This window comes from Meles meles, chromosome 13, assembly GCF_922984935.1.
Source record: "Meles meles chromosome 13, mMelMel3.1 paternal haplotype, whole genome shotgun sequence".
Lineage (NCBI taxonomy): Eukaryota > Metazoa > Chordata > Mammalia > Carnivora > Mustelidae > Meles > Meles meles.
The window spans coordinates 5,706,890-5,956,877 of NC_060078.1; the positions used below are offsets into that span (position 1 = coordinate 5,706,890).

General features: G+C 40.2%; 4 protein-coding genes and 1 non-coding gene across 14 annotated transcripts; 1 reads left to right on the forward strand and 4 right to left on the reverse strand.

Annotated features, from left to right (window-relative positions):
• Positions 1 to 30,996: 30,996 nt before the first annotated feature.
• On the reverse strand, positions 30,997 to 48,773 carry TOMM20 (translocase of outer mitochondrial membrane 20). Its single transcript, XM_046026929.1, has 5 exons — positions 48,517 to 48,773; positions 43,484 to 43,530; positions 41,365 to 41,446; positions 37,391 to 37,533; positions 30,997 to 33,829 (listed from the first exon to the last, which is right to left on the reverse strand). The coding sequence occupies exons 1-5, from the start codon at positions 48,635 to 48,637 to the stop codon at positions 33,785 to 33,787; spliced, it is 438 nt and encodes a 145-aa protein (XP_045882885.1). The 5' UTR covers positions 48,638 to 48,773; the 3' UTR covers positions 30,997 to 33,784.
• On the reverse strand, positions 47,981 to 48,114 carry LOC123955889. The gene has a single exon (XR_006821427.1). It is a non-coding gene; the product is annotated as a small nucleolar RNA SNORA14 (small nucleolar RNA).
• Positions 48,774 to 53,967: 5,194 nt separating the features above from the next.
• Positions 53,968 to 77,803, reverse strand: RBM34 (RNA binding motif protein 34). 4 transcript variants are annotated; one of them, XM_046026564.1, is made up of 11 exons: positions 77,691 to 77,797; positions 77,395 to 77,569; positions 76,850 to 76,986; positions 73,031 to 73,262; positions 72,244 to 72,303; positions 66,579 to 66,622; positions 60,524 to 60,607; positions 60,284 to 60,347; positions 58,670 to 58,709; positions 58,326 to 58,444; positions 53,968 to 54,307 (listed from the first exon to the last, which is right to left on the reverse strand). In XM_046026564.1, the coding sequence occupies exons 1-11, from the start codon at positions 77,741 to 77,743 to the stop codon at positions 54,026 to 54,028; spliced, it is 1,290 nt and encodes a 429-aa protein (XP_045882520.1). In that variant the 5' UTR covers positions 77,744 to 77,797; the 3' UTR covers positions 53,968 to 54,025. The 4 variants fall into 4 exon arrangements, with proteins under 4 accessions (XP_045882520.1, XP_045882521.1, XP_045882522.1 ...); XM_046026565.1 differs by having other exon boundaries at positions 77,657 to 77,771; XM_046026566.1 differs by lacking the exon at positions 76,850 to 76,986 and having other exon boundaries at positions 77,691 to 77,803.
• A 3,171-nt stretch (positions 77,804 to 80,974) lies between these two features.
• On the reverse strand, positions 80,975 to 229,259 carry ARID4B (AT-rich interaction domain 4B). 6 transcript variants are annotated; one of them, XM_046026560.1, is made up of 24 exons: positions 229,133 to 229,259; positions 228,077 to 228,131; positions 168,026 to 168,136; positions 165,119 to 165,184; positions 161,282 to 161,372; positions 158,152 to 158,231; positions 152,149 to 152,240; positions 144,021 to 144,159; positions 139,341 to 139,420; positions 137,902 to 137,978; positions 136,291 to 136,445; positions 132,891 to 132,963; positions 130,669 to 130,763; positions 129,673 to 129,770; positions 128,369 to 128,612; positions 127,876 to 128,051; positions 123,571 to 123,825; positions 109,218 to 109,302; positions 106,533 to 106,731; positions 95,255 to 96,469; positions 92,131 to 92,244; positions 89,710 to 89,925; positions 88,259 to 88,405; positions 80,975 to 82,783 (listed from the first exon to the last, which is right to left on the reverse strand). In XM_046026560.1, exons 2-24 carry the CDS (start codon positions 228,080 to 228,082, stop codon positions 82,656 to 82,658), a joined length of 3,942 nt encoding a protein of 1,313 aa, XP_045882516.1. In that variant the 5' UTR covers positions 228,083 to 228,131; positions 229,133 to 229,259; the 3' UTR covers positions 80,975 to 82,655. The 6 variants fall into 6 exon arrangements, 5 of the variants coding, with proteins under 5 accessions (XP_045882516.1, XP_045882515.1, XP_045882517.1 ...); XM_046026559.1 differs by lacking the exon at positions 229,133 to 229,259 and adding an exon at positions 228,990 to 229,125; XM_046026561.1 differs by lacking the exon at positions 229,133 to 229,259 and adding an exon at positions 228,967 to 229,103 and having other exon boundaries at positions 123,679 to 123,825.
• A 511-nt stretch (positions 229,260 to 229,770) lies between these two features.
• Positions 229,771 to 242,346, forward strand: GGPS1 (geranylgeranyl diphosphate synthase 1). Of its 2 annotated transcripts, XM_046027754.1 has the most exons (5): positions 229,771 to 229,974; positions 232,735 to 232,789; positions 233,784 to 233,876; positions 239,515 to 239,585; positions 239,821 to 242,346. In XM_046027754.1, exons 3-5 carry the CDS (start codon positions 233,807 to 233,809, stop codon positions 240,580 to 240,582), a joined length of 903 nt encoding a protein of 300 aa, XP_045883710.1. In that variant the 5' UTR covers positions 229,771 to 229,974; positions 232,735 to 232,789; positions 233,784 to 233,806; the 3' UTR covers positions 240,583 to 242,346. The 2 variants fall into 2 exon arrangements, with proteins under 2 accessions (XP_045883710.1, XP_045883709.1); XM_046027753.1 differs by lacking the exon at positions 232,735 to 232,789.
• Positions 242,347 to 249,988: the final 7,642 nt, after the last annotated feature.

Consider the following 249,988-nt stretch of genomic DNA (forward strand, 5'->3'; position numbering starts at 1 on the left):
TGACTAATTGGTTAATCTTGGGAAGGCCCTTTGAAGACGAAGAGCCAGTATTACTCATGGGGCTGAAGGCATGCACCTGCCCCAGTCGGGGCCTGAGTCAGCAGAGAATGACCTCCCACCTGCCGCTGGGTGGGTGAGCGGGCTTGGGTCCCCGCTCAAAGTCGCGGTGGCTGGCAGGTGGGAAGTGGGGAGCACACCCGGCACCCCCCAAGGGGAAACCCAGAGGCCCCAGGGGCCTGTGCTGTGTGGGCCACTCTGAGCTTGGGGACCATCCCATCAGCATTGACGTGGTTGAACAAGCCTTCAGATAACTCTGCCGGGAAGGCAGCACATGTCCGCAAGTCCAAGAGTATCAATCAAGACAGTATTTCCTGGTAATTGTTCGAGGAAAATGCTTTCCTTACAGCTCATTCCTCCCAAGCAAGGGCATTTTCTCCCTCCTCTTGGGGAAGGGAGCCCGGGGAAGGCAGGCTGCAGCAGCGATGGGTGGCTCTATGCTGGATGGACCCGAGGTCTGGGGGGCCAAGGTGGGGCAGTGGTGTTTTCCCGTCTTCTCTAGCTCGTGGTCCCCCCTGCCTCACATCTCTGAGAAAGAGGAAGTGGCCACAAGAACAGGGAACCAGAGGCCAAAACAAGGGATGAAGGCAAGGGTCGCCTATGACACGCCCCCACCCACCCTTGACCCGGTGGGTCGAGGGGGCTTTTGACACAGTGGCAGCTGGGAAGCCAAGAACAGAAAGCCTTTAATCCGTGCAACCTAATGCCAAGATTCCGCCCGAGAGAGCCCGTTTCCTGCACGGTCTGCACATTCCTCCCATTCCGCCAGAGCACCTTCTCCCAGTGACCCCTCTCCATGCAGCCTCTGCTCTCCCCCACAGCTAACTGCTTCTTGCTTCTAGAAAACGAGTCCTGTGGCCAGAAGGATTCCACACACTTCTGCTTTCTCTTTTAGATCCTCAGGTTCTTAGAAGCGTGTCACGGCCCTTTCTCCTCTGGTAGGTTGCCTGGAACCCCAGAGGCCCCGGGGACACAGAGAGGGATACAGATCTGGCAAGTGGGCTGGGAGGTGGGGAGCACAAGGGTGGGAGAGAGGGCAGAGGGGCGACTAAGTCTGCGCGCCCCACCGGGAACGGGCTGCAAGGCGTGGGGGCCATGCCAGCAGGAACAGGCTAGGAAATGATTTTATTCTGCCTCTGTTTGCAAGGAGGTGGGTGGAAATGACAGTTTGGAGAGGATTAAAATGGGGTGGGGGGGCCTGTTTCAAGGGAAGCAGCCTCTGTTCCGCAGTTCTAACAGTGCCATCAAGTGGCCCTGTGTGCAGACGCAGGGCAGAGCCTCCAGACAGCCCGAGCTGACCTGGTGGACAGAGGAGCCTGCTACCTGCCCAGCGGCCAGCCAGCACCCTTCCCTAGAGCAGTCCGCCAGGAGGGAGGGAGGCGAGGGAGTGCGATGACCCTCATGGAAACGGGCCATCAAGTTTAGCCTGTTCCTGCAAGCTGCTTCGTCGAGCCTGTCTGCCCACGCATGAGGCATCGCTGGGGAGCACGAGGGCGAAAGTCAGCATCCCTTGGGAGGCGCCACAGCACATTGTCAACCTGACACAAGGTCGGTGACCAGAACCCGTCTGTCTGGGCCACCAAACCCTTGCCTATGTTTGAAGGAGGGAGGAGGACTGAAGGGTGCCGGGCAGGACTCGGTCCGGCGAGGAGGCCCTGCCAGCGCCCTCCAGCCTCCCTCCTGGCCGGGGACACAGGTCTTCTTCTGGTGTCCCTTTACCTTCCCTGTGTGTAGGGGTCTTGTTTTTGTTTTTGTCTTTTTAACTCCGCAAGTCAAAATCGACTCACCTTAGAAATACAAAAGTGGTTTTCTTTCTAAAAAGAGGAATTTAAAAAGAAACAAAAGGCTTCCCCAGCAGTGGTGTGTTCATGTTACTAGGCATGAGGAGGAGGGAGCGAGGAGGAGAGCGGACATTCCACAAGGAGCCGGGGCCCTGGTGCCGGTCCCAGCCATGACACTCGGTTGCAGCGGGGTCATCTCTGAATGACCAGCCTTGATGCCTCAGAGGAGGTGACCCGACTTTTTAGCCTCATTTTTCTATAAAAACAGGGGCTAGAAATAGATCTATAGTTTTCAAAACTACACTTTCAGGCCCCGGGGGGGGTGGGGGGTGCCGGTTTGGTAGGACTTTGGTCCCCGTACTCGTTACCAGAACAACTCTGTCTTTATCCATCCTGTGTGTGTGGCTCCCAGACAAGATCTTATTTCAACAAAGGGTTCCACAGTATCGTAGTCAGTTTTGAGGTATCTGCACAGACCACGACTCCCCCAAACTCTCCACCGTGTCCGTGGAGTTGAGGCCCAAACACCGTGTTTATACTTCATGACCCCAGACCCAGACGACAGTGGACCGCACACAGTAAGCCAATATGAGCCCCCTCCCCAGAATCTGTAACTGGATCCGACTGGATCAAAGCCGGTCTCTGTCCGAGCTGGGGTAGCCTTCTTGGATCCCAAGGCAGAGCGGCTCAGAGCACCAGCCCCTTTCTGCTGCCCGCCACACCCTCCCCGTGCTCCCCAACAGTGTGTTGCCCCTGTTGAAAACTTTTAAAGCTCTGGACAAGACCATCTAAAAACTGCTTCTGGGGGGCCCTGCGGGGCTCAGTTGGTTGAGCATCCAATTCTTGGTGTCAGCTCAGATCATGATCTCAGAGTCATGAGATTGAGCTCCAAGTCTGGCTCCACACTCAGCAGGGAATCTGCTTGAGGTTCCCTCTCCCTCTCCCTCTGCCTCTTCCCCCCTGCTTGCCCCCTCTCTCTCTCCCTCTCAAATAAATAAATCTTAAAAACAAAACAACAAAAAGACTTCTTAGACCCAACTCTAAGAAACAAGATCACCAACCCAGCGCAAGATACCTCATCTCCCCAGGGCCACATTCTGTTTTGGAAAATAAAGGGAAGTTCCTAAACAGACCAAGTTCTGATGGGTCATCTTATGAATTAAAATGTTGAACAGAGTCGGCATATAATGACTCAGTAAATATCGACATTATCATCATTTCTATTACTGATGGATTCAAAACTTCCTTATAAATCAATCATATTGTCCTATTACTATAAATTTCAATTTCGAAAACATTTGTTACTTGTATCTACTTGGACCTCACCTGCCAATAATACTTCTTTTTAATTTATTTGTCCTGATATCTTCCATCCAAGGACTTAAGTGTTTGTAAATATGCTAGTTCATTCGTTCTTCCGTTTTCTTAGATGTTCCGAGTTCACCAAAGAAGCAGATGCCCTTCGCTAAGATCTCACAATTTTAAGTGCATTATTTTTTAAATATCTTCTCACATTAAAGAAGACCTCTGCACTCTACAGTAGACTGAAAAATCAGCTTCCATTTTAGAAAAGGCTCACAAGGTACTTGAGTGTTTGTCAAAATCTGGGACATGACTCAAGAATGGGCCCTGAAATCAATTTAGTGGATCAGAAACAGCATTTTAGAACTCTTTTTTTTTTTTTTTTTTTTTTTTAAATTTAAGGGTGTCACTTGCAGTAAGACTGCGTGTTGTTATGTAAACCCTGATTTCAGGTATACCTGTGCAGGGTAAGGAAGTCAAATGCACGTCCCACTGTGGGCTCACAGTGATGTGTCGGGGTCCCAAGCCCAGCCATGCCACCGCTCTTCTTCCTTACCCCTCAGCCCAACCCCACACATGTGCATGGCTTCACCTGCATCCACACCATCCCACTTGCATACAACACCAGCAGGATCACAGCAATTTCCACCCGATCATAACTTCCTCTCCTGAGTATGCCCCATCCACGATGGCCCAGGCCTGCCACATTGGATTCCCAGCACACATCTGTTGGGCTTTCATTTTGGCTTCGGAGGTGGAAGGGTGGTAGGGGGCGCAGGGGAGGGGGAGTGGTTTGGGGCAGGGGGTTGTTGGCATCAGCAAAGTCCAGGCAGCCGGGCATGAAACCCGTGAGCTCTCTTGGTCATGTGGGTGCTGGGCCTGGATGGTGGGGGGGATGATGGGAACTGTCCAGTGGCCATTAGTCTGACAAGCAGGCAGGGCTACAAAGGGGCCTGGTTGCCTTCACCCCCTGGCAGGACAGCAGCGGTCTCTTACAGCCATGGTTGCGTCCACACAGTAAGAGAGAATCTAGTTGGAAAATGGATGCAAAATAACCCTTTTACCTAATTTTGTATTTCACACATGAATCAACTACAGGATTGTTTCCAGGGCAGTACAAAGCACACTCTCGCCACGCAAAGGTGGAACTAAGAGCTGGATTCACCCAGAAGCTTATTAGAGGGACACTCTCAACACCCCCCTGCACCTGATGAATAAGAGTCTGCATTTTCACAAGACCCCCAGAGATTTGTGCCAGCTCTTGAAGAAGCGCGAGGAGCTCTGATTCAAAAATGCTGGTCCCCTAACTAGCGACACCCACTGCCCCACTTTCTTGTCGGTGCGCAGTGAAGATGTAATGTGAGATTTGTCTTTTCTTGGTAAGCACTGTATTTCTCTCTGATTTTGTTCCCTTTTCTGCCCATAAAATGTGCTTTGCCTTAGGAAGAGTGATCGTGAATGTGAGTGCAGGCATGCTCAGGAGGCAACGTAAAACGCGGTTACCCACGCCTGCCTTCGGGCGGAATTGCTTGAGTCCGCGAACCCACAGCCTGAGAACAGCTGGAGAAGAGGAAGCCAGAAGCGGGTCTTAGTGGTTTCGGTGCCGTCTAAAGCAGGACTGGAAAGCGGGTTCTGCGTTAAGACTGGGGGCACAGCCGCATCTGCGGAATCCTGTACAGTTCTGGAAACTCCAAAAGGCGCGTGCCGTGAGGAATGCTGTGTGCTACTCAGGCGTGGGCCCAGGAGGGGAGCCGGTGGTCAGACATGGCATTCCAGTCACCTGCAGAGCCAGCTCCAGCCCAGGCTCGCCCCCCCACACCACTGCACCTGGACTTGCCCACCCCCTCCACACCCATGCCCCCAGCACCCCCCACCCACCCCGGCCCAGACTAGCAGATCACGGGAAGAACATCCCGTGCTTGCAAAATGGCATCTTCGGCCAAAGCCAGTTGCACGTGAAATCTCATAAAAACGGACCCCGCACTCAGGCCCACATAAGAAGACCGCCTCCGCAGCTGGACCCCCAAACGTGGCCCGGTTTGCCTTCCCTGACATCCCCTCCTGAACCCTGGAGGACATGTGAGGGGCAGGAACCAAGCAGAAGGTGAAGAACTCCTGCCATGGGATCAGTAAGAACGTCCTTCTGGAGCACCCGGGATACTTGGGGCGACCCTGTGATCCTCAGGAAGAGCCAAACTAGGGCCTGGCGTCGTGGGAATGAGAGAAGACGGGGAAGCAGGAGGCATCTGAGGCCCGTGGCCCTGAGGAGGGAGGGACAGGAGCAGCGCTGCTCTCCTCCTGGGAAGCCCACCAGCGGCATCAGGCCCCCTAGTCCTGCCCGGGCCGCCTGTCCTGCCCTGCCTGGGGCGGGCAGGCCCTCCTGCCCAGTGTCCTGGGATTCCCAGCATTCCAAAGCCCGCGAATAACAAAGGCAGTTTTGTGGCATTTGAAAACAAGCTTGGAAACTTTTAAATGTCAGAATGAATGATGTGGAAAGACTTGTGGGAGAAGCGAGGAGGCAGAGGCTGAGCTGGGAGAATGGAAAGGCTCGGGGGCGCAGAGGGGCCGCTGGTTAACACGTCTGGGGGCTCAGAAGTCTTTTCATAAAAGGGATACTCAGAAGCAGAAAAACATCTTGAGCTGTCACGAGAACCAGTGATGTGGCGAAAATGTAAAGATGAATGCGGTCCCGGCCGGGAAAGCTAGGACACGTGTTATTGATTTTATTGAGGATTGGCTGAGGGGGGAAGCATCTGATTTGCACAAGGATGTCGCGGAGCAAGGAGCGCTGTCACCCCGCCTGACCCAGACCCGGAATCGGGATCTGAAGACATTCACAGCTCCATCTTGCGGAGAACAGAGGCCCTGTGACCGGCAAGTTTCCCACCCTGGAGGCCAGATCTGTCATTCAACTTCTACATGCACATCAGCCCATCAGGAGGAGAAGGGACACTCTGGCCTCTCTTCGTGCTTTATCACTTGGGTGGTGATGCGTCGTGCCCCACAAGACAAGGCACAGGGAGGACAGCCGCCCCCTGACCTCAGTCTTTCATCTGTGGAGATGGCGAGACCCTAGGAGCCTCAGAAATAAGAAGGCTGCGGTCCACCCTACAGAAGAGGAACTCGTAATTCCACAGTGTACCCCAAGCTCTAGAGCACTTTTGTATATTCTGTTTAAACCTCGTAACAATCCCTCAAATTACAAAGTTCTGTTCTACAGATGGATCAACTGAGGCCCAGAGAGATAGAGGAACACGGAACCGAGGTCATCAGGTCCATCAGGGCCCATCAGGGCTCCCTCCATAACCTCAGCTGACGGCAGGAAACGGCTTCCGGGATGGTGGTCGTGGGCACTCTCAGCCAGGGCTGTCTGGCTGTCCTCCGTTGTTGACAAAGGCTCCATCCTCTGGGGACAGTCCCTCTGGGGACAGTCCCCAGCTTTATGAGCCTCTACGACCCAACGGGAAAAGAACTGGTCTCTTCCCAGTGAGGTCTTCCCAGTGCCTGACTTTTAAGCATCGAATAAAGATCTGGAAATGACGACACCCCCCCCCCCCCAATCGGGATGCTCCATGCCTGACCCTGCCCTTCAGATCCTTTCTTAATTCTTGCTGTTCCCACAGACCCTGCCCCAGCCCCAGCCCCACCAGAGCTGGCAGCCAGCTTCACCCCTGCTGGGACTGGGACTTCACCCCACCGAGCACCTCGTCAGCCCAGAGCCTGGGTGTCCACCCTGAGGACTGCAGCAGGGAGGACGGGGAACAGAGCCTCGGGGCCCCTCCCCTCCATCGTGTCACTGGAATACAGCAGAGGACTCGCAGTGCCGCAGCCTCACCCCCCCACGAAAGGAGCTGCTCCAGAGCCCAGGGCCCAGGGCCCCAATGCTGCTGTGCCGTCTCTGCCTGTGTGTGTCTCTCACATGCACACTCTCTCACACTCGCCACTCAGACAGGAACAGCGGCTGAGCCCTGAGAACTCGCCCCAAGGCACCCTGCATCCCCCATCCACCCAGCCTCAGTCATGTTAGCTTGGTCATCTGCCATTAAAACAATAAACAGGGGCGCCTGGGTGGCTCAGTGGGTTAAGCCTCTGCCCTCGGCTCAGGTCATGACCTCAGGGTCCTGGGATCGGGCCCCACATTGGGCTCTCTGCTCAGCAGGGAGCCTGCTTCCCCCTCTCTCTCTGCCTGCCTCTCTGCCTACTTGTGATCTCTGTCAAGTAAATAAATAAAATCTAAAAAAACAAAACAAAACCAATAAACAGACTCTAAGAAGCCCCGCATCATAACCACGCCCCGCTCAGGCACTGAGAACATGATCACCCCAAAGAGCACGGACCGTCTTGCTCTGTCCTCTGGCTATGGGCAGAAGGGGAGGAGAGTGGCGTCCACATCACAAGGCAGCCTGTCGGTGATGCTCATCGCAAGCCTCCCAGATGCGCCGTTGCTTGCCCGCATCACCCACACCCAACTCCCCCGGCACCACACTGGCTGCCTCCCCGGGCCATCAGCCTGCAGGTCCAAGCACCGACAGCACCTGACCAGCAGTGACACGGGCATCCGGTGATCACCGCCGCTCTGCTGAGCAGGGAGGAGCCAAGGCCCCCGCCACGCTCCCCCACGCTTCCCCACTGACCCGCAGCCAGCAGCTAGGGCCACCTGAGGCACCTGACCATCCCAAGGGAGACGTTTACCTGGGGTCCACGCAGCCCTGAGCCTCCTCAGAGAAGGGACTGCAGAACCACCCAGTGCTCGAGGCCGGGAGACGGGCTGTCGAGGAAGGCGGTCGACCACTCTCTCAGCAGAGCGCCCCACACCTCAGCACTGCTGCCGGCCCCGGAGAAAGGACAGCGGCGACCTCTCCAAAGCCCAGAGGCCCCTGGGGTGAGCCCCGGAGGGCTGGCCTCTCCCAGAGAGTCTCCAGGCCTTCTGGCTTCCCAGAGTCCGAAGAGTCAGCCTTCCCAAGATACCCACCAAAAATCATCATACCGTGCAAATGAGTGAAACGAAGACACCTGGTGCTCTCCAGAATCATCTTGTTTCCCGCAGTCATGCGCCCCAGGCCTGAGCTGCCTGCCAGAGGAGGGCCTGCCCCACAACAAGGCTGAGTGTGAGGGCCACAGGGCTGCACGCAGCAGCTTATCCTCCTGGAGGCAGCCTCAGCACCTAGCAGGGGTCAGACCGGAACAGAAGAGGCAGGGAGGTGGGCAAAGGCCCGTCATTAGGCCCGAGACAATGCAGGAGAGGAGCCAAGCCAGCCTGCCTCGGGGGCGGAGGAGCAGACCTTAAATGAGGGGAGCGCAGCCTCGTAGCCCCTGCCTCCCCCCCCACTCCTGCTAGTGGGACTGTCCAATCGGCCTGAGTTTGGCAAGGATTCTTTCAGCAGCAGCTAGAGAACAGGGAGAGCCCGGGGGCCAGGTGGGACCTCGGTCTGCTGCATGTGCTTGTCGGGGTTAACAACCCCACCTGTGTTCCTGCATGCAGCAGGTGCTCAGTAAGTGGTAACCACTATCAGCTTAAGGCGGCTCCTCCAACAAGGAAACACCAACGTCTGTGGTTGGAGGAGCACCCCCGAGGTTCAGAGGACGTCTGAGTCCACGACAGGGGGATGGATGGTGAGGGGAAAAGGCTGAAATGCTGAGGTTCTGAGTAGGGCAGGGGGCAGGGACCCCGGCAGGGAGGCCAGGACTGGACCGGCTTCCTCCTCCTCCCTCTCGTCAATGCTGCCCAGAGCAGACGCTGAGACTGAGGAGTGAGGGGATTCACTCCTGCCCCAGGCCCAGCCCCTCGCGACCTCAGCCCCTGATTTCTTCGGGGACACTCTCATCCCATCCCTACAAGGCAGCTCTCAGCAGATAGGCGTGCAGGCCCGGATCTTTAAAGAACCACTGCCACACTCTGGCAAACACAAGGAAGTCATCCCTGGTGCTCTGTGCCTGTAAGACAGACACTGGCCGTCCTATGTTTATGGAAGGTCAGAGCCAGGAAGCTCACTGGCCGAGGGCTAGGAGTGGCTCCTGTGGGACCAGAGCCCTTGGAGGCCAGGGCTGCGGAAGAAGACACAAGGGCAGAGCTACATGGCCCGGCCAAACATCACAATGAGCACATGGAGGACGCAGAGGCTGACAGCCACAGGGGCTTTCAGGAAGACTCAGGTCCCCCCTGGGAAGCAGACGGGGTGCCTCTCTGACACTCAGTCCCTCGCCCAGGACAGGACTCGCAGAGCCGACCCAGTGGGACCCTGACTGGCACCAACACAGCCCGCCATGCAGAGCTGTCCTCTGCGGCCACAGCAGGGAAGCTTCAGGAGCTGCCCCCCACCCGACCTGAGCCAGGCTGCTCAGGATGCCTGCCCAGGAATCTGATTTGCTGACACATCCGGGTTCTTCCTAGAGGACCAACCTGAAAAGTATACGCCTGAGAGCTGGACGCAGTCCTGCCCTCCTCCATAAGGACTGGGAGGATACAAACGTAAGAGCTTTGCAAGAGAGAACAGAAACTAACAGAAGCACTCCCAGCCTCCCCCTCAATTCTGCGAGCTATCTGATATTTTTCCAAGAAATCCTCTCTCTACTTAATGAAGTTTGATTTCTAGTTCTTGCAGCCAAAAAACTCAGACTGGCCATGCATGTTATCACATTGAATTCCCATAACATGACCCTACAAGGGCAATACTATGATTTGTCTTGAACAAACAAGGAAATTAAAGGGAAGTCTCCAGAGCTTGGATCTGCTCCTGGACAGTCAACCTTCTAAACCCACTGTCTTCCCTGTGGTGGTGTCCGCCTCTGAGGCTACCTCTCCAGAAGCATAAAGACGGGAAATCGAAGGAGATAATGTCACTCGAATAGAAGTTTCTGCTACTGGCCTACACATCTATGCTCACGACGGGATGCAGCCACTGTGAAGGAAGCAGGCGGGGAAGGAGAATGGGCCCGCCAGCCCGAAGGCTGCTGCAGGGAGTGGCCATGAGCCTTCTATGTCCAGAGTCAGCACCTTGCCTGGACCAGAGTAAACACTCCATCGCATGGTGGCCCGGCCTCAAAACCCCCTGGCTCATGCCTCAGCTCCTCGTTCACCTTTCCCCCTTGTCCCTGAACAACAGTGACTATAATCACCAGCTTTCGTCCTTTGTCTCCAGCAAGACTCTGAGCTCCATGAGGCGGAGACCACTTGCTCTTTGCATCTGCTGCACAAGCAAGCCCTCACTTGATGTTTGTTGAGTGAATAAAAGAGTGAACGACGTACATGAATATGCATGTCTCCTCATAGGTGCTTAGGGAAGGAGAGGGGTCCTGCCCTCCAGGGAAGCAGTGAAGCCAGGCTAGGACCCTGCAGTACCTATATCTGGCACTAGATGGCACCCACGCACGCACATCAAGAATGTGCTTCTGAGAAAAAAAGGAGGGGCGGTTTTGGTGGTGGGTTTTTCCAGGAGGGCCGTAGATGTTCACCTAGAAGGTCTGCCTGATTGAAGTTCTAGAGTCTTGGGGCGCCTGGGTGGCTCAGTGGGTTAAAGCCTCTGCCTTCGGCTCAGGTCACAATCCCAGTGTCCTAGGGATCCAGCCCCACATCGGGCTCTGTGCTCGGCAGGGAGCCTGCTTCCCCCCAACCCCTCTGCCTGCCCCTCTGCCTATTCGTGATCTCTGTCTGTCAAATAAATAAATAAAATCTTAAAAAAAAAAAAAAAAAGAAGAAAGAAACAAAGTCTAGAGTCTTGCACAAATGAGCCAGCCTCAGCAGGACACACTGTACTCATCAGGTCATCCGGAGAAACAGAATCAGTAGGACACGTACACTAAGAGATTTCGTATAAGGAATTCGTTCAGATCCGCGGAAGCTGATAAGGCCAAACTCTGCGGCGTGGGCTGGCAGGCTCAGGATCCAGGAGAGCTCATGGTGCGGGTGAAGCTGGAAAACCTTCCTACTGACAGACGCGGGTCTTTTTGTTCTATGCAGGTCTTCAACTGACTGGATGAGGCCCACCCACGTTGTGGAGAGTAATCTGTGTTACTCACAGTTCACCAGTGTAAATGGTTATCTCATCCAAAAACACCCTCACGTTGACACATAAACTCAATCACACACACACACACACTTGAAGCTTTTGGCCCAGAGTGGTCACGATCTTGCACGGAGACCTGCGTTTCTCTGTCTCTCGTCCTCTCCGAGTAGTTCTGTAGTGAGTGTCAAGTGCTAGAACAAAGATTCTGTTTCCTCCCAAAGAAACCCAAAGGTTACACTGATCATTAAGTTCTTTCCACGCACCCCCAGAAGACAATGCAGGGAACACGGCCTATGAGAGTGGTTATGAGCTAAACTTCTGAGGGCATCATCCTAACCTAGAAAGCTTAAATACACTGCTTGGAGATTTTTAGTCAACGTTTAAAAATGAACGGATCAACCTGAAAGGCCTGTGAACTGACTGTAAGGAAATCCGCTGGAAAGGAGTAACTGGGAAGACGAAGGGGGAAATTCTTCTCTTGGCTAACACACCTCAGATCACAGATAGGAAAAAGCTACTAGTATATTCACTAATTAGAGTCATGGGTACGTTCCCCTTGTCAACTGGAAACATTTGCTTGTCTAAAGGAAGTCTCCTGAGTTCAGTGGAAGGGTTACAACTTCTCTACGGAAGGAGCGTCCTGGGTATAGACCCAGAACGGGCACCCGCGTAAGTGACCACGCTAAGGCAAGGCACCAACATGCGATCCTGCTAAATCATTCTCGTTCACCCAACAGCGGTCAAAGTTCCTGCCACCAGTGAAAACGCTCCTCACTCTTTCATGTTAAGAACTGACAACTATTCTCAGGGAGAAAACCTTGCATCTGTGTTTTGTGCTATTGGTTAGCATAATAACAGAACTTTTGTTTAAAGCACAATGAGTCCATTTGGAATAGACTCACACAAACTACTAGAAAGAAGAAAAACCACGTTGAATCATACGAGATACACTCTACTTTGCAATCCAATTTTTAAAATAAGGCTTCTAAGTATATAAGATGAATCGTGCCCTGGTGAGGCGACTGTGTTGGAAGAAAGCCATTGTGTCCTGGAGAGACAAGGCAACCAAAAAAATATTTCTTTAGGGTGGGGATATCCCTCTACCATGGCAGGCGACCTAAGGCATAGGCTTACCAGGTCACATCCTATTCCCCAAGAGCACACTGAAATACCTAAGGCCCATTCTGAGCAATGGTCCTCACCTTGGAAATGCTGGTGGCTGCAGGCCCACTCACATACTGTCCTGCAAAAAAAGGACCACAATCCAGAAGCCCATGAATAGACTATACCACTGCAAGTCAAAACACTAAAGTCCAGGGGCACCTGGGTGGCTCAGTGGGTAAAGCCTCTGCCTTCAGCTCAGGTCATGATCCCAGGGTCCTGGGATCAAGTCCTGCATCAGGCTCTCTGCTCAGCAGGGAGCCTGCTTCCCTTCCTCTCTCTCTGCCTGCCTCTCTGCCTACTTGTGATCTCTCTCTGTCAAATAAATAAAATTAAGTTAAGAAAAAAAACACCAAAGTCCAGACCGTAAGAATAACACAGAAGAGAGACTGATCAGATCATACAGGAAAGGTTACAAATCACTTCCTTTCTACAGTCAAATTAGTCTCCTATCTGGCTTTTCCGGGGGGTGGGGGAGATGCTGGCCATTACAAAGGGGCAAACACGACCAATCTAGGAAAGAAAACATCCCAAGCAGTAGTGAGCCCAACAGGTGTCCTCCTCTCCCTCCCTCTGGGGGATCAACAGTTCCCTTGTAGCTACTTTGTAAACTTGAAGCCGCAGAGCAGAGCGGGGAGGAAGGGGCCATCGGGTTAACATTTTCTTTTCCCAAAGCCGCCATGACATTTGTCAGGAAGGCTCCCTGCGGGGCCCAGTGAGCGGCCCTCTGGCCAGCCCTCCCCTCAGCATCTGCAGGGCCAGACGCTCCAGCTCTGCTCCGTCAACAGATGAGCCCCCGGGAGAGCAGGTCCGGGAAGGGGCCAGCACCACGCCCGGCCCCTTCAGATGTGCTTCCTCTGCTTGTCAACGCCGGAGAAAGAATTGAGTGTGAAACTCTCAGGATCTGTGAGAAATTATGTGGTCTGGGAGGAAAATCTCAGAAAACCTTTCTGATGCAGAAGACATGGTGACGTGAGCTTTGGAGAGGAGAATTCGACTCCCCCCTGCGCAAAGCGCTTTCTACAGTCAGGCAGGAATACTGGCATCACCTTCTGATGGAGCTCAGTCCTTGTTCAAAGGGGGAGAGTCAGGAGGTGGAGGGAGGGGTTGGGGATGACTCAAAGAGAAACAGAACTAAATTCCAAGTCCCTCGACCCTTTGTTTCTGGCTGACTGATGATCCGAAGGCAGTGGATTCTTAGCCTTTCAAGTTCAGGTTCACTGCCTTCCGCCAGGAGTACACAGTGAAACGGGATCGCTGCACTGATCCAAGCCCCCAGATGTTCTGACAGTTTCCTATTCAACTGTGAAGAAAGGGCAGCAGGCCATATTGTGGCTTTGGGGGATAAGGACTCCACCTCAGTGCACGAGAAAAAGGTGAAGACTGCCCAAGACAAAAAAAAAAAAAAAAAGATAGTAGAAATGTTGGAGATGGACAGAGAAAACCTCTGGAGCGGACAATTTAAAATGAGCCTTGGAGGGGCATCTGGGAGGCTCAGGCGGTTAAGCATCTGCCTTCAGCTATGGTCACGATCTCAGGGTCCTGGGATGCAGTCCCGCATCAGGCTCAGCAGAGAGTCTGCTTCTCCCTCTCACTCTCCCCCTGCCCTCTCCCTCTCAAATAATTAAAATCTTTAAAATAAATAAATAGATAAATAGATAAGCAAATAAGCCTTGGAATCTCAGGAAAGCTTTGTCAGTTGTTGATCCTTCCTTAATGCTTAATCCTGATGAGCTAACCGTCTGCGAACCAGACTTTGCCTTTGGTCTTGGTTGCCAGGAAGCGCGGAGCTACATTCTGAGCTCCATTATAGTACCTTCCCTTAGCATAAGTTTTCTGCTGGGGTTACTGCAAATCATTTCTGGAGTAGGAGGAAGACAGCATTTGCGATTTTCTGGCTACGCACCATCTACTCCCCTGCGTCTTGTGTTAACTGGATACCAAATTCCCTCTAGGAAAATACATTTCCCTTCTCCTGGCCCCTGCACTTCGGGGAGGGGGGCCCACCTCCATCTCAGGGGAAAGGCATGTAACCCAGACACAAGCCAGTCAGTTTTTCTATCTCCCTTGTCACAGCCCTGAGTTATAGGTGGACAAAGGAGCCAATGAGAGACTAAGAGCATTCTGCCAGGAATCGGGGACTATCCATTGCTTCCACTGGACTTGCAGTTGGAAAGATACACATCTCAAGCACTCACGGTTGTGACGTGACCGCAAGGGAAGCATCCGCCGGAACGCGGAGCTAAATCTAGAGCGAGGCCTGCAGGATGAAGAGAGAGGAGGTAAGCAGGTCCGGGGGCGTCCCTGGAGCCCCAGCTGTGCCTGAAGCCCACCCACCCTGTTTATAAAGCAGCAGATCCCCCATCTGCTTCCGTCTGACCTGGATTTGTTGTCATAGCAGAAAGTGTCCCACCTGACACAAAAAGCCGTATTTCGTTTTCTCCTACTGTGAGAATGATACGGGGCGAGGGCAAAAATTCTGAAAAACACAGGCAACTCTGAGAAAAAATATCACCCGAGTCCCATGCCCTAGAGACAATGGTAAAATGAACTAACTGTTCCCAGAATTTACTTTGAAGCCAGGAGAAAAACACCACTCGCGACCCCCTGCAAACAGGCAGTCCCCCTAACCCCAGTCCCATCTTGGTTTACCCGCCTCAGCCCCACCACGGAGTGGTCGCGGTTCCATTTCTGGTTGGCTGCGGAGGGTAGTTCTCACAGGCGCTGGACTTAGATTTCACCATTTTTTCCACCCTCCAAGTTGAAAAGCCATAAATCTGGCCCACGACCAAAGCCAATCTTGCTAGAAGAGTCGAGCTGCTTGAGAGCTGCTGGCATTTCAGGCGGACTCGTCGGCTTTCCGAAGCCACTCGGGGAGCCACGGGGAGGCAGCACCGCAGCCGCCCAGCGGCTCAGGAGCCGGGAGCTGAGCGGGCCGGTCCTCTGGCTCCTCGGGCAGCCCTCGCGGGGCATGTCGCTTTCCATGGACAGCACTGCAAAAATGCTACTGCTCCGCTTTCCCACAAAAGCTACATAGCAGGTTTTCTGTTTCTTTTCTGTTATGAAAGTTTTCAAACATACAGAAAGAGTAGAAAGAATACAGGGTAACAAACACAGGCGCATTGGTTCAGTTTCACACTTGTTTACTTTTTGTCGGCTTGGCTTCATGTATTTCTTTCTATTTCAAGTGTGTTATTTTAATTTTATTTTTAAGTAGGCTCCACACCCAATGCGGGGCTTGAATTCACAACCCTGAGATCAAGGGAGCCAGCCAGGAGCCCCTTGCTGAATTATTTTCAGGTAAACTATAGATATATTATATATATTTTTAAAAAGATTTTATTTATTTACTTGACAGAGATCACAAGTAGGCAGAGGCGGGCAGAGAGAGAGAGAGAAGCAGGCTCCCCGCTGAGCAGAGAGCCTGATGTAGGGCTCGATCCCAGGACCCTGGGATCATGACCTGAGCTGAAAGCAGAGGCTTAACCCACTGAGTCACCCAGGCGCCCCTACAGACATATTATAAATGGACATATCTGATTGCTTCTTCATGGTACCACTTTCTCTCTTAATTTCCTATTCCGATCAGGTATCTGAGGAGGACAGTGTAGAACAATTGCCACCGCGGGTTTCATGGCTGCTGTTCACCAACTGCTTCATGCACTTGTTCATTCAACCATCCGTTGGCCAGTATTTATTGAGCCCCAATAGGCCACAGTTTGAAGCCCACGGACATAGGGACACACAACACTGGGGGCGCGCGGGAAGGCAGGCCTCACGGAGCTGACATTTTTGTGGAGAAGATGGAGAAGATAAAGAGATAAGATGGGGCCGGGCAAAAGTGAGGGGCCTGGGTTCTGGATACATCATGAAGGCGGAGTCAACGGCAGGGTTTCCAGCCGGACTGGATGTGAGGTGTGAGAAGGGGAAAAAAGGGGAAAGGATGATGGACATTTTTAGCCTGAACATCCAGAAGCCTGAAGGGACCATTCACTAAGATGGAGATGACCCCAGAGACAGCAGGTCTGGACGGGAAGATCTCAAGTTCAATCTGGGGACACCTGGGTGGTTCAGTAAGTGAAATGTCTGCCTTTGGCTGAGGTCATGATCCCAGGGTCCTGGATTCTCCTGCTCTCTCCCTCTGCCTGCCGCTCCCCCGACTTGTGCAACTCTCTGACAAATAAAACCTTTAAAAAGAAAGAAAAAAAAGGTTCACTTTGGACATGCTACGTCTGCAATGGTCACGCAGCTGAGTCTGGAGTTCAGGGGTGACCCCAAGGCTGGAGATGCTGCTCTGGAGTCACCAGCATATACAGATTATCTTCAGCCCCGAGACTGCATATTATTAAGGGGCATAACTGGCAAAGACATCTAAGGACGGAGCCCTGGAAAGTGGGAAACAGCAGCCAGTGTGGTAGAAAAAGTCAGTGTAGTGTCCTGATGCCAAAAGCACAGAAGGTTTCCAGAAAGGAGCGACTGTGTCCAATACTACTGATAGGCCTTTGCAGATAAAGACTGAGAACTGGGGGTGCCCAGGTGGCTCAGTCAGTTAAGTGTCCAACTCTTGATTTCGGCTCAGGTCATGATCTCCGGATCCCGGGATAGAGCCCCACATAGGTCTCCAGGCTCAGCACAAAGTCTGCTTGTCCCTCTTCCCACCTCCGCTTACATGCTTACTCTCTCTCTAAAATAAAATAAAGTCTTTAAAAAAAAAAAAAGGGAGAAGAAGAGTGAGAATTGACCCCAGAGTTCAGCACCAAGGAGGTCACTGGTTTCCCTGGCAAAAGCAGTCTGGGTGAAGGGGCCAGAACCAAAGTCTGATAGGGCAGGTCTTAAAAGAATGGGAGAAGCAGAGACAGCAGGTACAACAGCCCGTTAGAGGCATTTTGCTATAATACAAAAATGAGGAGAAATGGGGTACTAGCTGCAGCAGACAAAGGGTCGAAAGGTTTGGTTAAAATGGGATCAATTATATCATGTCCGTGCTAATGGAAATACCGAGTAGAGGGGAAATGATGCAGAAGACAGGAAGAACAGCCGGGCAGGGTCCATGAGTGATCCAGAGGAGATGGGGTCTGGAGGCCGGTGGCAGAGAGGGGGGCCCACAGAACAGGGGACCTGGCAATGGGGCTGGGTGCAGGTATAGCAGATACTAGGTGTGGTCAGGGGATTAATTCTCCTTGTGAGGAGACACTACTGTCCTCTTTGGAAATGAATCGACTGGGCCTCAAAGAAGTTAAGTTCCTTGTCAGGGGCAAATCTGGACCCCAGGCTCCAAGTTTCCAATCCCAAACACCGGCCATTCCGCTGCAGGCGCCCCTCCACTCTGCCCAGAACCAGACGCGAAGGAGTTAAAGAAACCCTCTGCTGCGTTTTATTCTGCACCTTTTACACAAAACAAGGTTGCTCTGAAGCAGTCTGAGGGCAGAACTGGGGTGAGGCCTCTTCGTGGACCAGCCGGTCGTCCTCCCAGCTATTTGTCTGACTTTCCCATCTGGCACGTTCCCACGTGAAATTCCAATTTATGGGGCCCCAGAGACCAAGCTTGACAAAAAGTTATCCTGGTACACTTTCGAAAATGAACTTTATTTCCCCCTAAACACATAAATGTTCGAGTGCTCTTACTTGGCGACGGGCCATCTCCACACTTTGTGCAGACCTTGGTCCGGGGCACGGGAGGCCAAGATGCAGCTCGCAGCGCTCGGTTTCCTGCCGGTGCCACCAGAGGGTGCCAGAGCTCTGCTCGCTCCTGCCCCGGCCCGCCGCGACCCTTGCAGCCCGGACACCCGCCCGACAGCGGTCACACCCCCACCCGCGTGCAGGCGGCGCCGCGACCACACCCATTGTCCCTTCCATCCTCCGCCCGGCTTACAGCACCCCGGAGCGCTGAGCTCCCCAGCAGACCCAGAACGCGGGCGTGCGCACGCGACCCCGGCAGAGCGGAGCTTGAGGGGTGCCGGGAGGGAGGAGCCGGTTTTCGTGGGAAACAGGACCGGACACACCATCCGCTGGTCCTCCGCTCGCCGAGAGCCCGGCCCAGGGTCCAGCACCTCCTCTGCCTTGAGACCGACGCAGCGGAGACCGGGTCCCACGTGCGCAGCTGGGGCTTTAGATCATGTTCAGACGCCCGCACGCAGCTCACAGGTCACGTCTGTTCCGTGGGGACACGCCGCGGCAGAGCACAGCGTGACCAGCCCGCGGACACCGGAGTCCGCGCCAGGCGCGTCCGTCCCTGAAGTGCTTGTGTGCGCGGCCGGAACAGGTGCGCCAGCCCCGCAGATGACTGAACCCCGCAGACGACCCGGCCCAGCCCAGAACCCTCGGAGAGCTGTCTGGGGGGGATGGTTCTCTCGACCCCTGTAACCGTAGGACCTGTCCGGTGACTTTCGGCGCAGAATGAACTGAAGTTTCGAGACCGTGAACCCTGCAGCAGGTCAACTATGACTCAGGACAGGTCTCTTTCAGACTCACTGCTGCTCCGCGGCTGTTCAGGAGGCTAGCGCAGAGTCTTCTGGAACCATCAGTATCACAGGCCTTAAGCCCCTCCGAGGAAGAAATCTGTCTCCGCTTTGGAAGAGGACAGCTGTGCTAAAGGAAGAGTGTAACTGAGGAGACAGAACCTTCACGATGAAAAGTCCTATGTGTCACTCTGTACGCAAGGACCTATTGCTTTCTTTCCTTTCTGGAGACAGGGAAATCTGATGGGTTTGACTAACAGACTTTTCTATCAAACTCCAAAAAAACTTGTGTGTGCAATCGACATCTTTTTAATTCACTTAGCTTTTACTGAGGTGTCCAGTGTGTGTCAGAACCCATGCTAGGCACTGGAGATCCAAGGGGGAACAAAAATAGCAAAAAAAAAAAAAAAAAAAAGGCAAGGCTGGGGGCACCTGGGCGGCTCAGTGGGTTAAAGCCTCTGCCTTCAGATCAGGTCATGATCTTACGGTCCTGGGACAGAGCCCCACTTCACGCTCTCTGCTCAGCGGGGAGCCTGCTTTCTCCTCTCTCTGCCTACTGTTATCTGTCAAATTAAAAAAAAAAAAAAAAAAAGGCAAGGCTGTACTATAGAGCTTACCTCCCTCCAGGGGAAACCACCAAATGTTTCTAAACATGCATCCTGTTAAGAGGAAGGCATTCATCAAACTTGCTGTCCTCAAAGCATTGTGATGTAGTGCCACCTCTGGTAAGGTGGTTCAGAACTCACTGTGATCACTAACTCTGTGATTCTCAGGAAGACGCCAGTTTCAGGCAACAGGCTTGAGCAGTGGAATCTCAGGCCGAAGGTCCCACCGTAACCCCCTGGCTGAATACAGAGAGGCCCATCAGGCAACCTGCCTCAAAGTATCCAGAGGCCCTAACTAACCAAACGGTTACTTACAACTAGGCACAGCTACCAAAAAAGGAGAATTCTATAGGCTCTCATACCTACCCCTCCTTAGGTCAAGTCCCCACCCACTGCCTCCAGGCAGTTAGTCTCCCCTCTGCCTCCCCGATGCTCCCCTGGTATTCAATAAACTTCTATCTCCTCTGTTCTGCCCCAGGTGAATTCTTTCACCACCAGCTTCCACCCCACTGGGTCACCACACGTTTTAGGGTTCCAGTTCCAGCACCGCTGTACCACAACCTCCCCTGTGGATATCCTACCTTCCTCACAGCTTAGAGAAATCAATGATAAGCCACCTAGAGCTGTCAAACATTACACAAATGCAGGTTTATACATTTTTATGTTATAAAGATCAGTAACTAAAGAGAGCATAAGATAAGGGAACCCAGTCACAGGGTTAGAATGATTCTTCAAACAGGGTCAGAGGACTTAAAGATTGGGCTAGAACTCTAATCATTAACTTTCAACTCTTATTTACTTCCCTGAAGTACAATCTTAGGAACCCAGAATATTCTAAATATCTCTTAAAGGATCAGGGTTAAGGAATGTGGTCAGCCCTGAAAAGGAATCCCTGAGTTTTATCCCCCTGGCAGCCAGCCTCCCTGGGAGAAGAGCTTTAGGCACATCTTTCGGCTTTACAATGACTGGCTCCCCCAGACAAGCTGACCAAAAACCAACCATGCAAACCCAAGCAGCTTGGATATCTGACCAAGCTCAAGGCCACTGGGGATAAGGTGACACAAGTCTATAACCTCTGAGGTGACTCCGTCCAACAGAGGGACATTCTAGAACCTTTCTCACGAGGCAGGATGAATGTGAGATGCAGAGATTAGAGGACACCCCACAATCCTGAAGGCAGCTGAGCTATCTACCTGGTGGTCCAAGGCCTACAGGTGCCTCCCAGATAAGGGGTCTGTAGTGGTGACTAAGTGACCTTCCTGGGTGTTGAGATGAGTGTGTTTTCTAACCTCCCCACTTGCCCCTGATGAAAAGAACAAAGGCAAAAGAAATGTAGATAAAATTAAATTTCCTTACAACTTGCAGCCCACTGACAAATACTTGGGACAGGCTGAGCAGGACAACCCTCAAGGAGTGCACAAAGGAGTTAATGTTAATGCACCGCCACGGGAAAAAGCAGGGTTGGCTTGAGAACAGCAGCCCTCCAGGAGCCCTACAGTGCTGCTCTAAGTCTTGAACACAGGAAAATCCTTTCTGAAACATCCTTTATCCCCGCCCCTCCCTGCTAACTTGAAAGTGTATTTTTTATCAGTCACTCCTCACAATCCCAGCGCTGCTCTTCCGGCCCACCAGTCCATCCCGTGCTTGAATAAAAACACCTTTTTGCACCAAAAATGTCTCAACAATTTTTTCTTGACCACTGGCTCCCAGGACTTCCCCATGAATCCTGATCTAAGCCATCACCTAGAGGCTTCATGTGGAAGGATTTTTCCATTTTCTCAGAAGATTAAGTGGCATTAATACTATTTTTCTTAAGCAAGTACAGCAAGATCTGCCCTTTTGTAGAGGATAGTGACACTTGGCAAAAGGAGGAATATCTAAACTCTGCAAATTCCCTTTTCAAAGTCTCTATTTTGAAAGAGTGCTGGCTGACCATTTTGTTCCCATTAGAGAATCAACAGGAATATACTCCTTCATAGGCCCAAATAAAATTAAAAAGCCTATGGGGGTGACAATTTATCCACATGGAAATTGAGAGTCAGAAGACCTATCCCTTTCCACCTCCTCCACTCCACAGAAGTCTGGTATCCTTGTGTCTCCTCTCAAAACAAAGGACTCTGCATCCAGCAGCATTCAGGAAGAAATCTCAAGTTTAGCAGACAGCTGAAAGCATTAACAGAAATATCTGAATGCTGCATGGTATTGTCTTTCACAAAAATCAAAGGAGCTGGGGCACCTGGGTGGCTCAGTCGGTTAAGCGTCAGCCTTTAGCTCAGGCCACAATCCTGAGGTTCTGGAATCAAATCCAGCATCCAGCTCCTTGCTCAGTGGGGAGTCTGCTTCTCCCTCTGCCCCTTTCCCTGCCTCCCCGGTTTTGTGTGTGTGCGCACTCTCTCACAAAAATACGTAAAAATCTTAAAAAAAAAATCAAAGGAGTAGAAACATTTTGGCTGACTTTTCACCCCATCCAGAAACTTCTGTTCCCTTCTAATTAAAAGAATGTGTTAAGCCCTAGCCCAGAAAGGAAAATCATTTCTAGTACTTTTTTTTGTCAAGTACTAGAATATTTTAATTCAGATCAAATTAACAAGACTGTCCATCCTCCCTGATTTCAGCTCAATAAATATTTACTACCTGCCTACTCACATGCCAAGACAATACTCAAGATCCAAAGAAAAGGAAGATCTAGCTCCGGCGTCAAAAACTCATGGTCTAGCAGGGAAGATAACGAATAAGCAAATGACTACAATACATCATTTTACCGTTTCTCCGTTTTACTGATGAAGAGTAAAAAAAAAAAGCTAACAAGGTATTTCTAAGTAATGAGGTACTGAAGTAATTGAATTACCCTAAAGTCATTCAGTATGTGACAGACCAGAATTCAGACCATAGTATCTTCCTGAGTGACAGTCACCTTTACATCCTAAGACTAGTAATATTATTTATATGGAGCTTGCTCAATGTCGGATACCTGGGAAGTCAAAGAAAACTTGGAAAGGCTTTTCTATCATCAAAAATGTAGTCGGAGCATGAGTATTTTAGCTAACATCTTGTTCTGAATATAAAGGTGAATTTTAAAATGAGTCACCTGGGGCGCCTGGGTGGCTCAGTCATTAAGCATCTGCCTTCGGCTCAGGTCATGATCCCAGGGTCCTGGGACTGAGCCCTGCATCAGGCTCCCTGCTCAGTGGGGTGTCTGCTTCTCCCTCTCCCACTGCTTATATTCCCTCTCTCACGGTGTCTCTCTCTGTGCCAAATAAGTAAAATCTTTAAAAAATAAAATTAAAAAAAAAATTAGTCACCTGTTAAAACAGATTAAATTTCAAAGTCTTCAAAATTCTGTATGAGTTGCAACTCTGGACTACTGTTTTAAGTTCCCCTTGCCCAAGGGGAAGGTACAAAACAAGCTGGTCCCTTCAAAAGGATTGAGAAAAGACAGAGTATACACTGGTCCGCAGAAGCCTTGAATGAGGACTACCGTAATTCAGCCCCATATTTGACAAGCTTTCAAGAAAAGGATAAATAGAATGACATTTTTTAAATCCTCATAAATGTAAATTCAATGGCCGGCAGGTTCACTTTTTAATAAATGTTTGACATTTGTTCAGCTACAAGGCTGTCAAGATCTACGAGGAAGACTAGATTTGTGCCCTTCTAATCTCAAGCTTTGTATGTGTCTAATACTCCAGTGATATAATTGATGTGGGAAACAAAGGCAGAAGAAAAATTATTAAATTTCCTTACAAGCTACAAGCCATTAACCAGTCCTTGAAACAGGCAGAGTGACATTCCTCTAAGGACTCTACTGCCCCAGTGTTAACACTTTGCTAAGGGTAAAAGGCAATCTTAGCCTGACCCCCAGGATCCTGTAAGCCTACTTTAACATACAAAAATTCTTTTGGAAAATTCCTTTATGTGTAACCCCTCAAGATACCCGTTGGCAATCATCGCCCAAGGATATGACCTACAATCAACATCTGAAGGGTCTTGTGACTCAGGTTTCATTAGATGGTAATAAATGACCTTTTCCCAACAATAGCTAGAACCCTCAAGGTCCTAGAAACCTTGCTTCCAAAATCCCTGAGATACTTAAGCTCTCCCTAATGCCCTCTCAAATTCAAAGTACATAACAGGCCACACCTGACAACTCCAGTGCAGCTTTCTGCCCACAGGTCCAATCCCCGTGCTTTAATAAAACCATGTTTTGCACCAAAGACGTCTCTTTATTCTTTCTTGGCCATCAGCTTCAAACCCTAATGTCTTTCCTACATCAGTAATTAGCAGCTTTTCACTCTTCACAACCATAGGCTTTTTTTAAAGATTTTGTTTTTTATTTTATTTTTTTTATTTATGACAGAGAGAGATCACAAGTAGGCAGAGAGGCAGGCAGAGAGAGTGAGAGGGAAGCAGGCTCCCCGCCGAGCAGAGAGCCCGATGCGGGACTCGATCCCAGGACCCCGAGATCATGACCCGAGCCGAAGGCAGCGGCCTAAACCACTGAGCCACCCAGGCGCCATAGGCTTTTTTTCCTTCCATTTACCTTTCATGTGTCACATCAAAAAATCTTTTATATTCATTTCACTGCTAAAGATTCCTGGTCAACTTCTGCTCATCTGGATTTCCACATATTAAGTGTTTCCTAAGTATTTAACTATGCTTTATGCTGGGAAACCCAATCGTCAGTAAGACACACATATTTGGGAATGGCCTAGAGGAAAACGGGGCACATTACTAAAAAAAATTACAGTAGATCTTAATGAGAAAATCCCAGGGTTCTACAGACTCTCCCAACAGGGGGTGTCTAACCCTGCAACAGGGAAGGCTTCACTGATTATCCTTCAACCTAAAGGTAAAAATCAGTGAGGGAATGGCCCATTTTGTCTATCCAGAGATCCTTGGCAATAAGCATAGTGCCTGGCCCACAGCACAGTGCACATCATGTGAGACAACAGAAGGACAGCGAGAGAGGAAAGGGCCTATGGGGGGAAGTCTGCTCCACAGGATCGAAGCCTGTGTGCTTCTGTGTGTTTGAAGAGGGAGGAGGAGGGAGGAGGACATCTGAGGAATAAAGTTGGAGAACAAGCCACATCTGATTATAGGGGCCCTGGATGCCATACAAGGGAGGGACAAGCCTCAGAGCAATTCCTGAGGCAGCAGATCAGATCAGAGGACAGGAGGCCACACAGCAACTGAAGGCAAATGTTCTAAGAGACCCGGAGTGAGAATAGGAGGGGCAAGACTACTAAGAACACTAAGAATAGGAGGGGCAAGGTTTGGTCATCAATGGAACATGGTGAGTAGGTAACAGCCAAGCAGAGGGCAGCTCAGAAGGAGCATGTTTAAGGGGAAAAAAATCAATTCTGTGCATGTCATGTGAGGTGCCTGTAGACATCCATGTGATACCGAGCAAGCAGGAACCCATATCCACCTGGGACTGGGGTGGGGCCCAGGGGTACAACATCAGGGACAGGTGTTGCTGAAGCCAGACAACATGAAATCACCCAGGAAGAGTGGAGAAATTAGGGAGTAATTCTAAATGAAACAGAATTTCGGAGAGGAGCAAGTTCTAGCAGAGGTTCCACTCCCTGCCAGGAGCCCCAGCTCCCAGCCCCAGCCACTAGACCGTTCTAGGCCAGGTTCATCCCAGCCCTCTCCAATCTAGCCTTTCCAACATTCTGGCTCTGTTATCTGGTCCTGTCTGTGACAGCAGCCACGGAAGTCATGGCATGGTCTCCTGAAGCATTATATTTGAGTAATTTGGGAGGAGGCAAAAATATTATGTTAGACAACACAAAGTTATAAAGCAGAAAACAAAAAAAAAAATCTCTCATTTTTTAAAACCAGTAAGACATCATTTCAATACTGTTTTTGGCTTTCAACTCCTCAGGCTGCATATTCTCTCAAGAAATAAGCATCGAGGGGCGCCTGGGTGGCTCAGCGGGTTAAAGCCTCTGCATTCGGCTTGGGTCGTGATCCCAGGGTCCTGGGATCGAGCCCCGCATCGGGCTCTCTGCTTGGCTGGGAGCCTGCTTCCTCCTCTCTCTCTCTCTGCCTGCCTCTCTGCCTACTTGTAATCTCTATCTGTCAAAAAAATAAATCTTTAAAAAAAAAAAAAAGAAATAAGCATCCACACTGTGTACAACTTGAATTATGTAATGGCCGTCTTGTTTTGTTTCTTCATTATGTCTCTCGGGTTTGGTGAAAAGGTATTCACATTTAAAAAAAAAAAAAAGACGGACCTTCACCCTCTCTCTCAAATAGATAACCAAGTACAGTGCTAAGTTACCCTTAAGTCAAACCCTAAATCTCATAATCAACTAATCTTCAACAAAGGTGCCAAGAACACAAAATGAGGAAAGACAGTGTTCAAAAAAATGTGTCGGGTCCACAAGATATCCGCGTGTAAAAGCATGAAACTGAACTGATACCATATAGAAAAGTCAACTCAAAATGGGTTAAAGACTTAAACATAACACCTGCAACCATGCGACTCCTAGAAGGAAACACAGGGGAAAAGGTCTTTGACATTAGTCTTGGTAATGATTTTTTTTTTAATTTGACACCAAAAGGTTAACAAAAAGGAAAAACAAACAAGTGGGACCACAACAAACTAAAAAGCTTATGCAAAGGACATGATCAACAAAACAAAAATTCAACCTACCCAATGGAAGATACGTGCATATAAAATAAGTGATAAGAGGTTAATATACCAAATAAAGGATTTATACAACCCAACACTCCCAAAAGTTATAATGTGATTAAAAATGGGCAGAGGACCTGAACAGAAAACATTTTTTCAAATAAGACATTTTCCCAACAGACACATGCAAAGAGGCTCAACATGATTCATGATCAGAGAAATGAAATCAAAACCACAATGAGAGATCATCTCACACCTGTGAGAATGGCTACAATCAGTCAAGCAAGAAGTAACAAGTGTTGACAAGGATGTGGGGAAAAGGGAACACTTTTACACTGTTGGTGGGAGTGTAAATTGGTGCAGCCACCATAGAAAACAGTGTGAAGGTTCCTCAGAATGTTAAAAATAGAACTACCGGGGCGCCTGGGTGGCTCAGTGGTTTAAGCCTCTGCCTTCGGCTCAGGTCATGATCTCAGGGTCCTGGGATCGAGCCCCGCATCGGGCTCTCTGCTCAGTGGGGAGCCTGTTTCTCCCTCTCTCTCTGCCTGCCTCTCTGCCTACTTGTGACCTCTCTCTCTGTCAAATAAATAAATAAAATATTAAAAAAAAAATAGAACTACCATAAGACCCAGTAATTCCACTGTTGAGTATTTACCCAAAGAAAATTAAATCACTAATTGAGGAAGATGTATGCATCTCTCTGGTTCACTGCAGTATTATTTACAATAGCCAAGATACAGAGGTAAAGTAAGTGTACATCGATAGATGAATGGATGAAAAGTAGTACATACACACAACAGAATCTTACTCAGACACAAAAAGAATGAGATCTTGCCATATGTGACCACAGAGACGGACCTAGAGGATATCACACTAAGTGAAGTAAGTTGTACAGAGAAAGACAAATACCATGATTTCACTTTTATATGGAATCTAAAAAACCAAATGAACAAATGAAAAACAGAAAGACTCATCAATACAGAGAACAAACTGTTGGTGGCCAGAGGGGAGGCTGGTGGCGGGATGGGTGAAACCGGCGAAGGGGTTAAGAGGTACAAACTCCCAATTATAAAACAAGTCAGTCAAGGGGATCAAAAGTATAGCAAAGGGAACACAATCAATACTGTAATAATGCTGTATGGTACTACACTTGCAATGGTGAGCATTGCACAATGTATAGAATTATTGAATCATCATGTTATATATCTGAAACTAATAATTCTGTATGTCAATTATGCTTCCATTAAAAAAGTAAAATAGCAAAAAAGAAATTTACAAAACTGAGACTTGAAAAAGAATCCTGGTTTCAGAATGTTGTATGGAAAATTGTGAAGGTGAAATTCAGAATTCTGAAAGCCAAGGTATTAAATATTTTCATGTTCATAGTGAAATCATAAACAGAGGGGACCACATCGAACTAAAAAGAAATCATCAACAAAGTGAAAAGATAACCAATACAATGAAAGAAAATACTTGAGAATATCTGATAAGGGGTAACATCAAAAAAATATGACGAATGCCTACGACTCAATAGCAAAAATCATCATCATCATCATCTAATCTTAAGATGGGCAAAGGACCCAAACAGACATTTTCTTCTGAGGACATCCAAATGGCCAGCAAGCGTTCAAAATGACCAATCCTTCGGGAAATGTGGATCACGCTTGCCTCGGCAGCACATACACTAAACCACAGTATCACCTCACCCTGACCGAACAGACAGCACCGAAGTCAAAAGGGAGGTGTGGAGAGGACATGGAGAAAGGGAGCCCACTGTAAAGTGGTGTAGCCACTCTGGAAAACAGTACCAACAATCCCACTTCTGGGTATGTATCGGGCAGAAGTGAAGTCAGGATCTCAACAAGCACTCTCAAGTTCATGACAGTAGTGTTCACAAGACAGGAGACGTTGTTAAATGTCTGTGCGTGGATAAACATGGAAATCCAGCCTTAAAAAAGGAAATTCTGCCACTTCGGGCATCGATGGACCTAGAGGAGATCATTATGCTAAGTCAAATAAGCCAGAAACAAAAAGACAGATACTGTTATCTCCTTATAGATGGAATCTAAACAAATCAAACTCATGGAAAGAGAATGGTGGTTGCCAGGGATGGGGGTAGGGTGACTGGGGAGATGCTAAGGATACCGACGTTCGGTTATGAGGGAGTTATGGACATCTGATGTATAGCATGGGGACCACAGTATCGAATTCGGTGATGTGAGAGATGTCAATCAGCCTGACGGTGGTGTGCACTTCATGTCCACCACTATCCATCGTCTATCTTAAATACACAAAACTTTAATGTATAAATCACCCTTCAATAAAGATAGAGGGGAAATCCTGAAACTTCCATTTCCCATGCAACACTAGGCAGGTCTCTTAAGGTGTGAAAGGGGAATGACTCCATTTGGAGACTGTTAAGGAGTGAACTGAATCCGTTCTAGAGCCCAGGGTTTGTCATCCTTTATGTGTGTTAGCGAACATCAAACAGCACAATGGGACGCAGAGGTGGAGAGAGCTGGCCTGGTATGGGGTGTTTACTCTAAGGTGAGAGGTGAGAGCTCCCTTTCCTGAGGAGCTAACAAATGCCACTAACGCTAATCCACGCTGGGTCTCCATACTTGCTAGCGGAGTCGTAACTAGAGCGGAAGCTTTTGGAAACTACCATAGGGCTCTGTAAAAGCAGCATATTGATGTAACTGGTTTATAAAATAATTAGTCTCTAAACCACAAAGTTGTCCTCTTCAAATGCTGAGTAGGGTGAGTAGGGGCAGGCACAATAGGACACTGTCCGGAGGTCACCAAGGAAGCTGTCTAACCTGTCCAGGGATTCATCTCGTGTGCTATCTGGGTGAAGGGAAACAGGTGCTGGTTTTAGAACTTCACAAACTTACCCACTCTACAGAGGTACAGACTAAAAAGGGCTCTCAGTTCAGTCTATCTACCTCCTCAGGCAACAAGGGAAAGGCAGGCCCTCAGGGATTTTAAGATCTCGGTGAAGTTCCAGTGGGATCTGGTTGTTCTCCCTGAACGAGCAGATCCCGTGCTGGCACATTACACATGGAGGCCCCGCTTGACACCGGGTCCATCTTTGTCAGGTCAAGGTCCAGCTTAACCACAGGCTCTCTTCAACCTGTTCCCCTCCCCCCACCCCCTCAGCTTCTATACCCCTATGACTGCCAAGTATTTGACTCCTCTACCAATGCCAGTGGAAATTAAGAAAGGATGTAGCACCTCTGCAATCTCCTGGACTGTTTCCAGAACACAGCTGAATGCAGCTGTTAAAAGTGAAGGAAAAAATTACATATATAAAAATGTCCTGGAGACCCTGTATCTAAAAAAGGAGAAAAACCTATTCCATTCGCCCAAAGACACAAATATGAAATAAAAATTTTAAAACTCACAACTAAAATGCTTAGGGAATGTAATTTCTACTTAACTGATACGCCCAGTTGATAGGGAAAAGGCAGAGGCTTTAACCCACTAAGCCACCCAGGTGCCTCAGTACTAGGTGTTCTTAATCACATTCTACCACTGGTTAGCTGGCTTTTTAATTACACATCTTTTTTTTTTTTAAAGATTTATTTATTTGACAGAGAGAGATCACAAGTAGATAGAGAGGCAGGCAGAGAGAGAGAGAGGGAAGCAGGCTCCCTGCTGAGCAGAGAGCCCAAGGCGGGACTCGATCCCAGGACCCCCAGATCATGACCTGAGCCGAAGGCAGCGGCTTAACCCACTGAGCCACCCAGGAGCCCCACACATCTCATTTTTTAAAAGGATTTTATTTATTCATTTGAGAGAGAGAGAGAGACAGAGTACAAGCAGAGGGGCAGAGGGAGAGGGAGAAGCACGTTCCCTGCTGAGCTGGGAGCCCGACACCGGGCTCAATCCCAGGACCTAGAGATCACGACCTGAGCCAAAAACAGATACAACCATCTGAGTCACCCAGGTGCCCCTACACATCTCATTTTTACAGAGTACAGTGCTAAAGTATATCACCTATGTCATTAACATGGCTGCTATCCTGTAACAATTTCCTGTTTTTATATGACCTTTGAAGAGTTCACTTCAAATAAAAATAAAAATATCTTGGGAGCACCTGGGTGGCTTACTTGGCTAAGCATCTGACTCTTGATTTTGGCTCAGGTCACGATCTCAGGGTTGCCACATACAGCCCCACATTGGGCCTAGAGTCTGCTTGAGATTCCCTGCCTGTGCCCCCTCCCCCTGCTTGCACGCTTTCTCCAAAAATAAATTAACCTCTTAAAAAATGTATTTTGAGGGGCACCTAGGTGGCTCGGTTTTTTAGCATCTGCCTTCGGCTCAAGTATCAAACTTCACGTTGGGCTCCCTGCTCAGTGGGAAGCCTGCTTCTCACTCTTCCTGTCAAATAAATAAAATCTTTAAAAAATGTATTTTAGGGGCGCCTGGGTGGCTCAGTGGTTTAAGCCGCTGCCTTCGGCTCGGGTCGTGATCTCAGGGTCCTGGGATCGAGTCCCATGTCCGGCTCTCTGCTCTGAAGGGAGCCTGCTTCCCTCTCACTCTCTCTGCCTACTTGTGATCTCTCTCTGTCAAATAAATGAATAAAATCTTTACAAAAAAAAAAAAAAAAAAAAAAAAAAAAAAAAAAAATGTATTTTATATATATGTTTGTATGTGTGTATATATATATGTCCATTTTTATTAAAAAAAGAATACTGATAATATGCTCCTGCCTCAGACCTACTGCCCAGCGATGTGTTTTAACACTCCTTCCAGGCACCTGCTTAAGTTGGGAACCCACTACTACGAAGAATCCTCACCTACTGACAGGAAAGCACGGGCTCTTCACCTGCAATCTGTCAATCCCACGTCAAGAGCACATGTGCGCTGTCCTGGGAGAAACTGCACAAATGTCAACATTCTCCGAGGGATATGAACCGAAAAACAGGTGCCGCCGCCAAGAATCAAACTGAGAATTCACTTCTGCAAATATACACTGAACAAAAATTTTCTCCAAGCCCTTTAATACTTAAACAGTTGAGGCACAAGCAATAAAACTGTTTATTTTTATGTTACAAGAAAGAAAATTTTGTGGAACATTTGCATGATATACCAATTCTCAAAATCTTTTCAGTAATATTTAATACTCTGGTCCATAAGTTGGTTCAACAAGGTCAGAAAAGCAAGCAGAAAGATGGTAAAAAATATCAACCGTATTGAGGGATAAGAGGACTCAAACATCTGCTGACTGCCTACTGCCCGCTGTACTAAGTTTTTATGTACTTTACATAAATTCAATGTGAATGTAAATTCTAGTTATCTATGAGCAGGACAGCACGGACACGGCCAGGTAGCCCCGTTTTAAGTGCACTTTCACCTTATGTACAAATTGTGGAATCAGATAGCTCCTTCCCAGGGAAGCACACTAACCATGCACTAATACATATTTCCATTCCCAAAGACTTTCAGGTCTTTGGAAGCTGCACACATGCTGCGCATGTGCAGCGTGCACACGGGCACATTCAGGTGGTCATCACTCTAAACCTTGGGTTGAGCACCATTTGCCCAACATCAACCCTACTGCCTGGTTCCAACACCCTGTAAAACTTTAGACAGGAAACCATGTTCTATAATTATGGGCCTGGGAGAAAATCTTGGACTTTTTTTTAAAACCAAATTATCACCTTTCAGAAGTGGCAACTAATTTTAAAGCACAAAAGTTGTCATTTAAGTAAGAAAATGACCGCATAATCAGCTCCTCTGGGCAGGCAGCATAGCCTATTCAACAGGCGTTAGATCAAAGCTGATTATCTTCCAGAAAGCCCAGTGCTACCCAGCTTAGACTACACTACAGTTCTCAAGGGCATACAGCCACCATCAAATCCTCTCCCAAAGCTGAGTTGACTGCTCACTCCTCCAGCTCGTCCTTGGCTTCTCTAGGTCCGTTCCTTCCTTGCCACGGGGTCTGCCCCTAGCTCTTTTCACCCCGTGTTCTAACTCTGACCTATACACTGAATGTGCCTGTTCTGAAGACTCCCATCTCGCTAAGGGGAGCACAAGATGAAAAGACTGTTTCCCAGCTATGTGACCAATGACCACCACACTGCTTTGGATTTGGGATCTATGAGTAAAACTGACTAACCAGCATGTTTGCACTGGTCACTTCCCTATCCCCCGACAAGAGTAGGCAGGGTGCCATCAAAAAATTTTTTAAAAATTAAAAAAAATTAAAAACCATACTGTTTAAAGGTACAGGAACACACACTTGGAAGGTACGTGAGGAAGAGTCCTTAAATGTCTGCGTTACATCGTTTAATGTTCTAATTTTACAGATGAGAATATTCTAATGTGACCTGCCAAAGGCCATGCAAGCTGTACAGAAGCAAAAACTTAGAACTATACTCCAGACTCTTTCCTCTATATCCCAATCACAACAAAAAACCAATGCTAAGATTAAGGAAAATTTGTAAGCAAATTAAGTAAAATACTTAAGTACATAGGAAAAGTCTGCAGGATCGCTCCAGATTTTGAGACAGAATAAAGGCAAAGTGTATGTACAGGGAGGAATTGTTACTCAGTTCAACAGATGACAAGTAAGTACCAAGGATCTTTATTCTCAGACCTAATGTTCAACCTGTGACTGCAGATAACATGTCACTCTTTTGAGAACACCTCCATTCTTTCCAAGTCTTCAGCCACAAGGTTATACCTTATTTTCATCATAACAAGATAAATGAATCAGACTGAAAGAGGATTGAGATACACTCAAGATAAAAGCAAAGGGGAACAAACATTTTACAAGCTTATCATCCCAGTTACCCTAAAGGTTAAGTTTCAGATTTACAAGAGTAATGACAGAACCGCATGATTTCAGTGAAAACCGACACAAATTAGATCTTTAAAAAAAGGGGTGGGGGGAGGGGGATCAATTCAGAAATACTAAGTCAGGCAAGCATGCAAACTTCAGAGTATAAAAAATGCAAGGCCTGGTTGTCCAAACAAATATATCCCTCAGGAGAAGGTGGTTTTAAAGATGCTTAACAGAAACAAATGAATTAAAAGCTGAAAGGGACACTTCTCTAAATTAGCAGACCAATTCCCTCATTTTTTAAGTGAGGAAGGAGGGTAGACAGTAATTAGTGAGGCTCACATGGCTAGATTAAGGATGTACATAGATTTAATTCCTGGTGCTATTTACTACATACATCTAAAATACGATAAATATCCAGAACACATTAAGCCCACCGATTTAAATGACAAATACACAGGGAGGAGGTGAATTAATACAGCACAGCAGCACTTCTCACATCATATATGAGATTAAATGGAAAAAAATAATCTCTCAAAGATTTTAATGCTCAGTTTTGATAGATTCCATCCAATTCTTTAATGTAGAGCAAATGTACTAGCTTAAAAAAAACGTGCATTCTTCAGCTTTCTCCTATACTTTTTCTGCCTATCTTTCAAAACTAAGCACTGAGTTTTTTTTAACGTAAGTAATGCGATGTTATATGTACACTTTAATTGCACGTTTTAGGAATAAAATAAATCCATGATATTTTGGTAACTCATAGTGTATTTATAAAATGAAAAGCTTTCTATCAAAATACACTTTTCACTGGGAAAAATAAATAAAAACAGACGAATGGATCTACACAAAGTAAAAATTAACTTTGGTAGATTTCAGTGTAGGACAGTCCATAACAAGCCTATTTGCCCTTTTTCCCCCAGAGCTTCTCATCTTCCAACTTAAGATTTTAAAAACATTTTTAATTGAGATTATGTTGACATTTTCTCATTCCACATCATCTTCAGCCAAGCTCTGAGCACTTACAATTCTCTGAAAGAGAAAAAAAAAATTTTTAATTTTTAGAAGTCCTTTGTAGGAGGCAAGAATATCCAATGGAAAAAGATAGTCTCTTCAATAAATGGGTGTTGGGGAAACAGTACAGCCACATCGAAAGAATGAAACAGGACCACTTCCTTACATCATGCACAAAAATAAACTCAAACTAGATTAAAGATCTAAATGTGAGACCTGATACCATAAACTCCTAAGCAGTAATCTTCTTGGACACTGGCCTTAACAACATTTTCTAGGTGTGTCTCCTCAGGCAAGGGAAACAAAAGCAAAAATAAACTACTGGGACATACCACAGTAATAAGCTTTTACATGGCGAAGTAAACCAAGAAAATGATAAGGCAACCGACTGAGCTGGAGGACATCTGTACATGATATATCTAATGAGGGATTAATATCCAAAATATAAAAAGAACTCATACAACTCAACAGGAGGGGGGAAAAAACCCTAATTATCCAATTAAAAATGGGCGGGAGACCTAAACAGACATTTTCCCTACAGACAGATGCAAGGATGCTCAACACCATTAATCATCACGGAAATGCAAATCAAAACCCCAATGAGATGCCGCCTCACACAGTGTCAGAATGCCCAGAATCAGGAAGACAAGAAGTAACAGGTGCTGGCAGGGATGTGGAGAAAAAGGAACTCTCATGCACTGTGGGTGGGACTGTAAACTGGTGCAGCCACTGTGGAAAATAGCTGGAAGGTTCCTCAAAAAATTAAAAAATAGGAATACTGTATGATCCAGTAATTCCACTGCTGGTTATTTACCCAAAGAAAATGAAAACAGAGGGTGCATGGGTGGCTCATTCAGTTAAATCATCTGCCTTTGGCTGAGGTCATGGTTCCCCTGGGCTCCTGCTCAGAAGGAAACCTGCTTCTCCCTCTCCCTTTGCCACCCAGTCATACTTGGTCTCTCTCAAGTAAAATTTAAAAAAAAAAAAGAAAGAAAGAAAGAAGAGATGCCTGGGTGGCTCATCCCATTAAGCCACTGCCTTCTGCTCAGATCATGATCTCAGGGTCCTGGGATCAGAGTCCAACATCAGGCGCTCTTCTCAGCACCAAGTCTGCTTCCCCCACTTGCTCTGCCCCTCCCTCCTAGCTCATGCACATGCATGCGCAGGCCAGCCGCTCTCTGATAAATAAATGAAATCTTTAAAAAAAAAAAAAAAAGAAAATGAAAATACTAATTTGGAATGATGTATGCACCTCTAGATTTACTGCAGCATTATCTCTAAGAGCCAAGATACGAAAGCAACATTAGTGTCTATCAACGGTGAATGGATAAAGTGGTAACCATATACAGTGGACTATTATTCAGCCATAAAAAAATGAGATCTTGCTATCTGCAACACGGATGGACCTAGAGGATATTATGCTAAGTGTTATTTCACTAAGGTAAACACCAGCTGATTTCACTTATATGTGGAATCTAAAAACCAACACATGGGGCGCCTGGGTGGCTCAGTGGGTTAAACCTCTGCCTTTGGCTCAGGTCATGATCTCAGGGTCCTGGGATCAAGGCCCACATTGGGCTCTCTGCTCGGCGGGCAGCCTGCTTCCCCTCCTCTCTCTCTCTCCGCCTGCCTCTCTGCCTACTTGTGATCTCTGTCAAATAAATAAATATTTTTTTAAAATTAAATAATAAATAAATACCAACAAATGAACAAACAAAGGAGAAAGAGATCTCGAAATACGAATGGGTGGTTGCCGGAAGGAAGCGGGTGGGGGCAAATTAAGTGAAGGGGAGTGACAGGTCCAGGCTTCCCGTGACACAAGGACTAAAAGTACAGCACAGGAAATATAGTCAATGATCACATAATACTGCTGTATAGTGAGACAGACTGCAGCCACATTTATGGTAAGCAGACCATAATGTACAGACCTGTCAGGTCAAATCAATAAATTGTACACCTGAAACTAATGTAACATCGTGTGTTGTCAATACTTCAATTAAAAAAAAGTTTTAAGGGGGAAAGAAAAAGTATGTCCTTTGTATTCAAAGAATACAAAACTTGCTAAAGTTTACCCATTCTGAGATTTCAATATTTAACATTTCTAAACACTGTTATCAAAGAAAATAATGATCACACTACTGTCAGTCCCATCTCAAAACCTAACAAGGAATAATAATATGTTTTACATGTTAATCAATTATATAACTAAAACCAAAAAGAATTCAAGGTATCTTTTCACTTCCATATAAATTAAGAGTACTGATTAGCACTTTACTGGTCATTCTATGCTCCAAACATTTCCCTTTTTGGCCTGAAAATGCTCAGTCATCATACAAGAAGGAATACAGTAATTCCAAAATTAGCCATTTGGAAATATTTCCAAATAACATGAGTTAACTGAGTAAAGGAGGTCATTTTTATAAAGAGGAGTTCAGGTTTCATCCTGAACTTATCCACATTTCAAAAGACCTCACACCCTCAGGTCCATCTTCCAAAAGCACTATGCTATGTTGCGTTTCCAAGAGCAGGTAACATTAAACAGAGGATTCTGATTTAGATAGACTAGGAACCACATCAGTCTAAATAAAAAGGGTTAAGACCAAATCTTTGTTTTTTTTCAACCCTTTCCCTTAAATCTCTGGGGCCTTTATTTTCTCTCCAGTCCCTTTTCAAACTGAGTAAAGATCAATTTGAGGAATTAACCAATCTTAAATCACACCAACTGTGGAAATTTATACACGAGTAAACAAACTATTCCAAAAAATAGATTCATTTCGATTTCTTGGAAAAAACTAAAAATGAACAGAATGCATCTTAATCAATTCTTAAGTTATATATAATCTTTTATACAAATGGTGGTGTATTCAATATAGCTTTGGAGATGAAGTCAAATAACTCCAAGCCCAAAGCTCATCTTGGCAGAAGCAGAGGCACTGGGGCTTTTTAGACAAGTGAAGTCAGAGGGTATCCAACAATCCTTTAAGATCTAATAACACGCTATGTCATCTCAGCCCCTATGCCCTCTGCCAGGCCACATAACTGAATTCATGGGCTCACAAAAGTTGACAGAAAGCTAGTTTCAGAAAGTAGGTGAGAGTGGCTCGAATTCTGGTGAATACCAAGGCCTAAGATTTCAGAATATGAGACGTTACTTCCTGATGCACACATAGGACACAATGACTAGATCTTAGTATCATCACTCCAATATTATTAGGGAAGAAAAATTTCAAGCACTGCTATCTCCAATTCTACTTTGATTCTAAGAATGGGTTTCAAATTTCATCATGTTCACCAGATTAATTTTTAAATGCCAATGTCCTTAAAACATTTACTTCTTGGGGCGCCTGGGTGGCTCAATGGGTTAAAGCCTCTGCCTTCAGCTCAGGTCATGATCCCAGGGTCCTGGGATCGAGCCCCGCATTGGGCTCTCTGCTCAGCAGGGAGCCTGCTTCCTCCTCTCTCTCTGCCTGCCTCTCTGCCTACTTGTAATCTGTCTGTTAAATAAAATAAATAAAAATTAAAAAAAAAAAAATTACTTCTCAGATTCTACTCACTTTTACTAACATTTCAAATCCTTACCTGACTAATTGTTGGAAGCTTGGTCAGAAGCATCTGGAACACTGGTGGCGGGAGAGTCTGCTGTAACACTTGCAGCAACTGCTGTGGCTGTCCACACACAGCAATTGCATTTGTCAGATGGTCTACACCTTTCTCATATTCGCCTGAAAGGGTTACAAAAAAAACAACATGTGACCTGGAAAGCCTTTGCCTTTGTCAAAAATTCAACTCTAAATCCTTCACTGTATCTCCAAGTGATACTGACCAAAAACATCCCACAAGTAAAAACTTGGAAATAATGTACAGTACATTCATATAACTGAGTGTTATGAAATGATTACATGAAACACAAAACTGAGCAAATTTTAATTATGTCAAAAAATTATTTCTTGAACTTTCTGGGTTGGTGAACACATCGAGGTACTAAGAGGATGGTGCATCCAGACACAGTGGAAGATCCGCACCCCCACACCTTGCCCTATCCGATAAACCAGTCAACAGTTTTCTGACCCTGAATAAGAACGTGACTAAACAAGGGACTGAAAAATGGCACATGAAGCAGAGAAACTGCCGGCTGCAAAATTTCCCTTGAGAAAATCTAAGGACTGAGGTATTCAAACTGAAAAAAGCAGAACTCTACAAAGCATTAAAAATGGAAAATACAAGAGACTTTGATCTTCTGCATGGGCTTGGACTTGCATTGGGGGATACAATGGCTCCACAGACTTGGAAATTAAGATACCACTTGGCCACTGAATCCTCTTACCACTGAATTTACAGGCAATACAGGGGATTACAACTCTGTTGCCTGGGGACATTAATTCCAATTATTAAATGGAACAGAGCTGCTACTGGACTGTTGTGTGTAGAACACGGGATCCTGAGACACCTCCTAATATTTCTAAATACACTGGAAGCAGTTAATGTACCACCACAGCAACTCAATGCAGTTTCTTCTCTGCACCTGCAGACCTGAGCCTGTTACCATCATCTTGAGATGAGATCGGGCTCAGTTAACAGAATTAATGCTTATGGGAGACCCCTAGGTGGAGGAGACCTCCAAGCAATGAGGTTCACTGCCTAAATCACTTACGCCTTCACAAAACTTACTTTGATGTTGACTTTTCCCCTAATTTTAACTACCTGAGTCTTCAACATCCGGTTCAGTTGGTAGTTTCCACCAGAAGAAAGGCAGCTTGGCAGAGTTAAGTAACCCTCTGGACAGTGCTGAGCTACAGTGTGAAACATGAGCTTGGGAAAAAGAGTAACTCCTGTCTGTCCTTCCCTGGCCTTCTTCCCAGCCACCATGAGTTACTGTCCTCAATCTGGAGCCGACGGCTCAAGTCAACAGATGGCTACAATGCACAGATCTCCAAGACAATCCAAAGAGAAGTTATTATGAGTGTACTTTTCTTTTTTTTTTTTTTTTAAGATTTTATTTATTTGACAGACAGAGATAACAAGTAGGCAGAGAGAGAGAAGGAAACAGGCTCCCGCCGAACAGAGATCCCGATGTGGGGCTCGATCCCAGGACCCTGAGATCATGACCTGAGCCGAAGGCAGAGGCTTTAACCCACTGAGCCACCCGGGTGCCCCGAGTGTACCTTTTTCTAATATGTTTGACTGTGAGTTAAGTAATTAATACAGCAATTCTAGGGGCACCTAGGTGGCAGGGGCTGAAGCATCTGCCCGGGTTCTGGGATCAAGCTCCACACTGGGCTCCCTGCTCAGCATGGAGTCTGCCTCTCCCTCTCCCTCTGTCCTGCCTGCTCTCTCTCTCTCAAGTAAATAATCTTTTTAAAAAATAAATTAATTATATAAAATAGTGTTTCTATTTTGGAAGATAGAAAATCTTGACAGTATCAACCTCATGTGTTTCTTATTGTAATAGGTTAAAAGAGCCAAAATTATTTCCCAGTAACACATCTTCATTTTCACATAACACATTTTCATTTATAAATATCATCATCCTACTATGCCATCCAAATAAGATAATTATTTCCTACAGAAAAAAGCAAAGCAAAGCAATTACTGGGAAGGGGGAGACATAACAAAAAGTTTAACGTGTCATTACCACCACAAACCTTTAATCCTTTCCATAAAAACAAATTAAAAAAAAAAAACAAACACAAATAACCTCCATCATGTAGTTCAATACTATCTAAATCTATGATACAACAATGAGCATTAAGAAAAACTGGACAGGGGCACCTGGGTGGCTCAGTGGGTTAAAGCCTCTGCCTTCAGCTCAGGTCATGATCCCAGGGTCCTGGGATCGAGCCCACATCAGGCTCTCTGCTCCGCGGGGAGCCTGCTTCCTCCTCTCTCTCTGCCTGCCTCTCTGCCTAGTTGTGATTTCTCTCTGTCAAATAAATAAAATATTAAAAAAAAAAATTTTTTTAAAGAAAGAAAAACTGGACACCTCATACCATTTTTACTAATGCTAGCAAATACTTCAAAGCTACTTTTGAAATAAAAGCTAATTTGGGGGCACCCGGGTGGCACAGTTGGTTAAACATGAGACTCTAGGGCACCTGGGTGGCTCAGTGGGTAAAGCCTCTGCCTTCAGCTCAGGTCATGATCTCAGGGTCCTGGGATCGAGTCCCCCATCGGGCTCTCTGCTCTGCGGGGAGCCTGCTTCCTCCTCTCTCTCTCTCTCTACCTGCCCCTCTGCCTACTTGTGATCTCTGTCTGTCAAATCAATAAATAAAGTCTTTTAAAAAAGAAAAAAAAAAAAAGATTATGAGACTCTAGATTTCAGCTCAGGTTGTGGTCTCAGGGTCCTGTGATGGAGCCTGATGTCTCTGAACTGGGGTGTGGAGCCTGCTTTAAGATTTTCTCTCTCTCGGGGCGCCTGGGTGGCTCAGTGGGTTAAGCCGCTGCCTTCGGCTCAGGTCATGATCTCGGAGTCCTGGGATCGAGTCCCGCATGGGGCTCTCTGCTCAGCAGGGAGCCTGCTTCCCTCTCTCTCTCTGCCTGCCTCTCTATCTACTTGTGATCTCTCTCTGTCAAATAAATAAATAAAAATCTTTAAAAAAAAAAAAAAAAAAAAAAAAAAAAAAAGATTTTCTCTCTCTCTCTGCCCCTTCCCCTAACCCCAGTTCCCCACATATAAACATTCTGTCTCAATAAATAAATAGAAATCTTAAAAAAAAAGCTAATTTGTCACTAAAAATTTACAAATACATTTAAGACTCTACTGAATTATAGTTCTCAAATATGTCAGTTTCATCATTTTAACTTCATAATAGTCATGTTTCTAAAAAAAGAACTCTTAATCCTTCATTAAATATGTAAAGCACATAGCCTAAACTCTAGATCAGATTCAGATCACTGGCCGGTCCTGAAATCAAGGCCATGAACTCACTGTGTGACCTTGACAGGTAAATTAACCTTCTCTGGGACTTATATAAGCCACAGACTTCTTATAAATATTAGAAAAGACCTGAAGCTTAGATATAGATGTCTATATCACATTCCTTCAATTACTATTTACATATTACATTATGACTATATTCTCTAAACTGGTAAAAAAAAAAATAACCTCATTTGTAAAGATTACTTATATTCTTTGTATCATGTATCAAACAAACCTAAAACTCAAAACATATTATGGACAATGACAACCCACAAGAAATATTTTTCTAGAACCAGTCTTTTTTTTTTTTTTTTTTTTTTTGAGAGCAAGCAAGCCAGCACGCTTGCATGGTGCTGGAGGGGCAGAGGGAGAGACGCAGAGACGGAGGCAAGGCTCCACCTCAGGACCCAGAGGTCATGAACCAACTCAAGAGTCAGAGGCTTAACTGACTGAGCCACCCAGGCGTCCCTACAGCCAGTCCTAAATAAAATCATTTTCCATTACTAAATGACTTATCTTGAAATATTTAATAACTTTCTTAAAAGCTGCTACACTATACCCAAAAAAGCCCCTTATCACCATAAATTTATATTTACTGTAAAGAATTCCAATTTCCTAGTCTAAATTAATGAGTTACCTTGGGCTAGCAACTCTTCCCCAAGCTGTATTTCTTCAAGGAAGAATTTCTGAACAGCTTCGGCATCTTTAAGGTCAGGTAACTGTTTGGAAATAAAATATTTAATAACTGATACCAAAATTATGCTGGGCATTATAAACAATACACAGAAAATCATGCCACTAAAAAACAAAACAAAAACTGAGTAACTCATGATAAAAAATGATAAAAAGAAATTTCCTTTTCAATACTTATAAGCATTAGTTTAATCTACATTTATCTACATTTAAATGAATACAAGAAAAAAATACATATTGATCAAACTGATACTAGAACAGTTCTCAAAAACTGTACATCAAACCTAACGTAAAAAATGAAGAATTATCTCTATCATAAAATACGCACTTTACTATTTATACTATTCTGACTGCTATTTCTGTAACTTTTTATGTAATTGTAACCAATCTTTTTTTTAAAGAGTTTATTTATTTGACCGAGAGAGAGACTACAAGTAGTCAGAGAGGCCGGCAGAGGGAGAGGGAGAAGCAGGCTCCCTGCTGAGCAGAGAGCCCAAAGCGGGGCTTGATCCCAGGACCCTGAGATCATGACCTGAGCTGAAGGCAGAGGCTTAACCCACTGAGCCACCCAGGCGTCGCTCGACTTTCTTCTGATCCACATTATTTTGTATAGATTTTACATTCATCTAAAAGACTATTTTTAAATGGTAACAGAATATTCCACTGAGAAATATATGACTGCTTAATCACGATCTATTTGTTGCACATGAGCTACTTCTAAAGTTTTTGCTATTACAAAGCAGCTTTACTTAAATAGTTGGCATTTCTTATTTTTGTTTTGTAGTTTGTTACATATTACCAGACTATGGTAATATATAATGCCATCAGCTATATGACTTATTAAAAAATATAAAACTACTACAGGGACACCTGGGTGGCTCAGTGGGCTAAGCTGCTGCCTTCGGCTCAGGTTATGATCCCGGGGTGCTGGGATCAAGTCCCGCATCGGGCAAGTCCTTGCTTCGCAGGGAGCCTTCTTCTCTCTCTGCCCGCTTGCACTCTCTCTCTCTCTGACGAATAAATAAAATCTTTAAAAATACATATATAAACCTACTATTAAAAAACCTATTCTATTTAAAAACCTAGACTTCTGTTAATGGAAGTTTTTGGTTCCTGATTAGTATTATATACACTCTCATTACCAACACAGACGAAAAAATTTAAACTTCTGAAAGTAAAGGCATCATTCATCAACTACCAGAGCACAGGCAAGAATCTGATTATTCCTGATCTAAAAATACACACTGACGCATGTCTATATTTACCTTCCCATGTCCTTAGAAAGAAAGGCTACTGAAACACTAAGAACATATACTTCAGAAAAGTTTATTAATTTCATGATTGTTTCAAAATAAAAACATGTATCATTTCCTGATTTAATTTTTCTTTGCCTCAACTTACTTTAAAAAGAACCACTACTGATCCTGTAAGTCCTGGGAATCCAGACAATGGAACTAATTTTAGTAAAAAAGAAAAGCTACATGTGTAATGATTAACATTTACTTACACATGTCACAGAACATTTTTTTTAATCAAGCAGAGAAACCTATGTAGTCACTAAAAATAATCATGAACATGGGATCTATAAAAAGAAAAAAGATTTTTATCTATGTGTACATATAACATCAAGGTAAAAAATCTGCCATATGGTAGGATTCTGGATCAGTGGTATGAATAATCCTATGTAACCTCTGAAATAAGTAGCAGGTGGTTCTTTTAAAAGAAGGCGAAGGAAGGAAAATTAATTTTTTATTCTATTGTTTTGAAACAGCTGAGAAAGCTTGAACCGTTTGGTAGAATTGTCTTCTGGAGACTAGCAGCTTACTTCCCCTTAAACATTGCTCATGTAGTAAGTTGTCTCCTATTTGGGCCAACAAGGGGAAAATAATGATGGACCAATCTGCAGCTGAACTAACCAATCCAAAAAAAAAGCACAAGTTATATTTTAAAACAGAAAATGTCTGGTATCAACTAGCTTTCTCAAAAGACATTTGAAGTAGATTTAAAAATCATTATTTCTGTAACATTCATAAATACAGTATTAAAAAAAAAAAAAAGATTACCTTGCAAAGTCCGGCTCTCTCCTTGGCAAGCTTTTGTTTCTTTCTTCCTGCAAGAAATGGAGTATTTTCATTTTACCATTATTAAAATGGGAATCAAAGAAGTCAAACTGCTGTAGCAGTCATTCATTCTATTTATAAAACAATAAAACATCCCAGAAGTAGGGCTCCCCTATTCTCTTGTCTCCTTGTGATTTGTCAGGGTCAGCATTCTGGTCAATGAGCTACAGACAATATAACATTTCTGGGCAAGAGCTTTTTCCTTCCCTCTGGTGCACCAAGATCAGCAATTTTGAAGATGGAGACAGTTTTAACAGGTCATTAACTGCCCGGAGCAGAGCAAGCCCCGCCTACCCCAAAGCGACACAAGACCTGAAACATAAGCAAGAATTAAACCTCTGCTGTTAGAAAGCTTTATTACTGAAATGTAAGACTCCGACCTCTCCTGAATGTGGAAAGCTATCACACATTCCTAGATGGGGGGGGGAGCGGGTAGGAGGACAGTATTCAGAAACACACTGCAAAATTCTTAACTACTGCTGGCTGGTTAAGGAAAAACCCTCTGCCTACACCCTCTAAACAGTTTTTTGGTCTTGTTTTTGATTCGAAAAAGCAACACTTCGTATCTCAGAAGTAGGAGATGTTTAAAATCTTAAAACCTGTAAGCCAAATCAATAAAGGACACCAACAGTATTTTAAATTGCTATAGGAGCACCTGCATGGCTCCATCAGTTAAGCTTCTGACTCTTGGGTTTTGGCTCAGGTCACAATCTCAGGGTCACAGGATGGGCTGTGCAGGCTCTGCACTCAGTGCAGTCTGCTTACCCCTTTCCCTCCACCTCTACCTGCCCCTCCACAGGCTGAGGGTTTCTCTCTCGAATACATAAAATCTTTAAACATTTTTTCAAAAAATAAAAATAAATTGCTACTTAATGATATACTCCATACGAAAGGGTGTTAGCACAAGGGTGGCATAGCTTGGTTAGTGTCAGCTCTTCTTAGTGTCAGAGTTACTGTGGGCAAGTCACAGTAACCTGTACCTCACTTTCCTCACATGTAAACTGGCCTAAGAACAGGTACATGCTTCACAGAGTTGTTGTGCATGTCAAGTATTTTTCACCAGTCTCAGGCTTGTAATGTGCCATATGAGGGAGCTGGTAAAGAACCACCTCAGTAAGTATCTGGTACTGAGACAGTGCACTACCAGCAACTTCGCTAAGGAGCTGTGCTATATGCTAAATACCTACAATAAGTTTATTCCCTAGTCACTAAAAAGTACCAGTGACATGGGGACTGTGGCATAGCTATGAAAGGTTAAGGCTCTAACACTTACTACTTTGGTGATCTCTGGCAAATAAATCTCTTAAAACTCTCTATACGGCATGTTTAACTTTACCACTGTGTGACACAAAAGCTTCAAAAAATGTCCTCTGAAAACCTTAAAGTGTTCCACAGGTACAAGTCTCAATCAATGCATGACTAAAGAGACAGTGACCTGTTTGCCTACCACGTGAGGTAGGTTAATTTGTGGTTAAACACACAATAGATAAGGGAGTTTTCTTCTCTTATCCAACTAACAAACTGCGCTTAACCACACCCACGCCTCTTGCCAACTCTAGCCCCCAAAACACCTAAAGTGCTACAATTTTAAGCCTTAAATACAATTCTAGCAGCTTCAACAACAAAAAATACGTTAAATAAGCTGATCTTATATATAAATTTGAAGACACCTATTTTTCTAACAAACTACCCTTCCTAGGTGTTCGTTCGTCTTCAGGCAATTACCTGCAGGAAAACAGAACCATAACATTCTACCCTCTATTTCTTCAAGGGTTTCATCTGGCTGTCCATAAGCAGAAAATACTGAATGCTACCCTACTACATTAACTAACACTGAGTATCACTAGAAAGAGACTGACTTCCCTGAAGTCAGGGAAGACTTCACAGAAGCAGCGAATATGAAGACAGAGGAACACTGAGATGTTAGGTCGGGTAAGCACCCCGTAAGTTTTAGATGCCAGACACTATTCTAAAGGTTACTTTGCTTACTCGTTCCTCACAGTAACACTAAAACAAGTACTATCATGACCTCCATTTTACAGACAACATTTACTAAGGTCACAACCTGTAAGTGGTAGAGAGGCAGTTCAAAGCCACGCAGCTCCATTTACGAAGACCCGCGCTCAAACAGGACTCTGCACTGCTGCAGCACGCTGTAGAAAGGCTGAGGGGGCAGACAATACCGACCCGGTCTTTGGCCTTCCAGTTTGCCCCCGTGCGGCAGATGACCTCTCTTGGGGCTCTATGTGCCAGGTCCCTTGGAGATTCCTACACATACCTTAGAGAGGCCCAAGACCATGACCGGGGGAGGCTTTCGTCTCCCATGAATCTGTGAGAGGTAAGTCTCTCCCTCCTGATGCACAGGAAGTGCCACGGTATCTAATAAAAGATTAGCTGTCATTCAGGTGCACAGAAATCCTTTGATCCTGCAACAGTGCTCTTCTGCTAGTGCCCTCAGAGTAGAAAATCTGTGGGCTAAGGTCTGGACTCTATACCTGTGTACCTGTGCTGCTGGATCGTCACCTGCCCACTCCTCCGTGAGTAAGTTACGCTGCATGCACCTGTCAACTGTATGGAGTCACCTGCTCCCAGTCTCAAAGTGCCTTCTCAGTTTGGGAAATACTTCACTATCCCTCTGCTATCTTCTAACAGAAGTGAAGGCATTCCCATAAAAATAAAAGGCACCTCAGAGGTGAACATGGGAAGTTTGTGGAATAAACAGAGAAATACAGTTTGCTAAGCCAGATTTACGGAAAATGACAAAAAAATAATGAAACCCAATAGACAGAAACTTAGTTTCCATTACTATTCAATTTTACAGTTTTTTTTTTTTAATATGGTGGAGAGTGATTGTTTTTGAATGTTTGACTGATACAATTACCAAATTTTAAGACTGATTGGGTGCTTCAAATTTCTAAATTTAAGTTTGGAATTCTAGCTTTAGTTTCATTAGACAATTTACTTGTTACCTTATCAGTGTATTATACTATCTCTGTGATAAAGGGAAAGATGGTAACAGACTGAAACATCATAGTTACACATTCAATGAGCAAAATTAAGCCTTGACTCAGTATTTAATAGAAATCAGTCCCAAGTGCTACTGCGTAAACCTAACAAGTGGAAAAAGACTTTGTCAACTTTCAAAAATACACATAAACATGAACTGACAGAATTACTCTGAACGTTAAGTTTTACTTCCTAAAGAAAACATCAAATAATTATATTCACAGACAATCTTCAGCATCCATCAATTACCATCTGCCAGGGACCATACTAAAACTCTCTATGTATTATAACATTTTACAAAAGAGGGAAACGAAAGCTTTAAGTCGCTCACCCAGGTTACTCAGCTAATCATTCAAGCCAGACCACTGAGATCTTTAGGCCATCGATAAAGCTAGAAAAAACACTTATGGATTAAAGAGGATGGAAAGGGGATTTTTAAAATAATCTCTCAAACTGTCTAAAATGACAGCTTTTATGATTTCTCCAACCGTAAAATTAGCTCTCTCAAGATTTCTAACAGGATTGCAGGGTTTCCAAAGGAAGAAAGGATTAATCCAATTCTCTCCTGAGCTCTCTAGACATACCACCATCACCAGCCCTCCGACTATTGTGAAACTACCAGAAAATGATCTGAACTTCCAGCTATGCTTACAGCCGGCATTTATGGAGGGGCTAGCTCTCCGTCAGGAATGGTGGTGGGCACTTCAATCAGCTCAGTCTTCACAAAAACAACCAGAGGCAGGGGGCATTACCTGATTTTACAAGCTAAGAAAAATAAGATTCATAAAGTCTAAAATTATGCAGCTGATCTGTGACTAACCTGGGCCTGGAAAACTCAGTGTCTGAATCCAAAATAGTTTTCTTTCCATTAGTCTATGAAATAAATTCCCCGTATCCCTTCCTTCCTATAACTATAATTAGATGTCATATTCCAGATGATATATGGTACCTATACCCCCAAAAGGGTAGGTCACTAGCCACGTGGGGCTCAACACTTGGAATGATCTACTATTACTTCATTAAATAGTAGGCATTCATTAGGATTATCACACCTTCATACGTTCTGGGCTTTAATAACTTACGTATCAATTTTACTTTTTTTTAAAGATTTTTTTATTTTAAAGAACGTGCACAAGTGGGGGGAGGGGAGCAGACTCCCCGCTGTGCAGGGAGTCCCAGCGGCCTGGAACTCACGACCCTGATCTGGTGACCTGAGCTGAAACCAAGTCGGGCGCTCAACCAAACGAGCCACCCGGATGCCCCCACATTTTAATTTTAGAAATCATTTTGACTGAGAAACCCAGATGGGTACAAAAACACTCATCGCAGCAGGTTCAGTTTGCTCTTCCGCTGCTGCGAGTAAGGCGGCCTCCGAAACTCAAAAATCACGACGGTCTGGGGACACGATCTCGCTCGCGGGAACCGCTCTTAGAAAGATGTCGCAGGTATGAAATAAGACTGAGCCACCGCAGGAGCGCAGCCCTTCGGACTCCCTGCAGTCTCTGTAGCATTCGCTCATATCCTGGAAGCGTGCGCAGGGAGGCCACCAAGAGGGTTTAGGAATGCAGCAGCGACACCGCGCACTGGCGGGCCTGGTTCGAGCACAAATCCGTAAACACGCGACCTTCGAGCGAGGAACACGGGTTTAAGCAGGTGAACAGCTAAAAGAGCCCCCGCGCCCTCGACAAACGCACACCTAAATCCCGCACCAACCAGAGTGCGTTCACGACGGCGCGCTGCGGGGGAAGACACGACGGGAAAAGCCGTCCCTCCAAAATGGAGGGAACCCTGCGGGGCACCAGCGGCGGGAGCTGCACCCGGAGCGCCGCCGCCTCACGGCCGGGTGGGCCGCGGCCGCCGGGGCCCCCCACACCTCCACGGCCCCGCTAGTGGGCAGCCGGGGGCAGGCGCGCGGCGGCGGCGGAGAGGCGGCGGCCGCTGGCGCCCGGGGCCGAGGGAACGCAACTCACGTTCTCGAAGCCTGTTCTTGAAGTTGGGGTCACTCCGCCTCTTGCGGTCGAAGTAGATGCAGTACCCGATGAAGAGAGCCCCGCAGACGCCGGCGGCGATGGCGCTGTTCCGGCCCACCATCTTCCCGCGGCCGAAAGGCAGGAGCGAGCACAGCGGCGGCGGGGCCGGCGAAGAAGCAGTTGGCCGGAAAGCCGCGGACCACGCCGCTGCGACCGGACGCTCGCCGCCAGAGACGCGGAAAGGCCGAGCGCACGCACTTCCGGCCCCAGCCGCGCGAGGTCCTCCGGCACGTCCGCGGCAGTGCCTGAGCAGCGGAGTCCGCGCCGCTTCTGCGCCTGCGCAGGGCGTGTAGGCGCGGCCGCCCAGGTGCCTCCGAGTGGGGAGTGCGTCGGCGTCGGGCTGTGCGGGTCGTCTCGCACTTACTTAGGAGCCGCTGAGCGTGACGTAGCGAAGGTGGCGCGTGGCCGTCGTGCACAGACTCGGAAGACTTGGTTGCGGACGTCCTTGCTTGTGTCGTACAAAGATGGCAGGGGCCGACGACACGTGCTTCCTCCTCCTCTTGTGTAATGGAGGCTGCCTGTGGCTACAGGAATTGGGCTGAATCTGCTTTTCAGGTTCATTCAGTCAGCTGTGCGGCGGCAACGTAATCCAGGGACTCGCTGCCAGAGAGGATTACAATGTAGTTTCCTGAGGGCGGGAGAAAACTGAGCTGCGCGAGTCCTGGAGAAATATAAGAGAAATTGAAAACATGAGTTGTCTTACAGTCGCTGGAAACATGCGGGGCACGTGGGTGGCTCAGTCGGTTAAGGGCTCCGCCTTCCGCTGAGATCACGATCCCAGGAGTCGTGATCCCGGGGTCCTGGGACGGAGACCGGCATGGGGCTCCCTGCCCTGGGAGAAGTCTGCTTCTCCCTCGGCTTCTTCTCCCCCCAGCTCATGCTTGCGCTCGCTCAGGGTGAGATAAATAAAATATTTTTAAAAGTAAGTAAATTAGACAAAACCTCGGTCAGAAAGCAGACGTAAAATAACTACAAATTGAGAGGGGTAAGAGAAGGCACATACAAGGCTGTGTAATAAAAGTGGCCGCCTCTGTCACCAGTCTTGGGAGGGATCCTCTCTAACCCTTGGAGTGACAGCAATGGCTCTTACTCATGGTGAATCCCGCTTTGTGCTAAGGAGTCGCCTCCTGATGGGGTCGGCCAGGCCGTAAAGATCAACTGTGTGGTTAGAGGGTTGGACTTTTGATCCTGGTGATACCCCTGGAGAGGAAGGGGATTGGAGGGGAGGAGAGTGGGAGATGGAGTTGAATTTCATGGCCTGCATAATGAAACCCAAATAAAAACTCAGGACCCAGAAGCGGATGAGTCTTCCAGGTTGACAATACTCTGTGTAGTGTGCCATGTGCAAGGAGGGTGAGGTGTTCTGACCACTGGGAGGGGACAACAGAAGCTTCAAGTGTGGGACACTCCCAGACCTCTCCCTATGCGTCTTTCCCTATGGCTGGTTTGGTTTGTATTTTATTTTGCCATAGTAAAATTGTAATCCTGAATGCAACATGTTCCTGGGGTACCTGACCGTTCAGTCAGAGGAACGTGTAACTGGATCTCCCAGTTGTGAGCTCCAGTCCCACACTGGGTATAGAGATTACTTAAAACTTAAAAAAATGTGTAGGGGCACCTGTGTGGCTCAGTCTGCCTTCAGCTCAGGTCATGATCTCAGGGTCCTGGGATCAAGCCCAGTGTCAGGCTCCCTGCTCAGCAAGGGAGACTGCTTGTGCTCTCTCAAATAAAATCTTTTTTAAAAAAGTGTAACATGCTCCAGAATTGTCTTTTATAAATTGTTGACCCTGAAGGAGTAGTGGGAACCCCCTAATTAGTAGCCGGCTGGTTAGAAAAGCCAGCTTTCTGACTTGGAAACAACCCCCCCTCTCCCCGCCGCCCAGATTTTTATCTGGCATCTGAAGGAAGTCTTGTTGGAAACTGTGCTCTCTGTGCTCTTAACCTATGAAGTCTGGCCTAACTCTGGGTAGCTGGTGTCAGAAATTATTGCAAGTGTACTTACAGAAACATTCAGAGGCCCTAACCTAGTCCAGGAGTCCAGGGAAGCCCTTCTGCTTCAGTGATGATGAACTTGAGACCCAAGGGAAGACGAAATTGGACCAAAGGTATGTATGCTTTGCCACTGGGGTGGAGGAGGGAGAAGTGTGCGGAGATGCATTATGTTCAATGCAAAGATAATAACTGAGATGTACACAGAACAGAATAACACAGCAAGCTTCTCCTTATGCACTGCAAATGTACATACTCATTCTTCTTGTTCCAAAACATTGCTGGTGAACCTCAGCTGTTAGTATACCCTGAGCCTCAGGTGTGTTGGAACAAAAGAGACTTGTCCAAGGCCACACAGATGACATGAGGCCTAGCATTCCACTCTCTTGAAAACTTGAACAGACTATATTGCCATTAGATTAAGACTCCTAGGTGGCTCAGTTGGTTGTCTGCCTTTGGCTTGGGTCATGATCTCAGGGTCCTGGAATGGAGACCCGCATCAGGCTCCCCATTCAGTGAGGAGCCTGCTTCTCCCTCTGTGCCTCCCCGTGCTCATGCTCTCTCTCTCCCTTCCAAATAAATAAAATCTTAAAAAAAAAAAAAAAGATTTTGACTCCTGAATGAACAAAGAACTATCCCTGTGTTGTGCATGGTAAACATGAGGTAAATATTCAGGTCACTCCTATGAGGTACAATATACCAGGAACCATGCTTATAGAAAGCACAGTTGGAGCAAGATTTGTGCCTTGTTAGCCCTTAACCGCTCTACATTTTAAAACATGTTGTACAACATGAGCACAGAAAAGTCTGGAATCCCCATACTTGTTTGTGAGTCAAATCATTAGTGAGTTGTAATACCCTTAGTGGATCATAACCAGTCTTTTTAATAAAATAGAATTTAAAGTATCCAAAAGCAGGGCATCTGGCTCTTGGTTTCAGCTCGGGTCACAATCTCAGGGTCCTGGGATCAAGCCCCGCATCAGGCTCCCCACTCAGTAGGGAGTCTGCTTGAAATTCTCTCTCTCTGCCCCTCTCCCTGCTCATGCACTCACACGCACTCTCAAATAAATCAATCTTGAAAAAATTTTATCTATCATGAAAGTAACCTGTGTAGTAAGGACCAGTACTGCCATATGCAACTTATGTCAGTTAAATATATCCATGTTTGTACTGGTTGCAAAGTAAAGTTAAAGCTACTACAGCAGATCATAATCAAAAAGTATGAGAACACTGCTCTAGTCCATGCCCCTTACTTCACTAATCAAGATATTTAGCTAAAGAGGTTGAGAGGCTTGTCCAAGGTCTTGCACACACAGCCACAGAGCTGGGTGGAGAACAAGATGCCCCTACACTCCAGTCCAGGGCTCTTTACACAAAAACCTAGAGATCAAAGGAGCACTCTATGTTAAAGACTGAAATTACACAAATTTATATATACCCTGTAAATTATACACAACATAATGGACACTAATAAACACTGTAAGATACACACAAGGAAATTATAAACAATATATGGTCTCCATCTATAGTGACAGTCTATATAGGCAATGCATCTTTATGTAAATTTAACTGGAAATACATGCAAAAATGCTCAAGATTATCAATTAGTATTTATTGAACCATATTTATGAAAAATTAGATTCTAAGCACCATAGGGGATGCCAAACAGGAAATATCCAGTCTCTGGTTATAGGAAAATAGAGCTCTGATTTTTGTAATTTACGGGGGGTTTTTTTTGTTGTTTTGTTTTTTAAAGATTTTATTTATTTACTTGACAGATGGAGATCACAGGTAGGCAGAGGCAGTCAGAGAGAGGAAGGGAAGCAGGCTCCCTGCTGAGCAGAGAGCCCAGTGCGGGGCTCCATCCCAGGACTCTGGGATCATGACCTGAGCCAAAAGCTTTAACCCATTGAGCCACCTAGGCGCCCCTACAATTTATGTTTTCAAGACCCAATGGGTTTCCTGGTGCTGTGGTGAAAAGAAAGATTTTTTAAATAATCAATAATAACTCACTGTCCCTCAATCCCCTTATTCACCTGATACACATGCTATCACAGATTCTGCCTGCCTCAGAGTGGCACCCTTGGATTTCTCCCACTCCTCCCACCTGGGCACAGATGCAGCTTGGTGAGATTTGTGAGACCGGCAAAAGCCATAGCACGAACTTGAGCCCCAGGGGAATGCACTGATACTCCCTCCCCTTGTTGAATTTTATACTTTGTGACTTAATTACCATATTTTATCAGAAAATACCCCTTAAATGGGATTTTTTTGAAGACTGTTTCATTCTACTGTGTGATACTAATTTAAGAATCACAAGTTTTCCTGGGAAAAATTTTTTCAAATTAAAAAAACAAATAAAAGTAGAAATCTGCTTGATAGTTTGCCAAGGACTTCAGTAACAACTTTAATTACTGGTTAAAAATCAAAGCAACTGGGGTGCCTGGGTGGCTCAGTGGGTTAAAGCCTCTGTCTTCAGCTCAGGTCATGATCCCAGAGTCCTGGGATGGAGCCCTACAGCGGGCTCTCTGCTCAGCAGGGAGCCTGCTTCCCTCCTTTCTCTCTCTGCCTGCCTCTCTGCCTACTTGTGATCTCTGTCTGTCAAATAAATAAACTAAATCTTTAAAAAAAATAAAAAATTAAAAAAAAATCAAAGCAACATTTCATATAATATTCTTGGGTTGGTTTATTAAGTAAGGAGGTTGTTGAAAGAAAATAAAAACCCAGAAGTCCACTTTTCACAAGTTCAAGAGAAAGGGGAAAAAAATTAGTAGCTATTCTATAACAGCCCTTAAAACCCTTTCTTCTTAGGGACTGGAATTTGTATTTGATCAGTATTTCGACTCTGTCTAGGTCCAATCAGTATTAAGGTGTGTGTGTGTATGTGTAGGTATATTATATGTGTGTGTGTGTGTATGCACATATATATGTGCATTAAAATTTACTCACTTTAGTCTCATCCCAAATAATTCTCGAAATAACCATCTGAAATGTTAATTACATATTTCTAACTTAAACTAATATATAACCACTAACTTACACTAGTACATAACCACTAAAATTCTGAGTGTTTACCTTAAGTCTAAACTCTTTAAAACTATACATATATCATAAAACAACAGATGTAATAAGGACCAGTACTGTCATGTGCAACTTTCATGTCAGTTAAATATATCCATGTTTGTACTGGTCACAAAGTAAAGTTAAAGCTACTACAACAGATCGTAATCAGAAGTATGAGAACACTGCTCTAGTCCATCAGCAGAATCACATAATCATTGGTGACTAATCTGCCTACATTTTAAAACAAAGGCTTCAAAGGTGTTACTACGATGTGAACAGATGGAACAGGTTTTCACGTTTCACACGCACCATCCATAAAAAACTCTGAAACTCAATTCATGGGTTTACCACACATTTATTACCAGTGCTCAGTGGGAACAAAATAATCTTCAGGTGGTTACTTCTGTTTTTTCTGTTTCTTAGCTTGTCCACTTTTCTTTTGTCCTTTCTTTTTCTTCTTAACAAGAACAGCTTTTTCTCCAATAAACAAAGTTTTAGAAGGTCCGACATTTTTTGAAGCAAAATTAAGTCCCTGCTTATTAGGTTTACTGACATTCTTCAAGCCGGGATTTGAATTTGATTTTAATTTTTCTTTATTAACAGAGCGCATGACTCTGAGTTTTCTTCCCATCAGTTCAGAATTATTTAATTTCAGAGCAAGATGAACAGCATCTGTATTCTGCAATAAAAATTAATATATTAATTTCCACCAGAAATTCCTCTGCAAAGGAACTACTAAAATTGTGACCTGAATGGATTAGAACAATTTTCCAGCTTGCCCATAGACTTCTATCTCCATCTCCATGAGAGCTGATCCCATGGATTATACCAACTGTGCTTGAAGTGCTGTTTTCATCATGATCCTCACGAGTCTTCCCCCAGGAAGCACTCAGCTGCCTTGTCACAACCTGACAGGCTTCATCTTTCTCATTGTAAAAGGGGAGTTTTGGCCAATGACCTTGGTTACATGCAATCTTTTAAACCACTGAACCCTCCCCCCACCCACCCACAGGCTCTTTCTGCAGAAGCCCCACTGTGTTAGCTGACTTGAGAGAAGGGAACAGTCTCTTGAGATGTTCAACTAGATGCCTTACAGCCCTCCGTTTAGATCCCAAATTCTATTACACTTTTATTTTAACATAAAACCACTAAATGCTAACAGTCCTAAATATTCATGAAATTTTTGTTAAGGACTTCACCACCTTATCAAGTAAGAGTAGACAGCAGAGAGACAGTAAAGTTACTCCAACACAGTCAAGACAGAAACAAAAGGCTGTGACCACCTCTGTCAAAAGCTCTCTGGTAATAAAACACAGGAAGAGTACTAAACATGGCCGCATCTCTTTGATGAGGGAGCAGAAGGCAAGCTGAGGGCAAAGCACAAGCCGACACCTAGCAACCCGACACCCAGTACCCCCAGCAGGACGACTGTGAGATTCCTCAGGCGTTCTTGGTTGCCCTTAAATGAAGGGAATGCAACCCACGGAATGGGAGAAGATATTTGCAAATGACATCTCAGATAAAGGGCTGGTATCCAAGATCCATAAAGAACTTCTCAAACTCAACACCCAAAACCCAAATAATCCAGTCAAGAAATGGATAGAAGACATGAACAGACACTTCTCCAAAGAAGACAAATGGCTAACAGACACATGAAAAAGTACTCAACATCACTAGTCATCAGGGAAATACAAATCAAAAGCATAATGAGATACCACCTCACACCAGTTAGAATGGCAAAAATTAACAAGATAGGAAACAACAAATGTTGGCAAGGATGTGGAGAAAGGGGAACCCTCTAACACTGTTGGTAGGAATACAAGCTGGTACAGCCACTCTGGAAAACAGTATGGAAGTTCCACAAGAGGTTAAAAATAGAGCTACCCTATGATCCAGTAATTGCACTACTGGGTATTTACCCCAAAGATACAGATGTAGTGAAAAAAAGGGACACATGCACCCCAATGTTCAGAGCAGCAATGTCCACAATAGCCAAACTGTGGAAGGAACCAAGATGCCCTTCAACAGATGAATGGATAAGGAAGATGTAGTTCATACACACAATGGAATATTACACAGATATCAGAAAGGATGAATATCCATGATTTGCATCAACATGGACAGAACTGAAGGGGGTTAAGCTGAGTGAAATAAGTCAAGCTGGGAAGGACAATTATCATATTTCACTCACACGTGGAACATAAGGAATAGCGCGGAGGACTACAGGCAAAGGGAGGGAAAACGGAATGGGAAGAAATCAGGGAGGGAAACAAACCATGAGAGCCTCTGGGCTCTGAGAAACAAAGTGAGGGTTACGGAGGCTGGGGGGATGGGGAATGGGGTAACAGGTCAGTGGGTATTAAGGGAGGGCACGTGTTGTGATGAGCACTGGGTGTTACATACAAATAATGAATCGTTGAACACTATATCAAAAACTAATGATATACCATATGCTGGCTAACTGAACATAATAAAAAAAAAGAATAAAAACTAAGGGAAGGGGAATATAAATGGTTAACTGAGATCACAGGATATGAGTGTCCATCGGTTTATATATGTCTTAGTCATTCACAAAGAGAAAGCATTCTTATCAACAGCCTAAATTCCAGAGACCCATGGACTCAGTTTCCTGGAGCCCTAACTTCACCCTCCCCTCCACAGTGATGTGGGAAACAGAGGCAGAAGGGAATGTAAATAAAATCAAATTTGTTTGAACCTGCAGCCTACTGACAAATACTTGAGACAGGCAGAAGATAACATTCCTCCCGGGAACTCTCAACTACAGTAAGTTAATACCTCACTGGTGGGGGGGGGGGGGGGATTCCTTAGCGTGATAACTGCCAGGCCCACAGGATCCTGGGAGTCTTCTTTACCATAATAAAGTCCTTTTGGACACCTCCCTTTGTCCTTTCCACCCCTAACTCCCAACTATTTAATCAGCTACCTCTCACACTTAAAATGCAGCCCTTTCAGCATTCCTGTCCCTTGCTTTCATATAATCACCTTTCTGGCCAAAGACATCTCGAATTCTTTCTTGGCCATCAGCACTGCACCCCAACACCAAAATTCCAAAAACTATGGGGCTCAGGCTTTTCATCTGGCCTCCTACCTTCAGAGCAAACTTGGTGAGTGCTTTCTCTTCTCTTCCTTTACTCTCATTTCAGGGGTTTTAAAGGAGTACAGTCTTACTGGAACACTTCCATGCTGACTGCTTAGGCTGCAATCCTTTAGCTTGTGGCTACTTTACCGGGAGGAGAAAGCCCACCTTTTGCCTAGAATTTAGTACCTTGGCCAGAAACCTGATGCCTTCTCTTTATTACTGTCCTCGTACAAAGTTGTCTGTCTTGGGCAAGGGACAGGCACCTCAGTGACTAGCACGGCTGCCAATCACACCAAGACCGGTGTGAGGTTTCCTCCTCATTGGTCTAAACTGATCCCGTCCACATCTCTGGTCTGACAGCTTCTGGTCAGGAGACCTCCACCAGGAGCCATCAGAAACCAGTACCCAACTGAAATAAAACCCAACTGGGGAGGTTTCCTAGAGAAGCTGGCTGTAAAGACTATGTGTGTTGGAATGTCACTTAGATCATGATCGAAGTCAGTCTTTCCTGTTTTGTCACTGTCCTCTACTAACTACTTAAATCATAAAATTGGATAATTTCCCTTTGTAAAATTGGTTTTCTAGTGTTTTCCATGGGTCAAAAACGGCGGGTTCTTCATGGCCTTCACAGCAAGGCAAACTCTGTCCATACACCAGGCCTAGGATGCATCTGGTCACATTTTGCGACAGGCCTGCCTTCATGATAAGGCAGGATAGTGATCAATAGTGATTTTCCTTTGAGGGACACCTCTGGTAGCTTTGACACCTGGAACCTCTGACACACCCTGTGCGGCCGCCACCTGGGAGCCAGCTGAGGTAGGGGGCGGGTTTGCAAGTTGTCTGTGCTTTGTCTGCCACTTGCCTTCTGCTCCCTGATCATCTTGACTTTGTCGGTAACAGCCTGTTGGGAATCTACCCTAAAGAAGTAATCAAAATCTGCCAGCAAATATTTGAAGAAAAAAAACCAACCACTCCAATTTCATTATTACAGGGAAAAGGGAGAACGCTGCAAATTTCCAACATCAGGGAAAAGACAATATAAATTATTTTACATCACTCTATGGAACGTACTTACATGATAGAAAACAACACAAAGCAGGTTGCAAAATGTGCTATATGTTCACAGATACAAGTTCAACTATATATATAAGACACAAAACCTGAAAGGAAACGTATTAATGTGTGCTTGTGGAGGGAAGAAAAACTTAAGTGCCATCAGGTAGTATGTATATTCTAATAATAATAGGCATGAAACATTGGGTAATAGCTAAATATAACCAATTGTGTATAAACACTAAAATTTCCTTCTACCTGTATGAACTGTCAATTCTTGGAAGGAAATTTAGAGATTTAATACCTTAATGTCCAATAGCGAAAACATTATTTAATAACATTACTATGGAGAAAAAGGGAACTAGTAAGGCTTTTGGGGGGGTGCAACTACAGGAACAATTCTCTGTTATGGCAGGTATGAGTTTAGGTTTCTGAAGATGGAATCTGAAGGTGATGGTGACCGTTACGTCTGAGTGATGAAAGAGCAGTGACAGCCTGTCCAGCACATTTCAGAGGACAGTGACAATGCACTAGTCTTCCATACCTCAAAGAGCACATAGCCGAACCCTCTGCCGACTCCAGTAACTCGGTCTCTCACAATCCTTACTGCCACAATACTCCCACAATCCAAAAAGTGTTCCTCAACCGCAGATTCTTCAATTTCTAAAAACAAATTCAACCAAAGTACAAGTAAGGACAGGATCGCCTTAGAAAAAGCTGGAGATGCTAAATAATATAGCAAGTTAATATAATATAGTTAATAGAGCAAGCCCCACGAAAATCAGTCAAGTTAACATTCTATGCTTTTTCAAGTTAGTCTTAAAACATTAAGTCTACTCTGTTATTTTAATGATAAATGGGTAATTTTATTGGTTTAAACAAACTTACTGTATGGGAGATTCCCCACAAACACTGATCTCTTGTCTCTCTGAAACATAAAGAGGGTTGATAAAAATCACTGGCGCAGAAAATGGAAGTCATCCTAAAATTCACTCTTGCCCTCACCCCACCTATCTGACTGGTCTCCATCTCCTGATTTAACCACACACCAGTCCCATTTAATTGTTTCTTCCATCTTCCTGCCCAAAAGTGAGCGAGCATCGGAGGAAGGAGCTTTCAGTTCACACGTGGCAGTGCTCACGAAGGTATGTGCTAGACTGGCCAGCTCTCTCCTTGCTGGGCCAGACAGCAAGTATGTTAGGCTTTGCCAGCCATGTGGTCTCTGCTGTAACTCTCCCCCTGCCTGTCACAACACATTAACACATAACCTGATGGGTATGGTTGTGTGCTAATAAGACTTTATTTAAATAACACAGTCTGGGGCGCCCGGGTGGCTCAGTTGTTAAGGGCTCTGCCTTTAGCTTAGGTCATGATCCCAAGATCCTGGGATCAAGCCCAGCATCAGCATCAACATCAGCATCGGGATCCCTGCTCAGCAGGAAGCCTGCTTCTCCCTCTCTCACTCCCCCTGCTTGTGTTCCCTCTCTCGCTGTGTCTCTCTCCCTCTGTCAAACAAATAAATAACACAGGCGGCAGATGGATCTGGCCCTCAGAACAGGTCAAGGATCAAAGCCAGAGGGGTCTACCAGGCCTTGGTCATTTGTCAGCTAGGTCACTAACACCCAACTCTGACTCTGTGCTGAGCTCTTATAACACAGCCTTCATTCACTGTGAGAGACCTTTGTAAATTGCAAATCTCCTACATTTAAAACTATGGGCCTGCTCCTGGCCAAAATCCAGACTCCTCAGCATGGCAGACCACAGTCCTCATGATCTGGCCCCTCCTATTTCTCCAGTAGCAACTCTTACTGCCTGCTTCTCACACTCTACCTGCTAGTAACTGTATCAAGCTCTTGCCATTCCTGAAGCAAATTAAGTTTCGGCCCCCACCACATCTACTGTTTAAAATTTCTTGGGCCTGTGGTAACACTGACTCATGTTTCAAGTCTGACAGAGCCCCTGTTCTCCTGAAGCCTTCCTTTGTCCCTTCCTGCTGGCACCTTCCAAAGCTGACAAAGCATCTTGTGTATTTATCATAAAACAGCGCATCTGTTTGTCTTCACCTCTAACCGTGAGCTTCTAAAGGACTGAGACTATATATATGCATCAGCCCTACACGCCTGACACCAGGCAGAGACTCAGAAACAGTTTAAGGAGCAGCTGAACTTTCTTGATCTCAGTACATGAAATAAGGTGCTGGCCCTGATGGTCTCCAATCCCTTGCAGGCTTTCTGCAAGGGATTCTCTCTGCAAGTAATCTCTCTGATTACTTGATCTCGGGGTAGGGGGGCGGGGAGAACCATGCTCTCAGAAGATGTTGACTGAGGTCCCTGTGCCACTCTGGGCCCCAATGCTGTGACCACACAGGGCAAAAGTGTTTCCTTCTTGGCTTCCCTCACACTCACCGCTGATTCCACTCCTCTCTTAGCAAAAGCTCAGAAGAAAGCATTTCTCCCTCTGAGACTCTAGTGAAGTTCTTTAAACAACTCCAGTACCACTTACAGATGAAGTCTCGGATGCAAGGTCAACTCTAATCCGAAATCCATCTGCGATTAGGGCGCCATTTCTGCATTACAAGGATGAAGGGGGAAGATGGCCGTTAAAAACAAGCACAACAACAACAAAAAAACAAGCACAACTATGAACTGTAACATTCACAAGTCAAACCAAAGAATAAAGCACGTGTACTCAGACATACTCAAACACAATCATTCTGCTTAAATCTCAAAGAAGTGAAATTACCTTTTCAGTGCTTTTGTAGCAGCGCTCTCGTCCTTAAACACTACATAAGCATTAATATTTTTCTGATCAGGATGAATTTTACGTCTGCACAACAAAAAAAGACAATATAAAATCTGTTAATCTCAAAGTCACTAAAACAATACGGCTTGTTTCCTACTCACTCTCAGTCAACACATACGACAAGAATTCCAGGGGAAGTTATATCTCTTTTAATAAATCTTTGGTAACAACTCAAAAAATAACACACTTTATACATGTCACCTGTGCCTTATTCGTCATCGATCACTGTGAGTGAGCAGGCGCCCGTGCCATGCTACAAAGCTAGGAATGAGAATCTTAGATGCAGCTCTGTACCTAACACACATGTAAGCAGATGTGACAGCTAACTTGATCTGTCCTTTTTATGGCAAAATGGAAACTACACAAACGTGTACAGCTTAGAGAAATATTAAAGATTAATATCCTTGCGGCCATTGCCCACCCCAAAGCATCTGTCTGTGCCTCCCCTCCTTCAATGGTAATTACCACCCGCACTCTTACAGAAACCATTTCCTGGTGTGGCTACATGGTTTTACCATTCAAGTATGTATTCCTTTATTTTATTTTATTTTATTTATTTATTTTTTAAAGATTTTATTTATTTATTTGACAGAGAAAGAGATCACAAGTAGGCAGAGAGGAAGGCAGAGAGAGAGGGGGAAGCAGGCTCCCTGCTGAGCAGAGAGCCCGATTCGGGGCTCGATCCCAGGACCCTGAGACCATGACCTGAGCTGAAGGCAGAGGCTTAACCACTGAGCCACCCAGGTGCCCCACTTCATTTTATTTTTTTATTTGAGAGAGAATGAGCGAGAGGAGCAGGGGGAGGGGCAGAGGGAGACAGACTCCCCACTGAGTGGGAAGCTCAATGTGAGGCTCAATCCCAGGGCCCAGAGATCACGACCCGAGCCAAAAGCAAGAGTCATACACTCAACCAACTGGGCCACCTAGGCACCCCTGTGGGGTTCTCCTTTTCTCTACCTTACTGTTCAACTTATTTAATTTTCCAGCCTGGATTTTGTTGAGTGCAAGGTCACAGTATAGTTCAATGTGTACCTCTGTCCTCCCTATTTCCTGGCAAACAGACAGCGAGATCCAGAGGTTTGATGGGACTCAGACTGGACCCCTTTGTCCGCACTGGTAGTGCTCTGTTCTTTCAGCGGGAAGCACGCTGTGACTGGTTTTCACTCTTTTGTAATGACAGCAGCTATAGTTGCTCCGTGCCTACACCCACTAACTCACTAGGTTTGCAGAACGGTCACGTAATTTAGATGTGAACAATCAGCAAAAAGGGCCTAGTAATGATCACTGATTCTCTCTGAAGCCATGAACCTAATGTCTTTGAAGTAGCAAAAATGCTAATAAACAAATGAGTACTGTCAAAAAAGGTACTGGGAAACGTCAGGGCATTTCTCCTGGCATTCTGTAATAATATGCTACACTGAGAGTTTTATATTGATAAAACCAGCTACGGTTTATTGAATGCTTAATACCAGGAACCACGTTAGACATTTTATGTATTTCATTTAATCTCACAGCTCTGACATGGGTGTTACTTTTCTGATATTATGGATAAGGAAGCTGAGAGTCAGAGCAGTGCCATGATCACAAGGCAAGGAGTGGCCAGCCTAGGACTTAAAACAAATCTGGCTGACTCAGAGAGCTCTTCCTCCCGTCCTGCAACACCGGTAACATCCTAATCAGCATGTCCTAGAGCAATCCTAGTGTTGTAATGTTTGCATCCTCCCCAAATTTGCAATGTTAAAATCTATTTCATGCCCAGTATGATGGTAATAGAAGGTGACGCCCAAGGCGTTGCTGAGGTCATGAGGGTGGAGTTCTCATGAACAGGACAAGGGCTCTTAAAAAAAAGACCCCATAGAGCTCTTAGCCCCTTTTTTATCTTACAGCACAAAATGTGAGGGCACAGTGAGAAGGCACTGGCTACGAGTCAGGAAGCTGACCCTCACCAGAATGCAAGCATGCTGGCATCCAATTCTCTGACTTCCCAGCCTCTGAAACTGGGAGGAGGAAATTTCTTGTCTGTAAAGCCATCCAGTCTGTGCCATTTTGTCATCGCAGCCTCCACAGACTAGGACAAACCCCAAGACAACCTAAATGGAAAGTGACTTTAAAACTCTTAATTGTACTGTTACTTCGTGATAAAAGAGCCTCTCTTGGCACAGGGAATGAAGAGGGCCAAGAATGCAATGCTGCTCCTTTCTATGTGGCAAGAACATGTTTTGTGTCAAGGCTGATGATTTAAAAACACGAATGACATTTAGAGTTCTACTTCTACTTAGAAGGTAGAAAGCCAGAAATAGCATCATTCCCACCCTAACAGTAAGAAGCCAGACATCCTACAATGCTGTGGCTTTTGTTGAAGTCATCGGAGCTGAAGACAAAGGGAAACCTAGCAGCCTGAAAGCTAAGCAAAGACAGGCCCATCAGAGGAGACAGGAGGCAGCTCTAGCTCACCGGACAGGTGCCAGACAAGCCAAATGGACTGATTTCAGGGTTTAATAAATTGCTAAAGCCTAGTGTGGGGCTGGGCCTGAAATGAATCTCTTGGATGCTGCCAACACAGGGATGCACGCCCACTAGCAGTCTCTGCTCCACTGACCTCTGCCGGTGTCCCCAGGAATGACTGAGGGTAGGCGAGAGCCCAAAAACAACCATGGGGGTGTGGGCTGCAGAAGAGAAGAGCCAAGGCTCACGTGGGAAGGGCACAAAGCCCCATCTCGATTCTCCCTGTGGAGAGGGTGAAGCTGCTGGGGCAGAGGCAGCAAACTCTGTTACCCCCAGAGCACAGGGAATACCCTTGTGGCCCTACCGCAGGGCAAAGAGTGGGAAATGTTCTCCAGCACAAGACCCACCAAAGGTACAAGGCAGTGCGGCTGCCACAGGAGGGAAGGCCAGCTGGGTGTGCACAGATACACAGACAGGGTCTGCCTGCATTTGAGGCTGAACCAGGACAACAGAGAACCCCACTAGCCCCAACCAGACCACCCGAAAACAGCACTCTCTACATTGGATCTTCAGTAAAATTTAAAACTTTTGCTCTTCAAAAGACACCCTTAAATAAGTTAACCACAGGCTGGGACAAAATATCCAAAACATATACACATCAGAAAAAGGTCTTACATCCACAATAAAGAGCTCTACACAAGTCAGGGTACCTGGGTGGTTCAGTCGGTTAAGCGTCTTGATTTCCGATCAGGTCATGATCTCATGGTTGTGAGACTGAGCCCCGCACTGGGCTCCACACATGGAGCCTGCTTAAGATTCTGTCTCCCTCTCCCTCTACCCCTCCCCACTCTCTAAAAAAAAATTAAAATTAAAAAAATTAAAAAGATAAGCTGCCAGAAAATGGGCAAAATTTTTGAACTGACACTTCTCCAAAGACTAGATACAAACAGCCAATAAGCCCAAGAAAAGACACTCAATATCTTTAGTCATCAGCAAAACAGAAATTGAAACCACATGACAAACCTTCTGAATGGCTAAAATTCAATGACCGACAACAAGTCAACAATGACTGACAACAAGTGTGAGGATATGAAGCAACTGGAGTTCTCACACAGCTGGTAGAGTGTAAAACGATGCGACCACTTTGGAAATTAATCTGGCAGCTTCTGAGAAAATCGACAGATACCTACCACAAGACCCGGCAATCCCACACCTCCAGATACTTTAGGAAGAAAAATAATTTGTACACCACTGTTGTTAGAACCTTTATTCGTGACAGTCCCAACCCGGAAATAACCTGAATATTCACCAAACTGGTCAGTGGATGAACACATTTTGGCACAGCCACACCATGGAATACTACTGGGCAATTAAAAAAAGAAAGAAAGAAAAAAAAAGAACGAGCCACTGAACATCCAACAGTAGGAGCGAATCTCCAAACCATGACGCTGAGCAAAAGAAGGAGGTAAGAGTACCTCCTGCATCATGAGACCATTTACATAAAATTCGAGAAAATGCAAACTAACAACAGAGACAGGGAGGGGGTCAGTGGCTGCTTGGGGATGGGTGGGGGTGATGATACGCAGAGTGATGAAGTAGTCAGTATTTGGGCGTGGCAGTCACTTCATGAGCACATACATATGCTTAACCCACAGAACTGTAGATTTCAAACATGCAGTTTATTGACGATTAAGTTACATCTTAATGAAGTAGAAACACAGCTAAAAGAATTGACTATATAAAAAAGCAAAGTACGTTTTACATGGCAAAAATCCTCCAAGCAAAAGAGCAACTGAAAATAAGGAAAAAATATTTGTTAACTGAAATCACTAAAGGCTAATTTCCTCAACATCCCACAGATCAGTGAGAAACAATTCAACAACCAAAAAAATGGGCAAATGATCGTAATAATTCAGATAAAAGGACGCACGAAAGACTCCTGAATATATGAAAAGATGCCTGCTGATAAGAGAAATGCAAATTACAAGTATTTTTTAACTATCATTGAAAAGCTCAAAAACATACATTTGTAAAGGTACAGAAATACACAAAGGTTACCATCTCTGAGATGGCAGTCAAAATGACAAATGCAAATATCCTTTTGACCAAACAATTCCACTACTAGAAGTTTATCCTACAGATAATTCTCACATGTACAAAACCACATGCAAACAAGGTTATTCACTCAAGCATTATCTGTAATGGCCACAAGACTGAAAAAAACACCTCAATGCCCACGAGAGGAGAGTTTGTTGACACAAGTTATCATATACCTTACAGAATAACAGAGATGCTCTGAAAAATAGGGAAGCAATTTTTACACTGATAAAATGATCTTCAGTTTATAGTAAGTGGAGAAAAGGAAATGTGGAGTACACATACTGAATACCACTGTGTCAAAAGTTATGTGTGTGGGGAAGAACATATATGTGTATCAACTTGTAAATGCCTAAAACGTCTCTAGGAGGTTGTATAAAAAAGTAAAAATAACAGCTGCCCGAGGCAGGAAATTGGCTGATAGGGAAAAGGTCTAGGAGAAAAACTTTTCACTACATATGGTTTTTGTTTGTTTTTCAAAGTAGGCTCCATGCCCAGCATAGAATCCAACGCAGCACTTGTACTCACAACCCTGAAATCAAGAGTCGGACCCTTAACTGACTGAGCCACCCAGGTGCCATGAAAGTCTATTATTTAATACAACTATATCTATAGATGTAATCTGTATACTTATTAATATATCTATATCTAATATATACAACTCTGCTTGTAAAATCTATCTCATGTCCTTAGGAAAAAAAAACCTACCAACATTAGAGATTAAGAGGAAACCCTGCACAGAACTGAAGGCAAATGAGAAAGGTTGAATACTTTGAACTTACATGTTATAAGTCAATGGTATTTCAATTTTTAAGATTAATGAGAAATAAAGGAGTAGTAAGGAAACTTGAATGTCTCATCCTTGGCATCAGGTAGATAGGAGGGTAGGGGAAAATCCCCTGAGAATATGAACCACAAGCCACACTACCAGCATGGTCCCCAAACCCTCAGAGAGCTTGAAGTGGTTTTGGGTTGGCAGTACCCCTAGGTGACTGACGGATGCAAACATGAATTCTCTCTGGAAAAACCTGACCAGTCAACAGCAACTATGGGGCATTCCTGATTTTCAGATGCATCCTGCTTCAAAATGTTAAGATATGGGAAAATGTGTGCCTTAGAACTGACAAAACACAGTATTTATGATTTACACTGGAATAGCTAGGCACAAAACTTTCTTACTCTCTTCCAAACACTATGCTCGATTAAATGTCCTTGAAATTTTTCATGGCACATTTTTCTAATAAGTTGTTTTATAATACTTTCTGTGACTCTATCATTTCTGTTAAGGCTAAAAGACAAATATCTGAAAAGTTTATATGCTATTACAAACATAAGAAAATGGTCTAGTACAATGTATTTCCCAAATATAAAAATCCATGAAAAAATGATCTCAACTTTTAACCAAAATTTAAGAGAGTTTAAAACTACTCCCTTTTTGTAATTATAAACTTACTTTATTGCTGCCAACTTTTTGGACAAAGTTCCCTCTGCTGGAATCTTTTAAAAGAAAAAAAAAAAGTATTAAGGAAAATTCATTACTTGAAATATTACTTCAAATTAATTATATTTTAATTCATTGAATTCTAAATATCTTATTCTGATGTGATGTGATGTGATTAAAAACATTCGAGAGAGGGGTGCCTGGGTGGCTCAGTGGGTTAAAGCCTCTGCCTTCAGCTCCGGTCATGATCCCAGGGTCCTGGGATCGAGCCCCGCATCGGGCTCTCTGCTTAGCTGGGAGCCTGCTTCTCTCTCTCTCTCTCTCTGCCTGCCTCTCTGCCTACTTGTAATCTCTATCTGTCAAATAAATAAATCTTTAAAAAAAAAAAAACATTCGAGGGAAATACTGCATCCTGTCCTAACGTTCTATGAACGGGACCTGGTGGCTGAAGACAAAATCTTCCAATGATATAGGACCACATTCAGATTTCACAGGCATTAACTCTCCATCTAGATGGACGTAAACATAATGTGCCCTCCAACTGTGTCAGATGATTCAAGGGGTCTCTGGTCATGAGGGAGCACTGAGGTTGAAAATGCATATGAAAAATACAAGGAAAACATTTATAAAAAAAGTTGGAAAAAGGCAACATTTCTAAATTAACATTTTATTATAAATTCTACAGGATTTTAAATATATTGAACTAAATTGGTAAATAACGTAAAGACATACTATTTCATCCATATGCTAAGAGTTGATATATGCCATATGCCAACTGGCAAAGCAAAACAAAACAAACAAAAAAACACCACCAACAACATGGTATCTTTAATTGGGCAAATAGGGGGAACCCCCCTTACATTCAAGCTCACTTATCTTTAGTCATACACAGTATTCCTTTAGTACCACTTAAGAGTGAAGGAAAAACCTGACCAGGGTTTTTCTCTGGACAACTTTATGGAAGAGATGGAAATTCAAGTCAACAACTCTGTCAGTGATGTGCCAACACAGCTGGGTACTGAGAAGAAAAGGTGAAAAGATACGGACCCTTCAAGTTCACAATATGAATGTCAATTTAATTTAGGGCAGTAACTATAAATCTCCTCTAGAAATCTTTCTTAGTCATCCGATATGCAGCAAAATTAAGAAATTCTCAGTTTGTCCTGTTCAAACTGCTATGGACAGTTTAACAGTACGTGACATGCCCAAGTGAATAATCAACAGGTGAATGACAATCTTCAAAACACATTTACTGGGTGCCTTCTAGAGGCCCGCAAACATCTAGATCCTGTTGCTGAAGATACAGAAGAGTAACTGTAACATAAAGCAATAGGTAGAAGAAAATTCAGAGGGGAAAAAATACCACTTGATGGTATAAACTTGAATATCAGGAAAAATTTGAATAAATGACATTTTATTTATAATTTTTAAATTTTTAAAAAAGATTTTATTTATTTGAGATACAAAAGTGAGAGAGAGAGAGCACAAGTGGGGAGGGAGGGAGAAGGTGAAGCAGACTCCGCTCTAAGCAAGGGGCCCAATGCAGGGCTCAATCCCAAGACCCTGGGATCATGACTTGAGTCAATGAAAGTCACTCAACTGACTAAGCCCCTCAGGTGCCCCTTTAATTATTTTTTTTAAAGATTCATTATTTAAGAGAGAGAGAGACAGCGCATATGCACGTACACAGGAGCAAGTGGGGAGGAGCCAAGGGAAAGGGAGAGAGAATCCCAGGTGGACTTCACGCTGAGCCCAACTCAGGGCTCAACCACAAGACCCTGAGATCATGACCTGAGCCACAATCAAAACTTGGACGTTTGGGGCGCCTGGGTGGCTTAATGGGTTAAGCCTCTGCCTTCGGCTCAGGTCATGATCTCGGGGTCCTGGGATCGAGTCCCACATGGGCTGTCTGCTAGGCAGGGAGCCTGCTTTCTCCTCTCTCTCTCTCTGCCTGCCTCTCTGCCTACTTGTGATCTCTCTCTGTCAAATAAATAAAAAAATCTTTAAAAAAAAAAAAAACAACAAAAAAACTTGGACGTTTAACAGACTGTGCCGCCCAGGCGTCCCTGACATTAACTGCCTCCATAAACACAGACAGTACCTTACTAGGCAAAATGAGACTTCAAGAAGGATTCCCAACAAAGGAACTGAGCAAAAGGACAGGAGTGAGAAAACCCAAGTGCATGATCAGCACTGAGGGAAGCCCCAGGGCTGCAGGAGAGTCACATGTGGAGGCACCCAGAGCCTCGGGACCAGGCTATGACGAGTGTCAGGCTCAGAACCAGGACAGATTTCACTCACAGCAAGAAAAATCTAAGAGGGGCGCCTGGGTGGCTCAGTGGGTTAAGCCGCTGCCTTCGGCTCAGGTCATGATCTCAGGGTCCTGAGATCGAGTCCCACGTCGGGCTCTTTGCTCAGCGGGAGCCTGCTTCCTTCTCTCTCTCTGCCTGTCTCTCTATTTGTGATCTAGCTCTGTCAAATAAATAAATAAAATCTTAAAAAAAAAAAAAAAAAAGAAAAATCTAAGGGTTTTACGCAACTCCACATATGTCTGATGTGCACAACACACAGGTACTGGTGACCTAAGGATGAGCAAGACAAACAGGGTATTTGCACCCACGACTTTCAGTCCGATGGGGCGCACAAACAACGGAGCAATTATGAACAGTATCCGAAGGACTGTGCTGAAGTACAGGGTGCTGGCCAGCGCACAGCAGGGTCAATACACAGATGCGAATCCAGACACAGGGAAGAATCTGGCCAGGCTGCTCAAAGGTAATACCAGGTAATGCCAGGCCACCAAGGGGGGGTGGGTGTGTGTGTGTGGGTGTGTGTGTGTGGGTGTGTGTCCGTGTGTGTCCGTGTTTGCACGTGTGCATGCACACGTGTGGTGTGGTGTTATGTGTAATGATCATGAGTTCCTTTAAGAAGAATTTTTATGAAAATTAATTTTCCTAAAATTTTAGGAAAAGTAAGTTGACAGTGGGTATGTTGAAGAGAGGTAGACTGAAGGTAGGAACCATAACATGCCTCTGCAACTATTCTGACAAGAGGTAATGAGAACTTTGGTGAAATAATGCAGAAAGGAAGGAAGGACTCCTTTTGGGGAAAAAAACCACAGCCAAAACATAGGCAGGGATACAGGCAATGGGCTGGTGGGCCAAAGAAGAGTGCAAGGCACCGAAGAGGCTCACAGCCTGGGTGGCACTAACTCATCTAAAACATCAGCACGCAGATGGGGCCAGGGAGAGGTGGCGGTGAGTGGAGACGTGCTGAACTGGGGTGCCGGAGACAGCCAAGTGGATACATCAGGGGACGTTCTGATATGGGGAAACGGGACTCTGAAGGGCACACAAAATATATATGAAAGAGTGAGTGAGAGGGGCGCCTAGGTGGCTCAGTGGGTTAAAGCCTTTGCCTTTGGCTCAGGTCATGATCTCAGGGTCCTGGGATCGAGCCCCACATCAGGCTCTTTGCTCAGCAGGGAGCCTACTTCCTCCTCCCTCTGCCTACTTGTGATCTCTGTCAAATAAATAAATAAAATCTTAAAAAAAAAAAAAAAAAAAAAGAGGGGCACCTGGGTGGCTCAGTGGATTAAGCCGCTGCCTTCGGCTCAGGTCATGATCTCAGGGTCCTGGGATCGAGCCTCACATCGGGCTCTCTGCTCTGCAGGGAGCCTGCTTCCTCCTCTCTCTCTGCCTGCCTCTCTGCCTACTTGTGATCTCTCTCTCTGTCAAATAAATAAATAAAAAATTTAAAAAAATTAAGAAAAGAAAAAGTGAGTGAGAAACAAACACCATGACAGAAATTAAGAAGACCGTGCCAAAACCTAGGGAAATGTCTACTTTTAGGATTTATTTAGAGAGTGAGAGCTCGCACACAGGGGCCAAGTATGCAGGAGGTTGGTGGGGCGGGGGCAGAGGGAGAAGGACAGGGAGTCTTAAGCAGACTCTGCGCTGAGTGAGGTGAAAGCCAGAGAATCCTGCAATTAACCCACTGCACCACCTAGGCGCCCTGGGAAATGTCTACTTTTAGAGAAGTGGGCAGTTTTGCCCTCTAGGAACATTTGGCAATGAAGGCAGAAACCTTCCGTGGTTACAGCGGGGATGGGGAGGGTGCTACCGGCACCTAGTGGGTAGAGGCCAGAGATGCTGCTAAACATCCTCTAACGCACAGGGCAGCCTCCAACAGCAGAGAACTATCTGGCACAAAACATCCATAGTATCAAGGCTCAGAAATCCCATTTTAGAAAAACACATGAGAAAGAACAGTTAAAACAAGGAATAAACATTTCTTATATTTGCATTATTTACATTTAATTGCATTATGCATTAATTATGCACATGCAATAATTACATTTAAAAAATACAATGAGAAAAAAAAAGAATGACGCTATTTCATCTTCCAAGGAGCATGGCTAGAACTGGTCTACAGAGTGCTCAGTGGGTGAAATCAGATATCATCTACTATAAAGGTTTAACATTAAATTGATTTATTTTTTATTTATTTAAGATTTATTTATTTCAGAGAGAGAGAGAGACAGAGACAGAGATAGCACCAGCTGGGAAGGGAGGGAGAAGGAGGCTCCCTGCTGAGAAGGAGCCCGATATGGGGATCATTCCAGGTACTTCGAGATCATGACCTGAGACAAAGGCAGACACTCTACCAACGGAGCCACCCAGGCACCCCTATTTTTTTTTAATTTAATTTATTTATTTGAAAGAGAAACAGCATGCAAACATAAGTAGGAGGAACAGGTAGAGGGAAAGGGAGGAGACTCCCTGCTGAGCAGGGAGCCTAATAGGGGCTCCGTCCCAGGTCCCGGAGATTATGACCTGAGCTGAAGACAGACACGTAACTGACTGAGCCACCCAGGTGCCCCTTGGTACATTGTTTTTCTTTTTTAACTTCATCCACCAGGGTGCCTGAGTGGCTCCGTCATTTAAGTGTCTGACTCTTGACTTCGGCTCAGGTCGTGACCTCAGGGTCATGAGATGGAAGCCCTGCATCTGGCTCCATGCTCAGCAGGAAGTCTACTTGGAATTCTCTCCTCCACTCTCACTAAACCCCTCCCCACTTGGATGTGTGCAAGCCCTCTCTCTCTCAAATGAATAAATAAAATATTTTAAAAAAAATAAAACTTTGGCTGCCTATGCTCAGAGTGTAAGTACTATTTGCAAACTTCTGTATCAAATGGCTAGGATTCTAGAAATGCTAGACATGTATTAATTTTTTTTAAAGATTTTATTTATTTCTTTGCCAGAGAGAACACAAGCAGGGCGGGCAGTAGGCAGAGGGAGAAGCAGGCTCCCCACTAAGCAAAGAGCCCAATGTGGCACTCAATCCTAGAACTCTGGGATCATGACCTAAGCCGAAGGCAGACGCTTAAATGACTAGGCCACCCAGGCATCCCAACATGTGTTAATGTTCTGGAAACAAAAGTCAAATATCCACCCTCCAACAACGGTATCATTTCACTATGTGAACTCACTAAATCATGAAGAGAATCCAAGTGTCAATACTATATACTAAGAACACTTTTCTCTTAGGCTAGATTTGAACCTATTGATTCAAAAGGTTGTGTTTCTCCATCTCACTAATACCAACATGTTAATAATTCTGACTTAAATGCAATACATTTTAAGATTTGCAGCTTCAAGGTGGGGAGAACACATACCAGAGAACGAAATCGTACAGATTCTATTTGTCCATATTCTCTGAAAAATGACTTCAGCTTCTAAAACAAAAAAGTATACATATACTTTAGTTTACTTTCAGAACATCAAATAAGTGTTATAGAAAGGATTAAGTAATCTGATAATTATCTTATCTGACAATCTTTTACTGCCAGGTTTTATTTTAAGAATATTTCAGGAATAACTGACTATTCAGTTGGAAGACAAAAAAATTCTGAAATTTATATATATGCACATGTGTATACATATGTATGTTCATATAAACACAACTCAAGTTCTTGTTACACAAGGTACACAACACTTTTGTCCTTCAATCTTTACCACATATAAACTATAAAAGTAAAGGGATTTATTTTGGGTTTAGTGAACCCCACACAATGGAAGAAACTTAGGATGTATTCATTCATTTATATAACATTCATTGAACCTCTTCCTATGCACTAGGCACGATTTCAGATTTATATTCTAGTTACATGTAACAGAAGAGACAGCTGGAAGAAAGAAAAAACTGGGGTAGAAGGCCACCACAACACATCAAGTAAGATTTACAAAAGACTGAATCAGGGCAGTGACTATGAAAATGGAAAGGAGAGGGTGTATACTGGAATCAATCTATAGAATGATTAATGTAGTTATTTTAATGAAGTTAAATGTTAGTAATTATTAATTATGCACTTATTCAATAAAGGAAGAGTATCAATAAAGAAAGAGTAAACAAAGTTTGATTAATGTCTCTGATTCTTTACAACATGCAGGTTACACACTTACCTTCTTGTTACATGTGACAGGCAAATTCCCAACAAACACAGTTCTCTCATTCTTTAATCTCTCCTCCTCTTGGTTGATTTCAATTTTCTTCCTTTGATTTACAACTGTGTGATTTACGTCATCAAGTACTTTTTTATGTGCTACTTTAATATCAGATTGAGAATTACTCCTTTTTTGTCCCTGTTTTTGATGAATTTCTTCTTCTAAATCAGCACTTGCTAGAGCATTTTCCCTTCACAAGGCAAAAAAAAAAAAAAAAAAAGAAAAGAAAAGAATAAAAGAAATAAGAGTCATGAAGTCAGGTGTAATATTTGACAGCACAAGTATCAGAAATATTTCCCACCTGGGGAGCTTGGGTGGCTCAGTCAGTTAAGCGTCCAACTCTTGATTTCTGCTCAGGTCATGATCTCAGGGTCTTAGAGTTGTGAGGCTATGTGCTGAGCAGGAGGCTGCTTAAGATTCTTCCTCTCCCTCTGCCTACACCCCCTTCCAAGCACACATGATCTCTCTTTCCAAAAAAAAAAGAAAGAAAGAAAGAAATTCCCACCTACTTCTGGCTTTCCCAAATATAAATGTATGATTCATAAATATATTTAAATTTAAAAAGCAGCATTATCAAAAAGTGACTGGTATCTTCAGAAAACTCAAGATTAGAAAAAAATCAAGCTCAATATTTTAAAGAGATGTTAAAACTGCCAGGTAACAGCAGAGCAACCAAACTTCATTTCAACAAAAGTTGGTTCATTTAAAGCTCTTGGAGATTTAGTTTACACTCTATGAATGCCTAGTTTCATTCTTGGCTCTAGAACTCTAGGGGAACTGCTGCACTCCTAGAGGGTCTATAAAGGTTAATATGGGCTGCAAAATACTTTCTAAAAAGCAATGTGGTCAACTCACAACCTAGTCAAACCAGATTTCCTACTTATAATAGTTCTGTAAAAGCTAAAGGACTACTTGTCAAAAGTACATTCTAAGATGGTGCATGTGGATAAGTGAGATCTGGGCGTCTCTCCTAACAGAGAACAGGACCAGGACCTTCATTCTTTTAAGTTTGTTTTTAGTAATCACTACACCCAGCATGGGGCTCAAACTCTCGACCCCAGAGATCAATAGTCACATGCTCTTCCAACCAAACCAGCCAGGTGTCCCTGGGGGCTACACTGGATAAGGGAGATCAATAAGGACAGTTGTCATTGAATGTATCTGAGAAGATAGCAGACCAACTAGAGAAAGAAGGGTGGAAATTGAGAGAAAGATCAAAGAGATTTAAATTAAAAGCATCATAAGGACTTAGCAGCTGACTAGATGTGTAGGGAAGAGAGAGTATAAGATGATTCCTAAGTCACTGGCTTTGGCAACTGAAAAGCTGGTGGTACCACTCGTGGAGAGAACAGGTCTGATGAAGCATTCTGAACTTGAGGTGCAGCTGACTCTTGAACAATTTGTGTCTGAATTGCACTTACAAGTGCCTTTTTTTCCAATAAATACAGTACAATTCTATAAATGTATTTTCTCTTCCTTAGGATTTTCTCTGTAACACTTTCTCTCTAGTTTATTTTTTTTAAAGATTTTATTCATTTATTTGACAGAGAGAAATCACAAGTAGGCAGAGAGGCAGGCAGAGACAGAGAGAGGAGGAAGCAGGCTCCCTGCTGAGCAGAGAGCCCAATGCGGGACTCGATCCCAGGACCGAGATCATGACTTGAGTGGAAGGCAGAGGCTTAACCCACTGAGCCACCCTGGTGCCCTCTAGTTTATTTTATTGTAAGAATATATACTATATACAACATAAAATATTTGTTTAACAACTGTTTATGGCTTCTAGTCAACAGTAGGCTCTTAGCAGTTAAGTTCTGGGGGAATCAGAGTTCTATGTGGATTTTTTACTGTGTGGAGGTCGCTGCCCCTAACCATTCCACTGTTCAAAGATCAGCTGTATGTAGAAGGTGCAAATGCAGCAGGCAAACAGATCAGGAGAGAAGTGAGAATGATGCAGCCATGGGAATAAAAGAGATTGCTCAGAATGAATGGTAGAAAAAAAGCCAGAGCAGGTGACCAAATGGAATCCTGAGAAAAATAAACACTTACAGGGCAGTCAAAATAAAAGGTACCCACAATAACACTGAGAAGGAACGGACAAAAAAAAAAGAATCAGAAGAGACTGCTATCAAAAAATCTAACAGCTGCAGAAAGAAAAGCAGCCGTGTGAAATGCAAGAGAGGACTCATGAGACAAAGGCTTACTGTCTATTAAATATGGCAACTAGGTCAGGATGGCTCCACTGAGCACTGTTTCAGAAGTTTGATCAGATCATAAAAAAACAAACACAACAAGATGGGATCGGGAGGGAGACAAACCATAAAAAACTCTTAATGTCACAAAACAAACTGAGGGTGACCGGGGGGGAGGGGGTAAGGAGAGGGTGGTGGGGTTATGGACACTGGGGAGGGTATGTGCTATGGTGAGTGCTGTGAAGTGTGTAAACCTGGCGATTCACAGACCTGTACCCCTGGGGCTGATAATACATTATATATTTATTTAAAAATTAAAAAATAAAAATAAATTTAAAAAAACACACAACAAGCAAACAATCGGACTACAAGTTCATGGAAGATAAAACAGATCCAGAAAAGGAAGAGAACACAAGTATCACATTTCTGGAAGCTTGACTATGAATAGAAAGACCAAGGGAACTGCAGGTAGCAAATGGGGAAGCATGACTATAGACAGGGTTTGGTTTTGTTGGATTTCTCTTTTAGGATGAGAATCTTGAGCACATTTGTATGGCAGACAGAGAAGAGACACAGGAAAAAGAAGAAAATGCATATACTTGATGGCACAATCCCTAACAAGGCAGAAGAGGCCTGTGGTATACACATCACAGGTTACTGAATTAATCTTGGACAAAGAGGAAGACACCTTTCTCTAAGAGAAAGGGAAAGAAATTAAGGATGTGCATAAAGTGCTCGCTTCGGCAGCACATATACTAAAAAAAAAAAAAAAAAGGATGTGCATAAAAAGTAGTCGTTAGTAACTGGTAGCAATTAATAGCTCTCTGACTAGGTAACATCACCTGGGGAGAGAGAAACAAGAAATAAGGGGTTTGAAGAGAGTGGCTTCATGAGGTAAGTTACCTGGGAACCTGTGCTATTACTGCTATTTGGATCTTTTTTTTTTTAATTATTTTTATTAACATATAATGTATTACTTGCTCCAGGGGTACAGGTCTGTGAGTCATCGGGTTTACACACTTCACAGCACTCACCGTAGCACATGCCCTCCCCAATGTCCTTAACCCAACCACCCTCTCCCTACCTCCCTCCCCCTCACAACCCTCAGTTTGTTTCCTGAGGCTGAGAGTCTCTTACGGTCTATCTCCCTCCCAATCTCATCTTGTTTCATTTCGCTATTTGGATCTTGACCAAATAAACTGTAAAAAAAACTTTTTTAAGCTAATGGCAGAAATCTGATCTCTGACTTAGTAAGTTTAAGAAAACAAAACTCACCTTCTTCACGCTGAAATATTTACAGATTCAGATTACAGATCTTAAATTTGCTTCCACTTAGTGCGGGAGCTGTGAACCGGGTAAAGATGAAACAAAACTGGCCAAGTGTGAGTAACAGTTGACGCTGGATATATGAGGGCCTCCTCATCCTTTTTAAATTTTGGAATGTACATGAAATTTCCCATAGTAAAGCTTTTCAGCTTTTTTGGTAAAAATGAGAACTATGAAATGAGGAAAAAATGAGTATCGCAGGTCCAAGAATCCTAATTCCTCTACCATCTAACTTAACATCAACTAAGAGGATTCTACTAACCTGTTGGCCACCCTTTTGTCTGCGTCAGAGAGTTTCTTCTTCGCTTGCATTTTGTTTGAACGTCCTTCCAAGAGTGGTCTCTGAATTTGAGACGCACTTTCTTCCTCCTCATCCCGTTTCCTTTTTCCGGTGTTCTCCTTTCAAAAATTGGAAGTTACGTTTGACCCCTATCTTTTTTTTTTTTTTTTTTTAAAGATTGTATTTATTTATTTGACAGACAGAGATCACAAGTAGGCAGAGGCAGGCAGAGAGAGAGAGGAAGAGAAGCAGGCTCCCCACCAAGCAGAGAGCCCGATGTGGGGCTCGATCCCAGGAACCTGGGATCATGACCTAAGCTGAAGGCAGCGGCTTTAACCACTGAGCCACCCAGGCGCCCCTGACCCCTATCTTTTTCAATCATTTAGGAGCCCGTCTAAATCAGCAAGTTTTCTTTCCCACTGGATGTCCAGCAATGAAACGTGACTTCACATTAACCTATCTGCCCCGCCCTCGAAACCAGGCCCCGCGAGGGAGACGGCCGCTCGGGAGAGAACGCGGAGACTCACTTTAGGCACCGGCACGTACACGGGCTGCAGCGGAGGCTCCGAGGAGCTGAAGAGGGTCGCCAGCCGAGCGGCGCGGTCTCTGGAGGGCCGCCGGCCCTGGAACAAGCTGCCGGACACTTGTCCAACCACATAGTCTCCTGTCAGATTCTCACCGATGCCGCCGTCCGGGTGGTCCCTAGACACCGACGCCACAAGCTCAGCCAGGCCGCGCCGCGCCCGCCCCGCCCCACCGTTTCGCCCGCCCGAGCTCCCAAACGCCCACCTTCGCCCAGGCCTCCGTGCCATACGCCACTCACCCTTCCACCGCACCTCCCTTTTTCCTCCGTTTGTTCTTCCCTTCCACCGGCATGCTCACCCCAAGGCTTCCTGGACAGCAGCCGTAGCGCGCGCTCGCACAGCCGGCTGCCGGCCACTTCCGCTCCCGAGCCACGCCCCTTCCGCTCCCGGCAGCGTGGGAGCCGGAGACACCGGCCCGCTCGGGCAGGGCTTCGGGCACCGGGTTGGACCTTTTCAGGTCTGAGAGAAGCTGTCCTCGGAGTGAAGGAGTCTTCAGGAGTCCTGAGACCTGAAGTATAAATAACCACCAGCCAGGCGGGGTGTGGGGCTTCAGCCCAAGCGGAGGGAACACACCGCCGCTGACGAGGAGGGAGAGGGTTTACCAAGCATGGCGGCTACAGGGATGTCGGCTATGGAACATTAACGATTGGTGAATCGGCGTCAAGCGTTCGTGGGTATTCTTTGCATGGCTCTGGCAATTTTCCTGAAATTTGACACATTTCAAAATTAAGTTTAAAGCAGTGGAGGCCCCAGCCCTAAACTGCTCTGCCCTATTCTACCAGATTCTTAGCGCTCCGAACTCCTATTTTCTCAGCCTAACTTCCAGACTCCTCCCCTCCAAACCGGCACATTATACCGTTTACTTCTCGTTACTCCTTCCCCCCAAATTATCTCTTTACTCATTTTCATCTGCAAAATCATGTCCATTCTTTAAGGCCCAGCTGAGATCTCACTTAGGAAAAGTTCTCAGCTATTTGCAATAGATTTTTTCCAACCCTTCGTCAAACCCTCTCTAGATGTCTGGGAATGGGTTTCTTACTTATCCCATTTTTGTACCTCTATTTGCTGTCCCTAGTGAACATAGGTAAACTGATTTTTAGGTAACAACAGATAAATACTAGATTATATTTAGATAATTGAATCCAGAACTTTGGTGGTTAAATCGGATTGAATTTTGACTCTGAGTATAGACCTGCTTTCTGAAAGCTCTTAACAGAAGTCGTTGAGAATATAGCTGACCTTTCATAGACATCAGAAAAATGAAAAAAAAAATTCATCTCTTTGGCCACGGTTTTGTTTTCTGAGTCTGAATTAGGTTTCCCCTAATTGTGACCTTGCAATATTTCACAAAAGATGGGACAAATCAAATTGTCCCTATTTGCAATTCAAGTATCTCCCTCCATCTATCCTAAACAGTCCAATGAAGAAATTCTTTTTCCTTCAGAATGTCTTCCAATCCCATCCCTTCCCTACTCTCTCTAGCATTATTCCAGGAATCATCTTATCTGTAGCACTGCAACCTCATCACACCTGGCCTTTCCTGACTCTTCCTCTCCATTCTTACCTATACATTCCACTTCCAGATGAATCTCCCTTGAATGTTACTTCAAGGTTTGCGTCTCCTCTTTGTCACCCTCACATCTGTCGTCACAATTCCCATATGCTCATTCATCACCCCACTTTAAACACGTATGCACTGGTTTTCCCTGACCATCCAGTTCAGCACATATTTTATTAGGCCTTACATATAGTACTTCCACAACTAAACGATGACCTCCAGGGTAATCTAATATACACAAATATACACAAAACCTATCATGGTGTTAGCCAAAAATCCCTAAATAGTATAGGTTAAAATTAAGAGAAAGGTGGAGAAATGGACCCAAAAGAATGAAAGGCAGCACACATTTCTAGAGGAAAATAATTAGTGAGGAATAAAGAAGCTGTGATTGGAGAGTTAAGAAATGATCCCCGCTGCCATTCAGAACTGGTTTTTAAATGTTTGGAGATCACTTAACTCCGTTTTAAGAGTTTAAAATATAAAGTCATTTCAGAGGAAAGAACACACAAGGGGTGCCTGGGTGGCCCAGTCTGTTATGTGACCAACTCTTCATTTCAGCTCAGGTCTTGATCTCGGGGTTGTGAGCTCAAGCCCTCCATTGGGCTTCACACTGGGCATGGAGCCTACTTAAAAAAAAAAAAAGACAAAAACACTTTGTAAAAAATGTTAGTGGTTTTATCTATGCTGCTTCAGCTTCTCCAATCTCCCCAGGTTAAGAAAATTAACAAGATCTCTCAGTTTATTTCAGTAGGGGAAAAAGTTTTGTAAAACACTGAAAAACAACAAAAAAAAAAACATGTAATTTTAAGCTAGGTTGATAAAACCTAGTTCAGGAGACCAGATGAAAACTTAAGTCAAATTCTGGTAATACCAAGAAATTCTCAAACTCCCCAGAGGAGCTGGGAAGAAGGGAGAATTGTCAGGAAGGCAGAAAAGCCCAAGAGTATAAACCTCAACTCCAACAAAGTTCGGAATCGGTCCCTTTTAGAGCACTGTTTCTGTAACATACAAAGTAGGTTGTATTAGTAGTTCCTTGAAAAACAAGGTTTCATGACCAGGCAAGATTGAAAACAGTAGGGGTAAAGGAAGTTGGCCAGGTGTCTCTTCCAGGCCTCCTCAGTTTTTAATATGCTAACAATAAATCTCTGTGGGAAAAAGTGCTATATGTGGCATGTATATTTGACAACTCCCAAAGCATTTCCAGGAACCAGTATTCTAGGACTTCATTTTGGGAGCACTGTTCCAGATTTTAAAACTCATCCCTAAGAAGTTAAATTTCTGTAAACATAAACAAAGGGTCATCCCAAAGGTAATTTAAAACTATACATTTGAGCTTTTTAGACCTTAAAAACTGTTTTAAGAAAGGACTGTCTTTTGGTGGAAAGTTCATTAAATGGGGCAAAAAACCTAATTACCGATTTTTTTAAAATGGGGAGAAAAGCAGTGGTTCTTAACTCAGATGCATATTAAAGTCACTGGAGACCTTTAAAACAAGATCGACATCCAAGTCTCATCCTAGACCAATTCAGTACAACTCTTTGTGGGGCAACAGCTGCCCCACCACTACCACCACCACCGTGGGCACAGTACAGAGTGTTGACTATTGTTTTAACAATGCCCAGATAATTCCAATGTGCAGTGCAGCAGAGAACACTAAAAGTCAAAGTCCAATAAAATGACAACACAGAAAAAAGGAAAAAATCTGCTGGTGATGGTTCCACATGTTAAATAATTTTTTTTTCATCTTTAGACAAACCTCCAAGTCATAAATATTCATGTTCAGAATCAAGCAAAATAGTCTATAGAGTGTATATATAATGATAAAAATTGCCTAATAAATCCTGTGTCTGGCTAATGGACTTTTAATTTTTATAGGTATAGTATTTCCTTTTTTTGGTATTTCAATTAACCCCTTCTGCTAATACAGGCTGGAGATGTATGTTCCAGTCAGTCATCATATTCAGAAATGAACTACAATTACTTAATCTTTTAGAAACAAAATCAAGGATTCACAAACTATGGCATTTTATTTCAGAGCCTTTGCTTACATTTGTACAATATATTACATAATTCTTCATTGTTTGCAGATCCTAATATATACTTTATAGCTTTTATTCTATAAGCTTTTTCTTCAACGTTTTGCTGTCAACAAATCTTTACAGTCCTGTACAAATTTGAATAACTTGAAACCATTTTCAACAAAATTAGTTACTTTAAGCACACACTACAAGACTGAAAATGCTTTTCTTAGAAAAGTTGAATGTAAAGGATTCTGACACGTTAGCATCTACAACAAAACGCTTCGAAATTCTCACATGTCGTATTGCCAGAAAACAAATAAAACATGCCAGCTCCATCCAAAAAAAGTACACAGAACTACAATTAAAACAGTAAAACAGTCTGTACAGTAAAGTACTGTGTATTAACAGTGCCAGGTATTAAATAGCTTGAATGAACACATCCGCAATATACAAATGTCTTACAAAGGTGTAGAATTAAATACAAGTGCCAAACAGAACAGAGATTGGAATCATACAACATAAAGTCAATACAAGTGAAAACAATTTTGCGCTCATTTTGGATTTTATACAAGGCATTTAACTTTATAGGCCTACCACCCCGATTAGCTATTTATACTTAAAATAACAACCATCCTTTTGAGACAGTTCATATCAACAACCTTGAACCATACTAATACAGTTTACTTGTTCCTGAAGTCCTCTTGTTGTAGCTCATAATAAAATAAGCAATACAAATGAATTATCTGTATTTAAGGAAAAAGAAACATTTACAAGAAAACACAAAAATATAACTGTTATAATTCATTATGAATAAATATACACTTTGAACTGGCTAAGTACAATCTTTATACATTGTTTAAGATTTAATACAGTTTATTAGCCATTTTCTTTTTTCACACAATGTATTATATCAAAATTAAAAAAAAATACTGATTTATAGAAAAATGGCAAAGTACAGTAGTTCCATTCCAATTTGAAGGGGCGTGAAAAGCCACTGCAAGACCTTTTAGCCTAATTCAAACCTGTAAACATGTTCAGTCTTTTTTAAAGAGAATCTTTAATATTTGGTTACCAGGATTGATGTCTAATTCCTGTTAACTGCAGGTTTTGAATTTATTACATGTGCTTGACTTATACAATTAAAGCCACCCTAAGGTGACTTGCTTTAAAAAACAATTAGCTCGTACAAATGAAAATAGGTTCATATTTTTTCATAAATAAATGGAAAAATATCAAATGTTCCAGCTTTAACAAAATACAAGGGAATACATATACAGTAAGTTATCTTAACCTGTTCTGGCCCACCGAATAACTATGCTTACTGTATTGTCTCTACAGGCAGTGAAAAGCCTCCATTTGCCACAGTGGAAGGCCTTCAAGTTACCAGACACACAATTCCCAGACAAGTTGGAAACAATTATTGCTTGAGGAAAAGCAGTTCATTGTACTTTTTCTTCATAAAAAAAGTGCACTTAAGTGCCAAGTCAGCTTGTCAAGAAACAATTTTTAAATATAAAATAGTGCTTGTCTGATTTTTTTTTTTTTGTGCCACTGTGCAGTATAAAAAAAAGACGTGGCCCTCAACAGCCATTAAGTGCAAAGTGCTTTAGCAAGTCCTGCTGTCACCTGCACTCAACTGACATTCCATTTTGTGATGCGCTGGACATTGATGGTTCAGCTAAAGTTAACATAACAGCAGCTGTTATAGAACTGGATGAAGGGGAAGAAGAGGATGAGGATGTAGCAGCACCTGAAGAAAGGGAAACCAAACCAAAGGCTTAATAAATGTATACACAACAACAGAAAGAAAGAAAACGGAAAACGTCAGTCCTCTCAACTAAAATTCTGTGTATTCTCTAAAACCATTTAGATGACAACAGGAGCAGTATAAATGTTACAATACCATAATGTAAAGAAAGGAAAAATTAGTGTATCTGAAGTAGCTGGACTGTGCCAACTATAGTTAATGAAAAAGGACAGATCAGGGAACCCGACTCTTGCATGGATCAATTAGGAAGAAAAAAATCATGGGCCCAGTCTACCAAGACATGGAAATAAAACTAAGAATCAACTTTCTGTAACAACAGAAACAAATGTCAAAAAGAACTCTGAATCCAACAGGAAAAATCTGTAATCCACCCAAAAATCGCTTCCTTCCTCCTAATTCCTGCATCTTCCAATGTTCGGAGTCTCTTAGGAATTTAAATGGTGATGAGAATGGGAGGCTAACTGATTCTGCATTTTCCTTAACTGTGTTTACAAAGCAAATGACACATTTGTTATTCTCCTCAGGGAAATTCTCTTTGTTATCAATCAGTATTTGAAAAACAACAACAACAAAAAAAAAAAAAAACAAACATGTTTTAAGGAATACAAGCACAAGGTAAAAGAAATCCTTCAGTACAGGAATACAAGGTGGAAAAGCAAACCTTCTCATAAAAAAACCCTCCTAAACCCTCCAAATTCCCCTTCCCCATTGTTACCAGTTGCTTCATAGTCTTTAAAAAACTCTAGAATAGTGGCTGGCAAATTACTGCCCCCAGGGCAAATCTAGCCCACCTGCTTTTGTTAAGAAAAATTTATTGGAACACAGCCATGCCCATGTATTTATATCTTGCCTATGGTAGATTTCCCACCAGGGTAAAGTTGTTCTGAAGAGACCACTTGGCCAACAAAGTCCAAAATATTTATCGTCTGCCTCTACAGAAAATGTTTCCTAGCCCGGTTCTGGAAGAATGTTATCTCCAGAAGCTAGAGATATGATATGCAAATTAAACATGTGTAGCTACAATCCTACTTTAAAAAAAAACAAGTGGAAGCATCATAGTACAGTGTTTGACTCTTGATATTTTTTTTGGAACACTTTGGTTTTTTTTTTTTTTGAACACTTTATCTTAGGAGATTGTTCCATACCTGAACATACACAAATCTACCTCCTTTTCTTTTTTATTTTTTTAGAAGATTTTATTTACTTATTTGAGACAGAGAGAACAATCAGTGCAGAGGGGCAGCGGGAGAGAGAGAAAGAGAGAGAAGCAGACTCCCTGCTGAGCAGAAAGCCAGATGCCAGATTGGATCCCAGGACCCAGAGATCATGACCTGAGGCAAAGGCAGATGCTTAACTGACAGCCATCCAGGCACTCCAATTTGGGGCATTTTAAATAAAAATTTAAATGTCTTTTTCTTCAATGTAATGTATCCCAGTTTAAATAATTTCTATCTGTTATTATAAATATAACCACAAACTTCTTTATGGTTACTATTTTTCCTTGAGACCTATTCTCAGAACTGGATTTAGCTAGTTCTCCAAATAGAGAGTCAAACTGTTTTCCAAAATAACTGTGCCAATGCCTCCAGCAATGTGTATGAATTTCAGTATATTTTTCTACCACTGGTTCCAGTTATACTTTTTTTTTTTTTTTTTGGCTAGGAATAGTATATTTGGCTTGCTTTTCTTTGACAACTAGGATAGTCATTTTCCTACTAGTATTTTATTTATTTCAGAAAGAGCATGAGAAAGAAAGCATGAGCATGGGATGGGGGTGAGAGGGTCATAGGGAGAGGCAGAAGCAGGCTCTACACTGAGCAGGGAGCCTCAGTTAGATCCCATACTCCCATCCCCGAGGTGGAGGTATGATCCCAGGACCCTGGGGTCATAACCTGAGCTGAAGCCAGATGTTTAACCAACTGAACCACCCAGCGGCCCCTTTCTACTGATATTTTAATAGTATTTAGGAACTGACTTTTAGAGCTAACTCCCCAGAGAAAGGATTCGTTTATCAGAACCACCTGCTACAGAGAATCTATGGTGACCACATATATGTTAGAGGAGCAGTTTCTGGATAGAAATCTTACTACATAAAAAACATTCTAGGGGTGCCTGGGTGGCTCAGTGGGTTAAAGCCTTTGCCTTCGGCTCGGGTCATGATCCCAGGGTCCTGGGATCGAGCCCCGCTTCGGGCTCTCTGCTCAAGAGGGAGCCTGCTTCCCCCGCTCTCTCTGCCAGCCTCTCTGCCTACTTGTGATCTCTCCCTCTGTCAAATAACAAAATAAAAATCTAAAAAAAAAAAAAAAAAAAATTCTTGGGGCACCTGGGTGGCTTAGTGGGTTAAAGCCTCTGCATTCGGCCAAGGGTGTTGGGATCGAGCCCCACATCGGGCTCTCTGCTCAGCGGGGAGCCTGCTTCCCCCTCTCTCTGCCTGCCTCTCTGCGTACTTGTGATCTCTGTCAAATAAATAAAATCTTTTAAAAAAATAAAAATCAAAAAAATAAAAAATAAAAATTCTAAAAAGGATTAGATGACTTAAGGGTAAGGAGCTCTAGCATAAGCCTTTAAATAGCATGTTTATTATAATTGATTTTTATTATTTTTAGACAGTTATATATCAAAGAAAACCCTGATCCCCTTCCTTTGACAGAATGTTTCTGTAAATACTTTCTATATATTAACATTTAATTTCTTTTTCAAATTACTCCATAACCCAGACTTTCAGCCAGCACACAAATTAAAAAGCCTAGACAAAGGATGGAGAGAGTTATAGGACTTATCACAACAGCAAAGGAGAGAAGGAAGAAAAAAGAAAATGAAAATCAAAGTGCTTCAGAGAATGGGAGCAGTGGAAAAAGAGGAGGGTTGGGGAGGCAAAATCATAAGCTTGTCCCCTCCCCCCACTTTTAATGTCCCCTTTCAGCATTTGCTACAAAACTACAAAATGTGACATTTTCCTAGGGTTCCCTTTCTCCTAGGGTCACCATCTCTACCTCCTCACCTCCCTACTCCATCCTCTGCTAAATCAGCTTTAATCCAGCTTCTCCATCTCCACAGCCCACAGTAAATGCTCTTGAAAAGGTCACTGGTGATTCCAACATTGACCAGTCACTGGTCACTTCACTGGCCTTTCAGCAGTGTTTGACAAGATGACAACTCTTCACTTCCTCAACTCCTGGCCAGCTTCTCCTCGTTTTCTTCATTCAAGGCTCCTCCTCAAGTCTTACTAGTTTGCTCTTCTCCCTCTCAGCCCTACTACTAAAAGTGGGCTTGCCTCTGCTTTCCTTCGTTTATACCCACATTTCTTTACTAGGTGATGACCTCAAGTACTGGGACTTAATAAACCATCTGCAGTAACTACTGTGCTGTAGCTATGCCAATGACTTAAAAATGATCTCTCTAGTCCTGTGTTCTCCCCTCAGCTACACACTTAGACATCCCACCATCTACCTGACATCTCCACTTGGATGCCTTATGGGCATTTCAAAAAATGACATGGCAGGGGCACCTGGGCGGCTCAGTAGGTTAAACCTCTGCCTTCAGTTCAGGTCATGATCTCAGGGTCCTGGGATAGAGGACTGCATCGGGCTCTCTGCTCAGCAGGGAGGCTGCTTCCCTTCCTCTCTCTCTGCCTGCTTGTGATCGGTCTGTCAAATAAATAAATAAAATCTTTAAAAAAAAAAAAAAATGACATGGCAAAGGGGCACCTAGGTGGCTCAATCAGTTAAGCTTGACTTCAGCTAAGACTATGATCTCAGGGTCCTGGGATCTGAGCCCTTTGTTGAACTCTGCACTCAGCAGAGAATCTGCTTGTCCCTCTCCCTCTGCCATTCACCCTATTCATACTCTCTCTCACTTTCAAATAAAATCTTAAAAAAAAAAAAAAAAATAAGGCAACATGGCGAAAACGAAATGTCTGATACTTTTTGTGTTCCCCAACCCACACTCATCTTTTCTAGGTCTTCCTCATTTCCAACATCAGCACCAAGTAGCCTTGTGTTCCAGCTGAAAAAACCTACAAGTCATCTCACTTCCTTTCTCCTCCACCCGCACCAAATCCATCAGCAAGCACTGTCAACCCAGCACTGACTACTCTCCATCTCTCCTGCAAGCACCCAGTCCGGGGCACTGTCATTTGCCCCCTGAAGCCACTGCAGTAGGCTCCCTGACCGATACTGCTTGCCTCCACCACTGCCCCTTTGGAGTCTGCTTTCTATGTTGCAGACAGTGATCTTCAAAAACTACAGACCATGTTGCTTCCCTGTTTAAAACTTTCAAATATGGGGCACCTGTGTGGCTCGGTAGGTTAAGCCTCTGCCTTCGGCTCAGGTCGTGGTCTCGGGGTCCTAGGATCGAGCCCCGCATCGGGCTTCCTGCTCAGTGGGGAGCCTGCTTCCTCCTCTCTCTCTGCCTGCCTCTCTGCCTACTTGTGATCTCTCTCTCTGTCAAATAAATAAATAAAATATTAAAAAAAAAAACACACACAACTTTCAAATAGCTGTCCATCTCACTTAGAATAAAATCGAAACCGAAACCCTTCATCCTTGCCTACCAGGCCCCACATGATTTGGCTTCTGCCTACCTAACTTGTGTCTCTACCACTTTCACCACAGTGGTTTTCTTTCCGCTCCTGAAAGGCTCCAAGTGTGTCCCCACCTTAGAACAGCTCTTCTCTGTCTGGGGCGATTTTGCCCTCTAGAGGATATCTGAAAAACGTCTGGAGACATTGGCTGTCATGACTGTAGGGAACTACTGGCGTCCAGTGGGTGCAGGCCAGGGATGCTGCTAACCCATCCCAAAGTGCACAAAACAGCCCCCACAGCAAAGAATTATCTGGCCCAAAATGTCAACAGTTCCAAGTTTAAGAATCTCTACCTTAGGAAATAACCTGCTGTATCTTAGGGAATACAGGATTCTTTCACAGAATGAATTGTGTCTCTCCAAATTTCTATGTTGAAGCCCTAACCTCCAGTGTGACAGTATTTGGAGATAAGCAATACATTTCCTGTTGTTTAAGACGCCAGTCTGTGGTTCTTTGTTATGGCAGTCCTGGTAGACCAAGAGAACTCTTTACCCTCAGATATAACTTCTCTCACTTTCTCTGGTCATTCAGGTCTCAATGAAAAGGTCTTGACCATTGGCAATCTAACACAACCCACCCAATCCCGGCCTTAACATTAATATCTTCCCAGCGCTGTTCATGATCTAAAATGTTATTTGGGTTTTTTATTTTGTTTTGTTTTGTTTTGTTTTGTTTTAAGGCAGATTATAAAACTCCATGAAAGTGAATACTGTGATTTTAGATAATTTTTTCCTCTTTAAATAACTTTTTCCATTTTATAGATGAGGAAAATAAGGCAGCGCAATTAAAGAACCTGCCCAAAGATACACAGAAATACACTCACTTAAGTCTAACTGCAGTCAGAAACTGCTTGTTTAAGTAAGACCAACACTTACTTTCTCTCTCTTTCTTCTTTAAACGCTTTCTCCTCCGATCAATGGAAGCTACTTCAGATTTCAATGACAGATAATGTTTTCTGATTTCCTGAAGTTTTTCTTGAAGAATTGTGATACGTTCAGCACTTGTCATATTTTCCAGGTCCGCTGTGAATTTAAAACTTTCATCAATATGTATTTTTGAACAAAATCATAGTGCATAAAAGAAAACCTATAGTATGGTTGTAGAAAAATGTCAAATAAACTAAAAATAAGGCTTCTGGGTATTTGTTTCCCTGAGATTTTTTTCTTCCTAGCGTAAAACAACATAAAAAGCTGTGCCTATAAAAGGACGTCTGGCTGGCTCAGCCGGTTGAGCAAGTGATTCTTGATCTCGGGTAGTGGGTTTCAAGCCCCACGATGGGTGTACACATTACTTAAAAATCTTAAAAAAGGGGAGGGGGGGCAAGCCTGGGTGACTCAGTTGGTTAAGCCACTGCCTATGGCTCAGGTCATGATCCTGGAGTCCCGGGATAGAGTCCCGTATTGGGCTCCCAGCTCCACAGGGAGTCTGCTTGTCCCTCTGACCTTCTCCCCTCTTATGCTCTCTTCTCACTCTCTCTCAAATAAATAAATCTTTTTTTTTAAATCTTAAAAACAAAAGAAAGAAAAGAAAGGAAAGGAAAAGCTATGCCTATATATGCCTGGTACATAATACATGCCTGGTTTACCTGTTGAATGAATGAGTGTGTAGAACTGAAAACCTTAGGACCTAAACAAGTATGCTAAAAGTTCCACATTCATACAGTATCACCACAATATATCACTAAAAGTCATACTTAGAAATAAAACTAGAAAGACAACAAAATGTTGAAATCATAATAAAGTTTTGAATGTCAGGTCTGCAGGTAAATTTTTCTCTTTTGGCCTCTTTTTGTCCTCTTTTTAGATTTTTATGTGTATGTATAACTTTTTTTAGTGTTTAACTTTTAAATTGTAGGAAAATTTTTAAAAGCTCTAAAAAAGCAGTTTTCTCTCTATATGTGAGAAACTGGGGTAATTCTTTTCAAAAAGTTTTTAATTATGGAGATTTTTCATATAAACAAAAGCACACAGACTAATAATGCAGTCCCACATACCATTACCCAGCTTCAGTGACGAGCAATTCATGGCAAATCCTGTCTCATTTACACCTCATTGACTCCCACCCCCAAGAGCAGATTATTTTAAAGCAAATTTCTAACATCCTATCAGAAATATCTAGTTAATGTTGGCATTTGCCTGAATTGCCTTGAAATTTTTATTTTAGGAACTTGTTTGTTCAAATCAAGATCCAAATAAGCTCTCTACTACTGCAATTGGTTATGACGTGTCAAGTTTGGTTACAACCTCTTTTTTAGGGTTATTAGCCTCAGGAATTACCAGGCTGAAGTTTCTTCCTCTTAACTGTCAGTTTACTAAATGTCACTTACACATCTGAAAACTCCATTTGTAAACTTTGGGTAATCGATTACTGGGTTCCTTGAGATCAGGATCCTTATCTCCATTCTTTCCACATTTTCCTGGGGACTGTGTCCTTGCAGGAGATTTGGTACTGTGAGACTTCATTCCGGTGGAAACTGATTTGACTGACTGAGTCTTAGTTACACTTTCCCCAGCAGAAAGCTCTTCACTATCACTACTGTTTGCTGAAAGAAAAATTAAAAGAAAAGCATGAGTAAACAGAAAAGTAACAAAAAATTTTCAATGATTTTAGTAAACAATATAAAATTAACCACATGAATTTATTACTAAAGTAAATAACTTGCTTTATAGACCCTGCCTAGATCCTGGAAAGTCATCATATACAAATATAGCAGCATCTCAGTTAAGAAAAACAAAAACAGAACCAAAAAATTCTTCTTACCTGAATTGCCAATAATCTTTTTTTTTTTTTAAAAAAAAAAACATTCAAACTAATCTTCCATTATACCTGGTAGACTGTCAAATGTATCATAGTTATGTATTGGAATGGCTTTTTAGTCTATCATGTTACTATTTATACAGCATTTTAAAAAATGACCCATTATAGGAATTTAAATTTAATATTTTAGGTTGTATACAGATCAGTTCACATAACACTTTTTCTACTCCTCTGGCCATAAGGACACAATGATGGATAATCATGAAATTCAATAAAAAATTCTTTGGGTTCCCAAACTCTAAACTTTGATGTGTACAATGATTTTTTTCCTCAAGTAACTCCTACATCGTAGCTTTTAACTAAAACAAACCATCAGTTCAATTCTGGTAAATATATTTGGTATGAAGATTTCACAAATCTATGTAAAAACTACGTTATATCTGCCTCTGCTGAGTAAAGCCTCAGTCCTCCAACAGAAAGGCTTAACCTTGCCAGTTTATCACGTGAACAGGTGATGGGATTGATAGTTCCATGAATTACCGCTTTCTGGATACAAAGTATTATCTGTGATTCCATGAGTTGGTTCCACTTTACTAAATTATTCTCAGAAAATGGTTTCCTTATTCTGATTTACCAAGCCCAATCATGAAAATGGAAGAATACAATTAACTATAACTGCTACAGAACAGTCACAGAATGCAATCAAATGTAACTGCTATACCTCGAAATTATAGAAATACATTAACTGACTTGTTGAAGATGAGCCCTCTTAGGAAATGGCATTTAAATGGTAAAGTCTTGAAGACAAAAGTATCACTTTCAGTATCCTGTCGGTTATTCCAAGTAACTGGTGATCCATGTGGCACTATTTATTCTTTAACAGCTACCCCCCAAAAAAGCACAGTCAGGCTCTCAAAGCCTGAAAAGCATTTAGATAGAAAAGGTACACAGCAAATCCTCCCACTGTGGCGCTTGGAGAATGAAGCAACTCCACCACTCCTTTGCACACACCTTAAGTGAATCCCCTCCCAATCCCACCACTGCTGCTCTGGAACCCCTGGCATCTCCTAGCTAAGCCACCCAAGGCTTGGCCCCACTCTGATGCAGTGGTCTGCCTCAGCCTGGCTTTCATGGCCTTGCTGAGCACAGCCGCCCGGGGCCCCGAGGGACGCCATATTCACCGCCTGGAAGTCATATGGGCTCAGCAGAAGCTCGGGGAGCTGACCGCATAACCCTTTTCTGCACTGAAGTGCAGCCAAGCCGGCCGATAGCAAAGGTCAGGCAGTGGAGGTGGCAGGAGTCTCCTGGAAGAGCAGCAGGAGGTCAGTGTGGGGCACCTGAAAAAAAATTCTTTACATATTTTCTGCTTCTCACTTTGTCTACAAAAGAGAGATAAAATGTGCAGCTCTCAGGAGAAATACAGTATATAAATTCCTGTTGGTCAACAAACAGAGCCATTACTAAAGTTAAGTCTTTAGTACCGTATATAGCTGCTCTTGGGACACACGGTTCGGGGTACCAAAGATAAAACAGACTGGAGTTGTTGGAATTACAGCTCTAAAGCTATCTGGATTATTCTCTTCCAGTCTCATTTTGCCTTGAAGAGTTACAAATCAATCAATTTCACTGTAATGAAAATAATATATAATTGAAACAATTTCAATTATATATAGCACATATAATGGCAAGTGGAAAGAACTGTGGGACATAAAACTAACAAAGATGTTGAGCTTGTATTATATTGGCTATTATTTTAAAAAGAATTACCTGATCATTCATCAGCAATCAATACCACTGCTGAATATCAACACCAAACTGCTTAATCCTAGAATTTACCTAGGATCAGAAGACTTCTGTGTGACTTTTTTGAGGGCAGAGACAAAATCAAAATATTTAACTATCCCATATCCTGAATACCCTTTCCTTAATGGGGGAAAAAACATATCTGCCATTATTTCTATATTTTAAAAATGAGAGGTTTCACACTTACTGCCTTTTCCCTTTTTTTTGTTGTTTACCACTGTTGCTTTATGGCTTCGTTTCTGCTTTTTTGATGAACTTCCTCCTCCCTGAGATTCTTTCCCTCTTTTCTGACCTGTACAGGCTACAATGGGAAAGAAATTATTAAGTAACACAAAATAGAATCAAGCTTTTATAGGTATAAATCCCACATTTTAGAAGCACAGAACAATTCTGAAACTATGCATGTTCTTTATGAGATTTATAAATTCTCACAGAAATTACTGTAATTTTAGAATAAACGTTAATGAACTGAATTACTGCACATAATAAAAGAGTTTTAAAAAAGCAAATGAAGTATGCACATCCTTCTTAGAAAAATGAGGTGTAAACCAAAAATAGTTCTCAATTTAGTACGGGAGCTTATGAGTCTAGTAATTCAAAAACAGGTAAATGCTGAAAATAAAAACTGAAATTTGTTAAAATTCAATAAAACCAAAATAAATATTAAGATTTAATTAAAGGTAAAAATATTGATATACCTTATAATGATATTAATATAATTTTAAAATGATACAATATTAATGGGATAAATTTTAGCAGTAATTCACACTTAGTTATTTTACCAATTTATTTATTCCAACAATAACTTCACTGCCAGAGCACTGAAGTATATACCATTTACGCATATACCATTTACAAATCCAGCATAGTAATTCTAAGAAATGTTTCATCTTCTTCTTAGGAAACTATCCCGAAACATCATAAATGTCTCCCTTTTCTTCAAAGACTAGCCCACATCCTATATCTTCACTAAGACCTTCCTTGATGGCCAGGCTTTCATGGCTTAACCACTTCTCCCAACGGTAGTTTCAGTACATTTTTCTATACTATTAACGTGGTCCTCAACATCTGCTATGTTTCTGTGTATTTCTAATTACATGTGTCGTCTACCAGACTTCTTCGGAGATTAGGAAAGTCCCATCTCTACTCAATACAATACTGGATACTGTAATGACATGATATAAATATGATTAAAAAATTATGTCATGTTTGCTACAAGAAATATTTCTTAGTCCTGCTACCAATGATAAAATCAGTCTTGAGCATACAAGAAGACATGGCTTCCTTGGTCAAAAATGGAATAAGTTATTAACTATTTTGTTTGCAACTTCCTAGACAGTTTTTTAAATTACACCTGATAACTTTTCCTAATGCTATTTTAAAATAACAATTTAAATGAAACATAAATAAGGTGATTAAGATGATGACTATATTGAAGCAGAGAGTCTTAAAAGTAATTGCCAGAATTCTCCCTAAAAGAGTATTAATTCTGAAGCTTTTAGCTGCAAGAAATAGAAAGCTTAATGTAAGCTTATTGGAGGGAATCCTAAATCTAAATTGATAGATGTGAATTCTCTGGTATTGGTAGACAAATTTCTTAAAATGAGGCCATACAAAATAAATGCTTAAGAATTTATTTCTAGGGCGCCTGGGTGGCTCAGTGGGTTAAGCTGCTGCCTTCGGCTCAGGTCATGATCTCAGGGTCCTGGGATCGAGCCCCGCATCGGGCTCTCTGCTCGGCAGGGAGCCTGCTTCCCCCTCTCTCTCTGCCTGCCTCTCTGCCTACTTGTGATCTCTGTCAAATAAATAAATAAAACCTTAAAAAAAATTTATTTCTAAAGAGAGATCAATTCTAAAAAATATTATATGCTTTGATCTGATAGAGCAGATGGTTTCTATTACCCTAAATTTGGGAGTATTCTTCAAGCTGAATATTTTTAACCTGGTCAAGATTAAGATTCTAGGGGCGCCTGGGTGGCTCAGTGGATTAAGCCGCTGCCTTCGGCCCAGGTCATGATCTCAGGGTCCTGGGATTGAGCCCCGCATCGGGCTCTCTGCTTCGCGGGGAGCCTGCTTCCTCCTCTCTCTCTCTGCCTGCCTCTCTGCCTACTTGTGATCTCTCTCTGTCAAATAAATAAATAAAATCTTTAAAAAAAAAAAAAAGATTAAGATTCTAAAGGGCAGTGCTAACTTAGTCTATCAGAAGATAAGCTCTTGTATCTCTTCTTCATGGCACACATACTGTAGCTGTATGAATGTGAAAACTCAATGAAGATCCCAACTGAATAGCAACTATATTTTTTACTTAATATTTATTTTTTAAAAAGAATGTTTTAAGTCAAGATTTGTGCGACAATGTTACACCAATTATATCTCAGTAAAGCTGAAGAAAGAGAAAAAGGAAAAAAAAATTTTGTGAGAAAACCTGGAATTCATTTGATCTCTATCACATCTCCTTAAGCTCAACTAAAAACGTAAGTCTAGCATAATAAAAACTGTATGTTATAGAACATACATACCCTATCTTTACAACAGAAAACTATGTTTCAAAGCCAAGTGTCAGCATATGTTATATTCATTTGAGGACACCACAGAAGTGGTTTATAAGAAAAATGATGATCGAAGAATAGCCATGGCAAAATCAAAAGGCACTAACACTTTTGGGAAGTACTAATTTGAATTTCCACCTTTAACAACTGCACGGAAAATCAAAGAAGTATTACTGTAGGTTATTAACATACACATTGGTCCTTCAATCTGGAAGCTATGCATCTAAGAAAGCATCAAATTCCTTTACAAACTCACACAAGTTAGTCAGGCTTGAAAATCAGTTTGACACGGTTGTCTGAGGAAAGCAGTGCCTGGACAGTTGGTTGCTCCAAACCCCTACATACAGTATTTGGTTAAGGGTGGAGGGGTCTGTCAATAAATCAAAATGTTTGTGAGAAACTGCACATTACAATTGCAAAACAACGTTACAGAAATATATTTAAGCTGCTCATGCCATACAGTCAACCAGTGTATAATGAGTCTTCAGAAAGGTCTGGATTTGGGCCTGGGGGCACGTCCAGCACGTGTCCTGGTCCACTATGAAATGTAACAGACAGCTCAAGCAAAGGACATTAAATCCTCAAGCTTTTAAACTCATTCACTACTCACTAACTCAAATTACCCTCCAAATTTCCATGTTCGCCATGTTCACACAAGTACTTCACTTCGACACCTCACGTTCTAACGAGATACTGTGAAGCCCGTGAAAATGCAAGGAGGGAGATCCCCGAAGCAGGCGGTGTGCACCTGCCACGCCTCACCTTTGTCGGGATGTTCCGGCTCGGGCTGATTACTACTGCTGGAGCTCACGCTCGCGTCGCAGCCCGCCGGGGAGCTGTTCCCTTCCGACTGGAGGTCCTGGAGCTCCCCCGCGACGCTCTCCACCTCAACTGTGCTGTCCGTTTCACTCTTGATGCTTCGAATCTCCTCCTGGTTTGGAGCCACCAGTTCTGCTACCGTCACAGAAGACTGCTGCCGACCGGCCTCTGTCACAGTGACCGAGGAAGGCGACTCAGGGGTGGTAGGAGGGGTGTTCAGCACTGAATTGCTGCCACTACTAGGAAATTCTGCTTTTTTGTCACTGATCTCCACTGGCTTTTCCTCGGCAGGTTTACTGTCGGCGCCTGCTGGAGGCGGGGTTTCGAGCTCGGTGCCAGGTGAGCCGCTCTCCTCCTCGGCCACGGGCTGCAGGGACCCCTCTGCCGGCCCCTCTTCTGGGGCAGGATGGGGCGGGGAGGCTGCCGCCTCCGTGTCCGAGTCTGAAAACAGCTCCTTCAGTGTTTTTTTAGGCCACTGTCCCTGAATGCTTGACCAGACGTCTTTGCGATCTTTAGCTCTGCTGTTCTGAAGTCTTTCGTCAGAGTTATTTAAAAGTTTTATCCTTTTTTCTGCCACCTCTGAAAATCCGGAATAGAAACCAGTTGTCCGTAGAGATTTTCTCTTTTCCTCCAAACCGTTATATTTCTTAGTTGGCGTCAACTTTGTTTTTGATTTTTCTTCTTCCTCTTCATCTGAAGAGCTGTTGCTACTGTTTTCTAGGCAAAGCGATTCTTTGTTCTTGGCCTTATCTTCCTTCTTGCCAGGTGATCCGCTTTTTAAACACTCCTCCGTGTTGCAATACCTTCTCTTACCACGTTTGACTTGTGGCTTTGAAGATTTCTCTGTGGTGTCCTTCTTAACATCCTTTCTCTTTTTTGTGATTTCATCATCTTCTTCATAATCAGTATCCTCAGATAATCCTTCCATATCTTTTCTTAATCTTTCTGGAGATTTTGACACTGGTTTGGATATTACCAAATCTGCATGGATTTTGTTTTCTTCTAGCAAAGATGAACTGTTCTGTTCCTCTTTTGCAAGAAGATCATTTCTGGTGTGGGTCAAATGGTCAATCTTCGAGTCTTCTCTGCCATGGTTATCCGTGTCTGGAGCACCTGTTTCACCCTCCTGCTCACTGTCTTCAGCAGAACTTTCAGAAGCTAAGAAAATAAGAAGAAAGACTGATGAGTTTTTCTAGCAATGTCTTCCCTGTGCAAATTATATATTAGCCCCTGTGGTCATAGCCATCTTGGGTTGCTAGGTTTTATCTCCATTTTGCAGGTGAGAAAATGGGAGTTTTGGAGAGGAAAGATACTCACACGAAAATGGTAATGTTTTATACTGGGACAGTGGCTGTAGTAACACTACTATATACTTTTGCCAAAACACATCAAATTGTAAGCATAAAAGTTGTGAATTTTACTGTTTGTAAATTATACCTCAGTAAAACTGATCATAAAAATTCTCAAATTTCTGAGTAGAACATAATGACGCAGTCAGGATGCAGTCCCAGGTCCAGGTAATTCCAACTTCAAAGTCCATTTCTTATGAAATTGTAGGCTTCACTTTCAGTGTAGCAATGATTATTCGAAGATTTGTGAACAATGCATTTCCATGAAGTTTTAAAGAACACACAATTAACCTAAGTAATTGATACCTTATGTAAAAATATTTACAGAAATTTTTTAAAGATTTTATTTATATATATGATAAATAAATAATGAAAGAGAGAGAAAGAGCCAAGAGAGAGCACAGGCAGGGAGGGGGAGGAGAAGCAGGTTCCCTTGCAAGCAGGGAGCCCGATGTGGGATTCCTGGAATCATGACCTGAGCCAAAGGCAGACGCTTAACTAACTGAGCCACCCAGGCGCCCAAAAGTGACATTTAAAAAAAATTTTTTATGCTCTTTTTTTAAGGTTTTATTTTCATTTATTTGAGAGCAAGACAGAGATAGTGAGAGAGATAGAGGAAGCATGAGCAGGCAGGAGGAGGAGAAGCAGGCTCCCTGCTGAGCAGAACAGAGAGCCCAATGAGGGACCTGATCCCAGCACCCTGGGTTCATGACCTGAGCTGTAAGCAGAAGCTTAAGCCAACTGAGCCACCCAGGTGCCCCTAAATTTATTTCTTAAAAATTGATTTTAGTAAATGAATTCAATTAAGTATAAAAAATAATTGCCAGGGGGCCTGGGTGGCTCAGTTTAGTGTCTGACTCTTGGTTTCGATTCAGGTCATGATGTCACAGGCCCTGGGCTGGAGCCCTGTGTTGTCGGGCTCCACACTCAACAGGGAGTCAGCTGGACTTTCTCTGTCCCTCTCCCTCTGCCCCTCCCCACCACTTGCATGCACTGTCTCAAAATAAATAAATAAACCTTTAAAAATAATAATTGCCTTTGCTATGACTTTAATATAACATTTACTGAGAAAATGCTACATGCCAGACACTTTGATATGCTCTGTATAGATTGTCTGATTCTTCACAACAACCCTATGAGGGGCATGTTATTATTAACCCCATTTTATAGTTTAGGAGACTGGGATTTAGAGAGGGTAAGCCATGCCAAAGAGCTAGTAAAAGCTGAGATGAAATCCAAAATGAAGTCATCTGACTCCAGCATTTAGAACTGTAATTACAAAACTATGCATATTCTTTAGCTGTTTCCTAAAAGTAAAGAATAATTGACACAATTATAACAATTAAAAACATTTAAACTTTTCTGTATAAGTGCATTTTTTTTTAAAGATTTATTTGTCAGAGAGAGAGAGCTAGCACAGGCAGACAGAGAGGGAGACAGAGGCAGAGGGAGAAGCAGGCTCCCTGCCGAGCAAGGAGCCCGATGCGGGACTCCATACTAGGATGCTGGGATCATGACCTGAGCCGAAGGCAGCCACTTAACCAACTGAGCCACCCAGGCGTCCCTAAGTGAATTTTTTTAAGCTGATATCAAAGCAGCGTGTCTATGACTACAAACAAATGTACACTCATACTAGAGAATGAACAGCTCTTTTTCTTTCTCCCTCAGCCTACAAAGTCTCAATTCTATTTTTTTCAGACGGTAACATTAACTATTTCTTTAATTAGAAGTTTAGCCTGCACTGAGCAGTGAGGATGTTTTCTTATTAATTCTTATTAATACTCCCACTTCCCGGGGCGCCTGGGTGGCTCAGTGGGTTAAGCCTCTGCCTTCAGCTCATGTCATGATCTCAGGGTCCTGGGATCAAGCCCCACATCTGGGCGCTCTGCTCAGTAGGGAGCCTGCTTCCCCCCTCTCTCTCTGCCTGCCTCTCTGCCTACTTGTGATCTGTCAAATAAATAAAATCTTTAAAAAAAAATACTCCCATTTCCCACCATACTTTCTATATACAGTTATCTTTAGTTAATTAAATATGCTATTTGTAACGTACATAAATGTGGTTCACTGCAGAAGTAGCACACTTAATAAACTTCCTTTCTCATAGAGCCATTTATTTTTCCAAGTTTCCAAAAGTCCTTCTTTTCTACATTATGTCTTCCTTTTGAAGGCCTTTCACATTTATTTCTCTTTTTTTAAAGATTTACTAAGCAGTGAGAGAGCATGAGCGGAAGGGGAGAGGGAGAGGGAGAAGCAGACTCCCCGCTGGGCAGGGAGCCTGACACAGGGCTCGATTCCAGGACCCTGAGTTCATGAACCGAACCAAAGACGGACGCTCAACTAACTGAGTCACCCAGGTGCAGCTTTTCACATTTATTTCACTCCTCCGCAAAGTCAAGCACTCCATCCAGTTCCCTTATTCACCAAATCTCTCTGTCCTAAAGGCCGACTTTCTACTCCATCTAGCTGGTTGCTCTCTGGGTCTGCTCTAACAGCCATCGTCCTAGGAATTCCCTTCACTGCTTTCTCTTGACACAGACCCACTGTTAAGTGAAATGGCCATCTTCCCCCTTCTTGGTTTATTCCCATATATGTTGGAGCACATCATCTAGTACTTTCTTGAAAAAGGTACAGAGGAGATATTCTTTGTCTACATGTCTAAATACATCCTAACCCTCAAACTTCATTGTTTTATGGATAGTTTAACCAGGTATGGAATTCCAAGTTGAAAATTATTTCCCTTCAAAATTTTGAAAGTACTTTGCTTTTTAAGTGTTAAAAACTCTACTGTCATTTGTCTTTTCATCTTTAGTGGTGGTTTTTATTCCTGGTGTTTTAAAATTTCGTAATAATGCACTGGGGCATGGCTCCTTCTTCACTAATTTTTCAGGTGTCTGATGGGCTCTTTCAATATAAAGATTCAATGCCCTGGGGCGCCTGGGTGGTACAGTCGGTTAAGCATCTGTCTTCAGTGCAGGCTCCGGTCATTATCCTGGGAATTGAGCCCCACATTTGGCTCACTGCTCATCGGGGAGTTTGTTTCTTCCTTTCTCCCTCTCCCTCAGGTCACCCCCACCCTGCCAGCTGGTGCTCTCACACACACACACATTTTCTCAAATAAATGAATAAAATCGTTAAAAATAAATAAATAAATATTCCAGTCAGCTCTCCATATTTTTCTTCTTTTAGTTACTTGGTAATTTCTATACCCACCCAAGGATTATTTCAGAATGACCCTAGCGATTAATATGCATATGGTGGTGCGGAGACTACACCACTGTATATACAGCACTCACTGAGGAGAGAGCCAACATAAGAATAAGCATGATATATAATATATAATATGTAAATAATAAATAATATTCACTAAGATATGAGGTACAAAGCAAGAAATCAATAATATAGTTGTGAGACAGTTCATAAAACCCTGAGTTTTTTTCTTGTTCAGTTTTTCAAAATCCAATTGCTTTTTATAGTTACACGTAACCAGACACGCTGTTTCCATGGCTTCTTGATTCCTCAGGCTGACCGATTCTAGCCATAATGCAAGTGTCTCTCTCCCCGTTATAAAAAACAAATATATAAACATGTAAGTAAACTGTAACAATAGTGGTGTGTGTGGTTACTTGTTAATTTCTTCCCCTCTAATTTCACTATTCCTAGAATAATACTTGATATCACTCATCTCCTAACATTTCCATCACTGCTTCCTTATACTTTCTGGAAGTTTTCCTCAACTTTAAACTATGCTTTATTTAAGTATAGTTTCAATTTTTATTTCCAAGTTTTTCTTCTTCTTTGTTCCCTTTTCACAGTACACTGTTCTTGTTTTATAGATGCTTATGGGTTCTCTGAGGTAAATAATAACCAGAGATAATTAATAGTTTATGTTTGTTACCTTCATTATCTCTCTCCTCAAGGGTCATTTCTTCTGTTTTAGTTTCCATCTTTTATGCTGGAGCTTTCCTTGATTACTCACACTGAAGGATGACCTACTAAAACTTGACTGTGTTGGTAGAGTTTACTAACAGAAAAACTCTCCATTTGGTGATTCATCAGGGATCTAATTTACTTAGGGGATCTCTGGTACTAAAATGTGAAAGAGTACTCTCTAGAGGGGCGCCTGGGTGGCTCAGTGGGTTAAGCCTCTGCCTTCAGCTCAGGTCACGTTCTCAGCGTCCTGGGATCAAGCCCAACATCGGGCTCTCTGCTCAGCAGTGAGCCTGTTTCCCCCTCTCTCTCTGCCTATCTCTCTGCCTACTTGTCATTTCTGTCAAATAAATAAATAAATTATTTTAAAAAAAAAAAAAAAGAGTACTCTCTAGAGACATTCAATTTCTCCACAGAATTTCGACCATCACCCACTCTCTTGTTCTGTTCCCAGCCCATTTCACACTAAGGGGAAAGACTCCTAGCTGTCTGTGTTCTATACTTTTGGGTGGTCTCATATTTTTTTAAAAATTTTATTTATTTATTTGAGAGAGGGAAAGAGGGAAAGCACGGGGTAAGGGGCAGAGGGAAAAGCAGACTCCAATCCAAGCAGGGAGCCTGACCAAGGTTTCCATCCCAGGACCTTGGGATCATGACCTGAGCTGAAGGCAGGCTGCTTAAATGACAAAGGCACCCAGGTGCCCCTCACATTATTTTCTTTAAATATACATCTACATCTACATATGCATTCATAGCAACAATCCTTTTTTAATTGGAAAGAATCTGAAATGTCTTGAACTTGATCTATGGCCAAACCTAAAATAAGCTAGAATTTACCACAGAAAAGGGAAAATATGAAGAAAAGAGTATCCGAAAGGTTACAAATATGCCAATGTGATGCTCATTGTTGAATTATGCACAATAGAAAAAATAACCGAAATAACCTAAATATCTTTTTTTATCAAAAACTTTTTTAAAAGATTTTATTTGAGAGAGAGCAAGCATAAGCAATGGGGAGGAGCAGAGGAAGAGGGAGAAGGAGACTCGCTGCTGAGCCAGGAGATGGATGTGGGACTTGAGACCAGGACCCCAGGAACATGACCTGGGCTGAAGGCAGATGCTTAGCCTACTGGACCACCCAGGTGCCCTATCCAGAGCAAATTAAACAAATTATGATGCAGCTATTCCATAGTATGAATGTGCTGATACAGAAAAATTTATCAATTATACTACACAGACCCCTGCCCCAAAAGGTGGGGTTTGCAGAGTCAATGATAAAATATCATATCGTATATATGTGTTATTTGGGGATATATATTTATTATAATATATAATAATATATTAATATATGAACAATTATACATTACACACACATATATATATGGTATGTTAACACTATTTCTGAAATAATACAGCAACAAAAATGGCGACAAGAGAACGGCAATAGTGTGTGCAAGCCAAAATGTAGATGAATGAGACTAAACAGACCCAAGAAAGACAACCCTTTTCTCAAGTTAGCAGTGAATGGGGCTGAGAATAAAACCAGTCTGCCAGGGGCGCCTGGCTGGCTCAGTGGGTTAAAGCCTCTGCCTTGGGCTCAGGTCATGATCCCAGGATCCTGGGATCGAGCCCCACATCGGGCTCTCTGCTCAGCAGGGAGCCTGCTTTCTCCTCTCTCTCTGCCTGCCTCTCTGCCTACTTATGATCTCTCTCTGTCAAATAAATAAAATCTTTAAAAAAAAAAAAACAAAAACCAGTCTGCCAGAGACTGGCATAACTAGCTATACCATGTACTTATGAAAATGAAAACTGGAGGAAGCAGCCCAAAATAAGAAGCATTAGGTGAACATTATCAGAAAAGCATTTAGGGGCGTATGGGTGGCTCAGTCAGTTAAGTCTCTACCTTCGGCTCAGGTTATGATCCCAGGATCCTGGGATCAAGCCCCACATGGTCAAGCTCCCTGCTCAGCAGGAGTCTGCCTCTCCCACGGCCTCTGCCCTCCCCCTGGCTTGTGTGCTCTCTCTCTCTCTCTGGCTCACTCTCTCTCTCCCTCTCAAATAAATAAATAAAATCTTTAAAAGAAAAAGTATTTACATTCCTAGATCCTCACTCCCACTGCTGCTTGCTAGGTGACTTCTCTTCTGGGAATTTTATTCTCTGAAGATGGTAAGAGGGTTCCTGGCCTAGGCAATGCTAAGAACCACTGAAGGCATAGGTACAGGTGTGATGCTGAAGTCAGTGAAGTCAGGGAGCTAAAAATGCTAAGGTGTCCCTGGGTAGCCCAGTTGGTTAAGTGTCCAACTCTTGATCTTAGCTCAGGTCTTGACCTCAGGGTCATAAGTTCATGGCCCGAATAGGGCTCCATGCTAGGTGTGGAGTCTACTTAAAAAAAAAAAAAAAAAAATGCTAAGAATTTCCCTTCCTCCCTTTCCCATTCCTCAACTGGATCCAAGAGCACTGGAAGCCATTCTCTTACCCTCCAGTCAAGACTAGAAGACTCCTCTCTTTAGAATGCAACTAGTCTAAGAAAAAGACCTAAAGATCTGACAGTAGTTCTCTCCCAAAAATGACTCACCCAGATTACCCTACAGTGAAACTCAAAGTTGACCTGTCCCAACCATGTGCTCAAGATTCCTAATCAGGAGAAGATAGCCAAGGAAAAAGTCCTTCATAAGGAAGAGATCAAAACAATAAAGCAGGAAAAAGCAAACTGGAAGTAAGTAACCATGCAAAAGAAGAACACAAACAATATTCTTTGGAAATTTTGGAAAGGGCAAAGACAGAAAGATAAGATGTTGTACCCATCTTAAAAGAACAGAAATAGTACGAGTCCATGTAGAAAATAAAGAGGTCTTGAAAATTAAAAGCACTATAGCTGTCACTAAGCATTATAGCAGTAAATGAGTAGTCAATAAAAGGATCATAAGATAAAGTTGAGAAAATTTCTAAGTCAGAGAAAATAGGCACCTGGGTGGCTCAGTCAGTTAAGCGTCCAACTCTTGATTTCAGTTGAGGTACAGATCTCAGGGTCCTGGGATCAAGCCCTGCATCGGACTCCCCACTCAGTAGGGAGTCTGCTTGTCTCCCTCTCGCACTGCTCCTCCCCCTGATCATGTACTTGCTCACATTCTCTTCTCTCAAATAAATACATCTTTTAAAAAAAAGGAATCAAAGAAAAATATAAAATAATAGCCCACCCCCAGAAAGATATACATAATAGAATATACTACAGAAAGTACAATATTGATATAATGACTAGCCAAGGAAAAAAAACCACACACACACACACACACACACACACGCGTGCATGCAGAGGAGGAAATAATCAACAAAATAATTCAAGAAAAGAACATGGAACAGAGGGGCGCCTGGGTGGCTCAGTGGATTAAGCCGCTGCCTTCTGCTCGGGTCATGATCTCAGGGTCCTGGGATAGAGCCCCACATTGGGCTCTCTGACTGCCTCTCTGCCTACTTGTGATCTCTCTCTCTGTCAAGTAAATAAATAAAATCTTTAAAAATTATAAAAAAAAAAAAAAAGAACATGGAACAGAAAGGCACAAGCTTCTAGAATGAAAAGAGCCTAGCAAGAACATAAGACAGTGGATGAAAATATACCCATATAAGCCATAATCACTGTAAAATTCTAGGGCATTAGAAACAAAGATTCAAGATTCCAAAGATAGGAAAAAGCAAAAAGCAAACAAAAAACAAAAACAACAACAAAATAAAACAAGTCGCACAGGAAGAATGAGTAATTGGAAGAGCTCTGGACTTCACAGAAACAACATTAGAAGAGAAAAAAAGACAACTGAACAATACCAATAAAATACTTAAGGAAAAACACTGAACCCAACTAAACCATGCACAGAACAGATTTTCTTAGACTTATAGAGTCTCTCAAAACTTACCTTCCTTCTCACCCACTTGTTCTTGAAAAGTTACTAGAGAGTATGTTCCAAAGCAACGAGAGTGTGCTCAAGGAGGGTTAAAAGACATGAGATGCCAAAACAAAGCGATCCCAAGGAGTACTCTGAAGAGCGAGTGATCTGTAGAATGGGATCTCCCCAGGAAGAGATCCGTATGCAGGAGGAAACTAGTTCATTCTAGCAGTGTAGTGTGAAGTACTATCACTAAGATGGGATCAAGCCCCACATGGTGGAAAGGAGTTTAAATAGGTTTAGCTTGCCCCCATACAGTCAAAAGGAATGTCGAAAGCTGACTATCCAGCAGAAACATTTTGCTTTGATCTGCACCTGAAAGCTAGAGGTGTAAGGTAAGGTGTAAGAGGCTTTGGTAAGCCTAAAATCACCAAATACGGAGCAGTTTCCTACTCCCATATTCCTGTTCATCATCCACTACAATTACATCAAATTTTCAGATCATGGAGGGCCTCAATGTATCCCAGAACTCCTCTATGACCTTCTCCCACTGAATTTCCTTAGAGATGATTTTTTTTTTTTTTTAAGATTTTATTTACTTATTTGACAGACAGAGATCACAAGTAGGCAGAGAGGCAGGCACAGAGAAAGAGGGGGAGCAGGCTCCCTGCTGAGCAGAGAGCTGAATACAGGGCTCGATCCCAGCACCCTGAGATCATGACTTGAGCTGAAGGCAAAGGGTTAACCCACGGAGCCACCCAGGCGCCCCTCCTTAGAGATGATTTTGCAAACTCTCAGAGAAGCTGAATATGAAATAAGAATATGGCCTACAGACTCTATTCAGGTAACATTCTCAGGCAGCTTTCATCTGAGTGCAACAGCACCTTTTCTCATACAGCAAGGCTTATGCTTGCTACTGAGTTTAAAAAAACTCAACAATATGCTCTTCAGAAATGTATGTTTAATATATATATATGCTTAGTTCTAAAGAAAAATAAAGGAATGATAGCACTAAAATCAGGATACTAGGGGTGCCTGGGTGGTTCAGCTGGGTAAGCCTCTGCCTTTGACTTGGGTCATGATCCTGGGCTCCTGGGATCGAGGCCCGCATCAGGCTCCCTGCTCAGCAAGGAGTCTGCTCTTCCCTCTCCCTTTGCCTCTCCCCTTGCTTGCGCTCGCTCTCTTGCACCCACTCGCTCTAATAAAATCTTTAAAAAAATTTTTTAAAAGTCAGGATATTAATTACTTCTGGGGTAGAAATGCAAAATTCTTCTAAATAAAGACTGTTTGTTCATCACTATGGTAGACATACCAATGATCATCTTTATATTATTATTTAAATTACATATATATGTATACATTTTTATATACTGTCTACATCTGATACATCAGAAAATTACAGACTGAACTTAAGATATTTGTAGCATTTTGAAACTGGTTCTTGTAAATAACCATCTAAACTAAGAGACATAAAACAATTTGTCATATTCTAAATGAGTAAAAATCCAAACTCTTAAGTCATGAGAAATGTAAAATATTTTTATGAAGAAAGATACTTCATTTAACAGGTCATATTTCCCCTTTCCCTGACAGTCAAATGTATTAAATCCCCTCTCCAGTCTTCCTCATTTTTATTATTTGATAGTTTTACTTCCTTGTGCCTTAAATATTAAGCAATAATGCCATCATAAAAAGATCAGAATAGATGCAATCAAGATAAGCAAAGTTTGGTATTCTTTATAAAAAATTCAGTTTAACTATATAGTCTAATATTGCATAAGACAAACCATGCTTTTACCTGGCAGTGGAGAAGGCCAGTACCTGAAAAACCCACAGTACAGTACTGTAGGGTGAATAATAAATCATGACTAAAATTTAATGACACCTTTAGGTCTACTACTCATAGAAATATTTCCAATCCTCAATCAATGGCTGATTTTATTTCAAGTAACAACAGAAAACAAAATTATGGTCCAATTAAAAAACAGTGAATTGGCTTTATAGAATTTGACTTGTAACAACTAAAAACATATAGTTGTACACAACAGGGTATTTGTTATGTTTACCTTGAAGTCCATTAAGGATAGAAGTAATTTCTATGGATTTAATATGAGCTGTATCAGAGTTTTTGGCATCGGTAAGATCCAGTTTGGATACCATTTCCGGAGACGGATTTGTCTGGAAAGGCGGTTTTGACAAGCGCCGAAGTTTACAGCTCTTAGGAGAGTATTTTTCATCTTTGTCTTTTTCTTTGTCTAATTTATTCTAGGTGAAGAAAAAAAAGTATCTCATGTTAGCCATAATTTATCATGAGGCATTTATCAGTAACAATGTTAACACTCATTTTAAATTCAAAGTTGTATTATATATTATTAAATAATATGAGAATAAAGAACATAAGAAGCTCCTCACAAACAGCCAAAGATGTTTTTCCAAAGTTTTAAACAAATACTATAGGATAAATAAAATATTTTTGTCTAATATTTAAATTTTAATAGTGGAGGTAAATTAGTGTCCCATAAGCAATTCAGACTAACAAACCTCATACTGGTAATAACTGACATTACAAATTCTTCAAAATTAAAACCCAAAAGGCTTAAATATTCATTAAAAAAATTTCAACCTGGGGCGCCTGGGTGGCTCAGTGGGTTAAAGCCTCTGCCTTCGGCTCAGGTCATTATCCCAGGGTCCTGGGATCGAGCCCCGCATCGGGCTCTCTGCTCAGCAGGGGGACTGCTTCCTCCTCTCTCTCTCTCCCTGCCTCTCTGCCTGCTTGTGATCTCTGTCTGTCAAGTAAATAAATAAAATCTTAAAAAAAAAAAAAATTTTCAACCTGGTAGTTTCAAAACTTGTAACATTTCCAATATAAAATGTTGGTTGGGAATGACAAAATTCCCACTACACAACATCTTCAGTTAGCTGACACTAGGAATAACTCTAAACAAATGATCTCTTAAAAACTGAAGTCACAAGGCAACCTTCCTCCCTCCTGCCAAAAAAAAAAAAACGTTTACAACTGAAATGAGGAGAGGCTAACTAAAATACTTCCTGGAAGCTGCTTTTTTGTTTTGAAAATAATGTATAGGAAAAATCACTGAGACAAGCTTCCTAAATGATGCTGCAGAGCGTGACCGAGCAGTAGACACCTCTGAAGTCCCACCACAGAGACAGACTACGGAATCTCAGGGACTACTTTCACACTTCTCCCAAAACGGCACATCACTATCATCATTCTGGATGCAGAGAAGGTAATTTATGACACATTACAGATGTTTCGGGGTAACTGTTCTCCAAGTGTGGTCCCTGGACCCACACACCATGAGCACCGTACTGGAATGTGTTAAAAATGCAAACTTCCGGAACCAACCTCAGATCTAGCAAATCAAAAATGCTGGGGATGGAGCCAAGCCATCGGAGTTCCAACAAGTCCTCCAAGTGACTGTGATAGGTGCTCAAGTGTGAGAGCCATCTGGGCTTAATTCTCAGAATGCAATGAAAAGCCTGATGTGCAGGTAGATGACCACAACCTATCAGCAATTAGTGCTGCTCCATTTTTTCTCCTGTTGCTAGCCTTTTCACGACTTCATTATTTTATTCCAGAGATCATAATGTATCCTGTATTCTGAGGGCAGAAAAGGTCCACCCCATTTGGAATTCAAATATGGCTTTTAATGGCTATCAGAAAACAGATAAGACAGAATAAGGGAGGGGTGTGTAATATCAGAGTATTATCTAGATAGCTTTTCCAAAATTCACATGATTATTCCCTAATGCCCAGGAACTGTAATATGCCCTGGCAGGGGGCAAGAACTGAACTGAGAATAAATAGTTAGGAAAAAACTCCCTAGGGAATGAATTTTTTTTTCAAAGACTTTATTTATTTATTTGACAGAGATCACAAGTAGGCAGGGAGGCAGGCAGAGAGAGAGAGGGAAGCAGGCTCCCTGCTGAGTAGAGAGCCTGATGCGGGGCTTGATCCCAGGACCCTGAGATCATGACCTAGGCCAAAGGCAGAGGCCTAACCCATTGAGCCACCCAGGCGCCCCTGGAATGAATATTCTAATACTCCCATCCCCACCTCCTTCTCTACCTGAGAAATACTCCCTCCTAAAACTTGCTTTGGCTGTGGAAATGGGCTTTTTTAACACCACTCACACACAACTCTTCCAGTAGCTAAAAATAATGCTATATATCCTGATTTCCATACTCACCAGTAAAGACTAAAAGGGAGATGAAAGAGGTTTAAGAAACCCTAGTTGTAGCTTGAAGAACAGACCCATTTTACAGTGAGAAAACAACAATCGCTCTGAGGGGAAGCTTGCATGATCTGGGGCCTCCAGCTCTCCTTTGCTTTCAGATACCCCCTCCTTTTCTTCCCCTGAATAGTTTACAGCCATTAGACTAAAAGCCAGGCTCCCAGTCACACTATCTTATGGCTCCTAGCTGGAAATGAGAGGGGGAAAAAGGATGGGAATAAGTAAGTGTGAAACCTGGCTGGGTGGCCTTACACAATGTTGGGATTTTAAAAAGCCTCAAAGATCACTTAGTACTGTTTCCAAAAGACCTTTCCACAAGTTGACAATACTAACTATACCCAAATCAAGCATTTGGTAAATTCACTGTTCTTGAGTATTGCCATCTCTACCAACACTAACACACACACACACTTAATGCATATTTTAGAGGAAAAGTTCTTTAATTAACAGCTATGATATAGTAAAAAAAGCACTTTTAGCAAAATAAGCACTCACCTTTATTTTCTTCCGATGTTTTATCTTTGGCACGTTTTTATCAGCAGGTCTTACTATTTTATCCGCTTTAATCCATTCATCATATCTAAAATTAAAAGAAATTCATCTAAGTACACAAAACATCACTTAAGTAACTATGCCATATTAAAGAGAAACTCATAAACAGAATTGTAACACTTTAGAACTGGAAACATCAACTTCCTGGTTCAACAAATAAAGCTACCAAGGTCCAAAAAGAAAGATGAAGTGATCTGCCCAAGGACATAATGTCAGCTACTGGCTGAACCAAAACCAGAAAGATCTCTTGAAATCTAAACTAGCACCCCTTACCCTGTTACCATAACTAAAAGAAACCAAATTTGTATTGTAAAGAAACCACAATATTTTCTTTTTTTCCTTTTTTTGGGTCTTACTCTGTTTGCTTTTAAGCAGCAAGTAGACCATTCTCCCCCCCAGACATATCAGGAAGCTAAGGTAATATGCCCTAGTTTTAAATGACATTGTGTTATAAAAGAGCATAATATTGTAACTTACAGACAATGCAAAATCAACAGAAAAAAAAAAAACTCATAAAATAGTAGGAAAGCTTTATTCGGCCAAGTTTTTCAATATTCTGAGACGCCTCCTATATATACACACAGCTAAGAGTCAACAGCTCTGATGGCCTTCCCACTCAATGCCGACAGTCTCTCTGAGTTTCACAGGGAGCAACTTACTCCTGACTGCAGTAAATCTATTTGTTTAAAGCAAAAAAGAATGGCAGTTTATTTTTGTAAAAACTCAACTGAAAGGAAGAAACATTAAAAATGAGTTAACCTCTTTTTATGCTCAAAAGTTACATATATTTATTGTGGAAAATGGAAAACTCACTAGTGTCTTTAACTCCAGAACATGAAGAACTGAAAATAAGCTTTTAAATGAAAACATCCTCATTAGTAGAGGTACTAAATGAAGTAACAGAGGCCCCACACCAGGCCGTAAATGATCTGGGTCATCACCCGACTGAGAAAGTATATTCTTGCTCCGGAGTTTGGCCACTTGTTTCGGAGTGGGCGAAGTGCTATTGCTGGTGCAAACACTGGCTTTCCTAAGGCCGAGGGCACACCTGCAGGCAAGGGATTAGGTCTGTATCTGCTGGAAGCTGCTGAGGGCCATAGCAATAATTAGAGAGAATGAGGAAGAATGGAATGAGTTCTAGGAAAAAGTCTTCCTTGAACTTTCGTGCGGCTAGTTAGGTGGCCCTGGTCAAGCCATTCTCAACATCAGACTCAGTGTATTCTGTATCAAATAAGACTGTATTTAAAAAAGAAAAATAAAAAAATAAGACTGCACAGCACATCTAGTTTTCAATAATCAAACATAGTAAGAACTTCGAAAAGTTTTAAAACAAATATTATTCTACTCAACACATCCCTTTTGGTATTAATACTGGCACGGTAGCACCTTCCTAAATATTTACAGACTTTTAACTTTCCCATGAATACTGAAAATTGCATTATGCTTGAGATGAAAGCTATTTAGTTCCTTCCAAAACTGGAACGAAGGTGGAAAATGAAGAGAAAATATAGTATCTCTGCCCTTCGCAAAGTTGAATGTAAATGTCTAGAAGTGGCTCTTACTTGGATATAGTTATGGAAGTTAATGCTGTGTACTTTGTTTAAAAGAAAACAAAACAAGCTTCTTATGAGATAACTGAAGACAGTTCATGATGGTCACTTATATCTAACATCAACATAAATTAAACAAGGATATATTATTTTTTACCTTTCTTTACTCGAAACTATCTGTTACGTAGTTAGTTCGTAATATCAGACATTTTACTATTCAATTTGGGTTTTTGGCATGAATTACATTTGAAATTAGGGCAAAACAGTAGCTTTCAACTTAAGATCATCACCATGATATTCTATACTTGTCAAATACATCAAATAAGCAAACAACAACAAGAACAACAACAACAAAACAAAAACAAAAACAGTTACTGCCTCCATAGCTGAAATGTTCATCATGAGGGAGAAAGATTTATGAGTCACAGAGAATGGATATTCTCTTAGGAACAAGGTAGAAGAAACATACACATCAATAAAGTAACAGCTGCTGCCTTGGTACAGGATGATGTCCACCGCCTAGGCTTCATCAGTGTACATACGCTATCTGGTCACCATTTTCTGAAGAGTCCTATAAGAGGACTGGCTATCAGAAGAACTTAAAGTAGTGACTGTGGAATGTGTGAAGAGCATTGGACCAAGCAGAAAAGAAAAAAGGCAAATTCTGGAATTAGATGAAAGGAACTCTACACACTTCTAAAATACTGGAGTAACAGTATTTAAACACTATGGTCTTACTATCTTGGATGACAGTTTTGTTTTAAAATAATGAATATTCTGTATGGTTTTAAGAGATGCCTTGGAAAATTCTTTAAATGTTTCCTAGTGAAATAATAGGTACTCTGTACATGGTAACTTACAGTCCTATAAATACTTTACTCCTGTACTATTTGCCTCTTTCTGTTCTAATTTCTCAGTGTTTTTTGCTTGTTCAGGTATTCCCCTGTTCTGACACTATTCTTTTAGATTTGTTCCTTTCTTGGCCAGACTTATTCTCTATTTTTAATAAAATGTAGTGACACAATATTTTTATTGTTATTATAATTAATAACCTTTAGAACTAGAACATGCCTTAAATCTATCAATGAATTTACTTCACAGATTAAGAAAACTCAAACCATGGAAGTAAACTGACTCTGCGAGCAATAGGTTTGCCAAAAAAGTACGAGGTAGGGAGTTAGAGAAAAATGGGTAAGGGACTGCCTCTTAAGACATTCTGGTCAATACCAGAATAATGGTAGAGGGCATGGATGGCAGGTCCTATGCAGAGTAAGAACAGAGAAAAGAACAGTAGATGAGCAGATAGAAAAGCCACATTAAAAATGCGCAACCTGTGATGAGGGAGAACTGAGAACAACGTGAGAATTCTGATTAAGGGAGAGCTTTCAGATTATAAATGCCCTTACCAAATGAAGTTGAGATCATTGACACAAACATTAACCCACGCAAATATTTAAAAACTTAATGAGGTTCTAAATAGCATTTTAGTTGTCTGTATACTCTTACAAGGAACAAAGATTAGAGAATAAACTGAGAGCTGTTAACTGATCACTGTATTTTAAAAATAATTAATGTTCTTTCCCTTTATGCAATTACTCAGAGAGTCATGCAAGTGTTCCGTTTTCTTTACAGAGTACTTTCAAAGAACAGAAAGGAGAGACACGTAAGTTAATGTGAGAGAAAAACAAAAACCGGTGCCCAAAACAAAACAATGCCAAAATGTTTCCTACAGACACTAACTCATGTAAAAGAAAGAGGTAGGCCAATTTAATTTTGACTTTCCTAGTGCCAGGTAATTTATATAAAGGAGGCAATATTAGTGGGTCAAGATCTCTGACTCCCTATCAAATACCAAGAATAAACACTTGAATGAACGGAATCTAGTTCAGAACTACAAGAAGTTGATGCTGTTCATTCTATATAAACGCTGACTTTTAATACAGTGTATTTTATATTAAAGAGACCATACAATTACTGTGGGCATAGTAAGAAAGTAATCAATGAAGATAGAAAATGAAAAATTCAGCTCAAATCCAACTATCTTGAATACCATAAAAACCGAAATTACTGGAAGTGGCAAAGAGCAGAAAATTGCAGCTAAGAAAAAGAATACCATAAACTAGTTCTCAATTTCTCCTTAGAGTAAAATATTAAGGAAGTTATCCATTCATGCTCCAAAATACATTCTTAAAGAACATAAGAATCTTAATAACTCAATGCAATACATTTTTTTTTTAAATTTGAAAACGTTTCCACACATGCACAAATACACAGGCATGCCATCCTTCGCTTGGCTGTGACAGTCAGGGACTCTCCAATGTTCCCAATTCTGCTTTAAGTACCACAGAGGGAATCAAGGGCATATTTTGATGGAGTCTCTCCACCGCTAGGAAGAGCACTCCTTAACAGTTACTTAGGGGAACGCCTTCAGACTGCAGGGAAACCACTTTTTCTCATTAAATACCTAGATTACTCTTCAAGGTCAGTGGGCCTATTGCTGTCAGGTGTCATATTTAGTGGTCACGTAGTCTGAGAACTAGGAGACAATGCAAGCTAAGCAGTGGGCTTACAAACAAAATGACTTGCAGCTTTGGATCCAAGCAATAAGAGAGTGCTGTGAGGATGTCTGAAGCAAGCAGGCAGTTTGGATTATTGATAAAAACTGTCATGCCTTAAATTGGACATTACGTTTAGAAATTATGATCACAAGCCAGTAATTGGCCCCTTTGTGAGAAAAGGAAATATAGTTTGCCAGGGCACAATGAAAAGATTACTAAATTCTTCCATTTAAAAACAAATATTGAGGCGTGCCTGGGTGGCTGAGCATCTGCCTTTGGCTCAAGTTGTGGTCCTGGGGTCCTGGGACAGAGCCCCCCATTGGCCTCCGTACTCAGCAGGGAGCCTGTTTCTCCCTCTCCCACTACTCCCCCTGCTTGTGTGTGCATGTGAACTCTCTCACTCGCTCTCGCTCTCAAATAAATAAAATCATTAAAAATAAATAAAAACAAATATTGAAAAACAAATATTAAAACAAACACTGAATTTTAAAAAATACTAAACAGAAAATTAAGTCTCTTACTAATTAGGCCATACTTTTTCAATGATTAATAAATCGACCGTAATTAAAGGATGAAATCTAGACAAGTATCTCATCAGATATTTGAAGTATTAAGGAAGATATTTTCAAAGAATGTATATGGCATACCTGAGAATATCTCTACTAACATTCAACTAATGGAACAAACAGGAAAGAACAGACACATGAGCAACTCATTTAACTTACAGACGTCTGCTCCCTGTCCTATATAGAATGAAGGAGCTGGACCAGATGATCCCTAAAGTAAAAATTATATGAAACTATATATACATATATAAAAGTATGCATGAGGGCTTATTCATTTGATAAATACTTCTTAGGTACTATTTATGTGACGGATTCTGCACTAGGTATTCAGGAACGAAAAGAGCACTGCTTCTTCCCACAAGGAGCTTACCGTGTAACAGAGAAGACAACACCAAGCAGTAATTACAGAAGTAACAATACAAACCTTCTCAACCTTCTGAAAGCAGCAACCACATAGATATTTGAATTTTTAAAATGTGATGAACTAAAATATTCATACAAAGCTAGAAGGAACCATTCAGAGACCATAACATACTTGCTCTCACCAGAGAAAAACAGAGAAAAACAGCTTTCTGATTTTTGTTTGGATGTGTTGGCAAATCATCTAAGAAATTACTTGGCAATGATAAAAACGGAAAACAATGTTAGTCAACCAGGTAAGAAACCAAAATGGTTCTGTTGCCCACATTAATTCAGATTTCGGTTCTTCATGACCCAACCAAACCACTTTTCAAAGGAATATTAGCAGCGTGTATTAAGACATACCCCAAAAGACATAACCTTAGAGATTAAAAAAAATTTACATGCAGAATAAAAATATTTAAAAAATAATTTCATAAGCAAAACCAAGCTGACATATTAAAAAGCTCATTATTTGAAACAGGTATACAAATTACAAAAAATATAAAATCTAAGAGTCAACCATTAATTTAGATAAAACATTGAAATCATCTGTATTTTATTTTCTGTAATGATTAGACAGACTCATTTAATAACAGCTGAACAATACGTACTTTGTATCTTACCTATCTATATATAAAAAGTTAATGAATGTCATATAACTAAGATTTTTAAAACCTCACATCTAAAGTGGAAATTCAGGCTATCTTAGCAAGGAAAGAAATTTTTCCCCCTTCTTAAAGTAAAAAAAAAATATAGAAAAAAAAAGTATGACACTGTAATAGGAAAAAGACCAAGTCACATGAAAAGCAGCAACAGCTATTAAATTATAAATTTTATAATCCATTTCATCAATATTTGCTTTATGAATTTTCTATAATAACCTCAATTTACACATATATTTTTAATGAGAGAATATCTAAAGCAAAATTTATAAAAGACTCACTGAACATAAATTTAATGCCTTCTGTCATGTTAAGATATAATGAAACAAAAATAAAGCATTATACTATTGAAAAATAAAATTCTAAGCATGCCATTAACATTTCATATTTTCACTTCATATAGCACTTAGTATTAAATCCACATTAAAGACACAGAATGGTGCTCAGCATAATAAATATAACACAACGAGAATAACTTGGATAGTATAGCATAAACATATTTAATATTTGACACAAGCAGCCCAAGGACATGGTATTGTAATTATATCAACTGGTTTTCCTGAAGAGTGTAACTCTGTAAAATGAAACAAAGGTATAGGTCTTTAGGCAGAGGTAATATGTAATGTTAAGAACACATCACAAAGCATTGTACCAGGCTCATTTATAGAGATCATTGCAAATGGTTAACAATTGAGGCATTCACTGTATTTTGTGATGCAGATACTGACTTAAAAGTACCTGAAAAGTTTACTTCATTAACATTTGATAAGTTCAGGGGATTGGTATCTATGCACAGTTAAACAAATATACCGATGAACCTACCTATCTACAAAACCACCAAATGAACAGGTCCACGTTTACATTCTACATTAAATGTACCTGCCAACCTACAAAAACTACTGAATGGAACAGGTTCAATTTAGTAAACACTCTTAAATAAATACAAAGAAAGAAAGTCCATCTGAGTGCAAAAAGAACCAAGTTACTCATCTTTGTTTATGAAGGAAATATTTATATTCACTTGCACTGAAAAACTAGTCAACTCAAAAGTTGTATTTTTAAAGTACAAATTATTACGTTCACTTCATTCACTGTATGTCTCTACAGGCAGGATTGTCTGATACAAAGCGTCTTCATACTGCACAAGAATTTTTCACATGAGTTGTAACACAGTCCTTTGACTACCAGAGTACTTTTTAATTTTAGTATGTTTTCCATTCTAAAAAGTAAGTAAGCTGGGAGACTGTGACAGAGGGTTGAGGAAGTTGAGAGTTTGGAAAACATGACAGTCAGGTATGAAGAAAAAAAGAACGGGACACAGGAGGAAAAACATGCAAATGGAATTGGAAGTCTTGGTCAAAAAGACTCCCTATACTTGGAGCGCCTGGGTGACTCAGTGGGTTAAGCCTTTGCCTTCGGCTCAGGTCATGATCTCAGGGTCCTGGGATTGAGCCCCACATCGGGCTCTCTGCTCAGCGGGGAGTCAGCTCCCCCCACTCCCGCATGTCTCTCTGCCTACTTGTGATCTCTCTCTGTGTCAAATAAATAAATAAAATCTTAAAAAAAAAAAAAAAAAAAGACTCCCTATCCTCTAAAACAAGTTTGTAGATACTCACTTGGAAACCACTGTCAAATCGTCTTCATTTGTAGCTTTTTAACTTCCACACTATAGCAATAAAGCAGACAAGTTCCTAGAGTACTTTGCTTTTCTTTCTATCATTACCAGAATAATCATTTCGAAGCACAGGAACAGAACAACTCTATACGTGCTCTTCTGTCAGCATTCCTAAGTCCAACGGCATACACAATGAAAGTAAGGCAACGATCAGATTACATGGAAGTAAAAGAAAAAAAAAAAAAAAAGTAAGGATGTAGAACATTCTGCAGAAAGAAGGAATAGAGAAATTAAGCTGAAGTGACATAAAAATTCTTAAAGGGACAAAAGGAAAAAGAGAAGGAAAGTCACAGAGTGGGAGTATTTCCAATCAGATTCATTCAGTCTCTCATCCTCAACCCCATTTTGGCTACTAATTAGGAGATGGGCTCTTCATATGACAAAAAAAGATCATAAAGAAGAACTGACTACCATATTTACATATAAAAATTAACTCAAAATTGGTTAAGGAAAAGCTTTGGTATTAGAGCTAAAACAAGAAAATTCTTAAAAGAAAACATGGGGAAATTTTCACTACCCTGGATTTGGTGATATTTTCTATGATACACCACCAAAAGCATGGACAACAAAGAAAAAATAGATATATTTGGTAAAACTATTGTACATGAAGACACCATCAAGACAGTGAAAAGACAATTCTGCGGGTTCAAAGAATGGGAGGAAATATCTGCAAATTATTTATTTGAGGAAGGATTAATATACAGAACACATGAAGAACTCCTACCACTCAACAACAAAAACAATTCAAAAATGAGCAAAGGGCTTAACAGACATTTCCCCAAGGAAGACATACAAGTAGCCAATAAGGACACAAAAAGACACCCAACATCACTAGTCATTATAAACATACAAATCAAAACCAAATGAGATACCCACTAGGTTGGCTATAATAAACTTTTGTAAAAAACAGAAAATAATAAAATGTTGGTGAGGACATGGAGAAACCATAACCCCAATACAATTCTGGTAAAAATGTAAAATGGTGTAGCCTTTGTGGAAAATAGTTGGGACAGTTCCTCAGAAAGTTAAACAAAAAGTTACCACATATAAAAGCATTAAGAGGCTCCAATGGAGAGCCAGGTCACAGCTGTTCCAATCTCCCATCAGTCTCTGTATTCTATAGGTGTCATTTTTATAGACTAGTCCCTTTTATATAGATAAAATCTATTCTACTTCTATTTCATATCAAGGAGGTCCAATTTAGTTCAGTATTTGTTTCCTACTTACCAAATGCAGACACGTACTTTTTTAGATGTGGTAAGGGATATTAATGGAATGAATATGGAACTGGCATTTTTTTTCATGTTTCACAGTTAAATGCACTTTTGTTTCTGTCTTTTTTTTTTTAAGGTTTTATTTATTTGAGAGACAGAGAATGAGAGGGGAGAGGTCAGAGGGAGAAGCAGACTCCCCACAGAGTAGGGAGCCCAATGCAGGACTTGATCCTGGGACTCCAGGATCACCTAAGCTGAAGACAGTTGCTTAACCAACTGAGCCACCCACGTGCCCCTAAATGTACTTTTGTATTGAAAAATAATGTTGTCCTGATGTAGAAAGCTTGAACAATTAAAAACATTTTTTTTTTACCCATGGTCCAAGGTGTAAGCTATATTCCAGAAGGTCAAATCCCTTTGACTCCAAAAAAATAATTTGGAAAAATTCAGTATCAGAAAAGTGTCTCAAATTAGAACTGGAAAAATAGGAATGGAAAGTAAAAGAAGTTAAAATGGATATCAGAAAGATAAAAGAGCATGACTGTAAAGAAGAAAACATACAAAGACAAGAAGAGACAAAAGAAGATAACTAAGGAGTGGCAGAAAAGGAAAATAAGCAAGAAAAACAGTTGGTGCTGCTGCAGCTGGAACACAAGTGAAAACTCTCATGGAAGGAAGGATCGGTGGGCTCAAATAACACTGATAAGGCAAGTAACAAGAGGTCAAGAAATAAGGATGGAGTTCAGCTAGATGGGGTCACTGGTGACAGGGAGGTGTGATGGGGCAAAAGCCTTAGTGGAGTGGCTTTACACAAAACAACAGGAGAGAAACTGGGTGACAAGTGTAAACTCATAGTTTTGCTGGATGGAAATGAGCAAAGAAATGGCACAGCAACAAAAGCAGGTAAAGCTCAAGTGAGTTTTGAGATGGGAAAAACCACTGCAGGTCCAGATGTGGATGATTCAAAACAGAGTGAGAAACCGACAAGAGAGAGAGGAAAAAAGAGAGAATTTCTAGGCCCATGTCTCTGACTTAGGAAAGCAGGCATGACAATCAGAAGAACAGCTTGGCACAGCAGCACGCTTGTTTTCACGGATGACTGAAGAGGGAGAGAGAGAGAATGCAGCAGCAGATGCAGGGAAGAAGGCAGATGTGGAAGTTCACAAAACTCTCACTTCAGTTTTTCACGAGGTTATAAAGTAAGGTCACCAACTGAAAGTGAGGATGGGGAAGAGATGCCGGGCATTTGAGGAGATGAGAAACAGAATGAAACAGTCTTCTGAGAAAAGGAGAGTGAATGGAAGAGAAACATATCGTGGCCACCCAAAGTTCATCCTCATGAATTTGAAAGAAGCCAGCGTGGTTGTTTGCTTTCTCCAGACAGGACCAGCTGCACAGATGCAGGCCAGGAGTAAGAGCGTGAGATTTAAGAATTGTTCCAGTGGTTTTGTCCAGGAAGAACTACAAAGCAACACAAGAGCATGGGGGCGCATCAAGAAGGAGGGTGTTTGTAAATCCTGACAGGGTAATCCCCCTCCCTGGACAATCAGTTCCTAATAGAGACCACTTTTTTTTTTTTTTAAAGATTTATTTATTTATTTGACAGAGAGAGAGAGAGAGAGAGAGAGAGAGATCACAAGTAGGCAGAGAGGCAGGCAAAGACAGAGAGAGAGGGAAGCAGGCTCCCTGCTGAGCAGAGAGCCTGATGTGGGACTCGATCCCAGGACCCAGAGATCATGACCTGAGCCGAAGGTAGCGGCTTAACCCACTGAGCCACCCAGGCGCCCCAGGGACCACTTCTTTTTATCTTCAGTCCAAGTATAGTATTTTGCACATGACACTGAACTTATGTATGTCAAATAAAGGAACAGACGTTTGTTAAAGAGCAGCTGAATGTTAGCACAAAGTGGGTCTGAACCCATTTATGGAAGCTTTTGACTAGTCCCTCCCCCCCATTCCCTCAAAGGAGGAGCCAATTTGCTTAGAGAGGTAAGATACTTTTTAAATGAAATACATTTAATTTCAGGTAATGTTTAAGTATAATATATCTTATCTTCAGTTTCCTATAGCTTATAATACGGAGTAGAACTAACTTGTTACTTAGGAGTTCAACAGTTGAAATTTCAGTGTTGCTTCTCTTTTAGTTGGGGCTATCTTTTTAATGTAGTTGATGAATCTCGGTATTTAAAAAATCTCAAATCAAATTCCCAACCCTTTGATTATGGAAAGCCAAACTAGAAATGGAGAAAAATAAATCAGCCTCAATACATAACACAATACTGATAGATTTTAAATCCCAAGCCAAGCAGTCTAGATAGCTGTAACACACTTAGCTGTATCACTAAACAGGATAAACCCAACACGAGCAACAGAGATTACAGCAGTTGAATTTCCAAGTGTAACTTCATTTTCAAAAGTCACTCCCATGTTTATGCCATGACTTAGAAACTTGAGAATGAAAGGGATCAATTAATTAATGGTACTAAAAACTTCTATAAAATATTAACATCGCTAAGAGAAAACAAACAAGAATGGCTACTACTAAAAATTACTGAAGTATGATTATAGTTTTTAAAAACATATGAGCTCTGTCTTTCAAAAGACTAAAAGAGAACATATTACAATATTCAAATAGTTGTCTTTCTACTTTTATATACTGTGACATTTTTCTAGATTGAATGCTATTTTTAGAAGAGTTAAAAACAATTTATAAAAAGGCACTGACTTTTCCCCAAGCATGTGGCAGCCTAGCCAAATCAACAAGTGTATCAGACACTTGTTTGATATACGACCACCTCATCTGAAAAATTCTGTAGCAGTATCATACCATTTACAAGCCAGTATGCAGTTTAAGATCCAGAGCTCTGGCTAAAAATGTGTCTTTTTTTTTCCATTGTGGAAGTAAAAAACAAATTGGCTCAAACACTATCCTTTGTGTAGCAAAAATTAACATTTTCAATTGTGAAACGGGTACAAATAAAAATATCAATATAAAGGTTTACACAGAACTTTAGAAAAAAGGAAAAATGTAGAAATTACCAGAAAACAGTATTTTTTAAATTAAGACAGATACTTTTATTTTCTTTTAGAAAAATTACTTCACTGGAAAGTGACCTTTCAGATCAAACAAAACTCACATAAAAAGCTTCAGATAAAATTTCCTAAATTGCTATGGTAATGACTGCCACTGACGATAAAACTATTTTCATGAACTTTCATGCATAAATCTTCATTTCTAATTTCATGTCTCTTAAGTGCAAATTCAAAGATCAAGCTGAAGATCACCGGAATAATAGGAAACTCGTTGTAGAAGTGGTGAGCATTTGTTGCAGTCCCCATTAGATCAGCTTCAGAGGGAAACTGGAGTACTGTTCTACTGACTCAAAGAAAATTAACTGCTAATATACAGAAGTACAGTTTTCTCTATGATGCTGGAGGGTGGAGAGATCCACTCTACAGGTCTTCATCAAGTTGGTTAGTTTTCTTCTTTTGAAAGTTCAGACCATACAAACGCTTGAGGTGTGAGGAGTAGATGGCATCCTTCTCAGTAACATAAGCTTGTCTTGTTGAACTAGGTCTCCTTTTCCTTTCTATGTTATTAAAAACTTGAAGGCCTCAATTCAAAGTCTTCCCTTACCCTACCCAACCCCCGACCAGTTTCAAAGCTAAAATACCAACATTCCCTTTCTACCCTCTAAAATTCATGTGTTCCTAGGAAAGGACAACTCTTGCCTTTAGTCTGTCTTTTCTTAACAAACAGAGAGTTGTAGATCTTCTTTGCAGAATAATTTTATGAATGTTTCAATTCTTTCACCTATAAGCCTCCTTTCTGTTTAATGAGATAATAGAAAATAATCAAGCCCTGATAATACTGCAAGTTGGAGAACACTTAAATTCCACCTGCCACAAAATTTAAAGCATTTAATATAAAGGCCACTAGAAAAACTGCCTCATTATATAAGCCAGCAGAATAACTAGGACTGAAGAACTCAAGGAGCGGTAAAAGAGGATGTGGCTCTTATCTATCCTGTGGGCATTACTCAGTAATTACTAATTTTTCCTGATTCAATTTTTTCCTTCCTAATTTTAAGCTAACATAGTCAACATTTACAGTTACATCCTAGGCATAAATTGAACTCCCTCTACGTTTATATTAATAAGATCATTTAATAAGATCAAAACGATTAAGTATCAAAGACTAGACAAAATATTCCTGTAGTAGCGATATCAGATCTCAGGCATCTTCCTTTGAACATTATCTATTTAACAGCCAGCCCTGCAGGTGGGGAAAATCATGCACCACAGAGGTAGCATAAGAGCCAACAGAGAAAAGGATAAATTACACATGATGTTGAAACTGATTCCCTGGAAAAGCTTATGTTTCAGAACAACACTTACGATAGCAGCATTCTTAAAATCTAAAACTTTATCTTGCTAGTCAGAAATAATAAAGAATGGGTCCCAAACAAAACTTCTGAACATTTCCTTATGACTTAAATTGTTATTTTCTTCCCAGCTTCAGAACTATACTTTTCTCTAAATAAGAAAGGTAATCAGATTAGCCATGCTTCCTAGAGTTTCCTATTGCCACTACAGGATGGCACAAAATGGACTCTGAAGAAACAGAGACTGCAGTTTTTTTAGGAAACAGCATTTAAGAGTATGTTTTCTTAATAACTCTCCAAATCACAGAATACAACTTAAATAAAAAGCATGGGAACTATATTCCTCCTTGAAGATACTACGTACACCATGAAACCACCACTTAAAACTTCTATGATAAACTATTCAAGGGCAACAACCCTACCATAGCATAGGCTATATTTCAAACAGTATCAAATATTCCAAAATCAATTAAGTTTTTCTTAAAAGATTCCTAAATGACCAGATCCTAAAACGGGCTTGCAAATTTTGGATAAAATTCAAATACAAAATCTCTCTGGATAAACCAAAGAAAACTTGTGTAAGAAAAGAACTTAAGTCATTGAACACAACCTAAAACCAAACCTTAGTCTTGCCTTTCATCCCCCTAGAGTTAGCAGCAGTCAGAAAGCACACTCTATTTTAGTCAAGCCGACTTGCTTACACTTCCACCATATTGTCTCAAACAGACACAGTTCTGGGACTTCTGAAGAAGGCTGTAACGCAAGAGCTGTTAACGAGGAAACAAAGGCCCTCTTAAAATGGCGAAAGCTTCTGAAGAAATTGCAACTTTAAAATCCCTGCCTACTGAAGGAAAGAAATGTGATGACTTAAGATTGCAAAGAAGAGGTTATTGTGGCAATGTAGTTGTAAATGCAAGAGAGCAAGAAGCCTGGTAGTTAACTTGCAGACATCAAGAAGCTCAAAAGTCTTTTAACTTAAAAAAAAAAAAGATTTTTCTATCATTTCACCAATGTTGCCTCTGTTCATCTACGTGTATAACATAAAAATCAACTATACAGATTTCAGTTTTCTAGACACTAAGAATATCTTCTAAGTATTAAAAACAGTGAGTAGGAAGTCACTACGTGAGGCATTTACATGCTAAAATCTACATTTTTTTTTTTATGGTACTATGACCTCAATTAGAATACTGACAAGTCTGTAATTCGTTAATTCAATTTTAAAATAGAAAATTATTTTATAAGTGTTTTTAGGTAGTAATCACTAGCTAAAACTCAAGTTACCTCACATTCCATCCGCAGTAATGCACCAAGTAAAGGACCTCTCCACCTTCGACATCAGAATCTTTAATACTAGCTTCATACATTTTTTGATTTTTCCCTCGTCCATACCGCACTTGGACTTTCATGCCTGGTGGATAGCATTCAAACTCCTCTTCCTCATTGTTGTCATCATCCTCTTCATCCTCTTCCTCCTCCTCCTCCTCCTCCTCTTCTGCTTCTTCATCATCTTCATCTTCCTCTTTATTCGTTTCATCTCTTGAAAGGTTTAAAAAATTGCAGTTAATAAAAGACACCTCATAAGCTTTTCAGTTCCAAACCACATAAAATGATAAAAATCGTGGCTGTGACTGCTCCGGGAACAGCAGGTTCCATGTGTATGAAATTCTGAGTTTCAACGTAATGTTAAAAACTAAAACTGTTTAAGATGACCATGGTTACAGAAGGATACATGTAGAGAAAATGAAGACTGAAAAATGCATTAAAAGAAAATTTCCAACAGCCAGAAGAACAGAAGTTGTATAAGAAACTAGTAAGGTCGACTATAACAACTTTTTCATGTTTTATTTTTAAAATGTTTTATACAAAAGTATTGACAAAAACAAAAATCATTACACCTCATAGCCATTTTCAGACTAAAAATTATTTTCTATTCAAGTATTTCCAGCCTCAGGATGTTTAAAACAAAAACTTTTACTAGCCAACAGCTAGTCTTACTGAGTTCAAAAGGTGCTCCAACCAAAATTTCAAAAGTCATGCTAACTGAATTATTTTACCTTTTACAGGAATATTTGACTAATTTCACATCAATTTCACATCAAGTTTTTTCTTTCTATTCTTCTAACTTGGCTACAATTTCTGCTTTCTTTACTGTATATTTACTGAAAGTCTTCTACCAATTCTTTCAACTTTGTAGTTCCAATGAAATGTGTATATGAGGCCAACTCCAAGTAATAAGAAACTAAAAGTCAAATCATTCTAGAAGCAGCACTGCAACCATTTCAATCTTCTCAATATTGTGCACTTTTTAAAACTGAGCATTTGCATTCAGCCACAAATCTGTATTAAACAAGTTGGAGAAAAATCTTAAATTATAAATCTTTCCAAACACTAGATTTTTTTTAAAACTTCAATATGAAATTCAATTATATTTACTTCTAAGTTTTTATCTGTTGTACAGTATAAAAACTGTCTATACTTTTTACAACAATTTTTCTCTCAAAAAGAAACCATCACTTAAGAGCTGACAAAGATCATAAAACAGAACTACAAGACAGCTAAGTAATTATGCTTTAAAAGTTGATGAATATAATATTTACATAAGAAGCTTTCTCCACTGATAATTTGTTTTATATTCTTCTATGCAAACTTTTTAGCAATAACACACTTTATTATCACTCCTGATTATGCAGTTATAGAAGCAACAAAAATAATCTATAGTAATACAAGCAACACTATAAAGGTTTTTTATTCTCCTACCTCTTTCCTTCTACATAGTGAGGGAGGAGGGATGAAGGGAAACCTAGCAGTCTTGTGAAATTAAGTCTAAATTTACAAAAGTAACAAATGCAACAATTTTCTCGGAAATACATCACAAAGTCTACAGAATCTCAAGAATTATTTCTATTTTTAAAGACTCATTCATATTCAAATGAATAGGTACTTAAAAATTAAGACCTAAACAAAACCAGCTATAATCTGAGATTAAAAAAATAGGAACTCTATTATTAAAAATACGTTAACATGTCTAGAATGAAGAAATAATTACTAGCAAGGCTAAAATATCTAGAAAATGACTAGAAAGGGTATTATGGATGATACACTATTATTAACAATTTTAAATAAATAAATGTTAATATATAAAAGTTAAAATGCTGAAGACATTTTTGGGGGAAGAGTATTACTTGTTTAAATCATAAGCTTATATCTCTGCATATCAGGGAGAAAAGGAAGTGTATTCTAGTGGCCACAACAAAAGAAGAAATTCCCTATGCACTGAAGAGATTTACCATGTACCTCAGAATCATCATATATTGGGAAAAGAGAGATGCAGAATAAAACATCTAAGATTTTTTAAATGACAACAAACTCAAAACTAGGTCTTATACAGTGCACTGAGCACAACTGTAAATGCCAGTGATACCAAGCACAATTCTACTTTAAGTGGCAGCAAGGGCAATCTTTATTTCAATCTGGAATAAAACCCTAACACTGTAATAATAAAGCAATCAAAAATTAAAAATAAAATTTTGCATCGAATATCAACCTCAAAAACAAACCAAATGAAAAGCACTTAAGTAATATTCTAAAGTACAAAAAAGCAAACAACACAATTACTATCAGCCAAATAAAATATCCTACTCCCTCCTCTAATAATTCAGTGGCAAAAAGCAGAGGTAAATGCACTAACAAGATAGAACACAGAGCAAAGATATCCTTTGAAAGTATAAAATGTAAACAGCATACAGAATTTAGAAATTCAATTTATATATATACCTCACTCACACCCAATGCATGCACTGCACCTGTGCACGTGCATGAGCATACACAACACACAGGTGCACACACTTTTGTTACTTATCATTTAAAGAACTGTATTTTGAGAAACCAAATGTGTAAGTATTTTTCATCTGAATTCACAAAGAAATACCGAATTTTCCCATTTTGATGTCACACTCCTCACAATGGAATAATTTTTTTAAGCCTATAATTTATTAATACCTACTATGGGGCCAGCCACTGAACCAGGCATTTTACCTGAATTAACTTACTTAATCTCCTATACCTAGAGTATGAGAGAAGGACATGGAAAGTTCCTGGTAGTAGCTAATTACTTAGAGAAAGTTTACATGCTAGAGAAATACATATGATTCTTTATCACTGTAAAATTTTTCTATTGCACTCATCTAATAAAATTCAGAAATCAATCTTGAACATTCCCAACACATAACACTTCTGAAGAACATCTACCAAATTAGGGCAGTCACGGCAGGAAAATTCCAGTTTGTGGTAGGATACATTTGTAAATATATATAGTAAATTAAAAAGCTATATAGTTAAGTAATTTTTTAGAACCTACAATATATAGTTTACACTACAAAATCAACTGAAACACCAACTTGAAAAATGAATTATTAGTAACAAAAAGAAAATACAGGCTTATCACAGTGCCTCCCACACAGTAGATATTCCAGAAATATATGCAGATATAAAAATCAGATTTTTAGGCAAAAAGCTGAATCCTTACTAAGTTTCTTAAGAGTTGAAATAATCTCCAGGAGCAGCTGGGAGTACTTCAAATACACACATGCACACAGGACTACAACCAAGTATAATGAGAAAACACTTATACTATATTCTTCTAAATCCAGGTTTTTCCTTCCATGTTTATCTACATGCCACAGCCAAAATTTCAGAGGACACTAAAATGATCAAGAGATTTTAGGCAAAAAGCTAGGTACTTACTAATAAGTTTCTTAACAGCGGAGATAATCTCCAATAACAGAAAGGAGTACTTGATATACACATTTGTACACAAAAATATATAACAAAGTATACTAAACAAACACCTCTCACCATATTAAGGAAGCGTATTTTGCTTCCCTTCCCTGCTTGTCTGCATGCTGTGGCCAAATTTCAGAAAAATACTAAAATGATCAAAAACATTTGGTTGTACTTCTTTAAATCGGCCATTAACAATGGAGATGTTTAGGTTGTTTAAACCTCAGAAATAAAGACCAGATCCCAAAAATCACCTACAAAAATCCAGGGGTCCACTGGCAGTGCATAAATTACATTGCTAAATAAGTAAGTTCATCATTCCAAACTGACCAAAACAAGTTAATTGCTACTGACACATTAAACACAATATAACAATTTTTGGCCTTTTGAAAACTAATTAGCACTTTTCCGTTCTTATTTTTTGCTTAAGGAATTAGTACAACTCTTAAAATCTAGAGCCAACATTCCATCTACAAAACATAACAGAAAGCCATCTTCCCAAATTTATATTATCTGGTTATTCAGCAGAGCTTAATGTTGTAAGAAGTACTTTTTCTCTAGCTCAAAATTTCATATATTTCCATGATGAGAGCAAGAAGAATGGATCAAAATTATGACCTTTTGCTACAAAGTCGCATTAGCAGGGTCTCTGAAGGAGGCAAATGGTACTCACATAATAAATGCAAACCACTCAAAAATCCTGTATTTTGTCAAATTTAGATTCAAACATACACATACAAAAATAAAGAGCAAATTACTAGAATTCATTCAGCCAAAATGCATCTTAACCAAAAACAAATTTCTTACCCAGATTTTGCTTTTTCTTCTTCAGCTTCTACCTTTATGCTGAGGGATTCATCCACCCCAGTTGTCTCGTCGTCTTTATCCTCCAGATTTTCATTTTCTTCTGTTTTTTTCATGTTAACTTCTTTTTCCTGATCAGACTGTGTAGGTATAGAGTCTAATAAATTCTTTTTACTTCCCTAGAAAAAGATCAGAGGAACTAAACCAACACAAGTATAAACTGTCACCCTCATTTCATGCTGTAATTGTTAGCAAAAGGAGGTACCAACCAATACTAATATTGAGAAAGGTAGTAGTAATTTTAAGAAACTCCTGCCATTCCTAAAACGCTAAGCAAAAATAGCAGCTAATTTTAAATATAAAAATAGCACTTAATGGAAAAAACGCACAAAAAATAAAGTATCATATTTTACGATAAATTAGCTATGAAAACTTTAGAGACAAGGTAGAAAATGTACCAAAAAAGGCACAGCACCATTAATAGTATCTGATTTACCAGAGAGGGTTTAATATTTTCCTTTCTTTCAATATCATCGTCAGTAGGTTTTTCTTCTTTTGGTATTATATTCTCCTCCTCTTCAATCTTTATTTCTTTGATTTCTGGTTCAATTTCTTCCTTAACTTTTATTTCTTTTACATTTTCACACTCCTTACATGGCTTGTTAACAACTTTCTCTGGCAATGCCATCTGAAATTCAATATTGGCCGACCTACAGTACTCCTCAAAACCATATAAGTATCTGGAAACATGAAGAGAAATTACATTTGGGAAAACGTTTCAAAATACTGCTGTGGAGTTACGGTTTTTAAAATGTGTTCATTTCTTTTAAGTCCTCAGATACTGAGCCATATTATTATTATTCTTGTTTATTCTAGTTCAGTTCTTCCCAATCTCTTTAACCCAAAGAGAAACATTTTTTGACGGAAAAAAATCACTAAAAAAACTACACTGGGGTGCCTGGGTAGTGCTGTCAATTGAGCACCTGACTCTTGGTTTTGGCTCAGGTCTTGGTCTCAGGGTCCTGAGATCGAGCCCCGTGTTGGCCTCCCTGCTCAATGCAGTCTTCCTAAGACTCTTTCTTCCTCTCCCTCTGCCCAGCCCTCTCCCTCTCTCTCAAATAAAAAAATCTTAAAGAAAAAAACCTACACTAAAAGTGAAAAGATAGAATGTTGAGGATAGGAACTGTAACAACAGTAGTTATTAAAGGTATTAGTATCCATCTGTTGAGCACTTCCTGCACGCCGTTCACTAGGCCTCTGCATTCACATGAAATCTCATGCAATCATCAGAGTAATCCAACGAGGCAAGGACTAATATCCCATCTTACAAAAGAGGACACTAAAGCTTAGGAGAACAAAGAAACGATCCTAGAGGCACAAAAGCTAGTAACTGGCAGAACCAGGATTGAACCCTCAACTTTTTAACACTCTGGCATTTTAAGCTCTACCTAGTACTTTCCAAATTTACTTGGCCACAAAAACTTTCTTCACAGAATACCTCATAGATGTAGTATTCGTTGAATACACTGTAGAAAATGCTAGTATAGAGTGATCAGTCTAATAAAAATTTCTGATTTCTTCTTAGAAGAAATAATTAGTCTCAGTTTCACAGTAAATTCTAACCTGCTTTCTAGGTAAAGTATTGAATGTAGGTTTATTAAATACACTTTTTTAAAAAATTTTTTATTTTTTATTAACATATCACAGCACTCACCATACCTTCCCCAATGTCCATAACCCAACCACCCTCTCCCTCCCCCCCTCCCCCAGCAACCCTAGATTAAGAGAGCACTGACTTACTTTTTATAAGCACATTTAACGTTGTATCCTGCAGCTGAATTTAAGACAGGGATTCCAAGATCTTGGTAGACTTGTTTCCAAACAGCTCCACTTTCAATCTAACAAAGTAAAATGAAAACTCCCAAATTAAAAGGTTGGAATATAATAAAATTTTTATTAATGCAGCATATATATGTTTACATGTGTTGGTTCTGGTCTCAAAGGAATGAAAGTAACAATAAATTCTAAATGGAAAAACTTGGTTTACAACAACATTTTAAAGTTTTAGTATTCTAATAAATATCAGAATTACAAATGTTGACATATTATTAGGCCATTTCATTTTTAAATTAGCCCTGACATAGCACGTAAGAAAATATTCAGGTTTCTAAATCAAAATTTGTAATGAAGAGCTACAGATAAAATTCCTTAAGTATTAGTTCCCATAAAACCTATAAGCTTAATAAATCAAAGCAGTTCTAAGGAACTTAATAATTAACATTTTATTACACAAAATCCTTTTTCCCCCCAGAATAATCTTAATTGAAGGGACACCATATATCATGGCAACCTTAAGATAATTTCTTTGGTTCAACGAAGATTTTTTCTGCATGTTTCTACATATACACATGTATATGTACGTGTGTGTGTACGTGTGCATCAGATAGAATGGAAGAGATTAAGGATATAAAGAATATTAACTCTCAAGGACCTTACAGTCTAGTGGAAAAGATACAGAGGACGAACTTCTACCAATATGGTTGTGCTGTGACTCAGACATACACAGGTGGTCTATTAAAGTTTGACAAACTTAACAATAAATCAAAAAGCTCATTTGAAAGAATCTTTAATTAAATTTAAATTTGGTCTAAGGAAGCTACCTGGTTCTAACCTGTGCTTTCCATTTTATTTTCCTTCTACTCTTTAAGTTTTTATTAGTATATAATTTTAAGTAATTTTTGGACAAGAAAACATGTTGTATGAAAAACATGTTTCATTTCTAACTGTAATACTTACATTATCAAATCCTCCAAGCTTGTGTACAAGTCTGAATAACTTAAAGAGATTCAAATTTCGATATCCAAGTACGGGCCGTTTGTTAATAGGTGTGCCTATTAAAGAAAATACAAAATATATTATAACCATGCTACATTTTTTACTTAAAATTATAAGATTCAGGTATTACCAATGAATATCTGAATACATATAGTACAAAGTGTATATATGAAAAAACAAATCCCTTAATCAAAATATGATGTCTACTTACTTAAGCCCATTTCATTTTTTAAAATTTCTCAAACCAGATTTTGGAAACCTTATATGATTTCATTCCATTTTCATTTCCTTGATGAGCAAAAGAATAAATAGTCCATAAACCAAAATAAAATACCAACGAAACAAAATTTTTTTAAATCAAGGAAACAAGGTTTAGTAGAACTGAAGAAAGGGATAAGATAATTAACAGGCAACAGCTTCACAATGAGGGTGATTTTCACGATACTTACTTTGTATGTTATTAATTGGTTCCTAGTCTAAACAATGATTCCAGGATGAAACTATACAGTTTTGTTTCTTTCTAAAGATACTTATTTATTTATTTGAGAGAGAGAGAGTGCACGGGATGAGGGGGTCAGTGGCAGAGGGAGAGAGGCACTCTCCCTGCTGAGCGCAGAGCCCAACATGGGGCTGGATCTCATGACTCATGAGATCACGACTTGAGCTGAAACCAGGAGTCGGACACTCAGTTGACAGAGCCACTTAGTTCTGTTTCTTTCTAATGTGGACCATGCAAGGCGAGGACACTAAAACTACCAAACCATTAGAAAGTGGTAGAGGAAATAATGGGATGGAGACATAACTGTGGCCCTTTCAAAACAACCTATGACTGGGATGGTCATATTTTATCACTCTTTCTAATATTAACTTTTAAAATTTTCTTCATTTTTTTATTTATCTTATACAAAAGCCTAGGAAATTGCTTACACTCTTAGGCCAAACCTCTGTCACACAAGGAAATAAGACAAAAGCAAAGACATTTCCTATCAAATAATAAAAAGATATAGGTATCTTTTTATATGTGGCCACTATCACTTATGAGAGCAAAAGACAGAGTCAGCTTCTACTTATCAGCAATACAAATGAGGATTTAAAAAACATTAATTCCCATCCTGCAAGAAAATTAATTCCCAGAGTATGGTGGCACTTTTTTTTTTTTTTCTTTTTTTTAAAATATTTTATTTACTTAACAGAGAGAGAGGTCACAAGTAGGCAGAGAGGCAGGCAGAGAGAGAGGGAGAAACAGGCTCCTCACTGAGCAGAGAGCCCGATGTGGGGCTCGATCCCAGGACTCCGAGACCATGACCTGAGCCAAAGGCAGAGGCTTAAACCACTGAGCCACCCAGGCGCCCCTATGGTGGCACTTCTAAATACTATTCATATTGTCCTCCTCAAGCTAAAAACTTTTCCGCTTCTCCTCACTTCCCTTTCTAGCACCTTCCCAGGAAAGGACACACTATATTCTAAACAGCAGAAAACAGCAGAGTAACAGGGGCACGGTGACTAGCGGACTAGGTCACGACCGGAAACTAAAGGTTAGCACCCACACCACTTTCCCTTGCATTTCCTTAACATTGCATTTCCACAAATCCTTGCATTTCCTTAACAACATTAGGCAGATTCAAACGGCTAAACCAAGGCTTACCTTGAGACTCTGTAAACTTTCTCTACATCTAACTCTTTGGATGGTTTAATTCTCTGCTTAGTTCTGTGTGGCTGGGTCACAAGAAGACTTATGGCCCATCTTAGATTATGATGTCTCCCTCCCTCTCTCACTCACATGTACACATACAGACAGATCCTAAGTATATCAAACAGTGATTCTGGAGAGGGAGGCTTTTAACTAAAAGCACCTATGTAGGTGCAAATAAAATGGTACTATGATTCCTATTCTGCTACTGCTCCCTAGTACTAAGAGTTCTTTGGGGACCCATAGATGGCGGGCCAGATAGCCACGACAGAATTCAGGCCATATGGGTCCATGGCCATAATATGCGTCAAAATACTATCAAAGTCCTCATTCCATTTACTGTATGATAGGTACTATGCTAGGTGCTGGTGATGCTGCCAATTAAGACAGCCATCATGAGTCAGGTGACATGAAGCTTAAGAACAGAATTCTTAAGTATTAATTACCTACATAATACATTATAACATTAACCATGAATTTAAAAAAAACTTACCTCTATCCTCCATAAATTTGTATAACTGCTGAAGAAAGTTCTCCCTTTCTTCTGGAAATGGTTCTATTTCTTCCTAATTTTAGTTACAGAAGAAGAAAGTATTATTTTTCTCAAGGAAGCAATTTAATAATACATGATTTCCTACCAACAGCAGAGACTAGTATTTACCAAAATGTTTCAAAGGCTTTTTTTTTTAACCAAATAAAAATTATTTCTTAACACTAAGCTATTCAAAACCAAGCAAGTCTAGACATTTTATGCTTTCCAAAGGAATATGTCCTAAAAGGTATCTCAACAGTGACAATTCCAAATGTAAATTCTCATATAAGTGAGACTTAGCAAGATGGCTCATGAGCTTTTTACCATATCAGATATCTATTCTTTAAATCAGGGCCACAGGCTCAAGAAGACCTATTCTCGCTTATATTAAGTCGGGTCAGGGTTTAACATCAAAACCGACTCCTGCTGCTCCTCCAGAACTATACAGGCGTGGGTCCCCTTAGCTGTAACACAAGTATCCTTCATTGTATAAAGCCCCACTGTATAGCACTTCAAGCTTATAAAATCAGTAAAGTGGGGAACAAACTTGATCTACAATACCTGAAGATTCAGACTTAGGGAAATCTTCAAGTAATAAAATAGTTCCCCGATTTATCAATTACAAGGGAGGGACTAGCTTCTTGCTGCTGTGGCCAGGGGCTGTGGCAGTAGGGAGCTGGTCCTGAAGCGACCTGCAAGGAGCAGGGTAGCAGGTGAGACGGAGGAACTCATCAACTCAGTGACTATCACCCATTCAACACACCACTTAATGAGCACCAGTAAGTGTAGGCACTATGCTAGGTGCTGAATCAAATAAAAGAAAAATAATAAGTGATGGAGAACATGGTCATTAAAGAACATGATCAGGAGTAACTGCAGAGAAAGTGATTCAAAATCCACACTTGGGGTTACAGTTACTCTGACTGAAACAAATGCATCTTTGATGGTAAAACTTAAGAGCATACTTTTCAATGTATAGTCTAAATAAATCTATCATTTTAATTTTTTAAAAATCATGTGTCTAATGCCATTGTTTTGACATTTACCCCTTTATTCTAAAAGCTAGCAAAGCAAAGGCAGGCAAGTTAAAAAGCAGAAATAAAATCCATGTTGATAAACTTTTAGGTCTGCTGGTTGAGCACAGAAGAATAAATAACAATTATTAACTTGTTCATTAAAAAAAGCTGCACTTCTCAATTTAAACATGGGCCACAGAAGCTAGGCTTTGGTAAAGTAATCAGATACAAATCTAAGGGAATCTAACTTTCTAGATATTATCTTAAATGCCCCCGATACAGTATCTGACTTTTCATAAACTGCCAAATGTATTCCTGTCACAAAAATCTTTCAGTGAAGTTTGTATTTAACTTAAAATGTTTAAACTGGAAACCAGGTTTGCTTTTACAAAAACACTTATAAAACACAAATCTAAGCAACAAAAATTTTAGTAACTAGTATTTATTGACTCTCATTTATTTACATGTTATACATTCTGACAGACACCCTCGAGTAACACAGGGTCTTTTACCCTTGAGGAGCGTATAGGGGAGAAAACAGGTGATACGTGTGTGGGTCGGGGGAAGGGGCATAAATAACAAAAACATGCACAAGGAACGGTATCAGGTTAGGCCAGCAAATAAGAGTGACTGACTTTCCTCAGGTGAGGGAGGTGATGCTTCACAGAAGGCTTCCCTTTACAGAGGCGACATGTGAGTAGGGTTCTGAAAACTGAACAGGAGTTTGCCAGGCTAAGTGGGGGAGAACAGGGAAGAGCAGTGTAGGCAGAGGTACTGGTATGTGTACAGGTTGAGCAGAAACAAGGTATATAATTTAATATGGTTATAGCATCAAGTTCAAAGTGGCAAGGTGTGCCAAGAGAAGTGATCCGAAGGTGGGGCCGGACTATAAGAGAGGTTCTGTAAGTGAAGCTTGACTTCTGGGTGAAAAGAACCTTTGGGGAGGTTTTAAGCAAAGGATTGCTTGTTCATTTTGGCATTTAAAAAAAAATTTTTTTTGAGATTTTATTTATCTATTCGACAGAGAGATAGATCACAGGTAGGCAGAGAGGCAGGCAGAGAGACAGGAGGAAGCAGGCTCCCCACTGAGCAGAGAGCCCGATGCAGGCCTCCATCCCAAAACCCTGGTTCATGACCTGAGCCAAAGGCAGAGGCCTAACTCACTGAGCCACCCAGGTGCCCCATTCTGGCATTTAAATTTTTTTTTTTTTTACTTTATTTGAGAGAGGGAGAGATCATAAGTAGGCAGAGAGGCAGAGAGAGAGGGGGAAGCAGGCTCCCTGCCAGGCAGAGACCCCAACATGGGGCTCGATCCCAGGACACTGAGATCATGACCCGGGCCGAAGGCAGATGCTTAACCCACTGAGCGACCCAGGCGCCCCCCATTTTGACATTTTAAAGAGAATGCAGTGGGGAGACTGAAGCTGAGAAACTCCTACACTACACACTGTCACCGCAAAGCACTATGTCATAAAACACAAAGTCTAAAACAATCCTATTTCATCAATAGTTGTTTATTACAGTTAGATGGCAGAATAACTTACCTAAAATATTATATATTGACATTAAATTATTAGTTTCCTGAAAACATTCAGTCCAGTTCCCTTAATGATCACATATAGACTTCACTATCTGCACCATTCACCAGTAGCTTTTAAGCAGTCATTCAATAGAACATTAACGAGTACAGCGGTGCAGTATCACCAGTAATATCATGGACATCTTTTGTTGGTACTTATCACTGCTAGACCTAAAGTACCATTTACAGTAAAATCTAAAACTTCATCTTCTTGATCCATATAAATTCACAAATGCCTTATTTATGATCTAATTAGAACTATCCACCCATTTGCATTAGATACAATTTAAGATCCTCTGAATCAAAGAGATGTTAATCCTTTTTGCTGATTAATCTTTTAATAATACTAGATGGACAACGTATTTTATACTTCTCTAGGTACTTCAATAAAATATGCAGATGAACACACAGTAGGAGGTGAGAGCTGGCCACAGGACGATGAAAAGCATGTGAAAGCAGCACTCTGCCATATTAGGTGGGTATTTCCCTTATTATCTGATAAACCAAAAGCATGGCAAGATTAACAAACATTTCTGAGGTTACTGAAATAACTTAATAACTTTTTATTTCCCAAGACCATATTTCTATTTTAAATAAGCAAGCAAACTACTTGGTTATGATGGATAGCACAAGCACATTTTTATTGTGAAATATTTCTAATACTAAAAACATTGAAGTGATTGATGACTTTGTGCCAAATCCCAACTCACAGAGGAAACCCAACTGTTTCTCTGCATTTCATTAGACATCAACTGATTGTCCTTACCTCTTCTTCACTGCTATTATCCTCCTTTTCCTTTTCGTCATCTTCCTCCTCCTCCTCTTCCTCCGCCTCACTGCTAGAACTATCTTCCTTCAGTTCAGTCTTCCAATTAGCAGGAATAGTTCTACTTTTATGAAACTCAAGGGCCTGATCAAAGGCTGCAGAGAGGACCAAAACTGTGTGAACTGGAGAAATTAAGACAACTGATTTGTCTAACAACATTAAACAAGATAAAAAAATTAACCACTGTGCTAATACCACAGACATTTATCAAGTGTTGGCTGTGGGCCAGGCATGGTGCACTGTAGTGACTCATTTAAAACCCAGCAGTCCTAAGCATCAGGCACCCAATTTATAGATGGCAAACTATTGTTACTGGAAGGTGACTTAGGGTCAAACAAATACAAAGGAAAAGAGCAGTTTTCTTCTTTTAAAAAAAAATTAAACATGCCTAGTAAAAACAACTTTAAGATAGGTAAACTTTCTGGGGCGCCTGGATGGTTCAGTGGGTTAAGTCTCTGCCTTTGGCTCAGGTCATGATCCCAGGGTCCTGGGATGGAGCCCCGCATCAGGCTTTTTGTTCAGCAGGGAGCCTGCTTCCCAGCAGCCCCCTGCCTGCTGCTCTGCCTACTTGTGATCTCTCGATCTGTCAAATGAATAAATAAAACCTTTTTAAAAAATTTCTAAAAATAGGGGCACCTGGGTGGCTCAGTGGGTTAAGCCGCTGCCTTTGGCTCAGGTCATGATCTCAGGGTCCTAGGATCGAGTCCCGCATCGGGCTCTCTGCTCAGCAGTGAGCCTGCTTCCCTCTCTCTCTCTCTTTGCCTGCCTCTCTGTCTACTTGTGATCTCTCTCTGTCAAATAAAAAATCTTAAAAAAAAAAAATTTTTTTTTTAAATATAGGTAAATTTCTAATCATTGGTCCAACAAGTGATTACTAAACAGCATTATATACCAAGCACAAAGCCACTGTAATGAACATACAATAGCTGAAAATGTACTATAGATATATTATCTTCATTCCTAGTAAAACCTGAATTAAAATTGTATCAATAATTAGTTTAAACCAAAATTAGCAAGACATAATTATTTTTCTTTTACAATACATGGACAAGAACTCTAAGCCACAGATTCTTGATTTTTAACTAGTCTACACAGCATCTTATCAGATTTGATGAACCTGAGCAATCAGAAAGTTCTACAATGCCAAAAATCAAGTAAGAAAGGCAATTATGGCATATTCCTCAATAAAATATTATTGTTATACTATGAGAAGTGCCAAATCAAAATTACTTTTGATTCCTGTTTCTATAATCCTCGGGAACTAATGTTTTATTTACTAGGCAAAAGCAAGTCTATAGTAATTGCCTGATGATCTAGTTCCTTCCCACTCCTAGATTACTGCCCCAATTATATGCCAAAGATGAAAAAGCAGCCCTGTAATAGCAAAAGACACATGGATTTACAAAAGTGTAATTCATACAGAACCAAATAGAACTTCAAAGACAGAACTTCAAAAATATGTACTTTTTAAAGAGCAAAAGAAAGTTTGATCTTCAAAAACACTTCAGCAATTTTTAAATTAGCCATAAATTATCCCAAGATTATCCTTACCTTGTTTTAATATAGCATCAGGCTTTGGTGCAGTGTCACTAGTAATTTCATGGACATCCTTTCTTGGCACTGAAGTACTACATTATTTGTTTTAATTAAAAAAAAAAAAAAGGCCACAAAAACACAACAGAGATTAAGAGGCCAATCACGCACCACAGAAAAGATACTGAAAATATGGAAACATTAATATTTACAATGAAAGTGACTGCACAGTGTTGCAATTCCCAAATAAAATGCTGGACAGGATGTTAAAATATGTAATCACCAACAGAATGACCCCTCCTTGAGAGATGTTTTACAAGGTATTCTCAAATATCAGAGTCCCTCCCTGCCTAATGCAATAATGAAAATATTGATCCTGCTATCCAAAATAATAATAAATGACAATACCTGGATAGCAGGATCAATCCTATAAAAAGAAGTCAAATAGTAAGAATTTGCCATTGTCTTGGGATGATCACAAGAGATTACTAAATTTAAGACTGGAAGAAAATGTACATATTTATTATGTAAATGTTCTTTTAATAATTGTTTTTAAATTGGAGTCTAGGCTCAAAAGCAAACTTCTAATATATAATTTAAGATCCTTCATGGAACTTCCCAGCCATAGGGAGGATGTCAGATCCACGCAACTGGGAGAGTTTCTATCATATATATCACATCTACCTCCTATTTTACAATAATAAATCATTGTTCTCCATCATTCAGCTCTTTTGCATTTGGCTTAAATCAATCTACAAAAGCCTGAGAACTACTCCAAATACATTTTTCAACTTGCCTATTATTTTAACTTTTTGTTTTAAAAATTTCAAAAACATACAAAAGGAGATAGAACAGCGCAATGAACCACCACCACATACCCATTATCCAACTACAATAATCATGAACTCATAGTTACTAGTTTCATTTACATCCTTAGCTACTTCCTCCCACACCATGTGGTTATTTTACAGCAAATCCCAGATATTATTTAATTTGATTTATAATATACTTTATTATAAAGCTTTAAAATTCTTTTTAAAAATCATTAATACCATTACTACACATTTAAAAATTAACAGTAATTTCTTAATATCATCAAACTAGTATTCAATTTTAGTTTTCAAAACTCTGATTACCTCAGTTTTGTTAAAGTGGATTTCATAGATAGCAATCAATTATTAGATAGAGGAGATATATTTAAATTTGCCTCAACACATCACCAGCTACTATATAGGCAAATATTGACAAACTAGGTAAACTCTGGGATTTAAAAAAAAAATGATCAAGGAAAGCAGACTTGTAAGACCACTTAAATGATAATGTGAAAAATGACCACACTTTGAAACATTCTGTATGATGAAAAGTAAAAGTGTAAGCATTAGAAATAACTAATTTATCATTTGTCATCCTAACTTGGAAAAACGGCATATTTTTCACCCCTAGTGAATCATACTTACAATTTGCCATCTTTGAAAGATCGAACAAGAATATTGTCTTTTTTCACAGCAATTTCATCACTACAATCTGGACAGACCACCTTTTAAAAAAAGTGTGAAACTATTAGAACTAAGAGCACATGTATAGATATTTACGTGTCAACTATGTAAATCCTTTCAAAAAACAGTTTCAGCTTAAAGTTTAAAAACTAATTTTAGTTTGTAAACAGCTACACGCACGTGGGAATATGCACAAGTAATTTTAAATTTACAACCTCTAACCCTCCAGCTCTCTGGATTCCCCACATCGTTTTTGGCATAGCTTGTGTCGGAAGCAGAAGCAAGGCCATGCCTAGACTGACGCTGCGGACCAGTTCTAGTCAGAAAGAGGACGCCGGCATGAAAGTGCAGTCTGGGCCGGACCGCAGGTAAAGGCTGAGCCTTCACAGAGGGTGTGTGCCAGGCTAGGAAAATAGTGGGAACCAAAACGGGAGCCAGTATCAGATGCTCAACCAGAGCAGTCTCGATCTTAAAGTGAGAAATGAGGTTCTACTTACTACTTACATTTAAATATATAGAAGAGGCACAAAAATTTCTTCGTAATACCACCCACTCTAAAAAGTAAACATTTTTAAAAACACATGGAGGCTGTGTGGGACTGATCACTACCCAAGGGAGGATTTAGCTGGAGCCACCTCAGCTGCCATTTAAAGTGAGGTTAAAGCCGGTCTTCCCAAAGGCTGCTTCAAGATGCCTATGAACTTTTAGCATTCTAATTCCAAGACAGCCCACTGTGCATACCAAGAACAAGTTAACAGAATAGCTATATTTCTAAATGAAAAATGAGCTAAGAAAGTATGACAGGTTTGTCTGAGGGATGGGCTCATTGGCTCTGAGATGACACAACGGTACATAAAGGCACATACTCTCACCACAGGTCAGAAAGCAGCTAGAAATAGGTTTGTTCTATCCGGTTTTTAAGGAGTTAGTTAACATTTTCCGTAACTGCAACTGCATTGTACTAGGCATTCTTTTAAATGTTGATGGCCTTCTGAATGAACTCCTTGATCAAAATCTTTTATACATTATTAGCATCAAGGGGAACTTCCCCATCATTTCAAATAAAGTCCTGAAGTAAATACTTAGCATTTGCTCATATACTCATCTTGTCACTCTATAGGTACTGACACCTCGAGCTACTGTACTAGATGCCAGAAAACAAGAGACCAAGACAGTCACTGCTTGTCCCCTACAGTCGGGAAGACAAGCACTAAACAAGTAAGTGCACGTGTATTTAACCACTACTGCGTGAAGTCCTTCTCTAAGGAGCCAGGGACCACTTTCTTGAAGACACAACATTTAAGCTCAGTTTTCAAGACTGAATAGGAACTGGCCTGACAAAGGAAGTACGTGGATTCACGTGTGCATAGTAAAAGGGGTTTACTGCAAGCAGTGGAAACAAATAATGGGAAGGTCCAGAGACAGCAAGTACTGGAACCCATCCCAGAGAGCAAAAGGAGGTCAGTGTGGCTAACTTTCTGCTTGGACTGATTAAGGGAAATAAGAAGGCTTCAGATTTTTCTAGCATTTTAGGCCATGTTAACTCTTAGGATAAAATCTAAAATCTTTAAGGAAAGACTCTGAAGCAGGAAACTGTCATAACAGATTTGCCTTTTAAAAATTACTTTGAAAGGGGTGCCTGGGTGGCTCAGTCAGTTAAGTGTCTGCCTTCGGCTCAGGTCATGATCTTGGGAGTCCCAGGATTGAGTCCCACATTGGGCTCCCTGCTCAGCGGAGAGCCTGCTTCTCCCTCTGACCTCTCCCCTCTCATGCTCTCTCTCTCTCTCCCCTATCCTCTTCCTCAAATAAATAAATAAAAATAAAATCTTTAAGAACAATTAAATGAAAATACTTTGAAAAAATGAAATAAATAAAAATTACTTTGGGGGTGACTGGCTGGCTCAGTCAGAAGAGCATACGACCCTTTATCTTGGGGTCTTGAACTCAAGCCCCACATGGGGGAGTAGAGATTACTTAAATAAATAGAACTTAAAAAAAGAATAAAATAAAATAGAATAAATAAAATGGAATAAAAAATTCCTTTGGCTGTTGTAAAGAAAATGGGCTAGAGAAGGGCACGAGTTGAACGAGGTGAAGTCACCACAATCACCCCAGTGAGAGAGGCGGCGACTTGGATGGAGAGCTGAGGCAATGGCATATTAACAGAAAGAGAGTATCAGAGGCAACTTAGGGAAGTGACGGGCTGAATGAGCAGAGGACGCTCAGGTTTCTGCCTTGTGCAAATGATGTCATTCACTGTGAGAGGAAACACTGGAGAAGGGCCAAGTTTGGGAAGAAGGGAGGAGAGAATACATCTAGTTTTAAACGTTATTATGCTTTGAGATGGCTGGAGGACATCCAAATGGAGAACCTGAATAGATACCCAAAGTCCAGAGGTCAGAATGGAAATCTGAACTCTAAGATATAAACTTGGGACTCAATAGCCTAAGTATCAGGGGCTTAAACCTGGGTCTAAAACTGTGAACAAAATCTACCTTTTTCTTTTTTTGTCATGGGTTTTGCAGTCCTCCACTCTACCAACTGAGCTATTGAAGGACTCACTCTCTTATGTGTTTCAAAAACTACACATATGGTAGCTTTGGCCAGCGCTGGTGGTGGTGGTGTGTAAATGGGTTCGCTTTCCATTCCGTCTCAGGAACAATAATCCATACTTCATCCTGTTCACCCATGTGTGTGACTGTCTTGGTCCCTAAGGCATTCTTATCTGATAACTCTGCAACCGATACTATAAAAGGGGATGAGATCACCCTAAAGAGAATACAGAGCAATATATTCTGAACCTTGCACAACAACATTTAAAGGTTGGTTAGAGGAGAAACAGTGAAGGAAAATGAAAAGGAAGACTGCGTGAGTCATAGAAGCGAAGACTTCCTCCTGTTAAAATAGGGTAAATACCCCTTATTTTTTCAGTCTCAGTTAGGATTCAACCAGCTTCACACAGTACCTGGCCATGGCAGGTGCTCAGCACATGGGGGCTACTTCCTAACACAATGATGTTAATAAGCACTTGCAAAATTTACTCAATTTATAAAAACTAATTTTATTTTTTTTTTTAAGATTTTATTTATTTATTTGACAGAAAGAGAGAGATCACAAGTAGGTAGAAAGGCAGCAGAGAGAGGAGGAAGCAGGCTCCCCGCTGAGCAGAGACCCCGATGCGGGGCTCGATCCCAGGACCCTGAGATCATGACCTGAGCTGAAGGCAGCGGCTTAATCCACTGAGCCACCCAGGCGCCCCTAAAAACTAATTTTAAAAACTGAATCCCAGGGGCACCTGGGTGGCTCAGTGGGTTAAAGCCTCTGCCTTCAGCTCAGGTCATGATCCCAGCGTCCTGGGATCGAGCCCTGCATCGGGCTCTCGGCTCAGTGGAGAGCCTGCTTCCCTTCCTCTATCTCTCTGCCTGCTTCTCTGCCTACTTGTGATCTCTGTCTGTCAAATAAATAAATAAAAATCTTTAAAAAAAAAACTGAATCCCAAATACTATTTATGTGACTATGTCAAGACTGTTTGATCCACAACACAATTTTAGACTCTAATTGACAAAAATTATTCATCCACTATCCAATTTCGGGGGGAGGATTACATATATGAATAATTCTAAGATTCTTTAAATAATACTGTGATGGTTCCTACATTAATTACTGACAATTCAACATCATAAATCCTTAAATATTTTTCTCATCATCAAGGAAATTATTTAGAAACTATGGGTGAGGGAATCTTAATACTGAATATATTAACAGTAAAAAATTAATATTCCTGTTATTTTAGAAAAAGACATACAAAACTGGTTTTTAAAACATGTTTCAAAAGAAATTCTTACAAAGAATCTTAGTGCTTTGGGAAAAAAAGAAATGATCATACACCCTGATACTTAAGTCTTCAGCTTACCATTAACCAAGTTACTTAATACTCAGTCTTTCTAATACTTTCTAACACTCAGTCTCCTGATCTCTAAGTGAGGATAAATAATATTACCTGCCTCGTAGTCCTTGTAAAGGTCTTAACACAATCCCTGCAGATAGCAGGCATCCAATAACTATTAGGATGGATAGATGGATATATGCAGAGATACGAAGGTATCATAAAGTACTTACATTTATTAAAACAAATAATTGCCCTCTTTAGTTTTAATTTTAAGATATAACAGAATTTTTAATTACAAGAGCTAACATTTATTGGGCAATTACTTTGAGCAAAACAGTGAGCTGATAAGCATTCAGGATAAAGAATACAAATCACGTTCACTGAAAAGAATGATAAACAGACATCATTTGCAAATAACAGCAGAAAAAGATTCTCTTCTTCTATAGTCTTGCATATGATGAATTTAGGAGTTTTAAAAGTTTGCATTATGAATCTTCTACCCAAAATAGAGCAGTATAATGAACTCCCACATACCTACCCTCTAAAATTACTATAATTTTGCCTTTCTTGGATGACTTTAAGAGTTCTTGGTACTCAAAGACAATTTTGAAAGTAATCTTTGTGTAAACTAAATGATGCTAGTTACCATTTTCCTACTCTGTACCTATGAAAAACACCAGTAAGATTATCCGTTGTTTTTTCACGAACCTAAATAGTTGAAAATTAAACTCTTTTATACAGAAGTTACTCACCAATGCAGGAAACCATAGTGCTTTCTTTTTATCCAAACTAACGTAATCTACACATACAACTTTTCCTAGTAGTTCATCAATCTGTTTCCTATCATCCTCATCTTCATCACTGGAGGATGAAGAAGACTCTTCCTCTGGTCTAGGGAAAGAAAAAAATAAGATATTCCCATTTATCTCCACAAAGAATGAGCATGCCAAGTTGATAAGTAAAGGTATTCTATAAATCTTATCCCATTTTCTAAAACCTACAGAACAGCAAATTTAAATTTTTCAAGTTTTCTAAATTTCTAAAGAGTAACAAAAAGGATCATCATTAGAAGAAAGCATATCATTTTCCTAAACATCCTTCAGGTTTATTTAGTGCTACTTTAAAAGGTTAAGGGGGAAGAACAGAACAGAGTAACACTGGTCCCCAAACCCTCATAAAGCTGAAGGCCCAAGACAAAACATTCCAGCACTACACTAAAATGTATTAGGTCCAACTCTCAGATTAATGAAGTTCTAAAGATAGTAATTTTATACTCCCAATACAAAGCTAATTTTAAAAAGGGGAAGAAAGATCTTTATTTATTGGGGGCTTGGGGTGGGGAGAGAAGACGATCTGATAAGAGATCACCAATGCTATCCTTAATATCAAATATACACAAACTAGGCACTGATAAAATGTACAATACTGTTACTTTCTATTATGTTAGAAATTCCTTTCAGTTTCCACTGTATATTAGACTAATAAATTAGAAAGAAGTTCACTGTCAGCAGAAAAATAAACTATCAAAAACCATTCACTTGTTGTTAGACAAAAGTATACCGAAAAGTAAAACTTTTTAAAAAGGAAAAAAAAAATAAAACAATTCTACTCTGAATCTGGTTCCAAGAAAGCCCACAACCAGTGTTAAAGAAAAGAAAGATTCTAACTGAGTGCTCAAAACGCCCATAGTAAGTGAAGACACAAGAAATCAAGAGACTGCAATATAGGTTCTTTATTACAAAATAAAATAGAAGAATGGTTAGTATTAATTACCTATGGGGATGAAAATATTTTTAAGATAGTTGGTAATGACCAAGTTCACTGAGAAAAAGTGTAAACTGATGGATTATTTTAAAAAACCTTAAACATGGGGTGCCTGGGTGGCTCAGTGGGTTAAGCCTCTGCCTTCAGCTCAGGTCATGATCCCAGGGTCCTGGGATCGAGCCCCGCATCGGGCTCTCTGCTTAGGTGGGAGCCTGCTTCCTCCTCTCTCTGTGCCTGCTTCTCTGCCTACTTGTGATCTCTCTCTGTCAAATAAATAAATAAAATCTTTAAAAAAAAAAAAAAAACAAAACCTTAAACATGATTTAAGTATTTGGTTGACTGGGACAATCTAATATACTTTCAAAATTTGTCTTGATGCCTTTCCAAGGAGAAGGCAACATGTCACTCCTTTAAATATTTCAGCATAATTATAAAGAAAGCAAAAACTACTGTAATAATATTAAACATTTTGGAGTGATATGGGAAATATCACTCTTTGATTTCAGTGATCAAGTGACTTAAAAATTGTCCCTGTTAAAAACAAAGCAAATTTTTCAAGTTTGCTGCTGAGAACTAGTATTATTTCAAACGGCACTTAATGCAGTGTAAGTAGGGACATAGGAAGTAAGTAGAAGGTAGGAAAAACCAATACACCTTCATATTAGCAAAGCATAAAACCTTAAAAATAGGCACACAGCTTGGGATAATAATGACAGACCTCCCAAGTCTGAGTTCTAATTGATTAGAAGTGTTTTTCAAGGGCAATGACTTCTATCTCTTCACTTTCTAATGACTGTAGAAGACAACCAACCTTAAAACCGTAATTACTGCTTTTTCAAAGCAGTCATAAAAAACTTATTCAGCTAGGATCTAAGGGACCCTCTTTATGTCATTATCATTAGCAAGACAGAAAGTCCGAATATCATGGATAACATATATTAAATCTGTAAAACAACAACAAGAAAAATCTGTAAAACTTAAGAGAAAAATGGGCTTTATTTGGCTCACAAAGTCATCTGCATCTTTCTGAAAATTCTCATTTCTTTCTTAAGACTTAACAAGTGTGAAGACTTCAGACATCAGAAAGTGACATATAAAAAAAAGTGACTGCCTACATAGATCGCCTATCCACCTTTCATATTAAATGTTCAAGTTCCACTCTAAAACCAGTGCCCATTTATGGACTAGATTTCCTGCCCCACCCCCCACCCCAAGATTTTGTTCCAAGAGTGCTCATTTCTCTCTCCTGTATCAATTTTTCTGCCTCTACTACATTGAGTTCCCTCAGCATACTGTTATTTATATGCTATTATTTCTCCCACTTAAAAAAAGAATCCCCTGGGGCACTTGGGTGGCTCAGTGGGTTAAGTCTCTGCCTTCAGCTCAGGTCATGATCCCAAGGTCCTGGGATCCGGCCCTGAGTTGGACTCTCTGCTCGGCGGGGAGCCTGCTTCCTCCTCTCTCTCTCTCTGCCTGCCTCTCTGCCTACTTGTGATCTCTCTCTGTCAAACAAATAAATAAAATCTTTAAAAAAAAAAAATCCCCTGACCTCACCTTCCCCACCAGCTAATGCCACCTCATTTCTCTACTCCCCTTTGCAGTCAAACAGCTTGGAATGCTCTACTCCTCAACATCTGGAAACCCTTGGAACTGTCATTTCAATTAGGTGACCCTGACCCTCTCATTCAGATTTGCCCCAATCTCTCTTCATTTTTATTCTTTACCCACAGCACTTACAAATCCATCATACTAATATAATCTACTTGGTTCTTTCTTATGTATTCTCTTTATTGCCTATCTCCCATATATGCGAGAATATAAGCTCTAAGGGCAGAGAATTTTATCAATGCCTGTTTTATTCACTGATCTATCCCAAGTACTTGAACAGTGCTTGGCACAAGCATAGATATTCAATAAATATTTGCTGAGTAAATAAATGAACTGAATAGATTTCTTTCTATTATGTTATTTCTAATTTTATTTTTCCTAAAATCATAAAATGTATACAAGCAGTATAATGTACACAACCAGTATAAACCACACCATTATCTATACCTAAGGCTCTCTTAACTTTTCCTCTTGGAGGAGTTTAGCCAGGAAATAATTTACCCAAGACACTCAATAAACTAGTGAACTGAAATAAATGAGCATCTAAAGTATTTTATTTAAGGCTAGCTCAGTCACTTAAGCATCTTCCTTCAGCTAGGTCATGATGCTGGGGTCCTGGGATCAAGCCCCACTTTGGGCTCCCTGCGCAGCAGGGGAATTTACTTCTCCTTTCCCCTCTGCCGCTCTCCCTTCTCGTGAGCTCATGTGTGCTCTTTCAAATAAATAAAAATAAAATGTAAAAATAATAAAAAATAATTTAAAAAAATATTTTAAGGGAGCAAACACAGAGGAAGCAGAGAACCTGCTTGGTGTTATAGCCCTCTGACATCGTTGCTTCTTTGGTGATAAGATCGTTATTTGTTTAGAGAGCCAGAACAAAACAGTGCACTGTCTTTGTGACATGATTATCTGATGCCCACTGGAAACAAAGCTAACTACACGGAAATGTTTACCACACTAATTATTTAAAACTGACTGCACATCACTATTAATTGTAAATTAATTGTGAAGTAAGTAAGAAGAACTTTAGATAAGATGTGTGCCAAAGAATAGCAAATGACAAGATGCAACCAGAAAAACCGACTTCAGTGATCCTTATGATTTCAGGCAAGTAACTCGGTGTCAAATTTTGTACACTAAATTAAAAACCTGTATTAGTCAGTATCAGGAAGTCTAACAATGTACAGTTCTTTAGAGATTAAAACATAGAACATACGGTCATGTATATACTTACCAATAATAGGGTTTTATTTTTTCCCCAGTTTTTAATCAAGAAGGAAACTAGAATCAAATTCTTGTATCAAAATAAAACAGCAAATAATAAAAAAAATTCTAGAATTAGATAGTGGTACTGGTTATGCAATCTTTGAATATACTAAAAACACCACACGCTAGACACGTCACAAGGGTGAATTTTGGCATGTTAATTATATCTCAGTGAAAAACATTCTTTAAAGATCTGCAGACCTATAAATACCAGGTACACATCACTACTTTATTGGGTAAACTTTAGTGCTGTCAATGGGTAAAATCCCTGCCCATACATAATCCCTATCAAGAACCATTTTAAGCTTTCTTATGCTTTATTCTTTTTCTGAAGGAGAAAAAAAATAACAGCAAGCAGACTGATTTCTACTGTAGCAGCTGCACATACACTTTTGCCAGGTGATTGGAAAACACTTTTGAGGGGTGAAGGTACACAAATGTTTCTATGATTTCAGTTATTCTATTCCTTAGGCAGAAATAAAACATCTATATTCAATGGCTAAATTGTAACGGCAAAATTCAATCAACTTACACGTTGATTAAATGATCAATAACTTGTTTTAAAAAATTAATATAGAGAATGATAATCTTAAGAAAATAGCTGAATATATTTGAATTAAGTAATTAAAGGCAGAATATAAATAAAACTCAACTGAAGGAAGGTATCAAAAATAATCAATTTTGGAATATCTGGAGGCACATTAACTGGCATGTGGATTAAAAGTTGTTAAAAGAAAATAAAAGTAGTGATATATTCCTAAACAATGGAGTCTGGGGAAACCTGGGAAGAAATAACCTTATTTATCTCTGTACAAAATTAAATTTCAAAAGACAATCAATCAGAGAATCAAATGAAGGTTTTTTCAGTTGAGTAATGGAAGAGGAAATGAAGGTCAGATAAATGACCTTAAGGTCCACGTCCAAGACTTTGTTGTAGAAAATCACTCAGAAAAGGGAGAAAGAACTCTGAGGGACTGTAATAAAGGAGAAGGGAACTTCCAACTATGGTACTTGCCTGTGGTGCCTACACACCATGGCATTAAGTGCTAAGCGAAAACATTGTAACATCTCTTGGCAATGAAAATGACCACCACAGTGAGGGGGAAAGAATAGAGCAAGCAAAACAAGATTATAGATGAGAAGGGCTTCGTTTCCTGTAATAGTTAATTCTCAACCTCTGGTTAGCCTTCTTACTCTGCACATACGCAATACAGCCCCAACAACAAATCTTTCATTATACACAGAGATTCTCAACAGGAAAATCACTTAGAATGTCTGCTGGATTCTTCAGAAAGCAAAGATCAACCTGCTCAATGACAACTGCAAGCTTTAGTTTCATCTTCGAGAAAGGGAGACCTCAGCTAACAGATTTTTTAATACGTCATAACTGGGTCATTTTTAAAGATCATTCTAGGTTCAAATTTATGTTTATATGTGTAGGTGACAGTTGAAGAAAGATAAAACATGTCTAAATATTAGATGCAATATTTTTCAAAATTTAAAAAGAATTTTTGATGGACACAAAAATTGTTTTTCTTACAATATATATATAAAATATAAAATATGAAAATGTTGTTTAAAAAATTCAAATAATATAGCCAAAACCAATTCCACTTATCAGACAAACACTGTAAGCAGATTTTTTATATACTCACACATATAAATATTTTTATGAATGAAGTCAAGTCACATACTGGTATTTGATGAAAATTTTTGCATTCAATACATGACGTTTGATATCTAGTATTTACACAGTGTTTCCTATATAAACACTTTAAGGGTATGAATTCATTTAATCTTTGCAACAATTCTGAGAGATAGGTAATACTATTATCTCAATTTTACAGATAAGAAAATTGAGGCATGAACACTAAGTAATCTGCCCAAAGGTACAGAGCAAGGAAAAGGCAGAGTTATTCACACCCAGGCCACCTGGCTCCACAGTTCACACTTTTAACAATCAAGCCACACTGCCACTCTCAAAAAGCAAGAGAAGTAGAAATCTTCGCTAATGAAATAATTTTACATCAAATACACCCTACCTCATTATTCTGATATCAATAATCATAATTAGAAGTTGACTACCAAAACTATGGAAGACTCTAATGAGCAATGGTAGGTAAAATTTTAATACACAATTGAAGTCATTAATTTTCAAAGAGACATTGAAAGGTTTATCTCGTAAGTGCTTCAGTGAATATTCTATAGCAATAAAACATCCCTCTGGAAAAACTGATAACATTATTAGATCACAGTAACATCAAATAATGACAACAGGATGCTTTCATATGAGTAATGCTAACATACATTTTTCATTTATTTCTTCTTCTGGATGGAACAAGTCGTATGGAAAAGAGCAAATAATAGTTACACCCTGAATACCCTAAGATAATCAAGTCATCAGCAAGCTAAATCCCAAGTGAGAGAAATTATTCACTTAGTAATTAATTGAAAAACATCTTCTAAAAATTTCAGAGAGTTAAGGAAAAAAAAAGCATGGTCTGAATCACAGTATAGTAGGAAAATACGAATATGAAATATTTTTTCAGTGTAAGGATTGGTCTTTTATTTCCTCCCTCCAATGAGTCATTATTTATTTACTGTTAGAACTATTTTAGAAAGTAACTGAAGTACTACTCTATCTAAGTAAGAGTCAATCAGTTGAATGGGAAAAGGCCCATGGAGCATGGATGAGTTCAAGTCCTTGTCCTTTCCTTAGTGTGTTCCTTGGATTACTTATTGTCTCTAAGCCCAATTTCCCCAATTATTAATGTGGGTAAAAATAATACCTATCTTCATCACTTTCCTCTAAGGCTGAAAGTACCCAATATGAGAGACAGTGCTTACCCAATCCGATTTCTATCTCCAAAACTGAGCCATACTTACATTTAATACGTGATTCTTAACACTGAGTGAAAACATTCACTTATGCTGAAGATTTCAGCCATTCGACTCAATATTTATTTTTAACTGCCACTCTGACAATATTTGGGCTTAGACATGTTAAAATTTTTGAATTTTACCCAAGTGAAATGTTCAAAATTGTTTCTAAAATAACCTCCAATGGAATACATTAAAAACTCCTCCTTCCCAATTTTCTTCACCTGCTCCTATGGAGGCACCTATGTTTTCAACTATTCCAGCTGTTTCTTTGATAGTTAGTACCTTATCTCTAAATAATACTCTTATACTGTTTTATACATTGTAGGCATTATTCTGTCGACTTCCTACTGTTACTAGGACTTAATTTTGTATTTAAGCCACCTCCTCTCCCTCCATCCTACTAAGTTTTCCTTTCTGATACAATTTTCAGGGGAAGTTACTTAATGCCTTTGCTATTTTTTCTCTATCTGTTATCATCGTATCTTTAATTTCCCCCCAATGTTCCATTATATTAAGTAACTGAGTCCACCTTTTAATACAGACTTCCATTCCAACACTCTGCATTCTATGGACCACCAGCATCTAGTATTACTATGGAGAAGTCTGATCCCACTGTGCCTCCCAGTCCTTCGCGATAAATGATTTTTCTTTCTCAAACTGTTTGAAAATTGTTTATCTCTGATGACCCTTTGATCCTGTGATCCTTTTTAATTTAGAACCTTTTGGAGCCTATGCATGGCCCATTAAAAGTTAATTTGTTAAACAGACAAGAATATATGTCACAACTGTAAGACATAAAAATAAGTAAGATGGTTTCTGTCAAGGAGATTAAGATTATTAGGAAGAGAAAACAAATACTACAAAGACAATAACAGGTGAAATACTGTTTTTGACATTAGATAAATGCAAAGAATTTAGAGAGCTCAGAGGAAAGAAAATAGGTCTGTTTTTAAGGAAAGAGTAGGGAGACACAAAACAGTTCACATAACGGTGGGAGCATTTCTGGTGGGAGACTGAATGAGTGAGATAATGACATGGAAGGTGGCGTCTGAGAAAGGAAAAAAAAAAGCATGAATAAAAGTAAGTATCAGGAAAACAAAGGATGTGTCCAGCGAATGTTGACTGGTTCCACTCTGACTACAGCACCAAGACGCATGCGGGGAGAAACGGCAGACAGATACGCAGCTGTTAAGGCTGGGTGAGCGTGGAGACTCTCAAGCACCGTGCTAAGGAGTCTGAAATTACTACGAGATCCAGTTAGCATTTTGCAAAGTACAATTTCAAATTAGTAACTCTTAAAACAATACTAGAAGGAGAAATGAATTCAGGTTCAACTAACAGTTATGAAAATGGACTTACATATGATTAGATCTTCTTCCTCTATTTGTTTTCTTCCCTATGACAGGAGTGCCAAAATGTTCAGGGTTGGTGAGTGGGAGCTGGTCTAATGTCTGTGGGTAAGAACATAAACCCATCAAAGTTATGACGTAGCAAGTTCTCTTTCCTTTTTAAACCAAATCAGTTTAAGAATATGCTTAGATTTGAAGATTAAAAACTGCCCCCAAGGAAGACTAAAATACAACTTTCCTAAAGATAGACAAGTGTCATTTCAAAGATATTAGAATAAAGATGAATGAACCCATTACGGGGGGAGGGGTGAGAAGGGGAAGTGAAAAAAATTAAGCTGTTCTTTCTTCATGGTTTCATTATCTTTTTGAAGGCTGACAGACTTCTAAGAATGATTAAAATACAAAATAAAACACAGCTCAGTAGAAAATAGACTGGAGAGAGAAGAAATCTATACGTAAGGACCTAGCATCTGAATTGGGGCCAATTGCAAATCAAATTTCTCTTTGCTCAAAGGGAATCATAATCCATAATATAGAATTCTTAATAGGTAACAAAATTATCCAAAAAAAAAAAAGCATCAACTGTTTGAAAAAAGGCTTTCGATAGGATATATTATTACTTTGCAAATGTTTTCTGCAATACACCTTTTTTAAAGAATATGTAAATATTGACTTTTCTACATTTAATTTTCCCTTCCTTTTTAGTCTGCAGCATCCAATATGGTGCTTGGTATGAAGATAATGATCAGTAAGTAAACATTTCCTATTGTCAACTGACAGTTCATGTCAAACCGTTTGTCCCTTACCCCATCCTAAAGTAATGATTTCCAGGTGAGGAATTGGTTATTGGTTAATAACAAGCAGAATGAAGAAAAAAAGGAATCCTGGAATGATTCCCTTCACTTCTCAATATTAGCTACTTCTTGGATTTTTCTTGCCATTATTCCCTAAAAAGGTTTATGTAACTAAAAAGTTAAGGTCTCCATCTGAAAACGCTATCCCAACTAACTGCATTCTCTGAATATTAATTTTGATAATGCTGCTTTTTCTGCATTTTTAAGATCTTCCATACATTTGCTATTCCTTTCACCTCTCCAATAGAACCTCTGCTATTACAGATAATTTCATGAATACCAGGGGAACTAAAGACCCCACAAAAACTGTCAGGACGGAAGTGAGGGTGAGAAATTACTTAGGATAAAGACTTCTCAAAAAGCGCTCGCTTCGGCAGCACATATACTAAAAAAAAAAAAAAAAAGACTTCTCAAAAAAATAAATTTTTTTTTAAAATTTAAAGAAAAACTTCTAAAAGTTACAAACCAGGGTGTTACATGAAAGGGTATATATTATTTTAGATTTTAAAAAATCAGACTATCTAAATATAAACTGTAAATATTTAAAAGGAAATTTTTAACTTTTATTTTTAAAACAGATAATTTTGTTGAAACAAGATGAATATAATGTGAAAGGGGAACCATATTAATAATCTTGCATAACTTGTTAGATTGCATCATTTATTAGAATATATGTAAATGTACCTGAGGTACATAGATCTATGTATCCAACAACAAAGGATACTGAAATAGGGAAAAGGTACTACCCATCAAACATAAAGATCAATTCCTTCAGAAGACAAAAACTATTAACTTTTATAGGACATAAAATCTAATCTTGCGGGGTGCCTGGGTGGCTCAGTGGGTTAAAGCCTCTGCCTTTGGTTCAGGTCATGATCTCAGGGTCCTGGGATCGAGTCCCACATCGGGCTCTCTGCTCAGCAGGGACCTGCTTCCTCCTCTCTCTGCCTGCCTCTCTGCCTACTTATGATCTTACTCTGTCAAATAAATAAATAAAATCTTTAAAAAAAAAATCTAATCTTGCAAATTCAGCTTAAGTCAGGCATTTAAAAGACACTTGGGGGGTGCCTAAGTAGCTCAGTCAGTTAAGCATCTGACTCCTAATTTCAGCTCAGGTCATGACCTCAGGGTCCTTGGCTAGAGCCCCATGTCCAGCTCCACACTCTGCAGGGGAGTCTACTTGAGGATTCTTTCCCTTGCCCTCTATTCCCTCACTCTCTCTCTCAAATAATTTTTTAAAATAAATAAATAAAATAAATCTGGAGGCAAAAGTTGGTCTAAATACAGTAATACACAAAATAAAACCTCTCTAAAAGTCACTTGTCAGGGGTGGCCGGTTGGCTCAGTCAGTTACGCGTCTGCCTTCGGCGCAGGATCAGGACCCTGGGGTTCTGGAATTGAGCCCTGCATTGAGCTCCCTGCTCAGCAGGGAGTCTATTTGTTCCTCTCCCTCTCTGCCTCTCACCCACCCCTCGTGCTGTCTCTCACTCTGCTCTCTTTCAAATAAAATTATTTTTTAGATTTTATTTATTTCAGAGAAAGTGAATGATAGAGCATGAGAAGGGTGAGGGTCAGAGGGAAAAGCAGACTCCCCAGTGACCAGGCAGCCCGATATGGGGCTCGATCTCAGGACCCTGAGATCATGACCCAAGCCGAAGGCAGATGCTCAACCAACTGAGCCACCTAGGTGCCCCTCAAATAAGCAAAATCTTTAAAAAAAAAAAGAAGAAGAAGAAGAAGAAGAAGAAGAAGAAGGAGTAGTCACTTGTTATTAACTCCTAATTATGCTTTGTTCCCAAAATTTCAAAGTACAATTATTTGCTAAACAGAGAAAATAAATTAACCTGGATTCACCTCTGTCAAGCGAACATAAGGATTCAATGCCCCACCTCACTCCCCTAATATTAAGGTTGCTCTTGTGAAAGCAGAGACTTCTATCAAGTACTGGGATTTCTATTTTAAGCATCTGGTAAGTCACCAGTTATAGGAAAGAAAATATCCAGGATTTCTGATTATTTTCCCTATGTAATGAAGAGTTAGAGGAGTAAGAAGCCTTATCTCTGTCCCTAGCCTCAAACCATGTTCAGGAAAGTAGGAGCACCTTTATTTCAAGTGAGAGAAAAGACTGAGAGAAGGGTAAAATTTGTCTCATTAAAACCTAAAGAGCAAAAATCAGACACTCCTAGCTATATTAAAGCTAAAAGAAAATTCCATAGGCCTAGAGGAGACATGCCTACGGCCCTGTTTCCTAAATGGGCTATAGGAAATACGGAGATGAGATTTAACTAACCTTTCTTTAGAGTATCAACTGCACGCAGGAAGTAGTAAACGCACAGTGAATACCAGCTGATGAAACTACTTCTGAGCAACAAGCTCTGCAGAAATGCCCCAACCCCCAGGCAGTGTCAACACCCTCACGAAGCCGGTTAGGGCTAGAACCAGCACTATTAGCACCGGAATTGACTGACTGAAGTGTGGCTGTGATTCTCTTACATGGAAATCTTAAATTTAAGTCTTTAAGTATGTAGCTTCTTAATGGAATTAGTGACCCCAAACACTGCCAGTCTGATGTGGCTTTCCGCTCAAGATCAAAGTTATTACTGATAATAACAATGCTCTGAGTAATTTTTTAACAAATTAAAAATGTTTTTTGAAAATATCAAAAATATCAAATAAAGAGAAGGAATACATAGATGGCAGATTAAATACACTCCTGGCCATGGTACCACAGAACTCAGTACACATATAATCTCAGAATATACAGTTGTTTGATTAATGCTTTTTCCCCTCCAACAGACACTAAGTTACTCAAGGATAAATTCCATGTCTACTTGGTTAACCCTTGTGTCTCCACTACCTAACATAGCACGCACCTGGCTTATGGGATACAATACACCAGTACTCTAAGTACCCTCTAACAAAACTAAAAGTTTAACACATACGGACACACACAGTAAAAGTGTCCACCTTGAAGGTGAGAAGGACACACTGAGCTACTTTTTCAAACCCTTCAGCCTTTACACTACAACAGCCCTGATTCTCCTGGCGGGGGAGGGGGGCACACAACAACAATGTATTTTAAATATTTCTCTGGATTAAAAAAAATAAGGCACATGCCTTCACTAAACAGATGAAAAATCAAGTCTTTAAGCCCCCATATTTATTCACTGACCTACTATAATTGTACACATGTTCTAAGAGAAATGAAATTATTTCTAAGAATTATATAAACTTAGGGGTGCCTGGCTAGCTTAGTCAGAAAAGCATATGACTCTTGCTCTCAGGGTTGTGAGTTTGAGCCCCACCACTGGGTGTAGAGATTAAATAAATAAAACATTTTAAAAAATTACATAAACTTATAAAGAATTGTTACTTTATCACTACAAAAAGCCAAATTCACTGCCAATTCTAAAGTTGTATGGACTTCCTATATTTAAAGCTTCACAATTAATTACAAAAATACTTACTGAAGGCTTCTATACAGAAAACACTGGAGGGGGGGGTGGAGAAGAGCCTATCAAAATGACAAAAATTGGGCTATTACCCCGCAAAACAGCTTAAAATCTTACAGGGAAAATAAGAATAGTAATAAAAAAGACCATCAAATAAGAATAAGAGAAATGCCAAAGGATCAAAGGATAAAGGGATCAAATCTGCTTAGAAAGCTCATGAAAGACATCATGGAGGAACATTAAGAGCAGTACTCAGCAGAAACCAAGAAAAGAATATGAATCATAATCTGAAAATACCAAGTAGTCTTGTAAGACAGAAGTTCAGGGAAATGGGGCACCTGGCTGGCTCAGTCGGAAAAGCATGTGACTCTTGATATCGGGTTGTGAGTTTGAGGCCCACATTGGGTATAGGGATTACTTAAATAAATAAAAACTTAAAAATAAAAAAAAAAAGGAAAAGAAAAAATAAGTAGAAAGAAATGTTACAATATGAGACTTTAAAAAATAGGCCAGAATCACAATACGCAGAACCTGTCCCAAATTCTGAACTGGAACAGGAATTCAATTATTTAAGGGAAAGGAAAATATTTGCAAAACAAGAAAACATAAAATAAAGTTTAATACTCAAATAAATAATATAAAATGTCCCCAAAGAAACACTGTTCTAAATAGTGACAAGAAGAAAAGTAATCATGGTTTGGCCACGCTGTGCATTAACATTTATAGGCTGGACTACAGAATATAACACTTTAACAATATGTCCATTTTCAAAATTCTGGATTGCAAACTACTGATTTACAAAACTTTGTGAACCCTCCCTCCATTCCTAGTAACTTAACACCTTTCAATTCTAGAGCATGGCTTTGGTACTAGAAAATACTGGTTTGAGAACCAGCTCTGACCATCAGTTTCACCATTTGTAAATTAAAGATAATGATGCTATCTACTTCACAGTGTTATGAATATGATGATGTAGGTAAAACAGTGAGCAAAGTCCATGTCAAATGTAAGCACTTCATTTCTTCATCTGACTACCATTTATTCAGTACCTGCTCTAACCCGGGCGCTGTTTAAGGAACTGGGAATGAGTGGTGAGGAAGACCTATAAAATCCCTGCCCTTGTGATACCTTCTAGGGAGGAAGGCAGACAGTAAACAAATAACTAAGCACACACACATATCCTGATGTCAGAGAATGACACAAGCTCTGAAAAAACTTCGACCAATCTGAAAGGTCGGAGAGGATGGCAGGGACTAGTCTAGAAAGGGCAGTCAGACAAGGCATCTCTGAGGAGGGGCTATAATGACATCAGCAAGCAGCAGCAGCAGCAGTTAGGGACAACTTGTAGTATCCACAGATCCTTTAATGAGGGGGTTCAAGTGGATTATAAATGGACACCTCTTTTCTATAATTATTTAAAATTAGAGTCTACATAAAAGTTGCCTAAAAATAATAGTTAAGCAAGATCACTGAATTTTCATTGTGGACAAATGCTAAAATATTCTTGGCGGGGGGGGGGGGGGGGCGCAGAGGATGATATATCACCTGGTACTCAAACACAAGGCCTTAAACAGGATTCACAGATCACATGATAATGGTATTAATCAGTTTTCCAGACTAACAAGTAAGTAGCTGGAGTTGAGAAAGAAAAATATGTTCCCCCAATACAAAATATGAGACACAATCATTCATTACACGATTACTTACTTCACTTTCAGCAAAATGCCTCTCTCCCTTCAGGCACAGTGAAGATCGTCTCAGTGTCTTCTCATCTCCATCATCAAAAACTATGAGAGGAGGTAAAATTAGAAACTAATGAAGGATTTTTCAAAGATTAACAAGATGATATAAATTATCATTTAATTTTGAGTGCAAACAGAACTATTGTTTCAGAAGAGTACATCTGAAAATTAGTCCACGTTTTGTTTTCTGATAACTTCAAGTACAGAATGTTTTCCAATTTCTAGTGGTAGCGAAATAATATACCTGAAATGAAAACATCTTCCCTGACCCAGAAAACATTAAGAGGAAAAAAAAAAAAGTTAGCATTTTAGGAAAAAACAATCTAAATGTTAATTAACCCTTCTCAAAGTGGTCAAAGAAAGGCAAGTTTTCCAGCTGGTAATACTGACAAATTCACTGAAAAAAAAAAAACAAAAAGAATACAAATTTATATATTCAGACCACACCTAAAAAATTACTCTGCTTTTACTATTTAAAGCAGGGTTTCCAAACCTGAGCACTACGAACATTTCAGGGCGGATAATTCTTGATCACGAGGGCTGTTCTGAACACTGTAAGATATTTAGCAGCTTCCCTGGCCTCTGGCCACTAGATGCCACTAGTGGCTCCTCATTTCTGACAACCGAACCTGTCTACAGACATTGCCAAGTGCTCCCTGGGTGACAAACTCGCTCCCCATTGAATACTACATATTTAAAGTACTAAAATGTCCCAGCAAATTTACGGTAAGTTTATGCATACATATATTTATTTTATATTATAATTTTAGCATATACTTACATTCCTCATAAATCATGGGAAAAAACACCTCTATTCTAAAGTTACCAGGCTTCGATTTTAGAAATGGCAATTTTTACCTAAGTAACAAAATTAGGTTCTTATATCTTAAGTGAAACTATGTGACACTGGATAAATAACTTTGAGCACAATTTTTTAATGTTGTAACTAAAATATTCAATGATTAAAATGTCAGATTTATGAGACTGAATACCGTATATAAGTAGGATCTAGGCTTACTACATAGAACATGCTCGCAGTCTAGTCACCTACATAAAATCAAATTTTCCTATCTCAAATTAAAATTTCCCCTCTCTTCACCAAGTTTTTTCTCATCCCACAAAAATATAAACAAAACTCATCTATACTATTTCAAAGGTCCATCAAATTTTGACAACATCAAAGACATTTTAACTAGGTGTTTACTCTCACCTATGAGGTCATTAAAGAATAAGAATTACTCCTATTCAATAAATAATACCAGGATGATTAGGTATTGATGGGGGGGGGGGATATGACATTTCAAAATGTCCCAAAAATAAATAAATAAATAAACTGTAGGTAAAACAAACAGCTCTTTGCAAAACAAAAATAAAACTAGAAATTGAAGAATACACTGGATAATAAATTTACAACACTGATGAAAGTAAGCCCTTTTAAATAAGATTCAAAACTAAAACTAAAAAGCAAAAGGTGACCACAGGAAAAACTGACAATATGAAAACTGATAGCAGAAATAAAAGTAAATAGGAGAAAAGTATTTGCAACTAAGGTAGCCAGAGGTTTAATATTCAGAATATATAAAGATCTCATCTCCTAAAAATAAGAAAATGTAACCATTCCAATAGGACAAGGGAGAGACTGGGAAGACTGTAAGATAGTAACCTGAAAGGGCACAGTGGGTAGCTCAGTCAGTTAAGCCTCCAAATCCTGGTTTCAGAGTAGGTCATGATCTCATCGATCTTAAGATCAAGCCCCATGTCCAGCTCTGTGCTCAGCAGGGAGTCAGCTTAAGATTCTCTCCGTCTGGGCTCTCTGCTCAGAAAGAAGCCTGCTCCCCCCCCCCGCCCTGCCTGCCTCTCTGCCTACCTGTGATCTTTCTCTGTGTTTAATAAGTAAATAAAATATTAAAAAAAAAAAAAAGATTCTCTCCGTCTGCCCTTCCCCCAACTTACGTGTGAGCCCTTTCTCTCTCTAAAATAAGTCTTAAAAAAAAAAAAAAGATTGGGGGGTGGCATGTGGATGGCTCAGTTGGTTAAGCATCTGCCTTCAGCTCAGGTCATGATCTCCGGCCTTCAGCTCAGGTCACGATCTCCGGGTCCTCGGATTGAGCCCCACATCAGGCTTCCTATTCAGCGGAGAGTCTGCTTCTGTCTCTTTCTCTTACTCTCTCTCCTCCTCTCTCTCCACTTCCCTCCCTACCCCTCACCACTGGCCTTTCTTTCTCTCTCAAATGAATAAACAAATCTCTCAAATAAATAACTCTCTCTCTCTCTCTCAAATGAAAAAATATAAATAAATAAATAAAAAGATGATAATTGGGAGAAGAAAATACAAATAAAATGATGTTCCTTTCAATAAACATATGAAAAAATGTCTAATCTCACTAGTAATCACAGGAGGGGAGTATTAAAACAAAACTGAGACACTACTTTGTATCCAAATTGGCAAACATTTTTACAGATTATTAACATCAACTTTTACTTGGGCTGGGAAAGAGTGCACTCATACATTGTCCACGGAAATGAATACCACCTTCTAGAAAGGCAGTTTTCACTACCTAAGTTTTAAACTACATTTCACTTCACCATGCGTGGTCCTCAATGTGCACATATACCAGGGAAATATAAGAATAATGTACATGTACAAGACATTCAATCCAGCATTTACTGTAATACCAAGAAAACTGTCAACATCATCAGTAAAAGAAAATAAATTATGGTACATCAAATATTATGAAACATACTACCATAATTAAAAGAAATTTCTCTGTTGCACAACATGAATACATTTAACACTACCGAAATGTGCACTTAAAAATAAAATAGAAAAAAATTTCTCTAAGATATACTCTGAAGTGGAAAAAGCTACAAATCCAACTGTATAATATATACACTAATTTCAAATTATACTTTATGCACATACTTATGAATTAAAAATTTTAAAGACCAGAAAGATTTAAAAAACATTAACAGCAAAACAAAAACAAAATACATTAACAGTAATAATACCTACGGTGCTAAGGGAGGAACTAAATCAGGAAATTTTTATTTGTATGATCTTTAAAAATACATTTTTAAAAGATTTATTCCCTTACCTACAGTGTACCAACTTGCATCTGTTAATTTATTGATAACAGCTTCCTGATATGCACCATCAAGATTCTTCACTTCCACAATAGCGCCGACCTAAAGTGTTTTTAAAAAGTTAGGAAAACTTTTAGAATGTAAATGAACAAAACAAAAACTAGCTTTTTTTTTTTTAACTGAGTGCATGATGGCGAAGGATAAAAAAAACTACTGATTTGATATGTCTTAAAGTGCCAGCAGTTTTACCTACCACTGTTTTTGTACCATCCGTGAAAATGTCAACATAGTAAAAAAGGTAAATAATATCTAAGTATTGTTATGAAAATAGTTTTGCCCTTAAAACTTGCCAGAAAGGGGTCTTGGGAGCCCCCAGAGGTCTTTGGACCACACTTTGAGAACCACGATCTCTGAAGTTGACAATCCTTGCCTCATATTAGTACTCCTCCTTCCAAGAGGCCGGGGAAAAGTAGAAACAGTTAAGAAAAAGCTGTGCTATCTCCTTAAGAGTCATAAAGTACCACTAATGACAATCATTTAAAATATTTTCCATCTAATCAAGAAAATGCCGGCAATTACATTCATATGGTCTTTATAAGTACCTCAAACTAAGAATCTTCTGCACAGTGAAGGAAATCATCAACAAAATGAACAGGAAACCTACTGAGTGGGAAAAAATATCTGCAAATCATGTATCTGGTAAGGGGTTAATTATCCAATATATACAGAGAGAACTCCTATAACTCAATGGCAAAAAAACAATCTGATTAGCAAATGGATAGAAGATCTGAAGATCTCACATTTTTCCAAAGACACACATCGGGTCAACAGGTACATATGAAGATGCTAACATCACTAATCATGAGGGAAATGAAATCAAACCACAATGAGATATCACCTCACACCTGTTAGAATGGCTATTATCAAAAAGACAACAAAAAGCAGTGTTAGCAAGGATATGGAAAAAAGGGGACCCTTGTGCACTGTTGCTGGGAATATAAAATAAATTGGTACAGCCACTACAGTAAACAGTATGGAGGTATTTAAGTTAAAAATAAAACTATGACCCACCAATTTCACTACTGGGCACCTATCCAAAGAAAAGGAAACATTAATTCAAAAAGGTATCAGCACCCCCATGTTCACTGCTATTTACAACAGCCAAGATATGGAAACAACCTTAGTATCCACTGGTGGATGCATGGATATAGAAATAAATAAATAAATAAATAAATAAAGATTTAAAAATATATATGTGTATATATAACATATATATGTTATGTATATAATGGAATACTATTCAGCCATTAAAAGGAAGGAAATTTTGCCATGTGCAACATGGATGTACTCTGAGGACATTATGCTAAGTGAGATAGAGAAAGACAAGTATCATATGATATCTCTTACATGTAGAATCTAAAAAACAAAACAAGCAAACAGAAGCTCACAGACATAGAGAACAGACTGGTTATTGCCACAGGTGGGAAGGGAGCGGGGAGTAGACAAAATGCGTAAAAGTGGTCAAAATGTACAAACCTCTGGTTTTAAAATAAATTAAGTCTTAAGGATGTAATGTACAGCCAGCATGGTTACCATAGTCAGTAATACCATACTGCATATCTGAAAGTTGCTAAGAAGAATAAATCTTAAAAGTTTCTATTATAAGCAAAAAAACAAAAACAAAAACAAAAACTATGGATGGTGATGGATGTAACTAAACTTACTGTACTGATCAAACATCAAATCATTATGTTGTACACCCAAAACTAATAAAATATTATGTCAATTATACCCCAATAAAAATAAAATATAAGTATCTGGGCTTTATGGTAATAACAAAAAAAAAACTTGGTCAGAGAAAGACTGTTGGCCCCACAAGAATTAACAGAGCTTTTCTTAAACGACTACAGTCAATAAATACACGGTACCTTTTTTTTATTTATTTAGTAAGTAGTCTAGGTATTATGTTTCATGTGAACTCATTAGAAAATATATTGAGATCAAATGACCATCACTTTTCGTAGGTTTATTTCCTTTAAGAGAAACATTTATCCAAATGCTGACACTTTCTATTAGGTACTAGAAAGCTATGAAGCATATCAGGGAATAACCTAAAATCTATACACACACACACACACACACAACAATAGACAAAAGAAAACACTTTAACAATCTTGAGATAAAATTTAATATACCTGCCTATGTCAAAATCAAAATCCTTAGCCCTAATCATAGACAAAGAACAATTTAATAAAGTAAGAAAAGCCAAACAAGTAAAATAAACCAACTGTGCCATAAGAGGCAGGAGCAGGAGGAGAAAAAGAGGGCCTGAGGATACAAAGTGGTTCCCTTTTCTATCTCTTCACAACACTGAGCGTATTTTGTAGTTGGTAGGAGCTGGCTTGAGCCAATGCGAACAGGGTGGCAGTCAGTGAGAGCTATGCTGGTGTGCTTCTGAGGCAAGAACACAAATACGGCACGGAATTCTATGTGTTCTGAACATTCAGAGGGCACACGCTTCAATGACAAGAATTTTGGCTCTGTCACCACTGGCTGGCATGGCCAGATTATTTTACATCCCTTTAGTGTCTTCTGTGAAGAGCTGTTAGGATTATATAAAACAGTATGTGTAAAAGACTTATTAGCCCAGCACTAGCACATACTAAGTGCTAAATAAATGGTGGCAAGCATCATATTATAAGTATACACATTTTGGGGTTTTTTTGTCCCTGCAAGTCATGAACACGTGCATGTAGCATTAAAAATGGCACCTACAAAACAGGAATGGTGGAAAATAATTTTTGTAAGGCAAGATTTTTTTTTTTTTAATTGCAAGCTTTAGCTCTCTATAGTGCCTACTAATGCTCTAGGGATCCAATTAAAAATCTTTCAATCAAAAAAGAAGTCTTCCAATCAATCACAAACAACTGGCAGATAGACATATCTAATTCCCCCTAAGTACAGCTGTGTCAGTAAAGGATTTTTCTTGTATCTATAAACGTTTCTTCAATTCTGTTAGCATTTTTTAAAACTCATCCAGGCAGGCCATTGTCCAATTTTCAGACATTCAAAAGGGCCAACGAGCACACAGTGGTGACCCTCACATTCCCTTTAGCTTGCTCACTAGTAGAAAGTAGAACAGCACTGATTTCATCCACCAGTAAGGAGAAATGAATGCAAATAAATAAAACTATCTGTATGTAACATGCTTAACACTTTGTCTGATAACCCTTTAAAAATTTCATTTGCCTGTAGCTTTTTCAACAAATTAGCACTCTAAAAGCTCTTTGGTGCTCCTGGGTGGCTCAGTCAGTTAAGAATCTGCCTTCAGCTCAGGGCATGATCTCAGGGTCCAGGGATCAAGCCTCATGTTGGGCTCCCTGCTCAGAGAGGAGTCTGCTTCTCCCTGTCCCTCTGCCCTTCCCCATGCTCTTTCTCTCTCAAATAAATAAGATCTTAAAATAAATAAATAAATAGAAGCCCTCAGGTTCTTAACATGTTGGAATTTTTCCCTCACTTTTCACATTGTCACAGAACCTCCATCACTGAATCCCTAATTCATCACCTATTAATTCTGAAAGTACAACATGGTAAAAAGAAAAAGATAGTAAATAAAAAGCAGTCAACGCTTCCTTGATGTTTACTTCATTTCTAAACACAGGTTCTCTTATAACATCTTATAACATCAAGTTTCACTGAATGTTCTATTGTTTTCTATTGGCCTATTTAGAGAGAACTATGTTTATCTACTCAAAAACATCCAATAATTAAAAAGAAATGACCACGTATAATTTTTAACATCTCCCATTGAAGCATTAGAATTAATAATGAATAAATAAATGAATTACCTTCAGTGGGCCCTTTATGTGGTCATCCTGAACTTCCACTGTTGAAGAATCATGCCTAAATGTTACCTAGAGATCACAAATTTAATTAGCAACAAGCCCACACACACACACAAAAGCAAGTGACACAAGTTCATCAATGAATGAATTTGTTCTCATTACAAGTAATCTAACACAGCTGTCTAGTATATATAACTCTCAGTCCCTAACCAGATTAACTGAAAATTTTATTATTTTAGACAGACAACTTTCCAGAATAAATCAGCTGGTGTTTCATATACTAGACTTTATTCAATACTATTAGCTATTACCTTAGTAGTATAATTTCCTTTTCTAAAAAAAAGGAGGGGAGGGAAAAACAGGTGGAGACCTTAGGCTATTAGGTCCTCTATCATTCTCAGAAGACCTAGTTAAATAATAAGCTGTAACTTTAGTAGCAACATTTACTGAGAGCTAAGCATCATGCTCAAGCATTAAACACATAATCTTTACAACAACCTTATTAGGTAGGTATGATGGTTCCCACTTTGTTGATAAGAAAACTCAGGAGCAGAAAGAATAAGTAACTGGTCCAAGATCACAGAACTGGTACACAGTAGAGCTGAAACTCAAACTTAAGCGGTCAAGCTCCCGAAGTTTACTGTACTCTGTATCAGTACAGGAAGCAGAGAATGGGAAACCAGATGGGAGGAGATTACGTAAAAACAAGGGTTCAAGTTTAAATATTTTGCATTAGTTGGTGAAAATAGGATAGCTTCAAGTATTCAGTGTAAGAAAGCTGTTTTCCCTACACAAAGCAACAGCTCTTACAGGGATTCAACCATCAACATGGTCTTACCAGACATCTGCGGTACTCCATCTACGGAATGTGCTCACAAAGAAGTTGTGAAGAGATGTCTTATAGCATCCCAGGCATTTCCATCTCACACAAAAGCATTACCATGCTTTATTTAAATTATGTGTTTAGTTATTTCTGTCACTCGCTCAGACTGTAAGCCACTGTACGGCCACTGACAGAGATCAGATTTTAACACTGGAGTTTCAAAACCTAATACAGAGCTTAGCACATAGTAAATGTTTGATCAATGAAAACTGATGAGGAAGAAGTATATCAACAAACTGTTGAAAATGTATGAACTTTATTTGAATCATAAACAAATCAGAAGTATACCACTGTATATGTTGAGAAAATAATTAACTTTGAATTACAAACGGGTTTTTAGAGCGGCAAAAAAAATTAACAAGTTTTAGGTATCTGTTATTTACAAGGCACAAGATACTGGTACTCTGTGCTATCAACAGACGCAGTAAAGACTAACAGTTCTCTTCATTTTATTAATAGCAAGAAATGAAAAGCAGGAGTGATACATGCCATTTAGCTGGTTCATTCATTACACAGCAACACCCAGCTGAGACCGCAAGTCAGAGCTAAAATCCGGCCTGTGCTCTGCAAACCAAAGCAGGGGTCCTAGAGTAAAACTGCTCCTGTCCAAAGAGAACACCTTTTTCTAACACTAAAATATTATCTGTATGCCAAGCTCTACTAAAGAAGCGATCTACCAGGAGGGAAAGCATTTGTCTGACAGTAAAGTATTGCATGTGCTAGTAGGAGCTCTGTCTGCATTTCCAAGATAGTAGTGGCAAAAAAATGAGTGCTCAGGGAACACCAGTGTGTGAAATCAGAACAGGGAATGCCACTGTAAGAACACTGCAAGAGTACCCACAAAAATCAAATCACGGAAGAGCGCACAGGTACCACACGTGTGAAAACTAAAGGCATGGTGTGACCGAGACCAGACTCCTACAGTTAATTTAAAGGTCTTAACCACAATGGTTCTTAATTAGAAGTGTGAATCAGAATCACACGAAGCTTTTCTCAACACATCCATGCACACAGAAAGAAGCTAGAATATAGCCACAGAAAAAGCTCCAGAAGACAATCTGAAACTCTCCACTGGACATACACCTCTGTGGCCTGTTTGACTTGGTGATATTCAAATCAATGTTTTACAGGGTATCTGCTAATCTGCACTATAAATCCTCTGAGGACAAAGACCAGGTCATCCACATATCCCAACCTCCTTCCACCTAACAGAGTACCCTGCACAGTTTACCACTCAGTAAATAATTGACAAATGAATAAATATCTACCTTCAAATATTTCACTTGTCCTATATTTTTCAACACTGATAGTTTACTAAAATGTAAACAATTACATTTCTTTTTCTGTATTATCTGAGACAAAACCCAAGTATTTAAGAAAGATTTTTTAAGAAAGAAGATAAGGAAATTGACAACTAGAGCTACCTTATTTTATTGTTATCTAAAACACCATCAATTATATATAAATCACATCTCAATTTGATGGTTAAAATGGTGGAGGGTGGTCTAAAATTAAGAATTAAACCAAATGGGGTGCCTGGGTGGCTCAATGGGTTAAAGCCTCTGCCTTCGGCTCAGGTCATGGTCCCAGGGTCCTGGGATTGAGCCCTGCATCAGGGGCTCTGCTCAGTGGGGAACCTGCTTCCTCCTCTCTCTCTGCCTGCTTCTCTGTCTACTTGTGATCTCTGTCTGTCAAATAAAAATTTGAAAGAAAAAAAAAATTTTTTTGAAAGAAAAAAAAAATTAAACTACATGATTTCTAAGGTTCTTTCCAGCTCTAAAAGGCTAACAACACAAACAGTACAAAGTCTGTCTATATTGAAATGTCATTCAAAATATCAATTTGTAATAATCTAACTTCATCCTAATTAGAATACTTTAAAATCCCAAATAATGTTTTGTTTTCAAGTATTTGACAACCCTTATACAGAAACTAAACCCATCTTGCAGAAAAAAGTCTTAAATACACACACCAAATAAAAGTTTAAATATCAAATACTGAATATATAAAAACTACATATACTGTACCTTGACTTTGACAAGTCTTTTTGCTGTCTTGATCTTAGCTTCACAAAAGGCTCCTCTGTATTTAGCACTCACATCAGTGCCCACTGTCAAATAGGGAGGCTCATCAAGGGCCTAAAATACAAACACATACAATTAGATTTAAAGTCTCTTAATTCTTTAGCACAATTAGACTTCGGACTGGTAGATCTAATCCTATGATAGCTATAAAAGTTGTAGTAATTGAATGTATTTGTTAACAAGAACCATCCACAAAATACTCTAACTTAAAAATAAGTAAAGGGGTGCCTGGGTGGCTCAGTGGGTTAAAGCCTCTACCTACGGCTCAGGTCATGATCCCAGGGTCCTGGGATCAAGCCCCGAGTCAGGCTCTCTGCTCAGCGGGGAGCCTGCTTCCCTCCCCCTCTCTCTCTGCCTGCCTCCCTGCCTACTTGTGATCTCAATCTCTCTCTCTCTCTCTCAAATAAATAAATAAATAAATAGAATCTTAAAAAAAAAAAGATTTCCATGCTAATTGTAGACCATGTTAAAAAAATAATATAAAAACAAGTAAAATCTATGTATCAAAAAAATCTATTTTATATGTACGTCATATAAAATAAAAATGAATCTTTTTGAATAAGCTTAATCACAAGTTTGTCATTCTATTCACCCTTCCATCTATCCAATCATTCAAGTATTTATTTACTATATGACCATCTAAAGAGAGGACAGATCCTTAAAAGCCTCAAAATTTTAGGCTACATCTTAAGAAGCCACCCAGATTCCAAGTAGCTTTGTCATATCCCTACCTAGACAATTCAAAGGTAGAATAGGAGGGGTGGAAAGAATTACATCTATTTCAAACAAATGGAGAAAACTATAAGAAGAAATCCAATCTGGGAAATCGTAAATACTTTGGGATGAGTTCACTATTTATTTACCCTCACATGTTAAATATTTTAAGTTTCCTCACTTGTGATTCTATTTTTTTATTGTGTGTGTGATTTAGTTTTTTAACAGTCCTAATCTAGCTGCTCTGACTCTTTAAAATCATGTACATTTCTGTATAAGATCTGTAATTTTAAGGAGTTCTACTTATATCAATGCATAATCAAAGAAAGATTATGTAAGTAACTTTTTGCAATGTGTTTTACAAGAAATACTAATATCCTGAGATGCTCCACCAAAAAGAAAAGGAGGAGAAAGTTTGGGAAAATCAGTTTATTGAATGAACCCCCCCACTCTGCCTCATCATCCAAAGAAACCCTTTTTTCTATTAACATCTATTAACATCTTGTAGAAATTATTTATAGACCATAAGGAGGAAAAATGCTGTTAATATAGCAGTGAGTGATGAAAATACAGATTTCATTTGGCTGGATCTTAAATTAATCCCAATAGTTGTGGATAATATACATAAGGAGTGATCTATAAAAAAAAAAAAAGATATATAGTCTAATGACATACAAAAAGTATTATAATCAAGTAACTACAACTTTTTTTTAAGGGTGGGAGGTAGCCCATAAACCAAGACAAAGTTACTACAACTGAAATTATCAGGGTGACCTTCTTCTTTTTTTTTTTTTAAGATTTTATTTTATTTATTTGACAGAGAGAGAGATCACAAGTAGGCAGAGAGGCAGGCAGAGAGAGAGGAGGAAGCAAGCTCCCTGCGGAGCAGAGAGCCCGATGCGGGGCTCGATCCCAGGACCCTGAGATCATGACCTGAGCCGAAGGCAGTGGCTTAATCCACTGAGCCACCCAGGCGCCCCCAGGGTGACCTTAATAGCCATTTGTTTCATTCTATTTCATGAAAAGTATTTTTAAAAATAACACAACATATATCAAGTATATGGATTTTAAAATCTACATGGGGGGTTGGGGGGGGGGAGCTGGCCCAGTCAGTAAAGCACAGGACTCTTGATCTTGGGGCTGTGAGTTCTAGTCCCATGTTGGACACAGTTACTTTAAAAAAAAAAGGTTAAAAAAAAAAACTACCTAGGAAGACGCTTTTATTTCAATTCATTTATGTCATAACACAAGTATACCCTCACAGAAAGACAATAACTTCTGAATTACTACCACTAAAATTTGTTGATATCATTGACTACAACTTTGATAACTTTGTACTGCTCTAGCACCTAAAACTTAAAACTGTATTTTTCTACTTTACCTACTTGCCTTAAGCCTCTTAAAATACCATTTTCCTTGGTCAAATTCTTGGTTAAATTCCAGACAAGCTAGTGGCTTTATTATACAAAGAAACGGACACACAACACTTTGCCCAGAAATTTTAAGAAAATTTCAGGAACACATCAATTCCCTTTGTGATTCAACTGGTATTGTGTGTTACTGCTACAAAAGCAAATGGTGGGGCTGTCTTCATGACTATTAAACATTACTCTCCACAACTTGCAAACCTCTTCCATTAATACATCCTGCCTTATTAGCCAGTAAATTTTATTTTCATAGACAAATAGTATACTTAAAATAAAGGAATACTGCTGAGGAACAAGAAACTGTGAAACGTAGGAAAAAAACAAGAAAACTAGAAGTTGAACATTTATGCCTACTCTAACAAATGTTTAAGAAGTGATACCTTTTTAAGATATTTTTATTAAAGAGTACTGTGAACAAAAAAGGGAATAGAATAGTAATATATTTAGACTACTTATATACAGAAAACATTTACGTATTCTTTTCATTAATATTCATACCAAACCCTGGCAATATGCCAATGATAGCAATTTGTCAATATGTTTATTGAGATTTATTCAACTTAAATTTGAAAGAGATTTTTCCCCAAAACCAAGCCTATCTCACATCCTTACCAACATAAAAATCCATGCTAACAGAAAACAGTAATAATTACCTCAAATATTGTGGAGGCAAATTATTATTCTGAAGGGTAGTATTTCCCTTCCTTCCAGCTAGAACACATGAAAAGGAATTAGCAAAACACATAAAGAAAATGTCTATTACAAAAATACTTGAGAAGGGAAACCAAAGTCTAATAAACACCTGCTAAACTGAAACACATTGTTGGAACAGTGTTAATCTGTTAAAGGCAACACATGGAAAGCAAAGATCTATGGTCTGATCTTACTTCTGCCTCTATTATTTTGTTTTGTATCATCTAGGTAAGTTACTTTTCTGTTCCTGAATTCTTATCATTAGGTGAACGTAAGAATTTGAATTCTGTATACCTCTGTCTAATGAGTGTTTCTCGAAGTATAGGGGTTAGAGAGATGGTCAAAATGGGACGCTGAGAAACATAATCATCTAGAAGTGAAACTATGCTAACCAAAATATGAATGAGAATTTCTACAGAAAAACAAATGAAATCCATAACCTACCTACATGGTCAGATTTGTGTACATAATTTTAGCAGAGCATAAATTATTGTATCATTAATAAAACGTAAGGTAATAAAGCAGACCAACAGCACAGGCAGAAAAGACAAGGTCCTTACCCCAGCTCTATTCTTTACACTAACTAGATGAGTTTTGTAGGCTACTAAACCTCTCTAACCTTCAGTTTCCATATTAGGAAAACATGGTCAATATTAAAAAGCACTCAATTATTATGCCTCAAGTATTTAGCCATTAACAATTATTTTTACTATTAGGAAACACTCAAGGTGGGCAAATAAGTCATTAAACCAATGTAAATTCAGATTTGACACCCCCTCCTTTTTTTTTTTTAAGATTTTATTTATTTGAGAAAGAGAGAGAGAACAGGTGCACACACAGGGAAATAGGCCAAGGGAGACAGAATATCTCAAGCGGACTTCAAAGAGAAAGCAGAACCTGACATGGGACCCGATCCCATGACCCTGCGATCATAGCCTAAGCTGAAATCAAGAATGCTTTGCTTAACCAACTGAGCCACCCATGTGCCCTGATGAGCAATCATTTAAAATGAGGTATGCGGGCGCCTGGGTGGCTCAGATAATGATCTCAGGGTCCTGGGATCAAGCCCCACATCACATGGTTCCCTGCTCAGCAGGAAGCCGGCTTTTCCCTCTCCCACTCCCCAGGTTTGTGTTCCCTCTCTCGCTGTCTCTCTCTCTGAAAAATAAATAAATAAAAATCTTTAAAAAAAAAATTTTTTTTAAATAAGATGAGGTTTTGCCTCTAGCATTTTAAAAGAAAAAAGGAGGTACCTGGGTGGTTCTGTCAGTTTAGCTTTCTCTAGAGATGCAAAAATAATCATATATTTGTGTTATATGTATATATATATGTATATATGTATATGTGTATATATTTATATGTATATAAAATATATACACAATAAAGATAGGAATAACTGCTAAAAAGGGATTAACCAATGGGAAAGGGAATGGAATGGAGGGAGACGTATATAAAAATATTTCATTCAAAGTAAGTCTTCCTGTTATTTTTTTCATTTTTAGAGAGAGAGAGAAAGCGTGTGCACAGAGGGGGAGAGAGACTCTAAGCAGGCTCCATGCTCAGCACAGAGTCTGAGGCAGCAAGGCTCAATCTCACAACCCCGAGATCATGACCTGAGCTGAAATCAGGAAATGGATGGCAACTGAGCTACCCAGGTGTCCCAGTCCTCCTGTCTTTTTTTTTTTTTTTTTTTTAAAGGCTTCTTTTTTGTTTGTTACAAATGGTATGTATTCTTTGCATTTTAAAATGTATACTTGGGGGGGAGGCACACCTGGGTGGCTCGGTCTGCTTTTGGCTCAGGTCATGATCCTGGAGTCCTAAGATGGAGCCCTGGATCAGGCTCCCTACTTAGTGGGGAGCCTGCTTCTCCCTCTACCCCTGCTTGTGCTCTCTCGCTTTCTTATTCACTCTCTCTCAAATAAATAAAATCTTAAAACATAAAAAAATTTTCTCTCCCACTCCCTCGGCTCCCCTCCCCTCCCCCCTTATGTGCATGCACTCTAAGAAAATAAAAATGGGGCGCCTGGGTGGCTCAGTGGGTTAAAGCCTCTGCCTTCGGCTCAGGCAATGATCTCGGGGTCCTGGGATCGAGCCCCGCATCAGGCTCTCCACTTGGCGGGGAGCCTGCTTCCCCCTCTCTCTCTGCCTGCCTCTCTGCCTACTGTGATCTCTCTCTCTGTGTCAAACAAATAAAATCTTAAAAAAAAAAATAGGAAAAGAAAAATGAGTAAAAATAAAACGTATACTAAGGAACACTTCAAACATATATAAAAGAAGATGGGACTCTATAATAAATCCCCCATATACTTATACTCTGGGTCCTACAATTATCAACACACAATTTTGTCTCATCTATACTCCTACCCATTCCTCCTAACCAATGATTATTTTGAAAGAAATCCAGATATTACATCACTTCATGAGAAGAGTAAAGAGTATTATAATCTAAAGGGGAAAAAAGTATTCTAATCTGTAGTAATTGGGATTATGAATTATTTTTATTTTTCTTATTAATACTTCTCTGTACTCTCTAATATATTTAGAATGAGTATATGAATGAGAGTCAGTACAATATAGTAAATTAAGAGCACTGGCTCTTGAATTAGATGTTTGGGTTCAAATCTACCACTTAGTAGCTAGATGACCCTGGGCTGCACCTCTGTACCTCAGGATAAAAGAGTGACTATCTCAAAGGGATGAGACGTGAAATGCTACATGTAAAGTGCTTGGAACATGGCTCGCATACACTATTACTTAATAATTTGGAGGAAACATGTCATTAAAAATTTTTTTAAGTCCTACACAGAAGAGATTTCACACAAATAGAAGAGATGCCAATGTAATTGTGCATAATACGGAGGAGGCTGGGGAGGAAGTGTTTAAATATTATCCCCCTCATTCAATTCAGAAATAAAGTAATCCTGTTGATTCTAATAGCAGCAGAGGTTGAAGTGTTTGTGGTGTTGCTCCATTATGAAGTACATCACAACCCTTTAGAACAGTGGAAGGAAAACCAAGACTATATACCTATTCTAGGGCTCCTGGCCTTTGGTGCAAGAGATATATGAAGAATTAATCAGCTGGTTCATTAAATTACCTAGACCAACACTGACCCTGTTAGACACACACGTCTTTAAACCAGAAAAAACTCTTACCTTCTCTTTTTGCTCTGCTTCTCTGATTTTGGTCAATAATATGTACCATCTCAGAGGCTAAAATAAAATGTTATTATGCAGCACCTCCATGCCAAAAAGGAAATTAAACTACTAAATTACCATCCCTTTGTTTAGCAAACAGAACAGTTTTCTAGTTGTCAAGGCAACGGCTACCTCACAGTTATCCAGCATTGCTTAAACAATTATTTTTCTAGTCAATCTACCAAATGCCCTAACTGGAACCTAAAAACCATTGAATTCTATGGGAACACTAAAAAGCGTAAGAGATTTTTAGATTAGCTATTGGTGGGTAATAATCCTTTAAGAAGCCAAAACGCCACTGAAACATACAAGTGTCCAAAGGAATCAACAGTGATTTCTAATGTGCATTGGGCTGCAGCACACCAAATATTTGAAGTAAGCTTCAGAAAGACAATAGTTCAATCAATTCTCCAAATGGCTGACTAATGTTGACACTGCCTAGGAAATATTCAGTTATTCAAGATCTATTTTGTTAAAAGCAAAATATGCCTAAAGACATTTTATTGAGGTAGTTTCTTCAGAAGGGTAAGCATTCAAACTGGTTGTGGCGGTGCCAATGCAGCCAGGAGAAACAGAGAACAAGAGTATTAAATTTGATGCTAAAACCCTAAGTAAATAAATGTACTTAAACACATAGTGTAACAATAAATCTAGGAAAACGACCTTTTGTATATGACAATCTCAAAGAGACATTGAAACCACAGTGGACATAATTCCAACAGATGAATGAATGAAAAAATAAACCTTTATGCCAAAGGGTATGTCATTTAAAAAAGAAAATGCACAATTTCCTAGAACATTAAAAAAAAAACAAGTACATTGAAGAAATAAAGAAAACTGTGTAATCTAATTCTAATTTTAAATCTTCTCTGGGACCATTTCCTTTCTTCCTTTTCATGGGTACTAAGGACATGGGGTAGTAGTGAGGCGTAAGGGTTGGGACACAAAGGGACACAGAGGGACAGGACAGATGCTGACTATACAAGGTAACGAGGAGGCGGCTGTGAGAGTCATATGGAGGCACAGGCCGACCCTGTGGCTAAGGACATGGTGGGAGCTGAGCAGGGACAGGAAATAAGCAGCATAATTAAATTTGTTACACTCACCAAATAAGTAAACTGACTGATCAAATAAGTAAATATACTGAGGATAGTGGGGCCATGTTTCTCACTGCCAAAGATACTTGAAGGAAGGGGAAAGGCCAAAAAGAAGACTAAGGTGGGGTGCCTGGGTGGTGAAGTCGTTTTAAAAAAAAGTGTCAGACTCTTGGTTTCAGCTCAGGTTGTGATCTCAGAGGTCGTGAGAGCACTGTGTCGGACTCTGTGCTGGAAGGGGAGCCTGCTTAAGATTCACTGTCTCTGGGGCACCTGGGTGGCTCAGTCGGCTAAGTGTCTGCCTTCGGCTCAGGTCATGATCCCCGGGTCCTGAGATCGAGCCCTGCATCAAGCTCTTTACTCAGTAGGGAGCCTACTTCTCCCTCTTTCTCTGCCTGCTGCTCCCCCTTGCTTGTGCTCTCTCTCTGCCAAAGAAATAAAATCTAAAAAAAAAAAAAGAAGAAGAAATCATCTAAGAGATCTAAGGTACTGGCCTGGAATTAGAAATATGAATTCATGTAGTGCCTGGGTGGCTCAGTTGGTTAAAAGCATCTGCCTTTGGCTCAGGTCATGATCCCAGGTCCTAAGATGGAGTCCCAAATCAGGCTCCCTGCTCAGTGGGGAATCTGCTTCTCCCTCCTCCCTTTGCCCTCCCCCAGCTTGTGCTCTCTCTCAAATAAAATCTTTAAAAAAAGAGAGAGAAATATGAATTCTTGATTACTTAATATACACACACAGAAAAATGAACAGTTACAGATGTGTGTATATATATGTGTGTTTGTGTGTGCACATACACAAATATATGTGTGTACACACAAATTTGTGTATGTACCCATATATACATACATATATTTTCCTAATTCTGTCCACCTGGAAGGCCCAGTAGCAACTGACAGCCCAGTAACAAAAAAACATACCAATGGCCCATCTCTTGATTTCTCAATCCCATCCTACTTTAAAGAAACCAAAGATCTTCGGAGAAATGGCTGACTTCGAAGTTGGGCCGGGAACTACAAGAAGAATCTGAAACATCTTGAGCCAGAGAGTAAGGAAATGTTCAACAAATGATGGGAGATATTTCAAAGAGACACAGGAGCCAACTGAAGGGGCTCCTACTGGTCAAATGGAGGAAACTTCGGGCATCGAAATAAACACTGATTATCCTTGACAGGCATGTATATGTATGTCAAAACTGACTAACTTAAGATGTATATATTCCCCCGTAAGTAAATTATACCTCAGTTTAAAAACTTAATAATAAATTACAACCCACTCATTAAAACTGGCATCCATGAATCCATACTGACAAGTGAATGAATGAATAAATAAATAAATGCAGAAAAGAGAAAAATGTAAATAAATGTAGCAGGAATGATGGGAACAGAGAAGCATCTTTTGCAGCCATCTTTTTTTTTTTTTTTTTAAATTTATTTGACAGAGAGAAATCACAACTAGGCAGAGAGGCAGGCAGAGAGAGAGGAGGAAGCAGGCTCTCCACAGAGCAGAGAGCCCGATGCGGGGCTCGATCCCAGGACCCTGGGATCATGACCTGAGATGAAAGCAGAGGCTTTAACCCACTGAGCCACCCAGGCGCCCCCTTTTGCAGCCATCTTAAAGGTGATAGATTCGTAGTGCTGTCTATAGATGCTGAACGGATGGGAGCGGAGGTCTGATGAACAGCGTATTGGTATAATGCTGGAATATTACCCGTCAGTGGTGCGATGATGAAATATACTGAAAACAAAAGAGCAACTTTCTGTGTGGCACCTGACAATGAGAAAAACCAGACCCAGTTTGAAGAAGTTGTCCTATAGAATTCCTTATTCCTGTATTCCTTAAACCCAAAAGAATATGAAACATAGGGAAAACCAGGCAACAGTTTTAGACTGAAGTAGTCTGAAGAGATTTGACAGTCAAATGCAACATGAATTCCTGGATAAAGCATGGACCAAAAAGGAAAAAGAGACATTCTTAGAAGAGATGGTAAAATCTGAAAGGGATCTGTGGCTAGGATGGCAGTATTATACCCATGCTGACTTCCTGATTTACAGGGCTGAACGCAGGACAGGTGTAAGAGTGGCCTTTTGTTGGGAATTACACAGTGGAGTATTTAGGAGTGACAGGACATCATCTCTGCAGCTTGCTCTCAAGAAATATGAAGATAGGGACGCCTGGGTGGCTCAGTTGGTTAAAGCCTCTGCCTTCAGCTCAGGTCGTGATCTCAGGGTCCTGGAATTGAGCCCCGCATCGGGCTCTCTGCTCAGCGGGAAGCCTGCTTCCTCCTCTCTCTGCCTGCCTCTCTGCCTACTTGTGATCTCTGTCAAATAAATAAATAAAATCTTAAAAAAGAAAATATGAAGATAAAGATAAGGATGCATACATACATACATATACATATATAGATTATGTTAAGTATTTGTACTATAAATTAAAAATTCCTTAAAAGTGAATTATTTTCTTAGGTAGTACATATATTTATTGGGCACCTGTATATCTTTTTCTAGGAGGTGCTCATTTGTGTTCTTTATCCATCTTTCTGAGGTACTTTTTTTTAACTGGACTGTAAAAGCTCTTGCATAATTTGTTTAAGCTCTTGCATATTAAAAAATAATCAGGGGTGCCTGGGTGGCATAGTCAATTAAGTGTTCAACTCCTGGTTTTGGCTCAAGTCCTGATCTCAAGGTTGTGAGATTACACTCAGCATAGAATCTGCTTGAGGCTTTCTCTCACAAACAAACAAACAAACCCTTCCCCCCAAAACACAAAAACCTTCTCTGGATGTCACCTATATTTCCTAATATTTTCCTAAAATTTAAGTTACTTTAGACAATGGAACCACAGATTACTTATAAGTAAATTTCACCCCCACATCTACTAACCAAAATTTACTCATATCTACTAGCCAGAGAGATACTCCACATTCACAGATACTGACAGAGGCATATTCCTGGAAATTTTAAAAGCTCAAAATAGACATTCTAATTAGACTATTCATCATCAACAAAGATGTAAGAGAGCAATATAGAAAGCACATTTATTAAGTGCCTGCTGTATATTTAAGACATTATTCTATAAGCGAAAAAAGCATAGGCACTTTCCTCATATAACACAGAGGTAGCCAATTTATTTTGCCCTCGAAGAGGTCAGTCTTATTTGGTATCTTGCTGGTGAGGACAAAACTTTATTCAAACTAAATGAAACTGCTTCAGAATAATGAAATTCTCAGAACATACCACACTCATTTATAATATTTAAACTTTAATGATCTGGAATTTAGAGGAGCCTAGTAGTGCAGCAAATTCAAAAAATCAGAATTTATGAGAGAAACTATGAACTGGCATTGTTACAGTTTATGCCTATTTGGGCACGTTAGTAATATCTACTTTCCCATGAATCAAAGGGCAATAAACATTCTGAAATATCACAAGGTAAGTCACTAAGGATGCATCTAGAGAATATTTCCTAACAGTTCGCTTGATTAACAAAAATAATAATCCTTGAAAGTTCCCCTTAACCAAGCTTTTGGATGACCTGAAAACAACAATATTACATTTTTGTTTTATTACCAATAAAAATAATAGTAGAAAACGGAGGAGAAAAATCAGATTAGCAGAAGTGTCTGTCTTCTCAGAAAGCACTATCATCATACCATTGCAGGTATTTCCCCTATCAAAGTAACCAGAAAGATAGATGACAGACAGTTCAATCAACTGCTCTCACTTCATTGTAAACTTCTGTTTTTCACTTAGTAGAATCTGAATTGTTCTTCCATATCTTAAATATGATTCTGTAAAGTGACTGCTAATCGCTACATAGTCTTATCTGTGCTGTACCAACCTTTATGTAGTTATTTCTTCATGACTGCAGAGAGAGGGAGACAGCAGCAGGGAAGGAGTGGAAGGAGGATGGATGAAATAGAGTATGACAGGGAGATAAATGGTAGAGGCCAGAAGCAGAGAAAACAAGGAGGAGGCAAATCCTATGGGTTTGGTACTTGGTTCACTGGGTCTCCTGATGAAAACCATCTCCTATTTGTTGTCTGATTTCAGTGGTTGTACGACTTAATGTACTGATTAAGACCCTGGCAAACTTGAAGAATCTCTGGCTTTGTGAGCTAGAGACTGCTTTGAGCAACTTTCTGGCTTGGAGCATGTCACCTCCACATTTTACTCTCTGGTTTCCTCTCAGTGCACTGGAGATTTATCTTCTAGACTGCTTGCAGAATTTTTAAATTCAAACTAGGTAGTATATTTATTTAGACTCTCGAGGAGACAAGTTCTGGGTAAGCGCTCAGCAAATATTAGATTAAACCATACGAAACCGCTATAGTTATAGATCAAAAAGGTCAAATATTGGCAACTTATAGCTCAACCTAATGTTGATTTTTCCTTTTCCTTTAAACAGGTGGGAGACCAGAGACCAACATCTCAGACACCTAAGAGCATAGAGCTCGTCCACAGTTTGCTCAGACCCTGCTCTTACTCCATTACCCATGAGCAAGACTACTCACCGCTCTCGGTCCCACAGTAACGCCACTCACATGTATTTCCTTTAGGTGACTGTGCTCTGGATCCTGGGCAACCTGCATTTGACCCTTATACCACTAACAGAGTAAACCTATTTGTTCCTTCTTGATGGCTGTCTGGCCCACCAACTAACCTTTTATCCTATTTTATATCCTCAAGAAAATAACCCTGAAAGAAGCCATCAAAAGGAAACAAATCTGGAGCACCTGGGTGGCTCAGTCAGTTAAGCATCCAACTCCTGATTTCGGCTCAGGTCATGATCTCAAGGGTCCATGTGGGGCACAGAGCCTGCTTAAAGATTCTCTCCCTACTCCCATGCTCTCTAAATAAAATTAAAAAAAAAAAAAAAAAAAAGGAAAATAATCATTGATTGCTCAAAAACCTATCCATTACTTGCCCAGTGACCAAACAAACTGACCTACTTTATATGTAATAAGCACTCTAAGCCCTACAATTCATTCTAATTTCAGATTACTGATGTATTAAGTCCTTTGGTAACCAATACTACAATACTTACTCTTACACTATATACTGGCTTTGCCTGTCCCAAACACATACAAACATTCTATAAAGGTGAACATTTCACACTGCATTTTAATGATTTGTACCTGTTCTCTCTCCTAGATTGAACAACTTCAGGCAAAAATAGCCTCTTACTCACTTCTGGATCCCCTAGTCCTAGAACTTCACCTACATGTAGGAGGGATTCAGGAAACATTTACTGAACCAAAGAAGTTAGACATTAATTAGGTCTGGCTAAATGAGAGTTCTCTTAAAGTAAATACTTATATTTCAAAACACCTTATAATGAGAACCATCTTATAGCAAGAGGTCGAAGAATGAGCTCTGGAATCAGAGTACCTGGTTCAAACTCCAGGTCTGTGACTTACCAGGTATGTGACCTTTGAGGCAGGTTATTAAACTTCTCTGAGCCTAGCTCACATTTGTAAAGTGGGACTGACAAATGGTAATATAATGAGCATATATTATGTATTTATATGTAAGTAAAATATAAAGTTGTGATCTGTTACATAGAAAATTATATCATGTGCTAATAAATCTAAAAGTTTATAACTTATCAAATAACCAAAATGCTTTAAAGATTTACTTATTTGAGAGAGAGAAAGAGAGGGAGAAGAGCGAGCACGCACACAAGAGGAAGAGAAGAGGGAGGAGGAGAGAAGAGAAGCACGTTCTGCTGAGTGTGAAGAGCCTGACTCGGGGCTCAATCCCCCAACCCTGAGATGATGACCTGAGCTGAAATCAAAAGTCAGACTGAGCCACCCAGGAGTCCAGATAACCAAATTCTTACAATAAAAAAAGACCATACAGCTTCGTAAAGAATAAGCTGGTAATATGACAAACATCATTATTAGATCATTTCTCCTAACAAAGAAATATATTCTGCCAACAAGTTGATTAAACTGGTAGCTAGACACCTGATCCAAACTGGGCAGACCGAGTTCTCTCTCCCAGGAATTTAATGCTGAAATGCTAATCAACTTTGGGTTTATTATTATTATTATTGCTAATCAAACTTGTTGTTAAAGCAAAATAATATAGCCTGTAGCCATTTTCTGACATGTGTAGGAAGAGAGAAAACTGGTCCACAAAGAAAGAGTGAGAAATAAAGAACAAAACAGATGTACAGGGGGAAAAAAGGGACACACAAGAGACTGTGTGTCCTCTGAGTACCTAAGGGAATAGCTAGTTCCTGCTAACTCTCCAACCCCCACTCACTTAAATCCCTCCTAAAATTTGACTGGATTTTCTGTTCTCGGACATTATGTATCCTTACAATAAATTCCCTTTTCTGATTTTGATAATCTGGGATGGTTTCTATTACCAATAATCAAAATAATCTTAATTAAAACCATTGGAAACTTATTAAAGTAGAAATACTATAAAATGTAACTATAATTCTATAAACTTTACTGAGCTCTGGGATACTGAGGGCTTAGATCACATCTATACAAACTTTAAACCAATTTCAGTTTAAAATTTTAGGCTAAGTTGTCACAACATAGGTCTATGACATTAAGAAGACTAACTAGGACACATTTAATGTTGTGTATTCCAGCCAGCATGATTTGGATTGGAAGGGAGGCACTGCCAAAGGCTTTAAACCAAAATCTCAGGAAACTCCAAAGTAATTTCATCCATGGTTTTGAAAGACTACACTGAAAATAAGATTTCAAACTTCTATGAAAAAGTAAGTTCCAAGTCTATTAACCCACTAACTATTCTTTTCTCATTGAGCTAAATACTTACTAAGTAAACTGAATTCTAGTTAACCACAACACATATATTACATTATAATACAAAGTTAGATACTTTGTAATTGTTCTAGAAAAACATTGATTTTGAAGAATAAAATCACTTTCAAATAAATGGTCCTTGCTTCCTATGGAGTCTCAATTTGTATTACAACTATCACTAAAACTGGAAAGAACTTTCTGATACATCTGGATCCATGGCTATCTGTCAAACAGTAATGATAAAGACAACAATGTGAACTTGTTTAATGCCTATTTTCTTATGTGCTTTTTTTAGTGGGTTTTTTGTCTTTTTGTTGTTCTTTTGTTTTGGGGTTTTGGTTTGTTTGTTTCTCCCCTGATCGCCATCCCGGCATCTTTCAAGTCTTTTTTTTTTTTTTTTTTTTTTTATCTTTCAAGTCTTTAATGGTAGCACCAAATGACTTATTTGGCTATTCCCACCATACCACATCATACTAAATGGGGATCCTGTTAGTTGTTGAAGAGATCGCTTCACTTAGAACCAAGAGAAATAATTTCAGGACAACTGTAGAGAAATATGCTTAGATCAAAACTATCTCTTGGCTCTGCATATGCACCTAATCTTATTGCTAGGTTGCACTGGTTGTCCTCCGGATCACCAGAAATTACTGTTACATCAGAGTCGGTACCAAACAGTTCCAGCCATATTTAAAGACCTCTTTACCCTTCACCACTGCACAGTTATTTAAATAAATGAACACAAGGTATCATTAATGAAAGCAGGTAGAAAGGGCCATACTGTATACAGAGATCTATAACAGGTCTTCCAGGGTACTTGATCTTACCTCCTTTCAGTGGGCTTGGAGAACAAAGCAGACAGTCCCTAAGGCACTCTAACACAATAGCTTACATCAGACTGGTCATCACCAGAACTGGAGTTTTAAAAATCTGTACCAATCAAACAGGTGACTTACCAACCTAGGATCCCGTGTGGATCAGAACAGTTTCAGAATTTCATTACCACGCCTGCCCTGCCACCTCCTGTGATGACCATGCTCAACTTGCCGCCAGCTAAAACTCTGCCTCCTTGGGATCCTCTGTTCTCAATGAGATCATGAAAAATTTTCAGTGAGATCCCCTTTTATAAGCATTCCTAGCTGGAAGAAAAAGCCAATAAAGCCCTAAAATTCTAGCATTTTCCCTTGCTAACCCATTTTCTAAGAAAATGTTTAAGTAATAATCCACTGGTCTGATTACCCAGGTTGAGCTGAGAAATTACAAGTAGTGTGGGGACAATTCACTGAACATATAAAAAATATGGAAACTTTTATTTATTTAACTTAAAAACAGATTAGAAAGTAAGCTTTTTATTTTCTTTTTTTAACATTTTTTTTTAAGATTTTATTTATTTATTTGACAGACAGAGATCACAAGTAGGCAGAGAGGCAGGCAGAGAGAGGAGGAGGCTGGCAGAGAGAGGAGGAAGCAGGCTCCCTGCAGAGCAGAGAGGCCGATGCGGGGCTCGATCCCAGGACCCTGGGACCATGACCTGAGCTGAAGGCAGAGGCTTTAACCCACTGAGCCACCCAGGTGCCCCTTTTTTAACATTTTATTTTTATTTATTTAGGAGAGAGAGAGTATGAACACTCGCACGCGAGAGAGCATGAACGGGGCTGGGGGACATGAAAGAGAAAAGCAGACTCCCTCCTCATCAAGGAGCCCAATGTGGGACTTGATCCCAGGACCCTGGGATCATGACCTGAGCTGAAGGCAGACACTAACCAACTGAGCCACCCAGGCATCCAGAAAGTAAGCTTTTATTTTTTAAGATTTTATTTTTTTACTTGACAGAGAGATAGCGAAAGTAGGAACACAGCAAGGGGACTGGGAGAGGAAGAAGCAGGTTTCCCACAGAGCAGGGAGCCTGATGTGGGCCTCAATCCCAGGACCCTGGGATCATGACCTGAGCTGAAGGCAGATGCTTAACCTACTGAACCATCCAGGCGCCCTGAGAGTAAGCTTTTTAAATACCTACTTATATTAATCCACCTGAGCCATGCGTCCCATGAACACATTATGTCCTGAGTGAAAAAAGGCAGTTACAGAACACGGCGGGGGGGGGGGGGGGGGGGCTGAAAGTGGCCCATCCACTCTCAGTGTATTTATTGTGTTCAATATGCCTGCAGATGTATATCTGGCAAAGGACACAACACATTCTATGAGTTGTGGATTATATTACAAATTAGGAAAGAGGTTCTCAAGTGTGCTCCCAGGACCAGCTGTGCCAAGCATCACCTCCAAATGTGTTAGAAATGCAAATTATCAGGTCCACTCTGGACATCCTGAATGAGGAGCTCTGGGGAAAAGAATCAGCAATCAGTGTTTCTAAAAAGCTTTTCCAGGGAACTCTGATATACCTACTATTTGAAAACTTACAAATTATTTCTGTAGGTCTTCACTAGAACTTGTAATAAGTAAGACTCAGCAACTAACAGAATCTCTTATTTGGTTTCCTGACCCATATATTAACGAGATACTAAGGTGGGAACGACCAAAGAGAAAGTCATTTGAGAATCATGGCTACCATCAAAACTATAAGATGTCAGGATGGTGATAATGAAAAAAATATTTAACATACACACAGAATGAAATAAGGTAGTAAAAGGCTCACTTGAAGTAATATACAAATGCGGCTTAAGATTCTAGCAAAGAAATCAGAAACTGAGATAAAACTATTTATGCAAAAAATAAAAACTCTAAGAAAAATGAAAACTAATACTTCTCTGCATAAGAGTCAAATACAACAGGCCTGACTGCTATTGTTGGCCTGCTTGCAAGGCGGACCCTTAGATGGCATCTGGGAACTTATGGGAACCTGGATTTCAGAAGGGTTCCCAGAATTCACTGATAAGACTGGCTTACTGTGCCTAAACTGTATTACAAACAATATAGTTTATGCTAAACACCTGTTTTCATTCTCAGAGTTGGGCATTTGGGTATGTGCCAAGCATGGGGTGCCTATGTAACTAGTCACTATAAAAATCCTGGGTGCTCAGTCTCTAACAAGCTTTCCTGTTGGCAACATTTCAGATATACTGTCACAATTCATTGTTAGGGGAAATAAGGGCCTCCTGTGTGACTCTACTGGGAGAAGATTCTAGAAGTTTGCAACTGGTTTCCCCCAGACTTCACCCCAAGCATCTTTTCCTCTTGCTGATTATGTATCCTTTCGTTTTAATAAATTACAGCCTAAATATAACTATACACAGTCAGTACTTTGAGTTCTCTCCATGAAGTACCAAAACTGAGGGTGATCTTGAAAACTCCCAACACTCTCTCTTCTATTATAAGCTCTGACAGTCACAAAACAGGGTTAAAAACACTGACAATACCATCAAATCTGACATGTTTGTATTATTCTTACTTGATGCATTAATAACACATTTTAATATTATTGCATTTACATTTTCTTACCTATTTTTTTTTTTTTTTTTACAGCTATCCAAGAAGCCTAATTTGAATCACATGCTCGGTCCTTGGCCATCAGGGAGAGGGCACCTACACTGACAGTCCCATAAGGGAGTCCAGCACATTGTTACCAAATGAATGGAGAACACATGCTGGGGAGGCTCAAACAGGAGAGGACCACTAAAATCCGGCTATTTGGCAAATCCAAAATTAACTTCAAAGAAACTGGGGAAGCATCTCAAAGAAGACACTGATGATCTCCCACAGTTCAAACTAAGTTACAGAGTCCTGAGTAACAGAATAATAGTTTACATTTTAAGACATAAAAATAAACAAGGTGGTTCCAAATGTGAGCTCAAGATAAAAAGTCGCAGACTGTACAGACTGCACAGGGATGACTTGCGATCAGACTGCTTCTTACCAGGGCAATGTTATAGCATGTGCCCCAAGGTGAGTCGGAATTAGTAATCTAACAGCAGTTAGCAATGCTAAGGCAGCTGGGTAACAGCTAATAAAAATATTTTTTACACCATTGAAAAGACCAAGGAGAGATGCTAGAAATGTCAGAGACACATAATGAAAAAAAATTAACATATTACTAATCATATTATATATCAATATTATCAATAATAGAATAATTTTCAGACACAAAATGGTCCTTAAACTTTCCTATTTGGGGTAAAATACGGGCCTAGGAACATATACCACAGCTTAGGAGAAGAGGGATCACGTCTGAAATAAAGAGAAACACTGAAATAGAATTTAGTGGTATATTTGAAGGTATTAAAATCCTCAAAAACACAATCACTATGTAAGCATAATGGTGCCTAACAATGGTGTCTAGTGGTTCCCTGTTAACCCACTACTTACTTGGTCTGCCCTTAACACTAATACTGCATGAAAATTGTTTATAGTCCTGCCTGCTTACTTATATCCTCAACAGCCTAAGTTTTCACGTGCTCCATTAAACCCAACATCCTCCGTTAGCCCTCACTGCTTGCTGCCTCTAACTCAAAGAAGGTAATTTTCTGCCCCAGATTACTTCATAGGATACAATCAGCTACAGGCAACCTCTGTTTGGTAGACTTTAGGATAACAGTATGTAAATTTAGTTAATGCAAAAATCAGTTTCAAGTGGAAGTAGGTAAGCACAAGTAGGCAAAAGTAGACGCACAAGTAGGTAAACCAAGGTGCTATGGACAATGGATGCAGACTACTGTATACATAGGAGTTGTGAGCCTGGAAGCCATAAAGGTGTTTCTGTTAGGTCTATGACAACCCTACAATTAAAGACAGAATTTTTTGAATATTTTATATATGTATAATAAATATATTTTTTCAATTAAAATGCAAGAAAGGGAGAGAACAAGAATACTTTGAAACACATTAATCAGATTTAACCAGAGATGGACATATTTACTACTCTAGATAGTATTTAACATTGTAACAAAATAATAAAACTGATTAACACATTCCTTTCTATAAAAACAAACTCTGTAGGTCAATAGGAAAAGGACCATTACTCACTGACATAAAAAAGCAAACAGAGGCAGAACTTTAAGTGATTTTAAGGACACAACTAATTAGAGATAGGAAAAAGACATATACCCAAATTTCTACTCAGTGTTACCACATGCACCCTGTAAGTAACACCAGCTTATCATCCTTTAAAACTCTATCTGTGGGGAGCCTGGGTGGCTGTCAGTTGAACATCCGACTCTTGATTTTGGATAATGTCATGATCTTGGCATTGTGGGAACAAGCCCCATGCTAGGCTCCATAATCAAGGTGGAGTCTGCTTGTGATTGTCTGTCCGTCTGTCTGTCTCTCTCCCCCTCTGCCCCTTCCCCCCTTCTCATGTACATGCACTTAAAAATAAATAAATATAACTCCATCTATAACTAATATATAAACTGATCTTCCCATTTAGGAGCCAATATTAAAAAATATTAAAAGAAGAAAAATTATTATTACAAACTCTGTTTAAAAAAACATGTGTATATGTAAAGACTTGGAAGGATATATTAAAATATTAACAATAGGTCACCTGGGTGGCTCAGTGGGTTAAAGCCTCTGCCTTCAGCTCAGGTCATGATCCCGGGATCCTGGGATCAAGCCTCGAATCGGGCTCTCTGCTGGGTGGGGAGCCTGCTTCCTCCTTTCTCTCTGCCTGCCTCTCTGCCTACTTGTGATCTCTGTCAAATAAATAAATAAAATCTTAAAAAAAAAAAATTAACAGTAGTTATCTCTGCAATGTCTGAATTGTGGGTGATCTTTATCTTGTCTAGATTTCTAGATTTTCCATACTTTTATGAGTTTTTAATAATTTTATAATAGCCAGGAACTGTTTAAATAATTTTATTACAAATTATTAATATTAAACATTAGTATTTAGTATTTACTTAAGAGCAGTCAATTATGAGATTTCTTGCCAACACTGTGCTTTTGTTTTTAGAAGTTAACCTGAACTCCTTTATAAAGGAAATAAAATTTATCCTCTATTTAAGTGTATCTCCATTAATTCTGTAAAGTCTAACATCACCTGTTCTCCAAGCATACTGTAAAATTATCTTAAGATGAGATATGATAAAATGATCAGATATAGACATTTAATTACATTTACTTCACAGGCTTTCATTTGTTTGTACCTATATATGGCAAGTGTAGTCTTTAAAAATATAATGTGGCCATGGTCTATTATTTCAACTAAAAATTAAGTGACTTAATTCTAAATGACATGTTTTCACTGCAACTTAGTTTTTATTTTAACTTTGCAAACATCTCACTATTTTTTGTATAATTGGCTCTTTTGTCACTTCCATGGTTATCAAAAAGAAGTAACTGTATTTCCTCCATACAGATTAAAATACTGCATTTGTTAACTAGAGAACACAACATATCACCTACCACATTACTCTTACACTTCATGTTTACATGGGTGCTGAAGTTTATCAATAATACAGTCACTATCATCAAGAAAAGAGTTAAATTAAGTTTAAAACTTTTTTTTTTTTTTTGGACAGAGAGAGAGAGATCACAAGTAGGCAGAGAGAGAGGGGGAAGCAGGATCCCCGCAGAGCGAAGAGCCCGACTTGGGGCTCAATCCCAGGACCCTGAGATCAAGACCCGAGCCAAAAGCAGAGCCTTAACCCACTGAGCCACCCAGTCACCCCTAAAACTATCTTTTAAACAACCTAAATACCAAGACATTTTATAAAATTTCCATTAAAAAATCTTAAGGCTTAATGTTAGAAAAAGGTAAAAACTGTAGTTAGTATCTAGAAGTCACTCGCTTTTCCTGAAGTTTCCAGAAAACCCAAGTTTTAATATTGGATCCTTGAGTAATAGAACTATTCAAATATTATCCTCAAAAAATATAGGGGTGGGGTGCCTGGGTGGCTCAGTGGGTTAAAGCCTCTGTCTTCGCCTCAGGTTATGATCCCAGGGTCCTGGGATTGAGCCTCCCATTGGACTCTCTGCTCAGCAAGGAATCTGCTTCCTCCTCACTCTCTGCCTGCCTCTCTGCCTACTTGTGATCCCTCTTTCCGTCAAATAAATAAAATCCTTAAAAAAAATTAAATTAAATTAGGGGGCGCCTGGGTGGCTCGGTGGTTTAAGCTGCTGCCTTCAGCTCAGGTCATGATCTCGGGGTCCTGGGATCGAGTCCCGCATCAGGCTCTCTGCTTGGCAGGGAGCCTGCTTCCTCCTCTCTCTCTCTCTCTGCCTGCCTCTCTCCCTACTTGTGATCTCTATCTGTCAAATAAATAAATAAAATCTTTAAAGAAAAAAAAAAAAAAAAAAAAAAAAAAAAAAAATTAAATTAAATTAAAAATAAATAAATAAAAAGCTTATGTTAATATTAATGGCTGACATTTGTGCTTACTTATATGCCAGGCCCTATGCTAAGCATTCTACACTAAATAACCCATGTAGTCTACCAATGAGGTAAGTAATATTACTGTGCATATGGCATGAAATCCTAAAATAACACCTATAACACCAAAATATTCCTCCAGTCTCAATGAAGATAGTATAAAAGAAGGTACAAGTAAAAGAATAAATAAGACTGATAAAGGAATGAAATTCTGACTTTTTGTCTAATTCACAAACTGAAATATTATCAGCCTAATCCCACAAATGTAGCTACCTAATCATTTCCTCAACAGGCATGAATTTTGGACACTATTTCTGTATGTCTGGAATCCTGAATTACTGATTTTTTTCATGTGTAAGATATTCTCTTTTAAAGAAATTATTAGTAGCCTCTTTCAGCCAAAATAGAGTTAATAAGCAACTGGATTTACTCTCCAGCCTGAAACTAACTAACTAAATAATTAACTTTAAACAATGGTTTTCAAATCACTGGACATCAGGCAAAGAAGAACAAAGATCCCTAAAAGAAAACAAATGAGGTGAGCCCCTACAACTGCTCTAGCTTCCTGCTTTCATAGTTACCGGGCCATGGCACAAGAAAAGGAAACTGAGGCAAAAGTCAGAAAACTCCCTGAATTGAAGAAACCGAGATAATAGACTAAGGAGACCAAGATGGCTAGACGTCCTAGAACAGACTATCAGAGAGGGGAAGGCTACCCTGAAAGAGAACCCTGGAGATTCAGGAAATTTAAAAATCCCAAACACAAGCAAATAATGCAATTAACCAAGCTGACCTGATTTACATCTATAGTACTCTACTCAAAAAGAACAGAACATTCTTCTCAACTGCACACACAACATTATCAAGACAGAATATATTCTGGGCCATAAATCCCTCAATAAATGGGAAAGCACTTAAGTTATACAAAGTATGATTATAATGGAATTAATATAGAGATCAATGACAAAGATCTTTGTAAATCTACAAATATTTGGGAACTAAGTGACACATGTCAAAATAACCCGTGGGTCAAAAAAATCAAAAGGAAAATCAGAAAGTATTTCGAACAGAATGAAAATAGAAAAAGAAAACATCAGGGGCACCTGGGTGGCTCAGTGGGCTAAGCTGCTGCCTTCAGTTCAGGTCATGATCTCAGGGTCCTGGAATCAAGTCCTGCATCAGGCTCTCTGCTCAAAAGGGAGGCTGCTTCTCTCTCTCTCTCTCTCTCTCTCTCTCTCTCTCTCTCTCTGCCTACCTCTCTGCCTACTTGTGATCTCTTTCTGTCAAATAAATAAAAATCTTTAAAAAAAAAATAGAACACATCAGAATGTGTGTGATGTTGCTAAAGGAGTATTTAGGCATGAGTTTATAACACTAAACACCTGTATCAAAAAGAAGGCCTCAGATCAATGACCTCAACTTCCACCTTAAGAAAGTAGGAAAAGGGGGCACAGGGGTGACTCAGTCAGTTAGGGTATGCCTTCAGCTCAGGTTATGATTCCAGGTTCCTGGGATCAAGGCCCACGTTGGGCTCCCTGCTTAGCAGGGGAATCTGCTTCTCTCTCTCTCTGCCCCTCCCACTCCCCCTGCTTGTGCTCTCACTCTCACTCTCGAATAAATAAAATCTTAAAAAAAAATAAAAGGAAAAGAAGAGAAATTAAACCTTGAGTAGAAAACAAAAAAATAGTAAAAATCAATGTAACAGTGAAATAGAAAACAGGAAAATAAATAAAATCCATAAAAACAAAATCTGACTGTAGTGAGATCAATAAAATTACTCAAGTAGCCAGAAGCATCATGGAGGGAAAAAGGGAGAAGATACAAGTTACATTGTCAGGAATGATAAAAGTGACATCACTACAGAGCCTATAAACATTAAAAGGATAACAAGGGAGCATTATGAACAGTTCCATGCCAATGAGTTCAGTAACTCATAAAATGGACAAAACTTGACAGACACAAATTATAAAAACACACTCAACAAGAAATAATGATTGGAATAGACCTCCACCTATTTTAAAAATTGAATCTGTAGTGGAGCACCTGGGTGGCTCAATTGGTTAAGCATCTGACTCTTGGTTTTGGCTCAGGTCATGATCTCAGTGTGTGAGATCAAACCCCACGTGTAGCTCCATGCTCAACACAGAGTCCTCCCTCTCCCTCCCCCCACTCCTGCGTGCGTGCACACACTCGAGCTCTCTTTCTCTCACAAATAAATAAAATCTTAAAAAAAAAAAAAAAACCTGAATCTGTAGCTAAAAACCTTCCCACAAAGAAAACTTGAGGTCCAAATAGCTTCACTGATAAATTCTATGAAACATTTAAAGAAAAAATAATATCAATTCAACATAAACTGAAAATTGAAGAGGACAGAAGTCTCCCCAATTCATTCTATAAGGCCAGGTTTTTCCTTATATACAATGACATTATGAGGAAAGAAAACCACAGACTATTATCTCTGATTAGCATAAATGTAAAAATTCTAAAACTTTTAGCAATCAGAATCCAACAATACATTAAAAATATATCATGATCAAGTGAGGTTTATTCTAGAAATGGAGGATGGTTTAAAATTCAGAAATCACTCAATGTAATTAAGCATATCAACATTTCAATAAACAGAGAAAATGCATTTGACAAAATCCAAAATGCATTCCTGATAAAATCTCTCAGCAAACTAAGAAAAGAAAATTTCTTCAACACTGAGGCAACCATGAAAAACCTGTAATTAACACCATACTTAATGGTAAAGGAATGAATGCTTTCCCCTAAGACTAAGAGAAGGGCCCCTGGCTGGCTCTGCCAATAGAGCCTACAACTCTTGATCTCAGAGTTGTAAGTTTAAGCCCCACATTAGATGTGCAGATTACATAAAAGTAAAATCAGAAGAGAGAAAGAAAAGGAAGGAAGGAAGAAAGAACAAGACAGAGATGTCCATCTCAACAGTTCTATGCAGCAATGTCCTAGAGAGGGGAGCCTGGGTGGCTCAGTCAGTTAAGCGCCTTATTTTGGTTCATGTTATGATCTCAGGGTCCTGGGATCAAGCCCTGCATCAGGCTCCACACCCAGTGGGGAGTCTACTTGTGCCTCTGCTCCTTCCCCTGCTCATGCTCATGCTCACACACACTCTCTCTCAAATAAAACAATAAAATAAGATAAAATAAAATAAAATCTTAAAAAAAAAAAGATAGTCCTGGAGATTCCAGCCAATGCAGTCAAGAAAGAAAAACAAAAGGCATTTGAAGAAGAAAACTCTACTGGCAGGTGACATGATCAGCTAGCTGTACAGTAAATCCAAAGTCATCTACAAAAAAAGCTACTAGAACAAGTAAGTGGTTTTAGGAAGATCAAAGAATACAACAGGTCAATTAATTTCATTCCTATAAATAAAAACAATCAGAAATTTAAATGATCAAGTGCTGAAATTTCACAACAAAATAAAAAATTACTAAATAATTACAGATAAATCTGGCAGAAGATGATAGTTATCATTCTGAGAGTACTAACTTGTACATCAGGGATTCCTTCCCTCGGTGTTTTTCAAACTAAGTCACGATCGATTGATGGACTATGAATACAGTCTGGTGAGTCCTGATCAGCATTTCAAAAAATGAGGAAAGAACAGAAAGTATCAGAGTGAAATGAACATGGAAGAATTATTATTTTGTGGAATTTGTTTCCAGTGTCTATGCGTACATGTATTGTGTTGTCATATAAGATCTAAGCTCAAAAAGTTTGAAAGAGACTTAAAGAGAGCTCTTTTTTTACCTGATGAAAAACCCAAAAGATATATGGCCAAAGGTTATGTCCAAAGTAAGTAACAAAAATTCCAACTCCAATATTGGCTCTGAACCAAGGAATCGGAGCGATATGGGTACTGTCAAGTGTTATTCTAATATAATATTCAGAGGTAAGAGCTAGGCAGGCGTAAGTTTTGTGCTCCAGCCATGTTAGGCTTTTCAGTACTTCAAATTCTCCCAGCCTATTGGATCTTTGGCCCCAATACTATCTGTCCTTGAAGCATCCCTCCCGCTACTCTCCATCTAGATGTTATTCATTCTCCAAAGTTCCGCTTAGACATAAAAGACTTCTCTGAATTTTCTAGACAACGGCTTCCTATTCTTCCAAACTTTTGTGTATCCTCAGGTCAAAACACAGATTCTACTACTCACATACATACTTTAAGATATAGATATATCTTACATAGATATATCTTAAAGTATGCATACTTAAAGTATACATACTTTAAGATATATCTCTACCATCCCTCTATCTGTTGAGTCATTTATATTTAAAGTAAGTAGCAAAAATTTAATAATAATAATAAAGTAAATGGCAGAAGGCTTCAAGGTTCTGTTCAGGCCTAGAAGGAGACTGGAAGTTACCACTCCTATCCTCAGAAGAGAAATGCTGAACAAACTGAAAATCAATGACTCTTCTTCATCTCTTAGGGAAATGACATCACAGGTCAAACCACTATTTCCAAAATTGAAGAAAAGAAGCAAATACAGAGAATTACAACTTAACCAGAGAAGTAGTACAGAAGTAAAAATCTGTGCGGAGGTAGTAAGGCATAAGAAAACCTAAATTGTAATTGAAGAATTGTTATTAAAGGCTCAGTATGGACAGCCTGAGCTGTCCCATACTTTCATTTTTTAAAAAACATTTTATTTGAGAGGGGACGCAAGCATGTGTGCACCAGAGGGGGAAGGGGCAGAGGGACAGGAAGAGGCAGAACCCTGCTGAGCAGGGAGCCTGATGTAGGACTTGACCCCAGGACCCTGGGATCGACCTGAGTTGAAGGCAGACACTTAACTGGATTGCGCCACCCAGGTGCCCCTGTCTCATACTTTCATGAATGACCTACCAGGTTCTCACAGAGATCAGAGAAAAATCCCCTCATGCTTTCAGCAGGGCCTTAGAAAAAATCTTCACCACGTTGAAATACCCCTAGAGCATTTTCTTCACAAGGCTAGCCCTCAAAAGAAACTATTTTATCAGAGCCTAACCAACCTGGGAGAAAGAAAATACCCAATGCCAGACCCTCAAAACCTTCCAGTCTCATCCATGGAGAAGGACCTGAGAAACACTTGTGAAGATCACAATCCAGGGACACCAGCTCACTAAAAGAACGAGACCTGCTCATCAGACTAGAGAACGCTTCCTTCCCCTTTCCTATACCTTTCCATCATATGAACAGAACTCCTTACAGTAACAGAGGATTACAAGTGAAAGAACTGCATGTTTAAGACCTTATGTAAGAAAGTCTCTTAGAAGGGGCACCTAGCTGGCTCAGTCATTAGAGCACACACTCCTAATCTGGGATCCTGAGTTTCAGTCCCACACTGGGCATAGAATTTACTTAAAGAAAACCAGAGGTCAAAAACAAGCCCAAAAGGGAAAATTTTAGCCTCTGACAACCACAGCTACAGCAAATAGTACATACAGCCTAAAACTTAGCCAATAAACATAAAACCTTACATTAAAGGCCCATATACCTCAGTTCCTTTTACCCAGAACATCATTACAAGTAAAAATTATAAAAATTTAGAGTAAAAAATTACAGGGCATACTAACACATTTTGAAGAAAGAGACTGTATCAGAGACAGACTCAGATATGGTGGAGATGTTGGAATTATCAGAGTTTTTTTTTTTAGATTTTATTTATTTATTTGACAGAGAGCAAGAGAGAGAGAGAAACAGCAATAGTGGGAACACAAGGAGGAGGAATGGGAAAGGGAGAAGCAGGCTTCCCGCAGAGCAGGGAGTCCCATGCGCAGCTCTATCTCAGGACCCTGGGATCATGACCTGAGGCGAAAGCAGAGGCTTAAGAACTGAGCCATCCAGGCGCCCCAGAGAACTTATTTGTTTTTAAATATACTTTATCCCAATTGCACTTATTAGTTTTCTAATAACAACACTTAATTTTTGTTTATTCTGTCATTTAGCTGTACAATTTTAAATTTGTATGCAGTCAGATCAAGGTTTTTCAGTTTATTTTTAAGTAAACTCAATGTTGAGCATTGGGCTTGAACCCACAATCCTGAGACCAAGAGTCACATACTCTACCAACTGAGCCAGCAAGGTGTAAGAATTTCAAGTAAATGGCAGATGTCAGAGGAACTTTCCCCTAAACACTTCAGCATATTGCCTTTTTAGTTTTTAAACTAACGATTATATCCCTTGCCTAGAAATCTGAAAATAAAATAGCAAATGTCCATTCTTTGTAATAAAAATAATAAATTCTTGTATTCCTGGCAGCGGGGGGGGGTAGGGTGTGAGGAGAGGAATTAAGCATGGAATACTAAGAACCTAGCACGCAAACTTTCCTCCTATTCTTCAGTTTCCTTTTTCTTTTACCCTTCCCCATTTTTTCTACTCCTTTTACCACTAGGTAGGGAAAGAAAAGAGAAAAGAAAGCTTGCTGAGAGTTAAGATTGCTTAAGATTAACCATTCACTGACTCACATATTTCATCTATAGCCTGTAACATACCAGGCACTAGTTAGGAACCAGGGAGACAATCTAAGACCTAGTCTTTGTTTCCAGGGAGTCCAGTGGAGGAGTCAGTTAAACAAGTGAGTAATTACAACACAAAGATAACTAATGCGATCAGGTTCTGTACAAGGGGAGCACAAAGAGCAATGTAAATCAGGATTAGAAGAGCAGAAAAGGATACCTGAAGGATGACTGGTAGTCTAGAAAAAAACAAGATGTGTAATGACCTGGGGATGCCTGGGTAGCTCAATCAGTCAAGTATCTGACTCTTGATTTTGGCTCAGGTCATGGTCTCAGGGTGGTGAGATCCATCCCCGTGCAGACTCCATGCTGGGCGTGGAACCTGCTTAAGATTCTCTTTCCCTCCTCTCCTTCGTCCCACCCCCCAACACGTGCTTGCTCTCACTCGCTCTGAAAAAAAAAAAAAAAAGGAAAAAAAGATGGGTAATGACCTGAGATGAGAAATACAGAGTCTGGAAAACTGTAATGCAAAGGGAAAGATCAATACATAAGAGTCTACAATTATTAATGACCATACTGAAAAGCATTTTGATAGTCAAGGGAGAAGCAGGGCCTGAGAGCAACAGGAGAACCATCACAAAATTTTATGCAGACTAAGATGATCTGATGAATGTCTCGCATGACAGTGGCTGCCATATGGAAAATGGACTCCAAAAATACAAGACAGAATCAGAGACAGATAAGTTAGGAATATTTTTTAAGCTTGAATAAGATGTAAGGTAGGGACAGAGAGAGAAGGACTAACTAAAGACATCTTGATAGGAAGGCAAACCATAAGAGACTCTTAAAAATAAAAAAAAAAACTGAGGATTGCTGGAAGGGAGGTAGGTGTGGGGATGGGCTAAATGCACGGTGATGGGCATTAAGGAGGAGACTCTTTGGGATAAGCACTGGGTGTTATATGTAAGTGATGAATCACTAAACTCTACTCCTGAAACCAATTCTACAGTATATGTTAACTAACTTGAATTAAAAACAAAATAAAAAACAAAAATACATCTTCATATTCAGTGACCGAGTGAATAAAGGAGTAATGAAGAATTTTGTCTTTTTCCTCTCACTGCTGATTCCCATATCATTAAAACAGATCTGATCCTGGACTAGTGAACTAGGAAAACTGAACTAGAGAGATAACCAGAGTGCAGGAGAGGTTGTAACAGCACGGGGGATAAGACAAGAGACAATTCCAGATGAGGCCACAGAAGAACAGTTCTATGTTTACTATCTTGAATGTATTAGAAGCTAGAAGTATTCATGACGGTATATGGGAAAGGGTCTACATATTTTCATTCTTGTATTTGCCCTAAAGTGATGACCGTGCATCGTTATCAAGCAAATTAATGTCCTAATTATCATCAAATTAGTAAACCTTGTCTTTATTCTCTACCTAGTGATTCAACTGGCAGCTACTATTTTCATTAAGAACTGTTAAATGAGCTAACAAAATGAGATCACATTCTCATATGAATTCCTGGTCCCAAAGAATTCAGTCTTGTCTTTTTCATCATACAAGTTAACACATGAATTCATTTGCTTCATAAAAATATACAGATGTATACAGAAAGTAAAAGCTATCTCCCTTCACTTTCTCCTCTTCTCACAACCCTCATAACCTAACTCCTTTTGTCTTTTAGGGTCTCCTTCAAATCTCCTTTCTCTGCACCTACAGGGATCTATGCACAAAATGACATAATTTTATTGCCAACAAATATTTAAAATTAGCTTTTATTTACACAGTCTATGAATATAGTATCCTTTTTTTTAAATATAGTATCCTTGTACAAATAATACATTACCATACCCAGTTCCAAAGCCTTTCCATTGATTTATTTATTTGACAGAGAGAGAGAGATCACAAGTAGGCAGAAAGGAAGGCTGGGGTGGGGGTGGGGGGTTGGCGGTGAAGCAGGCTCCCTGCTGAGCAGAGAGCCCAATGCGGAGCTCTATCCCAGGACCCTGAGATCATGACCTGAGCTGAAGGCAGAGGCTTAACCCATTGAGCCACCCAGGCGCCCCAACCCTTCCCATTGGTAACCACTTTTATCATTTTGGCATATGTCCTTCCAGATCTTTTTCAGACTTCTCCATTTATATACTTGAATATGTACCCATACACAATACTTCTGTGAATATGTTTTTACATAATTGGTACTAAATTTAATATGCTCTCTTTCAACTTTTCTTTTTCACTCAAAATATGTTTTGGAGATCTTTCCAATCAATAAACACTGACGATCAAATTATCTTTGTGGTATTTAATGATATTAAATGGCTTCTAGCTTTTCACTATTACAAACAAGACTTCAATAAATGGATTCATACACGCTTCCCTGCACACCTACCTGCACGAGTGTTGCTCTAGGACAGATGTTAAAAGGGAGAACAGAACATGCACATTTTTATTTTGAGAGATAATGCAAATGTTCTAAGAAGTTCTAAAATATAATTCTGGTGCCTTGAAGACCAATACATAAAAAGAAGATTCTCAGTGTTCAACAACTAAGTGTTCTACTTTTAACAAAAGCTACTTTCAACAAAAGTTTAATGATCTGGCATCTTGATCACAAATCACCATCTATTTCTTTACCAGTTATTAGCAATGAAGTATGATAACAGTCTTAAAAGATACATGTATTCAATTTGAATTTGATGACAATTATCAATATTAAAAACACATATGGGGCACCTGGGTTGCTCAGTGGGTTAAAGCCTCTGCCTTTGGCTCAGGTCATGATCCCAGGGTTCTGGGATGGAGCCCCACATCGGGCTCTCTGCTCAGCAGGGAGCCTGTTTCCCCCTCTCTCTGTCTCTGCCTGCCTCTCTGCCTACTTGTGATCTCTGTCAAATAAATAAATAAAATCTTAAAAAACAAAACAAAACACATATTTCCCTAGCCCTAAAAATGTACACCAAAATTCATCCAAAAGATCGGGCTTTCTGCTTGGCAGGGAGCCTGCTTCCGTTCCTCTTTCTCTGCCTGCCTCTCTGCCTACTTCTGATCTCTGTCTGTCAAGTAAATAAATAAAATCTTAAAAAAAAAAAAAAAGATTTAAAAAAAAAGGGGCGCCTGGGTGGCTCAGTGGGTTAAAGCCTCTGCCTTCGGCTCAGGTCATGATCCCAGGGTCCTGGGATCGAGCCCCGCATCGGGCTTTCTGCTTGGCAGGGAGCCTGCTTCCGTTCCTCTTTCTCTGCCTGCCTCTCTGCCTACTTCTGATCTCTGTCTGTCAAGTAAATAAATAAAATCTTAAAAAAAAAAAAAAAAAAAAAAGATTCAAAATTCATCCAAAAGATACATTTGTACATGGTGAGACAATGTATGTTCAAAGGTACTTATTGCAGATGCAAGTCAGTAAATCTGGCTTATTTAATTCAAAGTGATAATGAACTATGACCTTGGAAGGATATTCAACTTATGCCTTAAAGAGTAAATTAACTTGAAGAACACAAGCTATTAAAGAAAACATTGATAAATTAAACGATTAAAAAATAAAATCTCAGGGGCTGCCTGGGTGGCTCAGTCAGTTAAGCAGCTGCCTTCAGCTCACGTCATGATCTCAGGGTCCTGGGATCGAGCCCCAAATCAGGCTCCCTGCTCATCGGGAAGCCTGCTTCTCCCTCTTCCTCTCCCACCGCTTGTGTTTCCTCTCTCGCTGTGTCTCTCTCTGTCAAATAAATAAAATCTTTAGAAAACAAACAGAAAAAAAATTTCAGAGGCACCTGGTGGCTCAGACAGTTAAGTGTCTGCCTTCAGTCCAGGTCATGATCCAGAGTCCTGGGATCAAGCCCTGCATCCTGCTCCCTGCTACACAGGGAGTCTGCATCTCCCTTTCTCCCTCATGCCCCTCCCCCACCGTACAAGCAGAGGCCCCTTCTCTCTCAAAAAAAATCTTTAAAAAAAAAATGGACATTTGGACTTCAACAATATGAATATATCCTGTAATGTAACTTGTCTGCTTTCACATTTCATTATATATTATATTTGATAGAAGTTTACAATCATCCTAATACTAACAATTAATCCATCTCAGTAAAATTTTTAAGACCATCTATATACCAGTCTATACCCCTTAACTAAATTAAACCAGTAAGAATTGATTTAAAAAAAAATAGTAATCTCTGAGGTAAAACATCTAACTTACCTAGATAGTACTAACGTAAGCAAACCACTGCCCAAACCTAAGTAAGTATATTGGGGTTTTATCACGAAGCATATTCTAAAAAGCACAGATACTGAAAGAAAAGAGAAAAAGAGAAAGGATGAAAGGAAGATAGGGCCAAATAAGGTCTAGCAACCCAAAACAGAGCAGTACAGCCAGCCTATCACCATCTACCTAGTCAAGAGATGATTTTAACACCTATTTCAGTGGTAGCCCGGTTAAGCAAGACTACCTACAACAGATCTCCTCCATTAGAAAAGGGCCTACTCTGGCAAATCTGACCCATATAATCTCTGAAGTCTGACTCTGTCATAATTTCAATATATCACCCTGCTAAACTGAGAAACAAAAAGAGAGAGCAAGCAGGGGGGAGGAGCAGAGAGAGAGGGACAAGCAGACTCCACGCTGAACAAGAGGGCTTAATCCCAGGACCTTAATCACAGGACTTAATCCCAGGACCCTGAGACCATGACCTGAGCTGAAATCAGGAGTACAATGCTTAAGTGACTGAGCCACCCAGGCACCTCATGAAAAACATCTTTATACAGTTATTAACTGATGGGGGAGTAGAATTACAAGAAGTATTTATTGTTTATATGCAGATACCACAATCACAACTTTCAAGCAATGATAGTTCCATCTACCTTCTAATGCCATGTAATATGTTTAAAACCAAGTAAAATATTTGAAATTCTAAAAAGCATAATATATAGGTGCACCTGGATGGCTCAGTCAGCTAAGCATCGGACTTGATTTCCACTCAGGTCATGATCTCAGGATGGTGCGCTCAAGCTCCGCATGGGATTCCACTCAGTGGAGAGTCTGTTAAGATTCTCTCTATCCAGGGCGCCTGAGTGGCTCAGTGGGTTAAAGCATCTGCCTTCGGTTCGGGTCATGATCCTAAGTCCTGGGATGGAGCCCCACATTGGGCTCGCTGCTCAGCAGAGAGCCTGCTTCCTCTTTCCCTCTCTACCTGCCCTCTGCCAATTTGTGATCTCTTTCTCTGTCAAATAAATAAATAAAATCTTTAAAAAAAAAAAAAGACTCTATCCCTCTCTGCCCTTCTACTCCTCCCCCTGCTTATATGCACTCTCCCTTGCTCCCTAAAATATTTAATATTTTTTTTAAAAAGGCAATATAAACAAGAACTATTTACTGCCATCTATCAACCATTTGATGACATGAAAAATCTATACTGGACTTTTAATCTTAAATCTCAAAAAACTCAAACAAGCATAAATTAGATTTTAATTAATAGTAAAAAATCAAAAATAAAAATAAATATAATATTTAGGAATATAATTAATTATATATTTATATAGAATCATATAATTCATATAATTATATAAACATAATAGTATAATTAGTAATATAATTAATATTAATATATTTAATATAGTAAAATACAAATGTAGTAAAAAATAAAAAATTTACTGTAAAGTAACACTTCATTTCTTCAGTGACAGAATATGAGAATAATGATACTCCAACCAACCTGCATTGTTTTAAAAATGCCCCAACATTTGAATACATGTAAATATTTACATCAAAAAAAAATAAAATAAAAAGGACCTGGCTAGCTCAGTTGATAGAGCACGAGACTCTTAATTTCAAGGTCATGAATACAAGTCCCACGTGGGCATAGAGCCTACTTAAAAAAAAAAAAAAAAATTAAGAAGAAAAAAATAGTAATCTTGAAAAATCAAAAACAAACTGAAATGAACTGTTTAATAAGGTGGTAGAATAAGCATATAGAACAATGGTTTCAAATCACTTTAAAATAAATATTCTTGGGGGGCCTGGTGGCTTAGTTGTTGAGTGTCTGCCTTCAGCTAAGGTCACAATCCCAGGATGCTAGGATCAAGTCCCTCATTGGGCTCTCTGATCAGCAGGAGGCCTGCTTCTCCCTATGCCCCTCCCCCTGCCTGTATTCCCTCTCTCACTTTCTGTCAAATAAATAAAGTTAAAAAAAAAAATACTTTGGGGGCACCTGGCTGGCTCAGTCCGTTGACTGTCTGCCTTTGACTTGGGTCTGGGTCATGATTGGGAGTCCTGGGATAGAGTCCCGTATCCAGCTCCCTGCTCCACGCGGAGCTTGCTTATCTCTCTGCCTATCATGAATAAATAAAATCTTTAAAAATAAATAAATACGATAAAATAAAATAAGTATTCTGGGGCACCTGGCTGGCTCAGTCAGAAGACCATGAGATTCCTGATTTCGGGGTTGTCAGTTCAAACTCCATGTTGGGCAGTGTTTACTTAAAAAAAAATAATAAAATTAAAAAGTAAAATGAAGTAAGTCTTCTATTCTTATATTCCTCAGGGGAATATAGCTTAAGGACAAAAAAAAAAAACCCACAACGGAATCTTTTTTTCTTTTTATTTCTATTTTTTTGGAAAGAGAGAGAGAGAACACCCAGGGGCAGGGGAAAGGGGCAGAAAGAGAGAATCTCAAGCAGGCTCCACACGGAGGACGGAGTGCAACATGGAGCTCTATCCCACAACCCAGTGATCATGACCTGAGTCATGACAAGTGTCTGATGCTTAACCGACTAGCCTCCCAGTTGCTCCCACAGAAGAATCTTAAATTGCATCAGTCTTGGTATTACTAAAAAGACTGATTTGTTATTTCAAAATGTATGTATGTTATATGTACTATAAACTAGTGTTATTAGGAACCAAGATTTTTAGCAAAATTTTTTAAAAATACAAATGTAAGTTAAATCAAAACTCTAAGTGTTCATGGGAATTGGAAATATCAGCATAAAGTCATTATTTATTTTTCTCTTTAAAAACAAGCAACAAGCAACAAGGGTACCTGGTTGGATCAGTCAGTCAGTAAAGCATGACTCTTGATCTCAAGGTTTTAAGTTCAAGTTGGGTATAGAGATTGCTTAAAAATAAAATCTTAAAAACAAAAAAAACCAGCAAACAAACCAAAACAACAACAACAAAAAACCTTATTTTCTGGGTATGAACACTAAAAAAACCTAGAAGCAGTAACAGAACCAGTAGCAGTAAACAACCCTAACACTCAGATTGTGATCTCTAAAAACCATTTCCTGCTTGGGAAAACCAGGGCTCCTCCAGGAAAAATCTGATTCCAGATCTGGAGTAGGCAAGATACATGAGGAGCCTGAGATCCCTTGTACCAAAGAGTAAGGAAGTTACCAAAAACAAGCAGGTTCATATTCAAAAGAACACAGAATCCATATTAAAGGACTCCAGCTGGCTCTGAAATGTCAAACAGCAACCACAATGAATTAAAACACACAGAAAACATAAAAATGCGTAATACTAAAAACAACAACAACAAACCTAAAACAAAAACCAAAAAACTTCATTGGTCATTTTAGGAAGGCACCTATTAATTATTCTAAAAACCAGCAAAGTGAAGGGAAAATAGTCATTTATTTTGTATTTTTATATTTTAAAGTCACCATATAGAATTTCAAATAACAAATGCAGTAAGAGTGATATAATTATAAAATCATTTTGCAATTGTCCAATGGATAGGCAACAATCATTAGGGGCTGCTAAAACCACTGAATAGATAAGGCTTATAACACCTAAAACCACTGACCAATTTTAGTCATATTTTTTTAAAAAGTGAATCAAGCTAACATTATGTGCCTCCTGATGTTACACAGTAGAAATACAACACCTCTTAGGAAGTATACTCATCAAAAAAAGTCCCTAGAATTACCAGTTTACAAGAAATAAAGGGGTTAAACAAAACCACACAGATGTGATGAGCGATACTCTGAATGTCAGAAATTCTACAGGTTAGATAACATGGCTCCTTCAGCAAATAAATGGCATGAAAACAAAGGAGCCTTTATAGGATAAGAGACTTATTTTTCAATTGCAGTGTGAGGACTTTATTTGAATCCTAGTGTAAGGAATCCAATTATAAAACACATTCGTGAGGCAATCAGAAATTTAAACATATTCTAACTAGAGGATGGCATTAGGAATTATTGTTAACATTATTAGTTGTGACAATGGCATTGTGATTAGGCTTTGGAAAAAGAGATGGGTGAAATGACATCTGAGATTTGCTTTAACCAACTGAGCCACCCAGGTGCCTGAGATTTGCTTTAAAATGCTACACAGTGAGGGGGATGGGAGAAGAGTAGCAGAATGAAATCGATAAAACTAGAAAGACAAAATGTAAACAATGATGAAGCTAGGTGACACGTATGTAAAAATTCACTGAACCTCAATTTTGTATGTTTTAAATTTCCATAATAAATTTTTAAAGCTGCCATCACCAACATATTTATCATACTAAAGCGTATTCATCTCTAATCATCTATTTTTATTACTTGAAGTCTCCAGAATTTGAATGTCGTGGAATTTCCTACAAATTAAAAAAATTACAATGTTTCAAAAAAATTTACATGAATTTAAAAGCTAATTACCATATCATATTAAATCTACACAAAGATTACTACTTGCATTATTAATACGTACCTATCCACAGACTGGCTGAATATTTGTTTAGCAGACTGTTCCTTAGGTAGTATCTGGCTTCTTTCACTTCAGTTTTACTTGAGATCTTCACTGTGCTTAACTAGGACCCTATATTTGTTTCGTCAACACTTAATCACAGCTAAAACTGTAATCAAGACAATTTAAGTTATCATTTCAGTGGTGTGGAGATGGGGAACTAAACCACAGTGTTAATGTCTGCCATAAAAGCTGGCTTCAATTCACACACAGAGGCATTTCATTCATTAAAAACTGCAGTCTTTGAGGAACCTGGCTGACTCAGTCAGTAGAGTGGATAACTCTCCATCTCTGAGTTCAAGCCCCAAACTGGGTGCAGAGCTTACCTTAAAAGACAAAAATGCTGGGGCACCTGGGTGGCTCAGTGGGTTAAAGCCTCTGCCTTAGGCTCAGGCTCTCTGCTCAGCAGGGAGCCTGCTTCCTCCTCTCTCTCTGCCTGCCTCTCCACCTACTTGTAATTTCTGTCTTTCAAATAAATAAAGACACACACACCCTTTGAAAAAAAAAAAAAGACAAAAATGCTGCAGACTTGTAAATCTCTCTCTCATTGTACTTTCTAGAGTCACCTTAAAGTTTCAACCTAATCCAAGCTCACATTCATTAAATACTTGTTAGTGTTTTTTCGAGGGGATAAACTATGTTTTTAAAATCATCCAAATGTTTAACATGCTAACAACAAATAACTGCTAAGAGCTCAGCCTAGTCCTGGGTGGCTCAGTGGGTTAAAGCCTCTGACTCCAGCTCGGGTCGTGATGCCGGGGTCCTGGGATCGGGCCCCCGCGTCGGGCTCTCTGCTCCGCGGGGAGCCTGCTTCCTCCTCTCTCTCTGCCTGCCTCTCTGCCTAGTTGTGATTTCTCTCTGTCAAGTAAATAAAATATATTAAAAAAAAAAAAATTAACACCAGACACTAATTCATCAAAGAAATAATTACTCATAGAAATGCTTCTTGCCCACCACTATGGACACTGGTTTGGAAGTAGATGGATCTGTTCTCTGGAATACAATGAATACAGTGGAATACAATGGAAAGGAACACAGATTTATGAGTCAAGAGATCAAAGGAGGAGGCTGGTCTATACCGGTTTGAATTCCTAACTCTTACCCATCTGTGAGAGCAGCCTAAAGCACTATCATGGCAAGGAATTCTAAGGTTTCATTTACAACCAGCAGAAAGTCTTTGTATCATACATTTTAAAATTGTCAGGGACTCTAAAGAATCTGGGAGTAGAAAAAAAAAGTGTCTTTATTAGGTTATCTTTTTATTGTCCCAGAAGGAAATTAAATATTTAGTCTTATTCTTAAAAACCCAAATGAATGGGTTTTTAAGTGCTCCCCTTCCCTCCACATCATTCCACTCCAGCTCCACCATTAGAGAATCCAAGAAAAACTAAGGAGAAAAAAATACTCTTTGCTTTTTCACTCTATCCAGAAACTGATTAAGGAGGTGGTATGGTTGCTAAGAAGGCAAGTTCTGGAGCTAGGTGAAGTTCAAATCCATGCCCTACTATTTTCTCTTTTTCTGTAAACAAGAATAATAAAAGTATCTATTTCACAGTGTCATCATGAAAATTAAACGAGTTATCTGTGTTTAGAAGAAGACATATATAAAGTACTCAGTAAACAACAGCTGTCATTTTTTATTACTGCTTCTATTACTGTAGTTTGTTCTTTTTAAAAAAAAAAAAGACTTATTTATTTGAGAGAGAGAACACGCACACATGCACGTGCAGGAACGAGCAGGGGGCAGGGCGGAGAGAAGGAAAGAATCTCAAACTGACTCCACAGCTCAGGGCTCTATCCCATGTCTCCAAGACACCACTGACCCAAAATCAAGAGTCAGCAGCCCAAGAAACGAGCCCACTCAGGCCCCCCACTACAGTTTGTTCTACATTAAAGAGGCCTTTCAGAAGAAAAAATAGCATTTCTTTTCAAATAAGTGATACATTTTAAATAAGTGATCTTCTTCAGTGATAGAAGTTCTCTTCCTTCCTTTCGTATCATTATTTTAGATGTTTTTAAAGTATTTTTAATCTCTAGTGCTTCCTTTACACAGAAGTTTCATCTACAGTATTAAACGTGTACAGACTATTTAGAGTATAGTGGTCTCCAAGTTTTTGTTTCAATTTAAATGCTAATACTAAACAAGGAAATAAATCACGAAACTTAAAATAAAACCAGAGATTTTATCATTTTAAATCACTACAATGTTACATTTCCCTTTAAAAAGTTTCCCCCAGGGGCGCCTGGGTGGCTCAGTTGGTTAAGCAACTGCCTTCAGCTCAGGTCATGATCCAAGGGTCCTGGGATCAAGAACTGCATCAGGATCCCTGCTCAGTGGGAGCCTGCTTCTCCCTCTCCCTCTGCCACTCCCCCTGCTTGTGTTTGCTCTCAGTCTGCCAAATAAAAGAAGCTTTTAAAACAAACAGATAAAGAAACAAAATTAAAAGTATTCCCCTCCCCCACCAAAAGATCCTGGTGTAAAGTTAAATTATGTATCAACAATAAAACCAAATAATGCATTAAGTCAAATTAGATAAAAGGTAAATGTACAAAGTTTAGTATCTAAATGTAATTTTAACAACCAAAAAAGTACCTGGCACATGACAGATAGTATCTACAGACTGTTTGTTTGTTTGTTTGTTTGTTTTAAAAATTTTATTTATTTGACAGAGAGACGGAAAGAAAGGGAACACAGGCAGGGAGAGTGGAAGAGGGAGAAGCAGGCTTCCCACCAAGCAGGGAGCTGGATGTGGGGCTCGATCCCAGGACCTGGGAATCACAACCTGAGCACAAGGCAGATGCTTAACAACTAAGCTATCCAGACTCTCCCCGCTACAGACTATTTAAATGTATTTTAACAAAAGTATTTTTAAATGAAAAAAGCTTTTTTTTTTTTTTTTAAAGATTTTATTTATTTATTTGACAGAGAGAGAGGTCACAAGTAGGCAGAGAGGCAGGCAGAGAGAGAGGAGGAAGCAGGTTCCCCGCGGAGCAGAGAGCCCGATGCGGGGCTCGATCCCAGGACACTGAGATCATGACCTGAGCTGAAGGCAGCGGCTTAATCCACTGAGCCACCCAGGCGCCCCTGAAAAAAGCTTTTAATCTAATCACCATAACATAACCCTGAGAAGAGCCATGGAGAACACACACACACACACACACACACACGCATCCTGTGACGTCAGATGAGGAGCCACCAGCCACAGTTGGACTTGAAATGTGGCTACAGAAGAACTGAGATTTTTAACTTTAATTTTAGCCTAAAAACTAATCTTCAATTCAGTTATTAGAAAACTTTTATGTAGGGGCACCTGGGTGGCTCAGTGGGTTAAAGCCTCTGCCTTCAGCTTAGGTCCTGATCCCACTGTGCTGGGATTGAGCCCCGCCCTGCATCGCATTGGGCTCCCTGCTCAGCAGGGAGCCTGCTTCCCTTCCTCTCTCTTTGCCTACTTGTGATCTCTGTCAAATAAATAAATAAATAAATAAAATCTTTAAAAAAAAAAAAGAAAAAGAAAACTTGTATGTATGTTTAGAACAACTTGGATATATCAATCTACTTTTTCAACTGTGAAATTCACAAGCTACAAATATAGATCAAGTATCTCCAATGAAAATTTATGGGGCGCCTGGGTGGCTCAGTGGTTTAAGCCGCTGCCTTCAGCTCAGGTCATGATCTCAAGGTCCTGGGATCGAGTCCCGCATCAGGCTCTCTGCTCGGCGGGGAGCCTGCTTCCCTCTCACTCTCTCTGCCTGCCTCTCTGCCTACTTGTGATCTCTCTCTGTCAAATAAATAAATAAAATCTTTAATGTGATCTCTCTCTGTCAAATAAATAAATAAAATCTTTAAAAAAAAAAAAAAAAAAAAAGAAAATTTATGTCCCAATTAAGATGTGCTGTAGGTGTGAAATACACACCAAATTTCAAAGACATAGTGTGAAAAAAAGGTAAAAATCTCATTAGTAATTTTCTGTTGATTACACGTTAAAATGACAATATTTCAGATATGCCAGGTTAAATATTAAAATGAATTTTACCTGTTTCTTTAATGCCACTACTAGAAACCTTAAAATTTCACATAGCTCCCATTATATTCCTGCTGTAATGCTGTTCTATATAATACAATCTAGCTAGCATCTGAATACTTGCCCACTACTTATCCCTTCTATTTATATTTATTAATAGTAATAATTAACAGCTGTCGTTCAGTAATATTAGATACCATGCTAAATGCTTTACATGGATTATGTCATTCAATCCCCCCAAAGCAGGAGGTTGGTTTTATCTTTATCTTCATTTCAGAATTTTTTTTTTTAAGATTTATCTATTTGACAGAGACCACAAGTAGGCAGAGAGGCAGGCAGAGAGAGAGGGGGAAGCAGGCTCCCCGCTGAGGAGAGAGCCTGATGTGGGGCTCGATCCCAGGACCCTGAGATCATGACCTAAGCTGAAGGCAGAGGCTTTAAACCCACTGAGCCACCCAGGCATCCCGTTTCAGAAATTTTAAATTAAGAATCAGAGAAGCTTAAGTCATTTGCCCAAGGTAAGTAATGGTGTATGGATTACAATTCAGTCTTGTTTAAAGGGTTATGTTCTTAACCATCAAGGGTCTTTCAGTTCCAACCCTAAATTTACACTCCTGAATTTTACATTATTAAAGACATTGCCCCCGAGGTGCCTCCTTAGCACAGTAGGTAGTGCATAGGTCTCATAAAGGCGTTGCCCCCCAAAAGAGATTATCTGCCAGTGAAAAAATTCCTATTCAATTCTTTTTATTGAACAGTACAAAAAAAAAAGAGAGAGAGAAGAAGAAATCAGGTAAGAAAGAAAATGGGAGGCTCCAAGAACAAAAACTAACCAAAATTGTACAAATCAACAACTCAGTGCACAGGTAATAAGCACTCTATATATTTTATCATAATGCAATACACTCTGACCATACAAAGTACCTATTCTAAACTATTAGCAATTGGTAATTCAAAGACAAGTAGTCAAAGTGGCCTCCCTATGTTACAGTTATTATTATTTGGCACTAAGAAACTATAGTATTAAGTATTTTGCATGTATCCTATTTAACTCATAACAAAATGACAAAGTAAATATTATTCTTCCCATTTTTCATATGCTGAAAATAAGACTCAAAGAAATAAATTGCCTAAGGTCATGCAAATAGTTAAGAGTCAAAGCAAGGGATGCCTGGGAGGCTGTTGGTTAAGTATCTGCTTTCCGCAGAGGTCAAGATCCCAGGTCCTGGGATCAAGTCCTGCATCAAGTTCTGCATCAGGCTCCTTGCTTAGCAGGAAGCCTGCTTCTCCTCTGCCTGCCACTCCCTGGCTCCCTCGCTTGCTCATTCTCTCTCTTTCTCTTTCTGACAAATAAAATATTTTAAAGAACTGTTAAAAAAAAAAAAAGAAAGAGAGCAGGAATTCAACCTAACAGATTGATTCTACCGTATTACCTATCATCAGGGTGATGAGGTGAGTAGGGACAGTACATTATTTTGCTTCTAATACACCTTTGCTGAAGTTGGACAATGAAGGGTAGTACTTGAATTTATCATCCCCATTAAAATGAGGTACTGAGATTTCATTTTTAAAAAGTTAGATAACAATTTGAATACAGTACTGAATGTACTATAAAATTCAAATCATTCACGTATCTACCTTCTGAGAAACACTGTACAAAATATTTGACATATATAAAACGAAACTGTGAAAGCAAAATTTGCAACTCAAGGCACATACAACTTTTTCTGAAACTGATTTTATAAGATGCATTTATGAAAATAAATGGTTGGAAAAGAAAATAAATAGCTGCTCAGTATTTATTGCCTGTCATTAGAGTATTAGAGGTACAACGCTAGATATAGCAATACAGTAATAGCACAAGGAAAAGAAGGTTCTCAGAATCAGGAAAGATATCCTGTAGACAGAAGACCTTATAATGCTACAAGAACCAAATCAGTGGTTGCAACTCAATCTTTAGACACATTCTAAATTAAACCATACTTAACCAAGTCATGTGTGCAAAAAAATACACAATAATGCAATCTAGAAATAATTTTTTTCCAACCATAAAAGAAAACCTCAACAAACTACTTTCTTAAAGCAGGTTTGTATTGTAATAAGACAGAATTAGGAGACCTCTCTTTCGACCTATATCTACAAGATGACCTTACAATTGTTCACATAGAAGTGTTTTGCTAGATTCATTCTAGAGCAGCATATTCCAAATTTTAGCCTGGAAATAGGAATAATGAAGATGACGCACGTTTGCTCTTAAAATTTCCTTCAGTAAGGGGGTTCTCATAGTCACTTCCACCCTCTACTCCACTCTCCAACCTTGCCTCACAGCACCAGTTTTGAGTACTGAAAGACTTTTAAGTCAACCAAGCAAAAAGGTGGCTCTAAGAAAAATTAACAAATCAAACATTAAAAACAGCAATTCTCCAAGAATAACTCGGGAAATTCAAAAAAGTAAAACTAGGGACATACAAAATAATCATATGCAATTGTGCTTTTAAACTGCCTACTACTCAAAGCACCCCCACTCCCTTTTTAAGATTTATTTCCAAGAGGAGAAAGAGAAAAAGAGTACTAGAGAGAGTGTGAGCACAAGTGGCGGGAAGAGCAGAGCCTTAGGAGGCAGCTGGCTCCCTGCTCAGGGGCTCCATCCCAGGGGTGTGGTTTGATCCCAGCACCCCAGGATCACAACCTGAGCCAAAAGGAGACACTCAACAATTAGTCACCCAGGTGACCCTCAAGTTCCCCAAAGTAGAAAAGCCTACTGCTTAAATATATAGTCTTAGACTAAAACAGGAGTCAAATCATTAAAAAAAAATTGGAGTTAAGGGGCACCTGGCTGGCTCAGTTGGAGGAGTGTGCAACTCTTGATCTTGGGGTCATTAGTTTGAGTCCCAGGTTGGGTGTACAGATTATTTAATAAAACTTTTTTTAAAAATTAGAGTTAAGCATTCATCTGTTTTTTGTTTTGTTTTGTTTTGTTTTCAACACTGTGCTATGCAAATCTTCAATGTCCTCAACAAACAAAGGTCTGGAAAGGCCAAATTCTAAAACAAAAAGAGTCACAAAAGAGTCAAATTAAAAGGAAACAACAGGGGTGCCTGGCTGGCTCAGTTGGTGAAACATCTGTCCGCTCTTGATCTCAGCTCAGGTCTTGATCTCAAGGTTGTGAGTTCAAGCCGGGAACTGGGACTTCACACTGGGTGGGGAGCCTACTTCAAAAAAAAAAAAAGAAAGAAAGAAAGAAAGTAAAGAACAGCAGTGAAGTGTCTGAATCACTGACATTTTGTTCTGCTTCTAGAGGCCAAACTTAACTCCAATATTCAGACGAGAGTTTACCAAGCCCACTGGTTACCTATCCCCAAGCATCTACCCAACAGATGAATCTGTAAAGAGCAACCAGTAAACATCTGTTAATAATTCTGAGTGTATTCTATGCATGAACTTCCATTTGCATGAAATTCCTTTGTGGTAAACAATAAATACAAATCTCATTTTATAGAAGAGCCAGAAGGCTAAGTGATTTTGCTAAACTAATGAACCTGTGGTAGGAAGAATAATGGCCTCCCCAGAGATGTTTGTATCCTGATCCCCAGAATCTTCGAAAATGTTGCTAAATAGCAAGGGAGAATTAAGTTTGCAGATGGAATTAAGTTTGCTAATCAACTGACCTTGAAATGGGAAGATTATCCTGGATTATTTGGACTGGGCCCAACGAAATCACGAGGGTCTTATATAAGTGAAAGAGGGAGCCAGAAGAGTAGGATCAGTCAGAGACTTGAAGACAGAGGACAGGTCAGGAGGAAAGGAATGTACGTGTACAGCCTCCAAAGGCTGGAGAAGGCAAAGAAACATTTCCCATCCAGCCTGCAGAAAGAATGTAGTTCAGCAACAAGCGTTTCTGCCTTCTGACCTCCAGAACTGCAAAATAATAAACTTGTGTTGTTCTAAGCCACCAATCTGTGGCAACTTGTTACAGCAGCAACAGGAAACAAATACGGAACTGAAATCTGTCACTGCTCTGCAAGAATTTTCTGGTTTTATAAAGAACCCAAGCGGTAACATTTTGTAATGATTTGCAATAAAAACCTCTGTTGCATTTAATCCCTCTAAATTCAACTTGTATACTCTTTCATAAAAGTTTCTTGATCCTTAAAGAAAGGTAAAGAGTAATTAATCCTGAATTTTAAAATATACCTTAAAAATATAACAGCAACTTATTTGCCCAGTACCAAGGAAGAATGAGGTATTCCACAGAAGTTAATTTTTTTAATAAGTGAAATTTATTCTTTCCAGAACACAACCCTACATTTTATGAAAATTTCATGGACCTTCCTAAATTCTCCCGTTTCCCTTGTTTCGTAAAGAGAAGGAACAGGGGCAACTGTTCCTTCTCAGGTGGCAGGGTGTGCAACTCTTGATATCTCAGGGTTGTGGGCTTGAGCCCCACATTCGATTCAGAGATTACTTAAAAATAAAAACTTAGAAATAGAGCTTATTAAAATCTGACAGTTTAAGGTCCACATTTGAAAATGGAAAGGATTACTAAACAAGAATACATTCATGTGTCTTAGTTTTAGTGTCTCCCTTTTCTCTTCCTTCGGTAATTCTAGCACTCACTGTGCCCATTTCAAAATCCCTCTCCCAAGTCCCTTATATGTACATATAAACATAAACACACACACATCCATACTCACGACTCATAATGAACTGGATACTTCTAAATCACCTGTGGACTAAGCAAACTAGACATCTAAGTAAAGATATGTATGTTAGGGGCGCCTGGGTGGCTCAGTGGTTTAAGCTGCTGCCTTCAGCTCAGGTCATGATCTCGGAGTCCTGGGATCGAGTCCCACATCGGGCTCTCTGCTCAGCAGGGAGCCTGCTTCCCTCTCACTCTCTCTGTCTGCCTCTCTGCCTACTTATGATCTCTCTCTGTCAAATAAATAAATAAAATAAAAAAATCTTTAAAAAAAAAAAAAAAGATATGTATGTTAAATGAGAGGCAGAACAGTGTGAGTATTGATAAGAGCTCCAATTTGGAATAGCTTAGGTTTAAAACTTAGCTCTACTACTCACTAGCTGCAGGAATTTACTTAGGTCAATTACATAATCTCCTCAGCCTTACTTTTTTTATCTGCAAAACAGGGATATTCATAAGAACCTCTCAGCATCTTTTTGAGAATTACATTTTAAAATGTAGAAAATGTCTAATACATATGAAGCACTATAAAAGTAGTAGTAAAATTATCATGATAATAATAATGATGAAACTGATGATGTCATAAAGAACATGATGAGGGCAGAGGTTGCGTGATAAATATTTTAATACTATTTCAAAACAAGACAAAACTGATGACAGCTGGACTTTGGGATAAGTGGGATATGTCTATAGCAGTAAAAAATGTATTTGGAAATTACATGTTTATTAAAATACAGGTTTGTGCAAATTACCAAAGTATATAAGGATTAACCATTACTTATTATCAAAGACTTATAACTCATGTCAAAGCGTCCGTTTTAACACTCTAAAACTGAATATATAATTTTCTGGCTCTCTATGATCCCTTCAATTAAATCTCTCTACAATTTTGCCTATTATTTGAAAACTTCCCCACTATCTTCCTCTATCAACACAAAAAGATTACAGTTAGAATTCTTTTCAACTGGAAAGAAAAAAGGTAGCATATAAGAAAAAAATAATGATTATTATTATACTGGAGGAGAGGGAACGGGAAAATAGAATCAAGTCCAAACAAGTAATGAGAGATTATTCCCAATGGATAAGGAAACTTGTAACTTAAGGGATGCTGCCCAGATTGTAGTTTTTTTACTCTAAGTAACCTATATTGTCACTTGCCACACTAGCTGGGGTCTAAATCCACAGAGCCAAACAATCTTTGAAAGTCTATTCTAGCTCCACAGGCCACAGTTGTTTTACTCAAAATTACTTGGCAATATAACCTGGGGCTTCATTTTTCTCCTACTATAAAATATTAACTCTTCAAAGCCTTCTGCCATTTTCCTCTAATTTACAATACTAATTTTCAAGCCAGTAAAGGTTCTCCCGGAAGAACTAAGTCCACTTGGTTCATTTTAATGTTTTCCTATGATTTTTTTTCTATTTTTAAAAGAATAGGATAAATTTACATACAATACTTAATACCATGATACAAGTAAATTCTAGCTTTATAAAGATTTTCTTTCAATAAAGAAAGTAGGTAAAAGGTTTCTAAACTACATTCACTATTCCATAAAGCCATCAAAAGGTCACTAAATAGAAAGAACTTTATTACTCACTTATAACTAGCAGAGAGGCTGCATGGTTCAGTTTACTAACAAGAGAACAGATTCTGCCATCAGTTTAATGTGCGCCTGTGGGCAAATCACTCAACATCTTTGCATCTGCTTCTCCAACCATAAAAAAGGAAAAATGCTGCTGACCTGCCTCAAAGGGATATTATAAGAAATAACTAATGATTATGAACTTTAAAAACATAATGTGCCATTTCAACACATTATAACGCTAGTGTTAAAAAATACTTTCTAAACCACCTATTCTGACAGGAAGCATCTGTGGGGGTCAATGGCTACAACAGCCTGTCCTAAAATTAACCTTTCTAATACATGCTACTAGGGATCCCAAGAATAGCACTACCTTTCTACAAGTAGCCACATAAGCACAGAGATGCTCCCTCACCAACTTCCCAGCTTACCTCATATCGTATCATGCAGTAAGATTTCATTATCAGTTAGTAGCTGTAGTAATAATCCACAGGGCCATGAGGGGCTGTCATAAATGCTACGGACGACTGGGACCATTCACCACCTAGCAACACTACATACTCAAAATAAATTAACAATACTTATGCTATAAAAGAAGTTTCTACATACCTGCCAAAACTTAAGGCTAAAGAAACAGTGGTGCCTTATATGAATCATCTGGTGGTAGAGAAAACAGTGTATCAAATGCAAATAAATCTTGCTAAAGCCATCAGAAAATGACAAAGCTGTTACGTACTAATGCAGAAGGACAGTTTATAAGTTACAGAACCTAGTATGAGCCCATTTTTGAAAACGAAGCACAACAAAATAAATCCTCCTGTAAATATGTATGTGCAAAGAGAAAGGTATGGAAGACTATATACCCCAAACTGTTAGCTCAAGTTGCCCAAAGGAAGTGAGACTGGGGAACAAAATGACTTTTAGTATTCACTGTATGATTTCCATAATTTTTAATTGTACTGCTTTATAAAAACTTTATAATAAAAAACTTATTTTTTATTAAATTTTTTTTGAGAGAGTGACAAGACAGAAAGAGATTGAGCTTGAGCAAGGGGAGAGGCAGAGGGAGAAGAGGGAGCCCTCTAAGCAGGGAGCCCGATATGGGGTTCGATCCCAGGACTCTGGAATCATGACCTGACTCGAAGGCAGACACTTAACCAACTAAGCCACCCAGGTGCCCTAAAAAGTTTTTAATTAAATTTTCTAGGAACAGAACTAGTTTAGAAAAGTAGGTCTCCAAGTTGGGGTAAGGCATAATTAGATGACTAAGTGTCAAAAGCCCTCAGACACCAAACAACTTCTCTTAAAATCACTGAACAACTTTCAGCAAGGATAGTCAGATAAAAAATAGAGATGGGTCCTTTGTTGAGACAGCCTTACCGAGATAAAATTGAAAAAATGAAAAGCTACATTTTTAAAAAACTCCCAAATAGGCATAAGCCAAGCTGCCTCATTTAAACTTTGACAGCAATAGTAGCTCCTTTGTCTTCAAGCCTGTTCAGCTTTCCTTTTACTCCTCTCTAGAGTAGAGACAGGCTTGGCAGGGCCCCATCACTCATTTGCCCCACCCCCACCGGCTCAGGATGCCAGACCAGCTTCAGGTGACTAACTGCCACATCAGAACAGTGATCGGATCAAGAGAAGAAAAAAATGTCTGCCCTACATAAGCAAGGCTAGAGGTGGATGCTTATCCAGAAAATAAATATCTCCAGTGGTTCACTTAATCCAATAACAACCCTCTAGGCTTGGAAGTAAAATATACTTTTCCCTTGAAAGAATCCCATCTGGGCAAACCAGCAGCAAATTAGAAGAGAGGACAAGTATTATATATACTAAGAGAAGCTTCTGCATCAGAAAGGGAGGGCTGGAATAAAATAAAAGTTTGAAATGGGAGCAAAGAGTCTTAGAATAAAGACATCTGGTTTTCCCCTTTCATGAAATATTCTTTTTTTTTTTTTAAGATTTTATTTATTTATTTGACAGAGAAAGAGCAAGGGAGTGCACAAGCAGGGGGAACAGCAGGCAGAGGGAGAAGCAGACTCCCCACTGAGGAGGGAGCCTGACAGTGTTCGATCCCAGGACCCCAGGCTCATGACCTAAACCAAAGGCAGATGCTTAACTGATTGAGCCACCCAAGTGCCCCTAAATTTTCTGTTTTTATGGAAGTGATAAAGACAAAAATAACAGGTTTTACCCTTAATCACAAAATTACAACTTCTCTACCGAACTTCCAAATCAATTTTAAGTTAAAAAAGATTAGATTGACTGTATCACCCTGAAAGCCTATTTAAACTCACAAGAGTTTGCACATTCTTTCCACAGAACTAATAATAATAGCTACAATTTATTGAGAATTTACTATGTAATAGATCCTGTTATTACATTTAGTTATTCCCCAATAATACCATGAGGTAAGTACTACAAACGTTTCTCATTTTAGGTAAGGACACCAGCCTTCTTAGGAGGTTTAAGAAAACTGCCCACAACCTTGGTAATAGGAGAGTCCTAATTCAATCCCAAGCAGTCTTGATTAAAGAATTCTCACTCTATCTGTTTACAAAAGAAGTGACGGGCTTTTATAGGAAAAATAAAGCTACCACATACTGACTGCTCAGAACTATGCCAAGTACAGTATAAAGCATTTTAAATGTTATTTCGTTTGGTACTTAAAAAACTTTGTAAAGCAACTATTATTATCCCCACTTTGAAAAAAAAAAGAAAGAAAGAAAGAAAGAAACTGATGTTTCCTTTCATTGCAAAAATAAATAACACTGCCCAAACTTCAACAGCCAAGTAAGGAACACAGTGAGACAGTACTGGGAACAAGGCCTCTCTTTCCAAGCCATATGCTCTTAATCACTTACACTGTTTATTGGACACTTTAACTAAACAAAGATGGTTTTTACAGTCATATTTAAGTATAACTTTTTATATAGGTATAAAGTGAATCTTTTCTTTAAATGCCGTTTGTTCAAAGTTTTGTAGTTTATAATCTTCATTTCTGTATTAAAGTAAATGATTAAAAATTAAGTAATTTTCAAAAAAACTTATTCAACAGGTATGTATGATTATGCTCTCATAAATGATTATGTCCAGCAAAATTTCAAATGAGGAAATAGTAACCTGTTCCTTGGCAAAGCCTTGACAAAGAACTTTAGATATACCAGAGCTAAGTCATACTGCCAAAAATCGGGGGTATAGCTCAGTGGTAGAGCATTTGACTGCATACTGCCAAAAATCTATCTGTAAATTAGAAGAAAATGGCTTTAATATGTCTATATAAAGTACCCATACCACCACCCAAGATACACTACATATAATCTGACACACATCAATAGCATAAAGCTATTACAGAATTATTATTCTCTTAATTATAGCTAAATTTATCACTTGAAAGTGATAAGGGGCACCTGGGTGGCTCAGCGGGTTAAGCCTCTGCCTTTGGCTCAGGTCATGATGATCCAAGGATCCTGGGATCAAGTCCTGCATCCGGCTCCCTACTCATTAGAGAATCTGCTTTTCCCTCTCCCACTACCCTGTCCCCCAGGTCCTGCTCTCTCACCCACTCTCTCTCAAATAAATACATAAAATCTTTTTTAAAAGGGGGGGAGAGTGATAAACACTATCTTCTGTAAGATTTTCTTCCTCACAAATCATAATGGTCCAGAGAATCAGCCTCTGCACCACGTGACTGCCAACCCCAATGTTAAGCTAGAGAGACACACACACCAACAAGAGTAGTATCTCTAACTGTATCCTAAAGCTGAGTACATCTGGATATTCAGTTAGATATTATCCTTGCTTTGGATGACCCCATTTGGCAAATAACTGAATGTGGAATAAGTAAGAGCAAACATACATTAAATTTTATAATAAATAGTTTTTTCTTCTTAAGATTTTTTTTTAAATTTATCTGACAGAGGTCACAAGTAGGCAGAGGGGCAAGGGGAGTGGGGGCGAGCAGACTCCCCACTGAGCAGAGAACCCAATGCAGGGCTTGACCCCAGGACCCCAGGATCATGACCTGAACCAAAGGCAGAGGCTTTAACTCACTGAGCCACCCAGGCGCCCCAATAAATGGTTTCGTAAATAAAGCCACCATGCTAAAACCTACACTTCTAGATTTTTAGAGCAACTTTTTAAAATTATTTTATGAAATGTTTCCATGAATCAAAAGCTATTTATTTATAACTGAAAGAAATTCAAATTCTTTACAGAAATTCAAAAAGTCAAATATTGTAAGCTATATATGCATTTCATATAAATGCTAACATTTCAAAAATAAAAACCCTTTTCTGATTGTACAGTGATCTAAAAAAAAAAAGAAAATAAGTAGTAACCAGTTAATTACCTGTTTAAGGATAAGATCAGAAGGACACACAAACTACTATTCCCATCAAAACGATAACGAGCAGACCAGCTAACAGGTAATACCACAGAGCTGTATTTCTTAATATTTGTATTACAGGTTCTACTGAGAAGCTGATGAACGCTATGGTTTATCTTCCCAAGAAAGCATATGGGTGCATGAAATTTTGCACCTAACTCTGGGGAGAGGAGGGATTCACAGCAATCCTGAAGCTCACACATGGACTTTCCGAATAGAGAATGAGCAAATACTGATTAAGGAACACTGGGAACTACACTCAAAGTAAGACATGTGTCATTTTAAAACTTTCCCTTTTTCTTGTCTTTATTTTGTCCCTTGCTTCTATTAACCAGCCAAAATATGACCATTAGCATAGAAAAATAAACATGATATCTAGTTTTTCTGTCTTTGTAAACTGACCCCCATAGATTTGCCTTTTATTTTCTAGTAAACTGTTGATATACTTTTACAATCTCATTTTTTTCCTACCCAAACCTGAATGCTATCTTGAATCTTAGTATGAAAATGATCAGATTTCTAGAAACACATTATCTTCCATGGAAAACCTGAATGTCAGAACTTCCAGTACTTCTGAAAACAGAAATGTAGTAATTTTTAAACAAAAGTTCTCTTTTAAAATTAAACACACCGGGGTGCCTGGGTGTCTCAGTGGGTTAAGGCCTCTGCTTTCGGCTCAGGTCATGATCCCAGGGTGCTGGGATCAAGCCCCACATCAGGCTCTCTGCTCCACAGAGAGCCTGCTTCCTTTCCTCCTCTCTCTCCCTACCTGCCTCTCTTGCCTACTTGTAATCTTTGTCTGTCAAATAAATAAATAAAATCTTTAAAAAAAAAAAATTAAACACACCGACCAGAAGTTTAAGAGATAACAAATACGTATACAGTCTTATTTTGATGTAAGGTAAGTAAATGAAAATATTACAATTATCTTGGGAACAAAGGCTAGTTATAGCCTGCTTTGTTCAATGCCCATTAGGTGTAAAGGCCGCCCAACTGAAAAGAAAAAAGGACAAGAGTAACACACTTTCTTTAAAGGCCTTATCAAAATCCATACCTTCTATAACCTGTAACATTTAAATATCAAAAGGATAAATAGGACTATGGCTTCCACTGCTTATTATGAGTGTCATACAGAATACTAGACATAATTTTCACGAATGTAGAAACATCTTTTTTCTACGACACCAAAGGAAGGCAAGAGGAGTCTTCACTGTGATGGCCAATATCCCACCATCATCATTTATTAAAATAGCTTCCCAACTGGTCAGCTTCTATTCTATCTTCAACTTGCCTTCAGTTTGTTTCTAACACAGCTGTAAGTGATCCCTTAAAAATATAATGAAACTCTGCCACTCTGTAATCAGACTGCACAACTCCTCTGCTCAAAACTCAGTTTCTATTAGAGTAACTCTCTTTCTATCAGAGTAAAAACTATAGTCCTTAACAAAGGCTGTAAGGTCCTAGGTGATCTGATCTGCTTTGCCCCCAACCTGCATGCCCTTTATCTGTCTGACCCATCCCCTCCCATTCTCTTCTTTCCTTACTCTACTCCAGCCACCCTGGCCTCTGTTCAGTTCACCGAACACATTCAGCTGCCTTTAAAGCCACATGACTAACTCCTTCAGTCAAGTATTTCCACAAATGTCTTCTCAATATACCTACCTGACCACCTTATTTAACACTACAACCTGTTCCAACCCCCACGCATTCCCACTCTCCTTACCCAGTTCTCCCCTTATTTCCATACTTTTTGCCACTTAATAAACTAGATTACTTATGTTTATTCCTCTCTGCCTGCCCCCCCCAACCTTAAAATGTAAGATTCCAAAGGGCCAGGACATTCTGTTTTGTTCATTGATATATCCTAAATGGCTAGAACAGAGACCAACACATAAATGTTCAATAAATGCTGGATAAATCTTTTAAGTGTCCAAATCCTTGGTGGCCATGTGAATACAGTGGCACAAAGTATCTGAAGTTAAACACTCAGCTCTTAACAGGGTTACCAAAGGTAGTATTACTACCCTGAAAACAGAAAGATCCACTCCTAGGACCCAAGAAAATTAAAAATATAGGTTCACACCAAAGTTCATAGCAGCATTTATTCGTAATAGGCAAAAAGCAGAAAAAAAGCTAATAAGTGGATCAACCAGAAGTGGTACATACATTTAATCACTAAATGAAATATCATTCACCAATAAAAAGGAATAAAGCATGCTACAAAATGAACCTTAAAAATATTAGGCTAAGTGAGGGTGCCTGGATGGCTCAGTTAACCAACTGAGCATCTGCTCAGGTCATGATCCCACAGGGTCCTGGGATTGATTCCCAGATGGACTCCCACATTGGGCTCCCTACTCAGTGGGGAGTCTGCTTCTCCCTCTACCTCTCCCCTCTGCTTGTGCGCTTGCTCATGCACGCTCTCTCTCACAAATATAAAATCTTAAAAAAAAAAAAAAAAAAGGAAGAAAATATTATGCTAAGTGAAAGAAGTCAGGCACAAAAGGCCACATGCTGGATGATTCCACTGATAGGAAATGTCCAGAAGAGGCAAACCCGAGACCAAAAGCAGATTAGTGATGGCTGGGGAAGGGACAGAGAAGAAGGAGAACAAGGAGTGGCAGCTAACAGGTACAGGTTTCTTGCTGGGAAGACAAAAATGTTCTGCAGTTAAACAGTAGTGATAGATCAACAATCTTGTGAGAATACTAAGTACCAACCCATACACTTTATATTTTTTTAAGATTTATTTGAAAGACAGCATGCGAGAGACTATGCTTGATTGCGTGTGTGCGGGTGTGGGGAGGGGAGCGGGGGGAGAAAGAATCCCAAACAGACATCCTTGCTGAGCATGGAGCCTCATGTGGGGTTCAATCCCACAACCCTCAGTTCATGACCTGAGCCGAAATCAAGAGTCGGCACCTCTGCACTGTACACTTTAAAAGGGTGAATTTTATCTCCTTTCCTAAAATTCAAAAATAAAACAAAACCAAAAAATGGAAAGGACTGCTCATCTCAATGTTCACCACTCACTAATAAGGGAAGGCTAAGAGTTGGGAATGCCTTCTTGGCTGCAGTCAATCCGAAAAATCCCATCCACCAACTAATCACAAAAAAACATATGGTAAAAGGGGAGGAGGAGGGACTAGTCAACCATGAGTAGCACCAAGCAGAACTTTTCCTTCCCATTCAATCCATTCAAACCCTATCATCCCCACCTGCAACAGACCCACTTCTCACACCTGGTGCACCACCATCTCTCACCAGAACTAACTTGGCAGGCTTGCCACTGGCGTCCCTCCTTCTATTCTTGCTCGCCCACAGTCCAGTCTCTGAACAGCAGTTACTGCTCCACTCAAGACCCTCCACTGACTTCCAAAACACGCAGATTTTACTCTTAAGTCCTTCCCACGGCCGACAAGGCCCTACACTATACGGTAGGAACTTGTGATCTCTCTAGCCTCATCTCCTACCACTCCAGCTTTAAGGCCCTTCCTGTTCCTTAAAGTATGCCACGATCAAACAGACCAACAACATTCCTCCACAGGACTCTAGCACTTGAATTTTCTGCCCAGACTGCTCTTCCTCCAGATAACTGAATAGCCCACTGTATCACTTGTTTCGCATGATGTTTACATGTCATCTCCAAAAACAGGCCCTTTATTAAACTTCATCTAAAGTTAACACCTTCTGTCACTGTAACCACTTATCTTGATTCTGCTTTACTTCACAGCACTTACCACTTTTTTTTTGCTTGGTGTCTGTGTCCTTTTCCTAATTTAAAGTAAACTCCATGAGGGGAAGACCTCTTGTTTTGTATACTGCTGTATCCTCAATACCTAGAAGCAAGTCTGGTACATGGAGGATACACAATTTATCTCTTCGCTGACTGAATTCACAGACTGAAGTAGCAAAAACACATTCTTCGGGGAAATATGTACTCATCCAACATGCTTTTTTTAAAAAATTACAATAGACAAAGAATTAGCAATTTAGACAAAACACAAGTCAGTATTTTACAAAATTACCTGTTCATCAAAGAGATCACAAATTCATAGGACAAAATACATATGCCACATTATAGATATATATCCTCTCAAATTTTACAGTTAAAGTTAACTATGAGGTTAACATTCAGACTGAATTAACCAAGCCTCTGATTTCTCTTCGTCTTACCTACTCTCTTAATCTTACATTGTAACTAGAGGATGTGGTCATTCCACAGGTCGCCTGAATACTCAAAACCCTGTACAACATGTTTACTTCAATGCCAACATACTTCAGGTGACAATAATAGCAATCTCATTCCCCCCAAGACAGAAACTTCCACTTCCCACCCTAGGGCGAGTTACTAGGTCCTGAATTCTGTTTCCTCAATATCTCAGATCTATTCCCACTGCATGAGTTCAAGCCCTTACTTCTCAGCTGGTCTTCTCACCTGCAATCTCCAGATCATCCACTCGGATTTCCCATTTGACATAATATTCACAACACTACCGAAGTGACCTCTCCAGAATATAAATCCACCAACTTTACTCCTTTCTAATAACCTTCAGTGCTTCATACCAGTCAAGAAAATTTTTAACTCCCTAACTTAGCCTTCTCTCCATTGCCCTCCTATTCCCACCCCAAACACATCATGCTTTAAGTCAGGCACAGTGAACTAAGTTTCCAAATACACCATCTTGGTTTTTTTTTTCATGTTCCAACATGTAGTCCCCTTTCTGTCTCAAACACTCTTTTCTACTCTTCGTTGCTCAATGAAAGCTTTAACACTCAGCTTAGATGTCGGTTCTACCACAAAACTTTCCATAACTCTGACTGATTGATGGACTGATTGATTTTTAATATTTTGTTTATTTAGTTGACAGAAACACAGCAAGAAAGGGTACACAAGGAGGGGAAGTGGGAGAGGGAGCAGACTTCCCGCTGAGCAGCAACCCCCGAGGGGCTCCATCCCAGGACTCTGGGATCATGACCCAAGCCAAAGACAGATACTTAACTGACTGAGCCACCCAGGTGCCCCCGACTATGATTTAGATGTCCTCTTCTGTCCTCCCACACCACTTACCACAATTACTGTATACTGCAGTCAAGACTCTTGTAACTCAATATTTTTCTATGTCTTCTATTAAATTGTGAGCTCCTCGAAAGCAGATCTGAGAGCTTATTCACATTCATTCCACACTGCCTGATGCATGGAAGGGGCTGTTGTTAAATGAATGATTTATGAAAGAGGGAAGGGAAAGAAAGAAGGGAAGAAGAAGGGGTTAGAGAGAGTGAGGGCAGAGGGAGGAAGGGAGAGGGAAGAAGGAAGTGAAGAAAAAGGAAGAGGGGAAAAAAGGAAGGGAAAGAAAAAGGGAAATGAGGAGCCAGGGAAAGGAAAGGGGGAAGGACGGTGGAAGGAAAGGGGGAGAGGGGTGAGAACATGCACAAAAGCAAAGAGCATTAATAATCAATCCATTGTTTTTATGTGTTCTAAAGGCAGTGATTATGGAAGAAAATGGTACATCTGAGAAAGCCCATCTCTCCAAGATTCTAGGCACAACCATCTAAATTGCTTATCCCATAAAGATTCTGAAATCTCTAGCCTCTCCAGCTTCTCCCACTTCACTTAAAAATTTACGGCAATGTAATGAGAGATATTAACAACGTGCACAATGTATAAGCAAGAAAACATTTAGTTAGAAAAAAGCAGGAAATAAATCTGACATAATTAAAATTAAGTCTTGAAATCATTTACAATTTTTAATAATCTAGGATTTCCTGAAAATGTGCTATCACTGACACTGAAAGATCTATAGAAAATATAAAAAATCCAGAGCGCCTCAGTCATTAAGCATCTGCCTTTGGCTCAGGTCATGATCCCAGGGTCCTGGGATGGAGCCTGGCATTGGGCTCCCTCCACGGTGGGAAGCCTGCCTCTCCCTCTCCCACTCCCCCTGCTTGTGTTCCCTCTCTCACTAAGTCTCACTCTGTCAAATAAATAAATAAATAAAATTTTTTAAAAGTATAAAAAATCCAACAAAACCCCATATCATGACATATGTTAAGAATAAAACTGCTTGGGGCGCCTGGGTGGCTCAGTGGGTTGAGCCTCTGCCTTCGGCTTGGGTCATGATCTCAGGGTCCTGGGATCCAGCCCCACATCAGGCTCTCTGCTCAGCAGGGAGCCTGCTTCCTCCTCTCTCTGCCTGTCTCTCTGCCTACTTGTGATCTCTCTCTGTCAAATAAATAAATAAAATCTTTCAAAGAAAAAAAAAAGAATAAAACTGCTTTTGTGTTACAGTGCTATTTCTCAAAAACACACTGGGTAAAAGTATTACAAGATAGAATATACTAGTGACTAAATGGGTTTGTTTAACTAAACTCTTATAGTACTACAACAAAACTGTTTCTAACAACTGTTTCTAAAAATTGTTTTGAACATTTAAAATGATATATACATTTTTCTTTATTTTGGGACTTTAAAGCAACAACCAGAAAAGTATTACTAAACATTCTTTCAATGACACCAATACACTGTCATTTAATAAATTTTTAAAATTTCTTGTGAATAAAACAGATAATAAAAACTTAAAAAGCTTGGGACGCCTGGGTGGCTCAGTGGGTTAAGCCGCTGCCTTCAGCTCAGGTCATGGTCCTGGGGTCCTGGGATGGAGTCCCGCATCGGGCTCCTTGTGCAGCAGGGGGCCTGCTTCCTCCTCTCTGCCTGCCTCTCTGCCTGCTTGTGTGTACTCTCTCTCTCTGACAAATAAAATCTTTAAAAAAAAAAAAAAAAACTTAAAAAGCTTGCTTCAAAGTACAAATATGTTTGGTGAGATCTGATAAATAGCATAAATCCTCCTATAGCTCTGTTGTCTTTACAATTTAGAAACTGGGAACACACACAAAAAAAGAGAAAATGTGAGCCCACTATAATTACTATTAAGTACTTTCTGAATTGCAACTTTGTTAAAGCAAAATACCAATCATGGGCAGCCTCTCAATGTTCACCATGTAAGAAATCAAGTTGTAAGAAATAAGCTAAGTTTGTAGTACTGCTGATTATCAGTAGACTCCCAAAGAGAAGACTCACTATATATACAATAAACAGGAAGTTCTTCTTGTATAAAATCAGAAATTTACATTAATAACTCTTCCTTTCAACATCAGTAGTACCCTTTTTTAAAAAGGCAATGTTAATGGAAATACTAAGCACTTAAAATTAGCAGTTCTAAAATGATACCAAAAAATTTGCATTTGCCTAATACTATGACACTCTTAAGGCTAAAGTTTCCAACGTACTTTCATTTTTTAAACACACAAGTTAAAAAAAAAAAAAAACGGAAATGAAAGAAAAGGAAAGAAAATTTAAATCTTAAGGACCTTCAACTTACTACATTTCTTTTAATCAAATATTAACAGAATACCAAAGACGCACCAGGCAGTATATTGGGAACTATGACAGATTGCAATATCTACCAGAAACTAAATCCTATATTATTCAGCTTCTGAATTTATTATATGTTATTCGACCCAACACTTTCCTTTAAGAAGTTCTCACCCAACACCAAGGAAGATATACAGTTTTTCCTAACAAATTCACTTGTCACTGTTTTACACAGGTCCCAGGAGTTATAGCTAGCATCTGTGGCTAAAAAACGGATCTGTTTCTGAAACATCACTATTTTTTTCATTTACATGAAGGTGAGACAAGAATTCAGCAGATATAAACTGTTTCAGATACTTTACAGCACCCAAACTCAAGAAGAAAAAAAAAAAAAAACTAAGAAAAGAAAAACTAGACTAAACTTAAATTACTCCGTATAGCTGATATTTAAGTAGTCACAGCTTTTACTTTCTTTCATAAACAGAAGCATTACAAATTTTCATTTAGATGCAGTACTATGAAAGCAAGTCCATCCTGAAGAGAGGAAAACTTGTTTTCAAATAATTCAAAGGAACTATCAAAAGTAGACAGCATTCACATTTTCAGATACTATTCTATGCATTCCTATACTTGTGAACACACCCTACCGTTTCAAGCACTTCCAAATTTGTCATGGATGAAAAATATCTCTAGTCTCTAAGTTCCACCAGTTGAATCTAAACAGGCCAGATATCTAAGGCTTTTTATTCCCCAGTGTATAAAAAATAAACCACTCAATTACATAGTCTCCAAAAAATAAAAACCTACACTTCCATTGCCATGATCTCTTCCACCAGCTAAGTAAATTCTACTTTTTACACATTATTCTCCATTCGGTTAACGTGTTCACATTTAAGAGGAATCCGGCCATGGGCTTTCCACATCAGTCTACATTGGTTTTATCACAACATCTGACAATTTAGACTAAACGGATCAACAAAGAAAAAAACAAAAGTAGGATCCTAAATCCCAGGAAAAACTAGTATCTCTGAGTTGGGTAAACATCATAAAGATTCTCTTTAAAAATCTTTCAGTTCAGATTATCTTCCCAGCAAACAAACAGGTCTTTTGCTAGAAATTCCCAGCACTGTTCACGCAACAGACGGGATTTTCTTTCATCAGTGTAATCGCTAGAACCACAACACAGTTCAGTTTCTAGAGTCGGATTACTTGACCTGCTTTTTCTGTTTTACCTTTTAAAACACTATTTCATGCAGTTACTCCTGCCTTAGCCTGCAGAAAGAGACGTTCGATATGGGAGAACCGTGCTCAGTGCGATCTCCTGTAAGTGGCCCCAACTCCGCAACAGAGAGCCACGCCAGCGGACCCCACCGTCTCCCGGGGAAGGGGCTCGTGTGCCAGGCCGCCCCGCACACCTTCCTTCGCGAAACTCGGAGGCCCCACACACAAGCCCGATCACCCCCCCTTCCCCAATTCTAGAACCCCAGATGTCGTTTCCTCTACGCAATCTTACCTTCATGATGATTCTGGGACCGCGATCCCCTCGAAAACACCCGATTCACCTGCACCTGGAGGGGAAACAAAAGACACCCAGTCGGCACCACACGCACCCTCTGCACCGGCGGAGGCGGAGGGAAGCGAGCGCAGCCAGAACCCCGAAGAAAGCGCCGTGGCGGACGTCAGCCCCCGAACCGCGAACCGCAGGCGAGGGGCCCCCCGTGGCCTCGCCAGCCCCGCAAACCCAGCCACCTCCACAGCTCGGCCGCTTCCCGTCCCCATTGTCGGGACCCGACGGAGTTTCCCGTCTCCGACAATGACGCCATTTCTGTCAGAGAAGAAACTCACAACAAGCCCGGGGGCCGGCGCGGGGCCGCCTGTCCTCCCCGAGGGCCTCCGGGCCCGGACGAGCGGGTCGGCGCCCCAGAGGGTCGCGCAGCCCAGCTTCCGAGCCGGAGCAGGCCCGGGCCCGAGGGGCCCCCGGGTGGGGGCGGCGGAGAGGCCAGGCGGGCCGGAGGGCCGCGGGCAGGACCGACCCGCCGCTCAGCCGCTGCCCACGTCCCGCTCCGAGGCGGAGACCAGACAAGTGCAAGCGGGATCCCCGGCTCCCGGGCCGCGGGGACCGCCAGAGGACCGGGGGGCCGGGAGGAGACACTGCCCCCCGCGCCAGTCCGGGCCCCCCACCGCGGCCCAGAGCCGCTAAACCGCTGAGTGTGCAGCCGCCAGGCTGGGGGGCGACTCGGGACTCGGCAACTGCACGGGGGCGGGGGCTCCCGGAAGGCCCAGGCCCCGAATCCGGGCGCCCGGCGAGACCACCGACCGATCGCCCCCTGCTCCTCGGCCGGGCCCGCAGACTCCCGAAAGGACCCCTCACGGAACCGCGAAAGCCTCAGAAAATGCCCCTACCTTCGGCGGAGGCGAGCTCTCACCCTGGCACGTCCGGAGTTCCCTCCCCTGCTCCCCCCCAAAACCAGCAGGCCCGGGGGAGAGATGGGGGAAGAAGGGCGGCGGGTCCAGCGGCTGCTGAGGCTGAAGCTCCGGCTCCTCCTCCTCCCGCGGCGGCGACTGGTACCTTTGTTTGGCGGCCGCTCGGGCTCCCTCGCTGGGGGGAGGGGGGGGACGACGAAAAATCCCTCCCGGACTGGAGGTCCGGGCCCCGAATCGCGCTGCCCTCCAGAGGACGGCGGCGCCAGACCCTCTGCGGCTCCCTCCGGGCAAAGGTCCAGGCGGTGGCCGTGGCGGCGGCAAGCTTCAGCTCAAGAGTCTCCCTCCGCTCCGGCGCCCGAGCTCCTCACTCCGGACTCGACTGACGGGCAAACATCGCTTCCCCCCCCCCCACCCCAAGAGCCCCCCTCCCTTCTTTCTCCCCTCCCCTAGATATTTTCCCCTCCCCTACCTCTTTCCCGGATGGCCCCTCAGACGACCTCGGATTGGTTAGCATTCCTTAGAACCCGCCCATCCCCTATTCTTATTGGTCTCCGGGATACAAACAACGACGCCATTTTCCCACCACTTCTATGGAAACAGAAAGTTACTCCTCAAAGCTTCCCGGGAAATGTAGTCCAACCTCTGGGCCCAATGCGCAAGCCCTTGCCCAGGAGAACTGCAAGACCCGCAATGCCCCGCGTCTGCGTGAGGCAAGTAGCGGGGGGAGGGGAAGGGGCGGGGCGACAAAGCAGTAGGGAGGCGGCAACGACGCCTGCGCAGTGTGACCGGGATGGCGCATTTTCTTGCACCGAGTAATGCGGCGTCGCTGGCTGCTGAGGAGGGCGGAGAGTTCTGTGGTGAAGTAGGGGGAGGGATCCATGTAGGCGTCAGGCGGAGCATTGCTCTGAACTATAAAGTGGGAAGTTGATGCTGGGCACCACTACTCCCGGACCCGCGGCGCGAAAGTTGTGATATCACCGTTGAACCGTGAGCGGCTGTGGTGGCGGCCGGGGGGGACCCGGATGGGAGTGAGGGCGGGGGAGGCGGGAAGGCGGGGTCGGGGGGAAAGAAAGAAAGGAGGGTGAGGACCCGGATGCTGAACCGGCTTGTGTATGAATTTTCCATCCTCGCTGGAGAAGGGGAGGAGCGGTGGGTCACCCAGTAGGGCGGAAGGGGGCATCCTAGCCGAGAGGAAGCAGGAACCTCACCGGCCCTGCGGGCTCCGACTAGCATAGGAGCGCCTGAAAGCGCTTTGACCAAGTCTCTGCTAAAAATCTGCCTCGAAGTTACTTCAATCCGCTGCCTGTAGCTCGGGCAGTTTTGTTCAGGCCTGTCACCTCCCGGGGTTTGAGTGGAAGGATTCGTTCTGCGTTCCCAGCTACACTGATACTCGTCTGGCACCACTTAGCAATTTTGAAATCAGATTGTTCCCTTTAAAAAAACAAAAAGCAACTTGCACGGTATGCTGACTTTCTATACCGCAAGTGTATGCCTTGATCTCCTCCTCCAGCGCGTTAGAACCATGAGGTTCATTCAGTCCTTCCCATACTTACTGGGCGCCTGCCGTCTAGAAAACGGTACAGACGGGAATAAAGTGGACCCACAAGTGGGTGTGAAGTTGGTAACGGTGGTGAGTGCTGCGAAGGAGAGTTACGTGATGATTTAAAATTGGGAATTCGATTTAAGGGAAGCAGAGTGAGGATCGAGCTCAGAGTGGCTTAGCAGGAGTTAATAGGTAAAGAACTTTCCAGGCGGAAAAAAATAACATCTTGGGAGCCTTGTATCTAGAGAGAGATTTTAAAGTGTGAAGAACTAACATAATAATAACAATAATGATGATAAAGTGTGAAGAACTGAAGCTGGGGGTGGGGGAAGCGGGAGTAGCCCAGTCTTCCAGACAGTTTGGCAGGGAGTGTGTTCTTACCTAAGAGCAAAGGGATGTGTCCGAAGGGTTCTCAGTCAGTTGGGAAATAGGGCCAGATCTGAATTTTGCTGGCCGAAGAGTAGAGGTCTAGATTAGAGGAGCAAATGCAGAAGCCCAACCAGATTATGTCAGTAGTCCATAGAGGGGGGACAGTTATTTTTACGTTAATACTCATCCATGAATTGTATGAACAAATTAAAGGCAGTTTTCCAGTTTTGAAAGTGAGTAGTTTCAGACTCTCTCACAGAGGCATTCTGTAGTTATTCCATCTTAGTTGATTTCATGTAACACTAATGCCTCTTTATGTTGGAGTCTAGTACCTACCTGATGACTGAAATTTCCAGCCATAACAGGAGGCTTTGCATTAAAAAGGGGGGGTGTGTGGGCGCCTGGGTGGCTCAGTGGGTTGGGCCGCTGCCTTCAGCTCGGGTCGTGATCTCGGGGTCCTGGGATCGAGTCCCGCGTCGGGCTCTGCTCAGCGGGGAGCCTGCTTCCCTCTCTCTCTCTCTCTCTCTCTGCCTGCCTCTCTGTCTACTTGTGATCTCCCTCTGTCAAATAAATAAATAAATAAAAGGGGGGGTGTGTGCGATATAGGCCACTGTATGTAGAAACCCTGAGACTTAAGAAGACGCAAAACAGATTACTTTTCAATATCTAGAAAAATTGAGGTTCCTGTGTTTTCCCACTACTGAGAATACTTGTATATAAACATCCTGTAGGAAAGGAACATGAATTCACTTACTTATTAAGAGTTTCTTAAGGTAATTTTTAAAAATTAGAGGCAACTGGGTGCCTTAGTTGTTAAGTGTCTGCCTTCAGCTCAGGTCATGATCTCAGGGCCCTGGGATCGAGCCCTGCATTGGGCTCCCTGCCCAGTGGAAGCCTGCTTCTCCTTCTCCTACTCCCCCTGCTTGTGTTCCCTCTTCTGTCTCTCTCTGTCAAATGAATAAATAAAATCTTTTTTTTAAAGATAATTTTCTAAAAATTTATAATTCATACTTTTTGTTTTTTAATGGCATCAACCAAAGCCTTAAGAATTGGAACCAAGGTTAGTTAGCTCTGACTTCTGGGCAAGACTATACTTGTCTCCAGATGAAGACAAAAGAGTTCTTGAAAGGTAGACTCATTATTTTTTAAGTTAAGTGTGTTCTGGAGGTTGTGAGAAAAGATAAACATGATTATTGCTCTCAACCTGTTATGGAAGAGATGGCTACCAACTATTCAAAATGCAGAAGTATATAAAAGATCCCTTTTTTTGTTTATCCTACCTTTAATTCTGTTTTAATAATCTTTTATTTAAGTGATTATTCTTCCTGCTTGTCGTCTTTCCTTTTCTAATCTCTTAAGAATGAGGTAATATGTCAGGACGCCTGGGGGGCTCAGTGGGTTAAGCATCTGCCTTCGGCTCAGGTCATGATCCCAGGGAGCCTGCTTCTCCCTCTGCCTGCTGTTCCCTCTGCGTGCCCGTGTGCGCCACGCTCTCTCGCTCTCTCTCTCTATGACAAATAAACAGATAAAATTTAAGAAAAAGGAAAAAAAATGAGGTAACATGTCAAAGTTTAAACAGTATAGATAAGAGGTTTCTAGTTTTTAGATAGTTTCAAAATATTTTCTGAACTTTTTCCCCTGTGACATACTGGGTATTAATTGTCAGTCAAGGCAGGTGTCAGAGCAGTCAAGGCATTCCATTTCTATGGGGAATGTTTCTCTTTGAGGTCATATTGCTAAGATGATTTCCTTTGCTGGAGTTCTCAGTTCTGAAGATTGTTTCACCTTGTTACTCAAGAGGAGATTACAAAAAACACACTTTTTGATCCTTTTAGTTCATGATCCTAAAGACCAAATCATTGTTACAGAAGCAAAAGAAAGCAAATAAAGGTGAGAAGCCACCTAAAATGTGTCACGATGTCAGAGTAATTAGAAAAGTAGATTCTTAAGATAAAGACGAATAAAAATAGCAAAAGATACTTACAAAGAAGCCAAGTAGGGGTTGGATTCAACAGTAAAAAGTATTGTAGGAAGTGTCTGTAGGAAGCCACAAATGGAATTCTAGAAAACACTGAAGTAATGTAAAACTCCCAATAAGAAATCGCCACAAGGGAATTGTGTGTGTGTGGGGGGGGGGTGTATACAAGGTAATATTTTTGATAATTGTATTCAAGTTAATGTACATCTTAAATTAGAATCTCTGAAATGGATTGATTGTAAAGGATGTATAAGAGAAGGTTTTGCCTTATATTTTAAGATATAAAATTTATTCATTCTAATGCTCATTGAAAAAGTATGCTACTAATTTATGTAATCAGTCAAATATAGAAGTATCTAATTCTGTGGATTTGTTTTGACATTGATTTGTTGTTAACAATTTCAGCCTTTATGGTTGAGTAAAATAAGAATGGCTTAGTTTAGTATAAGTTTTATAACTGAGAAAATCACTTACAACCCAGGTGAATACTCTGACCGATGAAATCACTTGAAGATTTTCCTTTTTTTTTTTTATGAGATAATTTACATGTGTAGTTCACCCATTTAAAGTTAACATTTTAGTATATTCATAGGGTTGTGCAACCATCACCACAGTCTAATTGTAGAGTATTTTAATTCCTACAGAAAGAAACTTCATACTCCCTCTTCTTGCTACCACAGGGCTAGGTAGTCATCAGTCTACTTTCTGTCTTTGTGATTTGCCTTTTCTGAAGACGGGCTTCTTTCACTTACCATGTTTCAAGATTTCATATATGTAGAATTTTCTTATACAACATACTGAAAGTCTGCCTGTACAAAAACAACTTGAGTTACAAATCCCTTTGCATTTGAAACTCAAAATTAATTCAGTTATTAAGATTATCTTTATATTTCTCCTTTTTCACAGATCAGCTTTGAAGTTTAAAAACAATGGAGAAGACTCAAGAAACAGTCCAAAGAATTCTTCTAGAACCCTATAAGTATTTACTTCAGTTACCAGGTACCTGTTTAGTTATGGTCCATAGGTCCATATAGGGTCTTGTGATAGAGTTGTAGTCATTCAAATGCTAGCATACAAAAAAGATTAGACTTACCAGCTCTTAAGATTTCCTATTTAATAAGGGATACATACAAGGAAAATTACAAATAGAACATTTTAGTTTTATGTTCTTAAAGGGGATATTTTGGGGACACCTGGGTGGCTCAGTCGGTTAAGCATCTGCCTTTCACTTGGGGTCGAGTCCCGGATCGGGCAGTGGGGAGCCTGCTTCTCCTGCCTGCCACTCCCCCTGCTCTCTCTCTGACAAATAAATAAAATCTTAAAAAAGTGGGGGGGATATTTTTGAAGTACCCTTTTATAAATGTCCATTTATACAACATAACTAAAAAAAAACAAATACTGAAAACATTTGAGTATGTCATTGGAGGTTTTGGGATGCCACACGTTCCTATTCCCTACTATTTAGGTATCAGGGGCTTTTATGCCAATTTGTGTAACAACAAAAAGCTTTACTTTCCACGTTCATGTTTTCCACTGTCATCCACATGCTACATTTCTTATGCTACTCGTTCCTTTAAGTGCCAAATAGTAATGCATCTCTCTCTAAGTCACATTATTTGGAAACAAGACCCACATTATTCATATATAAAGATGGGTCACCTGAACATGCCTTCTTACAGTAACACCTGCCTAATCACATATATATGTATGTTTTATTTTGCTATTTTTTTAACTTGGTCTGGAAAATGGTGATAGCAAGTTAAAACTCATATATATAATAAGAGTGGGTTCCTGTAATAAAAATACATTCACAGACCAGTTACTTGAAACTTGGAATGTACTTTCTTGTAGAAATTGTATAAAAGATGGTGAGTTAGTTGACAACCATAAATACCTATTTAGCCCATAAGATAGCTAACCTATAGACCAGTGATGTTCTCAAATCAAGTACAATAAACACTTTTTCATTTCTGTTCTAAAGTGCACACCTTTCTTTGTGGGCACACCTCGGTGGTATTATGTGTGTTTCTATTCTTCATAGCCTGGAGAGGATAAATATGGTTATCAGAAGCTGAAGAGTGGTAGCTCCCAGCTACATCTTGAAAGCCACCATGATTAGCGTCATTTCTATTCTGGTGGACCTACATGGAGACGTAACTGCTAATGTCAGTGTTTCAGAAAAATGGAGGGAACCGAGGCCTCTTTGGATCGGGTCATGATCCTGGGGTCGTGGGATGAAGCCCTGCATCAGGCTCCCTGCTCGGTGGGAAGCGTGCTTCTCCCTCTTCCACGCCCCCTGCTTGTGTCCCCCACCCAAATAAAACCTTTAAAAAAAGTAATAACTCACCAAAGCTTATTAAATGAAATCTAATTGACAGCATAAAGATATTCCATAGTACTATAGAAGCAATATAAAAGGATCCTAAATTTGTTAGATATAAATTACCTTCCACTATGAGTCCAGAAACAAATAAAATCCTGCTTCTTAGAAGTTAAAATCCTAACATTAAAGATGAAATTCTCAAGATCCAAAGGACAAAGAAGATATACACTTTTTAAAAAACTAGTCAGTCTGTTACTATTTTTTTAAGATTTTATTTATTTGACAGAGAGAGAGCACAAGCAGTAGCAGTCAGAGGGAGAGAAGCAGGCTCCTCACTGAGCAAGGAGCCCAATGCAGGGCTGGATCCCAGGACCCCGGGACCATGACCTGCGCTGAGGGCAGATGCCCAACCGACTGAGCCACTCAAGACACCCAGGGTCTGTTACTATTTTTAAATTCATTAAAGGTAGTGCACCTCTTTATTGCCTATACCCAAGGCAGACAACGTTGACTGCCTTGCCCTTGTCATGGTGCTGCTTTTTATTGATATAGAACTACATAAACAATTATTGTAAATACAGCTCAAAAAGTTGACTGGGGGGCACCTGGGTGGCTCAGTCGGTTGAACATCTAACTTTAGCTCAGGTCATGGTCCCGGGTCCTGGGATCAAGCCCCATGTTGGGGCTTTGCACTCAGCAGAGAGTGCGCTTCTCCCTCTCCCTCTGCCCCTCACCCCCACTGCACACGTGCATGCACTGTCTCTCAAATAAATCTTTAAAAAAAAAAAAAAATCAAAGAGAAAAGGATAATGAAAAGTTGCCTGCTATTTAAGAAAAAGCCAAGAGGCATCTGGTTGGCTTAGTCAGTTAAGCATCCTGACTCAGATTTCAGAATCTGTTTTTGAGATCAGGTTCTCTCCCTCTGCCCCACCCACTTCCCCGGAAAAAGAAAAAGACCCGTTTTGAGTGATTTATTCAGCAGCTAGTAACTACACTTATTTCAGGGTCTCCTGCAGAGAAACTGAGAAACATCCTGCTGATGTTTCTCCTGCACTCTACCCATTGTTGGACTTACTTTGTAACAAGTTTGCAGACACTGGCTAGAACTTGGATAGTAAAACATCCAAGTTATCAGTGCTGTAAAGCATCTAAGGAGTGTCTCCTGTTCTGCTGCTGTGCAAAGCAGGGACCATCTGTAGCTAATTTTAGCAACAATGTTTACCTGTGTAATGAACTTCTGTAACATTTTTATTTAATCCTCATTATCCTATAGTATTTTAAGCCATTAGATGACATTTAAAACTCTCATTAGGTATCTCACTTTTTTACTATCTAATACAATCTTGCATCCTATAGAATATAACCTCAAAAGATTTTCCTAAAGAAACAAAATTATGAGGCTCCTAGCTGAATTAGTCAATGGAGCATGTGACTCTTGGGGTTGTAAATTCAAGCCCCCTGCTGGGTATAGAGATTACTTAAAAAATAAAAATCTTTGTGGTGCCTGGGTGGTCATTCATGTAAGCATCTGCCTTTGACTCAGCTCATGAGCTCAGGGTCCTGGGATAGAGGCCCATGTCAGGCACCCTGCTCAGCAGGGAGTTTGCTTCTCCTTCTCCCTTAGCTCCTCCCCCCAACTCGTGCTCTCTCCCTCTGTATCTCAAGTGAATAAATAGAATCTTAAAAATAAATTACAAAACATAAATAAAAATCTTTAAAAAGAAATAGGAAGTGGGGGAATTAGGTGATGGCGGGCACATGATATAATGAGCATTGGGTGTTATATGCAACTGATGAATCACTAAATTCTACCCCAGAAACTAATAATACAGTGTGTGTTAACTAAATTGAATTTAAGTTAAAAAAATTTTTTTAATGGGGTGTCTGGCGGCTCAGTTTCTTAAGCATCCATCTCGTGATTTCAGCTCAGGTCATGATCTTAGTTACGGTCACGAGATTGATCCCTCATCGGGCTCCACAAGGAGTCTGCTTGAGATTCTCTCCTCTTCTTGTCCCTCTGCTTGCACATGCAGTCTTCTCCCCACCCCCCAATAAATAAATAAATAAAATCTTTTAAAAAGAAATAGGAAATTGCATTATGCATAATAAACCTATTTTTTCACAGAGAACTCAAAGAGTTCCTAAAGTGACTTAAAGGTGGGCCAGGTAAGGGCCCTGGGTGGCTCAGTGGGTTAAGCCGCTGCCTTCGGCTCAGGTCATGATCTCAGGGTCCTGGGATCGAGTCCCGCATCGGGCTCTCTGCTCGGCAGGGAGCCTGCTTCCCTCTCTCTCTGTCTTTGCCTGCCTCTCTGCCTACTTGTGATCTCTCTCTCTGTCTCTGTCAAATAAATAAATAAATAAATCTTTAAAAAAAAGGTGGGCCAGGCCATTTATTCTGTTGAGAAGTTACTCTTGCTATTAAAAGATTATAATAATTAGCAATTATTAGTATTAGGATTTTCTGGAATTTGTGAAGTCAAATGACTTTTATTTATTTGCCCTAGTGTAGGTCCCCAGACCAGGAGTTAGTAACGTTAAAGTCTTTTAAAGAAGAGAGGTAACTGGGGGGTTCTTGGGTGGCTCAGTTGAGCATCAGACTCTTGACTTCGGCTCAGGTCATGATCTTGGGGTCATGGGATCAAACCCTACCATCCGGCTCCACATTCAGCACAGAGTTTGCTTGTCCTTTCCCTCCCTCTCTGCCCCTACCCCCACTCACACACCCTTCTCCTTCTAAAATAAATATTTTAAAGAAATCAATAAAGAAGAAAGGTAATTTGTTTCTTTTAATTTTGAGGGATCTCTATGACTAGCACCTGTTAGAAGCTATTTGGGGCCTTAAAACTCAATCCAGACGCCAGAATATGGTTAAAGGAAAAAAATACTAAAACACAACTACATTACCTGTAAGTTAATCCATTTATTGTGTTCTTCTCTATGTACATTCAAAAGCAAAAAGGAAAAATGTGGCTCCACATTGATTCTTTGTGTTCTTCATCTTCTGAACTTAAAGTGATCACTTAAAGTGATACGGTTACTTTGCACTGATGTGCTTTGTCAGTGTAGCTCAGATTGGCCTTTGTTAAACTGGAAAGTAGATCAAAGTATAAAGTATATATCTGCTACCCAGACCATGCTCACCTTAAAGGTTAGTAGACAGAAAATACTGCTTCTTGAACCCTAGGGGTCCTTCTCTTTTAGACTTCTCACAAAAAGTGCAACTTTTTTTCATTTGGATATGGGATGAGAGTTTATTGATTTGCTTGGGTGCAGAGAAAACATAGGTCTTAGAAAATACTGTTTTTGTTCACTGAAACTTTTTATGTAACTTTTTCTGAAACCATCTGAAATTAGGATGTTACTGTGCATTCACTCTAGCAGGAAGCTTGTAGAACGCTATTAAAAGAACTGGTTGGAGTTTTTATCGACCATTCCTTTATATTTGGGCAAAAATGACTTCTATTGATAACTACTACCCAAAAACCTCTTGAGCTTTCCATGTAAGAAAATGATAATATTGAAAAACTAATGGCCCTAGTCAAAATAAAAAGATTAACTTTTGACTAAATGGGGATACTTCAGGAATGGTCATCTCATTTTTTGATAGGAAAGAAGCAGAGTTGTACGGTCTCTAAAACCTTAATTTAAAGAAATGGTAGAGGGGCGCCTGGGTGGCTCAGTGGGTTAAAGCCTCTGCCTTCGGCTCAGGTCATGATCCCAGAGTCCTGGGATCAAGCCCCGCATCGGGCTCTCTGCTCCGCAGGGAGCCTGCTTCCTTCTCTCTCTGCCTGCCTCTCTGCCTAGTTGTGATTTCTCTCTGTCAAATAAATATTTAAAAAAATAAAATAAAATAAAAAATAAAGAAATGGTAGATAATTTTAAGAGGTAATTCTATGATATTTTATTGAATTCAGCAGCAAAGTATATTTCATTAGAAATACCTACAGTTCTCTGAAAACATACATTGCTGATTAACTGCCACTGACTAGACTGACTTATTTTTCACAAAAGGAATGAATTAGATCATAGTTCCTAAAATGCCCACATTTCATTCCAAAATTGTTGATACAAGTTAAGATGAAAGGAGTGGGCTTACTAGTGGGCCATTTGCATACTTTAGAATCTCCTTGCATGCCCTAATTTCAAAAGACTGTGAGCTTTCAGAATGTGAATTTTGGTAGAGGGGGTGGTAGGGAGGGGCCCAGCAGTGATGGGGCTGGATTCAAGTCGGAACGCTTTCCAAGGAAGTTTCTGAATGTTTTTTTAATAACTGAAATACTAATTTTATTGCCAAATTTTATTCTTTAATTTCAGGTAAACAAGTGAGAACCAAACTTTCACAGGCATTTAATCATTGGCTAAAAGTTCCAGAAGACAAACTACAGGTATTTAGGCAATTCTAACCTCGTTCTTAATCCCTGACAGATTAATAGATGTCACGTAAAATACTCTTTGCTCTTAATTGAGTTCAATGTGGATACATGTATTGTTTTATATTGAGGTTGCTAAATATTCATCGCAAAAACTAAGAAATCTGAGACTCTCATAATCTGCTAAGTATTTATAAGCTGTTTTGAATAGGTCAAATAAAATGAAATTGTCACTTGTCTTTTTTGTTAGATTATCATTGAAGTGACAGAAATGTTGCATAATGCCAGTTTGCTCATCGATGATATCGAAGACAACTCAAAACTCCGACGTGGCTTTCCGGTGGCCCACAGCATCTATGGAATTCCATCTGTCATCAATTCTGCCAATTATGTGTATTTCCTTGGCCTTGAGAAAGTCTTAACCCTTAATCACCCAGATGCAGTGAAGCTTTTTACCCACCAGCTTTTGGAACTCCATCAGGGACAAGGTCTAGATATTTATTGGAGGGATAATTACACTTGTCCCACTGAAGAAGAATATAAAGCAATGGTGTTGCAGAAGACAGGTGGACTGTTCGGATTAGCAGTAGGTCTCATGCAGTTGTTCTCTGACTACAAAGAAGATCTAAAGCCACTGCTTAATACACTGGGGCTCTTTTTCCAAATTAGGGATGATTATGCTAATCTACACTCCAAAGAATATAGTGAAAACAAAAGCTTTTGTGAAGATCTAACAGAGGGAAAGTTCTCCTTCCCTACTATTCATGCTATCTGGTCCAGGCCTGAAAGCACGCAGGTGCAGAATATCTTGCGTCAGAGAACCGAGAATGTAGATATTAAAAAATACTGTGTACATTATCTCGAGGATGTAGGTTCTTTTGAATACACTCGGAGTACTCTTAAAGAACTTGAGTCTAAAGCCTATAAACAAATCGATGCACGTGGTGGGAATCCTGAGCTCGTAGCCCTAATTAAGCACTTAAGCAAAATGTTCAAAGAAGAGAATGAATAGTGTTAAGCCATTTCCGGTTAGACCTGGTAGCTTATTGCAGTTGACTATTTTTTTGTCTTTTAGACTATCACTTTTTAAAAAATTTGGACTGAGCTGTTACTCTCCACAAACCGAGTGAATAGGGGTGATGTGAATGAGGTTGTTTCGATTTAGAACCCTTTGTACAGATAATCATCATAGTACAAAGTTTAAAGAATCAAAATGAGCCACATTTAAGTAGGTCTGATTTGAATGTCAGAATGTGCTATGTTTGGACCTTATGGACAACTGCCACAAATATTCTGTTGATTCTGTCAATAAAGAGGACTTCAGCTTCCAGGAATTTTTATCCAGATACTTCCTAACTGTGCTATAAGGGGCAATTTCCCATTCATCTACCCCAGTTTCAAGTCAGTGACTCCTTGGGACCAGTTTCTATAGTGAGCTGGCCCAGAGACCACTAGACCTCTTTCTTCCTAAATATTGTTTCTCAGTCTCTTCTTGGAAACTCCCTCCCTAAAGTCTTCCATGAAAAAGCTGACCGTGATAAGCAGTAAGTGCACTAGTCTTTTTTCTTACCCCCTTCCTTTTTTTTCTTCCTCCCTGCCCAGCAAATTCAGCTTTTTAACCAGGGAGACTCCACTTAATAGAATTTATATGCTAGTCCAAATTCATTCATTTTTTCCTTGTAATTTGTGACCGCAAAACAGATTGATACCTGGATACAGCAATGTCTTTCCATGTGGGAAGAAACAAGGGTATATGGAAAGAGTATTTTAGGGAGGAGCCTTTATTTAAAGCCTTTTTGTAGTTTCCTATTAGTCAGTAAGTAAAAATCATAAAAGAGCTGTTGGCTCACCTTAAGTACAAAAGCAGGGGGAGATGCCCTTTTCCTTGCCACTGAGGTCATGACTCCCCAACTCCCCCATTAAAGGCAATTGGTGCTTGAATAGAAAGGGAAATAGGTATCTTTAATCTTTGTGATTAAAGGGATGAGAAGTGTTAACCTGAGAGCTAGTGCCTGGCTGAAAAGGAGTCAAAGGCTATGCTGTCAGGTACTCAATTAGCTTTATAGTGCTTTAACCCTGACTCTCTATCCCTTTTGTGTACTTTCTACCCCCAACACCCTCGAGCCACCTGGCAACAAGAGGTAGGAGAAAAGAAAAGAAAAACCCTGATTCCTTAGTTTACAAGTGTTGCTGACCTCCCCAAATGAAACTTTTCCAGAAACATTGCATTTCGCTTGTTTGGTTCCATTATAATATGTTTTGGCAGATTTAATCACTGTGTACTTGCATGAGAAAATCTCACTGAAGCCCTCAACCCAATCTTTGAAGAGTTGGGTAGTACCTTTACTAGTTTTGAAAATAATTTGAATCTTCCATTTTGATTGAAAATCATGGGTATTTATGCTGCGTTATGGAAATTTGAACTGTGTTTATGAATCCATTACTTAAAAACTTAAAGATTAGTCAGAAAGATCTAATGCTAACTGTATAAAGAAAATATTTACCTTTAAGATGAAGGCTGCTTAAGTTGATTTATTCCTTACCTAATCAAATTAATTTTGGCCTGGTGCTATTCATGATTCCTTTGTCATTTGTATCTGGTCTTTGTCAATGACAGAAATGCTTGACCTTGAATTGGGGACTTACAAAAGAGTCGTTTTATCCATTAAGTAATCAAAAGTCTATTCTTTTCACCTTGAACTATAATCACAGTTGTCATTACAGAAGAACAATGTAAGAGTACTTTAAATCTAGTAAAAATATATTAATTTATCTACTTGGGTTTAAACTACAATATTTTTTTTCTTCTGCTTAAAGGAGTGTCTTGGAACCAAAGTAAACTGGATTTTGGATGTAGAAGACCTGTAATTTTGAAATATTTTCCCATTTTCTAGTCTATAGAGGTTCAAAAAATAAATTAACTTTTTTCCTTGCCAAAGCCAAAAGAATGAAGGCTAAATTATGTTGTCATAAATAATTATCAGCGAGATTTTAAATCCATTAGCTCTTCTCTATTCTACTTGATTCCATTCTGTTAACTTCTAACTTGACTTCCTTCCCTTGTTGACCTATGCCCTACAGTCATTCACTTCTGGCAGCCATTTAGGGGCTTTCCCAGATCACTTTCCTCCTTTCCTTAGGTCCTTCTCATCCTGCCAATTCCCAGTCCTGGTTGCATCCAACCACCCCCATTTTTGTTCCTTCCAACTTGCTCAGTGCTGCTGGGGAGTGTTTCCAGAACTGCTGTTACCACCATTGCAGGTTAACATGTTAAAGCCTCAATAAGACCTTTTATTTATCTAACCCTGATGGAGTTTTCACATTTCTCAATCTAATGTCTACTGCTTCTTTTCCACTCCTTTCCCAGTTAATGGAAACTCTGCAAACTTTCCTCCTCTCTACTTCTTAGGTCTGTCGGCCTTTCATCTCAAGAAAAGTTGTTTGTCCTCATGCCATAAGCCTAAGGAACCCCTCCCGTTCTTGTTTCCCTACCTTTCTGCCTCTTGAGGGCCTATTAAGTCCTCTTCATTATATCCTCAAGATTTATCTGTTGGCTCTCTTTTTATTTTTTATTTATTTATTTGACAGAGATCACAAGTAGGCAGAGAGGCAGGCAGAGAGAGGGGAGGAAGCAGGCTCCCTGCAGAGCAGACAGCCCGATGTGGGGCTCGATCCCAGGACCCTGGAATCATGACCTGAGCCAAAGGCAGAGGCTTTAACCCACTGAGCCACGCAGGCGCCCCTGTTGGCTCTCTTTTTAATCAGTGTATTCAGAAGAAGGAAAAGGGGAAGGAAATGTACATAGATGAAGTACCTATTGGGTACCACATGATTTGTTCAAGCATTTGTTGAGCAGAGCCAGGACCTTGAATACAGGCCAAAGCACATCGTTCTATACAGCCAGCCTCCCATTCTATGTGCATACTTAAATATGTTTAAAAGTTTTGAAAGCACTTGTTTATTATAGTAACATACACTCCAACCAAGGTGTTCTTTCCAAAGCATAAATATGATTGTCATTCCCATGTCTTACATTTTCTTTGGTTTTGTTTGGGTTTGGGGTCTTTTTTTTTTTTTTTTTTAATTTATTTTTAGAGCACATGAGTGGGGAGGAACAGAGGGGGAGTGAGGGGGAGAAGGAATCTGAGGCAGATTCCACAGTGTGCTCTGACAGCCCAACGTGGGGCTGATTCCACTCCCTGTGAGATCATGACCTAAGCTGTAACCAAGAGCTGGGTAACCAACCGAGCCACCCAGGCGCCCCTATGACATTCTCTTTGAATCCTCAGTATGCCACCTATAAATCCCTTGGCATAACATGTATATATGTTATATATATATAAAACATATATATATATATGTATATATATATATATGTGGCATACATATATATATATATATATATGTGGCATAACATGACTTCCCAAAATCTGATCTCCAACCCACTATCACTAACCATATTTCCCAACACTTCACTCTCCCCACACAGCTCATGTTCTGCCATGAAGCAGGTAGTACTCATCATTGCTGAGACTTACCTATTTTCATTTAATTCATTTAGAATATTTCCTGACTGCCTATGTGCTAGATCTACGCTAGGCTTTGGAGATGGAAGAGTGATAAAAACACTATTCCTTAACTTCATGATTTTTCTGTGATGGAGACTATTAAATAAATACTAAGCAGCATTGTTAGTGCTGGAATCAGGGCCCCTAATTACTTGTTTACTTGTCTCCAATTGCACTGGAAACTCATTAAGGCCAAAGTCTGTGACTTACTCACCCTTGTATTCCCAGAAGCACTTAATAAATATTTATAATGAGTAAATCTACTTGAAACTAATCTCTCACCTCTCAAGGGTTCCATTAAAAAAAGTGTGAGAAGATATCATAAACTTCAGATATTAGCTCTTAAGTTAATGTGGTTCTACCTCTCACTCTCAATGATTCTTACTCAGTGCTCTGTTCCTTCTGAACAGATTCTTAGACTCCTTACTGTTTTGTCCATGAGAACCATTTTATCCAAAGCTTGAGCTCAAATTCAAGTCCTGTAACTGCCTAGTCATTTGAGCTTTCCATCATCACCTTGAAATAACAATGAAAAACAACCTATACTTCCCTTCGGTCCCTCTACCAATCCAAACAATGGAATGAAACCACTGCCACCTCTGCCTTGTCTGTCACCGTATTTATGCTTCAAGTGATCCAGGAGTGTGATTTCTTTACCCTCATCTCCATCTATCCAGTCCTCCCAGTCCTACAGCTTCATCCTTTTTTTCCCCTCTAAGATTTTATTTACTTGTCAGAGAGAGCATAAGCAGGCACAGAGAGAAGCAGGCTCCCCAATGAGCACAGAGCCCAGGGCGGGACTCAATCCCAGGACCCTGGGATCATGACCTGAGCCAAAGTCAGACGTTTAACTGACTGAACCACTCAGGCATCGAGATCATCCTTTAAAAAAAAAAAAAAAAAAAAAAAAAAAAAAAGATTGTATTTATTTGAGATAGAGTGAGAGGGAGAGAGAGAGAAAGCCTAAGCTGTGGGAGAGAGAAAGGGAAAAGCAGTCTCCACTGAGCAGGGAGCCCGACATGGGGCTCAATCCCAGGACTCGGGACCTGAGCTGAAAGCAGATGTTCAACCAACTGAGCCACCTAGGTGCCCTGATTTGTCCTTTGAGATGTCTGTTATCTGACCCTTGCTTTGCATTTTCCCTGTCATTAGAACAGGCTTTGTTGCCATACATACAATCTGATACTTAGTGGTTACAGTACAGAAAAAGACTGATAATGGGTTCCACAATCATGTGAATTCAGATAGAACACAATTGGCGTTCCCCTCTTCAAACTGCCCACACCTCCAGCTGGCTACTACAGACTTTCTCTGGTTATTTCACCAATATTATATTAATGCAACCTCACATTTTATGTGATTAAATATACTGGACCTTAACAAGTGGTATGACTTATTTTTACTATATACTACCTAGTAAAATATATAGTAGTGCATTAAACAATAATGTTCGTAATATAAGTTTCAGTGTTAACCCATGAGTTCAAGTTAATTGTGTAGGATGCTTTGTAACCATTGATTAATGGGCATCTTTTCACAGAGATGTCTGGAAAACACCTGTAGCACTAGCTGCTATAATATGAGAATTCTTTTCTTTTTTTTTTTTAGATTTTATTTATTAGACAGGGAGTGAGCTTGACCAGGGGAAGGAACAGAAGTAGAGGGAGAAGCAGACTCCCCAGTGAGCAAGGAGCTCGATGAAGGATTCAATCTCAGGGCCCTGGGATCGTGACCTGAGCCGAAGGCAGATGCCTAACCAAGTGAGCCACACAAGTGTCCTTTTTTTTTTTAAGATTGTATTTATTTATTTGGGAGGGGAGAGGGAGAATCCCCAGCAGACTCCATGCTGAACACAAAGCCCAACAAGAGACTCGATCCCACAACTCTGAGATCATGACCTGAACCCAAACCAAGAGTCAGATGCTCGACTGAGCCACCCATGTACCCCATGTGCATTCTCCATAAAGCACTGTATGCTTTAGGAGAATGACCAAGTGATTATCCTTGAATTGTATTTGTTACTGTACATAAAGAAAACTAGATCTGAGGATCTGGGAATTGGTTTAATGAATCATAAAAGATGTTTAATGTTAAGCTTGTAGGATGCTTTATAACCATTGATTAATGGGCATCTTTTCACAGAGATGTGTCTACCTTCCTCCTCAGAGACATTTCTGACGGATCTCCACTGGCCTTGCCCAGCACTTAGCCAGGAAGACCAATGAACAGGTGTTTATCAGCTATAACCTTCAAAGCACAGACAGTAACTTCCAAGCACAGACAGTAACTTCCATTACTTGTGAAAAGAGGATGAAGGAGAAGGAGGCTGTTTCGGAAAAGTTCTAGCAGAGTAGGAGACGTGGAGATTTGTAAGTCATGTACAATATATATTTAAATAAATGGATTGAATTTCAAAACAAAAAAAACAAAGGCCTTCCCTGAAGGCCTTGTCTTACATACCTACATAAGAGTATAACAAAAGAACTTAGGTCAACAGTAGAAGGGGATGCCTGGATGGCTCAGTCCAGTTAAGTGTCTGCATTTGGTTCAGGTCATGATCACAACTTCATTGATTTTTAAGTCTGAATTATAGTCCATTGCATGGGTAGACCATATTTTATTTATCCATTTTTGAGTTGATGGGCATTTGGGTTGTTCCTACTTTTTGGCTATTATGAATAATGTCAACATTTGCATATAAGTTTTTGTGTGCATTTATTTTTTCATTTCTTTTAGGTAATGTTAAGAGCTGGTGGTCATGTTATGGCAATAATTATGTTTAAATGAGGTCATAAGGGAAGGGATCTGATCCAACAGGATTAGCGTCCTTATAAAAAGAGACGAGAGAAAGCTATTTTCTCTCTCTCTGTCATGTGAGGACACAGTGAGAAGAGAGCCATCTGCAAGCCAGGAAAGAAGTGCTCACCAGGAATCAAATTGGCTAGCACCTTAACTTTGGACTTGAGCCTCCAGTACTGGGAGAAAATAAACTTCTGTTGTTTAAGCCACTCAGTTTGGTATTTTTTTATAGCAGCTCAAGCCAACAGTGACAGGTAAATCCTAGAAGTGGAGTGGCTGAGTCACATGGTGATCTTGTTTTACATTTGAGTAGGCAATATATACTTAAGATATACCCCCTTAGGTGTACAAAATGTATGTAAAGATATATTTATTTATTACAGCAGTATATATGAGAGAAAAAAGTGATGAATGCCCACCAATATAAATTGATTAAATCACAGTCTATGATTGAGAGCAGCAAAACTCTCTATATACTGGGGACCTGAGTGGCTCAGTCAGTTAAGTGTCTGCCTTCAGCTCAGGCCATGATCCCAGGGTTCTGGGATTGAGCCCTGCATTGGGCTCCCAGCTCAGTGGTGAGTCTGCTTCTCCCTCTTCCTTTGCTCCCCCCCCCCTCTGCTTGTGCTCTCTATCCCACTTTCTCTCAAATAAATAAAGTCTTAAAATTCTTGGAATACAGAAAGCAGATGACTGATGGATGAAAGCAGTATGGATAAAGCCATAGCTGAAAATACATAGGGAAGGGATTGGGGCTGACATAGGATCCAAAAGGCTCAGTAGAACCAGACGTATAGGCAGAATAATGCCCCCACCAAGATATCCATGTCCTCATCCCCAGAACGGTAATTTTGGTACATTCTATGGCAAAGGGGAATTAAAGTTGCAGATGAAATTAAGGTTGCTAATCAGATGACCTTAAAATACGGAGATTATCCTAAATTGCCCAGGTGGACCAAAGTAATACAAGGATTTTTCCAAGTGGAAGAGGGAGGCAGTCAGGGAGAGTCAGAGAAGATGTGAGAATGGAAACAAGGTCAGAGTGGTGTGATACGGAAAGGAGTCAACACACCATGTTTGACTGTGAAGACGGAGGACGGGGACCATGAGCCATGGAATACAAGTGGCTTCTGGAAACTGGAAAAGGCAAGGAATAGATAATTGCCTGAAGTCTCCCAATAGGAACACAGCCACACTGACAACTTGGTTTTAGCCCAGGGAGAGGTGTTGGACTTCTACAGATCTGAAATGTAATTAATTTATGTTGTTTTAAGCCACTTCGATTGTGGTGATCTGTCAGAGCACCAATAGGAACTGAGACAGTGCTGTGATTGTCAACACAGAGGTTTGAAGGGATAAGCAAATGTGGATGAAAACATAAATTAATTGGTGGTCTGTAAAGAAAAGGATGCACTCCTCCTACTACCTCTTTCTTGTACCCCAGTGGGGAAGCTAAATCATCATTGCCAGGTATATATCTCTAAGCAAAAGGAAGTGAGACATCTTCTCTAGAGAGCTAGAAGTCAGTTTCCAGGGAGAACCTGAACAACTGGCAGAGGTGTTGGTGTCAAACAGCTACACTCTTCTATTTGGCCTTTGGGAGCCTTCCTGGAGCATGATGGCTGTTCCCTTCCCTTTCACGTGACAATGAGACTTACCATCAAGCAGCCCTCCTAGAAACTCCCACATTTATAGAGCACCGGCAGTATAACAGAGAAAGACCAGGGTAAAAAAAAAAAAAAAAGGAAAGAAAAATCAACAACATTTAATTTAAATTTAAACATTTAAAGGAAACAGGAATAATTAAGAGAACAGAGAAACCCTTATAATAAGACAAACCATAATAAAAAAATATCGTTGGAGAGATTTGAGGAGGTAGTGAATTGACTCTATGACATGTTTTTTGTCTGCCCAGCAATCACTCCTTGCTTTTTCCTTGTGGAAAGAACTCTGATATTTTTCTCCATGCTTCATAGTCCTATGCTTCACAGGAGGCAGAAGGTCTTTTCTCTTAAGACCTTCAACTAACTGGATGAGGCCCACTCATACTAAGGAGAGCCATCGGCTTTACCCAGTCTACTGATGTGACTGTTAATCTCATCTAAAATACTCCTTCACAGCAACATTTAGACCGGTGTTTGACCAAATATCTGGGTGCCATGACCTAGCCTAAGTTGATACAATTAATCTTCACAACCAGTATGATAAAAGGAAAAGTTGCCATGTCAGAAGGGCCAAAAGTTCATAAGAAGAAGGCTGGCAGGAACTTGGCATGATAACTACCAGCTGCTGGGGAACATCTCCCTGGAAGGCTGACTCCTCCTTGCAATGGGGCTAGGGGGAGGCCCAACCTTGAAGAAGATTGTAAAATGCTACAATGAGTGAATTCACTTTTGATTTTTTCTATTTTATTTTTTAAAATATTTTATTTTTAAGTAATCTCTATCTACACGCAACATGGGGCTCAAACTCATGACCCCGAGATCAAAAGTTACACATTCCACTGACTGAGCCAGCCAGGGCCAGGCGTCCCTGATTTTGTTTTCTTACACAAATCTTTCTCAGAATGTGCTTGTGAACAATTATTCATAGCCTCAACTTCATGATGTCTAATTAGATACTAATGAAATCAATAATCTCCTGAAATTGAGTGGGCTTACCTGAACTTGATGTTCTTTCAAGTCACCCCACAACTCCAAATGGCTTCTGTACTAAAATAGTTGGCACGGTCCCAATAACAAAAACCAAGAAAGTAAATGTAGACACTGAGAAAGTATGCAGCACAAGAACAACAAAAGGCAAAGACAGATAACCAGGGAGGGAGCAATCAAAGGAGTAAGGAACTCAGGAAGAAGAGAACAGCTAATTGAAAAAAAAAAAAAAATGGGTGTTCTTAATCTGGGATCCATAGACAACTTTGGGGCCTATTAATAGGCTTGAAAGGATTAATTAACTCTGAAATTATAAGCAAAATTTGTATGTATATGGGTAACTTTCTTTAGATTTCCAAAGTGATTCATAACTCCCTGTTGAAAAAAGAAGAAGAGGAAA

Bases quoted from the DNA above. Each gene is read 5' to 3' on its own strand.
- TOMM20 (XM_046026929.1), bottom strand. From the start codon at position 48,637: ATGGTGGGCCGGAACAGCGCCATCGCCGCCGGCGTCTGCGGGGCTCTC. The intron at 41,447-43,483 runs GTAATCTTTTTT...ATTTCCAAACAG, and splicing joins AGAGAGCCGGACTTTGCAAG to TTACCTGACCTTAAAGATGC. The intron at 37,534-41,364 runs GTAACTCATTAA...TAACCCTTTCAG, and splicing joins GGAAGAGTTGCTAGCCCAAG to GCGAATATGAGAAAGGTGTA.
- RBM34 (XM_046026564.1), bottom strand. From the start codon at position 77,743: ATGCCGGTGGAAGGGAAGAACAAACGGAGGAAAAAGGGAGGTGCGGTG. The intron at 76,987-77,394 runs GTGAGTCTCCGC...AATTTTTGAAAG, and splicing joins TGTACGTGCCGGTGCCTAAA to GAGAACACCGGAAAAAGGAA. The intron at 58,710-60,283 runs GTAAGTGGTACT...TTTATGTTTCAG, and splicing joins TTGCATCCGAGACTTCATCT to AGAGACAAGAGATCAGTGTT.
- ARID4B (XM_046026560.1), bottom strand. The intron at 144,160-152,148 runs GTAAGTCCATTT...TTCTTTCCCTAG, and splicing joins GGAAGAAGATCTAATCATAT to ACCAGAGGAAGAGTCTTCTT. The intron at 123,826-127,875 runs GTAAGAAATTTG...AAACCTTTCAAG, and splicing joins GAAGAAAAAGCAAAATCTGG to AGATGAAACGAATAAAGAGG.
- GGPS1 (XM_046027754.1), top strand. From the start codon at position 233,807: ATGGAGAAGACTCAAGAAACAGTCCAAAGAATTCTTCTAGAACCCTAT. The intron at 233,877-239,514 runs GTACCTGTTTAG...CTTTAATTTCAG, and splicing joins GTATTTACTTCAGTTACCAG to GTAAACAAGTGAGAACCAAA. The intron at 239,586-239,820 runs GTATTTAGGCAA...CTTTTTTGTTAG, and splicing joins TTCCAGAAGACAAACTACAG to ATTATCATTGAAGTGACAGA.